Source organism: Geotrypetes seraphini, chromosome 11 (assembly GCF_902459505.1).
Source record: "Geotrypetes seraphini chromosome 11, aGeoSer1.1, whole genome shotgun sequence".
NCBI lineage: Eukaryota > Metazoa > Chordata > Amphibia > Gymnophiona > Dermophiidae > Geotrypetes > Geotrypetes seraphini.
In genome coordinates, this window is record NC_047094.1 from 129,356,649 (window position 1) to 129,645,006 (window position 288,358).

The window sequence follows — 288,358 nt, forward strand, 5'->3', positions numbered from 1 at the left end:
CAGAGCTACTTGTTTCAACCCTTCTGATTATCAACAAGGACTCTGAGGGACCTACATTAGTAAGAAGCGCCCTCTGGTGTAGATAACTAGAATTACCAGGCAATGCAAAGTCTCTCTCCCAATCTGAGACACAAATAGGAATTCAACTATAATCCAGACTGGTTTGTCCTCTCTGGTATTATCATAATCCCTTACGGCTTTACTTTTTTTTTGTTGTTGCTTCTAGCAACTTGGGAGTTTATGGGTGGTTATGAAACTTGGGGGGATCATTTACTAAAATGTGACAAAGGTTTTGCACTTTCTTTGCAATATTGTTGTCGGGCACTGAATCTTCGTCTGTTGTGCATTCGCCGATGACGCCAAACTGAGTAATGTAGTGGGCAAATGCACAACAGACGAAGATTCAGTGCCCGACAACATGATGCACGACCTACTCCTACTGGAGCGATGGTCTAGGACATGGCAACTCAACTTCAATGCCAAAAAATGCAAAGTTATGCACCTGGGCAGCCAGAATCCATGCAAGTCTTATACCCTTAATGGCGAGATCCTAGCAAAAACGGTAGCAGAACGAGACTTGGGGGTAATCGTCAGTGAGGACATGAAGTCTGCCAATCAAGTGGAGCAGGCTTCGTCCAAGGCAAGACAAATCATGGGCTGCATACGAAGTCGTAAGGCGGAAGTCATTATGCCATTGTATAGATCCATGGTGAGGCCCCACCTGGAATACTGTGTGCAATTCTGGAGGCCGCATTATCGCAAGGATGTGCTGAGACTGGAGTCGGTGCAAAGAATGGCCACCCGGATGGTCTCGGGACTCAAGGATCTACCATACGAAAAACGGCTTGACAAATTACAGCTATACTCGCTCAAGGAGCGAAGAGAGAGGGGGGACATGATCGAGACGTTCAAGTATCTTACGGGCCGCATCGAGGCGGAGGAAGATATCTTCTTTTTCAAGGGTCCCACGACAACAAGAGGGCATCCGTTGAAAATCAGGGGCGGGAAACTACGAGGTGACACCAGGAAATTCTTTTTCACTGAAAGAGTGGTTGATCGCTGGAATAGTCTTCCACTACAGGTGATTGAGGCCATCAGCGTGCCTGATTTTAAGGCCAAATGGGATCGGCACATGGGATCTATTCACAGGGCAAAGGTAGGGGAGGGACATTAAGGTGGGCAGACTAGATGGGCCGTGGGCCCTTATCTGCCGTCTATTTCTATGTTTCTATTTATTTATTGTTAGTACTTATAGACAATGTATAGCCTAAGTGGTTTACATTCAGGTTCTCATGCATTTTTCCCTAAATAGGAAAGTTAGTGAATGGCGAGTGCAAATCCTGTACAGTAAACGCAGGGATCTTGTCCAGCATCTGCCCTGCATTTACAGCACAGGGCAGATGCTTATCCCCAAAATCTATAAAGTGCGCCTACAATTAAGTGCCTTAGCCGATGTAGGGGTTTAACGTAATTGAGTAATAGGTTAAATCGGCACCGAGTAGAGTTAATTGAAATTAATTGCTACTAACGGCTCCTTTTACAAAGCCGCGCTAGGGCGTAAACGCGCGGAATAGCGTGCGCTAACCTGCCGTGTACGCTAGCCGCTACCGCCTCCTTTTGAGCAGGCGGTAGATTTTCGGCTCGCATGCACTAAAACGCTAGGTGCACCTTCATAAAAGGAGCCCTAAGTGTAGGGTTACCAGACGTCCGGGAAAACCAGGGACTGCCCTGGTTCCTGGACGGACTTTCCAAAATCCAGCAGTTTGGGTGGTGGAAGGCCCCGACGAGCTCCGGATGCATCTGGAGGGCCTCTGAGCATGCACGTCACACACATCCGCGCGTGCTCGAGGCTCTCCAGACGTGCCGGAGCTCGTCGGGGAAGAAGGCGAGGCTTTGAAGGGCAGGGCTGGGCAGAACGGGGTGGGGGCCACGCATCCGGGTTTGTGAGGCTCTAAATATGGTAACCCTAAGTGGAGTTAATTGAAAGTTAGGTGCCTAACTTGGTAGGCATGATTCTAAAACAGGTACCTAGTGCAAAGTGCATAGGTAAAAGGAGGCGTGGCTAGGGGGCGGATTGTGGGCGTGTTTTTGAGTTAGGAGCCGTTGGTCACCTAACTTAGGCACAGGCATTTAGGCCAAAAATCCCTGGCATAAACAGGGTGAACCTAAATGTTAGAACACTTACAGCTGCCTAGGCATGCTTAGGCAGCGCTCAGCGTGATTCTATAATGGGTGCCTAACTTTACTGGAATCACATTTAGCACCTTACTAGTTGGTGTCGATGTTTTAGGCAATATATATAGAACTGGGCTCTTACTGCATTGCATGTAGTACCAGATACCATGAGAGCACCTGTGCTACCAGCCACTTCATAGATCTAACATGGCAGTGTCCCCCCCATCCTGGATCTGATGTTCCTCCTCTGAATCAAAGCCTTGCTAGTCCAGTGGGTAGGGGCAGGAGAGGTCCCACTCTGCTCTCGCCCTGTCAGGTTCTGGGCTGCAAAATGGCCGCCATGACCTCTAGCAGTAACCTCACGGAATTACCACCGAGTCCGGCATCCTGTCTCTGAACATAGTCAGTCTGGGACACAATTAGATTCCAAAAAGTAGATCAAATTTCTTATAGTTCATTTTAAGGGATAACTGATAGGTAAATAATTTTTTATGGCTGTTTCCTCTGGCAACCAATGCCACAGATGAATTATAGGCACTGCTTAAAAATACTTTCTACAATTTGTTTTCATGCAGTATCCTCTTGTTTAGAACTTTTTGAAAGATTAGATCATAGTTTATCCATTTATTACATACTTGAGCAATCTGTTTTCCAAGCTGAAGAGTCCCAGCTTTTAAACTTCTTCCTTTCATAAGGGGGTGTTCCAACCCCTTTGATATTTGCGTTGTGTTTCTTGCACCTTTTCTAGTTCTGATAAATCCTTTTTGAGATGGGAAGACTAGTATTGTAGAGACATAGTCAAAATCATGGACCAAGCCAGGAGCCCTATGGCATTCTGTTTTTGGATAATCCCTAAATGTTCTCTGCTTTTTTTGGCAGCTGTAACACACGGAGCTCAAAATTTCTACATATTGACCACAATGACTCCAAGAACTTTTTCTTGGCTGGTGACTCTTAATTTGTCATACAAATTAAGCGGATGCTGCGGATGGGCAGACTGGAAGGGCCATTTGGCCTTTATCTGCTGTCATGTTTCTATTCAGCATTTTATACCTGTAGTTGTAATTATTTTCCTGATGTATAAGGAAGAGCTACATCAAAATCAAACTAGCATATAGCTCGGTCCCTATCTGAGATGCTACTGGTGCAGCATAGACCATCCTTGTGAGGTGTTAGTACGAAGTCTGTTCAAAAAGTTCCAGGACAGTTTGAATTGCGCTAACGGCGAGTTCTTTTGAGACGCGCTAGGTGGCGTTGAGTAGCTTGAAACCTCATGCGTAACCTCCTTTTTTTCAGTTTGTTGATATCTGTTTTTGTCTCCAAGCTACAGCAGTTTTTTGTGAAAGTGTGTTTTTCGTGATCAGCTATTTTTCGTCATGTGCGACCTTGATGAGCAACGCTACAGCGTGACATTCTGTTTTAAATTGGGTAAGACCGCTACAGAAACTTATGAAATGTTGAAAGTGGCTTATGGGGAACATGTCATGAGTCGTGGAAGGTGTTTTCAATGATATTCACGCTTTAAAATTGGCGGTGAATCAGTGAAAGGTTATTCACAAACTAAGATGACCATCAACGTCAACTGATGATGATCATGTTGATCAAGTGAGGGCTCTTGTGCATGCTAATTAGCAATTAACTGTTAGAGAATTGGCCCAACATGCCACACCATTCTAACAAAGAAGTTGGGAATGTCTTGTGTTGCGGCAAAGTTTGTTCTGTGGTTGATGACCAACGACCGACGACCAGAACCACCACCACAAAAAAACGCAATGACAATTCTTCCACAGCCACCTTACTCTCCTGACTAGAGAGTTGCGTGGGGACAGAAATCCCACCCATCCCTGCCAGGATCCTCAACGTCCCCACCCGTCCCCGCCAGGATCCTCTCCGTCCCCACCCGTCCCTGCCAGGATCCTCTCCGTCCCCACCAGGATCCTCTCCGTCCCCAACCGTCCCCGCCAGGATCCTCTCTGTCCCCACCCATCCCCGTCAGACTCCTCTCCGTCCCCACTCGTCCCCGTCAGGATCCTCTCCGTTCCCACCCGTCCCCGCCAGGATCCTCTCTGTCCCCACCCGTCCCCGTCAGAATCCTCTCCGTCCCCGCCAGGATCCTCTCGGTCCCCACCCGTCCCCGTCAGAATCCTCTCCGTCCCCACCCATCCCCGCAAGGAATTACCACCATCCCCGCCCGTCCCCATAAAAAGCAGCAATTACTTCTGACAGGATCATCAATTCCACAGTTTCTTTTGTGTTTGCTCTGCTGTTTTCCTTGTGAAATCTCTTTGGTGGAACCCTTTTTTTGTTTTCTGTTCAGGTAATTAACTTATAAACCCCCTCTTTTACTAAGGCTGACGTGTCCATTATATTATATGGACGAACCCTGCTTCCAAAGCCTTCCATCCCTGTGGACCAGAGGGGGGTCCCCATGGGTTAGGAGGGATTCCCACGGGACTCCCGCGGGACCCCTGTGATCCCCATTCCCGTGCAGACCTTTACTCCTGACTTGACCCCTGCTGTCTTCTTCTTGTCTCCTAAACTTAAATCCACGCTGAAAGGAAATCGATTCGACACCGTTGAAGACATAAAGCAAAATTCGACACAACACCTTTTGGCAATTTCTGAAGATGCGTTTTAAGGACCGTTTCCAGAAGTGGAAACGATGTTGGGAAAAGTGTATACGGAGGGAAGGGGGAGTACTTTGAAGGGGACCCAATGGAATACGTTGTAAGATTGTTTAATAAATTTTTATAAAACCAGTCTTGGAACTTTCTTGAACAGACCTCGTATGCTTCCTTGCACTGAAGTTCCCTGTAAGAAAGGGTCCATTGACACCTTGAGGCAACGGTGTTATCCCAGCTAGGCAAACCATCCTTCCTCAGTCCCACCCTTGTCAAGCACCCGCAACCTTCTGGCCTTTCAGCAGGCTGAACTTGGACTCTGGTGGAGCAGCTCATAGCGCTGGAGCTGGGCCATGGGAGAGATTTCTCCAAATTCCCAGGTTCTAACCTGATTTTGTAATGCGTGTTTCTGCAATAAACATTTATAACAACTTAGTGAAACAGATATTAGATCTGGAAGCCGGCAGCTAAGGGTTTCCATCTGGTGGTGGAGTGGGAAAGTACTGGATTGCGATCATTCACACACTGGACAGCTGACAATTTATTACACACATGTAAAATACAATTGTCCTTTATTGGTGAAACAGAATAGAAGCCAAAGAAGCCCCCATGACAAAATACATATCATATGAAGCAGTAATTTTACGTCTGGACTTCTCAGCTGCCCAGTACTCTGGACGAAAACCTTTGTCCATTCTGCTTTTAGGATTTACAACACAGTACACTGTGGTATCTGAACCCCTGCTGAAATCGGCATGATAAAGTCTTGTGAGCATACTATTTTGCAGAAAAGGAGGTAACAGAGATTAAGTTCCACTAGAATATACGTTGCTTTATTGCACATGTATTGAGAATTCAGAAGAAGGAAGATTCCTTTAAAGAGAGTCACCGACCACCAACTTTGACTTTATGCACTCAAACCCCCCCCCCCCTAAAAAGTGCAAGGAAAATCCAAATCAGGGAGATCCTATGGGAAGGATTGCATTGCAACTGGTTTACTAGTCGTCTGACAATTCATTTGGCTCCACCTTGATGCCACAAAACCCCTTAACATTTGTGAATTTGCTGCAAGTGAAGTCAACGAGCAACTGCCGGTTGCCAGGTCTGTTTGGAGTAATCTCGAGCGGGATAATTGCGGTCTCCTGGGGCTGCACACATCCAACGCTAAAGATGAAAGAAACAAAGAAAAGATGGCGGTCATTTCTAAAAGCAATCCAATGATGTTACTAAATCGTATTGAGCATAACAGACCGTGGAAAATGTGACAGCAGTGTAGTGAGGGAAGGAAGCGCTTGAGATGGTGGCATCTAGCATGGTTGCACCATGCGCCCCCCCTCCCCCACCCACACTCTTTCTCCCCCCCCATGTACGTTGTGGCAGGACGCCAGCACTTCTCTTCCTCACTGGTCACCCGTCTCTTCAAATCTTTGCTGGCAGTGAGCAGCGCCTCGTACTTGCTGCTCTCACTAGCCTCTGCTTTCCTTCTAATGTCACTACCTGCCCCTGCGACCAGGAAGTGATGTCAGAAGGAGAGCTGGCTCTTCCCACCCTTGCTATGCCAGTGGTGTGGATGTCATTGACCATCAGTAAGGCCACATGCATGTGTAAATGCAAATTGATGCAAATTAGTGCCAATTATTCATAGTGACACCTCATCAGCTCATTAATTTGCACGCACAATTGTCGTGCGCACCCAGCTTTGGGTGAACTTTATGGAACCCATGGGTGTTTGCAAATAGCGTACACTCTATCCAAAAGAGTATGCATTACCAGTATTGTTACTCCATTCCCATATATCCCTGTAAACTGCATGAAAAACATAATTAAATAAACATTTTTATGCAGCAAATCACTACTGCACTCTCATAAAGAACTCGAAAACCCAGGGCCTGTTACTGAGCATGGCTTATCTGGATAGAAGAGTCTCCTATCCGAGTGAATCTTGCTCACCAGGCCACCATGGGACTTTCAGCGGCAGTAGCTCAAACGGTGCTGCTGAAAATCTGGTTTGACAACCTCAGTACTATCTGGGTAGTGCCCGTGAAGACCAGGAGCAGAGAAACTTCCATCTATGCCTTATTTGAGTATTACCAATATTCAGTGTGGTGTGTTGAAAGCAGTTAGCTTAGCAGGGTTTAAAAAAAAAAAAAAAAAAAAAAAAAAATTAGGGGAGTGGGGGTGTATCCAAGATGGCGGCGGCGTGACTGTTGGGTTGCGGTCGAGTAGCTAGATTTTTGTCTCTGTTTCCCCTGTTCGGCAATGCCGTATTCAAAGCGCAAAGGCGTAGTCCGAACGGGCCCCTTACCGTCGGTATCTTCTACGCCAATGCGTCAAACGCTGCTCGACTTCTCCGCCAGAGCTCATCTCAACAGTGGAGAACGAGGTGCCGTGGCGTTGATGCCCTCGGACTGGACATCACGCCGGAGCCGGAAGCCTCTCTCTCACCTCCCAATCTGACTATCCCTCCATGCCCAGCGGTAGAGACGCCTACGCTGCAGAGAAAACCGGATTCCGAAGTGGTATCCGGAGTTTTCTCGCCTGAGGGGAGCTGGACGGATCAAGGAGCTGCAGGGAAGGCTAAATATCAAGGAGTCGAGAGTTCTCTCTCGACCCCCATGGAGGTCACTCTTAACGATGTCTGGAGTTTGTTACAGAAGATGGAAGGAACGCTTAGAAAATCCACAGAGGAAACTGTTGAAGTAATTAAAAAAGACATTGAATCTAAGTTTCTCACTGTAAATGAAGAAATCGCAGCTTTAAAAACTATTAATGAAACTTTGGTTTAAGATAAGTTATTGATTCATAGAAAAATTGAACTAGAAAACTTTAACAGAAGGTTAAACCTAAGAATATTAAATTTTCCAAGATCCCCTGATCTTTCTCCAGTTGATTTGTTTAGAAAATATATGAAAGAAAATTTGGGCTTCACCTCTGATACTATTCCTCCATTAAATAAAATTTATTATTTACCTTGTCCTGTAAAGAAAAGAGAGATTGAAGCAGAAGAAGTAATAAATCAGGAAATTCAGCAGGCTTCAATGGATCTTGGCAATATTTCTCAGATTCTGGAGACAACGTTATCAACAGTTCAAAGAAGCGTGGGATGAACACAGAAGATTTAGAATCAGAAAATAATATTAAAGATTGAACTAGGCCAGTTACTGGGCAGACTTGTACGGTCTGTGTCTGTGCATGGCCGTTTGGAGGAGGATGGGCTGGGGAGGGCTTCAATGGCTGGGAGGGTGTAGATGGGCTGGAGTAGGTTTTAACAGAGATTTCGGCAGTTGGAACCCAAGCACAGTACCGGGTAAAACTTTGGATTCTTGCCCAGAAATAGCTAAGAAGAAAAATAAAAATAATAATTTAAATTGAATCAGATTGGGCAGACTGGATGGACCATTCTGGTCTTTATCTGCCGTCATCTACTATGTTACTATGTTACTAACAGTTGACGAGAGGATCACTTTACTTATCTCATTAATTTTTACCCAAGGCCTCAATGCCGTGATGAGAATGTATTTTAGAAAGGCACAAACTTCTTTCTTGGGACAACGTGTCTGGATATATCCTGATGTCAACAAGGAAACTCAAGCAAGAGGAAACTTTTTCTTACAATGAGGCAGGAAACAAAAGATTTGGGGGCCAACTTTCAATTGGCATACCCATGCAAATGTATAATTAAGTATGCCGGACTGAAATACACTTTTTTTGTTCCGGACCATTTAAGGACTTTTCTGGACTTGAAAAATATCTCTAAGAGTTAAGATAGTTGGTCGCTATAAAGAGTTGAACTATTACCGTTAATGCCATGTGACTGAATTTAATTTTCTTGCTTATGGTAATTAAGTCCCTTGTTTTTCTAGGACAACCCCCTTTTAAGTTGGGGTCTAAGAAGAATTTAATTGTTGTTGTATTATAAATTTATATTTGGAAATTATCTTGTTTCCTTTTCGCTTTGCTTAAACAAGTGTTCAATTGCTTGTCATATATTGCAAAATTTAATAAATTTAAAAAAAAATTTATTTCCTAAAAGAAAACTCCAAAAGCCATTATTAATATGGACTTGAGGAAATCCACTGCTTATTTCTAGGATAAGCAGCATAAAAATCTGTTTTACTACATGGAATCTTGGTAAGTACTTGTGACCTGGGTTGGCCACTGTTGGAAACAGGTTCCTGGGCTTGAAGGAAAACCCTACTGTTTTTTGTCACCTTCTGATCACCCTTCCATCTCTCTCTCCTTTCTCTTCACTCAACGTGTAGATAAACAAACTCTGGAATTGTTGCCAGAGAATGTGGTGAAAGCAGTTAGCTTAACAGGGTTTAAAAAAGTTTGGATAATTCCCTAAAACAAAAGTCCATAAGCTATTATTGAGATGGCTTGAGGAAAACCACTGCTTATTCCTAGGACAAGCAGCATAAAATCTGTTTTTCTCCTTGGGAAATTGCCAGGTACTTGTGACCTGGGTGGTCGCTGTTGGAAACAACATACTGGACTTGATGGACCTTCGGTCTGTCCCACCCAATATAGCAACTCTTATGTACCCAGATAAATATAGCTATCCTAACTTGCCCAAGTAACTCACTGTGTGCCAGCTCTGAATTATCAGTGGTACTCAGATGGCTTCTAGCTGCCATCAAATACCCAAATATTCAGGCCCTAATATCTCAGCACTGAACATCTGGGTACAGAGACCCATGGCAGCCAGTGTTTTAAAAACTACATCAGAGAAAGGGCCTCTTTTCCCAAGTTTCTTTGAAAGATAACAGTAGAAAGCAAAGAGATAGAAGTCCATTCACATACTTCTTGACAATTTGGTCTTTGATCAGGCCACTGCCTTCAGCCCTCAATACGCCATCCGTCACCTTCTTGCACAGAGGATTCTGAAAGGAGACTTCTACTGTCATGGGTTTGTTCACCATGGCTTTTTCAGGCACCTGCAGCCAAAAAGAGAACTTCCTGTTAAATGCATTTTTTTTTTTTTTTTTCAGGATTCAAAAATAAAGTGGTACCTCAGTTTATGAGTGCACCAGTTTGCGAGTGTTTTGCAAGACGAGCAAAACATTTGCAAAATCGGTGCCTCGGACACCGAGCATGGCTCGATTTATGAGCCCCCCCCCAATCCAGCACCCTCCCCCCCGCGATCTGGCACCCCCCCCGACACGATCCGGCACCCCCCCCGATGCGATTGGGCACCACTCCGCCACGATCCGGCACTCCCCCTCCCGATGCGATTGGGCACCCCCCTGACGCTTCTTACCCTAATCTGGGCACCGGCATGTCCTGTGCTTGGTGCTGGTGCCGAAAGATCGGCCTCCTCTTCTGCTAGGCCATGAGCATCTGAGCATGCTCAAGGCCTAGCAGAAGAGGAGGCTGATCTTCGGGCACCGGCAACAAGCACAGGACATGCCGGTACCGGTGCCAGATGAGGGTAAGAAGCGTGGGGGGGGGGGGGGTGCCGGATCATGGCAGGGGGGTGCCGAATTGCGTCGGGGGGGGTGCCGGATCATGGCAGGGGGGGGTGCCCAATCGCGTGGGGGGGGGGTGCCAGATCATGGCGGGGGGGGGGGGGGGGGGTGCCAGATCGCAGGGGGGCCTTCGGGGGGAGCAATGCCGGTGCTCGTGGGGGGAGAACGCATCAAAGCGAGTTTCCATTATGTCCTATGGGGAAACTCGCTTTGATAAACGAGCATTTGGGATAAATTTGTGAAATCCTGGAACGGATTATGCTCGTAATCCAAGGTACCACTGTATATTAATTCAGGCCTAAGAAAAAGGAACTGTTAACTTTATTCGTGGGTGCAATATTCAGCCGACGGCCATCAGCATCTTGCTGACTGCTGCTGGAGTTAAACCCAAAAATACTGCTTCTGGCGTTAGCCACGCCTACAGTGGTGTTAAGTGTCATAAAGCGCTTCTGTGGGCACGATGCAGGCACCATTTTATAAGGCACCAAGAGGCGCCTAGGTTTTGCCCGTCAAAATGCCTTTTTTTTTTTTTTTTTAAACAGCGTTTTCAACTTTAAGTTAGGCGCTGGGAGGGCGCCATTTATAGGCTATGGGCCTTTAAGACAAAAGTTCAAGACCCGCCCATGTCCTTCCCATACTTAGGCGCTGTTCTATAACTGAGCGTGTAAGCGTGGCTCCGCTTGGATCTGCCGTTTTGGGGACATTTTGGCTCCTTGCTTCCGTTATGATGCTTTTCGGCGCTGGAAAATTGGCATGGAAATAGCTCTTGTCACGCAAGGTGCCCTATATAGAATTCCCTAGATTCCGCACTGTTTGTGTTTGCTGGGTGAACTGTTTTGGGCGTGTGTTGTAGGTCACATACTGTAATAATGAATGTCTTTTGCATGATAATTACTACCGTGTATAAGTAAGGCAGTACCAAATATAATTTACGTCTATCTATGCTTTTGTTAACACAATAGGCATGAATTAACTTGACTAGAGAGTGAAGTGAATGAAGCCTAGCCTTATGTAAAGCAGGATTAGGGTAATATCACAGGTCAAGCAAGTTATAAATGCGATCACACCAATGGGCACTCTCGAATGACTAGGTCGTCGTGTTAGGCTACTTTAAAGGTTAATACATAAAAAGAGAAGAAAAGACTGGGAAATAAGGCGATACCTTTTCATTGCACTCACTCAATTTACTTTTTGACGAGCAATATCTACTTCCTCACGAAGGAATGTATGAGGACAAAGTGACGCAATTAGAATTTCTGTGAAACCTGATTTCTCGACTCTCCACAAACATGGTGCAAAATAAATCACCTTGGTCATTCTTAGACTCATATGTTCATTCTAACCAGTATAAACAGCTGGGGAATTAGGTCAAAAAAATGTTCCTGAAAGTCCAGAATACTGAATACAACAGGTAAAGGAACAAGATAATACTTCAAATACCTTATAAACCTCAAGTGGTGCTCAGAAACCAAGTTGGAATGTAAGAACTCAAAATTGGGGAAGAACCCCTAGAGAGCTTCTTATGATATCTATCATTGCACCAGTAGATGGTATAAAGGTACTGTAAAATGCTTATGAAGAATGTTCGTAACTTATGATATGTCCATAAATTGAATAATCCAAAATTCTTCATAAGCATTTTACAGTACCTTTATACCATCTACTGGTGCAATGACAGATATCATAAGAAGCTCTCTAGGGGTTCTTCCCCAATTTTGAGTTCTTACATTCCAACTTGGTTTCTGAGCACCACTTGAGGTTTATAAGGTATTTGAAGTATTATCTTGTTCCTTTACCTGTTGTATTCAGCATTCTAACCAGTAGACACTTCTGCCTCTCTATCTATCTATCCCTCTCTTTTTCTTTTTCTCCCTCTTTCTTTCCCTCTCTCTTATTTCACTCTCCCTGCTTTTCTGCCTTTCATATATCTTCTAATAGCAGTTACACATACCCTGGATTCTTTTTATTAATCTGGTTGTAAGTAAATGATTATAGATATGGACTTTTTCTATACCGTTGTGTCTTATTCAGATTTTGTGTGTTTGAACTGCTTTCTGTAAATCTCTTATAATATTCAATAAAAACTATTGAACTAAAAAAAAAAAAAAAGAATTTCTGTGAAACCTAAACATTCCAATTATAGTCTTTCCTTTCACCTTATGAAATATAAAATGCAAAAGAACAACGGGAACACCAAAAAAAAAAACACCACCAAAAACTTCCATAGGAAGCAGGGAAAAAAAACAAAACCAGAAAAGCTGTGGAAACAATGCTCTCGATGAAAAGTTTTAAGAACAAAACGTTCTTCACAGATAAAAGCGATGCAGTCAATAGAAAATCAATCCAAAGGATACACAGCAAAAACTGCTGGGGCCCGACCTGACTTTGCTATCGAGCACCAATATAGAGAATGACACGGGGACAAATTTTTCCTCGTCCACGCAGAAACTTGCGTGTTTTGTCACTGTCCCTGTCCCATTCCTGTAAGCTCTGCCTTAACTGCACAAGCTTCAAAGACTTATGATTTTAAAGGGTTTGAGGCTCGTGCAGATGAGGACGGAGCTTAGGCATTGGTGCAATGAGGCATTATGACATCACAGTCTGAGCTCTAGAATGTTGCTACTTATGATGTTAAAGTGTTTGAGGCTTGTGCAGATGAGGACAGAGCTTAGGCATTGGTGGGATGAGGCATTATGACATCACAGTCTGAGCTCTAGAATGTTGCTACTTAGGATTTTAAAGTGTTTGAGGCTTGTGCGGATGAGGACGGAGTTTAGGCATTGGTGGGATGAGGCATTATGACATCACAATCTGAGCTCTAGAATGTTGCTACTTAGGATTTGAAAGTGTTTGAGGCTTGTGCGGATGAGGACGGAGCTTAGGCATTGGTGGAATAAGGCATTATGACATCACAGTCTGAGCTCTAGAATGTTGCTACTTAGGATTTGAAAGTGTTTGAGGCTTGTGCGGATGAGGACGGAGCTTAGGCATTGGTGGAATGAGGCATTATGACATCACAATCTGAGCTCTAGAATGTTGCTACTTAGGATTTGAAAGTGTTTGAGGCTTGTGCGGATGAGGACGGAGCTTAGGCATTGGTGGAATGAGGCATTATGACATCACAATCTGAGCTCTAGAATGTTGCTACTTAGGATGCTAAAGGGTTTGAGGCTTGTGCGGATGAGGACGGAGCTTAGGCATTGGTGGAATGAGGCATTATGACATCACAGTCTGAGCTCTAGAATGTTGCTACTTAGGATTTGAAAGTGTTTGAGGCTTGTGTGGATGAGGACGGAGCTTAGGCATTGGTGGAATGAGGCATTATGACATCACAGTCTGAGCTCTAGAATGTTGCTACTTAGGATTTGAAAGTGTTTGAGGCTTGTGCGGATGAGGACGGAGCTTAGGCATTGGTGGAATGAGGCATTATGACATCACAATCTGAGCTCTAGAATGTTGCTACTTAGGATTTGAAAGTGTTTGAGGCTTGCGCAGATGAGGACAGAACTTGCAGGAATGGGGCAGGGACAGGAAAAGAACTTGCAATACTGGTGTTATACCTTAAAGCCGAGCTTGGGGTTGTCTAGTGCAATATCTCTCTGCAGGATCGCTGCGTCTCCTTTTCTCTCCCCGAGACAGACGACTTTCACTTGGATTGTATTGTCTGATGTCAAGTTATCTTCATATTTGTAGTACTCGACAGTCAGAGGAATCTCTTTTTCTGCAAAATGAAGCACATTCACGACACATTAGCCCTTATCGTTATGCAGACATCACCCACAGGCAGAAGAGCCTGAACTCCCCGGTTCAACCAATCACTAGACAAAACCTACAGCAAAGGTCGAGTATCTTGGAATAGCTCCAGAGCGTTGGTTTAATTTTTTCTTTTGGGAAATCTCTTTTTATAGCAATATGAAAGCAGATTTTTTTTTTTTTTTTTTTGGGGGGGGGGGTGTCTAAAATCCCACAATCTGTTTGCACTTTTTTGTCTCTTTTCTGCAGGTTCACCTAGGACATATTCGTCAGTTGTCTCTGTTTTTCTTCACCCAGAGAGAGAAATCTGGAACGCTCTTCCGGAGGCTGTTATAGGGGAAATCACCCTTCAGGGATTCAAGACAAGGTTGGAGAAGTTCCTACTGGGACAGAACATGTGCAAGTAAGGCTAGACTCAAATAGGGCACTGGTCTTTGACCTAAGGTCCGCCGCGTGAGCGGACTGTTGGGCACGATGGACCACTGGTCTGACCAGCCGCGGCAAATCTTATCTACCCCTCCACCGAAGCCCCTTCTGCTGTTTTGGTTGCACTGGTATTTCCTTGCTCATTCCAATTCCACATTTTGGCTGAGCTACATATTGTTATCTCTTGGGATGTTAGTTTTTCTCCAGTACCATATGGGGATAATGTTAAAACAGGCCAAATAACTCCAAATAGTATGTCAAGAGACCCAGTGTTTCAATAAATATTATCACATATAATTGGAAAGACTGGAGGAGATTAAATTATAATTTTTGGTGGAATTCTTTATGCCATATCTATAAAATGGAAAGATTCACTGCGTTACAAAAGGGATATTTTAAGAAATTTCAGGATGTGTGGGAACCATTGACAAAATATTGTCAGGATTAAGTAAAATTATTTCCCTTATGTTTATCAATTTATGAGGTAGGGAGGGGGGTATTTTATTATTACATTTATCATACAATAATGGAGTATATGGTTGGGAGGGATGGGGGAGGGGTGGGGATAAGAATCTATGTAATATACCATTGATTGTTTATAAGGGATGTACTTATTGTTACTGTGAATGAAAATATTAACACTTAATGTAATTTGTGAAAATGAATAAAAAATTATAAAAAAAAATAAAAAATATCATTAGTATATGTGGTCTCTAAAGGTATATCTTCATGGATACTTTCTAAAGTTGATAAACCTCATTAGCGTCGGCTGCATGAAAACAAACTTTCTTCCATACAGATGAGTGACACGCTGAGATTGATAGTGCAATTTTCTTTATGACATTACGTTACATTCCAGATTTCTATTCCGCCATTACCTTTCGGTTCAAAGCGGATTACAAAAAGAGTTATGGAAGAAGGGTTACAACGTTAGATCAGAGAAGGTTTCCAAGAGAGGGAAAAGTAGGATCTGGGGTTAGGGAGGGGATGGTAAGAGGGGGGGGGTTAAGCTTTATCATGGTATTAAGCTTTATTAAGGGATTTCTTGAAGAGTATCGTTTTTATTTCCTTTCTGAACATCTTGTAGTCTGGGGTTGTTGTCAATAGGTTGGAGACTTGGTTGTCTATCTTCGCTGCCTGAGTGGCCAGTAGTCCGTTGTATAGTTTTTTCCGTTTTACTTCTTTGATTGGGGGGTAAGTGAATGAGGGGGGGGGGGTGTTTTTCTATGCCTGGTAGAGGTGGTTTGGATACAGCTCATGCTCCCCGCGCTAAATTGTTCAGTCATCATTGTTTAGCGGGGGGAGCATGAGCTGTATGGCATAAGGGGGACTTTCCTTGAGAAAGCCCGATTAGGGCGAAACATAGTTTTTATGTCGGAGCGCTGTCCCCACCCGCATAGACTGAGATGAGTATGACTATTTATACTACATGAGTTAATAAAGAAAATTGCACTATCAATCTCACCGTGTCACTCGTCTGTATGGAAGAAAGTTTGTTTTCATGCAGCCGACGCTAATGAGGTTTATAAACTTTAGAAAGTATCCATGAAGATATACCTTTAGAGACCATATATGCTAATGATAATGTTAATACTTATTATTGCAGTTCAGTCATCCCTCCTAGTGTTTTTCCCTTGAATGTTCCTTTCTTGAAATACCTATTATGTAACTTTTCCCCTTTTATCATTATGTGTCCTTGTATTTGTCTGTTTATGGGTTTGTCTTTATTCAGCACTTAATTTTATTAACATGTATATCAAAATGCTCACAATCGTCTTATAATGTTAAAGTGTTTGTCAGTTTAGGAATTTGTTTTTTTTTTTTTAATCAAATATTTGTTATTATTAACATGTTTTAAACTGTTCATGTATTTTATTGTTAATCGCTTAGTAAACTACGGATAAGCGATCCATCAAATGAAAAATAAACATAAACATTAAAAGCCATACTGTATATAAAACACACGTTTATTTGCAAAATGCCTTGCTATGAAACTACCAAACAAAAAAATGAACACAGTATAATCTTTGATAGTGATATCAAATTTATAAAAATGAGGTGAAGGTACAATTCTAATGAGGTTTTTTTGACCTATGATAGTACCTTTTGCCCTATTGAATACTGAGAAACTGAAGTCTTTTTCCTCTTTACTATAAATTTGATGTCACTGTAAAAGATTATACTGTGTTCATTTTTTGGCATTTTGATTGGTGAATTACAGTTTCCACATTAATTTTGTTATGAAACTACCCAGACTATGAGCAGGAGATGCTCGTCCCATATTCCTTTATCCACGGCAAGCAGAGGCATTCTTAGGGGATTTGTAGTTTTCAAAAGTGTGCATATAAATTTTGCAGAACATCTCATGTGCACTAAATACCAATTGCAAATGTACATGTGTCAGCTAATTTCCAAAGGGAGAATCTACATACTTTCAGTTTGAAAACTGGTTCAGAACCAATGGTCCATCAAGCCCAGTAACCTGTTCTCACGGTGGCCAATCCAGGTCACTAGTACCTGTCCAAAACCCAAGGAGTAGCAACAATCCATTCAGAATGTTAAAGAATAGCAAGGTTCTAGAACCCCAAAGAGCAACTAAAGATTCTGGAACCCCAAAGAGTGCAACATTCCATGCGGAATCTCCAAAGAGTAGCCAACATTCCATGCTACCAATCCAGGGCAAGCGGTGGCTTCTCCCATGTCTTTCTCAATAACAGACTATGGACTTTTCCTCCAGGAACTTGTCCAACCCTTTCTTAAAACCAGCTACGCTATCCGCTTACCACATCCTCTGGCAACGTGTTCCAGGGTAGGGTATCAGAATGAAAATGAAAATCTGTGGCTATGACCGATTATTTATTGTCTCTGTTCTTTGCTTCATTCCCTGTACGCTAGTTCAGAGTTGCTCATTTCCCTAATTTTACCACTCTCTGACAGGAGAATCCTCGCTCTCTCTAATATCACTTCCTAGGAGCGGGTCCCAGAAGTGACAACAGAGAGAGCGCCGAAGTTAAAAAGGTACCGGGGAAGGGAAGGGGAGCGCCTGCGGCAGGGGAAGGAGTGGAAAGGGGGGGAGAGGAGGAGGGGTACCGGTGCAGACTGCCCCCCCTCAACCCCCCCCTTACTACGCCGCTGAGCTACAGGTATGCTGAGATGCTCTTGTTTTGTGGTAATATATCCTGTTGAATATAATTAAGCAAAATTACCTTCATTAGGGTCAAAAGTAACGGTCTTCGTTTCGTTATGGATTTCATGCATTGGTTTCTTGGTGTACAAGGTGGTGTAAACTGTGATGTTCAACTGTGCCGTCTTGACGTCATCAGTTTTGTTTTTAAAGATCAGGAGGACACAGATATCTTGGCCAATTGTCAACGATCCTTTAAGCTTGATTGTCCCACCGATAGAGGCATTTAGGCACAGTGGTCTGTAGTGGTCGGTCTGCTGTATTGCCTGCTGGTTCATCATGATCTTGAGCGGCTTTCTAGACCAAAATTCTTTAACGAGTCCTCTTCCGCAGTGCTTCTTGTTTTAAGAGAGTCTGACAGAAAGAGAGAAGAGACTGCTATTTATTGAACGATTTCCTCCAAGAACTTAACCAACGGAGAAGATATCTCAGTCATGCGGCATTCACTCAGGAAGTTAAGACCATACCGTTCACCCCAAAATGTCTACAGGCAATAGTGAAACCTGCCATATTTCCTGTGGTTTAATATTTGTCGGAACCAGAAATTAACAATAAATTGCTGTCAACATCTCACAGTTGTATTAAGCAGTCAAGTCTATATATCACTAATATACACAACCCAAAGGCGTGGATTTCACTACTTCTATGTGGTGTCATACTCTGTGAACAATGGTTGACCTAAGTGACTGTCAATAACCTTCCAACACTGCAAAATCAAATCACGACTGGAGTATTATATAGAATCAAACCACAAAACTTCAATACTCATTGAAATGTTGACCACAACAACTTTTAATGATATTTGTTTTGAAAAATTGTAAGAACCATTCATTGGAAGAAAAAAACCTCAGAGAACTTCTTTAGGGTAAGACCCTTAGTTCTTGTTGTTCTATCATTGGCATAAAAACCTTCTCCGTTGTCTGTTTTCTCTGATTGCTCATATGCCCATAATATTCATCAAATTATTTTAAAAAAATACATCAGTTTAATAAACTCTTAAGTCTCTCTTTGACGGTGGACAATGTTTTGTGACTATTCCTCACATCATATGTAATAAAAGTGAGCCAAGTATAGGACATTCAAGCCATTGTGACATCACTGATGAGGCTGGCTCTTATTGGTGGAATGAAGCATTATGACATCACAATCTCAGCTCTAGTTACCAGAAGCTGAAACGCTTCACATTACCAGGGGGTGCTGAAAAGTTCCCAGCCCAACCCAGAAGCGAATGACGGGGGATATGGTTCAATCAATGATCTGAAACAAGGTCAAAACATAGAATTTCGTTTCTGCGGAATTGGTACTTAACGAAATAAGGTGACGCTCTTTTCAGCTATAGTTGCAAAGTAACGCTCAGAATTTAGGAAGTTGCTTGGTTGGGCAGAGACCTTTTCGGCACCCCCTTGTAAGCATTATTGCTTTTGGAAATGGTTTGAATTTTTTTTTTTTTTGCACATGAACAATCATAGAAATCGGCAGAAAACAGTGAAGGAAGCACAAGCCAATGGAGGAGTGTGTGGTGCAGTGGTTGGATCTACAGCCTCAGCACCCTGGGGTTGTGGGTTCAAATCCCGCGCTGCTCCTTGTGACTCTGGGCAAGTCACTCAGTCCTCTATAGCCCCAGGTACGTTAGAGAGATTGTGAGCCCACCGGGACAGATAGGGAAAATGCTTGAGGACCTGATTGTATAAACCGCTTAGATAACCTTGATAAGCGGTATATCAAATCCTAATAAAAACTTGAAAAAAAAAACCTTGAAACTAATGAGGTTCTCTGAGGTTTTTGCTCAGAATTTTTTTTCAAAATGGATACCTTTAACAGTTCTTGTGACCTATATTTAAAGAAGTATTACATTTTTGTGTTCAGTAACCTTCCAACAGCCGTCGTGCTATGCCCCGACAGTTCCTTGTACTTTGAAAAACATACAGGTATTTGACTTAACAGCAACTTACCTTCAATTTCTGCGAGGAGTAGATCGATTAGTTTCATGTGAAAAACCATCTAACAAGTCAACCGAAAGAACCCATGCACTTCCAACTACATAACTGCAATCAGGCTAAAGAACAATGCGAAACAACGCCTCCTCTATCATTCACTGGCCAAATAATACTGTCAATAGGGAAGACCCAATCCAGCCAAGAAGATTTTCTGTCCACCCACAAAGAAGAAAAGTTATTTATATTACCACACAAACAGGTCTTCCAGGAAACGGCACTGCTGCTTTGCTGACTGCACATTAAGAGAAGTCTCTTTGAATATTATTCTAGGGCAGGGCTGCCCAAGTCCGGTCCTCGAGATCTACTGGCAGGCCGGGTTTTCAGGATATCCACAATGAATATGCATGAGAGAGATTTGCCCGCACTGCCTTCTTGGTATGCAAATTTCTCTCATGCATATTCATTGTGGATATCTTGAAAACCTGGCCTGCCAGTAGATCTCGAGGACCGGACTTGGGCAGCCCTGCTCTAGGGATATGATTATATTCCAAACAAAGTCTATATTCTTAAATCTTTCAAGAAAAGTTAATGGAAATTAAGAACAGAGAAAAGCCATGGAAATCTAACCTTAGGCAACAGAATGGATAACGAGACAAAAAAAAGAAGTTCTACAAAGGCTCAGAAATACAGGGTGATTATAACTTGCATTTGATGCAAAATAAAGACTAACGAATGCCAAGGTGACAAAACATTCCAACACAAAACCCAATTAAAGAGCACAAAAATGCACACCGATATAAAAATTCTTCTAAACCATTGTTATTTAAGTGTGACAAACCAAGGAACACACCATATCGGTGAAAGTCTCTCACAATCTAATTAAATATATATATAAGTGTGTCCTAAATGTAAAAGCATAAGCAAGTAGAACCGAGGGTAGCTTAACTTGCTATCATCGTTTTGAGTTTTTTCACGGTTAAACTTGGAGAATTATAAGGTTCCTGACGAAGGGGTGGTCCCTGAAACCGAGCTCAGTTGAACCGAAGCAGCCAAAAGGAGCGAGACTCGATTCGTCGTATAACCAGCCAAATGCCGACATTTTCTGCAAACGCCGACAGTTCAGCGAGCAGGGCTGTGGAGTCGGAGGAAATTTCGGGTACCTGGAGTCGGAGTTGGAGTCAGAAGTACAAAAAGCTGAGGAGTCGGAGTCGGAACATTTATCTACCGACTCCATTTTTGAACTTGGCATACCAATCACGAGCGATTCTTTCAGCTATAGCACCCACTATATACACAGCACAAATGTTGCGGAGCAGCTTCTGCGGCCTTAGAACCTTGATTAAAAGCAAAAAGAAGGTGGTGTCGAAAATGCTCATTTCTCTCAACTTGACATTCCATTTTAACGATCTGAAAATTAACCAGTGCTGTGGAGTCGGAGTCGGAGGAAATTTCGGGTACCTGGAGTCGGAGTCAGAGTCTGAAGTACAAAAAACTGAGGAGTCGGAGTCGGAACATTTATCTACCGACTCCACAGCCCTGTCAGCGAGACAAGTTTATTGCACCCTTGAGCTTTCTCGATGGGAAAATTGCACATAGCGTGCTTCAAGGGACACACTATTATACAAATTATTATTATTATTCTCACTGTTTATTACTTTATAATCAGTTAAAAACACACACACACAAGGGTGGTCTGATGACGGTGTGTAGCATATAATAATAATAATAATTTTATTCTTATATACCGCCATACTGAAAAAGTTCTAGGCGGTTCACAACAAGGTGAGCTAATACATGGGATACAGATAAAATACAAATTAGAAGAATGGACTTAAAGACAGAAAGCATTTACAATATAATGCAGAAAATATTGGCATGGCAGGGAAAGAAGTAATACATAGAACAGATCAAATACATCAAGTTGAATATAAGGAACTTGATTGAAAAAATGAAGCAGAATACATTAAGATACCAGCCAGATGGCAGATAGTGCACAAGTTAAGCAATTGAATGGAGTCACTCTTGGTTCTACCGCTTTCACACTGAGGACACACTTATATATATGTGCTATAGAAATAATGAATAATAGTAGGAGTAGGTCAAAAAAATGCCATCAAAAAAAAAGATTCATAAACTCGCAGAAGAGAAAATGATAAAACCTATATAAAAATAAAATTAAAAAAAAATTTTAAAAAATAAAAATATATATATATATATATGTCTCAAACTTTTAATTTCTTAGTTAAATATCCAAAACTAAGTCAGAAAATAAAATCTGAGACTGAATTATCATTGTAGTTACCCCTTTACAACTCACCTGTTTTTCTGCTGCTACGGTATTTCTAAGGATGTCTTTCTTTTCCTAAGTTATTATGCTTCAGTACTGTACCTTTTGTTTGAAAAGTCTTCCTCATCCGGTCTCTGGATCGTTCTATATATGCATCACCTTTTCATAATTAGCAACACTGTGATTTACTTAGTTTCACAGGGATGGGCGTGGCTAAATGGGAGGATTCAGACAAATGGATCATTACTTTATCCTATGGAATGTGTAATCTGTGTTCCCTTTCTCCTAATAATTCTTCTGTTTAGGGCACTAACTTCACCAACTTTTTAATAGGTCGGTGGGTTGAAGGGGATTTTTTTTTTTGGGGGGGAGGTTCCATGATCACGCACAGAGGGGCGCACATCCTAGAAAATAAGGATCCGATAGGACATCCATCAACTCTGTAAAATCCCTTATTAATTATGGGGCTCGTTTTCAAAAAAAAGAGTGGCATGGACGGTTTTCTCGCCAAACTCTTCCAATTCCCGATTTTTGAAATCCAGTTTCTAGACGTATTTCTATGCTATTCATCTGCAGTGCGTCTAAATCTCATGGAGGCCTGTAGGAGGTGTGGTTTTAGGCATGTCTAGGGCGGACTTAAGATCTGGACATTTTTCTGCATTAATCAAACTTTTTGATTACGTCTACAATTTGGACATTTGGGACTAGACCTGTTTTAACAAAAATTAAGTCATAAATGCAACAATCTTACTAAGATTAAGGTGCAGGTGTAAGCAAATCTACAGCCACCCAAATTATTAAAGGGAGAACCCCACCCCCTCCCTATTTGAATATGGGTGGGTGGCTATGAGTACAAGGGTGGCTTCATGCAATGCAAAAACAAACTTTAAATGATCTTAATTTAGATGGTTAAGTGCTTATCTGTTGTTGGAGGATCAATCACACCAACGTGGGCCAGCGTTTCGCATTTCCAGCTGCATCGGGGTGTGAAGACAAACAATCCGCCCTGTCTTCCAAAGCATCAAAAACGATGTCTCTTCTCATTATAAAACTTGTGTTCGAACACTATTAACAAAAAATAAGTGTCATAAAGGTGCCCAAATGGACCAGATGACCACTGGAGGGATGAAGGCATGACCTCCCCCACACTCCCCCAGTGATCACTGACATCCCTCCCACCTCCCAAAAATGTGAATGAAACAACACATACCTGTCTCTATGACAGCTTTAGATATTATTATTGTTGTTGTGAGGCGCCGTCAACTCGTGCTTGAATCCTAGCGACTTGATGAATTGCAGATCTAAAAAGACATCCGGAAAAGGTCCTCCAGCGTTATCCCCATGGTTGTTTTCAACGTGTCCAGCCATCTGATTGCAAGTCGCCCTCTTCACCTGGTTCTTTCGATCTTCCCAAACATGACGTCCGGAAAGGTCCTCCAGCGTCATCCCCATGGTTGTTTTCAACGTGTCCAGCCATCTGATTGCAGGTCGCCCTCTTTGCCCGGTTCCTACGATCTTCCCAAACATGATGTCCTTCTCCGGTGATCGCTCTCTTCTGATGGTGTGTCCAAAATAAGACATTCATAACTTCATCAATTGGGCTTTGAGTTACATAGCCGGTTTGATCTCTTCCTGAATCGATTTCTTAGTTCTTCTTTCGCATCCATAACTGACCGCTGAGAAAATGAGTACGTGGACAAGTCTGATCTTCGTTTGGAGTTATCTCCTTGCCTTTGAATACTTTGTCGAGAGTCTTCATTGAAGAGAGACCGAGTCCTATTCTGCGGAGTATTTCTTCCCTGCTAGTTGCTTCTTTGTTTACAAAAGAGCTCAGGAGATTGAAATCCTTTATAACTTCTATTCTATCGCCTTCAAACTCAAAATGTTCAGATATTATAAGCCGTTCTAACAGAGCAACAAGGAGGTTCCTGGAGTAGCCTAGTGGGTGATGTTGTGAACTATAGAGATGGGGACTCAGGCCCATATCCCAGTCTATTACACTTATGGTGGAATATATTAGCCTTCCGAAATCAAACTACAGAACTGACTACAAGTGACACCATGTGCGCGTTTTCACACTAATTTAAACTAATTGGAGTTCTTATATCCCGCTAACATTCATTAATATTTGGTGTGGATAACAAAAAAAGAACAAACCCTTAAACTTGTATAAACTCACTGTCTTAGTTCTCTTTCTCAAATCCTGAGGATGAATTTGAATTATCTTTCAAAATACAGCAGGATACAGTCTACTTTAACTACTTCTAAAATAAAACTTGTGCTTTCTCCAAAGACTTCATCTACTGTTACAGGTGGATCCTTTCTATAGTAAGTTACTAATTGAATGTATAATTTTAAATGTGTGAATTCTGTTGTTAAAATAATTTTGATGCACTTCATAAGACTACATCTCCATTTTTTACATATAATTTTAGATTGTTAACTATATAGACTTGTTAACGGATACAAGTGGATCTATTTTTCACTCCGTCAAAAATGACAAAGACTAGGGGACACTTGATGAAGTTACAGGGAAATACTTTTAAAACCAATAGGAGGAAATTTTTTTTCACTCAAGAGAATAGTTAAGCTCTGGAACGCATTGCCAGAAGTTGTGGTAAGAGCGGATAGCATAGCTGGTTTGAAGAAAGGTTTGGACAAGTTCCTAAAGGAAAAGTCCATAGTCTGTTATCGAGAAAGGCATGGGGGAAGCCACTGCTTGCCCTGGATCGGTAGCATGGAATGTTGCCACTCGTTGGGGATTCCGCATGGAATGTTGCTACTATTTAGGGGTTCCGGAATCTTGCTTACTCCTTGAGTTTCTGGAATGTTGCCACTCTTTGGGGGTTCCGAAATCTTGCTACTCTTTGGGGATTCTGCATGGAATGTTGCTGCTCTTTTGGGGTTCCCCATGGAATGTTGCCAATCGGGGATTCCCCATGGAATGTTGCCACTCGTTGGGGATTCCACATGGAATGTTGCTACTGTTTAGGGGTTCCGGAATCTTGCTTACTCCTTGAGTTTCTGGAATGTTGCCACTCTTTGGGGGTTCCGAAATCTTGCTACTCTTTGGGGATTCTGCATGGAATGTTGCTACTCTTTTGGGGTTCCCCATGGAATGTTGCCAATCGGGGATTCCCCATGGAATGTTGCCACTCGTTGTGGATTCCACATGGAATGTTGCTACTGTTTAGGGGTTCCGGAATCTTGCTTACTCCTTGAGTTTCTGGAATGTTGCCACTCTTTGGGGGTTCCGAAATCTTGCTACTCTTTGGGGATTCTGCATGGAATGTTGCTACTCTTTTGGGGTTCCCCATGGAATGTTGCCAATCGGGGATTCCCCATGGAATGTTGCCACTCGTTGGGGATTCCACATGGAATGTTGCTACTATTTAGGGGTTCCGGAATCTTGCTTACTCCTTGAGTTTCTGGAATGTTGCTACTCTTTGGGTTTTTTGCCAGATACTAGGTACCTGGATTGGCCACCGTGAGAATGGGCTACTGGGCCATTGGTCTGACCCAGTAAGGCTATTCTTATGTTGTTATGTTAACTATATAGATAGGGCAGGATTATCTTGGACCCTGGGTAAACAGACACCTAGGAGTCCCCTTTCACTTTTTATGCCTTACTCCCAGGGATGGGTTTTCCCAACTACTTTTCCCAAGCTGTTCCATTTGCAGACCATCGCTGCTGAAATGGCTCAGGAGAAGCTGCAAGTGCTGTTTTTTGGGGTTTTTTTTTGCAACCAAGTGCGGGGGCTGAACAAGACATGCTCCTGGGCCTTGTCTCCCACATGCCCCCTAGTCCTAGTATTTTGGGAAAGCGTAAATAAGTAGTTCAAATGATTACAAGCTAATAAACACTGATTTTAAAAATATCAATAAAACAAATTGCCAGCTGAGATTAAGTTTCAGGTTTCAAGGTTACGAAAAGTTTGTTATATTGCCAAATCAGGCTTCAAGGCGGTGTACATCTAATAATTAAATTTAAAATAACAAAGGAGCATAACATAAATCACAATATAACAAAAAGACAGTATTTTATACAAATTAACACAGAGACAAACAACAAGGAAGAAAAACACAGAAAACGAGAGGGAAAAGAGAGGGTTAATAGCTGTTAAGCCTTTCATTCATTGACATATTCCTAAATATTGTATCTCTTCAATTTATTCAATTCCTCCCCCCTATTTGAGTTAGTGGTCTAAGGAAGACTGAATATATTACTAGTAAGTGAGATTATATTTTTAATTTGTTTTCTTTCTGCTTTGCTTGTACAAGAAGAATGTTCTTGTGGAATATGTAAAAATTTTCAATAAATAATAAAGTAAAAAAAGAAAACGAGAGGGAACGGGGGAGAACTACAATGTATCAAAAGAATAGAAAGGAGAAGAGAAGATTCAAGAGGGAGGAGAAAACGAAAAGTTACAAGCTGAGAAAATTAAAGGTAAAAAAACGTCCTTAAGAGGACGGTTAGAGCCCGAAGGCATCTTGAACCAGAAAGGTTTTCAGCTTTCATTTGAAATGATTTAGAGTTGTTTCGTCTCTTAGATGATTTGGGACAGAGAAGAAGGTGTGTTCTCCAAAACATGGACCGTGTCGGGTCCCAGGGTTTGTACAAAAAAAAAAAAAAAAGGGTGACAATAGTTACCGCATTTTATATTTGGTTTAATAAACACAGCCTGCATCTTGTACATACTGTCTGCAGTTTTCTCTTTTGTTTTTTTTCCTTAGGACAGAGTATACCCTTCCCACTCTTAAAAGTTTGGGTGCTGTTTCATACCATGTGTGCTTCTAGCCACATCTGGAAGGGGCGTTCCAGGGGAACCAGTTGGGTCAGGGGAGGAAAAGGATGTGCATAGACTGAATTTTCTAGTTTTCAAACAGACTTTTTCTTAAGCTCTAGCTGAATTTTCCAGTTTTCAGACTTTTTCTTAAGCTTTAGCTGAATTTTCCAGTTTTCAAACAGACTTTTTCTTAAACTCTAGTTAAATTTTCCAGTTTTCAGACTTTTTCTTAAGCTTTAGCAGAATTTTTCAGTTTTCAAACAGACTTTTTTTTCTTAAGATCTAGCTGAATTTTCCAGTTTTCAGACTTTTACTTAAGCTCTAGCTGAATTTTTCAGTTTTTAAACAGACTTTTTTTTCTTAAGCTTTAGCAGAATTTTTCAGTTTTCAAACAGACTTTTTTTCTTAAACTCTAGCTGAATTTTCCAGTTTTCAAACAGACTTTTTCTTAAACTCTAGCTAAATTTTCCAGTTTTCAGACTTTTTCTTAAACTCTAGCTGAATTTTCCAGTTTTCAAACAGACTTTTTCTTAAGCTCTAGCTGAATTTTCCAGTTTTCAAACAGACTTTTTCTTAAGCTCTAGCTGAATTTTCCAGTTTTCAGACTTTTTCTTAAGCTTTAGCAGAATTTTTCAGTTTTCAAACAGACTTTTTCTTAAGCTCTAGCTGAATTTTCCAGTTTTCAAACAGACTTTTTCTTAAACTCTAGCTAAATTTTCCAGTTTTCAAACAGACTTTTTTTTCTTAAACTCTAGCTGAATTTTCCAGTTTTCAAACAGACTTTTTCTTAAACTCTAGCTAAATTTTCCAGTTTTCAGACTTTTTCTTAAACTCTAGCTGAATTTTCCAGTTTTCAAAAAGACTTTTTCTTAAGCTCTAGCAGAATTTTTCAGTTTTCAAACAGACTTTTTCTTAAGCTCTAGCTGAATTTTCCAGTTTTCAAAAAGACTTTTTCTTAAGCTCTAGCAGAATTTTTCAGTTTTCAGACTTTTTCTTAAGCTCTAGCTGAATTTTCCAGTTTTCAAAAATACTTTTTCTTAAGCTCTAGCTGAATTTTCCAGTTTTCAAACAGACTTTTTCTTAAGCTCTAGCTGAATTTTCCAGTTTTCAAAAAGACTTTTTCTTAAGCTCTAGCAGAATTTTTCAGTTTTCAAACAGACTTTTTCTTAAGCTCTAGCTGAATTTTCCAGTTTTCAAAAAGACTTTTTCTTAAGCTCTAGCTGAATTTTCCAGTTTTCAAACAGACTTTTTCTTAAACTCTAGCTGAATTTTCCAGTTTTCAGACTTTTTCTTAAGCTCTAGCTGAATTTTTCAGTTTTCAAAAAGACTTTTTCTTAAACTCTAGCTGAATTTTCCAGTTTTCAAACAGACTTTTTCTTAAGCTCTAGCTGAATTTTCCAGTTTTCAAACAGACTTTTTCTTAAGCTCTAGCTGAATTTTCCAGTTTTCAAACAAACTTTTTCTTAAATTCTAGCTGCGTAAAATGCAACTGCGCATTCATAGCCCCAGTGGAAACTATTCACTTTTAGAACTAGTGCAAAGCTCACGGGTTAATAATATGCACAGTTTCTGTCTCAGTGCAGTCATTTTAAAATTTTCCCCCTGTCTGTACACAGGATATGGGAGCTCCAGTAACTTGGAACATAACATTGCTGGACAGACTATAGGGTATATATCCGCAAATGATGAGGTTGGATGGGGTGGAGTTAGTTTTGATGGCAACTCAAAACTGCTTGAGTACCTGAATAAATGCATGTAAAACCATTCTGAGCTCCCCTGGGAGAATGGTATAGAAAATTGAATAAATAAAAAAAAAAAAATAAAAAAAAATAGTAGTTGGAACCCAAGGTCAGTACCAGGTGAACTTTACAGTCTATGGCCCAGAAATACAGTATATATAAGAACATAAAACCATAAGAGTTGTCATACTGGGACAGACCAAAGGTCCATCAAACCCAGTATCCTGTTTCCAACAGTGGCTGGCCCAGGTCCCAAGTACCTAGCAAGATCCAAGTAGCAAAACAGATTCTATGCTGCTTTTCCTAGGAATAAATAGTGGATTTCCCAAGCCACCTCAATAATGGCCTTTGGACTTCTCTTTTAGGAAATTATCCAAACCTTTTTTAAACCCCGCGAAGCTAACCGATTTCACCACATTCTCCAGCACTGAATTCCCGAGTTTAATTGCACATTAAGAAATATTTTCATTTTGGTTTGTTTTAAATCTACTACTTAGTAGCTTCATAGCATGTCCCCCTAGTCCTAGTATTTTTTGGAAAGAGTGAGCAAGCGATTCACATCTACCCTTTCCACTCCACTCAATATTTTATAGACCTCTATCATATCTCCCCTGAATCATCTGTTCTCCAAGCTGAAGAGCTCTAGCCGCTTTATCCTTTCCTCATAGAGAAATCGTCGCATCCCTTTTATCATTTTTGTTGCCCTTCTCTGTACCTTTTCGAATTCCGCTATATCTTTGAGATATGGCGACCAGCACTGCACACAGTATTTGAAGTGTGGCCGTAACATAGAGCGATACAAGGGCATTACAACATTTTCATCTTTGTTTTCCATTCCTTTCCTAATAATTCCTAACATTCTATTTGCTTTCTTAGCAGCCACCACACATTGAGCTGAGGGTTTCAGCATATCCTCAATAATGACACCTAGATCCTTTTCCTGGGCAGTGATTCCCAACACAGAACCCAGCATCACGTAGCTATAGTTCGGGTTCCTCTTTCCCATATGCATCACTTTGCACTCGCTCACATTAAGCGTCATCTGCCATTTTGACTGGATGGACTGTACGGGTCTTTATCTGCTATCATTTACTATGTTACTATGCATGAGAAAATCCCCAAAAATATACAAATGAGAGAAAAAAATCTATATGAAAATAACAACCAAATTCTCAAAAGTATTAAATCACAAAACAAGAGAATCTAGATAAATACTAGAAAATTAAAAATACGAGAAGTCATGTTTGCAACTATATTACAAATTATCCATCAAGGATTGGATTTGGATTAGTCCAAACCGAATGATCTCACACACCACAAACAACACAAATGCCTGGACTACATCTGCTGTGAATCATCGTATCAGTTCTCTATTACACATCAAGCATTAACATCAACCATTCATCCAATTATACATAATGAACTTATAAATTGGAGATAATGTATAAGGAAGCAATGCTTACTCTTATCTTAAAATAGATTACTGCGATTCCTTCCAGTGGAATTTTCTGGGACAAGATGAAAGCCAAAGTCATTTGGGACTCCAAGGGCACAATCAGGAGTTTCATTACAACTGAACAGTGTACATATTATACATACAATTAACTGCACCTGGCAATGGTTTGTCTGTCTGACCTTGGTTTGTTTGTTTTTTTTTTTTTGTTTTTTTTTAACACACCACCCTATTGCTACTGTTCTGCCTCATCTCCTTGTTTTGAAGATTAGAGTGAAGCTCAGAGTCATGTCAACATTTATAATGAAAATGCTAGTGTTAAGTTGTATAACAAATTGTGCACCCTAAGAGTTCGCGATCTCTGAATAATGTGTTACTTCTCTTTCCAAAGCAAACACACAGAAAGAGGCAAGTGAAATGCCTTAAACCAATCCAATATAGTACTTTTATTCATCCATAAACAGTCCAACAAACAAGAACTCTTTTCTATAGTTGGTTCTCGAACAAGCTTTTGGCTTTTCTCCATACTTCTCTTTCCATCCACACACAAGAATTTGTTGCCGGAGAATGTGGTGAAATCAGCTAGCTTAGCGGGGTTTAAAAAAGGCTTGGATAATTTCTTAACAGAGGTCCATAGGCCATTATTGAGATGGCCTGGGGAAATCCACTGCTTATTCCTAGTATTCCTGCCCAGCAACCACGATAAAACAACTACAAACAATACAAAACACAGCCCTAAGACTCATCTGCTCGCTGAAAAAATACGACCACATTACAGAGGCATACCACGACTCCAACTGACACCCAATACAAGCAAGAGTACACTTTAAATTCCATTGCCTACTATTTAAAGCTATAAATGGAAACAGCCCAACCTACTGGAACAACCGACTAACTCAATCCACCTCAACCAGACACAGGAGAACCCACACACTATTCACACACCCGCCGACCAAAAATGTCAAACGAAGAAAAATGTATGACAACCTACTGGCCACCAGAGCAGCAAAACTGGACAGACAATCCACCAATCTGCTGATTTCTACCACAGACTACAAAACCTTCAAAAAAGAAACAAAAACTCTACTCCTCAAAAAAATACATAAAACCTATATAACACAACCAGATCCGTCCCAATCTTCACCTACAATTACTATCTACTCCTTAGCAAATCAAAAATGTTCAAACTACTCCTAATGTATTTCCCAATATCATGACAATTCTTAGATAATCCGCCTTGAACCGCAAGGTAATGGCGGAATAGAAATCACTAATGTAATGTATAAGCAGCATAAAATCTGTTTTACTACTTGGGATCTAGCTAGGTACTTGGGACCTGGGTTGGCCACCGTTGGAAACAGGAGATTGGGTTTGATGGACCTGTGGGTTTAGAAATCCTGATACTCAGGTTCCGTCAGTGATTCCACTGGCTTCAGGCACATTCTTGATGGTGGAAGAGAATTCTAGAGGACTTGGGGTTATCTTGGACTCATCTCTTTCTTTTGAACCACAGATGACCAATTTATGGAGAAAAAATGTTTTTCGTATGAGTCAACTCAGGCAGCTGCGATCATTTTTATCAATCAACATCAATGTGCTTATTTCGTTCAGAGGTTAATTTGGCAACATCTCGATTATTGCAATTCTTTATATGTTGGTTTAAATGGTGCTAAGTTTCGGAAATTACAACATTTCCAGAGCACCGCTGTTCATTTATTTTTTTTTTTAATTATTGCTACATTTTTATTTGACTTACTTTGGCTTCTTGTGAAAGCACATAAGGGCAAATTCTATAAGAGCACCCAAATGTTAGGCGCCTACGTAGGCCCCGTTCAGCGCGATTCAAGTAAAATGAATCACGCTGAGCGGAACCTATTTTGGAGGCGCCCAAGAAATAGGCCAGCTCTAGACACAACTAAAAATTAGGCGCCTAGCTGAGCACTTAAGAACGCTTAAGAGCAGTGATTCTGCAACAAGGCGCCTAACGTTTAGCCACGCCCACACCTAGCGCCTATTTTTTTGAAGGCCGTCAAAATTTTTAGAGCCGCCTTGTTGCAGAATTGCGCTTTCTTGATAGGCGCCTAGGTTTCAATCTGCGCTGATTAAAAAGCTTAATTGAGCTTGTTATTCGATTTCGATAGGCGCCGATCTAGATGGGCGCCTCCGAAATAGGTGCCCAACTTTAGGCGCTGGTTACAGAATCTGGGCCTTATTTCCTTTAAAATAGGCTGCATTGTTTTCCATATTACATTACGTTACTGACTTCTATTCCGCCTGTTCCTTGCAGTTCAAGGCGGATTACATCAAAAGATGACTGGACATTTCCAGGAAAAATTACAATTTAAGGAGCTGGTTACATAATAGAGTCGTGAGGAGGGATTAAAAGATTAGAAGAATAAGGATTACGTTTCAGAGAGGTTACGTGGTGGATGCTGGAAGCTTTGTTGAGTTATAGGGGAATATTACGGGAAGAGAGGAGAGGTTCAGGGGAGAGATACCGGGAGGGGGGGAGGGGGGAGAAGGAAGAGGGAGTTAAGATATCTGGATAAATTTTTTGAATAACAGGGTTTTGATTTCATTTCGGAAAGATTTAAAGTCACTTGTTGCTGTCAGCAGGTTGGAGATTAGGGGGTCCAGTTTTGCTGCTTGAGTTGCTGGTAGGTAGTCATACATCCTTTTGCGTTGAGTTCCTTTGAAAGGGGGGTAGGAAAATGGGGACTGGGTTCTCCTTTGTCTGGATGAGAGGTTCTGATTTAGGCGGTTGGTTAGATGGGTGGGTGCAGTTCCGTTTAATGCTTTGAATGATAGGCAGTAAAATTTGAATTGAATACGAGCTTGTATTCAATTCAATTTCCTAATTGTGTTTAGGAGCCTTCAGGCCCTTAATTACCCTGTATGTAATTGCCGTCAGTACAGTAAAAATTTTTTATAAACATATGTCTTAATCGTTAATTTTGTTTTAATGTTATATTAAACTTTGTACAACGCTTTGTAGTATCGATAAAGCGTTTAATCAAAAATCTGAATAAACAATAAACAATAAACAATATAGGTAGCCAGTGAAAATCTAGATAGGCGTTGGTAATGTGGTCGAATTTTCCAAGTGAATAGATCAGTCTGAGGGCTGTGTTTTGTACAGTCTGTAATTGTTTTATTAAATTTGTGGGGCATGGTAGGTAGAGGATATTGCAGTAGTCTACTAAACTTAGGATTAGGGATTGGACTATGAGTCTATATTGCTCTTTTTCGAAGAATTTTCTTATTTTTTATAGATTGCGCATGGTAAAGAATGCTTTTCGAGTGATCTTGTTGATTTGAACCTGCAAGGTGCATCATATTCTAAACGGTCATCCATTCTTCCAGCTGATCTAGTCTCTGCTGTGAGGCCATGGCCTGAGCAGTTAAAGCTGCATTCTCCATTTTAATTTCTTTAGAAGAGTCTAATTGAGCAGCCAGCATTTCTTCCAGGATTTGCATCTGAGCTAGGCCTGTCCTTGGGTGCCCCCCATTTTCTCTGGTGGCAGAGGATCAGACTTGCGACACTTGGAAGGCGATGACATTTGATTTCTCTTCCATCTGCAGTTGATACATAGGAATATTGCAAAAGTCAGCGGCCTCTTTTGTTCAGAGAAAGGATGACAGCACCGCGCCTCAGACTGATGTTTTTATAGCTACCTAACAAAAACAAAACACCTACCTTAAGAAAACAGAAGCCACTTATATTGTCTCAACAATGAGATGGAGTCTTAAATTCCAAAGAATTACTGTCATGTCATCAGAGCTTCCATCCAAGTCACTTGGCAGGAAAAACATACTGCACTCCCTTCCGTGTCTTGCCTATTAGGTCTCTGCAAGTGACATCCTATTTGCAAGGGCTATCAGCAGGTACCCCTGTGTGGCTTTTGCGGCTGTGCGGGCTGGAAGAAAGCCAGGCGCTAGTCTCCGGCTCGCAAGGGATCAACAATGCACGCCAGTGTGGGCTAGCAGACATAGCAAGAAGCTGCGAAAAAGCGACACAGTTGTAATGATTTAGGAGGGGAAGGATGCAACGCTTGCGTCAAGTGGGGCAGAGGTCTACTACACCAATACTCACAGCCTCATAAATGTTCTGCACTTGTAATAAAACTTAAAAATGCACTTATATACCGCAGTTCATTAGGAGTTCTATGCGGTTTACAAAAGAATATAAAAACATATGACCTAGTAATTACCGTAAAAACAGTAAAAACATATGACCTAGAAATTACAAATATTTCTTAAATAAATAGGTTTTCAATAGTTTCCTGAATTACTGGTAAGAGACGGAACTAACTAACGGATTTACAAACTCTTTATCACAAGAAGCTGCCTGAAATGTTAGGACAGAACAAATGGGACAGATAAGAGTTGGGGAGTTTTTTTGCAGAGAGAATGATAGGTATCATATGGTGAGTGGGAGTTAGGAGTTGAAAGAAGCCTCGAAAAAGTAGGCTTTTAGCTTGGACTTGAATACTGCTAGAGACGGAGCCTGACGTAATGACTCAGGCAGTCTGTTCCGGCTAAACGGTGCAGCAAGACAGAAGGAACGGAGTCTGGAATTGGCAGCGGAGGAGAAGGGTACAGCTAGGGTTTATGGAATGGAGTATAGGGGGAGATAAGTGAGGAGAGATATTGAGGGGGCTATAGAGGTGTTTGAACTGTATTCCAAAACAGATGGGGGCAGCCAATGAAGTGACTTGGGGAGAGGGCTCATGTGAGCATGGCAGCTCACGCGGAATATAAGTCATGTATCAGGATTTTGAATGGATTGAAGGTGAGAGAGGTGGTCGAGTGGAAGACCTGAGAGAAGCCAATTGCAGCAATCTAAGTGAGAGGTGATGACAGCGTGGATAAGACAATCGAGAAACGGATTACAACACATTGGTGACAAATTCTGGCAAGCAGATTGGAATATATATTATGAGAAACAGTGATATAAAGGACTATACTAAAGACTTTTGAGAGCTTTAGCCACTATACAGTATAGTCCTATTAAGGGTAGAGGAACATCGAAAAAGAGTTTATTAAACAGAAATAGGGAACAGGAGTAAGCATGAAATGGGGTGTTCTAGAAGCATAGCAAAAGAAACTCGGATATGTGAAATATCGATAATATAATGTGTATATTTGTGACATCATTATCATTTTTTGTGAAAGTGTGGCACATTATATTATGTGTTCTAGAAGCATGTCATGTTTTAAATTTGCAGATGTTATATAAAAGACAAATGATATTTTCTTTATTTTTATTATTCCTTATTTTTGTGAGCTTTCATTGGGTCTGGGGGGTTAGTTTTTGGGTTATTTTATTTCTTTAATGAAAAGGTTTACACATAATTTAGGGGGGTAGGCAAGGGAGGAGGAGGGGATAGGGGAGAGGTGAATAGGAAAAGGGGAAGGGGTAAGAAATAGGGGGAGGGTATTGAGAGATGTAATTAGAAATTAAGGCCACCAAATACCCAATACAGCCCGAACTTAAACTCCTAGGAGTAACGATAGACAGAAGCTGCACAATGCAGGCCCAAATCAACAAGACAACCCAGAAAGCTTTTCTAACCATGATAAATCTTCGTAAAATAAGAAAATTCTTTGACATAGAACAATATAGGCTCATTGTCCAATCCCTAGTCTTAGGTCTACTGGACTACTGCAACTCCCTCTTATCTGCCATGCCCAGCCAACATGCTAAAACAACTGCAGACTATACAAAACACCGCTCTCAGATTGATCTACTCATTGAGAAAATATGACCACATCACCACTACTTACCTAGACTCACACTGGTTACCAATACAAGCACGAATTCAATTCAAACTTTACTGCCTATTATTCAAAGCATTAAATGGCTCTGCCCCCCCCCCCCACACACACACCTTAACAACCACCTAAATCAGACCCTCACTACTAGACAAAGAAGAACTCCGACCCCATTTACCTATCCTCCACTCAAAGGTACACAGCGCAAGAAGATGTTTGACAACCTACTTGCGACGCAAGCAGCAAAACTCGACCACTCCATTTCCAACCTGCTGACAGCAACGCGCGATCTCAAAACATTTCGAAGAGAGATCAAAACCCTGCTATTCAAGAAATATGTTCAGACTCCTTAGCTCCCACCCCCTCCCTCACCTCCCCGGTAAATTCCCTTCTCTGGTAATTTTTTCCTTTTCTAAATATCAACCAAGAATACAGCTCCCTAAAATGTAAAGCTCCTGGAAATGTCCAGCTTTCTTAGTTCTTAGTTGTTATCCTATTTGTAATATTGACTAGAAATGTCCAATACTTATTTGTTATCTAATTCGCAATATCTCCTAGAAATATCCAGCATTCTTATCTCACTTGTAACCAAAAAAATTGTAACTATCCTGGAAATGTCCAGTTAGCTCTTTTGTAAACCGCCTAGAACTGCAAGGTACAGGCGGAACAGAAGTCACTAATGTAATGTAATGTAATTTGGAAACATATTTTGAAGAAATGAAAGACATTTGATGGAAATTAATGATGAATTTTAATGTATGACTATTTTATTGTATTATATTATTGTATATTTACTGATTTCTTCAATAAAATGTTATAAAGTAAGGTAAAATTAAATTTAAAAAATATTAATAACTTCATTTATGGTATTGAATAATGTATATGCATGAGACATATTTTCATGCCTTTCTCCTCCATTATATGCAAATCTCTCTCATGCATATTCATTAGGGATATCCAGAAAACCAGGACAGGGTTAAGAACCACTGATTTAAAAAATACAATGTTCATATTTGTTTTTACAAGTTCATACTGTTGGGGGGTGAGGGGAACAATATCGGAATATTTGTGATTGTTAAGTTTAATTATCAAAATCTCCAGGCAGAAGGTTAGGGCCTTGGAAATTTCTTGGCGCACAAGGCCGGAGGTTTGCCTAGGGCAGGGGTGTCAAAGTCCCTCCTCGAGGGCCGCAATCCAGTCGGGTTTTCAGGATTTCCCCAATGAATATGCATGAGATCTATTTGCATGCACTGCTTTCATTGTATGCTAATAGATCTCATGCATATTTACTGGGGGAATCCCGAAAACCCGACTGGATTCCAGCCCTCGAGGACCGGAGTTGCCCACCCTTGATCTAGTCACTTGACTCCTTATTCACCTAAGACAGGGGGGTCAAAGTCCCTCCTCGAGGGCCGCAATCCATTCAGGTTTTCAGGATTTCCCCAATGAATATGCATGAGATCTATTTGCATGCACTGCTTTCATTGTATGCTAATAGATCTCATGCATAGTCATTGGGGAAATCCTGAAAACCCAACTGGATTGCGTCCCTTGAGGAGGGACTTTGACATCCTTGGCCTAGGGCCTAATACCATTGCATGGCCTTGACTTGGTCTAAGTCACTTCTGTCAAAGCAAGAAATGCTTGAAGTACAGATACTTGCCTCTACAATCCCTTACAAAACTGTTTTGAAAATACTAGAGCAAGGCTTATACTAATCCCAAGTGTCATGTCACTATGGTGATTACAAATATTTTCTTTTTGCATTTTTGCATGGCTACTGTTGCCACTGAAACAGGCGTGATCTTGTGAGAACTGCACAGCAGTGAATTTGAGCTGTGAATGAACTCCAGAGCTGGTTTTATGAGACTTATAGAGCTTAAACCCTCTGAAAAGCAAGTGGTGTGGAGAAGCAGATCACAAAAAAAATAGGGGGGGGGGGGGGGAGGAGAGGCTAGAGAATTGAGGGTAGCTTGTAGCCTGGAAGGAAACAAAGAAAGGAAGGAGATAGTGGGATCAAGGCTAAGGATGAGGAGGGATCTGAGAAGAGAAACTGGTGGCTAAGAAGGGGAATGAGAGAGACTTGGGACAGGAAAGGAGGACTGAAAGATTGACACTGCAGGGCACAGTGGGAGTCTTGAGTGTGTTGTGGATAGATTGGCGGTGGGGATAGGGTTATCAGACGTCTGGGAAACCCTGGACATGCCCTCTTTTTAGAGGACTGTCCGGGTTCACGGATGGACTTGCCAAAACCCGGCAGTTTGTCCAGGTTTTGGAATGCCCCGAACTCTGGCTCTGCGCACGCTTGAGACCCTCCAGGCTCGACCTGGACATTGGGGGAAAAAAAAGAGAATAGGCTTTGGGCGGAACGGGGCAGGGCTGGAGGCAGAATGGGTTGGGGCTGGAGGCGGGGCCACGCATCTGGGTTTCTCCATCTTCAAATACGGTAACCCTAATAAAGAGGGCAATTAAAAAAATCCCCTCTGCAAGTAAACGGCTGCTTACGTAATTAGGTCATGCCTAAAAGCAGGGGTGTCAAAGTCCCTCCTTGAGGGCCGCAATCCAGTCGGGTTTTCAGGATTTCCCCAATGAATATGCATTGAGAGCAGTGCGTGCACATAGATCTCATGCATATTCATTGGGGAAATCCTGAAAACCCGACTGGATTCCGGCCCTCGAGGACCGACTTTGACACCTGTGCCTAAAAGTATGTGTGGTACAAGGCAGCACATATGTTAATTGCGGGCTTGCTCTGGGGGCAGAGCCGCAAAAGACACAGTTGCCGCGTGTTGATACGAGAGGCGTAAATGACGCTTATACTTCAATCTAGGTACTATTTCTTTGGAATGATATCAGAGTGCCTTTATTAAAAATGGCACCGTTCAGCCCTACAATTTTGGCTAAAGAATTCCCTTTGTATTTCATCTGCGTCTGTAAAGCGCTCTGAATTGTTAAGGTTATTGTTATTACTAATCTAGGTTCTCTGTTATAAACTTGTAATTAAAAAACAAGCTGATTTCTCAATTAAAAGTCAACTTTGCACTTAAGAACAGCTTTTCCACTTATTCATTTCCCTCTAGTACAAAAACAAATGAACGAGACTGGCCTACATTATTTTGCTGAGCATAATGTGCCCACACCCAGTATCAATGAAAACTCCTGCCAACGCTTTTCAGATGAGGGTTAGTCAGCTTCTCCTTCCTAGTGCTGAATTCTCTCCCCACTTTTTTGCCTTGGCGAATCAGAGCTCCTGCTCCTGGTAAGCATATTAATCCTCCCCTCACCCTGATCCCTAGGTCTCTTTACTACAGTAGACCTTTATTCTCCTTCCATCTGGACACTGGCTTTTCAATTGCCAATTTGCACTTGCGTTTCAGTTCTTCCCCACCCCAAGGTCATTGCACCCTGGGTAGCCACCCCTGATTGGAGCTTACAGGCACCAGCTCTGTGGTTACTTCGGCACTTCTAATATTGAAAGGGTGAAGGGACTTGTAGTTAGTTACACCAGTGTCTCTCAAACTTTTTTTTTTTTTTTAGCTATGGCACACTAAAAGGAGCAAATGTTTTTCGTGGCACACTGAAATGATAAAAACTGCAAAACCAACAAAAAAATAAATTTGAGAGTTAATTATTTAAAGTTCTTTAAGCTATGTATGGGTAATTGTAACAATGGTGAAAGTAGGTAGAATTGCTAATCGATGCAATGGATGTGCTTGTTTTTGAGTGCAAATTAACTCAAAACATGGCTTGATAGTTGACAATCAAACACACATTTCATCAATTCCCATCTGCAGTTCTTTTTTTTTTTTAATTTAATTTGTCAGAGCTACAAATCCAAGTTTGCAAAGCTAAGAAGATCCAAATGGTAGTAAAGCCTTGATTGCTTTGATGCTCAAGTTAGAATAACTACTGCACAAAATATAAAAATAAAATTACTTGCCCTTAGTTTTCAAGGACCAATCACATCAAAGAATGATGCCTGTCTGGGCAGTTGTATCCTTATGCAGACAGACGGTCATAACATTGACAGACTCTTGCATATGCAGGTTTACCAGACGTCCAGATAGCTTTTAAAAACCCGGCACTTTGTCTGAGTTTTCAAAGGTTCCAGCTAGGAGCGATGTTGGGACGGCATCTGCGCATGCATGAATGCAACGTGGTCACACCAGCGCAGATGTGCTCCCAAATGAACAGGTTGAGGGGGCGGGGCGGGGCAGGGGTGGGGCTGAACAGGGCATGACTTGGGCAGAACTGGACGAGCCTGGGGGGCGGGGAATGGGTCCAGATTTTAGTTCCAGAAAATCTGATGACCCTACGCGTATGCAATGCACGTGTCGTCTGTTATTGTGTATGCTTTATGAAGGGAATTTTTAAACATAAACTAAAATTCTGGAATCTCTCATGGCACAGTTTGAGAGACACTGAGTTACACATTCAAAGCAGTTTACATACAGCAAGGGTGTCAAAGTCGGTCCTCAAGGGATTTCCCCAATGAATATGCATGAGATCTATTTACATGCACTGCTTTCATTGTATGCTAATAGATCTCATGCATATTCATTGAGGAAATCCTGGAAACCCGGCAGGATTGCGTCCCTCGAAGACCGACTTTGACACTTGTGAAATAAGTCCTGTTTTGCACCTGGGATAATGGAGGATTAAGTGACTTGCCCAGGGTCCTGGGGAGCAGCACTGGGAATCGATCCCACAACCTCAGGGTGCTGAGGCAGCCCTTGTATCACTAGGCCAGGGGTAGGCAATTCCGGTCCTCAAGAGCAGGAGCCAGGTCAGATTTTCAGAATATCCACCATAAATATGCATGAGATAGATTTGCATCTCAAGGAGGCAGTGCATGCAAATCCATCTCATACATATTCATTGGGGAGATCCTGAAAACCTGACCTGGCTCCGGCTCTCGAGGACCGGAATTGCCTACCCCTGCACTAGGCCACAATCTTGAGGGCATTCCCCCTTCCCATAGGCTCCTAAAACTGCTATTAACGCACTGAACTGGACAAAGGAGCCAGCCCCATCCCTTCTTCCTCCAGCCCGCCCGTGCAAGAGTTAAATAAGCGCAGGTCAGTGAAAGGGGCGAGGCTTGGGGCGAGGGCTGCTCCACCCTCTCTCCCCCTCCACCCCGCGAGGTCGGTCTTTAGCCTGAACAATAACATCACTTACCAGCTCGGGATTCCCTCGCGTCCACTTTACTCAGACTCTGTCTGCGCTCTCTTTGCTTCTTTTCTTTTCTTTTTCTTAATTTTAACTCCCCTCGCCCACCTGACGCACCCCTCTTTTCCGCGACTCAGTGGTACTTCCCCTCGCGAGCCGCGCAAAGTGAGGTTTCAGGGCGAGAAAGGAGGCGCGCCTCCTGCTGGTGCGCGCGCAGTAAGTGGCGCGAGGCTAGCACGCTAGACCAGGGCGGTTCCGGCAGCCTCAACCGGTGCGTTGCAAGCCTCATTCTTGTGCACCAATAGCCTCTGTCGATGCATTCCAGACCGAGCTTCGTTCTGTGCACTCAGCCAGCTCTGTCCTGTCCTTTGCTCTGGCTTGAGCTCTTTTTGACTAAATTTTGAAAATGTGAACATCATAATCATCCAAGAATAGAAATGTTGTATCACTATCAAAATTAAGGTCTCTCAAAAACATAGGAACATATTATTGCTTATGTTCTATACCTGTAAAAGAAAAAAAAAGTGAAGAACGGATCCGACGGATCTTATTTTAAATCCTCACGGATCCTAATACTGATACCTTCAGATCCTCTAAATGTGTCCTGCAGTCAAGTTTTCACTGCTGATGCTCTTTGGCATGTGTTAGGAGTCCCCCTGGATCCTCCTTGTCCTTTCTAGCCATCTGAGTACATCAGAAGAGGTGGTATCGAATGGGCTCACCGCATTGCAAAAGCAATAGCGGTCCCAAATCCAGGAGATCCGTTTTCTACCCAGAGTAAAAAGCATATGCATTTGTTTGATTCAGAGTCGCTCTGAGATATTTGTAGCAAATATGACTTCCATTCCCAACCTTTCCAAAATCCCACTCTTATACTTCACTCTTCACAATTAAGTACAAAATAGATGTATTGAACAGTTGATGTTCCTAAATGATATGAGATCATCTTTCATTTGCCCAGGTCACCACACAGAGTGAAAATTTTCTATTTTCTTTTTCATTTGATAAGTGAGTTTTTCCATTAGGTAGGGGATACTTTCCCAGCCTTTAGTTAGATCACATCTTGTTGCCATTAGTCGATGATGAAAACTCATCAAGGTGTGTTCTTGGATTAAACATTAATCTTCCTTATTTAATACATAAATTTCATATTGAATTGAAAGAATGGTATTAGTAATGGATAAAATGCATTTCTGTATTTCCTTCCAAAAGGGTTGAAATTGTGGGCAATTCTACCCTATGTGTCAAAGGGGCTCATTTTCGAAAAAGAAAAACATCCAAAATGTGGCATAAAGGGGTGATATTTCTTGGATAAAGGGACAGGTAGACATTTTTCTCACAAAACCCTTCCAATTTGCTATTTTTGAAACATATTTTGTAGACTGATTTCTATGGTGGTTGTCTACAATTCGTTTAAATCTGAAGGGGGAATGGTGTGGATGGGACCAGTAGTGTAGCAAGGGTGAGAGGCGTCTGGGGCAGTGGTGCCTCTCCCCAGCCCTGGTATTCCCCCTCTACTTCCCCGATCCCTCCTGCTGCACACCCCCTTCCCTTCCCCTGTACCTCTAGTTGAAGTTGTTGCTTGAGGCGTAGACTTAGTCGTTCAGCATATATAACCGAAAGTTCTATAGCCCACGATCGACGGAACTTGGACGTTGTGACTTAGACCATGTAAGTCACCAGAGAAGCACTGCAAACACATAAAACAGACCCCCACACATTACCCCAGTGATCCCCAACCCCCCCCCCATAGAAATATTAATCACACCTTTAAAATTCAGCCTCCAGAACACCTGGCTGCTTGGCATAGGAAAGCCTAGTCATCCAGCACAGAGGCAGCTTAAGTCGTCTTGGGGGTGGGATAGGGACTCATGGAAAAGAGGACCCATGCCCATAAGCCCCTGTAATCACTCCATTGATACTTAAACATGTGCACTCCCTTATACACCCCAAAACCCTTTTTTACTGGCATATAGGTGGCTCCTGCAGCCATAAGTGCTATTGGGGTGGTAGATAAGTGGGTCTAGGGGATTCTGGAGGTGGTTTGGGGGGCTCACCATGACCTATAAGGGAGCTGTAGTGAGGCGAAGACATGGCACCCTTTTTGTGAAGTTTACAGCAGTGCCCTGTAAGGTACCCCCACTATTTAGGTGCCATGTCTGGGTGTTCAATCCATCACTTTGTAGACCCCTCCCATGTCTTGTTCTAGGCATTTTGGACTTGGACAGAAATTAGATGAAAATGTGGTATAAAGATGGACGATTTAGCGACTTGGCCGATCAGATCTGCAGGATATATAATTAGCCGATTTTCGAAAGTAAAAAAATTTTGGATGTATTTTTTGAAAATGTGTCCTTGACTTGCGAGTTGGACGTAAACGGACTTAGACGTTCCTTTCAATTATGCCCCTCCACAATCCCATTTATGAACAAAGATCTTAGATTGTACAGCAACCATATTTAAGGAGGTGGCTATAAATCTTTTTCCAATCATCTTTAGTCACGGTTCCAACAACGGATTCCCATTGTGTTTGAGAGCTAAATAATTGAGTTGGTCCTAGATTTATTAACCGTCAATGGAAGTGAAGAAAGCAGGGAAGGAAATGATGGAGATAACCAGGGAGAAACAAGGAGCTTCCACCTTGGTGCTAGTGGTAAGTGGTGATGCTACAGGGGTGAATGTACAAATAACATGACATTTTCTTGCTCATTTACTTGGTTACATGCACACAATGGTGCAGTAAGGGATGGAGCAGGTGCTGCAGACTACCTTGCCCCGCCACCCCATGCCCTGCTTGCGCCATCCCTCCCCCCACCCCGTACCTTTGTAGATCTTCACCTGCACAAGCAACTTCTGCGTGTTGCTTGCTCCGGTTCCCCTCTGAATCACTTCTGGGTCACGGGGCCAGAAAGAAACCCAAGGCTGGTGCGAGTGGTGTGGTGGAGAAGCCACTTGCGCTGGTGAAGATTTACAGAGGTACATGGGGGGGAGGGAGAATGTGGAGTGGGGGGAAGAAAGGAGCATTGGGGGGGAGGTGGGGTGGAGAGGAGGGTGCCATTGCCCCGTGCGCCTCCTACTCTCGCTACTCCATTGCATTCAGTATTACTGGACTGGGCAGAAGATGCTATGCAAGAGTCATGATCTTCAAAGGAGGTAACTCAGTGTTGGTACCACCTATGGTAGATTGGTGGGGGAGGAGGGGGAGGCGTAAGGAACAGAATGCTGTATTTTCTCTTAGAGCACCTAGGGATTAACTCTATAGGTACTGATCTATACATGTTTAGAACAATGGCATATTTATTTATAAAAATTTATGAAGTGCCTAAATCTAAACGACGTACAAAAACATTTACATCCACAAACAAACATTGTAAAATGCAGTCGGTCTCCCCCACAAAATTTCCTTAATACAGAATTATTGAAATCTTAAACAAATAATAACCCCAGGGTTAGAGAAAGGCGTCCACAGACAGATCTTTGCATAATCTCATTGTACCTGGAATTGAATTCCAGAGAGTCATACCGGCAAGTGAGAAAATAGATATTCTAGCAAATCCATGCATATGTGTGTACAAAGCATACACGTGTAAATACCTAAATTCCTCCTATGTGCTTTTTGTAACTCATATAGCATGTATTTTACAGGTAAGCATATACATAGGCAGAGTCCAGGGTGTTCATTGCTATACAATTACCCTCTGAAAGTCCTTGCAGTGACCCTATGCTGTTGAAAATATTCTCTTCTAGTCTTCTGTGTCTGGTCTTCTGCCTGTATTTCTGTCTGGAATCTTATCTTCAGAATCAGTGGCATTTTAGAAAAAGTTTTAACATGTTGACAAAAGTACATTTGTAAAAAAGATTTAAAGCTGATGAGATATTAATTTACATCCTAAGCCATTTGTAGCTTTCCAGTGTCCTCTGCTGGTGATATACCAAACTACGCTATTAGACTTCTTTGAAGTTCTGAGCAAGGATATGGATAAAGATGATACAATGTACAGTATTTTTATTTTCTGAAATCAATGTAGTAAAGTCCTTCATGGATTGAGAAGGTCTGACCTAAAAGGACAACTCTAACAGTAGTTTTCCGGCAGAACCTAACGCTGGCACTAGACCCGTTAGTGCCAGAATAGCACCAGCGTTAAGCCAAGCTCAAAGTTTACAGGGCACTAGCTCGAGAAACAGATTATTGAAATCATATTTAAATGTAGGCAAATAGATGTAAAAGGGGTCATTAAAATATTCCACCCCGATGCTCAGAGGAACAGTACACAAATCCCCAGCCCCATAACAATGAAAACATGCCGCCAGCTCGCGATGTTGGGGGTGTGATAACCTCTAGCGGCTGTTTCTCTTACCTCCTCCTCTACCCTATGAGAGTGAAAAAACCATCTGTGCTCCTTGGTAAAGAAAAAAAAAGTCTCCTGGGCAGGAGCACATTATTGCAAACTTTAATTTTCTTATTTTCAAATTGACTTTTAGAAATGTACGTTTCCCATAATAAAAGAAATTACAAAGAAATTTTCAAACAAGTAATAAACAAATATATATCTGGGATCTTGTTGCCAATTTGGCAAAATTTATAAATCCCCCAGCTTCAACAGCTGGAAGGGAAACGCCAAAGGTCAAGAAAATGATATTAAGAAATTAAAGATAGAAGTTGACTCTGAAACTTCTGTTTGGTTACAAAAATTGGATAGCTCTAAGTCTAATAAATGTCATCTCGAAGCAGGGACTTTAGATCATTTATTATTCTATTGTCCATTTATTATGAATTTTTGGAAATCAATTTGGGACCAAATTAATTGTTTATTGGACAACCCAGTGGCATTATCATATGATACTGTGCTGTTTGGTATGGCAATGAGAGTAAAAAGTCAGATTTCTACAAATAATAACAAATGATTACTCATAATGACTGGGGTTGCCATTCAACAAATTACGTATAATTGGAAAAACTGGAGTAGATTAAATTATAATTTCTGGTGGAATTCCTTATGTCATGTTTATAAAATAGAGAGATTTATTGCAATACATTGGGGATGTTTCAGGAAATTTCAAGATGTTTGGGAGCCATTAACAAAGTATTATACTGATTAGATGACATTGTTTCCCTTAAATTTATGAGTTCAATAGTGAGGGTGGAGGGGGGTATTTTTATCTAATATAATAAAATGGTAGGATGCGCATGCGCACTAAAAAAATCGTGTTCCCTGAGCTGTCGCGTTTTTTTTAGTGTGCATGCGCGGGTTGTACGTCACCAATGTTCCTCCTCCACCATGCAACGCAAGCCATGTCCGCCGCCGGCCTCGAGCTACTGGGGGCCGGCGGCGCGAGCCGCCCGGCCGGTGCTGAGGCCCCGCCTCCCGCTTTCGCCCTACACGGCGAAGCCAGACCCGGACCTACAAAACACTGAGGCCCGTCTTCCGACTTACACGGCGCCGCCAGATCTGGCACCACAAAACGGCCCTCACATCCGCGAACATGCTTGCCATGGAAACAGAGGGGATCAGGAGCTAAACATCGATTTTAAAAAACAAACAAACAACAGTGCACAACGACAGAGACACACAGACATTCACAGAAGGACAGGGGGCTAAAGAGACAGATTTTAAAAAATAACAAAACACTATGGAGAAAGAGAGACACAGGTAAGGAATGCTGCTGGGCAGGGGGAGCAGGGAAGAGGGTCAGGGAGAGAAAAGAAGGAGTGCTGCTGGACAGACAGAGCAGGGAAGAGGAACAGGGGAGCAGGGAAGAGGAACGGGGGAGCAGGTAAGAAGTGCTTTTGGACAGGGGGAGCAGGGAATAATGACTGCGGAGCAGGGAAGAAGCTGGACAGGGGGAGCAGGGAAGAGGGACAGGGGGAGCAGGTAAAGAGTGCTGCTGGACAGGGGTAGGTAAAAGGAAGGGAGAAGGCCTACTGCTGGACAGGTGGAACAGGCAAGGGGTGATGGTTGACAGCCGAGGAAAGAGAGAGACAGAAAGCGGTCAAGAGGAGAGAGAGAAAAAAGAAATAAAGACACACACATCTATTCTAGCACCCGTTAATGTAACGGGCTTAAATACTAGTTATTACATATTGTACAAGATATTTGATTATATGATAGGAAAGGGTGGGTGATAAGAGCATATTATTTGTACCATTGATGATTATTAAGTGATATATTTATTGTTAATTTGTTTGGACATATTGCCACACTTATTGTAAGTCTGAAAATGAATAAAGAAATAATAATAATTTAAAAAAAGAAACTATTCCTCAAGAGTTAAAAATTTCTAAGCAAATTCATAACACATTAATCAAAGATAATACAAACCCAAGAAGGAAATTGGAGGCACTAGAGAATTTTTCTCGCAACAATAATCTTAGGGTCCTCCAATAATCTTGGAGGAGTGTGTGGCGCGGCTGTTGAAGCTACAGCCTCAGCACCCTGGGGTTGTGGGTTCAAATCCCGTGCTGCTCCTTGTGACCCTGGGCAAGTCACTTAATCCTCCAGAGCCCCAGGTACGTTAGATAGATTGTGAGCCCACCGGGACAGAGAGGGAAAATGCTTAAGTACCTGATTGTAAAACCGCTTAGATAATCTTGATAGGCAATATATAAAATCCTAATAAACTTAAAAAAACTTAAAAACGTCACAATGTTAACTCCTAGGGAAATGTTGAAGCGGTATTTGTTGGACATTTTGGAGGTTCCTGAGGAATCAGTACCTCCATTCACATAAGTATCTAACAAATAAGGCACAATATTGGCAACAGGAAGCAGAACGTGAACCAGTTAATATATGTAATGTAATGTAATTTATTTCTTATATACCGCTAAACTCCGTTAGGATTCTAAGCGGTTTACAGAAAAATAGACAATAGGGTACATTAAAATTATAAGTAAAATAGGTACTTAGATATTCCCTTACTGTCCCGAAGGCTCACAATCTAACTAAAGTACCTAGAAAAATGACAATTAGTAGAGTAATGAAGAAATAAAAATAGAGATAGATGAGAAAAATAAGAAAATAAACATTCTAATAAGACTACAATGATCTAAAGGACTTTGAAAGGTTGAAAAGAGGGGAGATAAGAATAGATGCAGAGGGAGAACCGTTGAAGCAATAGAATTCTGGGGAAATTTAAATGAAATTTAAATAATAAAATAAAAACAAAAACAAGTGGCAAAACAATGAATGAGATTTAAAATATATCATAAACTAAAAAGAAAGTGAAAAATAAAAAACAAAAACAGTCAAGACTGAAGTCCAGCTTGAAATGACTTCACTGCTTTGGCTGCCAAACTTCATATATCTACTTGGTTGGAACTTTCCGATAAAGAATTGGTAACACCAGCAACTTTACTTCTAACAGTAGCTCTCACACCAGATAAAAATGGTTATTGAGGGCCTGTTTTACAAAGCCGTGAGGCAACAGCCCCGAAACCCTTTAAATATCTATGGGCTTCGGGGCCATTACCGCGCGGCAGCAGCTAGTGTGGCTTTGTGAAACAGGCCCTGAGACTTTTCTTCAAGAATGAGCAAAAAGAATTCTTAGGTCTTCAAATACAGATGTTCCCAGACTTGGCTAGAGATACGCAAAGGAGGAGGCGCAAATTTCTATTATTGTTATAGCACCGGGGACGACATTTTACCTTTGTCACCCATGTAAATGCGTGGTTCATTATTGAACGCAAAAATTTGTCTTTTTTTGAGCCTTTTCAACTGTCGGCGTTCCTATCACTGTCACGATGGGAGAAAGATAAGATCTGAGTGCTATGTAAAAGGAAAAGGATGCCTTACTCCCCCTCTTTTGCAAAGGTGCGCTAACCAATTTAGCGTGTGCAAACTGATTTAACGTGCGCTAAATCACGTGCACTAAATCAGAGTGCATCACAGTAAAAGAGGGGGTTAGTCTCAGTTAACTAGCCGTGTATTCTTTGAAATTATTTCTTTATTATTTGCGTTACCATTCTGGATCCCATTTGAGGACTTGAGTTAAAATTCAAGTGTATGCCTGTATTTGATTGCATGTTGCACAAAATTTTCATTTTCGGAATCTCTCATTGTCTTAAATTTCCTTTCTGCACAAGTTTATGCCTGATTCATACTTGAAAACTTATAAATAAATAAATAAAAACCCAAACAAATATATCCCAAAAGTAAATATTTTCCAGCGGGGCACCTGACACTGTCTTCGCTCCTCCCCCATTCCAGCAGGGGAGAGCCGACGGAGGAGGGCTGCAGTCCGGTCATCGGACCAACGGTTGGCTCGGGGGCCCGTTCAAGCTGGACTTCAGTTTTGACTGTTTTGATTTTATTTTCACTTCTTTTTAGTTTATGATATATTTTTTAATCTCACTTATTGTTTTACCACTTATTTTGTTTTATTTTATCATTTAAATTTCCCCAGAATTCTATTGCTTCAACGGTTCTCCCTCTGCATCTATTCTTATCTCCCCTCTTTTTAACCTTTCAAATTCCTTTAGATCATTGTAATCTTATTAGTATGTTTATTTTCTTATTTTTCTCCTCTATCTTTATTTTCTTTCTTTATTACTCTTCTAATTGTCATTTTTCCTGGTACTTTAGTTAGATTGTGAGCCTTCGGGACAGTAAGGGAATTTCTAAGTACCTATCTTACTTATAATTTTAATGCACCAATATATTCATTGTAACCCGTTCTGGGCTCTTTTGGGAGGACGGGCTAAAAAAAAATCAAATAAATAAATAAATAAATATTTTCAGCCCACATCAAGGACGAGATGAACTCTTATGCCATTACGATTAAGGAAATATTCAAAACTCCCCCTTTGCGATAGCGGTTCTGAGCGCAGGGAGCCAGACTGAATGCTCCGCGCTGCTCCCGACGCTTATACCCCCTCCTTCACTAAAGTGTAGCGCCGGCAGCGGCGATAACTGCTCGGATGCTCATAGAATTCCTGGGCAAGTCACTCAGGTCTGGATTCTTTAACCAGCGCAGATTTTTTTTAGGCCCTGGTAGGTTTTAAATGAGTTTCAAGACACCTACCGGCACCTAAAAAAATCACGCTTCTGTAGGCACTTTAGGCTGCCTAACGCCACTGTGGGCGCGGCTTACGCCAGAAGTGGCGTTAGGTGGCCTAAAAAAACCCTCTGGAGGCACGTTTCACATCATGGGGAGGCACCAGAACTATAGGCCACGAAAACCCTGGCCTACATTTCCGGTGCCTACCTTTGCTGGGGGTGTGATTCTGTCACCAGCGGCATCGCGTGACTGACACGTGATCAGCGGCTGCTGTTAAGGCAGCCGCTGACAATGGTTCCGGTTACAGAATCCGGGCCTTAATCCTCCATGGCCCCAAGTGCAAAATAAATAAATATTTATTTATTTATTTATTCAATTTCCTCTACTGTTCTCCCAAGGGAGCTCAGGACAGTTTATATTATGGCTACCCATACAAGCACGAATTCAATTCAAATTCTACTGCCTATTATTCAAAGCATTACGCGGCTCTTCCCCATCCTACCTAACCAACCGCTTAAACCAGATCTCCTCAAAAAGACACAGAAGAACCCCTAACCCTTTCACCTTTCCCCCTTTCAAGGGCACACATCGCAAGAAAATGTTCGATAACCTTCTGGCAACTCAAGCAGCAAAACTCAACCAATCCGTCACCAACCTGCTGACAACATCGGACGACTTCAAAACGTTCCGCAAAGAAATCAAAACCCTGCTCTTCAAAAAAAATTCATCCAAAAATCCTAACTCCCTTACCTACCTCCAGCTCACTTCACCAACCTCTCACCTTCATCCAGAAAATTCCAGTTACCCAAAAAAAAAAAAAAAATTGCATCCTCACTGGAAAATGTCCAGTAATCTCCTCTGAAATGTTTACATCTCTGGAAATGTCCAGTCAATTCTTTTGTAATCCACCTTGAACTGCAAGGTATAGGCGGAATAGAAATCCGTCATGTAATGTATTAATTTATTCAGGTTCTCAAGCATTTTTCCCTGTCCCGGTGGGCTCACAATCTCTCTAATATACCTTTGTATATGTAAACCTCTTTGAATGTGTAACCAAACAGGCAATTTACAAGTCTGATCTCTCTCCCCCCCCCCCCCCCCCCCCCCCTCTCGCCCTGAAGCAGCCCCACTGGGTGAAACACAGCCATGTCAGGCACCTCTTCTTATGTGATGTGCAATAAAGGATTTTAACTGACTCTCAAAGTGTCTGCTTCTTCATCTTCCATAGAACAACTTATAAACAGGCGCTAATTTCATTTAAAGTCCTACCATTCATAAGAACGTAAGAAATGCCTTCACCAAATCAGACCCTCTAGGTCACAGGTGTCAAAGTCGGTCCTCGAGGGCCGGAATCCAGTCGGGTTTTCAGGATTTCCCCAATGAATATGCATGAGATCTATGTGCACGCACTGCTTTCAATGCATATTCATTGGGGAAATCCTGAAAACCCGACTGGATTGCGGCCCTCGAGGAGGGACTTTGAGATCCCTGGCCTAGACCAGACACGGGCAACTCCGGTCCTTGAGGGCCGCAGTCCAGTCGGGTTTTCAGGATTTCCCCAATGAATATGCATGAGATCTATGTGCATGCACTGCTTTCAATGCCTATTCATTGGGGAAATCCTGAAAACCCGACTGGATTGCGGCCCTCGAAGAGGGACTTTGAGATCCCTGGCCTAGACCAGACATGGGCAACTCCGGTCCTTGAGGGCCGCAATCCAGTCGGGTTTTCAGGATTTCCCCAATGAATATGCATGAGATCTATGTGCACGCACTGCTTTCAATGCATATTCATTGGGGAAATCCTGAAAACCCGACTGGATTCCGGCCCTCGAGGAGGGACTTTGACACCCCTGCTCTAGGTCATTCTAGTCCGGCGACCCGCACATGCGGAGGCCAAGTCAGGTGCTCTCTGATGAAGACCCTGTTTTACCTGTATCCCTCAACGTGATTTGCACGAAGGTGTGCATCCAACTTGCCCTTGAATCCCGGAACGGTGGTCTCCGTCACAACCTCCTCCGGGAGAGCGTTCCAAGCGTCCACCACTCGTTGTGTGAAACAGAACCTCCTGACATTTGTCCTGGGCCTGTTGCCCCTCGCTTTCAGCCCATGTCCTCTTGTCCGAGTCACATTTGACAACGTGAATAATGGTGTTTCTTGCTCTATTTTGTCGAATCCTTTTATTATTTTAAAAGTCTCTGTCATATCCCCTCGCAGTCTTCTCCTCCCCAGTTTCCTGAGGCGTTCTTCATAGCTCAAATTCTCCATACCCTTTACTAGCTTTGTGGCTCGCCTCTGCACTCTCTCCAGCAGGGTTATATCCTTCTTTAGGTAGGGAGACCAGTGTTGGATACAGTACTCCAAGTGTGGTCTGACCATTGCTCTGTAAAGCGGCATTATGATGGCCGCCGATCTACTCGTGATCCCCTTCTTTATCATGCTATTTCTTGACAGCAGGGTTGCTGAATCGATGAGTCCATTCGGCAAATCAGGCAGCACTAGTGTCAGGGATGGAGTCATGGACATTCGAGGGAGGGGGGAAATGGGGCTTCGGGGGCTGATCTTAACTGGGGCTTATTTTGGGGGTAGGGCTTTTATTAGGAGCATCTTTAAAAATTATGCTAGGGCTTATTTTCGGGATAGGTCTTATTTTTGAGGAAACAGGGTACCTATATAGGGATGCCGTCAATGAATTTGCCTTTGGAGTCCATTCAACATTACCACTCGAAGCAGGCAAGCATTGATCAAACAAATGCCCTTTTGTTTTATTCCTTCTCTGTTCCCTTTCTTATACCAAGTTGTACTTCCTCCCTCCATTTCCCTCTCGTCGAAAATACGTCTGTGATTCCCCCCAAATTGTTTTACTCCTCCATTTTTATTTTTCATTGTTCATCGCTTTGTAATCTATGAAAAAAGCGATTTTATCAAAGCTCAATTAAGCCTGAAACTTGACTAGCCGACCGCTTGCTAGAGAATGACACGGGGACAAATTTTTTTCCCATTCCTGCAGGAACTCAATTTCCCCCTCCCGTCCCTGCGAGTTTTGTCGCTGTCCCTGTCCCTGCCCCATTCTTGTAAGTTCTGCCGTAACTGCACAAGCTTCAACCATTTATGATTTTAAAGGCATTAATATAGAACCAAATCTTTTCCAGAGAAGAGAAAATGGTAAAACTAGAGGGTATAATTTGAGGTTGCAGGGAGGAAGACTCAGGAGCAATGTTAAGAAATTGTTTTTCACGGAGAGGGTGGTGGATGCCTGGAATGCCCTCCCGAGGCAAGTGGTAAAGTGGAATTTAAAAAAGCGTGGGATAAACAGTGGATCTCTGGAACAAATTATGCTTGCAAACCAAGGTTTTACTGTATTTGTCATGGGCAGACTGGACGGACCGTTCAGGTCTTTATCTGCCGTCATTTATTATGTTCCTATGGGCTCCTTTTACAAAGCTGCATTAGGGCTTTAAGGCGCGGAATAGCGTGCGCTGAATTGCTCTGTGCGCTAGACCTTAATGCCAGCATTGAGCTGATGTTAGTTCTAGCCGCGTAGCGTGCGGTAATAACCTGTGTGTGCTAAAAACGCTAGCACACCTTAGTAAAAGGAGCCCTATGTGTTTGAGGCTCGTGCAGATGAGGACGGAGCTCAAGCATTGGTGGAACGAGGCATTATGACATCACAATCTGAGCTCTAGAATGTTGCTGCTTATGATTTTAAAGGGTTTGAGGCTCGTGCAGATGAGGACGGAGCTTAGGCATTGGTGGAATGAGGCATTATGACATCAGAATTTGAGCTCTAGAATGTTGCTACTTATGATTTTAAAGTGTTTGAGGCTTGTGCAGATGAGTACGGAGCTTAGGCATTGGTGGAAATAGGCATTATGACATCAGAATCTGAGCTCTAGAATGTTGCTACTTAGGATTTTAAAGTGTTTGAGGCTTGTGCAGATGAGGACGGAGCTTAGGCATTGGTGGAATGAGGCATTATGACATCACAGTCTGAGCTCTAGAATGTTGCTACTTATGATTTTAAAGTGTTTGAGGCTTGTGCAGATGAGTACGGAGCTTAGGCATTGGTGGAATGAGGCATTATGACATCACAATCTGAGCTCTAGAATGTTGCTACTTAGGATTTCAAAGTGTTTGAGGCTTGTGCAGATGAGGCCAGAGCTTGCAGGAATGGGGCAGGGAGAGGAAAAGAACTTGCTGGGATGGGATGGGAAAATGAGTTCCCACGGGGACGGAGAAAATTTTGTCCCTGTGTCATTCTCTGCCGCTTGCCTGTTTGTTTTTTTTTTAGGATCCTCCAAGCTATGTAAATGACCAGGAGCTTCTTCCGCTTGTTTAAACTGCTTTGAATATTGGCTCCATAGCAGATTGCCACTCGAACCCATGCAAATCCCTGGGATTCATGTGGTTGTCAGGCCAATAATTTGCACGGTTTTGCTTCTGCGTCAAATAACTTAGCTTATGCATAATGCTGAATCTCCTGAAAGTTCACGCCAACTTGGGCACGCCCCAAGATTTGTACCTTGGCAGGGTCCTGGTTTTAATTTCGTAAAATGACTTCCTCTTTTTCACAAGGTTAACGGCCCTAAGGTTTATGGCAGTCTTTTGACATGGGCTGTTATGTTTCTTCATTACTTTTTATCTCCAGTATCAGCCCTGCGGCTGTGTTTTTTTTAGGCACCAGGTATTCTTTTGAAATTCAAATGTTCTTTTCTTACATTCTGCTATGGCACTCCTTCAGTATTAGCTGGAGGTGAAGTTGGCTTGTATACCTGTCACAAAGACTTTTAATCCTCAATTTTGCCACCCGGATGGATGTTTGCACACTTCTAGGCTAATAATCCCGTCACACTGACATGATTTATTGTTGACACGTGGCTTTTAGTAACGTTAATCTGCTAAGAGAGCCTTCACAGACTTAACGCAATTGTGCAGAAGACTGGGGAACGGACCAAATCACAGACAAATTTGAAATGATTCCATGTTAAAAAGAATTGGACCGAATGATGGCGCCTCATTTTCCTTCAGAAAATGGGAGTCTTTTGTAGGTGGTAAAACCTTTAAAGAACAAAAAAACAAACAAAAAAAGTGGCTGAGGGAAGATATGATTGAAGTCTACAAAATCCTAAGTGATATAGAATGGATAAAAGTGAATTGATTTTTCACTCTTTCAAAAAAATGCAAAAACTAGGGGATTTATTTGTTCAGTTTCCTATACTGTTCTCTCAGGGGAGCTCAGAACGATTTTTCCCTGTCTGTCCTGTCGGCTCTCAATCTATCTAATGTACCTGGGACAATGGGGGGGATTAAGTGACTTGCCCAGGGGTCACAAGGAGCAGCGTGGGTTTGAACCCACAACCTCAGGTGCTGAGGCTGAAGCTTTAACCACTGCGCCACTCTAGAAATCAAAATGTAGTAAAAGGGAGCCGAGTATAGGACAATTGAGCCATTGTGACATCACTGCTGAGGTTGACTCTTAGGCATTGGTGGAAAGAGGCATTATGACATCACAATACCAGCTCTGACTTATGCACATGTATTTTTTATATACATGTGTCTGCAGTTCTGGACTCTAAGTAGTTGTATATAGTCAAAAGGAAGCCTCAGCCCCCACCACTCCACCGCAAAAACCGTTTCAATTTGCGAGAAGTTTTACGTGGTGCCTCATCATTGGCTGTCCTCTTCTTTAGCGTGTTTTTTATGTTATACAAACTTTTTATATCAATCGTGAATTTATGTTGTGTTACCACTTTAAGTAAATAAATATAAATATAAAGTGCTTATGCATTAGTTGGTTGCTTTTGTACTTAGCTGAAATACAGCCAAAACCCAGGAGTCTGACCCGACATGTTTCGCATGAAATGCTGTATCAAGGGTCCCCCTGCAAAACATAAAGTAAGGAACAGCGCTGTGAAAACCCCAATCGTACCCAGCTACCTGTCCTAATCCCTTCACAGAATCTTGTTTCAATGTGACTCACCGAGTGTGCTGTCGTCATCCGACTCCAAAGTGTAAGAGAAAGATGGCGACGGCCTCAATCCCGGCGTCTTTATATTCATCATGGTCTACATTTGAAATGCTCCCGCCCCCCATCCTCATTGGCTAGAAGATTATCCAATCACCGCCATCCACTCTATTTCCCCGTTAAGTCCCCTAGGCTCTACCGTATCCAGTAAAAAAATATACCTCTGTTCACTCCAATTTAATCTCCTTTGATCCTTCCCTCCATCCCTCCCCGTGATCTTTTTGATAACCCGCCATCTAATGTCTTCTACCGTATGACCGTGTGTAAACCAGTGCTGTACTAGGGGTGCCTGGATGACCCTGTTCACAATCCGCGACTTGTGCTCGGTGAGTCTAGTTCTTATCCTCCTATTAGTCCGTCCCACATATATGAGATCGCACGGACAAACGATCACATAAACGACGTCCTGAGAACTACAATCTGTGTCATCCTTTGTCCTTAATGTCAAGTCTCTATCCGGTACTTTCCACCTATTACCTTGAATAGTGGAAGAGCACCATTGGCATTTGCCGCATTGGTCATGTCGCCCCCCCTAGTTCCCTTGGCTTAACCCCGTATTTCTGAAAATTACATCTCTGTCCCAAAGTTTGCCCTCTAGACAAAGGATTTGTCTGGACACCACAGTCATTAATCTTTGGCATAGGCGGTGACAATACCAGCTCTGGTCAGAGGCTATTTATTTATTCCGTCTTCTTTACCGTTAGCTCAGAATGGTTTACATGAATTTATTCAGCTACTCAAGCATTTTTCCCTGTCTGTCCTGGTGGGCTCACAGCCTTTCTAATGTACCTGGGGCCATGAGGGGATTAAGGGTCGGATTCACTAACCTGCCGGAATTCACGAAAGTAAAATATGCAGATGGGAGTGATCGAAGGAACGCCTCCATCTGCCTGCATGGATCGCGCATGTGCAGACAATCTGTAGATGGCCCATCGGAGCCATGATCTTTTTTTTTTTTTTTAGCAGTTTTGAGTCCTGCGAGCCCGTAGTTTTAACCTGCTTTAAATCCGCGGGTTAAAGCACGGGCTCGCAGGGCAGGGAAGGGCAGTGCAGGGTGGCAGGACTTTGGGGAGATTCGGGGCAGTGAAGGGCGGCAGGACTTCAGGGCAGACAGCAGGAGATTTGTGCTTGAGTTGGGGCAGAGAGCAGGATATGCAGTCGAAAACCACTGAACGACTGATCCCCAGCAGTCGCTTTTGGAGTTGATTAGCCAGCCCAATGAATCGCGTCCCTGCCTACTTTTCATGCGTTTCTCCTCATTTGCATGCACGGATTCGAAGCGGATCACAGGAGAGGTTAGTGAATAGTGCAGGAGGGAAATCTGGTCGCTAACCTAAAAACCATGAATAATTGAACCCGCGAATGCTGAAACCGTGAATACGGAGGGAGAAATGTATAGCTTTTCATTGTTTTGTTTTGTTTTTTCTTTTGTGTTTAACTTATTGTTACCTGCCTTATACTCGAACCTCACTAACCTCGCTGAGAACATATCCGCATGTATAATGAACCTCCAATCCTGGGCCCAATCTGTACAAATGGAAACTGAATGAATCCAAAACAAAATTACTTTGGCTTGGCCCAACATTAGATCATTTACCCACCTCCATCCCACTATCTTCTGGCCCCACTCTTCAGCTTGAGTTTTCAAGCAAAGTCCTAGGCATCATCATAGACTCCTCTCTCTCCTTCAATGATCACCTCAACTCCTTGGTAAAAAAAATGCTTCTTTAGCTTTCATATGCTGAGGAAAGTGAGATCCTGCTTTCATCAGTCTCACTTCGCCATCCTTGTTCAATCCACTTGCTACTTAGGATTTGAAAGTGTTTGAGGCTTGTGCAAATGAGGACGGAGCTCAAGCATTGGTGGAAAGAGGCATTATGACATCACAATCTGAGCTCTAGAATGTTGCTGCTTAGGATTTTAAAGGGTTTGAGGCTTGTGCAGATGAGGATGGAGCTCAGGCATTGGTGGAATGAGGCATTATGACATCACAATCTGAGCTCTAGAATGTTGCTGCTTAGGATTTTCAAGGGTTTGAGGCTTGTGCAGATGAGGACGGAGCTTAGGCATTGGTTGAATGAGACATTATGACATCACAGTCTGAGCTCTAGAATGTTGCTACTTAGGATTTGAAAGTGTTTGAGGCTTGTGCGGATGAGGACGGAGCTTAGGCATTGGTGGGATGAGGCATTATGACATCACAATCTGAGCTCTAGAATGTTGCTACTTAGGATTTTCAAGGGTTTGAGGCTTGTGCAGATGAGGACGGAGCTTAGGCATTGGTTGAATGAGACATTATGACATCACAGTCTGAGCTCTAGAATGTTGCTACTTAGGATTTGAAAGTGTTTGGGGGCTTGTGAAGATGAGGACGGAGCTTGCAGGAATAGGGCAGGGACAGGAAAAGAACTCAAGTTCCTGCAGGGAATGGGAAAAATTTGTCCCCGTGTCATTCTTTAAAAGCACATTAAATAAAAAAAGGCCATGAAGTAAGACTGAAAATAAAGGGTTTTATATCAATTTATTTAAATAGGCAATGAGGTAAGTTAAAAGGTATATATTAACTTTTTTTTGTTTGCTCTAATATAATAAATTAATGTTTTCAATATTAGTCATTTGACAGACTAAGGCTCTTGATGCTCCTCTGATTCGTCCGGTGCTACATCTATCAGCAGATATCCCTTTGCGTTTTTGATCTTGTCAGAGGAAAAGTCCACCATCAGCTGCTTGATGCCACTTCTGTAGGGGGTAATTGTAACCTGACATTTTGATCTCTCCTTTGGCTTCAGGGATGGCACCCTAAAAATAATAATAAAAAAAGACATGAAAATACAAAACCTTTGATTGATAGGAAACATTTTGGCATCGCAAATTCTTTTCCAGGTTCTGTAAAAGTCATCCATATTTGGGTGCAGATCTCAGACCTGTGTATAAACAAATTCATGAATCAGCCCTTAGTCAATTAATGATGTTAATTAGCACTAATTAGGACTTGTGAGCGGATCTGCCTAGTGTGCACCTAAATTGTCTTGCCCACAACTCATAAGGGGGTGTGGCCAGGGGAGGGGCCTAGGCAGGTTGGGGGCATTCTGAAAATTTAGATCTACTGTTATAGATTAGGGCAATCGGCTGGGGGTAGGGGGGGGGGAGGGGGAGGAGGGTAGGATAGATTAGGGGTGAGCGGAGGGGAGGTCGCCCCTCTCGATCCAGCATCACACGAGGCGGACATGGCTTCCCTTCCGCTCACCCACTGCAGCAATTTGTTTGTCTCTCACCTTGCTGGAGCGCTCCCGCGGAGCTGGAGGCTGGCAGGGCGTCCTTTGGGCGCCTCCGGCTCCAGTGTCCTGTGAGCGAGTGTGGGCTGGGACGTGGGGCCGCTGCACACGCGGTAAGGAGCAGTCCCCGAGCAGAAGGGAGATCGCGGGAGACCATGGCAACGTGTCTCCTAATTGCCAGGTTTGTCTCCCCACGTGCATCGCAGGCTCACTCTGCTCCCGGCGTGCACTCACTCCTACGGAGTGACGCGCAGCACACACCCCCCCCCCCCCCGACTCTCCATTATTGTGTCGCAGCCTGCCAGGGCCCGCCGAGACGCTCCCTCGGATCCTGCGAGGTAGGAGCGTCTCAGGGGGGCCGCCGCACACGACAGGGGGAATCTCCGTCCATCCGCTGACGGGTGCAGTCCGTGCCGCGGTGTGCGCGGCCGGTTGGTCGAGTCACGGGAGGGGGGGGGTTGTGCGTCTCCGGCGGGGGAGGGGGAGTGTGGCCGCCGCATCCTGGGAGCCGCGGTGCAGGAGACGCCGGAGTTCTGGGCCGTCGGTCTCCGCACCAGGATTGGGCCGCTACTGGAGCAGAGCGGCAGGGCAAATTAGTTTTCGGCGGTGGGTTCTTTATGTCCTGCCCGATTGTCTGCAGTGTTTCCTTGTTTTCCAAGATAAAAACAATGCCATTTACAGAGGTATTAAAAGGAATTTAATTCCTATTATTCGAAGGGAGGGGATTATAAGCAATTTGCGGTCAGCTGATCTAAGAGTCTGGGATGGCTCGTATGGAATGAGATATTTATCAGTGAATTAGTTATTTCTGTCCTCGTCATAAAACCGATACGTTTTCTTTTCTGTAGTATAATCTTTTGTAAACCGCATAGAACTTATGGTTATGCGGGCTAGAAATTTGTTGTCATGTTATGTTATTTTGATTGAATCATTGTAAAAGTTACTAATGAATTTTTATAAGAAATTCTTTGATTGATTGGTAGCCAATGGGCATTCCGAAGTAAAGGGGTTCCATGGTCATATTTCCCAGTTTTTGTTATTAATTTGATGGCAGCATTTTGAATTATCTGAAGACGTCTCAATTCTTTCCGAGTTATTCCTGTAAATAGGCTGTTACAGTAATCCAGTTTTGCAATGATTAATGAGTGAACCAGTAACTGAAATTGGTTTGACATTTCAAATAAACATATTTGTCCGTACTGTCCCCCCATCTTTTTTGTTCCTATAGTTTGCCTGTGGGGTTGTTTTTCCTTTCTATTGTATTATTCATTCTCACTCCAGTTTATCATGGCATATTCGAAGGGCAAATGTTGAAAATTATATTCCTCAAAGGGACACTTATCTGTGTATATTAATTCCGATGGTGCCCATTTCACCATATAGTCGGCTTCATCCGGGGATAGATGCCTTCATAAAAATGTCTGAGCATCTGTATAAATTAAACGTGACTTTTCACTGCCTATTTGCGTCTTCATCTAATATAATAAAACGCTAGGCCGCGCATGCGCACTTCCTAAGTGTGCGCCGGTTTTCCGTGAGCTGTAGCGACACATAGGAAGTGCGCATGCGTGGCTTACGGTCTGTCCTGTTGAAAGACGCAGCGGTGGCTATTCGCACGATCCCCGCCCGCGTTCCCTCCCTTCCTGTAAGTTGGCCGTCCCCGCCGCCGTCGCCGTCACACCAGTGCTCCATTACAGTAACTTTGCCGTCGCCGCCTCTACGCTCTCTCTCTTCCTCCCCCCCCCCCGAGACGGATGTCGACCGCGGCGGCCCGAGTCGGATGTCGGCCGCGGCGGCACAAGAATGCAGGGTGGAAGAGGCGCTTGCGCTGGGTAGAAGAGGTGCACGCGCCGGCGCAAACAGGTGGCTGAGGCCCGCACCCAGTCTGGGACAAGAAGAAGATGTGCATGATGAGCTCGCTGGCCAGAGACGAGGCGCCCACTGTCCCCGAAGGAAAGGTTCCTCGGCCAAGAACACAGCAGCCTGGCCCTCCAACAGACCACCACGTGCCTGCATCAAAATCTTCAGCAAGACTGCTGGAAGGGGGCGGAGCTTCTCTTTTGAGTCTGCCCTGGCAGGGAGAAGAGGTACTACTAGACAGGGGGGATCAGGTAAGGGGTGCTGCTGGACAGGGGGGAGGTAATTCTAGCACCCGTTAATGTAACGGGCTAAAAAACTAGTTTTATAGCACTTGTTTGTTCGGGTGCCATTTTTTTGTGTCATTTATAGAATTTAGTTCTCTGTGTCTTTATAAAATATTAATGTAAATCCAGCAGAAATCACTATCATGATTGAACCATGTATATTTACGCAACTCTAAACCACCTCTATTCATACTTTGCCCACATTCAACCATCAAATATTCCTACACCAGAGTCGTATATAAGTATGGGCAGAGAGATGTTATATGTGCCATATTGCATGGCTACTGGCATATACACAAGAAACAGCTTTTAAGAAATTACACCATCTGAGCCACCCACTTTGTAATGATCTGGTCCTCTACCAGGCCACTGCCTTCGACCACCAATTCACAGTCCGACACATCTTCATTCAGAGGGTTGGCAAATATTATGTCCACGGTAACTGGTTTGTCCACTTTGGCTTGTTCATTAAGCTGTAAAGAAAAAAAATGTTGTCCTTAGACATTCAGAAATGTTTATTCCTTATGTTTTTAGGGATATACGTAGGCATCAGAGATCACATAAAATGCATTTTACATATTGTTGCGGAATAGAGAATGACAGGGGGGACAAATCTGTCCCCATCCCCATGGGATCTCATTTTCCCATCCCATCCCCTCAAGTTCTTTTCCTGTCCCTGCCCCATTCCTGCAAGCTCTGTCCTCATCTGCACAAGCCTCAAACACTTTAAAATCATAAGTAGCAACATTCTAGAGCTCAGACTGTGATGTCATAATGCCTCATTCCACCAATGCCTGTGCTCCGTCCTCATCTGCACAAGCCTCAAACCCTTTAAAATCATAAGTAGCAACATTCTAGAGCTCAGAATGTGATGTCATAATGCCTCATTCCACCAATGCCTAAGCTCCGTCCTCATCTGCACATGCCTCAAACACTTTATCATAAGTAGCAACATTCTAGAGCTCACATTGTGATGTCATAATACCTCATTCCACCAATGCCTAAGCTCCGTCCTCATCTGCACAAGCCTCAAACCCTTTAAAATCCTAAGTAGCAACATTCTAGAGCTCAGACTATGATGTCATAATGCCTCATTCCACCAATGCCTAAGCTCCTTCCTCATCTGCACAAGCCTCAAACACTTTAAAATCATAAGTTTTTGAGGCTTGTGCAGTTAAGGCAGAGCGTGCAGGAATGGGACAGGGACAGTCACAAAACTCACGTGGACGGGACGGGGACAAATTTGCAGAAGTACGTACTGTATCTGAATGTAATGTTCCTTGAACTTCAATTGAAAAAATAGCACAACTAAATAAATAAACAATATCACATATGCATTCAATCTATATAAATAACAAACCCTCTTTTCCAGATATGGGTAATATATTAGAGTGGAGGCGTGGCCTAGTGATTAGAGCAGCTGCCTCGGCACCCTGAGGTTGTGAGTAGAGAATGACACGGTGGCGGTTTACCCGCGGCTACTGCGTTTAGCCGCGGGTAACCCGCCAAAAACGGGGAATGAAAATTAGCAGCCTCTACGGGGACAAGGCCATCACCGCCCCGTGGAGCGGTGAATGGTCTTGTCACCGCAGTGAGGCATAAAGGATTGTGCAGTTCCCGCAGCCCCCACCCACCCACCCACCCGCACGCCGGCTCGATCGTTTAACCATCTTCCTCTCTCCACCTCACCTTAGTTTGCCGGCTTTCTTTTTCGGCGACCGGAACGCTTTCAAAAAAGCCGCGCACGCGCGGCTGCTCAGTATTCAATCTTCTGCTCTGACCCAACCGGAAACAGGAAGTTGCAGCAGAGCAGAAGATTGAACTTTGAGCAGCCGCGCATGCGCGGCTCTTTGAAAGCGTGCCGGTCGCCGAAAAAGAAAACCGGCAAACTAAGGAGAGCTGGAGAGCAGTAGCGTACCAAGGGGGGGGGGGGGGCAGGAGGGGCGAAAAAGGTAATGGCGCCAGGCCTTGGAGTACCGAGGCAGACCGCTTCTTCCCCCTCCCAGCCGAACCCCTGCTGACCCTCCTATCTCTCCCCCCCAAGTGAACCTTTCCGACCCTCCCAGCGAAAGCAGCAAACCTCCCTCCAGTAGCGTTGGCTTTCTCCTCCCTCTGTCGCATCACTGATGACTGCTAAGGAACACACAAGAACCCAACCCTTTCTACAAAGTGGTCTATTGGTTAGCGCAACAGACCGACGTTTGGGGAAGCTAGGGTTCGATTGCCATTGATACTTTCTGACCAGTGGGGTAGCGAGGATGAGAGGCGCCCCTTCCCCGGCGCTCCTTCCCCGATCCCTCCAATCTCACGTACCCCCTTCCCTTTAGTTGTTCACTGCCTCGAGTAACAACTTCAACGTGCTCCTTGCAACCACAGTGGCTCTCCCTCTGACATCACTTCAATGCGTAGCACCTGGAAGGCGAACAACTAGAGATATGGGAAACGGAAGGGGGACGTGCGCGTTGCGAGAGGAGGAGGGGTGCCAGCAATCCCACCAACATGACGCTTGGGGCGGTCTTCCCCCCTGCCCCACCTCCCACTTACTACACCACTGTTTGTGACACTGGGCTTTGTCTCCCATTGCCTCCAGCCCCCCTCCTGCTCTCGGCCCCCCCTTCCCCTGTACCTTTTTAACGGCGGCGCAAACAGCTGCCAGCTTGTTTCCCGCGTCGTCTTCAGTGCTCTCTCCTGACGTCGCTTCCAGGACCCGCGCCTAGGACGTGACGTCATAGAGGGCGCCGAAGTTAAAAAGGGAAGGGGAGTACGCGTGCAGAAGGCGGTGCGGGGAAGAGGGCAGGGAGGGGCACCACCGCCCCCGGAGACGCCGCTCATCCTCACTACGCCACTTTGCGTAGCTTCAATCTCTTGAGCATGTTTGTCCTCGATTTTCCCAAGCTCCCATGAGAAAGGGCCGTTTCGTTACCTCGATGACGATGGGCGGATTGTTCAGGGTGAAGCTTCTCTCTATCAGCATCCTCCCTTCTTGGTTATCCTCACACACAGTGGTGACTTTGATCATGTTTCCGTCAGTCAGCGACTTTTCATACTGAGAATAAGGTATCCTAATGGGTATCGTTTTCTCTGGATCATATCATAAAAAAACCCCAATGTTATGCATTTACATTAGAAAATGGGCAAAACTGTTACATAGTAACATGGGGCTCCTTTTTTTTTTTTTTTTAATAATTTTATTATTTTAATAAAATACAATAGTGTAATACATTAGAATTAGAGAATGACACGGTGAAAAAATTGGTCCCCGTCACCGCCCCGTCCCCGTCTCACCATCCTCTGCACCGCCCCGTCACCGCCATTCCCTTCACCGCCTCGTCGGGGGGGGGGGGGGGGGGTTCTATTGGCACGAAGGGTTGATCTGACAAAAGAGGAGCACGGTGAAACACAGGTAAATAGCGGTTCCTAGAAGGGGGCACATTGGCCTGCGGGGACAAATCTTTTCACCGTTTTTGCGGGCGGTGAAAACTTTTGTCCCCGTGTCTGCGGTGATTTGGCTTTGGAGTCTCCATAACCCGCAGCCAAACCGCAGCCACGCCGCAGCTGCCTGCGGGGATCGCTCCCCGTGTCATTCTCTAATTAGAATAATAACATGAGCTATGACAAAGAAAACACTATCACAAGCAGAAAATATAGAACCCTAACTATAACCCCTCCCATCCATCAATTATTAATATTAACAATATTAAATGTCTTAATATGAAGATTCAATATCTACATTAAACAAAATCTATCCCTACCCAACCCTCCCTCCCTTCCCATCCCAGATGTGTAATGAAAAAACTCCGAAGGCAATAGGTTATTTTTACTTTAAATTTGCAAATAGCGTCAATGGATTCCAAATTTTATTAAATAAAGCATTAAGAACATAACATAAGAACATAAGAGTTGCCTCCGCTGAGGCAGACCGTAGGTCCATCTTGTTCAGCGGTCCGCACCCGCGGCGGCCCATCAGGCCTGTTGCCTGAAACAGTGGTCCCTGACTAATTTTTTAACTTACCTCTACCTCTATTCTTATCTGTACCCTTCTATCCCTTTGTCCTCCAAGTACCTATCCAAAGCTTCTTTGAAGCCCTGTAGCGTGCTCCTGCTTACTACATCCTCCGGCAACGCATTCCATGTATCCACCACTCTCTGTGTGAAGAAGAACTTCCTGGCGTTTGATCTAAACCTCTCCCCTTTCAATTTCTCGGAGTGTCCCCTTGTACGTGTGGTTTCCCTTAATTTGAAAAGTCTGTCCCTGTCTATTTTTTCTACACCCTTCTTGATCATAGAAACATAGAAGCATAGAAATTGACGGCAGATAAGGGCCACGGCCCATCCAGTCTGCCCACCCTAATGACCCTCCCCTGCCTTTACTTTGCGAATAGATCCCACGAGTCGATCCCATTTGGCCTTAAAATCAGGCACGCTGCTGGCCTCAATCACCTGAAGTGGAAGACTACTTCCTGAACACTCTGCATTTACCCTTTCAAACCTATATGTAGTACATACAGTTGTCCACCAAAATGTGTAATTTAACCTATCATGATTTTTCCAGTTTTTTTGTGATCATTTGGACCGCAATACCAGTTAAAAATCAAGAAAAGGCGACTTTTATACTTATCAAAGGGAGGTTTGACGTGTAAAATGGGACCACAAATTATTGCTTCATAAGTTAATGGAATATTCGAATCTAAGACTAGATTTATTTAACATGGGGGCTCCTTTTATTAAGCTGCGATAGCGTTTTTAGCGCTCGCAGAATTTTAGCGTGCGCTCAAAGCTCAATGCTGGCGTTAGCGTCTAGCACGTGCGCTAAAACCACTATCGAAGGAGGAGCCCCAAGTAAATGACGTCAGATAAAGACCTGAATGGTCCATCCAGTCTGCTCAATAGTCCCTTGCATTATACATTCATGGTTAAAATGATCTTTTTTTTCTGTAATATTTTTGGGCAATAGACCATAAAAATCTACCTGGGTATTGTCTTTAGGTTCCCACTACTGGAGTTGACGCTGAAGCTTGCTCCATCCTAATCATCCTGTCACTGGGGCTTTCATGAAAGCCCAGCCCTCCCCAGCCCATCGTCAACCAAATCGGGACACAGACCGTTTAAGGTTGCCCAGTACCGGCCTTAGCTTGTTGTCTATCATTGTTTTTCGAATTAGAGATCCTTTGTGGTCATCCCACGCTTTTTTGAATTCTGTCACTGTTTTCATCTCCACCAGCTCCCTCAGGAGAGCATTCCGGGCATCCATCACCTTCTCCGTGAAAAAGAATTTCCTAATATTACTCCTAAGTCTTCCGCTCTGCCTCAATTCATGCCCTCTAGTTTTACCATTTTTCTTTCTATGGAAACGATTTGTTTTCGTATTAATACCTTTCAAGTATTTAAATGTCTGTATCATATCTCCCCTGTCCCTCCACTCCTCTAAAGTACACATGTTCAGGTCTTCTAGTGTCTTCTTCTCCATCTTTTGACGCAAGTCCCATACTGCGTCATCTTTTTACATCCTTAACCAAATACGGTACTCCAAGTGGGACCTCACCAACAGGGGAATCAACACCTCCTTTTATCTGCTGGTCACACCTCTCTCTATAAAGCCCAGCATCCTTATGGCTAAAGCCACAGTCTTGTCACACTGTTATGTCGCCTTCAGATCCTCAGACACTGTCACCCCAAGGTCCCTCTCCCCGCTCCTAGCACGTACAGCTCCCTCGGATTTCTGCTCCCCGAGTGCATCACTTTGCACTTCCTTGCATTCACGTGTAGTTGATGAATGCTTTCTGTACTTCTGCTTTGGGGATTCCTCTTAATTACTATTGTCAAGGGACTGGCAAATAATGAACTCTGTTTGAATCAAATTGCATGAAATTCATTCCACAGAAAATTTCCTGTATTTGATGTACCATGGTGGGTTTACCAGATTTTCCGGCGTAGACACTCGGCCTCACCCCGTTCTGCCCTACCCCCAAAAAGCCTTGTCTTTCTTCTTCATCCTCCGGGCCGTGTCTGGAGGGCCTCCGTGCATGAGCGGATGCGTGTGATGTCATCTGCGCATGCTCAGAGGCCCTCCAGATGCGGCCGGAGGTCAGGGCTTTCCAAAACTCGGCCAAACTACTGGGTTTTGGAAAGTCCATCTGGGCACCCAGACAGTCCTCTAAAACAAGGACATGTCTGGGTTTCCCCGGACGTCTGGCAACCCTAGACCAGGGGTAGGGAACTCCAGTCTTCGAGAGCCGTATTCCAGTCGGGTTTTCAGGATTTCTCCAATGAATATGCATTGAAAGCAGTGCATGCAAATAGATCACATGCATATTCATTGGGGGAAATCCTGAAAACCCGACTGGAATACGGCTCTCGAGGACCGGAGTTCCCTACTCCTGCCCTAGACCATGGTCATAAAGGTTTGATTTTCAATTTTCATGGAACTGAGGCTTGCTGGTTTGAAAAACTAAACTAAACTAAACTAAACTAAATCTTGGGTTTATATACCGCATCATCTCCGCAGATGGAGCTCGACACGGTTTACAAGATTAGGGAAGGAACGGAACTCCAATGGAATTATATAAGTAAGAGAGAAGAGAGGTTAGGTGCGAGAGTGCCACGAAGGGGACGGGGTTACGTTCTGGAGAAGAGCCAGGTCTTCAGATGCTTACGGAATGGTAGAAGGGGGCTCAAATTGCGGAGAGGGGAAGGGAGACTATTCCAGAGCTGAGCGATTCTGAAAGGGAGGGAAGACCCAAGTTTACCAACAAGGGAGATGCCTTTTAAGGAGGGGTAGGATAGTTTTAATTTTTGCGTGGATCTAGTGGAGATTGGATTTGTGGAATTCCAGGATAGGGGGATAAGAAGAGGAAGGATACCGTGGAGGATCTTGAAGGTTAGGCAGACACACTTAAAGTGGACCCTGGAAATAACGGGAAGCCAGTGGAGCTTGGATAGGAGCGGTGAGACATGGTCAAATTTACTTTTTGAGAAGATAAGTTTGGCCGCGGTGTTCTGGATTAATTGGAGTCTGGATGACTGTGAATTCATTTGCCTTTACTACTCTTTCATGGTTATTAATTGAGAACGCCAGAAAGTTCTTTTTCACCCAGAGGGTGGTGGATACAGGAACGCGCTACCGGAGGATGTGATAAGCAGGAGCACGCCACAGGGCTTCAAAGAAGGTTTGGATAGGTACCTGGAGGACAAAGGGACTGAGGGGTACAGATAGGAGTAGAGGTAGGTTATAAAATTAGTCAGGGACCACTGTTCAGGCAATAAGCCTGATGGACCTCTGGGCAAGATGGACCTCTGGTCTGCCTCAGCGGAGGCAACTTCTTATGTTCTTATGAGAAATCAAACAATGTGCAGAGCAATCATTTTCATGGAACACTGGTTCAACTTGTTTGCACTTGTGCCTAAGGGCGGATTTCCAGGAACTTCACCTAGCAGTTGTTGTGGTCCCAAACTCCTTCGGGTTGCTATGCTTTCTTAATTGTGACTCGGAGTTCAACAGTGGCGGAGTTTCCAAACACAAGTCCCTTTCTACATCCACTGCTCAACTTGCGGGAGCATAAACACCAACATGAGTGGCGCCATCTTTCATTTCAAGGGGGACACCATAAGCTTGACGTCTCAAATGGCAGAAGTCTTTCGCAGACACACGGCCTGATTCCTTATAGTGCGACCAAGGTTGCGCACGCAAATCTGTGCGCACTGGCGATTTGTACGCACAAATTCATTGTTTACCGAGCTTATCCGTGATGATGACTGACAACAGGTAATTGGCGCTAATGAGAAGTGGCACGTTCAACTTTCTAAGCATATTCTGTAAAATGGAGTGCATCAATTCTAGTTGTTTTCGAATCTCAAAAGGGGACGTGGCATGGACAAGTCATGGGCATTCCTAAAAGTTAGGCACACTCTTCAAGAATATGCCCGATCGGTGCACAACTTAGGCACAGGCATATAGGACTGGTTGTCATTGGCCTACTTGGGTGCGCTTAAGTGTTAGACATGCGTACGGGCACTAAGCGTGATTCTATACACTGCAGCTAATTGTGGAGGCCTTATAGCAGGGAAACTCAATCACATAAGGGGCCGAAATCTAAAACATAGACTAAGTCGTGGGCCCAATTTTATATTAAGATACTTAGGGGTCCTTTTATTAAGGTGCGCAAAATGTGCACCTTGATAAAAGGACCCCTTAGTCTTAGTAGAAGTCTAGGGTTACAGCCTCTCCAACCCCATGCCGGCTCTGTGAAGTAAACAAAATAATAAAAAAAGACTTTTCCCCTCTCTTTTAGGTCCTAGTTCACGCTTGCTGTCACAGCTCTGGCAGGATACACATTTCAAATCTGACAAATTGTAATCGTAAAAAAGAAAATAAAATTATTTTTTTCTACCTTTTGCACACCACTAATACTCAGAGACAAAGAAATGTTCCCACAGTTGATATCAATAAAGAAAAAAAGAGAAACAAATCAGGTTCCTGCAAAGAGATATTATCTCTGAATGTGCTCTTATAGCACTTTTTCCCCCCAAGAATAGTACAATTTTCCCAACACGATGGAAGCTCCAAAATTTTTTTTAAAAAAGTTTTTAACCAGGCCCGTACTCACTCCAGCATCAATTCAGCTGGCCCGCCGGCAGACATTAAAGCAGCCTGCAGAGGATTGCCAGTCAGCTGTAGTGATCCAGCCTCAGCAGCACGTTCCCTCTGCTGCGGTCCCACCCCTCCTCTGACATATGGGACCACGACAGAGGGAACGCGCTGCTTAGGCTACGGCAGCCTGCTAGGATCACTACAGCTGGCCGGCGATCCTCTGCAGGCTGCTTTAATGTCTGCTGGCGGGCCAGCTGAAGTGCAAATTAGTAATTGTCCGGCGGGCCAAATTTTACGACACCGCGGGCCAGAGTTTGACATGTGTGCTGTATAGAATCACATTAAGTGCTATCCTTTACAGTGCCAATTTTTTAGGCATTGTATGTAGAATATGGCCCACAGTAAATTATTTTTGTTAATTAACATGAATATTTACCTTCATTAGGTCCAAGGGCAATAGACTGGGACGTGTTCAGGATCTCATTCTCTGACACACCCGTGTACATGATGGAAGAGGCATTGGTGTTGACTTCCAGCACTGTGTTGACGGAGGCCTCGTTTCTGAGGTTCAGGGCCATTGTGACATCCTTCCCAAACTCAAGGTCTCCAGTTGCTGACAGAGTTCCAGAGATTTCAGGCTTGCGTACAAACTCTGTAGAGCATCTACCTCCACTGCTTGAAGACATTGCTCTGAAACCTGGGCTGCCTCCGGATAACCTCTTAAGAGCGTTATAATAGATCTCTCGTTCTTTCGGAGAATCTGATTCGAAGAGAGGCACAATACTCAACTGAAAACACTGCTGGCATCATTCAGAGCAAACCTTGAAGTGCTCCTGTATCTGCTACTGCCTGAAATATATAGTCTAATTTGAAATTAAAGATGAGTAACAGGTGATGTAGGAATGACGGGCCATTTATTATCTTTTTATTTTGTTTTGAAATTCAGTGTGAATAACAGGTGATTGGGTATGACAGCATCTTTTCCTGTTGCATTTTCAAATGGCTTATTAGAGATAGGCAGGGCTTCTGTTGTGGGTGTTTATAATTACACATTTTGGTAATTATTTCCCTGCTAATTAGGGGTTTCTTTGAGGATGGTGCTTATCATTGATTTCATAAGTAAATGTGCCAGTCAATCCTCCAACATTGGCCAGTATAATATAACCAATATCAATCGGTCAATGTCTCATCTAAGTCATAAGATTTTTTCTATGTCATAAGATTTTTTCGTTTTTTGGGGGCTTCAGACATGCCAGTTGTTCGCCCCGATTTTTGGCGATACAACAATCTTAGTGGCTATGGCTGTGGCTTCTTCATTCGCCCACTTACTCAAAACTTTTGACGTTTTTTTAAAATATTTTCTGTGTTTTTTATAAAGTGCTTCATACTTTCACAAATAGTTACAAAGAAATAACTTATCTTAAAAGAGTTGTTTCCTTGATAGGATCGGGTCAGGGACCTGTCACATCGACATGTTTCGCCGTGAGACTTTTTCAAGATTAAGTCCCCCTTTTTCAATTTTAACAGACCATCCCGATATCTGACTTTTCTGATCTAACAAAGATCAGAAAAGTCAGATCAGAAAAGTCAGATATCGGAATGCTCTGTTAAAATTGAAAAAGGGGGACTTAATCTTGAAAAAGCCTCACGGCGAAACATGTCAATGTGACAGGTCCCTGACCCGATCCTATCAAGGAAACAACTCTTTCAAGATAAGTTATTTCTTTGTAACTATTTGTGAAAGTATGAAGCACTTTATAAAAAACACAGAAAATATTTTTAAAAAACGTCAAAAGTTTTGAGTAAGTGGGCGAATGAAGAAGCCACAGCCATAGCCACTAAGATTGTTGTATCGCCAAAAATTGGGGCGAAGAACTGGCATGTCTGAAGCCCCAAAAAAACGAAAAAATCTTATGACATAGAAAAAAATCTTATGACATAGATGAGACATTGACCGATTATCATTGATTTCATGGCACAGGCACTGTTGCTGAGAATTTGTTCCAGTTGTATTCAATTCGTATCTCTGTACAATTGGAGAGTCATCAGCTTGGAAGACACACAAACACAGAGTAAATAGCTCAGGGAAGGCAAAGGGAGGGATGCATGTACTATGGAAGTAATTATCTAAGAAATATATACAGCCTTGTATTTAAACCTTATGGGGCTCACAATCCAAACTTAAACACGTCTGAAAACCTGCCCCAGTTGGCGCTTGGTCATCCTAAAAGACAGATTGTCCAAGTGCCGATAATCAAAACAGCTTTTTGGACATATCTAGGGACATTTCAGGCCTCTGAATCCCTCTGTGTGCCCAGAGCTGGAAGGGGCGTTTCTGGCGGAGTGGTTATGGTGGGATGTGGGCTGATCTAGACTTAAACTAAAACGATTAACCCCTGTGGTATCACTAGTCAAAAATACAAAAAATGTATACCACACTATTCCACCGGAGAAGTGTAACAAACTACAACGGCCTCAGAATTGGAGCCTACGCACAGCTGCCCAATCACAACCGAAAAGTCAGCGTAGTCTTTGCCCCTCGATGCTCCAGTCATCGGCCAGGAAACTAAGTGTAAAACTTTTAACTATAACTAGCTTATTTTGACTTTATTATTCTGTTTTTCATAAATGTAAATCATTTTTCTTTAATTTAATTTAAACTTCATTGAAAATCATAAATATCTGCTTATTTGCATGTTTTTCACCTCAGCATTTGCACTTACCCGCGTCGAAAGCAGCACGGCACTTTTAGAGATAAATATAGAGGCATTTCTCAATCAAGTACAAGATAAGTGACCTCTTTTTTTTGTCACCTTTTCAATATACCGGATAAGTGCAAATGCTGAGATGAAAAATAAGCAAATATTTATGATTTTCAATGAAGTTTAAATTAAATTAAAGAAAAATGATTTACATTTAAGAAAAACAGAATAATAAAGTCAAAATAAGCTAGTTATAGTTAAAAGTTTTACACTTAGTTTCCTGGCCAATGACTGGAGCATCGAGGGGCAAAGACTACGCTGACTTTTCGGTTGTGATTGGGCAGCTGTGCGTAGGCTCCAATTCTGAGGCCGTTGTAGTTTGTTACACTTCTCCGGTGGAATAGTGTGGTATACATTTTTTGTATTTTTGTATTACTGATCTAGACTTAGCCATCCTGCAAGGATAATCGAATGTTTGATGAGACTTGCTAGACGAAACTTATACGTTGCGAGTTAGATGATGTAAAGACAGGTATAAGTGCCCAAAAGGTATCCAAAGTGATCAGATAACCACTGCAGGGACAAAGTAAAGATCCTACACACACTCTCCCCGTGTTCACTGACCCCGTTGCACCCCCACAAAGTTCAGAATAAAAACGTACTTATCTGCCTCTGGTACATCAGCATCTGCTATAGGAAAGCCTAGTAGAGCTGCTCAGAGGTGTCTTAAGTAGCCCTGGCGGGGGGGAGGGTAGTGGACCATAGAGAGGAGGACTCAGACCCATAAGCCACTCTAACCACTACATTAATGGTGGAAAATGTGAGCCCTCCTACCCCCCCCCCCCCGCCCAAAACCTCTACTCTACTGCCATATAGGTGCCACCTGCAGCCATAAAGGCTATTGGGGTTGTAGGCAGGTGGGTTTGGGGGGTCTCCCCATAACCAATAAGGGAGTTCTGGTGAGATGTTCATGTGGCACCCTTTTTGTGAAGTTCACAGCAGTGCCCTATAAGGTGCCCCTTTGTTCTGTTGCCATATCTGGGTGGCCAGCCCATCATAATGCTGGCCCCTCCCACATCCAAAAGGTCTTATTTTGGGCGTTTGGGACTTGGATAAATTTTTGTTTGAGAATGTGGTATAAAGATAGACATAGTTGCGATCTGGACGATCAAACGCCTGGTCGTCCAGATAGACGATTTTCGGGGAAAAAAATATTTTAGACGAACTTTTCGAGAATGGACATTTTTCCACTGCTGACTATGGGCAACTAGTGCCCTAAGTCCAAATCAGACTTAGACGTATCTTTTGATTATGGCCCTCCACGGTCCATATAATGGTCCACAGGGCCAGCCCGACCAATAGGTGATCTAGGTATGCTAGGTAGGCACAATTTGGAGGGAGGAAGGGGTATCATTTAACAAGACTACAAAACAATCACCACTGCCAACTATTTATTTTTCAAGTGAAGGTTCTAAGGTGATAGATAATGAAAAAAGTAATTTGGGAAAAGGTAGAATTTACATAACTGACCGAAGAAAGCAATCAAACAACCAATATAATGATTTTAAATATAATGATTTTACTCACTTTCTGGATGTTTATAGGTATTGGTGATCTCAACGCGGCCCTGGCTGCCCACGGCCTTTGTGCAGGTCCTTTGCCCAATTGATGATTTATCATAGGAAACTTTCTTACGACTGCCATTATTATAACGAATCCACTTTGTGCGATCTCCATTCACCTCAGCAAACACGAATGCGACATCGTACCTGCGATCCAGGTATCCCTCCCTGACAGCTACCACTGAGGTGGGACCCAGGCAATAAATCCCTGTAACCGTGAGAAGCATTGGTTATTTAAGTCGGCGGGTACCACCATAGCCAAGCATATTTTCAGAATTTGGTAGGGGTAGGCCTTTGTAGCCGTCCTCTTGGCCTCTGTTCCTTCATTACCTTCACTTGGCTCTTGGGGTGTTGCATCCAGAACCTGCCATCCGTTAAAGTATCCTCCCAGGTCTCTGCGGATGAACCAACACTCATTCCAGACATGGAAATTCCTATCAGTGTGGAAGAGATTAGGGAATATTTGATGAGGATCATTAGAGAAGTTCTAATTTGCAAATTTAATTTTTTTTTTGTTTGGCATTGTTGTTGGCAGTTTTGTAAAAGGGGGTAATTTTCTTAATTGGCTTAATCAGCTCTGATAATTGAAAGTGCCATTACAAACCAATTAAAAATGACTAAAAAATTAATTTTCCAGTAGGCATCTAACTCAGTAGGCGCCTACCACTTTGAAATAAGCATCTACAATTAGACACCTATCAGCAAGTAGACATGGTAGAGGCAAATTTGGGGCAGAGTTTTGGTGTGGATTTACTTAGCCGCTGGAAGGCGCCTATCTTATGCGCACTCATTTAAGCCAAGAAAACCCTGTCCTAAATGGCAGTGCGCCTACAGATTCAACGCCTTCCAGCAGCTAAGAATGCATAGATGCAACTACTCTATAAACAGCACCTAGCGGATGATTGATAACCATGCTAAACAGCACCTAGGAGTTGGATGCCGTTTAAAGAAACAGGCCCAAAGTGGTAAAGTACGCACCCACTTTGGGATATTTTAATCAGATATGTGCGGATGTGCCAATCCATGTGTGCAAACGACTCCTTACAGAATACTGACCAGTTGTAAAGTAGAAGCCATGATATGATGGCAGGTAGTTTGCCAGCGGGCATGTACAGGCATGGAGTTTGGGTGGAGTGTAGGCAGATATGCATAGGTGCGCACCTAGGCAGTGGCGTAGCGAGGGTGAAGGGGCACCCGGGGCAGTGGAGCCCCTCCCCCCTATGAGCGCCTCTTCCCATCCTCCGTATCTCTTTAACTATCCCGGCACGAACAGCATCACCAATTTGCTGCCCGCGTCAGCTCTCCTTCTGATGTCACTTCCTGGCTGTGGGACCCGGAAGTGATGTCAGATGGAGAGCCGATGCTGGCATGAGCAGCAGGTTGGAGTTGCTGCTCATGCCGGGGAAGAGCTAGAGGGGGGGAGTAAAGGTGAGTGCGCAGCGGGGGGAAAAGTGGGAAGGAGCAGGGGGAAGGAGAGGAGGAGGGATGCCGGCACCTCCACCAAGACGACGCCCGCCCCACCTTACTACGCCACTGCACCTGGATTATAAAATAGTATAATTTCTGTGAATACATACAAATATTGGTACATATGTTTACACCAAACTTGCCACTTATGTTAGCATTTTAAAAAGAAAAGTAGGCCTCGTCTAACCCTCCTATCCGAGGCACCCTGTCAAAAAATTATTCTCTATGGAAAGTACTGTGGTCGGGTAGACATGTTAGTCCATGTTTAAAGGTAATAAATAGAAATAAAACAATAAGGAAATTATACCATTTTATTGGACTAACGTAGTACATTTTGGGCCTGATTCTGTAAACCTGTGTATTGCAAACTTGCGGCAGATTCCAAGTGGGCCGCGAGATGCCGGCGAGGAGAAGAGGCGCCGGCACCGGCTACTGCTTATAGGACATGCCTCTCGCGGCGAGAGGCACAACCTGTAGTCAGCCTGCGCCGGCGTCTCTCTGCATCGCCGGCGCCTCTGCTCCCCCTCCCCCCCCTCATCTCATTTCATGTTGTTTTCTATTATTTTGGTCTTTTGTTTTGATTTTGCTTTATTTCTGCCATTCTAACGTGTGGTGACGCGACAGAGCTGAAAGGACGTCTCGTTGTTGTTTGTACCTTTTCAGACTGGAAACTCCATAAATGGAAGCAAGAAATCACGCAATTACGTTCCGGTCATTTTTAAATGACAGCACGCCCATAGCAAAGAGCTTCCTCCGAATGAACCTAGCATCGTTTCCTTAGGCCTCTTCTCACTTTAGCAGTGTCAGCTCTTTTGCCACCACAAATTTATAGCAGATGAAGATCAATGCTAAGCATGGCTACCTGGAGGTGGCATTTATTTATGCTTGCACATGTGGGAGGGATGAAGGAGACGAAGAGAGATAATTTTGTTCACTGGATGCGGCTCACAATTTAGTCTGACGTGAAACACAACCCAAATATTTCCTCAGCCACAGGTCCAGTTCAAAAGAGTTTCTTCTTACCACACACTGTCACCTCCGTCTATGGTTCTTCCACGAGGGTCAACGTATTCGTCGATACTCAGGTTTCTGTTTGTGTCGTGGGCAGACTCAAAGTTTGTGACTGTACGAGTTGGGATCCCCAGTGCTCGAAGAACTATATTAACAACCCCCCCCCAAAAAAAAACCCCAGAAGAGTTAATAATATTCATCCACAGCAGTAGGTAGGGTGGGCAACCATTGGCCAAGGAGGGCCAGAATCCAGTCGGGGTTTTCAAGAGTTCCACAACGAATATGCATGAGATTGATTTGCATGTACTGCTTCCGTTTTATGCAAATGTGTCTCATGCATATTCATTGTGGAACTCTTGGAAACCCAACCGGGTTGTGGCTCTTGAAGACCGTGGTTGTCCACCACTGATTTAAATACCGGCTGCAGCATTGAAAAAAATACACGCTGAGGGTTGATTCATAAGTCATGACAACTATTTTTTTTTTCTCTCAAAAATGCACCAACACTGGAAATCTAATATATACATTTGAAAGTGAGTGATATGTACTTCTTAATATTGCCACAAACAAAAACACTGTGGAGAAGGTGATGTTCAAGATGCAGGCTTTATTGAAAGTACAGTCAAATAATCCGCAAGATTAGATACCTAGGATTAGATACTATGGACCCAACATGGTCCGTGTTTCGACAAAACTGTCTTCTTCAGGGGTCCCCAAAGGTCCTAATGCAAAAAAACACATGGCTCATATACTAAAACCAGTCCTGGGTGAAAACTGTGTGGTTGAGAAGTCTTCAACAGCGGGAGAAATATTACCACCAGATAAGAGATGAGTGCAGGATTCTCTGGTAGGGGAGAAGCAATCCCCCCCCCCATGACATTTGAAATCATCATTTTATTATGGCCTACGGTGTACAACATGAGCAACAAAGTACAAGAACTGTTTAACTGTTAACATCCTTTAGTCTCCCAGGTTGTCCCAGGTTCACTGCTATTGATGGGGAAGGTGGCGAATACCATCAGCTGCATTGGATTGGCTAATCTGTGTCACTCATAAAATGTCCTGTTTGTTAGCAAAGCGTTTCCCACGCAACGGCTTCTTCACTTTAGGAATCAGATCGAAGTCACATGGACTGAGATTGGGAGACTACTTTGAAGGACGTTAACAAACAGTTTGTACTTGCACTTTGTTGTTCGTGTTGTACACTGTATGCCAAGATGTTTTCAAATGCCATGTTTTTTGTTTCTCCCCTACCGGAGACCGCTGCACTCATCTGGCGGCAACTTTAAGAAGTACATGTCACACATGGAGGCAAAATGGAGATCGCGCTCCCCTCTTCATGCTCCTAGTCTCTACCCTTGACACCACCTCTTAGACTTCCCCTCATTCAGCTGCCTCCCACTTTCTTATTCCTGTTTCAACCTCTTAGACCTACCCATCCCCTTCTTTCCTACCTGCCTCCCTTCCCCCTCCCCCCGCCTCAAAACTCTATCCCCGGCTAAGTGCTAGGCCGCCGTCCGTTTGTGTTTCTGGCTTTCCTACGTGGCAAGGTCAGTTTCTTTTCAAACGTATATATTAGATTTCCAGTGCTGGCACTTTTTCGAGAGAGAGAGAAAAATAGTTGCTATGATGTATGAATCAACCCTCGTATATACAGACACCATTCTCTGGGAACTTAGGCCCAAATTCTGTAACCGGCGCCTAAATTGGGCACCTATTTCGGAGACGCCCATCTAGATCGGCGCCTATCTAAATTGAACGACAAGCATCTGCGCTGATTGAAACCTAGGCGCCTATCGAGAAAGAGCGATTCTGTAACAAGGCGCCTCTAAAAATTTAGGCGGCCTTCAAAAAAATAGGCCCTAGGCGTGGGCGTGGCTACACGTTAGGCGCCTTGTTGCAGAATCGCTGCTCTTAAGCGGGCTTAAGCGCTCAGCTAGGCGCTCAACTTTTAGCTGTGCCTGGAGCTGGCCTCTTTCTTGGGCGCCTCCAAAATAGGTTCCGCTCAGCGTGATTCATTAAACAGCGCCCAATTTTTTTGCCTAACTTTTCGGCGCTTCTTATAGAATTTGCCCTTTGATGACCTCTGAATTCTATCAATGGCACTCAAATTTGTGCATGGAAATTTGTCCAGCTTAGGCGCCACTCAGTAAGCTTCTATAAATGGCGCCTGACATGCGATAAGCGTAGGGTTACCATATGGCGTCCAGAAAAAGGAGGATGGATTGAGACTGAAACCAATGGAACTAAAACCCGGATGTCTCAATCCGTCCTCCTTTTTCTGGACGCCATATGGTAACCCTAGATAAACACTACTCTTCAATCAATGGAAAAAGTCCCCAAAGTGTATCAACCAACAAACCATGGACTTCAAGACACAATTGTTCTGAACTAGAGTTTCACTGACGTGGTTAGAAGCTCTTAGATGCCTGCGCTGATCAATAAAGAAATTATTACAGCCTTTTAGCAGGTTTTACAGTTTTACAGTACATCGAGCTTCATTTAACCACCTACTCTAGTGTTCAAATTGTGTATGATTTAAAGGTAACAAAACCCAAAGGAAAAAAAGGGGGGCCCAATGTTGTCTGCAGTGAACAAACCAACAAGGAGCAAACAAACCAAAACTGCAGATATGTACAACGATGTAGGCAAACTTTATTGTGACAACAAAAATGTAATTAAAAACCTTTTTACCAAACAGGGGACCCAACACAGTCCGAAACACGGACCGTGTTGGGTCCCCTGTTTGGTAAAAAGGTTTTTAATTACATTTTTGTTGTCACAATAAGGTTTGCCTACATCGTTATGATTTAAAGGTATACTGCTTATTTAAAAGCTTAATATATAAATATGGCACTTATCTTATAGCCGATCATTTAATTTTAGCATTGAACAGCTGGCCCGACGAGACCCGTTTCGCCAGTTATTGGCTTCTTCAGGGGTCTGTGCGCCATTTTCTTATAACTATGAGTAGAGTTGTTCACACTTGAACACACAGACCCCTGAAGAAGCCAATAACTGGCGAAACGGGTCTCGTCGGGCCAGCTGTTCATGCTAAAATTAAGGGCTCCTTTTACGAAGCCGCGTTAGCGGTTTAACGCGTGTAATAGCCCGCGTTAATTTGCCGGCCGTGCTAGCCGCTACCGCCTCCTCTTGAGCAGGCGGTAGTTTTCCGGCTAGCGCGCGCTTAAAAGGTACGTGCGATAAAGCCGCTAACGCAACTTTGTAAAAGGAGCCCTAAGTGATCAGCTATAAGATAAGTGCCGTATTTGTATGCTTTTAAATAAGCAGTATACCTTTAAATCATACACAATTTGAACGCTGTGAGTTTTGTTTAATTTTGAATTTTCGAAAAATAACATTTTATTGCTTTAATATTTTGAATTACAAGTGTAAGGGGGCATCAAAATGAGTTAGTGCTTAGGGCATCTAAGGGTCTCTCAATCCGACCCTGAGTGAGACGAGGAGCACAAATGCCTGAAATCACGATCGTGCATGGCAGCTTGAAAAGAGAGTTGTCGCTCGTGAAATTTTTTTATACTTACAGCCATTAACTGGTGGAAAGGGAAACAATGCATAGGTTTTTCTCAAATGTTTCTGAGGTGGTTGGGTGGGGGGGGGGGGGTTGAGAAGAGGCAGGGTACGTAGAAGAGGGGTTGGGCCCCGTGCCCCACTCATAGTAACATAGTAACATAGTAGATTACGGCAGATAAAGACCCGAATGGTCCATCCAGTCTGCCCAACCTGATTCAATTTAAATTTTTTTTTTTTTTTTTCTTCTTAGCTATTTCTGGGCAAGAATCCAAAGCTTTACCCGGTGCTGTGCTTGGGTTCCAACTGCCGAAATCTCTGTTAAGACTTACTCCAGCCCATCTACACCCTCCCAGCCATTGAAGCCCTCCCCAGCCCATCCTCCACCAAACGGCCATACACAGACACAGACCGTGCAAGTCTACCCAGTACTGGCCTTAGTTCAATATTTAATATTATTTTCTGATTCTAAATCCTCTGTGTTCATCCCACGCTTCTTTGAACTCAGTCACAGTTTTACTCTCCACCACCTCCACTCACCCTCCCTACGCCACTGGTTCCTGTGGTGATTTAATTTTAGGATAGCTTTTTCTCTTCTAAGTTAAGTCGAGTAGCCTGGATCCCTAACAATTTGACCTTTACAAGTTGATGCAAAAATACTTTTCCAATAATATCTGTGCAACATAACTTTTCTCTTTAAGCCAGTAAAGATTTTTGATTAAAAAAGAAAAGGGATACATTTTGTAATTCTGGTCAAACGAAAACAACAGCTGTTTCTGGCAAATACCTGTACAGAGGACGCCTGCAAAGACCCAGCACTGCCCGTATTTGACCGGTCCTGAATTGTACCAGCGCTTCAGAATGGCAACGCTCCCGTTCCAATTAGAAGGCGCCACCCCGTCTGAAAAATTTCCTTTCCATTTTCCGAGCAGCACCCCGTTATCATTATTGCTGTTTACCTTTAGGGGGGGACAAACATGGCGGGATATCATGTTAGAGCCTCGCCACTTCCCCTCTATCTTTGCCTGCTTTTCAGATAAACAAACCCTTTTCTTACCATGGCACTGAGCACTCTGCTGACGTATACAGGATCATTCCTGCGGGCGGCATCTGAGCCCGGATCTCGGCGGCAATTTATACTCCGATCCAATAGCGCCAGGCAGATAGAAAGAATGCCAGATTCAAACTGCAAAGCAAAGATGATAAAGTACCTTCAGTGGAATTACAGGGAGATACATTCGTAGTTGCCAACAAAAAATCTGTCCCAGTCCCTGCCCCATTCCTGCAAGCTCTGCCTTAACTGCACAAGCCTTGAATACTTATGATTCTAAAGTGTTTGAGGTTTGTGCAGATGAGGACGGAGCTTAGGCATTGGTGGAATGAGGTATTATGACATCACAAGCTGAGCTCTAGAATGTTGCTATTTAGGATTTTAAAGTGTTTGAGGTTTGAGCAGATGAGGACGGAGCTTAGGCATTGGTGGAATGAGGCATTATGACATCACAGTCTGAGCTCTAGAATGTTGCTACTTAGGATTTGAAAGCGTTTGAGGCTTGTGCAGATGAGGACAGAGTTTGCAGGAACGGGGCAGGGACAGGAAAAGAACTCACTGGGATGGGAAAATGAGTTCCCACGGGGACAGGGAAAAATTTGTCCCCGTGTCATTCTCTAATATCAGACCAGCGATAAATGTGCTAGATTTCTGTGGAAATATTTTATCCAGAACCTCACAAAGCAGGAAGGTCCATCTACTTTCTCGAGGGCTGCAAACAGGTCTGATTTTTAGGATATCCTTAATGAATATAAAATAGGTATATTTGCATTATTGATTCAGTCGTATACAAATATGCATATCCATTGATTGTATCCTGTTTGCAGCTCTAGAGGGTTGGACTCAGACACTCCACTGTACAGAAATAATGTGTTTTTTGGGGGAGGAAATAGTGTGCCTAGAAGAATATAGTAACACTGTGGTCTTTATAAAATAGCTCCAAAATATGTGCCTACATCGACTTGCTACCTTGGGGGACTTATTATTGACTTACTTTCAATCCTAGTTGTATTTTGGTAAAGGAATGGGGCTCCCCTAAAACGCTCCAAGAGTTGGTGATGCATGGACTCCTCTCCCCCATCACTGATATGACCTTCTTGCTCCCACAAAATAATCAGGGAAAATGCACTGTTCATGGCATAAGAGCATAAGAATTGCCATACTGGGACAGATCGAAGGTCCATCAAGCCCAGTATCTTAGAACTTCACGGTACAGCGGTATATAAGAAATAAAATTATTATTATTATTATTATTATCCTGTTTCCAGCAGTGGCCAACCCAGGTCCCAAGTACCTGGCAAGATCCCAAAGAGTAGCAATATTCTAGAGCTGAGATTGTGATGTCATAATGCCTCATTCCATAAATGTTTAAGAGCCAAACTCATCAGTGATGTCACAATGGCTCGATTGTCCTCTACTTGGCTCACATACTGGGGCAGACTGAAGGTCCATCAAGCCCAGTATCCTGTTTCCGGCAGTGACCAACCTAGGTCCCAAGTACCTAGCAAGATCTCTCAGAGTAGCAGCATTCCAGAGCTGAGATTGCGATGTCATAATGCCTCATTCCATCAATGTTTAAGAGCCAAACTCATCAGTGATGTCACAATGGCTCGATTGTCCTCTACTTGGCTCACATACTGGGGCAGACTGAAGGTCCATCAAGTCCAGTATCCTGTTTCCAGCAGTGACCAACCTAGGTCCCAAGTACCTAGCAAGATCTCTCAGAGTAGCAGCATTCCAGAGCTGAGATTGCGATGTCATAATGCCTCATTCCATCAATGTTTAAGAGCCAAACTCATCAGTGATGTCACAATGGCTCGATTGTCCTCTACTTGGCTCACATACTGGAGCAGACTAAAGGTCCATCAAGCCCAATATCCTGTTTCCAACAGTGGCCAACCCAGGTCCCAAATTTCTAGCTAGATCCCAAGTGATAAAACTAATTTTATGCTGCTTATCCAGGAATAAGCAGTGGATTTCCCCAAACCATCTCAATAATGGCTTATGGTCTACGGGAAGACTGAATAGCACTGAATATCGGGCAGCTTGACTTTAGGTTTTTGCTGATGCTCTGGGAGAAGCCATTCCAATTCAAATCTTCTCTTAAATAAAATATCAGCTCATATAATCAGTTTCTAGAAGATTAGAACCAATACCTACAATAGCGAACACTTATTCAAACCTGAGAAACTTTTGTCGTACTTTTCTGCACTGGGGCATAGAGATATCCATTGTCCACTTACCTGACCGTAGTCCCAATGTCTGCTTCCAATCGACCTCGCTGTTCCCTGATAAATGATGCCTGTGTCATTCAAAACATACTCACTCCGCTCAGGACCATTGCCGAGGTAGACATCATCTCCTTAAAGACGCAAGACCAAGAAATCCATGTAACCCCATCTCCATTCCTAGTTATATATCTGTCTAATCAGTAACATTAGATGGACCTACGTTATGACAGAAAACAGCTTTGCAGATTCATATTACAAAAAAAAATAGGATAATGCTGCACGTAGGATCAATTTGGCCAGTCACCTCTTCCAATACTGCTATTAATTATTTAAGATTATAAGAATAGCCTTACTGGGTCAGACCCATGGTCCCTCAAGCCCAGTAGCCCGTTCTCACGGTGGCCAATCCAGGTCACTAGTACCTGTCCAAAACCCAAGGAGTCGCAAGCAAGATTCCGGAACCCCTAAATAGTAGCAACATTCCATGCGGAATCCCCAACGAGTGGCAACATTCCATGCTACCGATCCAGGGCAAGCAGTGGCTTCCCCTATGTCTCTCTCAATAACAGACTTTGGACGTTTCCTCCAGGAACTTGTCCAAACCTTCCTTAAAACCAGCTATGCTATCTGCTCTTACCACATCCTCTGGCAACGTGTTCCAGAGCTTAACTATTCTCTGAGTGTAAAAAAAAAATTCCTCCTATTGGTTTTAAGAGCATTTCCCTGTAACTTCATCGAGTCTTTGTAATTTTTGACAGAGTGAAAAATCGATCCGCTCTACTCCACTCAGGATTTTGTAGACTTCAATTATATTTCCCCTCGGCCGTCTCTTTTCCAAGCTGAAGAGCCCTATCGGATGTATGGAGTGCTGTACAGAATCACAAAGAAGACAGTCCCTGCTCTAGCGAGCTTACAATCGAAACAATCAAAACAGACCAAACAGGATGCCAGGGTAGGGGTTACAGTTAGAGGGGATGATTAAACTGGTATCTAGGGTAGTGAGCAGAGGGCAAAGGGGAATAGGGTTATCAGTTGAAGGCTATCTCATAAAGGTGGGTTTTCATCTACTTATGAACAAGGGAAGGGGTGTGGCGGACAGACTCAGGTAGTTTATTCCAAGCATACAGGGTGATGAGCTGAAAGGAACAAAGTCTGGAACTGGAAGTGGAGGAGAAGGGTACAGATAAAAGCAATTTGTCTGGGACCCAGTTCACGGGGAGGTGTATAGAGACAAGAGAGGGCTGCAGAATGAACACACTTGTAGGTTAGTCATAGGAGTTCAACACCAATTAGTGAATCATTATTGAATTGTGTATGCGACTGACCTTATTCTTATTCCTCTTTTTAGGGATTTCCAAAACCCGGCAGTTTGTCCGGGTTTTGGAAGTCCCTGAGCTCAGGGCCGCGTATGGAGGGCATCTACGCGCGCTTGACATTGACGTGATGACTTCATAATGCTGTCGCATCAATGTTTGCGCAGGCGCAGTTGGCCAACAGATCTGGCCCTGAGCTCGGGGAAGCAGGTGCGAGGTTTGTGTGGGGGAGGGACTGGGAGAAGAACAGGGTGGGGCCAGTTGTCCCCTTTTTTAGACAAGAAATCTGGCAACCCTACCCCTCCGCTCCCCCCTCACTACATCACTGTGTACTCAAATTTGCACACTGGTCACCAATCTGAGTATGGAGTTTTATAGAATAAGCGGGTAAGTGTCTAACATTGTGCCCTGGCCATGATCTCAAAGTAAGCACCATTCTATAAATATGCACATAACTTACCTGGGGGTCTTTTACTAAGTCACACTAGCCAATTTAGCCCACGCTCAATGCGTACGCGCTCATTATATTCTATGAACATAAGAGCATAAGCAATGCCTCTGCTGGGACAGACCTGAGGTCCATCTTGCCCAGCAGTCCGCTCACGCGGCGGACCAACAGGTCCAGGACCTGAGCAGTAATCCTCTATTTATACCCTTCTATTCCCTTTTCCAGCAGGAAATTGTCCAATCCTTTCTTGAACCCCAGTACCGTACTCTGCCCTATTACGCTCTCTGGAAGCGCATTCCAAGTGTCCACCACACGTTGGGTAAAGAAGAACTTCCTAGCATTCGTTTTGAATCTGTCCCCTTTCAACTTTTCCGAATACCCTCTTGTTCTTTTATTATTCGAAAGTTTGAAGAATCTGTCTCTCTCTACTCTCTCTATGCCCTTCATGATCTTGTAAGTCTCTATCATATCCCCTCTAAGTCTCCTCTTCTCCAGGGGAAAGAGTCCCAGTTTCTCCAATCTTTCTCTATCTCTCCCTTTCTCTCTATCTCTCTCTCTTTCTCTCTCTCTATATATATTTCTCTCTCTCTTTCTTTCTAGCTCTCTCTCTATATTTCTCTTTGTCTTCCTTTCTCTCTCTCTTTCTGTCCCTCTCTACTCTCTCTATGTCCTTCATGATCTTGTAAGTCTCTATCATATCCCCTCTAAGTCTCCTCTTCTCCAGGGGAAAGAGTCCCAGTTTCTCCAATCTTTCTCTATCTCTCCCTTTCTCTCTATCTCTCTCTCTTTCTCTCTCTCTCTATATATTTCTCTCTCTCTTTCTTTCTAGCTCTCTCTCTATATTTCTCTTTGTCTTCCTTTCTCTCTCTCTTTCTGTCCCTCTCTACTCTCTCTATGTCCTTCATGATCTTATAAGTCTCTATCATATCCCTTCTAAGTCTCCTCTTCTCCAGGGAAAAGAGACCCAGTTTCTCCAATCTCTCAGCGTACGAAAGGTTTTCCATCCCTTTTATCAGATGTATCGCTCTTCTCTGAACCCTATCGAGTAACGCCATATCCTTCTTAAGGTATGGCGACCAAAACTGGACACAGTATTCCAGGTGTGGGCGCACCATCGCCCGATACAGCGGCAGGATAACTTCTTTCGTCCTGGCTGTAATACCCTTCTTGATTATACCTAGCATTCTATTCGCTCTCTTAGCGGCCGCTGCACACTGTGCAGTCGGCTTCATTGACCTGTCCACCATTACCCCCAAGTCCCTCTCTTGGATACTCTCATTAAATGACATCCCTCCCATCGTATAGTTGTATCTCGGGTTTCTGCTTCCCACATGCAATACTTTACATTTCTCAACGTTGAACTTCATTTGCCATTTTGTCGCCCATTCTCCTAGTTTGTTCAAGTCCCTTTGCAATTCCTCACAGTCCTCTTTAGTCCGAGCTTCCCTAAATAGTTTGGTGTCATCTGCAAATTTCATTATCTCACACTTCGTCCCTGTTTCTAGATCATTTATGAATATATTAAATAACAGCGGCCCGAGCACCGAGCCCTGTGGAACACCACTCGTGACCCTGCTCCAGTCAGAGTAGTGTCCCTTCAACCCTACCCTTTGTTTCCTACACGTACCCATTGAGCTCGCCATGGTAAAAGACCTCCAAGTTAGTTATGTGCATATTTATAGAATTTAATTTAATTTAATTCTTATATACCGCTAATAACCGTGAGATTTCAAAGCGGTTTACAGAAAATATACATTAAGGAATATAATAAAATAAAATAAGTAAGATACGTACTTAGAAATTCCCTTACTGTCCCAAAGGCTCACAATCTAACTAAAGTACCTGAGAAGAACAATTAGTAAATAGTAGAGAATTAAAAATAAAGATAGTGGTAAAATAAGATTAGAAACATCCTAACAAGAATACATTGATCTCTCTTCAGCTACATTTTTAAAGCAAAATGTACAACCCTAACAATACAATGGAAAAACTAAAATTAAATAAAAATAAAAATATAAAAGTCCATTAGACACTAGAATTCTAAAGAAATTTGAAATGAAGAAAATAAACTTTAGAATTTCTAACAAGAAGTGTATACGAATGGTGCTTAAGCAGAAATTCCACATATTGGCATATATATATATATATATATATATGCTGCTATATGTCTTTATAAAATTAACCCTATAGGCACAAATAAGTGATAAAACTGGATGCAATGTGACATAAAGAGCCGAGTGTTTACCTGAGCACCATGGGTTGAAGAGCAGAATAAAATTTCCCACCGTAACGGTGGAATTCCCCCCGTTCGACACAACCTGGGCCGTCAGTTTGTAATAGCCGATGGATGCTCTGGCTGAGCTGCCGACGAGGACGTTCAGGGTGTTGCCGTTCGTCGACTGCAGGGTGGCGCTCCAGGAGCCGTTGCCGGAGCCGTCGAGAGAGAACACGAGTTTGGTGTTGGCCTGCTCCGAAGGCCTCGGCCCTTCAGGAAAGAGAATGGAGCGATCAGATTCACCTGACGTGCGTTCGAAAATGCACTGGCAATAGAGCCAGGTGCGAACTGAGAAATATGGCTGCCCGGCCAGCTCTGTTTCTTCCCATATGTGTCTAGGAATGGTTATCGGGATCTGCAGTGCATAGGTTGTTCTTGGATGAAAGTATTTCATGGTACACATGTAAAGGGCAATTTTATAATAGGGCGTCTACATTAACACTTCCCTTGTACACTAAAATGTAGAGTAAATGATCACTTATATACATAAAACCCTAAACATTATTCTCTAAGGACGTGCATAGGTACTATAGCACATAACTGCAAGGGGATATTCATGTGGGTGCAGTACAAGTGGTACTCTCAGTTACGTATATACCGTGGCATAGCGAGGGAAGGAGGTGCCCAACATTGCTTTGCTGAGCGCCCCGCCTGACTCTTCTTCGTTGCGTGCACGTGCATACACCCTCCATATACCTCTTCAAAATCTTTGGCGGCAGGGAGCAGCATCTCCCAGCTGCTGCTTGCGCTGGCCTCTGCTCTCTCTGACATTACTTCCTGGTCGCGTGACCAGAAAGTGCCATCAGAAGGAGAGCCGAGGCCAGCGCAGGCAGCAGCTAGGAGATGCGGTGAGGAGAAGACGTGCTGGTTATCCCACCAAGACAGCACCCGGGGCCGGCTTCCCCCCTGCGTAGGGAAAACCAAGACATGTCCTCTTTTTAGAGGACTGGCCGGGTGCATGGAGGGATTTCCAAAACCCGGCAGTTTGTCCGGGTTTTGGAAGTCCCTGAGCTCAGGGACGCGTAAGGAGGGCATCTAAGCATGCTTGACATTGATGTGATGACTTCATATGCATACGCGCATGCATTTGATGTTGTCGCATCAATGTTTTCACATGCGCAGTTGCCCTACAGATCTGGCCCTGCGAGGTTTGTGTGGGGGCGGGACTGGGAGAAGAACAGGGTGGGGCCAGTTGTCCCCTTTTTTAGACAAGAAATCTGGCAACTCTACCCCTCCGCTCCCCTCTCACTACATCACTGTAATGTATAGCTTACAGCATGCTATGAGTTATATGTGGTCTTGCTTCATTTAGGTGTCTGAAAATTTGCCAGATTTATGGCTGGTGTAACTGCCGGTGTGTAAATGTAGTTTTATGCTAACCTTCTGTAATGATACCTAGATGCCCATGTGTTAACAGGGTGCTTAACTGGAGCCATCCTGTTATAGAACTGACCCCTTAATGCATATCTGTATCCAATAGTTGTAAGCATTTGTCTGTGAGGTCCATGTGATAGAGATTAGCCCTTGGAGATATGAGTGTGACAGAGACTGCCTCTTTGCAACCTGAGTATGCATTGCAAAGACTTCTCCCTCATCAGTGAGTATATGCTGGAAACTGTCTCTCTTTTAGGTGAGTGTCAGATGGAGACTTTCTCTTTGGTGAGTGTGTGATGGAGACTTTCTCTTTTAGGTGAGCATGTGATGGAGACTTTCTCTCTTTTAGGTGAGCGTGTGATGGAGACTTTCTCTCTTTTAGGTGAGTGTGAGATGGAGACTTTCTCTATCTTAGAGTAGTATGTGTTGGAGACTTTCTCTCTTTTAGGTGAGTGTGAGATGGAGACTTTCTTTTAGGTGAGTGTGTGATGGAGGCTTTCTCTCTTTTAGGTGAGTGTGAGATGGAGACTTTCTCTTTTAGGTGAGCATGTGATTGAGACTTTCTCTCTTTTAGATGAGTGTGAGATGGAGACTTTCTCTTTGGTGAGTGTGTGATGGAGACTTTCTCTCTTTTAGGTGAGTGTGAGATGTAGACTTTCTGTTTGGTGAGTGTGTGATGGAGACTTTCTCTTTTAGGCAAGCATGTGATTGAGACTTTCTCTCTTTTAGGTGAGCGTGTGATGGAGACTTTCTCTCTTTTAGATGAGTGTGAGATGGAGACTTTCTCTTTTAGGCGAGCGTGTGATTGAGACTTTCTCTCTTTTAGGTGAGCGTGTGATGGAGACTTTCTCTCTTTTAGATGAGTGTGAGATGGAGACTTTCTCTTTGGTGAGTGTGTGATGGAGACTTTCTCTCTTTTAGGTGAGTGTGAGATGTAGACTTTCTGTTTGGTGAGTGTGTGATGGAGACTTTCTCTTTTAGGCGAGCATGTGATTGAGACTTTCTCTCTTTTAGGTGAGCGTGTGATGGAGACTTTCTCTCTTTTATATGAGTGTGAGATGGAGACTTTCTCTTTTAGGCGAGCATGTGATTGCGACTTTCTCTCTCTTAGGTGAACATGTGATGGAGACTTTCTTTCTTGTAGGTGAGTGTGAGATGGAGACTTTCTCTTTTAGGCGAGCGTGTGATGGAGACTTTCTCTATCTTAGACTAGTATGTGTTGGAGACTGTCTCTCTTTTAGGTGAGTGTGAGATGGAGACTTTCCCTCTTTTAGGTGAGTGTGAGATAGAGACTTTCTCTCTTTTAGGTGAGTGTGTGATGGAGATTTTCTCTTTGGTGAGTGTGTAATGGAGACTTTCTCTCTTTTAGGTGAGTGTGAGATAGAGACTTTCTCTTTGGTGAGTGTGTGATGGAGACTTTCTCTTTTAGGCGAGCATGTGATTGAGACTTTCTCTCTTTTAGGTGAGCATGTGATGGAGACTTTCTTTCTTGTAGGTGAGTGTGAGATGGAGACTTTCTCTTTTAGGCGAGCGTGTGATGGAGACTTTCTCTATCTTAGAGTAGTATGTGTTGGAGACTGTCTCTCTTTTAGATGAGTGTGAGATGGAGACTTTCTCTTTGGTGAGTGTGTGATGGAGACTTTCTCTCTTTTAGGTGAGTGTGAGATAGAGACTTTCTCTTTGGTGAGTGTGTGATGGAGACTTTCTCTCTTTTAGATGAGTGTGAGATAGAGACTTTCTCTTTTAGGCGAGCGTGTGATGGAGACTCTCTCTATCTTAGACTAGTATGTGTTGGAGACTGTCTCTCTTTTAGGTGAGTGTGAGATGGAGACTTTCCCTCTTTTAGGTGAGTGTGTGATGGAGATTTTCTCTTTGGTGAGTGTGTAATGGAGACTTTCTCTCTTTTAAGTGAGTGTGAGATAGAGACTTTCTCTTTGGTGAGTGTGTGATGGAGACTTTCTCTTTTAGGCGAGCATGTGATTGAGACTTTCTCTCTTTTAGGTGAGCATGTGATGGAGACTTTCTTTCTTGTAGGTGAGTGTGAGATGGAGACTTTCTCTTTTAGGCGAGCGTGTGATGGAGACTTTCTCTATCTTAGAGTAATATGTGTTGGAGACTGTCTCTCTTTTAGATGAGTGTGAGATGGAGACTTTCTCTTTGGTGAGTGTGTGATGGAGACTTTCTCTCTTTTAGGTGAGTGTGAGATGGAGACTTTCTCTCTTTTAGGTGAGTGTGAGATAGAGACTTTCTCTTTGGTGAGTGTGTGATGGAGACTTTCTCTCTTTTAGATGAGTGTGAGATGGAGACTTTCTCTTTGGTGAGTGTGTGATGGAGACTTTCTCTCTTTTAGGCGAGCGTGTGATGGAGACTTTCTCTATCTTAGGCGAGTGTGAGATGGAGGCCATATCTCCTTCAGGTGTGCTTCTGATGGAGACTATCTCCTTGCAACCCAGCTCTGTGTTTTTGTGAGGCGAGTGTGATGGTGATTATTACCTGTGGTTGCAGTAAAGATGATCCTTTCCTTGGATTGCAGAGCTCTGTTACAGGTCAGGTTAATCAGGAAAGACTGCCCTCGCCTCACAATGAGCTCATCACTTCTGTAGTAATTGGTACAATGGGATTTCTTATTGGAGCCGTGGTTCAGGCCAACTCTTGATACTTGTAGGGCTGCAAAATAACAGATCTTTCGTGTCAAGTTAAAACTTCATTTCACAGAAAAGGAAGAGGCAATGCAAAAACATCCATGAAAATTCCTTTGTTGCAAGTAGATTTTGTAAAAATATACATTTTTTTTTTTAAACTGCATGAAACGTTGAGTATGCTTTGTTTTTTCTGAAATAATTTTAGGTTTTCTTTGTGAAAGTAAAACCACATCACGGGGCACCTGTCTTCCCTTGTCTGTCGCTGTCCGTCCATCCATCCCTCTGCCTAAAGAGAATTCTGCGTAAGACTCTAAACAGTTAGCATCGTTAATGAATCCCAAAGGGAGGCCTCAGCCCCACCACTCCACCGCAAAGCCAATTTTCAAATTGCGGGAAGCTTTACGTGGCGCCTCATCATTGGCTGCCCACTTTTTTATGGTGTGGTTTTCTTTATCTAAAATTTTTTTTCCTTTGCAATATAAATATGTAGAAAATTTTTCTTGTGGTATTATTCGCATTTCCTCTAATAAATATATATAAATATAAAGTGCTTATATGTTAGATACTTAGCTTGCATCACAGCCAAAACCAAGGAGTTTGACCTGACATGTTTCGCATATAATGCTGTATCAAGGGTCCCCCGAGGCCGCTGCTGTCATCCGACTCCAAAGTTGTAAGAGAAAGATGCTGAGGCTTCCCTTTGGGATTCATTAACGATGCTAACTGTTTAGAGTCCAGGGCATTAAGACACCATATGATATAGGACTGGACCTTAAGCAATACCTTAAATTTATGCCATAGCGTTCTTGGGCTTTTAAGTAAAGAGAATTCTGCAGCAGGCGAGTGAGAATTTGGAACTTTAACAGACTCCAAAACTGAGCCCTTCTGCTTTTGCGCGTTGAATTCTCTGCCATTTTAGTCTGGCTTCCTCTCTGCCACTGAACGGATTGGCAAACTGTTTCGTTGCATGGAAAATCACCTCGCCGCTGCTAAAAATCCACGCCAGTTTTCACTCGCATTCTACTGTACGTTCTACCTGTTTCTGTTCCATGGAACTCCTTCGTAATGGAATCTGACTCTGCCAAAGACAAGCCACTCAATCCAGTGCTATTTAACTGGTCAGGGACACCCTTCCGACACGGCTCCGAGGTCGAGAACAGGTTGAGGGGGCAGAATGAGGCAGGGGCGTGAGATGACGCTTAACAGTTTGCCCGGTTAGTCGGTTCAGCGGATGGCCACTAGGATGATCTCGGGGCTCAAGGGTCTCTCGTTCGAAGAAAGACTAAACACATTGCAGCTCTACACTCTAGAGGAACGCAGGGAGAGGGGGACATGATTGAGACATTTAAATACATCACGGGACGTGTCGAGGTGGAAGAAGACATCTTCTTTCTCAAGGGACCCTCGGTCACAAGGGGGCATCCGCTCAAACTCAGAGGAGAGAAATTCGATAGTGACGTAAGGAAGTATTTCTTCACAGAAAGGGTTGTAGATCACTGGAACAAGCTTCCAGAGCAGGTGATCAAGGCCACCAGCGTGCTTGACTTTAAGAATAAATGGGATGCCCTAGTAGGATCCTTACGAGGGTCGAGTTAAGGAACTAGGTCATTAGTACTCAGACTTAATGGGGTGGGTCAGTAGAGTGGGCAGACTTGATGGGCTATAGCCCTTTTCTGCCGTCATCTTTCTATGTTTCTATGACATATCTACTTAGCTCCAATATTCATTGGCTGACTGGCTAAGTTTAGCGACCAGATAGACCCACGTAAATAGCAGGGTCTGTCTTTGGCCGCTGTTACTTAGATGGTCAGCCAATGAATATTATGTTAACACCCATGTCAAAAATGACCAACCCCTTCTACCCCAGAAATTCAATGCTGGTTGCCAGCCCGTGGAAGTTAGCTGGCCTCTCTCCCAGTGTCAACATCGACCCCAATATTTTCTTCAAGTCGATGTTTCAAGGGTCCGATTTACTCTGGAATTCCCAGGAAGGAAATTAAACTGAAGCTGAGGCCTTTCTTCTTTTTGTATATGTGAGCTGTTGAGCGAAAAGCGCCCCCCCCTTACCTTCCCCCCTTACCTCTAGTTGCTCATGGCCACAAGGAACAACTTCAACATGCTCCTCGTGACTGCGTCGCCTCTCCTGCTGACATCACTTTCGAGTACCGTGCACAGGAAGTGACATCAGAGGGAGAGCCGACGGGGTCACAAGGAGCACATTGACTGTGTCGCCTCTCCCGCCAACATCACTTCCGAGTACTGTGCACAGGAAGTGACATCAGAGGGAGACCCGACAGGGTCACAAGGAGCATGTTGAAGTTCTTGTTGCTCGTGGCGGTGAAAAACTAGAGGGAAGGGGAAAGGAAAGGGGGAGCGGGGCGAAGATGAGGGTGGGGGAGGGCGCCAATTGCCTTGGTCGCCTCTTGCCCACTGACTGTGGCTCCTTGAGATTTAGTAAGCTACTTACCCCCTCTTTTACGAGTTGCTAGCTCGGGGAGCCGCGCTGAATGGCCCACACTGCTCCCAACTCTCATAGTAACTCATTGAGCGTCGGGTGCAGCGCGGGTCATTCAGCGCGGCTCTTCGTGCTGGAAACTGCTACTGCAGTTTCGTAAAAAGAAGCCTTAATCTTCTATTATCTCAGGTACGAACACTTTGGAAGCCCTCTGAGGGCTGGCACATGCCCAGTGTGCCTGAATGTAACTCAGCTTGAGCTACAACCGAAAGAAGGCACGAGCTATATCCCGAATCTCCTCCTCAGAGGTGGTGGAGAGTAAAACTGTGACTGAGTTCAAAGAAGCGTGGGATGAACACAGAAGATTTAGAATCTGAAAATAATATTAAATATTGAACTAAGGCCAGTACTGGGCAGACTTGCACGGTCTGTGTCTGTATATGGCCGTTTGGTGGAGGATGGGCTGGGGAGGGCTTCAATGGCTGGGAGGGTGTAGATGGGCTGGAGTAAGTCTTAACAGAGATTTTGGCAGTTGGAATCCAAGCACAGTATCGGATAAAGCTTTGGATTCTTGCCCAGAAATAGCTAAGAAGAAAAAATTTTTTAAAAAAATTTAAATTGAATCAGGTTGGACAGACTGGATGGACCATTTGGGTCTTTATCTGCCGTCATCTACTATGTTACTACGGTATGTTACTCACTCTTGAAAAATTCCCCTTGACAATAGGTGGCACTACTGAGTTCTGTCTACATTTATTGAAGGGATAGAAAATGCCTGGATGAAAAATCTTTGGTCACAAGAAAGTACCAGAGGTCTGCACAATTTGGTTTCTTGTATTTCACCCCCCCCCCCTAATGTCAGGGTAGAAGACAATCCCAAGAAGATCCCGTGGTCTCTGGGAGTCTCAGCTGTTCTTCTGATGTATACATATGACTCCCAGGGACTAAAGAATGTTCTTGGGGGGTCACACGATACTAATAGTCCATATGTCAATCTAATTATGGGGAAAGAGAATCCTACGTTAACCTACCAAAATTAAATTAATTGAAAACTAGTAAAGTAGATGGATATGTTGACATCTGTATGAGGCTGAAAAATTATTTAAGATGCTGGGTTTGTGTCCAAAGTTGTTTTCTACCCGACTCTTTTGGTGGTTTTAGAATGAAAAAAAAATATTTTTTTTAAACTTTCAAACACTTTATTCATTTCATATCTTAAATCAAGTACAATCAATACAAATATCAATTTCACTTTCAACTACACTTGACATCTTATAAACAACCCTTATAAAATATAATAATATCTCCCTTCCTTATATAATTATGACAAATATATTCATTCTATTATAATCAAAAAATACCCCCCTCCCACCCCTATTTTCTTTAATTTTTTAATTCAGGGAAGAATATTTTTTAATCTTTACAAAAATCCATCAATGGCCTCCACACATCCTTAAATATGTTATAATTCCCTTTTTGGACAGCTAACGCCCTTTCCATTATATATATATATATATATGACAAACAGAATTCCACCAAAAACAATAATTAAGACCACTCCAATTTTTCCAATTACAAAGTAATCTGTTGAATGGCAAATATCATCCAATAATAACAAATTATTGTTAATTTTAGAATGAAAGGTTTTTGACTAGGAAGCCATCTTTGGAACACTCGCATCTCTCCAATGGGTTTGGGTGGCAGGACGTGACTCTCTCATATTGTACCGGTTCTCAGTCATATCGGAAGGTCAAGAGCCTGCGATTTGGCACTCACATTTTACTGTAGCCGAAAATAGGCCATGGGAAGATCTAGTGGGCTGTTAAACTGTTCTCTTTTAGGCGAGCATGTGATTGAGACTTTCTCTCTTTTAGGTGAGCGTGTGATGGAGACTTTCTCTCTTGTAGGTGAGTGTGAAATGGAGACTTTCTCTTTTAGGTGAGCATGTGATGGAGACTTTCTCTATCTTAGAGTAGTATGTGTTGGAGACTGTCTCTCTTTTAGATGAGTGTGAGATGGAGACTTTCTCTTTGGTGAGTGTGTGATGGAGACTTTCTCTCTTTTAGGTGAGTATGAGATGGAGACTTTCTCTCTTTTAGGTGAGTTTGTGATGGAGACTTTCTCTCTTTTAGGTGAGTGTGAGATGGAGACTTTCTCTTTGGTGAGTGTGTGATGGAGACTTTCTCTCTTTTAGGTGAGTGTGAGATGGAGACTTTCTCTTTTAGACGAGCATGTGATTGAGACTTTCTCTCTTTTAGGTGAGCATGTGATGGAGACTTTCTTTCTTTTAGATGAATGTGAGATGGAGACTTTCTCTTTTAGGCGAGCGTGTGATGGAGACTTTCTCTTTGGTGAGGGTGTGATGGAGACATTCTCTCTTTTAGGTGAGTGTGTGATGGAGATTTTCTCTTTGGTGAGTGTGTGATGGAGACTTTCTCTCTTTTAGGTGAGTGTGAGATGGAGACTTTCTCTTTGGTGAGTGTGTGATGGAGACATTCTCTCTTTTAGGTGAGTGTGTGATGGAGACTCTCTCTTTGGTGAGTGTGTGATGGATACTTTCTCTCTTTTAGGTGAGCATGTGATGGAGACTTTCTTTCTTATAGGTGAGTGTGAGATGGAGACTTTCTCTTTTAGGCTGTGGCAAAGTCATCAATTTGTTTGCTGTTCAGTGCACAAAACTCCACCAGTGCTTTGGGTCTTTGGGAGAATGAAATTGGGTCACAGAGATACTGGAAATCAGTGCATTTAAAAACCTACTGGGTATGACGACAGCTGCTAACATTGCTTTTTCTTTTAAGTAAGGCAAGAAAACGAGTGACAGTACGGCACGGTATGTTCTTAGGTTCATGCCAATATTCTCTCTTAAGCAACAAATGCTGTGATTTAGGATAATTTCCTCGCCTTTGTATAAATAGTTGTGGGATGCCAGTCATATTTTCAACTATTTATTTATTTAGATCCGTAACTGGCGATTCGTATTTTCAAAGAAGGCGGGGTTCGAGGATTTGCATTTTCCAGTCAGGCGCAGTCCGTAATCACAGGGCACCTATAGTGCTGGTCTGCAAGCCACTTGCCCTCACCCCAGGTCTCCGGACAAACCTCGCCAGCTGGGGTTTCAAGACACCCACTAAGAAAACGCTTGAGATAAATCTGCATGCGCTACCTCCATTGCATTCGGGGGCTGATTCTAGAAAAGGCGCCTAACTCGGCCGGCGCCTAAATAAATGGCAGTTAGCATGAGCGTCGGGAGCAGCGCGGGCCATTCAGCGCAGCTCTCTGCGCTGAAAACCGCTAGCGCGGTTTCAAAAAGAGTGGGGGGGGGTTAGGTGCCTGAAATGTAGGTGAGGGTTTTAAAAGGCCTTCATTTCAGGTGCCTGAGTTTTTGGAGAATTGCGCTTAGCAGCGCCTAAGTCACACTTTGCCCATAGAAACGCCTGCGTAGGCATTAGGCACCTTTTATAGAATAGAATCGGATAGGTGCCTAAGACCCAATTAATTTTTTTTTTTAAGCAATTATTGAGCCTATTAAGGGTAGTTGGCCAATTAACCCCTCCCCCCCTTTTACAAAACCGCAATAGCGGTTTTTAGCGCAGGCCAGTGAGCTGAAAGCTCTGCGCTGCCCCCGACACTCATAATAATTCCTATGAGCGTTGGGAACAACGCGGAGCATTCAGCGCGCCGGCCTGCGCTAAAAACCACTAGCGCAGTTGGTAAAAGGGTGTGTGTTTGTGTGTGTGTGTGTGGGGGGGGTAAGTTAGGTGCCCTTTATAGAATCAGCCCCTCAGTCTATCTCACGCAGACACATTATGTATATCCTGAAAATCTGACTGGATGGGTGTGTCCCTAGGATTGGGTTGAGAGCCCTGCTCTAAGCCAAATAAACAAATCTGTTGTCTCGGTTCTGAAATGGCAGTCCTGCGAAACAGGTTCCATCCTTGCATTCCTATTCATCCCAAATGAACACTGATTATTTTGTTAGTTAGTTCTGCTGCTTCAAAGCTAAGTAAGCTGAGAAGGGCGCAGCCGTGTGTTTCCGTTCCGTCTGCGCACGGTCAGACACCACTTTGGCACACCACTGCAAACCATACGGTGCCCCACCACACCAGGCCGAGCCACTGATGCTGGCTCACTGTTGGGCGGGGGTGGGGTGGGGAGTGATAGCGTTTGAGGAAGCAAGAATTATCAGGGTTTCCTTTAGCAAGGCGGATTCTGTCATGGCTAGCGTGATAAAAATATAGACTCTGACCCCCGTCGCGCCAAAAGTCGTGGAGTAAACTTATGGGCCCTTTTACTAAACCTTAGCGTGCACGTGTTAAATAATAAGAAGTATGCCGTCTAATATTCAGCGCTATATAAATGGCCAGGGACGGCCTGCGCAACATGGCCACGTTGAGAGGCTAGATGATAGCTGGCTACGTCATGTAACATAGCTGGCTATCTGCACTAGCCTGCTAAGTCTGACAGCCAAATCGGGCCGCATATATAGCTGGTCTATCTTTGGCCAGCCAGTACTGGAATATTGACTTACCCCCCCCCCCCCATTTTACAAAACCGTAGCGCAGTTCTTAGTGCCAGCCGCAGCGGTAACAGCTCTGACGCTCATAGGAATTCTATGAGCGTCAGAGCTGTTACCGTCATGGCCGGCGCTAAAAACCGCACTTTGGTGTGGTAAAAAGAGCTGGGGTGGGGGTGTGGGGGGGGGGTTAGTCAGTTAAGTTTATAGCGGCCAAAAATAAACCAGCTATTCAATGCCTGTCGCCGGAAATGTCCCGGCATTGAATATCCAGGCTCAGCGCCGACCTTGAGAGTCAGCTCGGCTAACTCCCGCGGTTTGAATATTGGCCCCTATATGTACAAAATGCACTTCTTAGCGTTTAATGCACGCCAATTCCGTTAGCGCATGTAAGGCTTTTGTAAACGGGCCCCGTAGGTAGGATGCTGTGAATTATTAAAAAAAGGGATGGTTAATAAGACGAAGGGCTCCTTTTGCTAAGGTGCGCTAGCGTTGTTAGCGCACGCTAGCCCCGCGCGACGTGCCAAAAACTAACGCCAGCTCAATGCTGGCGTTAGCATCTAGCGCGCGTGCTAAAACCGCTAGCGCAGCTTAGGAAAAGGAGCCCTAAGGATGTTATAATGTCCCTGAATCGCTCCGTGGTGCGACCTCATCTGGAGTATTGCGTTCAATTCTGGTCTCCTTATCTCAAGAAAGATATAGCGGCGCTAGAAAAGGTTCAAAGAAGAGCGACCAAGACGGTAAAAGGGATGGAACTCCTCTCGTATGAGGAAGGACTAAAAAGGTCAGAGACGGCTGAGGGGAGATAGGATTGAAGTCTACAAAAAAACCTGAGTGGAGTAGAACGGGTACAAGTGGATCGATTTTTCAGTCCGTCAAAAATGACAAAGACTAGGGGGACACTCGATGAAGTTACAGAAAAATACTTTTAAAACCAATAGGAGGAAATATTTTTTCACTCAGAGAATAGTTGAGCTCTGGAACGCGTTGCCAGAGGTTGTGGTAAGAGCGGATAGCGTAGCTGGTTTTAAGAGAGGTTGGACAAGTTCCTGGAGGAAAAGTCCATAGTCTGTTATTGAGAAAGACAGGGGGGAAGCCGCTGCTTGCCCTCGATCGGTAGCCTGGAATGTTGCTACTCCTTGGGGGTTCCGGAATCTTTTGTTACTCTTTGGGATTATGGATTCTTGCTATTCTTTAGGATTCTGAATGGAATATTGCTGCTCTTTGGGTTGATGGACCATTGGTCTGACCCAGTAAGGCTATTCTTATGTTCTTATTCTCTGTTTGGATGTGTGTAAATTGATTTTCTTTCATTAATAATGTACTGTATGTTCTCCTATTGTAAGCCGCCTTGAACTAGCGGTGCAGGCGATTTAATAGTATTAATTGGTATGTTATTGATGTTACAGAGTGACATATTTTACTAGGGAGAGGCCTTATTTCAGGCTGGCCCTGCTTCAGAAATGTCTGTAGTATTATTCTTATTATTAGCTATTTATATACAGGTACTGTCTATCAATGGAGGTTGTCTACGTGGTTTTTACATTCAGGTTCAAGCATTTTTTCCCTATCTATCCTGGCAGGCTCACGCTCTATCTAATGTACCCGGGACAATGGAGGATTAAGGACCCGGGGCCTGATTTTAAAAATGGTGCCCTACCACCGCCTAACTTATTGGGGTTTTTTAAAATTTTTAAATTGGTTTTAATTGGTTTAATTGGTGCATTAATTGGCTGTGCCAATTAAAACTCAGTAATAAAAATGGAGGTGCCTCCACAAGGGCCATCTTTATGCTGCCTATGGGGATGCCTAATAGTGGCATAGTAAGGGGTGTGTGGTCCGCCCCAGGTGCTGACATCCCTCCTCTTCTCCACCCCCATCCCCCTCTTCCCCCTGCTGCGCACGCACTCACCCCTTCCCTTCCCCCTGTACCTTTTTATACTCAGCGCGCGTAGCCACCATCAGTGCTTATATTCTGCTCTTTTAATCACAGAAAATATGGCGTGGAGCACAAGCAGGTGAGATTACTTTCATGTATGGTAGATATTTCCCTGTCCCTGGAGAGCTTATGGTCTAAGGCAGTGCCTGTCAAACTGTGTGCCAAGGCACAGTGGTGTACCCCGAAGAGATTCCGGGCGTGCTGTGAGAAATTCCAGAATTTAACTTTATTTTTAAAAATTCCCTTCATAAGTGCACGCTCGAATAGATGACATGTACATCGTGCACGCAAGAGTCTCTTAATGTTACAAGGAAACAGCTGCCCAGACAAGCATCACTCTTTGACGTGATTGGCTCTTGAAAACGAACAGCAAGCCATTTTGGTTTTCGTTTCTGTGCCTACCTTGAGCAACAAAGCGATCAAGGCTTTGCTACTTTTTGGAGCTTCTTATCTTTGCGAACTTGGATTTTCAGCTCTGACAGAAATTAAAGCGGAAGAAAAAAAAAAAAAAAGAGCACGACTGCAGATGGTGGATGACGAAATGCGCGTTTGCTTGCCAGCTGTCGAGCCGCGTTTTGAGTTAATTTGCGCTCAAAAACAAGCCCATCCATCGCACTGATTAGCAATTCTGTTCTATCTACTTTAGTTTCACCGTTGTTACAATTACCCGTACGTAGCTTAAAGAACTTTAATTAAATAACGCTCAAATTTAATTTTTTGTTGCTTTTGCAGTTTTATCATTGCAATTATAATGCACCGTGAAAAACGTTTGCTCCGTTCAGTGTGCCGAAGCTAAAAAGGTTTGGGAGACAGTGGGCTAAGGGGCCCTTTTCCGAAAGCTTAGCATATGGGAACAGAATCTGCGTACGCTAACCCCCTCTTTTACAAAGGCGTGCTAAGGGGGTTCATAATCGAAAGAGAAAAACGTCCAATAACCGGCCTAAGTCGGCACTTGGACGAACATTTCTCAAAAACGTCTAAGCGCCGATAATAAAACCGGGTTTTAGACGTATTTAAAAACGACCTAGGCCGTCATAGTGCTGCTCAACGTCCAAAGCTAAACGGGGCGTTTCAGGAGGCGTGTCGAGGGCGGGAGTGGGGCGGGACGTGGGCCGGCTTAGACTTAGTCGTACAGGATGTATAACCGAAGGTTTAACAACAGAGCCTAGACGGAACTTGGACGTTGTGACTTAGACCATGTAAAGCTCCAGTCTCAGCCCCCTGAAGTTGTGGGTTCAAACCCACACTGCTTCTTGTGACCCGGGCAAGTCACTTAATCCCCCCCATTGCCCCATTAGATAGAGTGTGAGCCCACTGCGAGAGGCAGGGAAAATGCTTGAGTTCCTGAATAAAATTCATGTAAACCAGTTAGATTATAAGTGGTATACAGTATAAGCACTAAATAAATAAATAGAAACCTATGGCACTTTATGTGTCAAAGTGCTTTGAAAATGAGCCTCATAATATATCAGGTTAGACTATTGAGATGATATTAGAACTTAACATATTTCTAAGCAAATCATACAAGAGACATAGAACAGATTATATAGCTCCATCAATAACTTCTGCTTGTCTCTAGCCGCAACCATTTTGCGTTTTAAAAAATATTGTAACATCTTTTTTCCAGAAAAGGAATATAATAAAAATGGAGAGGACTAAATGCCATTAGAACAACTGGTCTTGCAGCTGAATCACTACTTAGGTAACACATCATAGTGAATTAGTTTCTAATCCCTTGCACTCACCTGCCATAATCTCTTCTTCCTCCTTCTGCGTGTCTCTTTCCTCCTATTGCTTTCCTATTGGAAGAGCAGGGCTAGATATAATGATACCAAAGACGTTCTGAGATGGCCAGATTTATAATCCAAGCTCGGTGCTTCTTCCCTTCTTTTTTAAGTCACTGAAAATTCAAATGAGGTGGGCGAGGCTTCTTGTGACGATTTGAAGATGCTTCTTTATGTTACTCAAATTTGGGAGTGAGCATGAAAATCTTGTGCACTCCATGGAACGTGTCATATGTTCTCCACCTTCTGACTCAGTCAGGCCAAATGTTACCTTGTGTCCTGGAACTGCATTTACTTGACTTGGTGTTGCATTTTTATAAGAACATAAGAATTGCCGTTGCTGGGTCAGACCAGTGGTCTGGTGGACCCTTAGGTCAAAGGTCAGCACCCTAACTGAGACTAGCCCTACCTGCATATGTTCTGGTTCAGCAGGAACTTGTGTAACTTTGTCTTGAATCCCGGGAGGGTGTTTTCCCCTATAACAGCCTCCGGAAGAGCGTTTCAGTTTTCCACCACTCTCTGGGTGAAGAAAAACTTCCTTACGTTTGTACGGAATCTATCCCCTTTTAACTTTAGAGAGTGTCCTCTCGTTCTCTCTACCTTGGAGAGGGTGAGCAACCTGTCTTTCTCTACTAAGTCTATTCCCTTCAGTATCTTGAATGTTTCGATCATGTCCCCTCTCAGTCTCCTCTTTTCAAGGGAGAAGAGGCCCAGTTTCTCCAATCTCTCACTGTACGACGACTCCTCCAGCCCCTTAACCATTTTAGTCGCTCTTCTCTGGACCCTTTCGAGTAGTACCGTGTCCTTCTTCATGTACGGCGACCAGTGCTGAACACAGTATTCCAGGTGGGGGCGTACCATGGCCTGGACAGCGGCATAATAACCTTCTCCGATCTGTTTGTGATCCCCTTCTTAATCATTCCTAGCATTCTGTTTGCCCTTTTCGCTGCCGCCACACTTTGCGTGGACGGCTTCATTGACTCGTTGACCAGTACTCCCAAGCCTCTTTCCTGGGGGGGGTGGGGGGGGTCTCTCTGAGTACTGTACTGGACATCCTGTATTCATGTATAAGATTTTTTTGTTACTGACATACACCTCATTTGCCACGTTGCGGCCCATTTCTCAAGCGTGTTTCTGTCACGTTGCAGGTCTTCGCAATCCTTCTGTGTCTTCACTACTCTGAATAGCTTCTTATCGTCTGCAAATTGTCCTGTGGGTAATGTTCCCTGTAAGCTTTATAGGAGGTACAAGAGACCCCCCTCTCCCCCCATTCATCAGAATTGTATTTCAAGTTGAACTTTGGACATGATACGAAAGACATGAACTAAAGCATTCTTATTGACAACTTTGGATGTTTAGGGAAAATTTCTATTGCTTCATTGAGTATATTCACTATATGGTGCTATGATAATATGAAAAATGCATTATTAATGAATGAGTAATTTATAGCTTTTACAAACAAATTTAAATACGTGTAAGGTTTTAGCTTCTTTTGTGCTGGAGTTTGCATATTCATCAGAGATATTAAGAATATTTCAATCACTGTGAGGTTTATAGAAACATACGGGTCCCACTTCTTTGAATCTGCTTTCAATTCCAAACTTCAATCCACCTTCCAAGCACCCAATATCTGTCTTATCATTCTCGCTGTAGTTCCCCCACCTGAGCTCTGTGTATCGATGCACCTTCTTGTCCAGTTTGTCTGTCTTGACTATATTGTAAGCTCTTTTGACCAGGGACTGTCTCTGCTCTGTTTTAATGTACAGTGCTGGGTATGTCTAGTAGCGCCATAGAAATGATTAGTAGTACTGTTGTAGCATGGAATGTTCCTACTCTTCGGAGATTCCACATGGAATGTTGCTACTCTTTAGGAATTCCAAATAATAGCAAGATTCCAGAATCTCAAAGAACGATAACATTCCGGAATCCTGACTCGATACGTTGGGCTCCGTCTCTGGCAGTCTTCAAATGTAGACTCAAAGCTGCTTTCAAATCCAACCGCCAACCCACCTTCCAAGCACCAGTTTCTGTCTTATCATTCCCTCTGTAATTCCCTCATCTGACCACTGTATTGATGCTCCTTCTTGTCCAGTCTTGTGTGTCTTGACTAGATCGTAAGCTCTCTTCTGTTTATTGATGTATAGATCTGCGTATGTCTAGTGGCGCTATAGAAATGATTAGTGGTAGTACTAGAAGCTGTCTGAACGCTCAGTGACATCACAATGCATCTGGGTCATACCCAGAATTCTTGATGACATCATAATGCAGCTGTATATGGTTCCCCCACCTGAGCACTGTGTATTGATGCACCTTATTGTCCAGTTTGTCTGTCTTGACTAGATTGTAAGCTCTTTTGAGCAGGGACCGTCTCTTTTGTATTTTGGTATACAGCACTGAGTATTTCTAGTAGCACTAAAGAAATAACCGGTACTAGTAATAGATGTCTTAATGCTCAGTGACATCACAATGCATCTGGGTCATACCCAGAATTCTTGATGACATCATAATTCAACTGTATATGGTTCCACCACCTGAGCACAGTGTATTGATGCACCTTCTTGTCCAGTTTGTCTGTCTTGACTAGATTGTAAGCTCTTTCGAGCAGGGAGTGTCTCTTCTGTGTTTTGACGTACAACGCTGCGTATGTCTAGTGACGCCATAGAAATGATAACTTGTAGTATTTACCAAAGAGCATTGCATGCATTAAAGAATGTTACATAGTTGAGTTACTGTTAATGCCCCACCCAAAACACTGGACTAATTAGAAAAAATTTGTAATGAGCCGTGTCACATGAAAGTGCATGGAAATTAGTTTATTGCTGTTAAAATGGATTAATGCATTAACATATAATTAGTATTAATGTGTCTTGAATGTAAACATCACCTCAGTGACTGTAGTTAAATTTTATATTAGCCAGTGGGGATCTGATTTCCCATGATGTCACAATGAGCCAAGGGTCCCTCCCCCTCTACGTTCTTAAATAGCCCTCAAATCTGACTTCCTTTAAGTAGTGAAGGAGCAAGCCCTCCCTTCCCCCACTTATCTCCCCAATATCCTGATCAAAAGATTCAGGAGCTTAATGTATCCCCTCAATCTCCTTCCCTCCCCCATCCTCTCTATCCCTTCAGAAATCTTCGGCAGGAGGCAGATTTTCTTCCTCTTCCACTGTGGCTGATTTAAAATTGATATTTGATGGTTTGTGTGCTTTTGACTTCCATGTGCTTCCAGGTGAATTTTAGTTTTAAGACTGGATTCATGAATTAAGTACATCAAATGTTAAAACTATGGCCGAGGCCTGATTTTTTAAATAAAGTTTTGTCCTATTGTCTATTTCGGTGGTCTTCACTTATTTTTTATGTTCGAATGATTTTTATTGAAGGAAAGAAATTGGGCAACATTGAAGAACATACCAAGATAAACCGTAATGCATATGTATACAACACAAGCAGAGCCACCCCTCTGAAATCTCCACTCTTTCAAACAATAGAATCAATATCATTCCTTCAAACATTATATATATAAAAAAACAACACCTTCCCCCCCCCCCAATGGAAGGTGACTCTGGTACCCGGGAAATAGGAACTATTCAAGATACTGCAGAAACTTAACTTAAATCATTGAGAACCACGTTGCGAGCTCTAGGAGAGAGAGACTGGAGGTAACATAGTAGATGATGGCAGATAAAGACCCAAATGGTCCATCTAGTCTTCCCAACTTGATTCAATTTAAAAATTTGTTGGGTTTTTTTTTCCTTCTTCTTCTTAGCTATTTCTGGGCAAGAATCCAAAGCTCTGCCCAGTACTGTTCTTAGGTTCCTCAAGTCACCGTCAAAGCTCACTCCAGTCCATCTACACCCTCCCATGGGTTCCAAATCTGCAAAAACAAACGAGTACGTTTAGGAGATCTACAAACCTCCCATACCTCAAACAAAAGTATCCGGTGGAATTGGTTTCTCCAATACCAAAAACTGGGGGTAGGGGTGGGTGGGGAACCACCTCGCATAAAACATTTATGACCCACTATGTAGGCCTTCTGAAATAAGAGGCGTTTCCCTACACCATAAACCCCTCAAGCGACTGCTCTACCAAATAATGCCCTTCCTTGGGGAACCCACCACCTAAATATCCCATAAAGTGATCAAATATTTCACTTATTTTTTAAGTCTGGCCAACTTTGGATCCAAATCAGCTGGAGAAGAGCCGCCAGTTATCTCCCCTTGCGAAGTCTTGATACTGCTGATCAGTGTATGTCAATGTCATTCACCCTCTAGCCTTCCTTCAGACTTTTATTGGGTGTATCCTCTAGGGAGTAGGCATTTCCAAATACATTCTCTTCACCTATTGAGAAATGTCTTGTCCTTCACGCGTGCAGCTCTTCCTCTGTTTTACTTCCCCCTTTCTGTCATGAGCTTGGGTAAAGAGTCAGGGAATAACAGACAAAATGACAACGAGGACTGTCCCAGAGGTCTCCAGGGGCCACTATTGGCCCCTGGGCCTTTTCATTGAAGAACACTGGTCTATTTAACAAAATCATTGACCTAGAAGCTACCACTAGGAACCAGCGGCCAATGTTAGGCACCTATGTTGGAGGCGCCCAACTAGATAGGTGCCTAGCAAGAAAGAGTGATTCTGTAACTAGGTGCCTCTAAAAAATTTAGGTGGCCTTAAAAAAAATAGGCGCTAAGCATGATAGGCGTGGGCGTGGCTATGTGTTGGGTGCCTTGTTATAGAATCGCTGCTCTTAAGCATGCTTAAGTGCTCGCATGGCCGCCTAACTTTTAGTTATGCCTAGAGATGGCCTATTTATTGGGCGCCTCCAAAATAGGTGCCACTCAACGCGATTCGCCAAACAGCACCTATCTGCCTATAGCGGCGCCTAACCTTTGGACGCTTCTTATAGAATTTGCCCCTAAATCATTGACGTGGTTGCAACCGCTGAACCATGGGTGAGTGATAACCAGGATTGGAAGGTATCTTTTCAGTAAAGATAGTAGGTGAGAACTTTATATAACATGGGCAAAATAAAAACCACTGAGATACACATAGGCCTTCTTTTACCAAGGTGCGCTAACCGATTTAGCGCGTGCTACACGTGTGCATGTTAGCCTATGGATGCATTAGCATTTAGTGCGCGCTAAATTGATTAGCGTACCTCAGTAAAAGAGGGAGATAGTGGCATAGCGAGGGTGAGAGGTGCCCCCCCCCTGCCGCACGCATATCCCCATACCTCTAGTTGTTCACTGCCATGAGTAACAACGTCAAGGTGCTCCTCGAGACCCCGGCGTCTCTCCCTCTGATGTCACTTCCTACGCAAGGCCCCTGGAAGTGATGTCGGTGGGAGAGCTGACGCGGTCGTGAGGAACACGTTGAAGTTGTTGCTCACGGTGGGGAAGGACTAGAGGCACAGGGGAAGGGATGGGGGCAAGCATGCGTGGCAAGGGGAGGAGTGGCAAGAAGTTGAGGAGGGGTGCCAGTGCCCTCGTCAACATGGCACCCGGGGTGGACCACCTCCCTTAGCCCCTCCTTACTACGCCACTGGATACACAGTAAGCAAGGAACATCTAAGAACATAAGGACATAAGAATTGTCGCTGCTGGGTCAGACCAGTGGTCCATCGTGCCCAGCAGTCCGCTCCCGCGGCAGCCTTTAGGTCAATGACCAGTGCTCTAAATGAGTCTAGCTTTATCTATGTACGTTCTGGTTCAGCAGGAACTTGTCTAACTTTGTCTTTAGTCCCTGGAGGGTGTCCCTATAACAGACTCCAGAAGAGAGTTCCAGTTTTCTACCACTCTCTGGGTGAAGATGAACTTCCTTACGTTTGTACGGAATCTATCCCCTTTCAACTTTAGAGAGTGCCCTCTCATTCTCTCTACCTTGGAGAGGGTGAGCAACCTGTCTTTATCTACTAAGTCTATTCCCTTCATTATCTTGAATGTTTCGATCATGTCCTCTCTCAGTCTCCTCTTTTCAAGGGAGAAGAGGCCCAATTTCTTTAATCTCTCGCTGTACGGCAACTCCTCCAGCCCCTTAACCATTTTGGTCGCTCTTCTCTGGATCCTTTCGAGTAGTACAATGTCCTGTTGGGCTTCCGCGTAAGTGGGTTGCTGGGCACGATGGACCTCAGGTCTGACCCAGCAGAGGCATTGCTTATGTTCTTATGTATGGCGACCAGTGCTGGACGCAGTATTCCAGGTGGGGGGGGGGGGGCGTACCATGGCCCGGTACAGCGGCATGATAACCTTGTCCGATCTGAATTATTGTGATTTGTCTAGAAGAAACCTAGAGTTCAACATCTATGCACTAGCTACCATCACATGGGGAAGAGATAAATAAAAGCGTGTTAGAGAGTGGCAGCTCCAGGACTAATTAAAATGAGAGAATTACTGCCCTTTATTATGCAAGATATATTTCACAAGAAAATTAGTCAAGAAGCTCACGCTTGGCACAGTGTTACTGCCTGGTACTTACAAATGGAGGCAAAGTGAGTTCATCGTCCAGGAATGACCGCCTACAGCTTCATTTGCTTATCGGTGACTCTCCGGCCATTTCCTGCTGCAGTTAACCAGTCACTATATCTTTGCTGAAACTGACTGGCTAGTGCCGAAATACAAGCCAGCTATGTTGGGGACATTCCAGCAGTGTTTCAGGGGTGGAGTCCGTTAGGACATAAATAAGATTACTCTATATAAATAGCCCTATCTTTATGCACAGCTATACGATGGGAGGGAGGGAGGGTACTGGGGGAAGGCAACCTAGAAAAAGACTTGGGGGGTATTGGTGGATAAAACAATGAAGCCGGCGGCGCCATGTGCAGCGGCCTCAAAGAAAGCGAACAGAATGTTGGGCAGTGTCCAAAAACTGGCACTACCAGAACGAAGGAAATGATCCTGCCGCTGTATAGAGCAATGATGCGCCTGCATCTGGAGTACTGCGTCCGATACTGGTCGCCGTACCTTAAGAAGGATATGGCGATGCTCGAGAGGGTCCAGAAAAGAGCAACAAGGATGATAAAAGGCATGGAAAACCTTTCCTATGCTGAAAGGCTAGAGAAGCTGAGGCTCTTTACCCTGGAAAAGCGGAGACTTAGAGGGGACATGATAGAGACTTATAAAATCATGAAAGGCACAGAGAAGGTGGAGAGGGACAGATTCTTCAGACTAGCGGGGGCAACAAAAACAAGAGGGCATTCAGAAAAACTGAAAGGAGACAGATTCAAGACGAATGCTAGGAAGTTCTTCTTCACTCAGAGGGTGGTGGACACCTGGAATGCGCTCCCAGAAGAGGTGATAGGACAGGGTACAATTTGGGGTTTCAAAAAGGGATTGGATGACTTCCTGAAGGAGAAGGGGATTGAAGGATACAGATAGAGGGTAACTATACAGGACACTGAATGAATAGGGAATACACGATTTAGGTAAAGGATCACTTACAGGTCATGGACCTGGGGGGCTGCCGCGGGAGCGGACTGCTGTGCACGATGGACCCCTGGTCTGACCCGGCAGAGGCAATGCTTATGTTCTTATGTATAGCTCTGAATATTGAGATAACTATAAAGGTGCGAGCTGGCTTAAAAATACAGGGCCTGATTCCATAAAAGGCGCCTAATTTGTAAGTGTGTTTGCCAATTCACTACTAGGCACCGCTTGTGGTGCCTAGGTGTGCGTGCTTATTTTATTATTAAAATTTTCTATTCCACCTATCAACTAGGCGGATTACAAATGAACGTGCATAAAATGAGACCTACCCAAAAATACAAATTCATACAAAAAAACACACAAACTCGGTAAAAAGAATTCAGCAAATAAAAAGATCCTAGTGGTTTTTAGCATCGGGAGCAGAGCGCGGCATTCAGCGCGGCTCCTGGCGCTAAAAAAAATGCTAGCGTGGTTTAGTAAAAAGGGGGCCAAAGTTGTAAATATAATCTCAATGGTCCATTCAATGCATTCCGCAATTTGGGGCCAGCTAAAGAAATAGTGATGCCTGTTGCTGGATACCTAACTCGAATGCCTAGGGATGCTTAAGTCTACCTTGCCTATTCTCCACCCTCTAATTATGCCTACTTTTCAGTTATGCATCATTAGGTGCTGCATGGATACCTGCGCATAACCTAAATTAGCAATTTAAAAAAATGATTTTATGGATTTTTTGGAATGGCGTGAACCATCACCACGCCATTTAACTCATTTTTTTTTAAAAAATTAAGTTGTATGTGAATTTTAGTTAGGTGACGCAAGGTGCCACTGATGTATGCATCTAGCAGCACCTAACCTAAGCACCATGTATAGAAACATGATGGCAGATAAAAGCCAAATGGCCCATCCGCAGCATCCACTATCCTCTCCCTATTGGCTAAGACTCTTTACACCTGCATTAAGAACATAAGAACATAAGAAGTTGCCTCCGCTGAGGCAGACCAGAGGTCCATCTCGCCCAGCGGTCCGCTCCCGCGGCGGCCCATCAGGCCCATTGCCTGAGCATTGGTCCCTGACTATCCCTATGACCTACCTCTACTCCTATCTGTACCCCTCAATTCCTTTATCCTCTAGGAACCTATCCAAACCTTCTTTGAAGCCTTGTAACGTGCTCCGGCCTATCACAGCCTCCAGAAGCGCATTGTGCATTGTGAGGTCTTAGAACCTTATGATTTTAGGCTAAGGCTCTTAACATTTGCATCTTCTCTCCCTATTGGCTAAGGCTCTTAACATTTGCATTGTGAGGTCATAGAGCTTTAGGGTAATAGAAACATAGAAACATGATGGCAGATAAAGGCCAAATGGCCCATCCACAGCATCTACTATCCTCTCCCTATTGGCTAAGGCTCTTAACATTTGCATTGTGAGGTCATAGAGCTTTATGGTAATAGAAACGTAGAAACAGGATGGCAGATAAAGGCCAAATGGCCCATCCAGTCTCTCCATCCGCAGCATCCACTATCTCCTCCACTCCCTATTGGCTAAGACTCTTTACACCTGCATTGTAAGGTCTTAGAACCTTAAGATTATAGGCTAAGGCTCTTAACACTTGCATTGTGAGGTCATAGAGCTTTATTATTATAAGCTAAGCCTCTTAACACTTGCATTGTGAGGTCGTAGAGCTTTATGATAATAGAAACATAGAAACAGGATGGCAGATAAAGGCCAAATGGCCCATCCAGTCTCTCCATCCGCAGCATCCACTATCTCCTCCACTCCCTATTGGCTAAGACTCTTTACACCTGCATTGTGAGGTCTTAGAACCTTAAGATTATAGGCTAAGGCTCTTAACACTTGCATTGTGAGGTCATAGAGCTTTATTATTATAAGCTAAGCCTCTTAACACTTGCATTGTGAGGTCATAGAGCTTTATGGTAATAGAAACATAGAAACAGGATGGCAGATAAACACCAAATGGCCCATCCAGTCTCTTCATCCGCAGCATCCACTATCTCCTCCTCTTCCTATAGGCTAAGGGGCTCATAATAATAATAATAAAATATGTCTAAAAACCCGCCTAAATCGGTACTTGGATGATCTAAAAGACAAGTCGTCCGGGTTTTAGACGTATCTCAAAATGACTTAGGCCCTTTCAGAGTTGCTGTATGACCCGAGCAAAAAGGGGCGTTTTAGGAGAAGTGGCGAGGGCGGGTCGTGGGCTGATCTAAACTTAGTCGTACTGCAAGTAGAACCGAAAATTTAACGAGGCTGCCTGGACGGAACTAGGACCTTGTGACTTAGGCCATGTAAAACCAGGTCTTAAGTGGCAAAAAGGTATCCAAAGTGACCAGATAAGCACTGCAGACACAAAGAACAGACCCCCACACACTGCCCCAGTGATCACTGACTTCCCAGCACCTGCTATAGGAAAGTCTAGTAGAGCTGCACAGAGCTGTCTTAAGTAGCCTAGCGGGTGGGCTAGTGAACCATAAAGAGGAGGAGCCAGGCCCATAAGCCACTCTGACCACTACATTCATGGTGGAAAATGTGAGCCCTCTAAACCCCCCCAATCCTACTGTACTGCCATATAGGTGGCACCTGCAGCCAAAACAACTATTGGGGTTGTAGACAGGTGTGTCTAGTAGATTTTGGGCAGGGCTCACCGTGACCTATAAAGGAGTTATGGTGAGATGTTTATGTGGCACCCTTTTTGTGAAGTTGGCATCAGTGTCCTGTAAGGTGCCCCCCACTACTCTGTTGCCATGTGTTTGCTGGCCCCTCCCACACCCAAAAGTACTTATTCTAGGTGTTTATGACTTGGACAAATTTTTGGATGCGAATGGGGTATAAAGATAGACAACTTAGCGGTCTGGGCGATCAATACGGCTGAATGTACAAGTAGACGATTCTCGAAAAAAAAAATATATATATATAAAATTATTTTGGATGTATTTTTCGAGAATGGACTTTAGCTACTGCCGACTTGGGGTGACTAGCGACTTAGGCCCAAAACGGATTTAGACGTTTCTTTTGATTATGCCCCTCCAACTGATTAAAGTAGAGGTGGATCCAGTCGCTGTTAGGAAAAGGGTGAAGACTTTTTATTTGGTCATTTTTACCTCAGGTTATCTTTCTGATGTGATATGTTTTGAGATTTTACATGTATTAGTTGATGTTATGTTGATGCGTTTAATTTTTCGAATGTTTTATTGTAAATCAATTAGAACTAGTCATGATTGATGGGTTATAAATATATTCCCAACATAACAAAGACAGCAGAAATACCATGTACAACAAAATCCGTTGAGAAAAAGATCAGCTCGGACTTCCTGTTAGTTGCTTAAAAAAAGGGTGAAAAATCATCAAAGAATAATGCCAAGCCCTAGGATAATTCCAGGGTTGAATTTTTCTTCTTAATAATTCAATAGTCAGGGACGATATTTAGCTGTGGTAGTCAGAGCTTAAGAAAAATGCTAGCCACTATGATTAAAATGAAATCAGAGGTTCAGCACCAGTAGCCAGACAGCAGCCAGTGCTGAATATCTGGCTTCGGTGCGATCCATAACGAGGGGTGGATGCCTACAATGACCTCCCTGTAGAGGAGGTGGAGGACAGGGTCAGAGCCCATGGGCACCAGGTCAAACTTTGTCCCCAAGTCATTCTCTAACAACTTGAGACTAGTATCAATATGTAAAAACTTAAAGCATTTTAGACAACTGGCAACTGAATTCAATGATTTAATTTAAAAAAACCCAAAACCTGCAGAAGCTGCTTTTGGATTTAAATGAACTACTGTTAAATGACATAATTTGTGCCTTGTCTGCCTTTGATGTGGCAACAAGAGTCTTGTCTGCTGATCAGACTTCTACCATCTGTAACGTCCTTCCATCATGTGTCCGGCTACTTAAGCATTATGCATCCCTCCTCTCACCTGCATGAGCAGCTTCGGAACCCGCTCCCAATCGGCTTCAGAACCCCTCTCCTTGATCAAATTCAACATGCTCCTCCCGTCCCCTGATCAGTTTCTGACCAACCCTCTCACGTTGTTCCCAAATCCTAGCAACACCACCTACCCCCAGATATATAACCGACCTTTTCTAGTTTCAAGTTTCAAGTTTATTCGAAATTTGATGAATCGCTTATACATAAAATACTAAGCGATGTACATTAAAATCCAAATTTGAATGTACAATAAAATACAAAATAATGATAACACATAAAATACTAAGCGAATTACTATAAAATCCAAATTTGAAAATACGTTAAGATACAAGGTAATAATAATAATAATAATAAATAAATAAAAAAAGGGGGTTTGACCTACAGACCAACAGACTCAACTGGATGGAAGGGAAGAGGGATTCAGGTTACAATATTAATCATTTTAAAAAAAGAGAAACAGGAAAGGAGAAAACATTAGGAGGGGTAGTTGTTGTTTTTTTTAAATAAAAGACTGCTGTACTGCAATTATTCCATATAGGAGGTAAACGCATCTTTAAACAGAAGGGTTTTTAAATTAGTTTTGAAACGGCTAATATCTTTTTCGTCTCTAATATATTGGGGGAGAGAATTCCAGGTTTGAGGGGCAACTACTGAGAATATATCGTGTCGTCTTGTGCCGATCACTTTCAAAGAAGGGACCACCAAAAGACCTTGGCTTGATGAGCGAAGGGAGCGAGAAGAGTTGTATGGAATGAGTACCCTGTTTATGAATTGCGGTTCGTTTGTGGATAAAGTTTTAAATACCAAAAGTGAAATTTTGAAGATGATACGATGATTGATGGGAAGCCAATGAAAAAGGAGCCCTAAGGTGGTGTGGGCAAAAAGCAGAGATGTTAGTACAATGTTCCCCTGGTCGTTCACGGTCGGCGGTTCGCGGTCCCAGTGATTCGCGATATTTTCTGACCGCTTACCGCCGACAAGGAGAGGGCAGCGGGAGAGGCAGGAGAGAGCAGCCGGAGCACAGGAAATCACTCGTGGTATGCTCCAACCACCTCTTCCTGTACTAAGTCTAAAACTATGCCACTCAAAAAAATTCCTTGACAAAACCTTCACCTTCCAGGCCGCCAAACTAAATCCATGGCTAGCCCAAATGGTCCTCAAGGCCCCCAACTACCTTGACTTCAGAAAATTACTAAAAAAACCACCTATTCCAAGACCAGGACCCTTAATACCCCTTCATTAACCTCCACCTCTCCCCTACTGTACCCCCCCCTTGACTCCCCCCTCTCCCCCTTACTTCTCTTCGCTGTTCGCAACTCTGATCAATCTTGTATTGAACCACTTGTAACTCTGTTTAATTAATGTGAACCGCCTAGAACTCATCTGGGAATGGCGATATACAATAATAAAGTTATTATTATTATTATAAGTCGGGCCTGCTCCTGATTGGATAAGGCCTGACTTAGTACAGGAAGAGGCAGTCGGAGCGTACCGCGAGTGATTTCCTGCACCCATGGGGCTCCGGCTGCTCTCCTGTTGCCCTCTCCCGCTGCCCTCTTCAGGCTCCCCCTGAAAAACCGTATTTGGGGTTTTTCGAGATTCGCGGGGGTTCCTGGAACGAAACCCCCGCGAATATCGGGGAAGTACTGTAAATGTACCTCATTGTCTGCTATACATATGAGAACTAAGTCATTATTTCTTTCTATAGAGGAAATAAACAATGCTTAACTTCTCTCTGAAGCGAGCTGTATTAGAAAGCACCAAACACCAAACCTGAGCAATTATTTGCACGGTTCAGCACTGCTCCATTCTGTTCATTTACTCATCCACGTTGAGTCTGACTGACAAGAGGCCTGAAGCGTTTTCGCATAGCTAAGAAGCTTCCCTGAATTTCAGCTCAGAAAGATAATTAGGTGAATTTTGAGAAGAGCTTCCACAAGGTTTGGAATGTTTTGGGGGGGTGTGGTTGAAAGCTGGTCATATGGCCAAAAATATACATACACACGTGGCGTGTCAGCTGCTAGCACCAATATTTTGCATCAAAACTCAGTGCGTAAATTTACACCCTTATGTTTAGTGGCATGACAATGTCTGTATTGGTCCTTGTTAGCATCGGTGTTTGGCGGAAAAAGCTGAAGGGTTGATATTCAGCTAGCAGTGAAAGTAAATCAGATCCCTTTAAGGGCTCCTTTTACGAAGGTGCGCTAGTGGTTTTAGCACGCGCACGCTAGACGCCTCCATAGAGCTTGCGTTAGTATTTTTCATTTAGCACGGGGTTTGCGCGCGCTAAAAAACGCTAGCGCACCTTAGTGAAAAGAGCCCTAAGTCTTTGACTTTACACAAACAATTAGTGCATACCAGGATGAATTTTCTTTTTTTTTTTTTTTTTTTGTAAATCTTTATTCATTTTTTTTTTAAACTCACAAAATACAATAATTTTATACTTTAACAATACTTATTATATCATCAAATTATAGCTTTCATCAAATATCCTCCCTCCCTTATATCCAACAATTAATCATAAACAAAAGAAATCATAAAATATTTCCACCCCCCCCCCCACTCCACCCTGGCTGTGTATGAACATAAGGGAATTAATATTTATTCTATAAAATAATTTCAATCTTTACAGTACACTTCTCCCTCGTTATTCGCAGGGGATAGGGGCAGAGCCGGACCGCGAATGGTGAAAAACCGCAAATATCCGGCTCTGACCCACCCCCGCCTCCCTTCCGCCTTCCCCTGGCATCCCGACCTTACCTGGTGGTCTAGCTGGTTTTTGGGGCAGGAACGATCTTCCTACGCTCCTGCCCCATGCAGATAGCCATTAAGAAATGGCTGTGGGGAGTTTTTTTTCCCTCCTCCCCCCCCCCCCCCAAAAAAAATTGCGATTATGTGAAATCGCGAGTAGGGAAACCGCGAATGGGGAGGGGGAAGTGTATCTTGTTAATGGCTCCCAAATAACCAGACATTTTTTAAAATTTCCCTGCTGCATAACAATTATCCTTTCCATTTTGAATATGTGGCATTAAGAGTTCCACCAAAAGCTGTAATTCAGCCTCTTCCAATTTTTCCAGTTATTCGCAACCCCTGTCATAATGAGTAGAAGCCTGTTATTATTAGAGGATATTTCGCTTTTAGCCCTCATTGACATGCCAAACAATACGGTGTCATAGGATAATGCCACTGGATTTTCTAACAAATTATTTATTTGACCCTGTATTGATTTCCAAAAAGCAAGAAACCACATCTCCAAGTTCTGGAAAAAACAAGCTCCGATCCGCATAGGAAGGAGCGAAGACAAATCGGCCGAAGCCTTGGGGCCAATCGGCAAGGAGTAAGGGGAGGGGGCGAGCTAGATTGGGGGTGAGCGGAAGGGAGGCCGTCCCTCTCGATCCGGCATCACACGAGGCGGACGCGGGTTCATGATTTGCTATTCTGCTCATTTGATGACAGTTGTGATGTAATAGTGCTGTTATGGCTGCGGCCAAATAAAATTCCACATTAGTTGAAAACGCCCGAGTATCGTCATTGTTTCACGACAGATCGCAGGGGGGGGGGAGGGAGGGGGGTTAGAGCAACAAGTGCTGAGTGCACGATTTGTCATTAATTTTCTCTTCTGTACCCAACTATTTACTGTTCACTGAGCACAATACAAATTATATCCAGCAAATAAGTTTTCAGTCCAGTTTTTCTCAAACTATTTTAGCTCTGGCACACTACACGGAGCAAATGTTTTTCGCAGCACATTATAATTGAAATGATAAAATTGCAAACCCTGCAAAATATTAAATTTAAGCATTTTTAAATTTAAAGTTCTTTAAGCTACGTATGAGTAATTGTAACAACGGTGAAACTAAAGTTGATAGAATAGAATTGCTAATTAATACGATGGATGTGCTTGTTTTTGAGTGCAAATTAACTCAAAACATGACTCGATAGTTGACAAGCAAATACCCATTTCATCATCCACCATCTGCGGTTCTCTTTTTCTCAATTTAATTTCTATCAGAACTGAAAATCCAAGTCCACAAAGATGCTTTTATAAGAAGATCCAAATGGTAACAAAGCCTTTGTTGCTCAAGTTAGGATAACTACTGCATAACAAAATAAAAATTAAATTAAAATGATTTGCCATTAGTTTTCAAGGACCAATCACATCAAAGAATGATGCTTGTCTGAGCGGTTGTATCTGTATGCACATAATATTGATAGACTTTTGCATACGTGACGTGCATGTCACCTATTCTAGTGTATACTTATGAAGGGAATTTTTAAGTAAAATTCTGGAGTCTCTTGTGGCACACCCGGAATCTCTTCAGGGCACACAGTTTGAGAGACACTGGTTTAGTCTTTACTCATCAACCAATAGATATCCAATTCCCAGACTAGTGAGTCATCAAACTTCTTAAAGTAATAGCTATGCAATTAATTAGCACGGATCTGGTCTCATTCTGGCGAGTCCAGACCTTTCTCTTCCTACTCCACCTAATTAGTAGGGACATATTTTGTTCTGGCAGTGAATAATGCGAAGTTGCAATATCACGGTTGTGAGTTACTGGAAAATTCTGTTTCACTGGTTTCCCTCCAGTCTTCCACAGAGCTAAACACCTCTAAATGATTTTCTGAGTTAAACCAATGGGGTTAAATGCTGAAATCGAATGGATAACATTGATTTAATGAAGGGAAATATATCAGCTGATAGGTCTGCCGGAGGGTTAGATTACGTTAAGAGTGATGCCATCACCTTTTGGGTATATAATGAAAGAAAGCCGCCACCATATTTCCTGGTTAAAACTGATGAACGCGGGGAGCATGAGTCTATTGACATACGGTAACTTTTTTTTAACAATAATACTTATTAAGAAATGCTTAAAGTATTGTCAAATTCGGCATTAACATTGCTACTATATTATATGTATTTGCAGGGGGAATTCCTTGATATAGCCCTTGCAGGTGAAACATAGTTCTATGTTGGAGCGCTTACCCCCATCCGCGTAGACTAATCTCTTTCTCTACAAGTACTCTTCTATCAGAAACTATTTAAAGTATTTAAAATGAAAACTAACTTAAAATATTTAAAGTATTTATGAGACCGATGACGATCCTGGTGCTTGTGTGTATAAACTTTGAATCATACAAGCTGCACCGCCAAGGTCTGTGAGGTATAGCTCTTAAGACTTTTTTGCTTTGGTTTGATATTTCTGGTCTTAAGTATAATAACGTCACTGAAAATATAAAGCCTGTTTTGACTTGTACAGTATTCTTAAGAACTGCCAGGCATTAAAGACCAGCGAGTGCAATGCACTGGGTGTGGCACGGCACCAACAAAATTAAATTTCCAGTTTATTTTGATATGGTCTGCAGAGGTGTTGCAAAATAATGTGAGCCAGCTCGAATGGAATTCGCTGCTCCCCACAAGAACTGTTTATTGTAAATGCCATATCATGTAAACACCACAGTCAACTTAAGTGTAGGGCATGCGGACTGTCATTTTCCAAATATCTTCTCTAATAAGCTGGGAGTTATGTGATGGAGGAGGCTGTTTGTGTAAGAGATTAAAAATGAAATAAAACCTGGGATGCCACTGGGTTCAGACGATGCTAGCATTGGCAAATGGTGTCCCCTGCTCTCTAGTAGCATCTCATTCCAGCAGTGGTGTAGCGAGGGCAAGAGGCGCCCCTTCCACGCCCTCGTCTCATTCTTGACCCCCCTGCAGTACGCACACTGCCGCGACCGACAACGTCAACGTGCTCCTCACAATCGTGTCCCCTCCCTTTGACGTCACTTCCTATACGTGGCACCTGGAAGTGACATCAGCAGTGGCGAGGAGCATGTTCAAGTTGTTATGACGGTGGACAATTAGAGGTGTGGGGGAAGGGAAGGGGGTATGTGTGCGGCGGGGGGGGAGAGAAGTGGGACGAGGTGGGGTAGAGTGGAGAAGGGGTATCGGCGCCCCCACCATGATGATAGCCAGGGTGGAATGCCTCCCTCCCGACCCGCCTAACTACACATTCCAGACCTATCACACAGTTACCCTTTCTTTTACTAAGGTGCGCTAACCGATTAGCGCGCGCTAATTGATTTAGGATGCACTAAACACGAACGCATCTATAGACTAACATGCTTTTAGCATGCGTTAAATCGATTAGCGTGTGCTAATTGGTTAGCGCACCTTTGTAAAAGAGGGGGATAGGTCCCATATTACCTGTTTCTTCTCAATTATCGTTTGACATTGTTCTCTTTCGTTCTCTCGCTTTGTCTGGCACTCCAAGTTACTTGATACATTAATTGCTGTCACTATACAAATGATTCTTTTGCATTGGAAATCAGCTCAGTTATTGAACACATCATTCTGGTAGGCAACGATTATGATGATTCATAAATATGAATGTAAAGCCAATTCCCTTACTAATAAAAGCTTTAAATCTAATAAAATATGGTCACCGACAGCAAATACAGTGATGCCTTGGAATCCAAACTTAATCCATTCCAGAACCCCGTTCGAGTTCCAAAACGTTCGAGTTCCAAGACAATTTTTCCCATTGAAAATAATGGAAACTGGATTAATCCGTTCCTGGGTCCCACAAACTCAAATTTTAACAGTAAATACACTGGATTTTAGGGGCAGAAACACATACATACAATGTGCAGGGTGTTCGGATTCCAAAGCAGAGTTTGGATTCTGGGGCAAAATTTACTACAAAAAAAAGTTTGGATTCCAAAACGTTCGAGTTCTCGGGCATTCAGATTCCAAGGTACCAGTGTATTTCTTCTGTAACCTAATTTATAGATACTATCCAACTGATATTATTGAGTATAATATATAAATGTAATTTTAATGGTCTTTCATAATCAAAATTAATCTAGTCCCTGGTCTAAATGAGAGTATTTATAGCTGTCTTTGAATAAATGACTTCATACGTATATTGGTAGATAACACAAATGCTTTTGGTCTTCATTGCAACTATGATTTGTACGTAAGCATCATTTTAATTGTAAAATCGCCTTGATTTTGATTTATTCATGTACATTTCTTATGTTAAAATTTCAATAAAAATATTTTTAAAATGAAAAAAATAAATAAATAAAAGCACCCGCCAATCGCGTGCCAATCATGCATCAGCGCCGATTAGAGAATTGTGCCTCTGGCAAAATGTACGTGCCAGAAATCTAGGCTAGGGTTTTCAAGGCCTACATTTCTGGCGCTTACCTTTGACGTGAATCGTGCCTCTGTAGGCGGTTTATGATGCCTAATGCCACTTCCGGCGTTAGCCAGGCCTAGAGTGGCATTAGGCGTGATTCTAGTGCTGGTTTTTTAGGTGCCTAGAAGCCACCTTGAAAATCAGTTTAAAACGCAGTTAAAGCAGCACCTAAAAACCTGGCACCATTTACAGATTATGGGCCTTAGGTCCTCTTTTACAAAATCGTGCTAAGCATTTTAGCATGGATTTAGCGCACACTAAATCAACGCGTGTGCTAACCACTAATGCATCCATAGGATAACATGCACACGTTAGCATTTAGCACGGGCTAAAAAGCTTAGCGCACCTTTGTAAGCTAATGTCTTTTAGTATGTGGTAAGGGTAAAGAGGACAAGACTTGGGTACTGCTTGCTTTTTCTGTGTGTTTTACACAATCAAATTGGTTTAGATATTTTTTTTTTAGACAGGCACCTGGGGTGATGAAGTGTTAGGTGACATCCAGGGTCACAAGGAGCTGCAGTAGGAATTTCACCTTGAACAATTGCATGCCACTGTTTTAATAAGAACTTTGAATGAGTGGTTTTTAGGTCTATCCTTTTCTTTTTTATGGATAGCGGCGCCAGAAACGGTTCAAAGAAGAGCGACCAAGATGATAAAGGGGATGGAACTTCTCTCGTATGAGGAAAGACTAAAACAGTCAGGGCTCTACAGCTTGAAAAAGAGACAGCTGAGGGGAGCTATGATTGAAGTCTACAAAATCCCGAGTGGAGTAGAACAGGTACAAGTGGATCAATTTTTCACTCTGTCAAAAATTACAAAGACTAGGGGACACTCGATGACGTTACACGGAAATACTTTTAAAATAAATAAGAGGAAATTTTTTTGCACTCAGAGAATAGTTAAGCCCTGGAACGCATTGCCAGCGGTTGTGGTAAGAGCACAAGGTAGGGAGAACGAGAGGGCACTCTCTAAAGTTGAAACGTGATAGATTCCGTACGAACATAAGGAAGTTCTTCTTCACCCAGAGAGTGGTAGAAAACTGGAACGCTCTTCCGGAGTCTGTCATAGAGGAAAACACCCTCCAGGGATTCAAGACAAAGTTAGACAAGTTCCTACTGAACCAGAACGTATGCAGATAGGGCTAGTCTCAGTTAGGGCGCTGGTCTTTGACCAGAGGGCCGCCACGTCAGTGGACTGCTGGGCACGATGGACCACTGGTCTGACCCAGCAGCAGCAATTCTTAGTTCTTATGTTTGTCCCCTGAAGCAGCCTTTGTTGTGAAACAAGATGTCCTCGGTGGACTTCTACGGTCTATTGTCCAGAAATATTAAAGAAAAGACCATTTGACCATGAATATACTGTATAATGTGTGTGATTATTGAGCAGACTGGATGGACCATTCAGGTCTTTATCTGCTATCATTTGCTATGCTACTATGGAGGAAGGGTTGTGCAATTGTTACTAATAAGTGCATTAAGATGCTTCAACTATTCACCATCAGATAAGGGACTTACTGTAGAAGAAGATAAGATTAAAAGTTCTTAGAATTTGATATCTTGGACTACGAAAGAGTTGAGGCTTTCCAGCGTATTTCTGAAGAGCCGAAGATGATTAAAGCTTAGCCGCAAGCTTCTGATAATTACTCTCTGCTGTACAAACTGGAACCTTGTTGCTTTTACAAATTTTAGGCCTAAGGAGATAAAAACACTTTAGCCACGAACAAAATTGTGCAAGAATCCAAATGCCTTGAGAACTTTAGAAGAAAGATTAGTTCATGAGCATTTAATTCTGAGTGACTACATTTTTTCAGCAAACCTTGCAAATGAGAAACTGAGACAGATATACGGGCTGCAGGACCAAGGGTCCAGCCTTACAGCAATTACAGGGCTTTGGGTATGTTTCGGGTGAGACAAGTTGAGACTTCATAGGTATGCGTGGGTATGGAGGGGGTGAACTAAATCATGGTGCTATAAAGCTAGAGGTCTGCATTCATTTGAAACTACATAAGAAATGCTGACAAATATTTTTATAGTCTATCGCAGGGGTAGGCAATTCCGGTCCTCAAGAGCCGGAGCCAGGTCAGGTTTTCAGGATATCCACAATGAATATGTATGAGATGGATTTGCATGCACTGCCTCCTTGAGATGCAAATCTATCTCATGCATATTTATTGCGGATATCCTGAAAACCTGACCTGGCTCCGGCTCTCGAGGACTGGAATTGCCTACCCCTGGTCTATTGCAATAAATTGGAAGATACACAAAATACATCTAACACACTTCACACCATATCAGCAAAAAAAGGAACAGGGGTAGTGTTTTGTCACTTCACTTCTTCAAAACGAGTGAAATCACACCACACTAATATACAAAAAGACGCTTTCTCTTTACACCAAAATGACCAAGAACATCTTCTCAGTATCCCATGCACCAGGGAGTTTTCTTGAACTTCAAAAACTAAGGGGTCCTTTTACTAAGGAGCGCAAAGCGTCTTAGCGTGCGCTAAGATGATTAACGCACCTTTGTAAAAGAGGAGATAACACTAACCAGGAGAGGGATCATGGGGTCTCTTAGAGGGCAAAGCTATTTCAGAACCCACTTCCTCCCCCCCTAACCTCCCTATCTAAATTTTTCTATAATTTATGATCCTTGCTTTTAACTATTCTGTGAAAAGGTCACAGCAGAAATTACCAGCGCCAACAACTTTTAACAATTCCAACGTGTGACACTGCAGTTATTTGTCCCCAAAGAACTCCAGCGCTGTCAAAATTTCACTCCCGAAGGGGGAAGGAACAAAATAATTGAAAGATAGAGATTGGTGAAGCGGTTCTGAAATAGCTTTGCGCTATGAGAGATCCCCATGCTCCCTCTCCCTAAATTAAATTCCTTATGGCCTCCAAAATTCTCTTTTCCCACTAGACAGCTGCTGTGTCTTTGTATAAGGTGGTCTAGATATATAAATTAATTTACCAATCAGCCACATAAAGACAAGAAATTAGGTTTTCATGAGCTCAGAAAAGTCATTCTTTCGTTTTAGATCCTTTTACTTTTTCAAGTAGATTTGAATTCTACAATTCCTCTCCCCCCCTACTGCAGATAAAATTACTGGGGCTGTTTTATAGCACAGGATGGGTTAAGTAGGGGGAGAGAAATAACTGATTTATCAGGATGCTGCTATTTGCCTTTTAAGAGGAGAGGAAGGGGAGGCTGTGTTAAAAAAAAAATTATATATTATTTTTTTTTTTGTATAACAATTTTTATTGAAAGAATCAAATAATCAGTACAATAGGATAATACAAAAATACATTCAATACAATAAGAATCACAATAATATTTCATACAAATAAAAAAATATAGATATATTTTTTTAACCTTCACACTTAACTGCATTTCTGTCTCTAAAACAGGGGTGTCAAAGTCCCTCCTAGAGGGCCGCAATCCAGTCGGGTTTTCAGGATTTCCCCAATGAATATGCATGAGATCTATTTGCATGCACTGCTTTCATTGAATGCTAATAGATCTCATGCATATTCATTGGGGAAATCCTGAAAACCCGACTGGATTGCGGCCCTCCAGGAGGGACTTTGACACCCCTGGCATAGACCACCCACCCTACTCACTAGATCAGGGGTGTCAAAGTCCGTCCTCGAGCGCCACAATCCAGTCGGGTTTTCAGGATTTCCACAATGAATATGCATTGAAAGCAGTGCATGCAAATAGATCTCATGCATATTCATTGGGGAAATCCTGAAAACCCGACTGGATTGCGGCCCTCCAGGAGGGACTTTGACACCCCTGGCATAGACCACCCACCCTACTCACTAGATCAGGGGTGTCAAAGTCCGTCCTCGAGCGCCACAATCCAGTCGGGTTTTCAGGATTTCCACAATGAATATGCATTGAAAGCAGTGCATGCAAATAGATCTCATGCATATTCATTGGAGAAATCCTGAAAACCCGACTGGATTGCGGCCCTCGAGGAGGGACTTTAACACCCCTGGCATAGACCATCCACCCTACTCACTAGATCAGGGGTGTCAAAGTCCGTCTTCGAGGGCCGCAATCCAGTCGGCATTTCAGGATTTCCCCAAAGAATATGCATGAGATCTATGTGCATGCACTGCTTTCACTGTATGCTAATAGATCTCATGCATATTCATAGGGGAAATCCTGAAAACCCGATTGGATTGCGGCCCTCCAGGAGGGACTTTGACACCCCTGCTCTAAAGCATCTTGAAGGGGTTTGAAGTTTTTGAACTCTTAGAAATTAAGGCCCAAATTCCGTAACCAGCGCCTAAAGTTAGGCACCTATTTCAGAGGCCCCCCCCCCACCTAGATAGGCACCTATCTGAATCGATTAACAAGCTCAATTAAGCTTTTTAATTAGCAATAATTGGAACTTAGGCACCTATCAAGAAAAAGCAATTCTGCAACAAGGCGCCTCCAAAAATTTAGGCGGCCTTCAAAAAAATAGGCGCTATGCACGTTAGGCGTGGGCATGGCGCCTTGTTGCAGAATCGCTGCTCTTAAGCGCGCTTAAGCGCTCAGCTAGGCGCCTCACTTTCAGGTGTGCCCGGAGCTGGCGTATTTCTTGGGCGCCTCCAAAATAGGTTCCGCTCAGCGTGATTCATTAAACAGCGCCCAATTTTCCAGGAACCGCACTGAACGGTGCCTACGGAGACACCTAACTTTTGGGCGCTCCTTATAGAATTTGCCCTTAAGTGACTTGCCCACTACCTCAGGGCGCTCTAACCGCTGTACCACGCACGCCCCACATTTAGTAGACGTAACGTTCCAGCGGGGCACCCGACACTGTCTTCGCTCCTCCCCCATGCCAGCAGGGGAGAGCCAACGGAGGAGGGCTGCAGTCCGGCCATCGGACCAACAGTTGGCTCGGGGGCCCGTTCAAGTTGGACTTCAGTTTTGTCTGTTTTGATTTTATTTTCAATTCTTTTTAGTTTATGATATATTTTTTAATCTCACTTATTGTTTTACCACTTATTTTGTTTTATTTTATCATTTAAATTTCCCCAGAATTCTATTGCTTCAACGGTTCTCCCTCTGCATCTATTCTTATCTCCCCTCTTTTTTCAACCTTTCAAAGTCCTTTAGATCATTGTAGTCTTATTAGAATGTTTATTTTCTTATTTTTCTCATCTATTCTCTATTTTATTTCTTCATTACTCTACTAATTGTCATTTTTCCAGGTACTTTTGTTAGATTGTGAGCCTTCGGGACAGTAAGGGAATTTCTAAGTACCTATTTTACTTATAATTTTAATGCACCCTATTGTCTATTTTTCTGTAAACCGCTTAGAATCCTAACGGAGTTTAGCGGTATATAAGAAATAAATTAAATTAAATTAAAATTAAAAATAGCTGCATTTTTTATTAATCAGACCCAAATTCACTGGCCATTGTATCAGGATGGCGTGTGGTACCCGGAGAATGAAGGCCTTTCTCAAGTGGAGAAGCGGGGTTATTGAGTCGGAGGAGATGGTGTCTGTTTTTTTGTTTTTTTTAAAAAAAAAGGTGGGGTTGGGGTGGGAGAAAGGTGGAATCGCTATCATAGTAACATAGTAACATAGTAGATGACGGCAGATAAAGACCCGAATGGTCCATCCAGTCTGCCCAACCTGATTCAATTTAAATTTTTTTTTTAAAAAATTTTTCTTCTTAGCTATTTCTGGGCAAGAATCCAAAGCTTTACCCGGTACTGTGCTTGGGTTCCAACTGCTGAAATCTCTGTTAAGACTTACTCCAGCCCATCTACACCCTCCCAGCCATTGAAGCCCTCCCCTGCCCATCCTCCACCAAACAGCCATACGGCCATATCCCCCAGCAAAGTTGATGCCTGCCTGTCAGTGCTGTCATTTCAGTAACGCTGATGGCTTTTCACATCACTACAGTGTATCAAAAAAGACCCAAATCAACCAGGAAGGGTGGGTTAAACTTAAAAACCAACAACCACCCAGACAGCTCTCCACCCTTCTCATTTACATCCTCACATATGGGTAATAAATATTGGGCATGTCTTTGCTCTTACTGTACATTTTAATCAGCTGCAAAGAGAGAAGATCCGAAGAGTTAGCGAGAAAGAGCAAGAAACGGGTGGTCATGTCAAGTGAGTTATTTCTATGATTCCTGTATAGCTTCCATATATTAATCCTTATGGGTATATGAAAGGGAGCTTATAAGAATGAACTGAAAATTATAATAATAATGCCTGCAAAAATTCGGTGCAATTACTGGTATGATTGCTGTTCTCTGTGGAAAAAAAGAAGATTTCGGAAAAAAGCTGAAACCAATGAGAAAGGAGAAGGGGGAATTAAAAAAAAAAGAAAAAAATACATAGCATCAGTTTTTCCCCATTTTGATCCTAGTCATTTAGGGGGGAGGTTATTTTTTTAAATTAAAGGTAAAGAAAAAAAATTTCTTAGAAATGGTCTGAGGATTTTAATCTCAAATAATTGATAAAGGACCCCTTTTACCAAACATTAGCGCGTACCTACAGCCAGTCAAAATCTGTAACTGCACGCTGCGTTTGTGGGCTCAGCATGTGGAACCCGTTGCCAGAGGATGTGGTGAGAGCGGATAGCGTAGCTGGTTTTAAGAAAGGTTTGGACAAGTTCCTGGAGGAAAAGCCCATAGTCTGTTATTGAGAAAGACATGGGGGAAGCCACTGCTTGCCCTGGATCGGTAGCATGGAATGTTGCTACTCTCTGGGGGTTCTAGAATCTTGTTACTCCTGGGATTCCGGAATCTTGCTATTCTCTGGGATTCTGGAATCTTGCTATTCTTTGAGATTCTGTATGGAATGTTGCTACTCCTTGGATTTTGGCCAGGTACTAGTGACCTGGATTGGCCACCGTGAAAATGGGCTACTGGGCTTGATGGACCATTGGTCTAATGTTCTTATGAACTAAAATTATATATTGTATTTTTTAGTGCCGGGAGCATATTTGGGGATGAGAGTACTAATCGGTTAGCCCATGGGCAGTGGCATAGCGAGGGTGGGAAGCGCCTTGTGCAGAGACGCCCAGCATCGCCATGCCGAGAGCTCCAAATTTTCCCCACTGCTTGAGCACCCCCCCCCCCCTGCATATGTCTTCCATCTCCTGCTCACATCGACCTCGGCTCCGTTCTGACATCATGCCTTGGTTTCTTGACCAGGAAGTGACATCAGAAGGGAGCCAAGGCTGGCACAGGCAAGAGGTGGAAGATGCTGCTTGTCATAAAATTATAAAGAGTTCATATGCTGTATCAAAAGAGATATTGCTGACATACTGAAGACTACTTATTTATTGACAAGCATTTGGTTGCGCTTTGATTATTTATATATATATATACTAGTTGTTTAGCCCGTTACATTAACGGGTGCTAGCAGCCCTTCTCCCTTATTTTTACCTCCTCCCTGTCCAGCAACACCTCTCCCCCTTTCCCTGCTCCCCCCATATAGCAGTAGCCCTTCTCCTTTTATCTCCCCCTGTCCAGCAGCACCCCTCCCATTCCCTCCTCCCCCTGTCCAGCAGTAGCCCCAGGAAAAGAGTGAGGATCACAGGACCAAAGCTTTTACTGACATCCAAGTAGGGGAAATCCACTCTCCCCACCTCCTTGCTCCTGCTGCACTTCCTCCTTGGCTATACACACGCGCGCGCACACACTTACATACAGCTCTCCGGCTCCTCGCGCCCCTCCTCCACATTCCACTTCTTCGGCGGGGGCCAACGTTTTCTTTATTTTGTTTTCTTTTCACGTGTTCCTCCTTCATGGAAAAACAGCACTACCGGCCAACTTAGTCCCTTGCCGTCCCCTTCCCGCGCCGCACAACCACCTTTCTTTCCCTCCCTCCATCAGGTGCAGTGAATCCACCAATGTTAAAAGGAGCCACGTCGAAATCGGAGGCCTGCCACTGCCGTAGCACTTTCCCCTCTGCCTTGGCAGAGAGGAACGTGTTACGGTGGCGGCAGGGCTCCAATTTCAAAGCAGCTCCTTTTAACATAGGCGGAGTTGAACTGACCTGATGGAGGAAGGAAAGGAACGGTGGGGCAAATTTCGGCAACAGCAGGAATTGTTTGGCGGGCCAAGCACCGTTAAACTTTGTTTCTTTAGGCAGCCCCGGGGGGGGGGGGAGGGGGTTGAATCGTCGATGTGCAGGCCGCTGAGACGGGAGTGAGCAGTTCGGCTTCCCCTATCTGGGGAAACCGGGGAAATCGCCGTGCCGAACTCAGCTGCGCGTCGGGAGTGAGTTTTTCGACTTCCCCTATCTGGGGAAACCGCCGTGCCGAACTGAGCTGCGCGAGGGGCCGTAGTAAGCGCGGGGCATGCTGCAGTCTTGGCGGCCACGGACATACGGATCATGGAAGCACGCTGATAAGACTGCGCATGCGCCGCCTACGGTTTTATTATATAGATATAAACAATATCTTTTTTGATACAGCTTGCGCTAATGGACATTTCAAGAGGCACGCGGGAGCAGTGGCGTAGTAAGGGGGTGGTGGTGGTGGTGAGGGAGATGATCCGCCCTGGGGGCCATATTGGTGGGGGTGCTGGCAGCCCTCATCCTCTCTTCCCCCTCCCCGCCTCTTTCCATTCCCTCCCCGCCCGCGCACCTCCTTTCCCTTCCCCCATACCTCTAGTTGAAGTTGTTCATGGCGGTCAACAATGTGCTCTTCGCGACCCCGTCGGCTCTCCCGCAGATGTCACTTCCGGGTGCCCTGCATAGGAATTGACATCAGAGGGAGAGCCAACGGGGTCGCAGGGAGCATGTTGTTGAGCGCTGCGAGCAACAACTTCAACTAGAAGGGAAGGGGGGAGCACGCATGGCGGGCGGGATCAGGGAAGGAGCGGGGGTGGAAAATGGGGGGAGCGGTGCCACTCACCCTTGCTATGCCACTGCACGGAAGGGTGGAGAGAAGGAGAAGCAGCTGTGTTCCCACCAAGATGGCGCCTGGGGTGGTCCACCCCCCCCCACCCCCTTACTACGCTACTGCCCATGGGCATTGGCGCAGATTAACTTGAGAGCTCTTACCACCTACAGAAGAGGTGGCGGTGAAGGCACTCTCTAAAATTGAAAGGGGATAGATTCCATACGAACGTAAGGAAGTTCTTCTTCACCCAGAGAGGGAAGAAGAAAACTGGAACGCTCTCCTGGAGTCCGTCATAGGGGAAAACACCCTCCAGCGACTCAAGACAAAATTAGACAAGTTCCTGCTGAACTAGGACTGGTCTTTGACCTAAGGGCCACACCGTGAGCGGACTGCTGGGTATGATGGACCACTGGTCTGACCCAGCAGCGGCAACTCTTATGTTCTTATGATAACGGCCATAGGCTAATTTCAAAATGAGTGTGAGGACCTTTTAGAGTCGCACTAAAAAAGTGACTTCAGCGCAACATTATTGCGTGGCTTTGTAAAGGGAGCCCCAAAGCTTTTACGCGAAGGATAAAACGAAAGAGAATAGTTTTAGTGTAGCATAAATGATTGTAACCAAGGGCATATAATTCAGAATAACATAGGTTCTCATTTATCAAGCAGAGCATTTTAGCGCTTAGAGGCGTGGTTAGAGGAGGATTGTGGGTGTGTTTTTCATGTAGGCGCCTGTTTTAGACTTAAGAATTGCCGTACTGGCCATACTGGCACCTAACTTAAAGACTGACCTGCGCTACGCATCGCATTCCTTGACACCTATGTTGCAGATACTGTGTTTAGAATTGGGGTCAAAATGTTTGCTACTTTAACGAATTATGTGCAATTCATTAAGGGGGCCCTTTTATTAAGGCGTGCCCATAGACTATAACGGGAACCTCAGCATTTAGCGCCTGCTAATCTTTCGCTCGCGCTAAATCGGTTAGCGTGCCTTGGTAAAAGGACCCCTTAAGTAGCAAACATTTTACTTGGGGATTGTCCGCAGTATGACGCGAATTAAGGAAGAGAGTGTGGTGTGTCGTGGCTAGAGCCACAGCCCCGGCACCTGGCGGTTATGGGTTCAAACCCCAAACTGCTCCTTGTGACCCCCGGACAAGGCAGTATACAAGTCCCTTTCCCTTTAAGTGCCCAGTGCCACTGTATCAGAACTTCTTCAGAACAGTGAAAATGATGCCCAGCTGATAGAACATAAGAATTGCCGCCGTTGGGTCAGACTGGTGGCCCATCGCCCCCAGCAGTCCGCTCACGCGGTGGCTTCCAGGTCAAAGACCTGTGCCCTAACCGAGACCAGCCCTACCTGCGTTTGTTCTGGTTCGGCAGAACTTGTCCAACCTTGTCTTGAATCCCTGGAGGGTGTTTCCCCCTATTTGAATCCCTGAAGGGTGTTTTCCCTTATAACAGTTCTCTACCACTCTCTGGGTGAAGAAGAACTTCCATACGTTTGTACGGAATCTATCCCCTTTTAACTTTAGAGATGTGTACAGAGAAGTACTGGTAGGTATTGTTGTTCTCTGTTTTTGTTCTTTTTGTTATTTTGCATAAAACAATAAAAACCTGATTGAACTTAAAAAAAAAAAAGCATGTGCATGGGTTTATGGGCAGACTGGATGGGCCTTTTGGCCTCTACCTGCCGTCATGCTTTTTTTTTTTTTTTTTTAATGTTCCTCCGTAAAATGTTTTCATTTGTCTGACCCTTATTCCAGATTTTCAAATGTCATTTTGGTTTATTTCAGGCATTCGTTTTAATAAAATATTTCATGCATACCAATTGACCTAACACATGTCAATTTATAGGTTAATGCATGTTAAATTGATTTTCCACGAGCTAAATATTTTTAAAGCTGACTAATGGACCAAATATACATCCCTGGGAAGGACAATTTTCAAAGCCATTCCCAGCGTTCCACTCATGAGAGCCTCTTTGAAAATTGCTCACGCGTTCAAGGTGCGCCTTTTTACCCACATTTGGAGGCTTAGGGCTGGAATCGAAATAACACAGAGACTTTTGCCCAGGGGCATTGTTTGGGTCAGAAAATTTACCCTCGAAAAAGCAGGTGCAAAGATTTTCAGCGAACGCTTTAATTAGACCGTTTTCAACGTGGCGGTACTGGGGCAAAAGCTGTGGGTAAAAAGGACTCACCGACTTTACGGCGTCGTGAGCAGTATGAAAATGTTCCTCCGAAGGTGTTTCTCTGCAGTTTTGATTATCTAAGGTAAAACATTGCTTTTTTTTTTCTCTCTTGTAAATATTTAATTCTTGATGCATAACGTCAAGAGAATTTCTTAGATTAATATTGCTTTTTTTTACAGACTTAAGACCAACTTCTTTAAATTTACAAGTGTCATTGAACAGGAAAGCACACCACACGGAGAAGTATATTGATAATGACTTCATAGTGAGGAGAGGTCAACCCTTCAGCATTATTCTAGGGTTCAATAGACCTCTAAAATCAACAGAGAGAATCATCTTTACTGCACAGACAGGTAATCGCTATCACATTCACCTCATAGACACTCGCCTAGCCAGACCTTACATTTGGAGGAACCTGGGCCCAAAATGTGTGTGAGTGGGGAGGAAGAGCCTAACTTTGTCCCGCCCTCTCTGCTCTGCACACCACCCTCACCCTTGTCCCGCTCTGTGTCCCCCCTTGTTCCCCAAGTAGCTGAGACGGTGGGGATCTCCAAGCCCTGCAAACAGAAAAGGCCCGCCACTGATAGCTCTTCCCATGGGCTCCCCCCCATGCACGAAAACCAGGCATTCACCGGGAATAGGCTTGCGGCTGCTGTGGCGGCCTGTGCAAAGGACCTTCTCTGCTGGTGGAGCATGGAGATCCCCTCTATCTCAGCTATCTTATAGATAAATCGCATCTTCTGTTTGACATTCTTTCTTATTACCTTTCAAAGGACCACACCCTTCGGAATCCACAAGGACAAATGCCATGTTTTTCCTTTCCCGCACTAAGACTGGTAGTTTGTGGAGCGCTGTCTCTTCAGAAAAGGCCTCCATATCTATGAAGATTGACATCAGCAGCCCAGCCAATGCTGTTATTGGCCGTTACAGGCTGAGCTACCAGATCTACTCCATGTGCTCTACAACTTCCCACAGCCTGGCAGATATTATTCTGCTGTTTAACCCTTGGGCTCCAGGTAACAAACTTATGTGTTGATTAAATACTTAAAACCATTCGAAACAAGAGGAAGACAGCTAAAATGTCACTTCCGGGTGCCGTGCATATTTAGTGACATCAGCGGGAGAGATGACAGGGTTGTAAGGAGCGCGTTGAATTTCTTGTTGCTCACGGCAGTGAACAACCAGCGGTACGGGGAAAGGGTAGTGGGGGTACGCAAGTAGCAGGGGGGGATCAGGGAAGGAGCGGGGGGGGGGGGAGGAGGAAGCAGAGATGAGCGTGGGGGAGAGATGCCTCCGCCTCGGGTGCCATTGATATAACAGCACACATTAGCCCAAAAGTTTCCACCTTAATACTAACAGTTATAGACTCAGATTCATTGATGTATGAGTTAAATATAATGGTTCTTCTAATTGGAGGAGGGGGATTCATATTTTGTTTTCAAGGTGATGATGTCTATATGGCTGATGCTGCCCTTAGGAAAGAGTATGTTCTGAATGACTTTGGAATACTCTACGCTGGAAATCAACACTATATTCAAGGCAAGCCCTGGAACTATGGCCAGGTTAGTCGAAAACGAAGATGCACCATACACATTCTCTGAAATACGGAAAAATGAAGGCAGATAAAGACCATATGGCCTTTCTAGTCTGCCTGTCCATGCCGTCTACTATCCCTTCCCCTCCCTTAGTGATCCAATGTATTTATCCCAAGCTTTCTTGAATTCAGATACATTTTTCATCTCCACCACCTCCACTGGGAGGCCATTCCATGCATTCATGACCCTTTCAGAGAAAAATTATTTTCCACTTCTTTGTCTATCCCCTTTCATCTTTGTCCTATGCCCCTTCATTCCAGTGCTTCCTTTCAATTGAAAGAGACTTGCCTCTTGCACATTTATACCATGTAGGCATTTAAACATATCACCCCTCTCCTACCTTCCCTTTATGACCGATACCATGGACCATTATAGTAGCCTTCCTCTGGACCAACTCTATCCTTTTTATAGCTCTTTGAAGAAGTGGTCTCCAGAATTGTACACAACATTCTACATAAGGTCTCACCAGAGTCTTATACAGGGGCATCAATACCTCCTTTTTCCTACTGGCCATTCCTCTCCCTTTGCACCCAAGCATCCTTCTAGCTTTTGCCGTCGCCCTTTCAAACTGTTTGGCCACCTTAAGATCTTCAGATACGATCCATGCCCTAGAGATGAAAGGATGCATTGTAGGATGATCATCCTCACAAGGCCATCAAGAGTTTCCAGTAGAAATTAGATTGGCATTAATTAGGGACAATTGGCAGAATCTTAGATTCTGACCCACTCTTTTACAAGAATCCAGGTATGCTTCTCAAAGACCCTACAACTGAGTCATTGCCTTTTTGTCCAGGGTTCACAGATGCCAATCTCTTCTGCACCACATCCTGTTATTGAACAGTAGGTGTTACAGCTCAGTGATTGTTGGGGTACTCTTCTTCACCTAGATGGTGGCATAGTAAGGGTGGTAGCGTCTGAGGTGGTGGCACCCTTTTCCCTGCCCCCCTTCTACGCGCGAACCCCCATCCCTTTTTGCTGCTCTCCATCGTGAGCAGCATGCCCATGTCAGTGTCGGCTTACCCTTTGACGTCACTTCCTAGGCGCGGGTCCCGGAAGTGACGTCAGAGAAAGCGCCGATGCTGACGCGGGCAGCAACCTCGTGCTGGGGAAGTGAAAAGGGCATGGGGGAAGGCAAGGGGCGTGTGTGTGTGGCAAGAAGAGGCGTGGGGGGTGGAGAAGAGGAGGACCCTTAGGAAGACCGTGCCCGGGGTGGACCGTGCCCTCCAGCTCCACCTCCTTACTACGCCACTGCTCCGAGATGCTGAGCTATTGGTAACCCGATGAACAGGGACTAGGAACTGAACTCACAAACCCAGATTTCCCGTACGGCTATTGAACTAGCACAACATTTAGGGGGTCTTTTACTAAGGTGCGCTATCCGATTTAAAGCATGCTAAATGCTAACGCGTCCATTATATTCTCATTGTCGCGTCAGCATTTAGAATGCGCTAAATCAGCTGACGTGCCTTAGTAAAAGGACCCCTTAATTTTTTAAGCGTAGTCTTGGTGAATGTCAAACATGGTTATTATGAAGCCATTTGCAGTTGTGATGTTGTGTTTTTGTTAAAATACAGTATATGTGAAACGCAGGGCCAGCTCTATCTATGGACTAGGAGAGGCTTTGGCCCAGGGCACTGATAATACAGGGATCCAACATTCCAGTCCAGTCTACATTCAGACTTAAGAACATAAGAATTTGCCTCCACCGGGTCAGACCAGTGGTCCATCGCGCCCGGCAGTCTGCTCCCGGGCAGCCCATCAGGTCCATGACCTGTAAGTGATCCCTTATATCCTTCAATCCCTTTTATCCTTCCTTATCTATATCCTTCTAACTGTACCCTTCTTCATCCTATATCTTCAATAACTTCTTCTTTCAAGAATTTATCCAATTTCTCTTTGAAACCCTGTAAAGTACTCTGTCCTATCACACCCTCCGGAAGCGCATTCCAGGTATCCACCACCCTCTGAGTGAAGAAGTACTTCCTGGCATTGGTTCTAAACCTGTCCCCTTTTAGTTTCTCTGAGTGCCCCCTTGTTCTTGTAGTTCCCCGTAGGCTGAAGAATCTGTCCCTCTCCACATTCTCAATGCCCTTCATGATCTTATATGTCTCCTCCGAGTCTCCGCTTTTCCAGGGAGAAGAGCCCCAGTTTCTCTAGCCTGTCTGCGTATGAAAGGTTTTCCATACCCTTTATCATACGTGTAGCTCTTCTCTGGACTCTCTCAAGTATCCTTCTTCAGGTACGGCGACCAGTACTGAACACAGTACTCCAGATGCGGGCGCACCATCGCTCGATACAGCGGCAGGATAACTTACAGAAGGGTAGTAGCCGAATTGGGATGTCATCAGTACCCTGAGCCAGTGCCTCATCTGATTCAGCAGGAAGGGGAGTCGAGAGAGAAGGGGAGATACCATCTCAGGGGGGGGGGGGAGAGCAATAACACATTGTGATGGTGGGGAGCGTTAATGCAAAAAAATTGGCTCAGGGCAGCGGAGTCCCTGGAGCCGGCCCTGGTTAAATGTCATTTACTTTGTGCGTTACAGTTTGAGCGAAACATTCTGAAAACCTCCCTTGCAATGCTTGATCGGAGTATAAACTACAGTAAAGACAAAGCCAAGGATGTTTCTTCAAGATACGATCCCGTGTATGTGGGGAGGGTTTGCAGCGCAGTGGTGAGTAATCTTTCTATTAATGATGTAAATCAGTGGTTCCCAATCCTGTCTTGGGGGACCCCCCAGCCTGTCGGGGTTTCAAGATATCCCTAATGAATATGCATGAGAGAGATTTGCATACCCATCACTTCCATTATATGCAAATCTCTCTCATGCATATTCATTAGGGATATCTTGAAACCCCGACAGGCTGGTGGGTCCCCCAGGACAGGATTGGGAACCACTGATGTAAACAGCAAAATAATGTTGCTACCCTGCAAGACCCAAAGAAATTCAGAAGGACCCAAAATGAAAGGCAAAGTTCAACATCAGTGTCCTAGTTATGTGTGCCTTTCCAGTTGCTATTTTAGCAACATTCTAGAGCTCAGATTGTGATGTCATAATGCCTCATTCCACCAATGCCTAAGCTCCGTCCTCATCTGCACAAGCCTCAAACACTTTAACATCCTAAGTAGCAACATTCTAGAGCTCAGATTGTGATGTCATAATGCCTCATTCCACCAATGCCTAAGCTCTGTCCTCATCTGCACAAGCCTCAAACACTTTAACATCATAAGTAGCAACATTCTAGAGCTCAGATTGTGATGTCATAATGCCTCATTCCACCAATGCCTAAGCTCCATCCTCGTCTGCACAAGCCTCAAACATTTTAAAATCATAAGTTTTCGAGGACTGAGCAATTAAGGCAGAGCTTACAGGAATGGGACAAGGACAGTGACAAAACTCACGGGGACAGGACGGAGAAATTGGGGACAAATTTGTCCTCTTGTCATTCTCTCTGCCAAGTATACATTTTAATGTAATTATCATTTTTTCCCAAGGTAAAAATACTAAGTGGAATTCAGCACAACTTGAAGCATGGTGATGCTCTTGGTTTAATACAGGTCTGGGGTTGGGGGGATGTTTTCCAGATTAATTCCAATGACGAGAAAGGGGTCCTGCTTGGAAAATGGGGAGAACCGTATTCTGACGGGGTTAAGCCATCTGATTGGAATGGAAGTGTTGCTATCCTGCGTCAGTGGTACAACAACAATTACCAGAGTGTGAAATACGGCCAGTGTTGGGTCTTTTCAGGGGTGATGTGCACTGGTAAGTTCCGCTAAGTAAAGTTCTAGCTAAAATTTGTGTTTGCATTCTCTATCTGGAATATTGGTTTAAAATCCTGAGTGGAGCAGAACGGGTAGAAGTGGATCAATTGTTTGACTGCATCAAGATTTACAAAGACTAGGGGACACTTGATGAAGTTAGATACCTTTTAAACCTCAACGGTTCACATATCGTTGCAGACATAATTCAAGAAAACAAACAAACCAATAGGTAGAAATAGTTTTTCACTCATGAGAATAGTTAAGCTATGGAATGCTGTTGCCAGAGGATGTGGTAAGAGCGGTAATGTAGCTGGTTTTTAAAAAAGGTTTGGACAAGTTCCTGGAGGAAAAGTCCATAAACTGCTGTTGAGACAGTTATGGGAGAAGCCACTGCTTGCCCTGGATCGGCGGCATGGAATGCTGCTACTCTTTGGGGATTCCACATGGAATGTTGCTCTTCTTTGGGGATTCCAGATGGAATGTTGACACTCTTTGGGGATTCCAGATGGAATGTTGCTCTTCTTTGGGGATTCCACATGGAATATTGCTACTCTTTGGGGATTCCACATGGAATGTTGCTCTTCTTTGGGGATTCCACATGGAATATTGCTACTCTTTGGGGATTCCACATGGAATGCTGCTACTCTTTGGGGATTCCACATGGAATGTTGCTCTTCTTTGGGGATTCCAGATGGAATGTTGACACTCTTTGGGGATTCCAGATGGAATGTTGCTCTTCTTTGGGATTCCACATGGAATATTGCTACTCTTTGGGGATTCCACATGGAATGTTGCTCTTCTTTGGGGATTCCACATGGAATATTGCTACTCTTTGGGGATTCCACATGGAATGCTGCTACTCTTTGGGGATTCCACATGGAATGTTGCTCTTCTTTGGGGATTCCAGATGGAATGTTGACACTCTTTGGGGATTCCAGATGGAATGTTGCTCTTCTTTGGGGATTCCACATGGAATATTGCTACTCTTTGGGGATTCCACATGGAATGTTGCTCTTCTTTGGGGATTCCACATGGAATATTGCTACTCTTTGGGGATTCCACATGGAATATTGCTACTCTTTGGGGATTCCACATGGAATGTTGCTCTTCTTTGGGGATTCCACATGGAATGTTGCCACTCTTTGGGGATTCCACATGGAATGTTGCTCTTCTTTGGGGATTCCACATGGAATATTGCTACTCTTTGGGGATTCCACATGGAATATTGCTACTCTTTGGGGATTCCACATGGAATGTTGCCACTCTTTGGGGATTCCACATGGAATGTTGCTCTTCTTTGGGGATTCCACATTGAATATTGCTACTCTTTGGGGATTCCACATGGAATATTGCTACTCTTTGGAGATTCCACATGGAATGTTGCCACTCTTTGGGGATTCCACATGGAATGCTGCTCTTCTTTGGGGATTCAACATGGAATGTTGCTCTTCTTTGGGGATTCCACATGGAATATTGCTACTCTTTGGGGATTCCACATGGAATGTTGCCACTCTTTGGGGATTCCACATGGAATGTTGCTCTTCTTTGGGGATTCCACATGGAATATTGCTACTCTTTGGGGATTCCAGATGGAATGTTGCTCTTCTTTGGGGATTCCACATGGAATGTTGCCACTCTTTGGGGATTCCACATGGAATGTTGCTCTTCTTTGGGGATTCCACATGGAATATTGCTACTCTTTGGGGATTCCACATGGAATGTTGCTCTTCTTTGGGGATTCCACATGGAATGTTGCCACTCTTTGGGGATTCCACATGGAATGTTGCTCTTCTTTGGGGATTCCACATGGAATATTGCTACTCTTTGGGGATTCCACATGGAATGTTGCCACTCTTTGGGGATTCCACATGGAATGTTGCTCTTCTTTGGGGATTCCACATGGAATATTGCTACTCTTTGGGGATTCCACATGGAATATTGCTACTCTTTGGGGATTCCACATGGAATGTTGCTCTTCTTTGGGGATTCCACATGGAATGTTGCTCTTCTTTGGGGATTCCACATGGAATGTTGCCACTCTTTGGGGATTCCACATGGAATGTTGCTCTTCTTTGGGGATTCCACATGGAATATTGCTCTTCTTTGGGGATTCCACATGGAATGTTGCCACTTTTTGGGGATTCCAGATGGAATGTTGCTCTTCTTTGGGGATTCCACATGGAATATTGCTACTCTTTGGGGATTCCACATGGAATGTTGCTCTTCTTTGGGGTTTCCACATGGAATATTGCTACTCTTTGGGGAATCCACATGGAATGTTGCCACTCTTTGGGGATTCCACATGGAATGTTGCTCTTCTTTGGGGATTCCACATGGAATGTTGCCACTCTTTGGGGATTCCACATGGAATGTTGCTCTTCTTTGGGGATTCCACATGGAATATTGCTACTCTTTGGGTTTTTGTCAGGTACTTGTGACTTGGATTGGCCTCTGCAAAGATGGGCTTCTGGGCTGCTCTGACCCAGTAAGGCTATTCTTATGTCCTTATGAGATTTCGGTAACCTTTCCCATGCTGTTTTGTATTGCTTTTTTTGACCAAATGTCTAGAAAGGATGGAAGGGACGTTAAGATCTGTTATTTCTCAGAATAAGATTTTTTTCACAAGAAGTAGTTGAGAAATTTGCTAATGTGGCCTCCAGTGTCTCTTCGTTGGACGAATGTTTTGGTGTGAGCCTCAAATTTCGGCTCTATAAGCGGTATCAGCTCCTGCAATTAAGGTCTCTCGTAATTTACAGTTTTAAAATGGAAATGCTTGAGAATGCTGATAGATTCCTGCGGTGTTAGTTTTTTTTTGATGGATTTCTTGAATAGCAGGGTTTTTTAAATTTCTTTTCTGAAAGTTTTGTAGTCTGTTGTCATGGTCAGTGGATTGGATAGTTGGCGGTCTAGTTTCGCTGCCTGCATGGCCAGTAGGCCATGGTACATTTTTTTTTGCATTTAACGCCTCTGATTGGGGTGTGCATGAATGGTATCTGGGTTCTCCTTTGCCTGGTTGTGGTAGTTCGGATAAGGCGGTTGTTCATATAAGCTGGCCTGTCTCCATTCATGGCTTTAAATAGTAGACAGTCAAATTTGAATAGTATTCTTGCTTGTAATGGTAGCCAGTGTGAGTCGAGGCATGCGGCGGTGATATGGTCGTATTTCTTCAACGAATAGATCAATCTCAGGGCTGTGTTTTGTACTGTTTGTAGTTGTTTAACCATGACTTCGGGGCAGGGGAGAAAGAGGATGTTGCAGTAGTCTAGAAGCCTGAAACTTGAGATTTGTAAAAATTCTCATTATATATTTGCTTTCACCTGAGATCCTTTAGAGGAAGTACCTCAAAGAGATTCTAGATTTCAAGTTTCAAGTTTATTTAAATTTGATAAATCGCTTATTACATACTAAGCGAGTAACAATAAAATGTAAGATAGATCTAGAGTTCGTAGTACATCTTATAAGGGGTTAAAAAAAAATAATCAAAAAAACAGACAGGTTTGGAGAATGCTGCCACGTTGTCTTTTCCAAAATGTTATTATGGGGTCGTTTTATTAACTGATTTAGCGCATGCGAAATGCGAAGGCGCTCATTATATTCTTTGGGCGCCTTAGCATTTTGCGTGCGCTAATCTTTAGCACCTGCTAAATCGGTTAGCGCACCTTAATGAAAGGACCCCCTATATTTCTTTAAAAAAAAAAAAAGCTCCCAGGTGAACAAAGAATTAGATTTAACTGCTTTTCTAGAACATTCTCAAGATGTGATACAAACAAGACCTACTTTTTGGGGAACTTGTCTTAACGAAGGTAACTTGACAATGAAGTTACATTTTAAAAAGAAAGGTGAGATTTTCGGTGCAGCTAAAGTAATGTCACTTCCTGATGTGGCTAACGCAACTAAGACGAGACGGAAGGCTTTATTTTAGCTTTTAAGTCTAGAGTGCTGGCTCTGAAAGTTACTTTTTAATCTTAAATGTTCTTGCAAATATATTAAATTTTCAGAATAAAGATTATTCCCCTCTTTTACTGAGGTGCGCTGACCGATTAGCGTGTGCCAAAGACTAGCATGCGTTAGCGTTTAGTGCGCGAGCTAATCGGTTAGCGCACCTTAGTAAGAGAGGGCCTATGTTTTTTTGGGGCGATTCACTTCAGCTGGAGCAGTTTTTGTAAGATCCTGAGAAGGAACCGTCTCTATAGGAATATTAAAGCCTTTGTGCGACACTCTTACAGTAATAAGACTTGGGCCCTCTTTCACTAAGGTGCGCTAATCGATTTAGTGCACGCTAAACGCTAATGTGTGCATGTTACCCTTTAGCGCGTGCTAATTCGATTAGCGCACCTTAGTAAAAGAGGGGGTTAATATACTGAGGGCTCCTTTTATAAAGGCGTGCTAGCAGTTTTAGCATGCGCTTAACCTGCGCTTAGCTTACGCTAGCCGCTACCGCATCCTCTTGAGCAGGCGGTAGTTTTTCGGGTAGCGTGCGCTAATCCATTGCATGCGCTAACAACGCTAGCGCACCTTTGTAAAAGGAGCCCTTAGTATATTAAACCCCCTCTTTTACTAAGGTGCGCTAATCGATTTAGTGCACGCTAAACGCTAATGTGTGCATGTTATCCTTTAGCGCGTGCTAATTCGATTAGCGCACCTTAGTAAAAGAGGGGGTTAATATACTGAGGGCTCCTTTTATAAAGGCGTGCTAGCAGTTTTAGCACGTGCTTAACCCGCGCTTAGCGTGCGCTAGCCGCTACCGCATCCTCTTGAGCAGGCGGTAGTTTTTCGGGTAGCGTGCGCTAATCCGTTGCGTGCGCTAACAACGCTAGCGCACCTTTGTAAAAGGAGCCCTTAGTATATTAAACCCCCTCTTTTACTAAGGTGCGCTAATTGATTTAGTGCACGCTAAACGCTAATGTGTGCATGTTACCCTTTAGCGCGTGCTAATTCGATTAGCGCACCTTAGTAAAAGAGGGGGTTAATATATTGAGGGATCCTTTTATAAAGGCGTGCTAGCAGTTTTAGCACGCGCTTAGTGTGCGCTAGCCGCTACCGCATCCTCTTGAGCAGGCGGTAGTTTTTCAGGTAGCCCCAATTGTTGCTTTTTGTATTTTCCTCAAATTGACTAAGGCGCGCTTGCCATTTTAGCGCATGCTAAATGCTAACACGTCCATAGACTACAATGAACGTGTTAGTGTTTAGCATGTACTAAGGGGGGGCGGTCCGCCCCAGGTGCCAATTTGGTAGGGGCTTGGCACCTATCCTCCTCTCTGCCCACACACTGCTTCCCTTCCCCCGAACCTCTGTAACGTTCCTGGCGCGAGCAGCAACCCCTAACTTGCTGTGGCACCTGCGTCGGCTCCTCTTCTGACGTCACTTCCTGGACCCGCGCCTAGGAAGTGACATCAGAGGGAGAGCTCACGCCATGAACAGGAGAAGGGAAGTGCTGCATGCGCATGGCAGTGGGGGGGGGGGGGGGGAGAGGGGAAGGGCAGGTAAGGAGCCTTCAGATTAGCGCAGTTGTCAAGAATTGTTGCTGGAAACTCAGAATGGTCAGATCCTTAGCCAACATTCTTGATCCACAGTCTCTTAACCTTTTAATTCAGTCCCTCATGATTTCCAAACTCGACTACTGCAATTCATTATTCAAAGGTGTCTGTCAAAAAGACATCCGACGCTTACAATTAATACAAAACATGGCCATAAAAATGATAACGAACATGAAAAAATTTGACCACGTCACTTCTTTGCTAAAAAGTGCACACTGGTTACCAGTCCATAAGAACATAAGAATAGTTCAGACCAGTGGTCCATCATGCCCAGCAGTCCGCTCATGCGGCAGCCCTCTGGTCAAAGACCAGCGCCCTAACGGAGACTAGCCTTACCAGCGTAGGTCCTTGTTCATCAGGAACTTGTCTGACTTGTCCACCATCGCATTACTTATAAAATTGCCTTAATATCCTTTAAAACTATGGACTCCAAGGAACCTTCTTTTTATTCATAAGTTCCTTATTCCTCGTGATCCTCCGAGAACTCTACGATCTGCCTCTCAGCACCATCTTTATGTCCCATCCTTAAAAATCGTTAGTACACATAGGGCAACTTCATTCACCACAATAGCCCCTACACTATGGAATTTGTTACCATCACATTTAAGGTCTGAGAAAAATCTCGATAAATTTAAGGGCGGTCTTAAAAGCTTCTTATTGAAAGACACCTTTGATTGCTAAATGATCTCTGAGTCCTTCCATGCCAAATTCTGTTTTACTTATATTCAGCACTGATCTGATCCCTCTTGTTTTTAACCTTAATTGTTCTCTTTTCTTTTAAAATTGTATTTCTCCCTACCATCCTGTTGTTTCCATGTAAATACTGCCGTATCACTAATAAGTTTGTTAATTGTTACCCATTTTAATTTTTTAATTGTCAAACGCTTAGAATGTATGATTAGCGTTTTAGCAAATTTTAATAAAACTTGAAACTTGAGCGTGTAGTGGGGGTGGGGGCAGAGAAGAGGGTGGGGGAGGGGCTCCACCGCTCCGGGCGCCTCTCACCCTCGTTACGCCACTGGCGATCACCATTTTCTTTTAATTGGGCTTTTGGATCATGTTTAATCACTGAAAATCTAATTAAAAAAAAAAAAAAAATTAAAATGTCTCGAAAGTCATTTTCGGACATGGCCTTTGGACGTTTTGACTAGTAAGGCGTCCAAGTATCTGTTGGACGTCTGTCCTTTTTGAAACGGAGCCCCAAAGTATCCAAGCAAAAATAGTTTTGCCCTGTTTAACACAGACACATTCTGTTCCTCTTTATGTTAATACATTGGGCGCTAAAGCTAGTGTACTTAGGCCCTCTTTTACAAAGGTGCGTGAACCGCCAATGCATCCATAGGATAACATGCACACATTAGCTAAAAAGCATAGCACACCTTTGTAAAAGAGGGGCTAAGTTTCCAAATATAACCCCATTTATTGCATCAGCATCTATGTATAAGTCTTATAACATTTTAATCTAATGCTTGAAATAAAGTTAGAACTTTATATTTTCTTTTTATCTCAGTACTCAGGTGCCTGGGGATTCCTGCCCGGTCGGTCACTAATTTTGAATCTGCTCACGACACGGATGTAAACCTGACTATAGACAAATATGTTGACCCTTCTGGAGTTCCCTTGCACCAAAAGGATTCTATATGGTAGATACTGCGAGTATTTCATTAAACAGTTCTAGTTGGTGAGAGCTTGCTGAGAATGAACCCAGGGTGGTGCAGGGGGGCGCAGTCTGCCCCGGTCGAGTTCTTGCTCGCCGCTCACTCACCCCTTACCTTTCCCCCGTACCTTTTTAACTTTGGCGCAAGTAGTCGCCGGCTTGCCGCCCGCGTCGGCTTTGGCGCTCTCTCTGATGCCGCGCCTAGGAAGTGACAGCCGAGAGCGTGCCAAAGCCGAGGCAGGGAGCAAGTTGGCGGAAGGGGGGTGCGGGGAAGTGGGCGGGAACGGGGCGCCGCTCACCCTCGCTACGCCTCTGAATGAAACAGACAACTCCCCACCTAGGGTGCATCGCTCATATTTCTGCGACCTCGGAAAAGACGACAAAAACTAGCCCTTCCTATGGAATTCCTCATTTTCCCTGGAATTATCATGGGAGACCAGAGGACAAATCCTGCTGCCTTGAATTTGGAGCATTCAGACTAAACCCTAACCCCTCTGCACTGATAACGGCCCTCTTTTACCAAGGCACGCTAAGCGTTTTAACACCCGTTTAGCGCACTAAATTGACGCCTGCGCTAACCGCTAACACGTCCCTAGGATAACACGCACGCGCTTGCGTTTATTGTGCGCAATGTTTCGTGTGCTAAAAAACATAGGGGGGTAAATGTCTGAAGGAGGAGCAGGTCTGCGTTTTGGGCAACATTCTCCCCTCTGCCAGCAATGGCCTGATTATTGCGTAACCAAAACGTAGCCATTTTCTTAGCGATACTAAAAAAAAAAAAAAAGTACAGTTGGCTTTAAGAACAAGAACGTAGGACACTTTTATTGGAATGACCCAAAAGGGTAAAAGCCTGCATCAGGAGTCTAAAAAATATATACAAAATACACCTAAACAATCAATTAACTGATAAAAAAATAAATACATACACACATTTGAATGATGCAGGCTTTCTCAGCTGAAACACAGGCCGTGTCAGGCCATTCTAGTAAAAGTGCCCTATGTCCTTGTTCTTAAGGCCAATCATGCTTTCTTTTGGTCTATGTTGCGCTTTTGTTATCCCATTATTTTGTTTCTCTTGATGCTAAAACTGGACATACCTTATTCTTAACCTGATCGCTACAGGAATTTTCATGTGTGGAATGAAGGTTGGTTTGTACGGAAAGACTTGGGATCATTCTACAATGGGTGGCAAGTTTTGGATGCAACACCCCAAGAACCAAGTGAAGGTAACATAGAACATCTTACAACTGGTCTCTATAGCACATGTGAAAGTGAAAGTTTGGTTGTGTATTTCAAAGCAACAGTGATTGCTCTGGAATGAAGTAGGCTCTTGGCCTAGAGACTGGGGCAGTAGCAAAGATTGTTTCAAGATAGGATAAGTTTCTGTATGATAATCCCCGGCCTAAAGCATGCCAATGTAGGTACCTAACTTGGTTAATAGACTTAATCAGCCCTGATAATTGGCACTTAACTCCTCCTAATTGCCTTTTATTGGACTTAATTGAATTTAAGACTCCTAATTTGAAAAACATGATTCTATAAAAAGTAGGTGTCTAGTCCAAAGTGCCAACCTAAAAGTGGGCATGGTTAAGGGGTGGATCATGGGCATGTTTTCTGGTTAGACGGCAAATATAGGCAAAGAAAACCCTGGCACCTTTTATAGAATTGCACTTGGTGCCGATTTTTTAGGTGATCTATATAGAATCAGACCCTATCTGGTTAAGTGCATTGGTGTAGTATGGGGGAGGGGCAGTCCGCCCCCCCAGGCGCCATGTTGGTGGGGGCACCACTCTTCCTCTCCGCCCCACGCCTCCCCTCGTCACGCGTGTGTCCCCCTTCTCCGTATCTCTAGTTGTTCACTGCTGTTTGCAAAAAGAACTTCAACGTGTTCCTTGCGACCCCGTTGATGCTCCCTTTGACATCACTTCCTACACGCTGCACACGGAAGGGATGTCAGAGTGTGCCCCCTTCCCTTCCCCCGCACCTCTAGTTGTTCACCGCCACAAGCAACAACTTCATTGTGCTTCTCATGACCGAGTCGTCTCTCCCACTGATGTCACTTCCGGGGGCCACGCGTAGGGAGTGACATCAGAGGGAGAGCCGAGAGGGGTCGTGAGGTGCACGTTGAAATATGGGGAAGGGGAGCACGCGCATGGGGAAGGCGGAGATCAAAACGGGGAGGGGCGCCTCTCACCCTCGCTATGCCACTGGTTAAGAGCTTCTGAATATGAGTGGGGGAGCCAGTCAATGTGGCTTAATCCAGCTGAAACTTAAACCATGAATAAAAATATACCCTAATATTTTGTTCTTAAGATTAAAGAAAAGCATCAGGACGAAATGACTAGTAAATCAATCTGATTCCCAAGATTGTCCTGCAAGCACTGAACAGACTGGGACATTAGATGTCCACACAGAACGGGGGAGTGTGGCACAGTGGTCAAAGCTACAGCCTCAGCACCCTGAGGTTGATGGCTCAAATCCCAGACTGCTCCCGGTGACCCTAGGCAATCCCACCCCCTTGCCCCAGGTACATTAGATAGAGTGTGAGCCCCCTGGGACAGACAGGGAAAAATGCTTGAGTACCTGAATACATTCATGCAAACCTGGGAGAACAGCTTAGAAAATAGAATGAATAAATAAATAGTGTGAAAAGTTTCAGCCTCTGATAAGCAGAGCTGGTATTGTGATGTCATAATGCCTCATTCCACCAATGCCTAAGAGCCAACCTCAGCAGTGATGTCACAATGGCTGGATTGTCCTGTACTTGGCTCACTTTTACTACATTTTGATTTCTAGAGTGATGCAGTGGTTAAAGCTACAGCTTCAGCACCCTGAGGTTGTGGGTTCAAACCCACCCTGCTCCTTGTGACCCTGGGCAAGTCACTTAATCCCCCCATTTCCCCAGGTACATTAGATAGACCAGGACAGACAGGGGAAAATGCTTGAGTACCTGGATAAATTCATGTAAACCATTCTGAGCCCCCCCTGGGAGAACAGTAGAAAAATTGAATAAATAACTAAAAATGCAAAAGCATTGTCCCGTGTTCCTCTAGTATTTTGATAGATTGAGAACAATTTGCTCTTTTCAGTTCTGTGGTTTGTCTTGTTTCTTCTCTCGGCTCCCTGATTTTCGATTTTCCTTTGTCTTGCTGCCCCAGGGCTTTATCAGAGTGGTCCTGCTTCAGTTAAAGCCGTTAAAGAGGGGGACGTAGACCTGAAATATGACACTCCATTCGTGTTTGCTGAGCTAAATGCAGACGTTGTCACCTGGATGGTCTATAAAGATGGAAGAGAGCTGCGGATCAAGAGTGACAGCTCTTCAGTGGGCAAGTTTATCAGCACCAAATCTGTGGGCAATAACAGCCGGCTAGATATTACTGGCAATTATAAATACCCAGAAGGTAATTTCACATTCATATACGGCTGTTTTGATGTTTTATGCCTTTCTTACTTCTCTTAGGAGTCCTTTCGCTAAGCGGTGGTAAGCGCCGGTTAAAAGGGCGTCCCGCAGTGAGTTCCTAATTCCGCTTAGCCCATCTCGCTCCCCTCCAATCCATCCAGAATGCGGCTGCACGGCTCATATTCTGGGAGAGCCACTATTCGCACGTTACCCCTCTCCTAAAGTCACTTCATTGGTCCATCTGGTTCCGAATACAATTCAAACTCATCTTGCTGACCTATAAATGCACTCACTCAGCTGCCCTTCACTATCTCTCTTCGCTTATCTCCCCCCCCACATCCCCCCCCCAAGAGCGAACTCTTCTCATCTGGTAAGCCCCTCCTACCTGTGCCCTTCTCTTCAACTGCCAACTCCAGATTCCGTCCCTTCTGCCTTGCTACACCACATGCTTGGAACAAGCTACCCGAACCCCTATGTCGGGCTCCGTCTCTGGCAGTGTTCAAGGCCCGTTTAAAAGCCCACCTCTTTGAGAGTGCCTTTGACTCCTAACTCCTCTCACCTTGGGACCTGCATCCCCCCCCCCAACCCTAGCATGTCTGTCTGTCCAAGTTAGATTGTAAGCTCATCCGAACAGGGACCGTCTATAAATGTCAGCCCACCTCTTTGAGAATGCTTTCGACTCCTAACTCTTCTCACCTTGGGTTCTGCATCCTTGACCCTATATGTCATGTCTGTCTGTCTAAGTTAGATTGTAAGCTCATCCGAGAAGGGACCCTCTATAAATGTCAGCCCACCTCTTTGAAAGTGCTTTCGACTCCTAACTCTTCTCACCTTGGGTTCTGCATCCTTAACCCTATATGTCATGTCTGTCTGTCTAAGTTAGATTGTAAGCTCATCCGAGAAGGGACCCTCTATAAATGTCAGCCCACCTCTTTGAAAGTGCTTTCGACTCCTAACTCTTCTCACCTTGGGTTCTGCATCCTTGACCCTATATGTCATGTCTGTCTGTCTAAGTTAGATTGTAAGCTCATCCGAGAAGGGACCCTCTATAAATGTCAGCCCACCTCTTTGAAAGTGCTTTCGACTCCTAACTCTTCTCACCTTGGGTTCTGCATCCTTAACCCTATATGTCATGTCTGTCTGTCTAAGTTAGATTGTAAGCTCATCCGAGAAGGGACCCTCTATAAATGTCAGCCCACCTCTTTGAGAGTGCTTTCGATTCCTAACTCCTCTCACCTTGGGTTCTGCATCCTTAACCCTATATGTCATGTCTGTCTGTCTAAGTTAGATTGTAAGCTCATCCGAGAAGGGACCCTCTATAAATGTCAGCCCACCTCTTTGAAAGTGCTTTCGACTCCTAACTCTTCTCACCTTGGGTTCTGCATCCTTGACCCTATATGTCATGTCTGTCTGTCTAAGTTAGATTGTAAGCTCATCCGAGAAGGGACCCTCTATAAATGTCAGCCCACCTCTTTGAGAGTGCTTTCGATTCCTAACGCCTCTCACCTTGGGTTCTGCATCCCCAACCCTCTATGTCATGTCTGTTTATCCAAGTTAGATTATAAGCTCTTCTGAGCAGGGACAGTCTATAAATGTCAAAATGTACAGCACTGCATACGCCTTTCAGCGCTGTATAAGTGATTATTAGTAGTATAAATATTTTTTTTAACTATTTCCACAGAGAGCGAGTGTCTGGGGGCAAAGAGTGGTCGTTTCTGCGTTAATCAGTCAGCTCGTCTACTTTACCACCTGATAACTGATTAGCACAGGATTAGTGTGTGATCCCCTAAGGGCTGATTCTATAAACAGTGCCTAAATTGGCTGACGTCTAAAATAATGGAGCCAGCCACCTGTCAATCACGCATAGGCGTTGTTAACAGAATCACGGCTAGCGGCGCGTATGGAAAAACATAGGCACCTGTAGCTCGGATTGTTATGAGGTTGTTTAATTGTTATGTTGTCATTCCAATAAACAGGGCTGCGGCCTATATATATTTTCCACTAATTCTGTGTCCAGTATTTTGCGAAGATGGGATGAGAGGAATGAGGGATGGGCTAGGGGGTTTTCCCAGCTCCAGATATTAGTCTTCTCAACTGCAGACAACTTAGAAGTTCAGTATAACAATTCCTTACAAAATATAGTATATTTCTATTTATTTTTTTTTCATTCAGCTTTCTATACTGTTCTCCCAAGGGAGCTCAGGAACGGTTTATATTTTTCTCTGTCTGTCCTGGGGGGCTCACAATCTAGCTAATGTACCTGGGGCCAGTGGGGGGATTAAGTGAGTTGCCCAGAGTTATAAAGAGCAGCATGGATTTGAACTCACAACTAGAGAATGACACGGTGACAAAATTCATCACCGTTCCCGTCCCCGTGGATAACCGCGGGAAATAATCCCATGTCATTTTCTAGTGTCTATTTCAACCTCAGTCCTTCTACACTAGCATTCTTCAAAGCAGTGGTTGTGGTCATTCATACTCTGATTCTTATGTGAGCCAAGGATAATGAAGCCATTGTGACATCACTGATGTGATTGGCTCTTAGGCACTGGTGGAATGAGGCATTATGACATCACAATATCTGCTCTGGATACCAGAGACTATCATTCTGTAGTGTCTGTTTCAACCTCAGTCCTTCTACACCAGCATTCTTCAAAGCAAAGCTTGTGGGTCAGTGGTTGTGGCCATTCATGCTCCGATTCTTCCCTCTCTCCTTAAAGAATGACATGAAGATGGTTTCCCGCGGTTGTCCGCGGGGACGGGAACGGTGATGAATTTTGTCACCGTGTCATTCTCTACTCACAACCTCAGGGCCCCCGAGGCTGTAGCTTTAACCACTGCCCACACTCCTAGCCCAACTAGAAGTGTTAATAAGATAGTGATTTGGAAAGAAGATAGGGGGGTTAGAAGGAAGGTGAGAGAGTGTGTGTGAGTGTGATAAAGGAAATGCTTGGGCTGCACTCTGTCAAGATAAGCGTTGACATATCTGACACTGATTGGCATACGTTAATTGTTGCATCTACTCACCGTGTCTCTCTTTTCATTAGGCTCTGCAAAAGAAAGAGAAATTTATAAGAAGGCTTGTAACAAGCTGTTTCGAGGATCCCTGGAAGACTCTTCTGTCGTGTCTGATGAGGACCTGGAGAATGATCTCGCAGACGACTTCAGCGAGGACTCGGAGGAGGAGCCTCAGGGATCTCAAATTTCTGCACAATTTAAACTGGCCAATTCTCCTCTGTTTGGCCAGGATGTAAATGTCATGTTGGTCCTCAAAAACGCAACTTCCGATTCAAAGACCATAAGGATAAATCAAAAAGCATTCTCTGTTGACTACACTGGAACAGCAGTGAAGGAGATCCTTAAGGTCAACACTTCTGTGGATCTCAGTTCAAATGACGGTAACATTTTACAATATATAGTTATGAACATAAGAATACTGGATCAGACCAATGACCCATCAAACCCAGTAGCACATCTTCAAGGAGGCCAATCCATAGTATCTGACAAGACCCCAAAGAGTAGCAAGATTCCAGCATCTCAAAGAATAGCAAGATTCTGGAACCCCAATGAGAGCAACATTCCAGAGCTGAGATTGTGATATCATAATGCCTCATTCCACCAATAAGAGCCAACCTCATCAGTGATGTCACAGTGGCTTGATTGTCCTATACTTGGCTCATGTAAGAACATAAGAACAGCCTTACTGGGTCAGACCAATGGTCCATCAAGCCCAGTAGCTCGTTCTCATGGTGACCAATCCAGGTCACTAGTACCTGGCCAAAACCCAAAGATAAGCAACATCCCAGTATCTCAAATAATAGCAAGATTCTGGAACCCCAATGAGAGCAACATTCCAGAGTTGAGATTGTGATGTCATAATGCCTCATTCCACCAATACTTAAGAGCCAGTCTCATCTGTGATGTCAAAATGACTTGATTGTCCTGTACTTGGCTCACGTATGAACATAAGAATAGCCTTACTGGGTCAGACCAAAGGTCCATCTAGCCCAGTAGCCCGTTCTCATCGTGGCCAATCCAGGTCCCTAATACCTGGCCAAAACCCAAGAAGTAGCAACATTCCATGCTACCAATCCAGGTCAAGCTGTGGCTTCCCCCATGTCTTTCTCAATAACAGATTATGGACTTTTCCTCCAGGAAATTGTCCAAACCTTTCGTAAAACCAGCTACGCTATCCACTCTTACCACAACCTCTGGCAACGCTTGGATTATTTTCTAACTAATTAATCAACATACCCTTAGGAAGAAACCAAAAGTATATTGCTAGTACTCATGAAGGTATTCCAACAGGAAAGGGATTATCGGTACTACTTTTTTTTTTTTAATCATAGAAGTAAAAATACGAGAGGCACAAACTGGCTTCAGCAGAATTACACATTCAAGAGAGGAGCTGTGATGTCACAATAGCTTGATTGTTCTATTCGTGGCTCATTTTTATTTTCTCTTTAAGGGGGACATTGTCAACATGGGCTACTATTAAGACATGTTATTTTAAAGTGAACCAAAACCCCAGTTATTAGTAACAAGTCCTCATTGCATAAAATGAGACCCATGCTGGTAAAATAGCATACCTTAGCAATATCCCATGTTAATAATTTTCCTCCTTAGGGTGAAGAGCTTCAGTCTCTGGTAACCAGAGCTGAGATTGTGATGTCATAATGCCTCATTCCACCAATAAGAGTCAACCTCATCAGTGATGTCACAATGGCTTCATTGCCCCGTACATGGCTCACTTTTATTGCATATAGCCGTGATTTCAATTTCTAGAGACATTTCTTTTCTCTTTAAAGAAGGGAGAAGTTGTCAACGAGGGCTTCCATTAAGATATGATATTCTATTATTAACCCCAATTATTATTAACTAGGTCTCATTGCATAAAATTGAACTTTTGCTATAATAGCGCTAGTTAGTGGCAAAATGACACGTGGTAACATAGCTCATGTTGATAACTTCTCCCCTTAGTGTGAAGAGTTTCAGGCTCTGGTAACCAGAGCTGAGATTGTGATGTCATAATGCCTCATTCCACCAGTGATGTCACAGTGGCTTGATTGTCCTATACTTGGCTCACTTTTATTACATATTAAATACTGACAAAACTAAAATTTTCCTGGCAAGTCCCAACCATAAATTAACAAACACTTCCCTGAAATTGAATGGCCTAGAATACCCCATCCATCCTACCATAAAAATCCTCGGAGTCATCCTGGACCGCACCCTAACCTTCGTTGACCATACCAGCGCCCAGGTGAAAAAATGTTTCTGCACCCTATGGAAACTTCGCACTATCAAACGTTACTTCGAACACCTCTCCTTCCGTTTACTTGTCCAATCTCTGATATTAAGCGTTCTAGACTACTGCAACATCTTTTACCTAGGATCCTACAAAAACACCATCAAACGCTTAAGAATAGTCCAAAATGCGGCCGTTCGCCTCATTTACGATCTCAAAAAATACGACCATGTAAGCCCCTATTACACCAAACTCCACTGGCTTCCAGTAGAGGCAAGAATCATCTTTAAGTTCGCCTGCCTCTGCTTCAAAACTCTAACCGGCTCTTCTCCTATCTACCTGTCTGAGCACCTTGAAATAGCAGGCCCCTCCCACACACGAAACGCCTACCTGTTCACCTTTCCCTCCCTAAAAGGCTGCCTCTACAAGAGATTCCTCGATAGATCCCTAGCATTCCAAGCGGGTAAATGGAACACTTGCCTAACCGCCCTCATCTCCAACTCTCCGCCCTACCAATTGTTCAGGAAGTCATTAAAAACCTATCTCTTTGACAAATTCCTCTAACTCCCCTCCCCCTCCCCTGCCCTTGATATGCCTCCAAACTCTGAACCCTCCTACCCTGCCAAGCCACTATAGGGCCTCTCATAATCGATTCTGTTTATCTAAACGATCTGTCCCTGTTACACCTATATATTATAGACTATATTATATGTCTTACCATTGCCATGTTTGTAACTTCGCTGTAAATGTACAGTCTCTTCCTCTGTTAACCGCATTGAACTTCCATGGTATTGCAGAATACAAGAATGAAGTTATTATTATTATTATATAGCAGTGACTTCAATTTCTACAGAAATTTCTTTTCTCTTTAATTATCAACTTGGGTTACTGTTAAGACTTGTTCCTTTACTGTTAACCACAGGTTAACTGCTAACTAGGTCTCATTTTAGTGGTAGTTCATATTGATAATTATGCTTCTTGAATGCAAAGTGGTCAGGAGAGAGGCGAGAAAAGTTACTAGGGACAACCCAGCAAAACGTCATGTTGGCGATACACCCTAGCGGCAGACCACATAGACATAAGCTAACCCCCTCTTTTACGAAACTGCGATAGCAGTTTCTAGCGTGGGGAGCCGCGCTGAATGGCCCGCGCTGCTCCCGATGCTCATAGGAACTCAGTGAGCGTCGGAAGCAGCGCGGGCCATTCAGCGCGGCTCCCTGCACTAGAAACAACTATCGCAGTTTCGTAAAAGGAGGCCTGAGGATTGCTTTCTCTTTACTCACCGTGATATAATGAGCACTATAATCTATAATATTTGAAAGAATAATCACAAAAAAAAGGTATAATATGATCCAGTGACAAGGTGACATGTGAAGCCAGGGGCAGTGAGACTATTTGAGCCCCAGGCGGTGCATCTGAGGATCTGGTTGAAGCTACGGAGCCGGTGATTCAGGTTAATAAACTGGAGTCACAGAAAAATATAACTATTGCTCAACCGTAGTAAAAATATTTAAGAGCCAGTGTTGAGACTGATCAAAGATTAGACACAGCACAGATAAACTGCTTTAAGCTCATGCAAGCTATTTTTAAATTCTACTCAATTGTTTTGGCATTTCCTTGTAGTATATAACATTTTTCAGGTACTTATACATTTCACGGTGACCTCATAAAATTACAAATATGCTTGATGACAAGAGTGTGCTTTCTTGTATGTTATTTTAGTATCAACGTGTATCAAGGCGGTGTTTGGAATTATTATTATTATTTCAAGTTTCAAGTTTATTAAAAAGATTTTTTAGACCGCTTAATCAAATATGTAAGCAGTTTACAATGTAGAATTACATAAAAACATACAACTTTATAAAAACAAATAAAACAAGGGGAACTGGAAGACAATCCGATTATTAAAAGTACAAGACGTACGGACCAACTGCCAACAATAGGGGAGTGGGAAAGAACTACAATTTATATAGAAAAGATTCAACATAAAGGGAAGATACGATAGGCTGGGGTAAAAGATTAACAATTTACTTTATATTTTAAGCTTTTGAAAATTTTAAAATATTATATTGTAAAACTTTAACAAGATAGAATCACAATTTATAAGCATATTTTATAAATTCCAAACTCAAAGGCCAATAGTAAATAAAAAAAATATCAGTTTAAGAGTGAAGCAAGATCAACTCATCGGTCCAAATTCTTAAGCCACACTCCTGAACTCCTTTCTGTGGGTTAGATATAAAATAAATAAATACATAATTAATCTTCCAATAACATTTCAATGCAACTTCATTTGGCTTGAATGTAATTATAGTCAACAGTCATTTCAATAACTTACTGCGTAATGACCTCAGTGGCTACACTCTAATCGAATCTAATCTAATCTAAACCTTAAATTTATATACCGCATCATCTCCATGAGTATGGAGCTCGACACGGTTTACAAGAACTTAAAATAGTGGGTAGAGAAGAAGAAAAAGGATGACATGAACTTATGTGTAGAAGGGGGGAGAGAAAGGGGGGAAGGATAGAGCTACAATTTGCTGAAAAGCCAGGTTTTCAGTTGTTTGCGGAATAACTGAAGGGAGCTCAGGTTCCGCAGCGGGGTGGTGAGGTCGTTCCAAAGACCTGTGATTTTGAAGAGAAGGGATTTTCCCAGTTTGCCTGTCTCTTTCATGGATAGTTTGAGTAAATGCAGCAAGCCTCCTCATTGGTCATGCCTAAGATAAGTCGGTTAAAGGCATTGATGAGTTATTTATAACAACGAAATAAGCATGACCAAAGAGGAGGCCACTGAGGCCATTACACATTAAGGGGCTCCTTTTACTAAGCTGCGTTAGGGCTTTAACACACGGAACAGCGCGTGCTAAAAACGCTAGTGCACCTTAGTAAAAGGAACCCTAAGTTATTGAAATGACTGTTATTCTTCATCCAGAGAGTGGTAGAAAACTAGAACGCTCTTCCGGAGTCTGTCATAGGGGAAAACACCCTCCAGGGATTCAATGTAAGGAAGTTCTTCTTCACTCAGAGAGTGGTAGAAAACTGGAACGCTCTTTCGGAGTCTGTCATAGGGGAAAACACCCTCCAGGGATTCAAAGTAAGGAAGTTCTTCTTCACTCAGAGAGTGGTAGAGAACTGGAACGCTCTTCCGGAGTCTGTCATAGGGGAAAACACCCTCCAGGGATTCAAAGTAAGGAAGTTCTTCTTCACTCAGAGAGTGGTAGAGAACTGGAATGCTCTTCCGGAGTCTGTCATAGGGGAAAACACCCTCCAGGGATTCAAAGTAAGGAAGTTCTTCTTCACTCAGAGAGTGGTAGAGAACTGGAACGCTCTTCCGGAGTCTGTCATAGGGGAAAATACCCTCCAGGGATTCAAGACGAAGTTAGACAAGATCCTGCTGATCAGGAGAGTACGCAAGTAGGGCTAAACTCAGTTAGGGCGCTGGTCTTTGACCAGAGGTGCGCCGCGTGAGCGGACTGCTGGGCACGATGGACCACAGGTCTGACCCAGCAGCGGCAATTCTTATGTTCTTATGTTACATTCAAGCCACATGAAGTTGTATTGAAATGTTATTGGAAGATTGATTATTTATTTATTTATTTATATCTAACCAAAGAAAGGAGTTCAGGAGTTTGGCTTAAGATTTTGGACTAATGTCTTTTATAAATTCAGCATGGTCATTTTAATCTTGATTCGTGTGCAACACCGCAGCCAGCATTTATATCTACATTCAATTTACAGAGAAACAGATTTCACTGAAGATCCCATTCGACCAGTATGAAAACTCACTGACCGAAGACAACATCATTCAAGTTGTGGCTGTGTGTGAGGATGAGCAGGGAAAGAAGCAACTGGTGCAGAGGAGCATTGTTATTGAGAGTCCTCCCATTATCATCAAGGTAAAGACATAAGACCTTAAGAATGGCCATACTGGGACAGACCGAAGGTCCATCAGGCCCAGTATCCTGTTTCCAACAGTGGCCAACCCAGGTCCCAAGAACCTGGTAGAAACCCAAAGAGTAGCAACATTCCAGAGCAGAGATAGTGATGTCATAATGCCTCATTCCACCAATACCTAAGAGCCAGTCTCATCTGTGATGTCACAATGGCTTGACTGTCCTATACTTGGCTCACATAAGAACTTAAGAATGGCCCTACTGGGACAGACCGAAGGTCCATCAGGCCCAGTCTCCTGTTTCCAACAGTGGCCAACCCAGGTCCCAAGAACCTGGCAGAAACCCAAAGAGTAGCAACATTCCAGAACTGAGATTGTGATGTCATAATGCCTCATTCCACCAATACCTAAGAGCCAGTCTCATCTGTGATGTCACAATGGCTTGACTGTCCTATACTTGGCTCACATAAGAACTTAAGAATGGCCCTACTGGGACAGACCGAAGGTCCATCAGGCCCAGTCTCCTGTTTCCAACAGTGGCCAACCCAGGTCCCAAGAACCTGGCAGAAACCCAAAGAGTAGCAACATTCCAGAACTGAGATTGTGATGTCATAATGCCTCATTCCACCAATACCTAAGAGCCAGTCTCATCTGTGATGTCACAATGGCTTGACTGTCCTATACTTGGCTCACATAAGAACTTAAGAATTGCTATACTGGGACAGACCGAAGGTCCATAAAGCCCAGTATCCTTTTTCCAACAATGGGCGACTCAAGTCCCAAGCACCTAGATAGATCCCAAGAAGCAAAACAGATTTTATGCTGCTTATCCTAGGAATAAGCAGTGGATTTTCCCCAAGTCATCTCAGTAATGGGCTATGAACTTCCACTTTAGGAATTTATCCAAACCTTTTCTAAACCCTGCTAAGCTAACTGATTTCACCACATTCTCCGTCAACGAATTCCAGAGTTGAATTATACGTTGTGTGAAGAAATATTTTCTCCGGTATGTTTTAAACCTACTACTTAGTAGCTTCATCGCATGTCCCCTAGTCCTAGTATTCAGACTATCTGAAAAAGTGTCAATCACTGGGGCCATAAGGATAGTGTACAACCTAAAACTAATCACCCCAGCAGTATACAGTAATATAGTAGAAATCAAACCAAAATACCGCTAATAGCAATACACATCAGTATTATTAGCCCGACAAACTTGAAGGGCTATGGCCTCAGAATCGGAGCCTACGCACAGCAGTGAAAATCACAGACTGAGGATAATCCGCGTAGTAATACAGCTCCTGCTCCAATCATTGGCCGATGTATACATTTTTTTAAAATAGTTTTCTAAAGCATTTCAATAAAGCTAAGACTAAACCCTGAACTTAAGAAACTTTTTCAGGGATACTTTGTGTAAGTGCAAGCCAGGATTTGAAAAACATAGACCAGAAAAAGACTTATCTTGTTGCTGACTTGTCTTTAAAGATTCATACAGTCACTAGTGTTTGTTTGCCGACGCGGCCAGCGTTTCGCGGGAATTTTAAGACATCCGCTGCGTCAGGGCCACCAGGACATTCAAAATCAAGGCTCACTGATTCTCCTGTGGAGCACTGGCTTCTGAATCCTTTGCAGGTCTTCTTCTCTCAGAGGACTTTTCGATTCTGAGGCCATAGCCCTTCAAGTTTGTCGGGCTAATAATACTGATGTGTATTGCTATTAGCGGTATTTTGGTTTGATTTCTGCCATAAGGATAGTGCCAGAACTGTAAATGTGCTCTCCTAACATTGTCTGCAGTGCTGCATAGCTAGTTCCTTAGTGCAGTTTCCCAAGTCAGTCCCAGAGTAACCTCTTGCCAGTTAGGATTTCAGGATATCCACGATGAATATACATGAATTCGATTTGCATACGTACACCGCCTCCATTATATGCAAATATCTTTCATGCATATTCATCGTGGATATCCTGAAAACCTGACTGGCAAGGGGTTTACTAAGAACAACTCGGGAAAAACCGGCTTCGAAGTTTGAACTTCCCCGCTCTGCGGATAAAGCTGGTGCTGACTGCTCTATTTTGTACTGAATATCCAGGTTTTATTTAAACGCCACAGTTGGTGTTCAAAAGAAAATACCAGACCATGGGATGACGCATCAAAACCGCGGAGAACAACGGTGAGCAGACAATCCTGCGCTGACATTTGAGCGCAGGAGAAATGCGTGCCGCCGCTTTGAGGCTTTTACGCTCTAAGGGAGTGTGTGGAACCCCACCCCTACACTTAGAAGTCCTCACGCTCCCCTTGGGTGTGTGTGGGGGGTGAACCCCCCCCTACACTGAAAACTCCCGAAGACCGAAAACGGGAAGGAGAACCGGAGTTTTCACTGTACTGGGGGGGGGAGGGGTTCCCCCCCCCAAACACCTCCCAAACGGGAGCGCAAGCAGTTCTAACTTTAGTCGGGGGGTTTCATCCCAACCCCCCCCCCCACCTCTCACAGCATAAAACGGAAGGCCTCAAAGTGGCGGAAGCGGCAGTGCGCATTTCTCCTGCGCTCAAATGTCAGCACGGGATTGTCGGCGCACTGTTCTCCTCCGCGCTTATGACGGTGTACCGACCATGGAGTTTACATATGAATCAGTTTGATTTTAAGGATGTTTCCAAGAGGCTGTATTTGTCATCACACCTATTAACTGGCAATCAATAAATATCAGTTCCCCTCACCCACCACCTTTGTCTTTGAAGATTATTTGACATTTTTCTGAGAAATGTGATGAGCTGATGCTCTTGTGAGACGGGACAGAAGTTCTGCTAAACCATGCTTGTTTTGCCACTGCAGGCTCCTGATCAGGTTACTGTGAAGCGGACAGTTCAAGTCGAGGCCGTCTTTGAGAATCCCCTGTCCGAGGAACTGAAGAACTGCAGGCTGGTGGTGGAAGGAAGTGGACTGGTGAAAGACCCTCTCAAGATAAAGTGAGTAGAAGACTGTTATTGATTTTTAAAACAAGAAACGCTGGACAGCCAGAATTCATTGATAAACTTTAGATACCGTACGCTACATCGCGCTTTCTTCGTTCCTCGGAGCAAAAATTATTCGCCATCCCAACCCTGAACCATGTTAACACTGGAAGAAACACTATCTTTTCAGTCGTTGCCCCGACCCTCTGGAACGCGGCACCAAACGCACTGAGAGAGAACCAATCTTAAGAAATTTAAGGGCTCCTTTTACGAAGCCGCGTTAGCCGTTTCAGCGCACGGTAAACCCGCGCTACACGGCCAGAACTAGAACCTAAGAACATAAGCAGTGTCTCTGCTGGGTCAGTCCTGAGGTCCATCGTGCCCAGCAGTCCGCTCACGTGGCGGCCCAACAGGTCCAGGACCTGTGCAGTAATCCTCTATCTATACTAGAGAATGACACGGTGGCGGTTAGCCGCGGCCAGCCGCGTTTAGCCGTGGGTAACCCGCCGAAACGGGGAAGAAAAAATAGTGGCCTCTTGCGGGACGGCGACAAGGCCATTCACCGTGGAGCGGTGAATGGACTTGTCTCCGCAGTAAAGCAATCAAGGATCGCGCGGTCATCACCCGCCCGATCGCAGCGTTCCGCCATCTCCCTCCCTCCACCTTACCTTAGATATAGAGCACTGTTCCTCAACTGCCGGTTGAATTTCTGCCGGTCCGCGCGAAAAAAAAAGCGCCTCTTCTTTTCCCCTGCTCTCAGTTGCTAAAGCCGACAGGAAGTTTTTCCGACGTTAATTCTGATGTCGGAGAGGACGTTCTGGGCCAGCCAATCGCTGCCTGGCTGGCCCAGAACGTCCTCTTCGACTTCAGAATTGAGTCGGAAAGAAGACTTTCGGCTTTAGCAGCTGCAGCATGGTGGTAAGAGAAGGGGAAAAGGAGGGAGGCTTTTTTTTTTTTTTTTGAGCGGCAGGGAGGCAGCAGGCTGGCTTTGGCTAGGGAGGGAGAAAGGTAGACAGGCAGGCAGGCTTTGGGGGTGGGGGTGGGACAAAGTGTGGAAGGCAGTGACAGGGACATAGGAAGGAGGCAGTAGGGGCACTAAAGACATGGGAAGGAGGCACTGGGGGCACTAAAGACATGGAAAGGAGGCACTGGGGGCACTAAAGACAGGGGCACTAAGGACATGGGAAGGAAGTAGTGGTGCACTAAAGACATGGGAAGGAGGCACTGGGGGCACTAAAGACATGGGAAGGAGGCACTGGGGGCACTAAAGACATGGAAAGGAGGCACTGGGGGCACTAAAGACATGGAAAAGAGGCACTGGGGGCACTAAAGACATGGGAAGGAGGCACTGGGGGCACTAAAGACATGGAAAGGAGGCACTGGGGGCACTAAAGATAGGAAGGGGCACTAAGGACATGGGAAGGAGACACTGGGGGCACTAAAGACAGGAAGGGGCACTAAGGACATGGGAAGGAGGTACTGGTGCACTAAAGACATGGGAAGGAGGCACTGGGGGCACTAAAGATAGGAAGGGGCACTAAGGACATGGGAAGGAGACACTGGGGGCACTAAAGACAGGAAGGGGCACTAAGGACATGGGAAGGAGGCACTGGGGGCACTAAAGACAGGAAGGGGCACTAAGGACATGGGAAGGAGGCACTGGGGGCACTAAAGACATGGGAAGGAGGCACTAGGGGCACTAAAGACATGGAAAAGAGGCACTGGGGGCACTAAAGACAGAAAGAGGCACTAAGGACATGGGAAAGAGGTACTGGGGCACTAAAGACATGGGAAGGAGGCACTGGGGGCACTAAAGACAGGAAGGGGCACTAAGGACATGGGAAGGAGGCACTGGGGGCACTAAATACATAAGAAGGAAGCACTGGGGCACTAAAGACAGGAAGGGGCACTAAGGACATGGGAATGAGGCACTGGGGGCACTAAAGACATGGGAAGGAGGCACTGGGGGCACTAAAGACATGGAAAAGAGGCACTGGGGGCACTAAAGACAGAAAGGGGCACTAAGGACATGGGAAGGAGGTACTGGGGCACTAAAGACATGGGAAGGAGGCATTCGGGGTACTAAAGACAGGAAGGGGCACTAAGGACATGGGAAGGAGGCACTGGGGGCACTAAAGACAGGAAGGGGCACTAAGGACATGGGAAGGAGGCACTGGGAGCACTAAAGACAGGAAGGGGCACTAAGGACATGGGAAGGAGGCACTGGGGGCACTAAAGACATGGGAAGGAGGCACCGGGGGCACTAAGGACATAGGAAGGAAAGAGGGAGGGAATAGAAAGAGACAATTCTTGGGCCTGAGTGCAGAAAGAAAGAAAGGATACACAGACAGAAGGAAACGAAACCAGAGACTCATGAAATCAATCACCAGACAGCAAAGGTAGGAAAAATGATTTTATTTTCAATTTAGTGATCAAAATGTGTCAGTTTTGAGAAGTTATATCTGCTGTCTATATTTTGCACTATATTTGTCTATTTTTCTATAGTTACTGAGGTGACTGAGCTTGCGGAGATGGGGCGGAAACAGGGTTTTAAAATTTTAGTCCTAGTAGTTTGCCGGTCCACAAAATAATTCTTTTATTTCTGCCGGTCCACGGGTGTAAAAAGATTGAAAAACACTGATGTAGAGTATGCCGGCTTTCTTTTTCGCCCAGCCGCACGCGTTCAAAAAGCCGCGCATGCGCGGCTGCTCGAGTTGATCAATCTTCTCCTCTCTTGCAACTTCCTGTTTCCGGTTGCGTCAGAGGAGAATATTGAACAAATGAGCAGCCGCACGTGTGGCTGGGTGAAAAAGAAAGCCTAAGATGGAGGGAGAGAGATGGCGGAACACAGCAATCGGTCGGGTGTCTTCTGTTTTTGCGCTCACGTTCCAGATCCTCCTGCATTTTTAGTGTGCACAATTGATCTGATTCGAGCTATAGGTGAACATGGGGGACACGTCATTGCAAGGGAGGACAAGTCAATTGATTTATTTTATGTTCTGGAGGGGGTGGGGAAGGAGTGTGTGGAGGTAGGTGGGACGAAAAGAGAGTGGTGGGGGGGCACCTCCCACCCTCACTACGCAACTGGGCCAATATCACCCTCAGTCAAAATCTGCAAAAGGAACCAAATTGTACACCTTTGCTAAATCTTCCTATTAACAACTTACTTATTAATCATTATAGCCAAGGAAACCTGATCCTCCGGAGTGTCGATCGCGGCTTGTTTAAAGACATTAGAATCTGAGCTATTTGAAATGCGGGTAGTTTAATCTGATTGGGTTTTTTTTTTTTTAAATTGAACTTTAATTACTCTTTTGTTTTGATTCAGTTTTGTTATTTTCTTTTTAACCCTTAAGGGGTTTTAATTATGAATTTATTTGGTCTTTTTTTTTTTTTTTTTACGTCCTTAGTATGTAAGCAGATGTTCATACAGGTGCTTTAGTCAGATTCTGAGCCCATTGGACAGTTAGGGATGTTTTCCAAGGACCAAATATTAGATACCGTATTTTCTCGCATATAACGCACGCGTTATACGTGGTTTTTACATACCACGCACACCCTTGCGCGTTATACGCGTGAGCGCGTTGTACAAAAATTTTTTTACATAGTTCCCCCCCCCCGCAGGACCGCTCGCACCCCCACCCCGAAGGACCGCTCGCACGCACCCGCACCCCCACCCCGAAGGACCGCTCGCACGCACTACCACCCGCACCCACACCCCCACCCTGAAGGACCGCTCGCACCCCCACAGCCTCCCGACCCCCCCCCCCCATCATGTAGAAGCTCCTACCGGTGTCCTGCTGCTTCCTCTTGGCGGGTCCGACACGATCGGGGCAAGAGGGAGCCCAAGCCCTCTTTCCCCGCCGACTCCCCAACTCCCCGACAATATCGGGCCAGGAGGGAGCCCAAGTCCTCCTGGCCCTGGCGCCCCCCCCCTCCCCATTCGCAGCGAATACAAAAAAAAAACGCAAATAACTTCTCATATGTTTCCCCTCCCCCTAAAAAAGACACAAAACTGCGAATAACCTGACCTGCAAGAGTAGCGATTTGCTCCGTACAACGCTGGGAGCATTGATTTTCTGTGATGTAAATTTGGGGGCGGAGCCTGGGAATGAAAAACCGTGAATCACCGAAACCGCGGTTAACAAAACCGCAAATACGGAGGGGGAAGTGTATTGTATTTGGGAGTAGCTCAATATTTTCTGTTTCTTTATTGAATTTCAGGGTGGGTGATCTGAAGCCAAAGGAGAAGATGACAGTTCCGTTCAAAATTACGCCCTACACCTGTGGCACCCAGCAGCTCCTGGTTGCTTTGATCTGTGAGAAGATTTCAGAAGTGAAAAACTACCAGAGCATTGCCGTGGTTAAGGCTTAGTAATTTCAGATTGCGCTGCTTAACCCTGCCAGGACCAAAGCTTTCCGTGCTGTGTTTCATGACGCCTTTCAATATTGGAAACCACCGAGCCCATCAATCAATAAAATAAAATAAACCATAATGACAAAATTAGGTTTTCAAAACCCTGGCCTACATTTCGGGTCTATATCCAGGCGCAGTTGATGAATACAACAGGTTTATGTTATACTAGTGTTAAAGCCTGTTACATTAACGGGTGCTAGAAAGCAGCCTCCTTTCCCTCTCTGCCTCCAGTTCATCCCTGACTGTCTCTCCGTAGCCCCCCTTCTGTCTTCCCCCCAAGCAAAGCTGTCTACCTCCCAGCACACCCCTTCCCCAAAGCAGCCCCCTTTCCCTCTCCCCCTCCAGTTCCTCCCTGACTGTCTCTCCGTGGCCCCCATTCTGTCTTCCCGCCCCCCGTGCAAAGCTGTCTGCCTCCCAGCACACTCCTCCCCCAAAGCAGCCCCCTTTCCCTCTCCCCCTCCAGTTCTTCCCTGACTGTGTCTCCGTGGCCCCCATTCTGTCTTCCCCCCAAGCAAAGCTGTCTGCCTCCCAGCACACCCCTCACCCAAAGCAGCCCCCTTTCCCTCTCCCCCTCCAGTTCCTCCCTGACTGTCTCTCCGTGGCCCCCCTTCTGTCTTCTCCCCCAAGCAAAGCTGTCTACCTCCCAGCACACCCCTCCCCCAAAGCAGCCCCCTTTCCCTCTCCCGTTCTAGTTCCTCCCTGACTGTCTGTCCGTGGCCCCCCACCAATCAAAGCTGTCTGCCTCCCAGCACACCCCTCCCCAAAGCAGCCCCCTTTCCCTCCCATCCAACCCTCCCTTCCCGCGGTGTGGCCGGCTCCCTTAGTCCCTTGCCGCCCCCTTCCCGCAGTCCTGACAAACGTCCTGACTCCAGCAGCGGCTGCAGCACTCTAAACATGCTGCTTCGCGGCCTGCTACTGGCCTGATTTGCTCTGCCATGTCGGGCAGAGCAAATCAGGGCAGCAGCAGGCCGCGAAGCAGCGTGTTTAGAGTGCTGCGGCCGCTGCTGGAGTCAGGACATTTGTCTGGACCGTGGGAAGAGAAGAGGAGCGGCAGCAAGGGACTAAGGGAGCTGAAGGGAGGGTCGGATGGGAGACTGAACGGGGGTTCGGGTGTGCCAGGGAGAGGGGCAAAGACGCCACCGCCAACCTTTACAATTGGGGCCTTGACTCCCTTAGTTCTTACCGAAGTTAGTTTTAAGTTCTAAGCCGCGGCAGCAGCTTCTCTCACGATCCCTGCCTGCGTCGGAAGCCTTCTCTGACGCAAGAGCGGCTCGTGAGAGGAGCCGCGGCGGCAGCTTAGAACTTAAAACTAACTTCGGTCAGAACATTACCTTGGGTTCCGCGATCGAGTCCTGTTTGATCTGCCACTGCCTGGAGGAGCTGACAAGAAGGGAGTCCCGCGTACAGATTCTCTGCCGGCCACTGTCACAGCCAGGCACGCATGCGCACTCCTGCGGCCACAGACCTACCGATCATGGAAGCACGCAGTTCAGAGTGCGCAGGCGCGGCTAGGGTTTTATTATTAAGGTGGATAAAGTTATCTGTATAGCTGAAGATAAGTTATTTGTATGGCTGACTGAGTTGGATAGTGTCAGAATTATCTGGCTAAACCAAAGCCACACTCCCACGAGATTCCACTTGCTGCCTCAAGATAACCATTTTACATTTCGCCCCATCATATAAATTGGCTGGTCAAATTTTAACTGGTCCGTGGGGCTGAATTTTTGAAGTCAATGATTTGTCAAGAAAACTCCAGAAGTTATCTGGTCAAATTGTTGTAATATCAGCCTCATGGTACGTTGGGGGGGGGGGGGGGGGGTCTTCTTTAGCAAAATGTTGTAAAGGAACACGTAGCATGCAGAAAGAGGACAGTGCTGGAAAGGGTTCAAGCTAGAGAGTTGCACAGGGACAGAAATCCCACCCATCCCCGCCCGTCCCCACCAGGATCCTCTCCGTCCCCACCCGTCCCCGTCAGGATCCTCTCCGTCCCCGCCCGTCCCCGCCAGGATCCTCTCCGTCCCCACCCGTCCCCGTCAGGATCCTCTCTGTCCCCACCCGTCCCCACCAGGATCCTCTCCGTCCCCACCCGTCCCCGTCAGGATCCTCTCCGTCCCCGCCCGTCCCCGCCAGGATCCTCTCCGTCCCCACCCGTCCCCGTCAGGATCCTCTCTGTCCCCACCCGTCCCCACCAGGATCCTCTCCGTCCCCACCCGTCCCCGTCAGGATCCTCTCCGTCCCCACCCATCCCCGTCAGGATCCTCTCCGTCCCCACCCATCCCCGCAAGGAATTACCTCCATCCCCGCCCGTCCCCATAAAAAGCAGCAATTACTTCTGACAGGATCATCAATTCCACAGTTTCTTTTGCTGTTTTCCTTGTGGAATCTCTTTGGTGGAACCCTTTTTTTGTTTTCTGTTCAGGTAATTAACTTATAAACCCCCTCTTTACTAAGGCTGACGTGCCCATTATATTATATGGATGAACCCTGCTTCCAAAGCCTTCCATCCCCATGGGAGTCCCGTGGGCCAGAGGGGGGGTCCCCGTGGGAGTCCCGTGGGTTAGGGGGGATTCCCACGGGACCCCCGCAATTCCCACGATCCCCGTTCCTGTGCAGACCTCTAGTTCAAGCACACAGCACGAAGAAACAGAAGCAAAGCACCAAGGGCCGTCAAGTCAGGGATTGTTAACTGTTCTTGATTGGTAAACCCGGCACGGGCTGTGTTTCAGCGCCTAGCACCCGCTTCACAGATCAATGCGAATAATTCACCTTTGTACAATCTTACCCAAATAATGCTGCACAATTTTTAATTTTTTTTACATTCAGGTACTTTATCATATTTCCCTATCTGTCCCGGTGGGCTCAAACTGTATCTAGTGTGTCAGGGGCAATGGAGAGAGTAAGTGACTTGCCCAGGGTTACAGTGAGGGATTTGAACCCAGAACCTCAGGGTGCTAAGGCTGTAGCTTTAACCACCGAGTCACACTCTTTACCGAACTAGAAGTGTTAATAAGAAAGTGTTATGGAAAGAATATAAGGGAGGTGAGAGAGCCTGTGTGCTTGAGTGTGATAAAGGAAGTGTTTGTAGCTTTAACCAGTGTTTCACTGTCCCCAATATGCTTGTTTAGCCCTGGACACAAGATTTAAAGCGCCGGAAGTCATTTCTGACTGTTTAAATCGCTTTGCATGACTGCCTCTAAATATGTATTCAGCACAGTTTCAAGTGTAGTTAGGAGTGCAAAATATGCATTTAAAGCCCTGACTACCAATCTATATCAGAAAGCGTAGTCTGCAGAATCGATTCCCATTGGTTCATTGATTGAGGTGAAAAGGTGAAAGAGTGATCCCTTAGAATACTATAAAAAAGAGATATCGCTTTACCGTTCATTAAGGCCAGAGTAGACCAGTGGTGAACAGTGTGGATAGAGGTCATAAAGTCAGGGCGTATATTCCCTGCTTTTCTGCCTTTCATATATCTTTTATTAGCAGTTACAAATACCCTGGATTCTTTTTATTAATCTGGTTGTATGTAAATGATTGTAGACATAGACTTTTTCTACACCATTGTGTCTTATTCAGATTTTGTGTGTTTGAACTGCTTTCTGTAAATTTCTTATAATATTCAATAAAAACTAATGAACATTAAAACCCTGACTACCAGTAGCCATGTACACCTCAGCAATAAATCAGCCGCTATACTCCAATTCTACGCAAAGCGCTAAAAAATAGCACAAGCAATTTTGGCCGTGTACCCAAATTGCATACGCAATTTAATTGAATACCAAGGTAATGTGCCGTAATAATTGGCTTCTTATCCAGCGATTATTGGTGCTAATTAAAAATCGACTCCATGTTACGTCTGGAAAATTAGGTGCGGGATTCAGGCTTAAATTTTATGCGCGAGTTTAAAAAAAAAAAAAAAAAAAGGTGGCACGGTAAATGGGCAGCTCAGTTCCCTCCTTAAGGACTATTAACACTTGACGGTATACGATCTTTTCTGTGGCGGCTCCCCACGTATGGAACGCGTTGCCTGCGCACTTGAGAGAAGAAACTAATCTAGATAGATTTTACTAAGATACTTTTACTAAGATAGATTTACTAAGATAGATTTACTTTTACTAAGATACTTTTACTAAGATAGATTTACTTTTACTAAGATACTTTTACTAAGATAGATTTACTTTTACTAAGATACTTTTGCTAAGATATTTTTACTAAGATAGATTTACTTTTACTAAGATACTTTTACTAAGATACATTTACTAAGATACTTTTACTAAGATAGATTTACTTTTACTAAGAACTAAGATAGATTTACTTTTACTAAGATACTTTTACTAAGATAGATTTACTTTTACTAAGATAGATTTACTTTTACTAAGAACTAAGATAGATTTACTTTTACTAAGATACTTTTACTAAGATACATTTACTAAGATACTTTTACTAAGATAGATTTACTTTTACTAAGATTGATTTACTTTTACTAAGATACTTTTACTAAGATACATTTACTAAGATACTTTTACTAAGATAGATTTACTTTTACTAAGATACTTTTACTAAGATACATTTACTAAGATACTTCTACTAAGATAGATTTACTTTTACTAAGAACTAAGATAGATTTACTTTTACTAAGATTGATTTACTTTTACTAAGATACTTTTACTAAGATACATTTACTAAGATACTTCTACTAAGATAGATTTACTTTTACTAAGATACTTTTACTAAGATATTTTTACTAAGATAGATTTACTTTTACTAAGATACTTTTACTAAGATAGATTTACTTTTACTAAGATACTTTTACTAAGATACATTTACTAAGATACTTCTACTAAGATAGATTTACTTTTACTAAGATAGATTTACTTTTACTGTACTAAGATAGATTTTAATCTAGATACTTTTACTAAGCTGCGGTAGCATTTTTAGCTAATCCCCGCGCTATGCGGAAAAACTAATGCCGGCTCAACGGAGGCATTAGCGTCTAGCGTACGCCGCATTGCAGCACGCGCTAAGCACACGCTAAAACCGCTAGCGCAGCTTAGTAAAAGGAGCCCTATGTTATCAATCCAAAGTTCGTACAAAGTCATTTATTCACCAACAGTTATAAAAACGCCATCTGGACCAGAAATCAGACCAATTTTGATTACAAAAACCTACTAAGTTTACTTGTGACCCTGGGCGAGTCACTTAATCCTCCGTAGCCCCAGGTACGTTAGATAGATTGTGAGCCCACCGGGACAGAGAGGGAAAATGCTTGAGTACCTGATTGTAAAAACCGCTTAGATAACCTTGATAGGCGGTATATAAAATCCTAATAAAAACTTGAAAAAAAACGTAATAAAACTAGTTGGAAAATATTAGATTAAAAAGAAATATTTACTATTGGTGACCAAATTTTATTAGATTTGAAGCGCATGTTAACAAGGGAGTTGGCTTCCAACATACTGATCAGACCGATGAACACGTCACCCCAGTAAGGACACAAAATTAAAAAAAAGTAGCGTCTTGGGTGTTTGAGGTCTGACAACAAAAATTGAATCTCCATGAGTTTCTTCATATGCAATTGTCTGTTTGTATAATGCCGGCACCTTCAATAGAAACATAGAAATAGACGGCAGATAAGGGCCACGGCCCATCCAGTCTGCCCACCCTAATGTCCCTCCCCTACCTTTGCCCTGTGAATAGATCCCATGTGCCGATCCCATTTGGCCTTAAAATCAGGCACGCTGCTGGCCTCAATCACCTGTAGTGGAAGACTATTCCAGCGATCAACCACCCTTTCAGTGAAAAAGAATTTCCTGGTGTCTCCTCGTAGTTTCCCGCCCCTGATTTTCAACGGATGCCCTCTTGTTGTCGTGGGACCCTTGAAAAAGAAGATATCTTCCCGTAAGATACTTGAACGTCTCGATCATGTCCCCCCCCTCTCTCTGCGCTCCTCGAGCGAGTATAGCTGTAATTTGTCAAGCCGTTCTTCGTACGGAAGATCCTTGAGTCCCGAGACCATCCGGGGGGCCATTCTCTGCACCGACTCCAGTCTCAGCACATCCTTGCGATCATGCGGCCTCCAGAATTGCACACAGTATTCCAGGTGGGACCTCACCATGGATCTATATAATGGCATAATGACTTCCGCCTTACGGCTGACGAAACCCCTTCGTATGCAGCCCATGATTTCTAGGTATGTTTTCTGCAGAATTTGTACTGGCTACCCACACAAGCCAGAATCCAATTCAAATTATACTGTCTATTATTCAAAGTAAATAAACAGAACTGCACCCATCTACCTAAACAATCGCCTAAATCGAAACCTTTCACCCAGAATTAGGAGAACCCAGACCCCATTCTCCTACCCACCTCTCAAAGGTACCCAATGCAAAAAAACTATATTACAGCCTCTTAGCTACTAAAGCAGCAAAACTTGACCCCTCAATATCCAACCTATTGACTGCAACAACAGACTTTAAAGCATTCCGAAAAGAAATAAAAACACTACTATTGAAAAAACATATTCGGTTAACCTAACCTAACATGAAACCCATCATGATGGAATCTTTTCCTCTTTGTCACAAAATATAACCTGAAACCTCACTATGTAACTTGAAACCAACTACCTTCCAATGTAATGTAATTTCAAGGAAATGTCCAGTTATCTTCCAATGTAACTTCCTGGAAATGTCCAGTTATCTTCCAATGTAACTTCCTGGAAATGTCCAGTTATCTTCCAATGTAACTTCCTGGAAATGTCCAGTTATCTTCCAATGTAACTTCCTGGAAATGTCTAGTTATCTTCCAATGTAACTTCCTGGAAATGTCTAGTTATCTTCCAATGTAACTTCCTGGAAATGTCCAGTTATCTTCCAATGTAACTTCCTGGAAATGTCCAGTTATCTTCCAATGTAACTTCCTGGAAATGTCCAGTTATCTTCCAATGTAACTTCCTGGAAATGTCCAGTTATCTTCCAATGTAATCCGCTTAGAAACCGCAAGGCACAAGCGGAATAGAAATCTGTAATGTAATGTAATGTACTATTATATAAAGACCATAGGTGCCTACAATCCTCCATTGCCCCAGGTACAAAATAAATATCTGTATATGTGTAAACGGCTTTGAGAGTGGTTGTGTAACTACAAAAAGACAGTGAGCAAGTTCCAATCCCTTTCCCTTTATAAATAGGAAAAAATAGGTGCCTTCCTGACCCTCCGTGTTTCCCTGAAAATAAGACCTGGCATGGATTGACCCCCAAAGGCCCTCCCGAATGTCCCCGACACTCCCCGATTCGCCAGCGGCAGCTCTTCCCCCAATGCAGCATCTTTCCTCCCCTCTCACCCATCCCACGCAGCAGAACCCCGCCGACCCTCCCACCACCAGACTGATATACCTCTGTTTCAAACAGCGGCGGCGGCAGCACTGAGCAGGCTGTTTTGCGGCCTTCCCCGCCGGGGCCTTCCCAACTCTCTGCCGCATAACTGATGATGTCACCATTGACTCGGCACAGGGAAGGCCTGAAGTAGCCTGTTCAATGCTGCTGCCGCTGCTGTTTGGAGCGGGTCATCGGAGCTCTGCTGCACGAGGGGAATGGCATCGTATCTGTTCCACAAAGATCTCAAGACTTTTTTTATTTCAGAAATGTTATGACATCTGAAATTGTTTGTTGAAGGATGATCTGTAATTTGTATATTTGTTAACCATTTAAAGTTCTATTTTATAGGGAAGATGTGGCATACAAGAACAATGCTTAGATTAGATCTAATGCAATAAAATGAAATTGCTTTAGGGGTTCTGCTGCATGGGGGGGGGGATAGGAGGGAGGGATAGAATGATGCTGCACAAGGGGATGGGTGAGAGATTGTTCTGCACAAAAAAATAAGACATCACCCGAAAATAAGCCCTAGTGCGTTTTTTGGACCCAAAATTAATATGACAGTGTCTTATTTTCAGGGAAACACGGTATTAACCTAACCTATTATAAAGTTAGCCCCTACTTGGAGATGATTTTAGGTGCAATACTGACATCTTGTGGAAACAGGGTGAAACATGCGTCCATGGCAGAAGAATGAATTTGCATTTACAAGTTGTGAATCTATATACAGTATTTTTTTTCTATTGCTTAACTTTCTATAACTTCTGGAAGTGGAGGAATGTCCTAGTAGTTAGAACACAAACAAAAAAGGAAGAACCAACAGAGTCTTCAGTAAAGGGTCGGAGACAAAACAAGGAAAACTGCAGTAACGTACAATGATACAGGCAAAGTTTACTAAATTCATTGCGGTTAAAAACAACACCTTAAAGCTAAACCAACAGGTTGGAAAGGGATCAAATAGAACCACAAAACAAACTAAAACCTATGTGAAGACGAACGCCAAAGGGCAACTTTTTTCCGATATCTAGCAGCCCTAGTAGTGAGAACAGGCTGTGTTTGAAATTACATTTTTTTCCACTGATGCTTCATATGACTGTAGGTAAATCATTTTCACCCGCTGATGCCTCAGATAAAAATTAGATTATAAGCTCTCAGGGGCATGGACCTACCACTTGCAATTAAGCTTAGATTTTAAAATGCTAGTAAACAAATTTCAAATCCAAGAAACATTCTCCAAAAGGATATAACCTGCAAAAACATGTACCAAGCATTTATTTCCCCAAAGTATAAATTGAAGCCTTGGCCAAAAGTCTTGAAATGAACATTTTATTCATAAGAGTTTGCTTGAATGAAAATATCTATCTATACCTATCTACGGGTAGATATAGATATAATATTGTAAGAAATTAAATCTTTAGGGAACAAACATGTGATGTTCGAGTCATAACATTGAGTAGTCGTATAATTATACTGGACTTCTGAGGAGGAGGGGGGTGACCTTCACAGAGTAGCTTTTATAACCCTAAACATCAGTAAAAGGATTGCAATGGACTTCCTAGAAGGCTGGGGCAACCTGTTTGCAGCGACATCATTGAAAACTTAGGAGTCCTTTTACAAAGGTGTACTAAGCGTTTTAGTGCGCGCTAATGTCTGCATGTTAGTCTATGGACATGTTAGCAGTTAGTGCGCATGTATATGGAGCGTGCGCTAGAACGGCTAACACACCTTTGAAAAACAGGGGGTAATCGAACGTGAGCAGGAAGAACACTAGATTATTTTCTCCTTTTCTCCCTCTCCCTGCAGAATCATACCGTGTTTCCCTGAAAATAAGACCTACCCCCCAAAGAAGCCCTAGCATGATTTTCGGGGTAGGTCTTAATACCGTGTTTCCCCGAAAATAAGACCTACCCCCTAAAGAAGCCCTAGCATGATTTTCGGGGTAGGTCTTAATACCGTGTTTCCCCGAAAATAAGACCTACCCCCCAAAGAAGCCCTAGCATGATTTTCGGGGTAGGTCTTAATACCGTGTTCCCCCGAAAATAAGACCTACCCCCTAAAGAAGCCCTAGCATGATTTTCGGGGTAGGTCTTAATACCGTGTTTCCCTGAAAATAAGACCTACCCCCCAAAGAAGCCCTAGCATGATCTTCGGGGTAGGTCTTAATACCGTGTTTCCCTGAAAATAAGACCTACCCCCCAAAGAAGCCCTAGCATGATTTTCGGGGTAGGTCTTAATACCGTGTTTCCCCGAAAATAAGACCTACCCCCCAAAGAAGCCCTAGCATGATTTTCGGGGTAGGTCTTAATACCGTGTTTCCCTGAAAATAACACCTTCCCCCCAAAGAAGCCCTAGCATGATTTTTGGGGTAGGTCTTAATACCGTGTTTCCCCGAAAATAAGACCTACCCCCTAAAGAAGCCCTAGCATGATTTTCGGGGTAGGTCTTAATACCGTGTTTCCCCCAAAATAAGACCTACCCCCTAAAGAAGCCCTAGCATGATTTTCGGGGTAGGTCTTAATACCGTGTTTCCCCGAAAATAAGACCTACCCCCTAAAGAAGCCCTAGCATGATTTTCGGGGTAGGTCTTAATACCGTGTTTCCCCCAAAATAAGACCTACCCCCTAAAGAAGCCCTAGCATGATTTTCGGGGTAGGTCTTAATACCGTGTTTCCCCGAAAATAAGACCTACCCCCTAAAGAAGCCCTAGCATGATTTTCGGGGTAGGTCTTAATACCGTGTTTCCCCCAAAATAAGACCTACCCCCTAAAGAAGCCCTAGCATGATTTTGGGGGTAGGTCTTAATACCGTGTTTCCCTGAAAATAAGACCTACCCCCCAAAGAAGCCCTAGCATGATTTTCAGGGTAGGTCTTAATATCGTGTTTCCCCGAAAATAAGACCTACCCCCTAAAGAAGCCCTAGCATGATTTTCGGGGTAGGTCTTAATACCATGTTTCCCCGAAAATAAGACCTACCCCCCAAAGAAGCCCTAGCATGATTTTCGGGGTAGGTCTTAATACCGTGTTTCCCTGAAAATAACACCTTCCCCCCAAAGAAGCCCTAGCATGATTTTTGGGGTAGGTCTTAATACCGTGTTTCCCCGAAAATAAGACCTACCCCCTAAAGAAGCCCTAGCATGATTTTCGGGGTAGGTCTTAATACCGTGTTTCCCCCAAAATAAGACCTACCCCCTAAAGAAGCCCTAGCATGATTTTCGGGGTAGGTCTTAATACCGTGTTTCCCCGAAAATAAGACCTACCCCCTAAAGAAGCCCTAGCATGATTTTCGGGGTAGGTCTTAATACCGTGTTTCCCCCAAAATAAGACCTACCCCCTAAAGAAGCCCTAGCATGATTTTGGGGGTAGGTCTTAATACCGTGTTTCCCTGAAAATAAGACCTACCCCCCAAAGAAGCCCTAGCATGATTTTCAGGGTAGGTCTTAATACCGTGTTTCCCTGAAAATAAGACCTACCCCCTAAAGAAGCCCTAGCATGATTTTCGGGGTAGGTCTTAATACCGTGTTTCCCCGAAAATAAGACCTACCCCCCAAAGAAGCCCTAGCATGATTTTCGGGGTAGGTCTTAATACCGTGTTTCCCCGAAAATAAGACCTACCCCCCAAAGAAGCCCTAGCATGATTTTCGGGGTAGGTCTTAATACCGTGTTTCCCCGAAAATAAGACCTACCCCCTAAAGAAGCCCTAGCATGATTTTCGGGGTAGGTCTTAATACCGTAGTTTCCCCTAAAATAAGACCTACCCCCTAAAGAAGCCCTAGCATGATTTTGGGGTAGGTCTTAATACCGTGTTTCCCTGAAAATAAGACCTACCCCCCAAAGAAGCCCTAGCATGATTTTCAGGGTAGGTCTTAATACCGTGTTTCCCCTGAAAATAAGACCTACCCCCCTAAAGAAGCCCTAGCATGATTTTCGGGGTAGGTCTTAATACCGTGTTTCCCCGAAAATAAGACCTACCCCCCAAAGAAGCCCTAGCATGATTTTCGGGGTAGGTCTTAATACCGTGTTTCCCCGAAAATAAGACCTACCCCCCAAAGAAGCCCTAGCATGATCTTCGGGGTAGGTCTTAATACCGTGTTTCCCTGAAAATAACACCTTCCCCCCAAAGAAGCCCTAGCATGATTTTCGGGGTAGGTCTTAATACCATGTTTCGACCTAAATGTCTTCCTCAGGGGTCCAACTGTGGATTCTTCAAAGGTTTGTAGATATGAAAGCTATGCCAGAGCGCGAGTAAAAGTGTCCTCTGGCCTTGATCTCTCCTTAGCAGCAATGCCAGAGGACACTTTTACCTGCGCTCAGGCGTAGTGTTCATATCTACAAAGCTTTGAAGAATCCACAGTTGGACCCCTGAGGAAGACATTTAGGTCGAAACACGGTCCATGTTGGGTTCCTTACATAAAGTTGTGGATATTTTATTAATAATATAGTTGACATTAGCTACTTTAGTTTCCACAAGCTGTTCGGTTTGAATTTTTGTCTCATCTGTGGATTCCAAGGGTCAATTTCTGGAAAATTTGGACCCCCCCATACCCACCCATCCCCGCCTTGTCACTCCCCAGTTCTGTCCTGTCACTGCCCATGATCCCATACCCAAGCCCACCCCAGCCCCGCCTCCCGCTGCCTGCTCTCGTTGGGCAGGACAGCCTACCCGAAGGAAAACTTTTCAAAACCCGGATAAAGTGCCGGGTTTTGAAAAACCATCCGGACATGTCCGGGGAAATTTAGACATCTTTTAACCCTAGGAAAAGGGTTACAAAATTCAGATACAAGACATGGGATAGAGGGAGTGTGTTGGTTGAGTACGGATGTGTAGATCAGTGTTTTTCAACCTATGGACTGGCAGAAATAAAAGAATTATTCTGTGGACCGGCATCGGTCCATGGATCGGGGGTTGAAGAACACTGGGCTAAGTCGTGGGCCAGACCCCGCCCATCTCTACCCAATCTCCACCCCAGACCCCGCCCCCATAATAGTACTAATTGCACCTCGCACGTCCCGTGCCTCATCTGGAAGCCTTTTCTCTGACGTTGCAACGTTAGAGAGAAGCCTTTTGGTTCAGGTGCAAGATGCCCGTAGGAGCCACTGCCCGTGGCTTTGTGCACTGAATCAGTTAGGAAGAAGGAGCTGGCTCGAAGATAACGCTGCATCGATCGCACCGTGGACCGGCGGTTGAAGAACACTGTTTTGGGCCTGATGCACGTGCTGGCCCTGTGGACCGGCAGGAAATTTCTGTGGACCGGCACTGGTCCATGGACTGGTGGTTGAAGGACACTGGTGTAGATAATCATCTTTTATTGTGGTACTGTACTGGTTAATTCAAGATTGTGTAAGCAAATTGCAACATGGGCCCTTTTTTACTAAGATGCACTAAGCCATTTAGTGCGCTCTAAATCAACGCTAACGCGTCCAAAGGATAACATGCTAATATTTATCACACGCTAAAAAGCATAACGCACCTTAGTAAAAGAGGGGGATAGATATTGAATGTGGGAGAGAGTTGCCTACTATAATCACCCCCGGGAACCCCCGGATCTCTAGACTTGTGCCGGATACAGAATTTACTGAGTCCTGTTTTGCTTTGATATTCTACAAGTAATACCAGAAAAGACAAAATTGTAATCCAGCAAATGTTTTATTTCCAGATAAACTTTACTGCAGGAATTTCTGTTGTTCTCCTTCTTTAGCAGTTTGATCGAATGAAATGATTTGTCATGCATTTCATTCAAAAAAACCTCTTTTCACGTGCTGGTAGCAGACGGTTTCAGCAGGCAGACAGTAAGAAATGATTAGTGTTTCACATCTAGGAACTCGCTTCCCTTAATATTTGAAAATTTGTTGGCAGAAAAGTTGCACAGTATCGCTCTTTTGCCGGGCCTGTAAGGGGTGACGTCAAACCTGGTTCGTTGTCTCTGGTTAGGCTTTAACCCTTGTGTACTAAAACAGGAAACAAAACAGTTAGCGGAAATCATCTCCTGGGGATAATTGTGACTAATTACCTACCATATAATCCATAATGGAGAAAGATTGAAATACATATTCAGTGGAATGGGCAGGGCCGGATTAAAGGGTAGGCCCGGTAGGCACGTGCCTCGGGCTCGAAAATATCAGGGGGGCCCCCCAGGGCCGGCGTTAGGAGAGGGGGAAGCAAACAGGGCAGGGGGCCCCCGACTGCCTGGTGAGGTGAGCTTCCTTCCCTTCTACTCCATCGCTACCTTCTGGCCCGCCACCCGCAAGCGAACTGAACCCAGGCCACAGGACTCTAACACTGCGCGTGCCGGCTTCCTTTTTTTCCCCCCTCCCCTCATTTATTTATTTTAAAATTTTATATACCATTTAGAACTAAACGGTTCACTTAATTTACGTACACAATATTTAAAGCAAGCACATAATAAAAGCAGATACATAATAATAGACATAAAATAAACATACATACAATCTTCAGAAAAAAAACATAATGTGGATAATAAAGATCATGGATAGTCCATCAACGTTAGCAAAAATAGCTAAAAAGAAAAAAAGGCATCTCCAAATAGTTGTGTCTTTAGCAATTTTCTACACCTGCCCATTTCACAGCAATTTCATATCTGAGTCTGACCCATTTCCATAACTTAACTCCCGCACAACAGAAAGTCCTTTTAACTGTCTCGACAAGTCTTGGCTTCACAGACGTCTTCAGTAAAGCTAAATTCTCAGAACGCAAAGATCTTTTTGGTATATAGCTGAGTATATTACTTTTAAGCAATTCTGGGATGTTTCCATACATAAATTGATGTCAAATCATCTGGAAAGCGACTGGAAGCCAATGCAATTTTTTAAAATATAGAGAACTATGATCATGACATAATGAGAAGGGAAGCCGGCACAGGAGCAGGGGGCCCAGTGGGCCTGTGTGCTTAGGAGCCCTCGACGTATTAATCCTGCCCTGGGAATGGTGACATATAACTTGGAATGTAAATTTTCTGTTTAAAGCAGTCCTACTTTTAGACATCAGATCGCTAACACTGCGTGCACCTCTTGCTTTCCCTCATGTGTTTTATACTTCCCTGGCACGAGGCTGATGCCTGTGTCGGCATCGGCGTTCTCCCTTTTTTTAAATTTAAAACTTTATTAATTTTCAATGCTAATACAAGTGCATAAAATTATACATACATTGATAATGAGAATACACATTTGCAATCAATCAATAATAATACAATATGAATCCCCCCCTCCTTCCAATACATCCAATCAAAGAATAAAACAAAAGAGATATCCCCCTCCCACCCCACCTGGATGTGTGTGTAAATCAACAGGAAATTAAAGGTAAGAGACGACTATACCGAAGTAACAAAAGTCATTAAAGGACCCCAAACTAATCTGAATAAATTATTATGCCCCAACATATCTGAGTTCATTTTCTCAAATTTATAATATAAACATAAATTTGTCCACCAAAAGGAAAAGTTAAGCTGATCCCAGCTTTTCCAATTCTTGAGTAACTATTTGCATGGCAATTCCGGTCATAATAATGAACATAACATAACATAAGAACATAAGCAATGCCTCCGCTGGGTCAGACCTGAGGTCCATCGTGCCCAGCAGTCTGCTCACGCGGCGGCCCAACAGGTCCAGGACCTGTGCAGTAATCCTCTATCTATATCCCTCTATCCCCTTTTCCAGCAGGAAATTGTCCAATCCTTTCTCGAACCCCAGTACCATACTCTGCCCTATTACGTCCTCTGGAAGCGCATTCCAGGTGTCCACCACACGTTGGGTAAAGAAGAACTTCCTAGTATTCATTTTGAATCTGTCCCATTTCAACTTTTCCGAATGCCCTCTTGTTCTTTTATTTTTCGAAAGTTTGAAGAATCTGTCCCTCTCTACTCTCTCTATGCCCTTCATGATCTTGTAAGTCTCTATCATATCCCCTCTAAGTCTCCTCTTCTCCAGGGAAAAGAGTCCCAGTTTTTCCAATCTCTCAGCGTATGAAAGGTTTTCCAAACCTTTTATCAGACGTGTCGCTCTCCTCTGAACTCTCTCGAGTATCGCCATCACGGCGACCAATAACGGATGCAGTACTCCAGATGCGGATGCACCATCGCCCGATACAACGGCAGGATAACTTCTTTCATTCTGGTTATAATACCCTTTATGATTATGCCTAGCACTCTATTTGCCTTCTTAGCGGCCGCTGCGCACTGTGCTATCGGCTTCATTGTCATGTCCACCATTACCCCCAAGTCCCTTTCTTGGGTACTCTCATTCAATAATATCCCTCCCATCGTATAGTTGTACCTCGGGTTTCTGTTTCCCACATGTAATACTTTACATTTCTCAACGTTGAACTTCATCTGCCATCTTGTTGCCCATTCCCCTAGTTTGTTCAACTCCCTTTGCAATTCTTCGCAGTCCTCTTTAGTCCGAGCTCCACTAAATAGTTTGGTGGCGTCCGCAAATTTTATTATCTCACACTTCGTCCCTGTTTCTAGATTATTTATGAATATATTAAATAGCAGCGGCTCGAGCACTGAACCCTGCGGGACCCCACTTGTGACCCTCTTCCAATCCGAGTAGTGGCCCTTCACTCCTACCCTCTATTTCCTACCCGTCAACCATTTTCTGATCCATCTATGTACGTTTCCTTCCACCATGGTTCTTCAGTTTCCGGAGTAGGCGTTCATGGGGCACCTTGTCAAAGGCTTTTTGGAAATGTAGATATATGATGTCTATGGGGTCTCCTTTGTCCATCCGTTTGTTAATTCCTTCGAAGAAGTGCAATAAGTTCGTTAGGCACGATCTCCCCTTGCAGAAACCATGCTGGCTGGTTATCAGAAGTTCGTTTCTTTCAAAATGTTCATCGATGTTTTCTTTTATCAGTGCTTCCGCCATTTTCCCCGGAACCGAGGTCAGACTCACCGGTCTGTAGTTTCCCGGGTCACCTCTTGATCCCTTTTTAAAGATGGGCGTAACGTTGGCTATCTTCCAGTCCTCCAGGATCATGCCTGTTTTCAGGGTTAGATTGCAAATTTGCTGCAGTAGTTCCGCTATCTCCTCCTTTAATTCCTTCAGAACCCTTGGATGGATTCCGTCAGTTTTTAGTTTTTCTATCTGCCTGTGTACATCTTCAAGGCTCACTTCCATGGATGTTAATTTTTCTGCTTGATCTCCATTGAAGATTTGCTCAGGTTCCGGTATATTGATTGTGTCTTCATTTGTAAATAGAGATGAAAAGAACATGTTAAGTCTTTCTGCCTCTTCTTTCTCCTTCACCACTCCCTTCCTGTCTCCGTCGTCCAGCCGTCCCACCTCCTCCCTAGCCGGCTGCTTCCCTTTAACATATCTAAAGAACGGTTTGAAATTTCGTGCTTCCCTGGCTAGCCTCTCTTCATACTCTCTTTTGGCTTTTCGGACCACACGGTGACATTCTTTTGATACTTCCTGTGCTCTTTCCAGTTCCCCTCAGTTTTGTCCTTTTTCCATTTCCTGAATGAATTTTTCTTATTGCCTATTGCTTCCTTCACTATTTTAGTTATCCACGCCGGGTCTTTTGTTCGACTCTTTTTGCACCCCTTTCTGAATCTGGGGATATACAGATTTTGTGCCTCGCTCACCGTGTTCTTGAGAAAAGACCAGGCATGTTCTACCATTTGCCATTTTTTGAAAGTGTTCCTAAGTTTCTTCCTTACCATTTCCCTCATTGCTTCGTAGTTTCCTTTCCTGAAGTTGAAAGTTGTCGCTATGGTTCTCTTTCCTTTCGGTATTCCTACCTCAACCTTGAACTTGATCATGTTATGATCGCTGTTTCCCAACGGTTCCACCACCTCTACTTCCTTTGCAGGTCCCCTTAACCCATTTAGGATTAGATCCAGAGTGGCATTTCCCCTCGTTGGTTCTCTAACAAGCTGCTCCATGAAACAATCTTATATAGCCCCCAGGAATTCTGTCTCCCTAGCGCATTTTGAGTTTGCAAGACTCCAGTCTATCCCAGGGTAGTTGAAGTCTCCCATAATAACCGTGTTACCGCTTTTGCATTCTCTCTTCATCTCGGCTTCCATTTCTTCATCGATATCTCCGGTTTGCCCGGGTGGACCATAGTATAGGCCCATCTTTCTGAAAAGCTGGATTTTATATTGGTCCAATGGCGGTTTAGTATGCAACAATGTCCCACAGATTACTACACCATAGGTTGATGGAATCGATGATTCCAGTATGTTATTAATATGTCCCCATAGGTCCCCTGTTCTCTCTGATGTCGCTTCTAGGACCCGCGCCTATGAAGTGACATCAAAGGGTTTACCAACACCGATGTGAAGTTTAAAAGGTACGGGGGATGGGAAGGGTACATGGTGGAGGGGGGGAGGGGCGGCACTACCCCGGCCACCACTCACCATCGTTACGCCACTGTCTGTACCAGCTTTAACTGCTTACAGATTAGCAGAAGGCTGTACAAGGAGACGCTGAAAAGTTTTCAGTCCAACCAAGAAGAGAGTGATGTGGAGCCATAAAACTTACAAGTTACTCCACACTTGTCTTGACACTTTTCATTTCAATGAGGCAAATGCATCTAGTAAATGGGCACAAGTATAGGGAAACCAAGTCATTGTGACATCACTGATGAGGTTGGTTCATAGGCATTGGTAGAATGAGGCATTATGACATCATAATACGAGGTGCCGCTGGAAGGTTCTTAGCCCAACCATGAAGAGAATGATGTGGAGCCACGAAATTTTCAAGTTATTCCACACTTTTCATTTCATACCATTGAAACAAAAGTGTCATGAAAAGTGTGGAATAACTTGCAAGTTTCATGGCTCCACATCATTCTCTTCTTGGTTGGGCTGAGAACTATTCAACAACCCCTCCTAAATGACGTATCCAGATTATGCCATTTTTGCAAAAACTTCACTGGCTACCAAGTATAACATAGGGCTAAAATTTAAAACTTTGTTTGATCTTTAAGGCCCTTAGTTGAAGAACAAGATCTCCCTGTACACATCTCCAATGTCACTGAGTTGCTCCCAAGGAGTATCCATAATCACACCTCCTCGAAAGAACACCACATGATGTGATACCCATCAGCCAGCCTTCTCTGGAATAACCCCCAGGCTTTGGAATGAACTCCCTGAAAGGCTTTGCTTAACACAAGACTATTTCTTCTTCAGGGAATAGATGAAAGCTTGGTTCTTCACCGAGGCCTTTAATGGAAGAAGTTGCTAACTAGGTAGTTTAATACCCTAGCTAGCAAAGATCATTTTCAAACACCTTTCTGACTTCACATGCAACTTTCTTTAAATGCCCACTGGCTGCCAATTCAACATCGCATCATCATCTACTATAATAAACCCTAAGCGTGCATGCACACTCTTACCTGCGTGCTTCTGTTTTCCATGAGCTGTAGGGCCCCACCAGCAAGAGTGCGCATGCTCGCTTCTACTCCCTCCCTCCCTCACTGTAACTTTGCCACCGTCGTTGCCCCCTCCCCCCCGTGCCCCCTTTCCCGGTGCACACGAACCCCCATTGACCCTCCCACCGCAAGACGCACAAACCTCCTGGCTCCAGCAGTGGCCGCATCACACTAAAGACACTGCTACGCGGCCTTCCCATGCTCTGATTTCCTCTGCCGTCATCAGAGACATGGCAGAAGAAATCAGAGCATGGGAAGGCCACGAAGCAGCGTCTTTAAAGTGATGCAGCCGCTGCTGGAGCCGGAGGTTTGACAGTTGTCTCGTGGTGGGAGGGTCAGTGGGGTCGGTTGCAAGGCGGAGATAGTGGCGGGGGGGAGGGGGAGAGGTTCTACTGCAAAGGGGGATGGCTAGCAGGCAGGTTGGCTTTGAAGGGTGCGGGAGGGACAAACTATGGAAGGCAGTGAGGGGCAGCAGGGAAGAGGTGCTGCTGGATAGGGCAAGCAGGGAAGAGGGACCAGAGAGCAGGGAAGAGGTGCTGCTGGCAGGGGGGGGGGGGGAGAGAGAGAGTTCTACTGCACAGGGGTTGGCAGGCAGGCAAGCTGGCTTCGGAGGGTGGGGGTGGGACAAAATCTGGAAGGCAGTGAGGGGGAGCAAGGAAGAAGTGCTGCAGGACCAGGGGAGCGGTGCTGTTGGGCTAGGGGAGCAGGCAAGAGGTGCTGCTGGACTGGGGGAGCAAGGAAGAGGGACAGGGGAGCAGGGAAGAGGCACTGCTGGACAGGGGGAGCAGGGAAGAGGGGCAGGGGGAGCACGGAAGAGGTGCTGCTGCACAGAGAAGTGGGTTGGGGGAGGGAAATGCTGCTGCTGCTGCACAGGAAAATAGAGGGGGAGGGTATGCTTCTGCTGCTACTGCACAGGGAAGTGGAGTGCGGAGGGAAATGCTGCTGGTGAGAAAAGGGGGCTGGGGCTGAAAGGGAAAAGATGGGAGAAGGGGGGATGGGGGGGGGGTAAAAATGGGTTTGGAGATGGAGCTGGGGCTGAAAATAGGGGACATGTGAGGGAAGGAGGTTTTACTAGCACCCGTTAATGTAACGGACTTAAACACTAGTAACATATAAAATTCTACTCCTTTGTTTTAAAATTCAACAGGCAAACCTTCCAGCTTTTCTCAATAAATTATATATGAATTCCGTAACATTCCATTTAGAACCTTATGGTCTGTGGATCAAAACTTCCTTACAATACCCTCTCTAAAAATGATTAGCACAAGGCGAAATGAGATATTCTCAGTATATGGACCACAACTATGGAACTCCATGCCTTCTCCCCTTAGAAGTGTGCCATCTCTGGATAAGTTCAAGAGTTCTCTGAAATCTTTCTTATATAAAGATGCTTTTGAAGTCTAAATTTAATATCTATGCTCTACTGTAAGATTTGAAGTCAAATGAGGCTATGTTTACGTATCCGACCTTAAAAGCCTGTCTATTTAAGAGATTTATTATTATTCTGAAAGCATCTGAAAACCTGGCTTTTCTCCAAAACGTAAAGCTATCTATTTAAAATGTAAAGCTAGCTATCCCCATCATAACCTAATTTCTTAGTATGTCCTTCCCTCATTTATTGAATTATCTGTAAACCATGTCGAGCTCTATCTTTATGGAGATGATGCGGTATACAAACTTAAGGTTTATTTTAGTTTCTCTTCCTCTTTTTTTTTTCTCTCTCTCTCTCTCTTTCTTTTTTTCTCTCTCTCTCTTTTACTCTCTCTCTTCTCTTTTTTTATCTCTTCCTCTCTTTTTTTTTCCTCTCTCTTCCTCTCTCTTTTCTTTTTTTCTCTCTTTCTCATTAAAAGGCATCATGTATGCAGGTAAATTAGGGAAATCCCTTTTCTTCAAATTCACTGAGCTTTGGAACAACCTCCCTGCCCCACTGCTGAACCTCGGCTCTTTCCAATTATTCTGAAAGCATCTGAAAACCTGGCTTTTCTCCAAAACGTAAAGCTATCTATTTAAAATGTAAAGCTAGCTATCCTCTTCATAACCTAATTTCTTATTATGTCCTTCCCTCATTTATTGAATTACCTGTAAACCGTGCAGAGCTCTATCTTTATGGAGATGATGCGGTATACAAACTTAAGATTTAGTTTAGTTTCTCTTCCTCTTTTTTTTTTTTCTCTCTCTCTCTCTTTCTTTTTCTCTCTCTCTCTCTTTTTTCTCTCTCTTCCTCTCTCTCTTTTTTCTCTCTCTTCCTCTCTCTCTTTTTTCTCTCTCTTCCTCTCTCTCTTTTTTCTCTCTCTTCCTCTCTTTTTTTTCTTTCTCTCTTCCTCTCTCTCATCTTTATTTATTTCTTTCTCTTTCTCATTAAAAGGTGTCATGTATGCAGGGAAATTAGGGAAATCCCTTTTTTTCAAATTCACTGAGCTTTGGAACAACCTCCCTGCCCCACTGCTGAACCTCGGCTCTTTCCAATTATTCTGAAAGCATCTGAAAACCTGGCTTTTCTCCAAAACGTAAAGCTATCTATTTAAAATGTAAAGCTAGCTATCCTCTTCATAACCTAATTTCTTATTATGTCCTTCCCTCATTTATTGAATTACCTGTAAACCGTGCAGAGCTCTATCTTTATGGAGATGATGCGGTATACAAACTTAAGATTTAGTTTAGTTTCTCTTCCTCTTTTTTTTTTTTTCTCTCTCTTCCTCTCTTTTTTTCTCTCTCTCTCCTTTTTTTTCTCCTCTCTCTCTCTTCTTTTTTCTCATTCTCAATAAAAGGCATCATGTATGCAGGTAAATTAGGGAAATCCCTTTTCTTCAAATTCACTGAGCTTTGGAACAACCTCCCTGCCCCACTGCTGAACCTTGGCTCTTTCCAATTATTCTGAAAGCATCTGAAAACCTGGCTTTTCTCCAAAACGTAAAGCTATCTATTTAAAATGTAAAGCTAGCTATCCTCTTCATAATCTAATTTCTTAGTATGTCCTTCCCTCATTTATTGAATTATCTGTAAACCGTGTCGAGCTCTATCTTTATGGAGATGATGCGGTATACAAACTTAAGATTTAGTTTAGTTTCTCTTCCTCTTTTTTTTTTTTTCTCTCTCTTCCTCTCTTTTTTTCTCCTCTCTCTCTCTTCTTTTTTCTCATTCTCAATAAAAGGCATCATGTATGCAGGTAAATTAGGGAAATCCCTTTTCTTCAAATTCACTGAGCTTTGGAACAACCTCCCTGCCCCACTGCTGAACCTCGGCTCTTTCCAATTATTCCGAAAGCATCTGAAAACCTGGCTTTTCTCCAAAACGTAAAGCTATCTATTTAAAATGTAAAGCTAGCTATCCCCTTCATAACCTAATTTCTTAGTATGTCCTTCCCTCATTTATTGAATTATCTGTAAACCGTGTCGAGCTCTATCTTTATGGAGATGATGCGGTATACAAACTTAAGATTTAGTTTAGTTTAGTTTAGAGTTGAGCTTTTCTGCATTGAAGTCTCAGTATACCAAACTAAGCATTAGATTAGATTAGATTTTGTAACATTACCTGCAAGGTTAACGCTTAAAAGTGAATGAAGCGAGAAGGCGGGCATACTTTTACATGAATTTTGTTATAGATGTTCCGGATGGAGGGCACGTGAAAAATAAAGCAAGGAAAAAAAACTGCAGAAACACGTACAATGATGCAGGCTAAGGGCTGCTTTTACGAAGCCACGTTAGCGGCTTTATCGCACGCAGATTTTTAGCACAAGCTAACTCCTGCGCTAGCCCAAAAAACTACCGCCTGCTCGAGAGGAGGCGGTAGCGGCTAGCACGGCTGGCAAAATTAGCGTGAGTTAAACCGCTAACGCAGCTTCGTAAAAGGAGCCCTAAGTTAATTTTATCAAATAACTGAGTGCGGTTAATAATACTACCTGAAAATCAAGCCAAAGGACCCGACACGGTCTGTGTTTCGGTAAACACGCCTTCATCGGGGGTCCTAATATAGGGGAAAACACCCTCCAAGGATTCAAGACAAAGTTAGACAAGTTTCTGCTGAACAAGAACAAGAAATTCATAAATACTCGAAGACAATATATCTTCACCGTTACTGCACCACAAACATGGAATTCTCTCCCACTATATTTAAGGGTAGAGAAAAATCTTGAAAAATTCAAAAACCAACTTAAGAGCTTTCTTTTTAAAGACGCTTTCAATACTTAATTGAAATGCTAATTGCTCTTTATTACTTCCACTCATTCCAGTCACTTGAAGATTTCTTTTATAAATTTATTTTGTTTTTCCCCTTCCTTTTGTAATTTACCCTCAATGTTCTCTCCTTTCCTATTATAAATTGTATTTCTTTCCCCTCTATCCTAGTGTTTCCTGTAGTAATTTGTCTAGTATTTTAATGATTTTTATATTTTTATTTATATTATTGTTATGGTTTTATCCTGTGCTTTTCTGTATATGTAAATCGCTTAGTAATTATGATAGGCGATCAATCAAATATTGAATAGACTTGAAACTTGAAACTTGATGCACTGGTAGAGCTAGTCTCAGTTAGGGCGCTGGTCTTAGACCAGAAGGCCGCCGTGTGAGCGGTCTGACTCAGCAGTGGCAATTCTTACGTTCTTAGAATAAAAATAACTCAGAATATACACAATCATATTAAAAATACATATAATGATTATGTATATTCTGAGTCGGGTCCTATGGTTTGTTTTTAACCGCACTCAAATATTTGATACAATAAACTTAGCCTGCATCATTGTACGCGTTTCTCCAGTTTTTTTCCTTGTTTTTTTTTCGTTTTCTCCACTGCAGACTTTGTTGGTTCTTCCCTTCGTTTGTTCGGGCACATGAATCTGCAATTTATGTAGATTATTCAGCATTCTAGATACTATGACCAAAGTTGCATGTATAGAAGCATTTCCGGTGTCGTCTTCCGCGGTTTTGTCTATGAACCGTTGCTTCCTATCCATCTGGTAACATAAGTTTCATTGCAAATTGGGCTGCTGTCCTGGGAAGGGTTTCTTCTAAATGTAATACTTACTTTATTTCAATTTGATTTCTAAGTATGCCACTGCCTTCCACAACCAGTTTACAGTCCTGCACGGCCTCATCGATGGTGTTGGCAAATTGAATGTCCACCTTAATTGGCTCGCCTAGTTTTTGATCTCCAGAAATCTGCAGAGAAAAAGAGGTTTGTTGAGGATTCAGAATTCTTTCAGCCTTCCATGTGTTGTAAAGATAACCATCTGAGGTGAGCCAAACAAACATCGTAAACCAGTGGCCCACAAAACTATCAATCAGATCTGCTTAAGGATTAAATGTGCCACTATAAGCCAGATTTAAAACCAGACCAAAAATAGGATAACCAGATAGCGGGATCAAGTCTACAGAAACTATGCCTGGGTGAAATATCCTAACAGTTAAACTCCAGTCTTGTCTTCAAGACAAATTGAAGACATAGTGGCGCTAGAAAAGGTTCAAAGAAGAGCGACCAAGATGGTAAAGGGGATGGAACTCCTCTCGTATGAGGAAAGACTAAAACGGTTAGGGCTCTTCAGCTTGGAAAAGAGACAGCTGAGGGGAGATAGGATTGAAGTCTACAAAATCCTGAGTAGAGTAGAATGGGTACAAGTTGACCAATTTTTATACTGCATCAGGATTTACAAAGACTAGGGGACACTTGATGCAGTTACAGGGAAATACTTTTAAAACCAATAGGAGGAAAATGTTTTTCACTAACAGAATAGTTAAGCTCTAGAACATATTGCCAGAGGTTGTGGTAAGAGTAGATAGCGTAACTGGTTTTAAGAAAGGTTTGGACAATTTCCTGGAGGAAAAATCCATAGTCTGTTATTGAGAAAGACAGGGGGGAAGCCACTGCTTGCCCTGGATTACTAACATGGAATATTGCTACTCTTTGGGTTTTGGCCAAGTACTAATGACCTGGATTGGCTACTGGGCTTGATGGACCGTTGGTCTAACCCAGTAAGGCTCTTCTTATGTTCCTACGTGAGCCAAGACAATCGAGCCATTGTAACATGACGTGGTTGGCTCGGAGGCACTGTGGAATGAGGCATTATGACATCACAATCTCAGCTCTGAAATGTTGCTCTCATTGGGGTTCCAGAATGTTTCTACTCTTTGGGTTCTGGCCAGGTATTGGTGACCTGGATTGGCCACCGTGAGGACGGGCTACTGGGCTTGATGACCCAGTATGGAGCCAAGTATAATACAATTAAGCCATTGTAACATCACAAATGAGGTTGGCTTGGAGGCACTGTGGAATGAGGCATTAAGACATCACAATCTCAGCTCTGGAATGTTGCTACTCCTTGGGTTTTGGCCAGAAGGGGCTACTGGTTTGATGCCACAGTAAGGCTATTCTTATGTTATGTTCTTATGCCCTTACCTTTATGAGAAGTGGAGGGCTCGTCAAGACCAGGGTTTTAGTTACCAAACTCTTCCCCCCTTTATCATCCTCACACACAGCAGATATTTTTATCATATTGTCTTCAGTCAGAGGTTCGTCATACCGAGCATAAGGTATTGTTATGAGCAATCGTTTCTCTGGAAAATTCAAAATTATGAAATGAAAATACCAGATAACAGTTACTTTTATACTTCCTCATATATTTCAGAACAAAAGAAATAGCATGAATTTGTAAGTGTTACTGTAATGCACGTTACATTGGTCTAACTATAAAGGGTTTGCACCACCTCCAGTTACATAGAAACATAGAAGATGACGGCAGATAAGGGCCAGCCCATCAGGTCTGCCCACTCTACTGACCCACCCCCAAGTCTACTATCCTAGGGATCCCACTCCTGGCGCAAGGTTCCCTTGGCTTAACCCTCTAAGGGATCCCACATGGGCATCCCATTTGCTCTTAAATTCTTGCACGCTGTTTGCCTCGATCACCTGCACCGGGAGCTCGTTCCAAGGATCAACCACTCTCTCGGTGAAGAAATATTTCCTGGTGTCGCCATGAAATTTCCCGCCCCTGAGTTTGAGCAGATGCCCTCATAGAAGGTTGTGAGTGACACAATGCACTGAGACCCAAATTCTGTAAACCAGCGCCTATTTTGGAGGTGCCCAATTAGATAGGCGCCTGTCTAAATTGAACAACAAGCCCAATTAAGCTTTTTAATCAGCAATAATTGAAACTTAGGCGCCTAGCTAGAAAGAGCGATTCTGTAACTAGGCGCCTCTAAAAATTTAGGTGGCCTTCAAAAAACATAGGCGTGGCTACGTTTTAAGTGTCTTGTTACAGAATTGCTGCTCTTAAAATAACATTATTCGCCGATGACGCCAAACTAAGCAATGTAGTGGCCAATAGCACAACAGACAAAAATTCAATGCCCGACAACATGATGCACGACCTAGTACTACTGGAGCGCTGGTCTAGGTCCTGGCAACTAAGCTTCAATGCCAAAAAATGCAAAGTCATGCACCTGGGCAGCCAAAATCCATGCAAGACTTACACCCTAAATGGTGAGATCCTAACAAGAACCGAAGCAGAACGTGACTTAGGGGTGATCGTCAATGAGGACATGAAGACTGCCAATCAAGTGGAGCAAGCTTCCTCCAAAGCACGGCAAATCATAGGTTGCATACGCAGGAGTTTCGTCAGCCGTAAGCCTGAAGTCATTATGCCATGGTGAGACCACACCTGGAGTACTGTGTGCAATTCTGGAGGCCGCATTACCGAAAGGACGTGCTGAGACTAGAGTCGGTCCAGAGAATGGCCACCCGGATGATCGCGGGTCTCAAGGATCTCCCGTACGAGGAAAGGCTGGATAAATTGCAGCTCTACTCACTCGAGGAACGCAGAGAGAGAGGGGAGACATGATCGAGACGTTCAAGTATCTCACGGGCAGCATCGAGATGGAAGAAGATATCTTCCTTCTCAAGGGTCCCACGGCAACTAGGGGGCATCCATGGAAAATCAGGGGAGGGAAACTGCACGATGACACCAGGAAATTCTTTTTCACTGAAAGAGTGGTTGACCGCTGGAATAGTCTTCCACTTCAGGTCACTGAGGCCAGCAGCGCGCCTGATTTTAAGGCCAAATGGGATAGACATGTGGGATCTATTCACAGAGTTAGGTAGGGGATGGTCATTGCGGTGGGCAGACTAGATGGGCCGTGGCCCTTATCTGCCGTCTATTTCTATGTTTCTATGTTTGAGCGTGCTTAAGCGTTCGCACGGCCACCTAACTTTAAGTTATGCCTAGAGAGGGCCCATTTTTTTAAGTGCCCAAATAGGTGCCATTCGGCGCGATTCACCAAACAGCACCCGACTGTACTTGAATCGCACTGAACGGTGCCTAACCTTCGGGCTAAATTTAGAACTCCATGCCTGATCTTCAAGGACCTTAATTTGTACAAAAGCATTTGTATCCTTTCAGGAGGGCCATTGACACGGTGCATAATCTTGTGAAATACAGGTCAGCGCATTTGCTAACACAGGGAGATGGGATCTGATATACCACCTTTCCGAGATTACAATCGGAGCAGTTTGTATATTATATAGAGGTACAGGCATGCATGCATGTGATGTCATCATGTTGCATCCGCGCATGCGTGGATGCCCTCCTGACGCGGTCCCAAGGATGAAAATGGATTGAGGGGGAGGGGCTGGAGCGAGGCTGAGGCAGAATGGGGCGGGACTTTGGTGTAATGGGGCAGGGATAGGTGTAACTGGGCGGGGCTATGGCTCCAGATTTTACAGGAGTAAAATCTGTTAACCCTGTGTGGGCAGAACTTGGGAGACCTGGAGGTTAACTGGTTAGCAACCATATTCAGATCACTACTTTTCCACATGGTCCTTTGGAATGTGTTGGAGGTTAGGTTTTATTGCAGTTCTATTTGTAAACATTTTAGATTGTGAAGCGCTTTGTTCCTGTACTGTGTGAAGCATTTTAAGAAATTTTTTTAAAAAACATAACCTCCCCAGCCCAATTTTTACTAAGCCTCAGTAGAGGTTTCTAACACGGCCTGGAGTGTTAAATGCACCGACGCTCATAGAATTCCTATGTGCATCAGAACAATGTCGGAGCATTTAGCACCCTGGGCTGTGGTAAAAACCTGTACGCAGTGGCTTACCAAGTGGGGGTGGAGCGGGGGGGGGGAGGTGATCCACCCCGGGTGCAAGCCCTGAGGGGGTGCTCCTGGCCTTGAAGCCGTTGGCGTCTGGTTCCCCACCCCCCCTGGCGTCTGGCGTCCGGATTCTCCCCCCGGCCCGCCCGCACCGTTTGCGATGAAGCAGCCTGCAGCGGGATCGCGATGCCAGCAATCCCTGAGCTGCTTCGGCGCTGCTTCCTCCGCCGCGGTCCCGCCCCTCCTCTGACATCAGAGGAGGGGCGGGACCGCGGCGAAGGAAGCAGCGCCGAAGCAGCACAGGGATCGCTGACATCGTGATCTTGCTGCTGGCTGCTTCTCTACCGTAGGTGGTGTGGGAGGGGGCGAGCGGTCCTTCAGGGTGGGGCGGGCAGGCAGGCAGGCCTTCAGGAGGGAGACAGGCCTTCAAGGGGGGATAGGCCTTCAAGGGGGGGACAGGCCTTCAAGGGGGGACAGGCCTTCAAGGGGGGGGACAGGCAGGCAGGCAGGCCTTCAGGGGGGGACAGGCCTTCAAGGGGAACAGGCAGGCCTTCAAGGGAGGGACAGGCCTTCAAGGGGGAGATAGGCCTTCAAGGGGGGGAGACAGGCCTTCAAGGGGGAGAGGCAGGCCTTCAAGGGAGGGACAGGTCTTCAAGGGGGAGATAGGCCTTCAAGGGGGGGGGGACAGGCAGGCAGGCCTTTAGGGGGGACAGGCCTTCAAAGGGGGGGCAGGCCTTCAAGGGGGACAGGCAGGCCTTCAAGGGAGGGTCAGGCCTTCAAGGGGGAGATAGGCCTTCAAGGGGGGGACAGGCAGGCAGGCCTTTAGGGAGGACAGCCCTTCAAGGGGGGGGGACAGGCATTCAAGGGGAACAAGCAGGCCTTCAAGGGAGGGACAGGCCTTCAAGGGGGAGATAGGCCTTCAAGGGGGGGACAGGCAGGCAGGCCTTTAGGGGGGACAGGCCTTCAAGGGGGGGGGGACAGGCCTTCAAGGGGGGGGACAGGCCTTCAAGGGGGACAGGCAGGCCTTCAAGGGAGGGATAGGCCTTCAAGGGGGGAGATAGGCCTTCAAGGGGGGGGGGACAGGCAGGCAGGCCTTTAGGGGGGACAGGCCTTCAAGGGGGGGACAGGCCTTCAAGAGGGGGAACAGGCAGGCAGGTCATCAAGGGGGGGGACAGGCCTTCAAGGGGGACAGACAGGCAGGCCTTCAAGGGGGGGGACAGGCCTTCAAGAGCGACAGGTAGGCAGGCCTTCAAGGGGGGGACAGGCCTTCAAAGGGGGGACAGGCCTTCAAGGGGGGGACAGGCTTTCAGTGATGGGATGCAGACCTTTAAGGGGGGACAGGCCTTCAGGGGAGGAGGGGCCCTGGTGTAGAAGTACACGGAGGGAAGGGGGGGGTTCAAAGAGACGCACATATGCTGGACTTTGGGAAGAAATAATGGGTCTGAAAATAGAGGAGAGGGAGAGAGATGATGGACCATGGGTTTTAGGGAGGGAAGGAACAGAAAGGGAGAGAAGTTGGACACAAGGGATGGTGTGGAGGTGGGGGATAGAGATACTGGATAGGAGGGTAGTTGGGAAAAGAAAGGGAGAGATGGCGGACCCTGGGGTGGTGGGGAAGGAGGGAGAGATGCTGGATGAAAGGGTAGTTAAGAAAAGATGGATCTGTGGAGGGAGACAATAAAAGGAAAGATGCCAGGTACAGCGGCATGATAACCTTCTCTGATCTGTTCATGATCCCCTTCTTTATCATTCCTAGCATTCTGTTAGCCCTTTTCGCCGCCGCCACACATTGTGTGGAAGGCTTCATCGACTTGTCAATCAGAACTCCCAAGTCCTTTTCCTGGGAGGTCTCTCCAAGTACCGCCCCGGACATCCTATATTCGTGCATGAGATTTTTGTTACCTACATGCATCACTTTACACTTATCTACGTTGAACCCCATCTGCCATGTCGATGCCCATTCCTCGAGCCTGATTATGTCACATTGCAGATCTTCGCAATCCCCCTGCATCTTCATTACTCCAGGAACATAACCCCCGCGAATTGCGGTGCAGTATTGTATTCAGCAATGGGTGGTTTCTAGATACTGACTCTGGACACTTCTTCTAGCATTTTATTTAATGTCCCACAGTACCTGCATCGATTGGACACATACCGTGTTTTCCTGAAAATAAGACCTACCCCAAAATAAACCCTAGTACCGGGATTCGCTGGCAACTCTTAAATCTGGCTCCCCCCACCGCGCAGTCAAACCCCTGTTGACCCTTCATCCTTCCCTCCCCACCGACTGCGAGCGAGCCCTACCTTCAACCGAAGCAGCGTCGGGCCGGCAGCACTCTAAACAGGCTGCTTCGGCCTTGTCCGTCGGGGAGTTCACTCTGCCGCATTACTGATGATGTTACTTTTGAAGGGGTGCTCAAGGGTTCTGCTGCGCAAGGTATGGGAGGGAGGGAAGGATAGATGCTGAGCATGGCAGCACAGGGGTGGGAGGGAAGGAGGGAGAGGAGGAAAGATGCTGCACATTTTGGGGAGAGAAAAGAAAGAGGAAGAATTGAGGTGAAGGAGAGGAAAGGAGAGATGGTCATGTGCATACCCTGAAAATAAGACCTAGTGCCTTTTTTGGGCCCCAAATGAATATAAGACACTGTCTTATTTTCAGGGAAAAACAATATTACAACTTTAGGAAAATGCTAAAGACTCATTTTTTCTCTTAAAACCTATAGCTCGAAAGGCAAAGACGTTTTACCTCTTCAATCTAAGTCATTGTTCATGATCACTGATTAGAAATCTATTGTAAACTGCACTGAATCCTTGTTAAACTTGTGGCATAAGAGAAAATATATGGTGCGGAATGGTATAAGCAGGCCCAAATGTTTGTCAGATATTTCACACGCTAAAGGATGAAGAGCCCTTTCTCGAGGATTTTCTTGTTCAAGTGGCCAACAGCAATGAATATATTTCTGCATCTTAAATAAGTAACCTCTACACATTCGGAAATAATTTAAAACGTTACCTTCATTAGGCCCAAGAGAAAGAGAGTTGGAGGAGGTCATGATCGGATTTATTGTTTTGTTGGTGTACACTACAGAAGTTGCGTCAAAGGCTATGGTTAATGACTTGGTATCAGGAGCCTCATTTTTCATAACCAAATTGACATTGACATCCTTGCCAACCTCAAGGGGTCCGACCACCTCATACTTCCCAGAAAATGTAGGCTTTAGTGCAGCTGCTTCTTCTTTCGCAAGTGACATAGCCCTAAAAGCCATATGTGGTTTAGATAAGTTTGCAACAGCTTTTTTATAGATATCTCTTTCTTGTGTAGAGCCTGATAATAAAAAGAAACAAGGTGTTAAAACATATCAGCTTGCATTAATGTCTTTTTTTTTCTATAGCAGGAGTGAGAAAACAACAAGGCAAGCAGTGTGCTAGGTCCAGTATGGATAAAGGGACCATACGTTCCGTTTTGAATGAGACCATAAGAGAGCAACCCACTGTAACAATTTTATAAAAAGGTGCTGTGCTTGGGGGACAACAGGATGCGACTTTACAAGCAGCGGGCCCATAAGCCTCCCCCCCCCCCCGCCATCATTTTGACTTCAGAGAGGACGTTCTGGGCCAGCCAATCACTGCCTGGCTGACCCAAAACTTCCTCTCCAACATCAGAAATGACATCAGGGATGGGGAGGAAGGCTTGTGGGTCCGCTGATTGTAAAGTTGCTGCACACACTTGGCCTGTTGCTGCGTCGGTGTCAGGGAAGCAGGAAGAATTGGCGGCGGTAGCTTGGAGAAATCGGTGGTGGTCAGAGGAGGGCAGGGAGAGAGAAAGAAAGAAAGAGGGGGCAGGGAGAGAGAAAGACAGAAAGAAAGAAAGAAAGAGGGGGCAGGGAGAGAGAAAGACAGAAAGGAAGCAGGGAGAGAAAGTTTTCAAGTTTCAAATTTTTATTTATATTTGATGGATCGCTTATTCAAGTTACTAAGCGAATTACAACTTAATAAAAAACAAGTTTATAAAATTAGACAAACAAATTAACAAATTTATAACATACACGAAACATGATGGATGAAGGGATAAAGTTACATCTTCGCAGTTTAGAAAAGGGGCAGAAACAAAGGAAAGAAACAATAGGAAGGGATAAATAAATCTGTATACAAATAATTTGAACTGGAGAGAGGAATTTTTTTTTTTCAGTTCAAGAAAATTTTATTGGTTTTTGGAAAGCATAAAAACATAAAGACAAAAAGAAGAGCTTCCAAGGAAGCACAGGTTGAAAGCATCTTTAAAAAGGAAACTTTTTAGAAATTTTTTTGAATTGGTTAAGGTATTTTTCTTCTCTAATATACTGGGGTAGAGTGTTCCACAATTGGGGGGCCATTACTGAGAACATGTCATATCTTCTAGTGCCTATAATTTTCAATGATGGGACGATTAAGAGCTTTTGCGCCGTCAAGTCGAAGGGACTGGGAAATACTATATGGAATGAGCATTCTGTTGATAAATTGTGGTTCGTTGAAAGTTAAGGTTTTAAATACAAGGAGTAATATTTTGAAGGTGATACGATGACTTATTGGGAGCCAATGGGAGTTAGTCAGTAATGGGGTGACATGATCGTATTTTTTTCCATTATATATAAGTTTAACAGCCATATTTTGTATTATTTGAAGACGTCTTTTTTTCCTTTTGTGTAATATTAATTAATAGAAAATTACAATAATCTAGTTTGGTGATAACAAGACAGTGAATTGAACGTATCATACGTAATTTGTAGAAACACTGTTTGACTGTATTACTTATGTGATCATGAAACGAAAGTTTATCATCGATGATAATGCCTAGTATTTTTAAGGAAGTTACAGACTCCAAATGAATATTTTTAAGGGACAATGGAATACTCAAGTTTATGTCTTTTTTCCACGGAAAAAGTAATGATTTAGTTTTTTGGATGTTTAAAGCTAGCTTGTTGGAATTGAGCCAGTTTTTATTGTCTCAAGTTTCTTATTGATTTCATTTATTTCATCTGCGTTCTCAGGATTTAGAGGGTGTAGAAGTTGGTTGTCATCGGCGTATGTGTATGTAGTAAAGCCTATCGATTGGCAGATGCTCAGTAACGGTGATAGGAAAATATTAAACAGTAAGGGGGAAAGAATGGATCCTTGGGGAATACCATAAGTTGACGGATAAGCTTTGGAGTTGTATTGTTGTATCTAACAATGGATGAACGGTCGGAAAGAAATGAAGTGAACCAATCTAAGATTTGATCAGAAACACCTATGGATTTTAATTTTTTAAGTAGCAAATCATGGTCGATTGTGTCGAAAGCTGCTGTAAAGTCTAATGAAAAAAAGATTACAGATTTATGGTGGTCTAAATAGTAATGTGTGTTTGTAATCAATCCTAACAATGAGAGAAAGAAAGAAAGAAAGAAAGAAAGGGGAGGGGGCAGGGAGAGAGAAAGAAAGAAGGGGCAGGGAGAGAGAAAGAAACACAGAAAGGGGGCAGAGAGATAGAGAGAGAAAGAAAGGGGAGGTGGCAGGGAGAGAGAAAGAAAGAAAGACAGAAAAGGGGGGACAGGGAGAGAGAAAGAAAGAATGGGCAGGGAATGAGAAAGAAAGACAGAAAGGGGGCAGGGAGAGAGAGAAAAAGAAAGAAAGAAAGGTAAGGGGAGGGGGCAGGGAGAGAGAAAGAAAGACAGATAAGGGGGTACAGGGAGAGAGAAAGAAAGAAAGACAGAAAGGGGACAGGGAGAGAAAGAAAGAAAGAAAGGGGAGGGGAGGGGGCAGGGAGAGAGAAAGAAGGGGCAGGGAGAGAGAAAGAAAGAAAGAAAGACAGATACCTGCAATGTTATTACCTAAAAATTAGTAGATGTCCCGTTTTGAGGAAAAAATAAATGGTCGCATTAAGTGTAAAGGAAGAATAAAAAGGTTCTATTTCTTCCTCCTCCTTTGTTCCATTGCATGCAAGATTTGAACATACAATATTGCCTGAAATGGATAACTAAGGAGTCATTTTACAAATGCAGCAACAAAATGGGCTAATGCAGGCAGTGGTGTAGCGAGGCTGAGAGGTGCTCCAGGTGATGGTGCCCCCCCCTGCCTTTTCTCCACCCCACCCTCCACATGCATCTTCCCCACCCCCTCCCGCCATGTGCGTGCCGCTTCCCTTTCTCTGTGCCTCAGTAGTCTTGCTGGTGCGCGAGCCGACACTGGCGCGGGGATGAAGACGAGTGCCTGTGCCCTCACCAAAACAGTGCCCAAGGCAGATTGCCCCCCCACCTCCCCTTAATGCTCCACTGAAAGTAGGATGCATTATTTTTTGCATGCATTGCCATGAGCTAAACCTTTTTTGAATTTTCAAAGGGTATATCGGAGGCAGAGAGTGGCCATTCTTGTGCCAACCAGTTTAGTGCATCCAGTGGCATAGTGAGGGTGACTGGCACCCAGGGCAGTGGCACCCTTCTATCGCCCTCTCCCCCGCCATGCATGCCCCCTTTCCCCGTACCTTTTTAACTTCGGAGAAAGCGCCAAAATTAAAAAAGGTCGGGGGAAAGGGTGCAGGCGTGTGCATGAGTGTGGCAGGGGGAGGAGTGGGAAGGGGGGCAGAGAGGAGGAGAGATGCCAGCACCCCCAGGAAGACTGCACCCGGACCGCCCCCCCTCCCCGCACCCCCCTTACAACGCCACTGAGTGCATCTACATTGCTGTGTGCTAACTGGATGTACTTTTTATATAACTATTTCATTTATTTATGTTTGCTGTTTGCTATATTTATTTATTTTTCATTTCTTATGATCGATGCTGATCTTGTCATTTACATATCTATGCTTTTGTTCCATTATGTAATTTTACAAGACTCGATTATGGCTCGATGTGCTTTAACAGTAATGTATTGCCCCTGAAGCAGCCCTTGTGATGGTGAAACACGGCTGTGTTGGGCTTCATTTTGCATTTGATTCTCCAGTGCGTATTTTGTATCCTCCATTATCCATGTTTGCCTCTGCGACCACCACCCTAACGTGGGACCCATTGCCATCTATGAAATAGGTGGCAGGACAATCTCCAATGGTAATTTTAACAAATGGGCACATGCTAAGGCAACATTAATGAAATAAATACAAAATGAGGGTTTTTTATGGCCGTGGTAAAAATGGTGTTAGTGCTTGGGAAAGCCCCCCTTTTAATGGTGCACTATATGACCAATTTTTACTGCAGCTTAATAAAAGAACACTTAAGTTTTAAAAATAACCTAGATGATTTTCACTCTCTTATGAATAATGTAACAGTTTTCTTTTAGATTATCTGATTTTTTTTTTTTTTGGGGGGGGGGGTTATATGCTTTTATCTGAGATTTTCATGATTAGGAATGGGGAAAATTGTTATTTCCTTTATGCTTTCTACCATTACTATTGAAAAGACTAATAATTTATAATGTCTTTGAATATGGTTCAACCTTATTATTAATCTTTATTAATTAATATCTGTGTGCCTTTCTGATGAAACCTCCCCCCCCCCCCCCCCCCCGGTACATTTTTTTTATCCGATTTCACTGAGTCACATGTCATTGGCAAAGCCCTCGAGCCTTAAATATAAAATATGGAGAAGTTTAACCAGATCAAAGCCAGACAAAAGGCTGCGGGATCAGCCATAAGGTGAAGGTGTCCATATAATTCTAGCGTTCAAATCCTTCCACGACATGGCACCGGTCTATGTGATGGCTAAGCTTCCTCCGTACGTACCAAATCGGTTTCTCCGCTCCCAGGCTGCAACTGCAAACCGCCAAACAAAGTTCCTACTCCTACTACATACCGAGCTACTGGAATCGACTGCCCCCGCAGATCAGATCCTTTGAAGGACTCCTGAACTTTAGAAAATTAATAAAAACATACCTCTTCACCTAACCCCTGCCCTTGACTGTAAGTACATTGGTATCAGAACCCCTTATGTGTCACGTAAGGAAAGCTTATAAGGTAAAATCTTGTATTAGAACTATAGCAAATCCAACCTATAAACTAGTACTGTAAGAATAACCAGGGTAAATTATAACCTGTGGTGTAATTCGTGTTTCATTGTACAATCAGCAAACACACAGAACAAAGCAAAAGCATAACCAGGTCGAGAAAACCAAAAGTACAAGACAAGTTTTGGAAATAGACCCCCCCCCGCCCCCACTCTGCCCACTCCCGATTGCATACACTCCACCCATTCTGGAAGCCACCCCACCATACCCTCCCTCATCTCCCCAAAGAAAACAAACAGACCAGAAGAACCTGCTGAGCAAGCTGTGTCCTTATGCCACTCAGCAAGCACCGAACAGAGACGTCCCCCAACCCCGTCCGTCCTCCCACGGAAACCACCCCCACCCTCCCCAGCTTACGAACAACACACTCCACTACATCCATACCAAACATCCTGGGGAAGCATCTGAGGACCTGCGGTATCATCGCCTAGTACGAGTTTAAGACCAGACTTCTGGCCCTAGGGGAAAGCGATTGAATAGAGGAGACCCAGATCGGCAAAAAAAACTTTTTTCCGCTTGAAAGACAAGTGGACATGGAGTTCCTCCAAGAGCATCAAATTATGAAAGCGGTTCCTCCAAGCCCACATAACCTGTAAACTGTATATTACATATATTAGTATTAGACCCTAACTAGGTATCTAGCTAGGAAAAAAAACTTGTATCGGAAAATTGTACTGAAATTATGGCAAATGTAGTGTAAATTGAAATCTGTTACCTATATACTATGTATTAGAGAGTTGCACGGGGACAGAAATCCCACCCATCTCCGCCCGTCCCCACCAGGATCCTCTCCGTCCTCACCCGTCCCCGCCAGGATCCTCTCCGTCCCCACCCGTCCCCAACAGGATCCTCTCCGTCCCCACCCGTCCCCGTCAGGATCCTCTCCGTCCCCACCCGTCCCCACCAGGATCCTCTCCGTCCCCACCCGTCCCCGTCAGGATCCTCTCCGTCCCCACCCGTCCCCATCAGGATCCTCTCCGTCCCCACCAGGATCCTCTCCGTCCCCACCCGTCCCCAACAGGATCCTCTCCGTCCCCACCCGTCCCCGTCAGGATCCTCTCCGTCACCACCCATCCCCGTCAGGATCCTCTCCGTCACCACCCATCCCCGTCAGGATCCTCTCCGTCCCCACCCGTCCCCGTCAGGATCCTCTCCGTCACCACCCATCCCCGCAAGGAATTACCTCCATCCCCACCCGTCCCCATAAAAAGCAGCAATTACTTTGACAGGATCATCAATTCCACAGTTTCTTTTGTGTTTGCGTTGCTGTTTTCCTTGTGGAATCTCTTTGGTGGAACCCTTTTTTTATTTTCTGTTCAGGTAATTAACTTATAAACCCCCTCTTTTACTAAGGCTGACGTGTCCATTATATTATATGGACGAACCCTGCTTCCAAAGCCTTTCATCCCCGTGGGAGTCCCGTTGGTTAGAGGGGGGTCCCCGTGGGCCAGAAGGGGGTCCCCGTGGGAGTCCCGTTGGCTAGAGGGGGGTCCCCGTGGGAGTCCCGTGGGCAAGAGGGGGGTCCCCGTGGGCCAGAAGGGGGTCCCCATGGGAGTCCCGTTGGCTAGAGGGGGGTCCCCGTGGGAGTCCCGTGGGCAAGAGGGGGTCCCCGTGGGCCAGAAGGGGGTCCCCGTGGAGTCCCGTTGGCTAGAGGGGGGTCCCCGTGGGAGTCCCGTGGGCCAGAGGGGGGTCCCCGTGGGGAGTCCCGTGGGCAAGAAGGGGGTCCCCGTGGGAGTCCCGTTGGCTAGAGGGGGGTCCCCCGTGGGAGTCCCGTGGGCAAGAGGGGGTCCCCGTGGGAGTCCCGTTGGCTAGAGGGGGGTCCCCGTGGGAGTCCCGTGGGCAAGAGGGGGGTCCCCGTGGGCCAGAAGGGGGTCCCCGTGGGAGTCCCGTTGGCTAGAGGGGGGTCCCCGTGGGAGTCCCGTGGGCAAGAGGGGGGTCCCCGTGGGAGTCCCGTGGGCAAGGAAGGGGGTCCCCGTGGGAGTCCCCGTGGGCAAGAGGGGGGTCCCCCGTGGGAGTCCCGTGGGCAAGAGGGGGGTCCCCGTGGGAGTCCCGTGGACCAGATAGGGGGTCCCTGTGGGAGTCCCGTGGGTTAGGGGTAGGATTCTCCTGCGGGACCCCCACGGGACCCACGGGATTCCCGCAATCCCCGGTTCCCGTGCAGACCCTCTTCTATGTATGTTTAACCTGCAATCTGAGCTCTTATGGGGACAATGGGATGGAATATCGAAATAAATAAATTAGTTTATTATTAGCTATTTATATACCATCTATCAATGGAGATTGTCTAAGCATTTTTTACACTCAAGTACTCAAGCATTTTCCCGTTGGGTTAGTTAAGGACAGTAATAACAGCATTAGCCACTTCAGCATATTCACTTTTCCATTGCTTTTGCTCTCCTCGTTGTTTACTAGGCATGGCTTTTAGTAAGTAAAACTTGGATGATGCATTTGAGGTCTTATAGAGGGCCATAAGAACATAAGAACTGCCGCTGCTGGGGTCAGACCAGCCGCGCGGCCTTTAGGTCAAAGATCAGCGCCCTAACTGAGACTAGCCCTACCTGCATATGTTCTGGTTCAGCAGGAACTTGTGTAACTTTGTGTTGAATCCCTGGAGGGTGTTTTCCCCTATAACAGCCTCCAGAAGAGCGTTCCAGTTTTCCACCACTCTCTGGGTGAAGAAGATCTTCCTTACGTTTGTACGGAATCTACCCCTTTTTAACTTTAGAGAGTGCCCTCTCGTCCTCTTTACCTTGGAGAGGGTGAACAAACCTGTCCTTTATCTACTTTGTCCTTGAATCCCTGAAGGTGTTTCCCTATAACAGACTCCGGAAGAGAGAGTTCCAGTTTTCCACCACTACTCTGGGTGAAGAAGAACTTCCTTACGTTGTATGGAATCTATCCCTTTTAACTTTAGATAATGTCCTCTCGTTCTCCCTACCTTGGAGAGGGTGAACAACCTGTCTTTATCTACTTTGTCTTGAATCCCTGGAGGGTGTTTTCCCCTTTAACATACTCTGGAAGAGAGTTCCAGTTTTCCACCACTCTCTGGGTGAGGAAGAACTTCCTTATGTTTGTACGGAATCTATCCCCTTTCAACTTTAGAAAGTGCCCTCTCGTCCTCTCTACCTTGGGGAGGGTGAACAACCTGTCTTTATCTACTAAGTCTATTCCCTTCATTATCTTGAATGTTTCGATCATGTCCCCTCTCAGGTCTCCTCTTTTCAAGGGAGAAGAGGCTCAGTTTCTCTAATTTCTCATTGTCTATTTAATTATTTTCCCATTGGCAGCATGCCTCAATTTCTGTACGAGAAAGAAACAAGGTTATGTATTGATTCAAAGTAAAAGCATAATAAATGCAGTTTTAGGAGAGGTTATTGCACCTCAGGGCTTGTCACCCAGTGGCATAGTAAGGAGTGGGGGTGGGTGGGTAGGGCGTCCTCCGTCCCCCTGCTTCTTCCCAACCCCCCCTCCCGTGCTCATGCGCCCCTTACGAACTTGCTGCCCGCAATCGGCATCACCTCTCTCTGATGCCACTTCCGACCAAGTGCCCAGGATGTGACGATCAGGGGGATAGCCGACACTACGCGGGCAGCAAGGTTTGTTGTTGTTGCTCGCGCCTGGAAAATTAAATAGGTGCGCGGGGAGCAGGGGAGGGGCCCCCACTCACCCTCCTACGCCACTGCTATCCCCTTTACTCTGTAACACACTGCGCACATCTGTGGTGAACACGTCCGACCTGTACATGCCTCTCCCATGACCACACCCACAGTGACGGGGAAAAAATTTGTCACTAAAAGGACCCCTAACTATTTTTCTGTGCCCCTATAAATCCACAATGTGGATTCTCAGAAGCAATTAAGGAAAAGATTTATAAACTATTTAGTTTATAAATCTTTCTTAATTGCTTGTGATCATTTCAGCTCTTCACGAGCTTGAAAGCAGGCGCCACAACGCAGAAAAGCGAAAAAAGCATCGACAGGCTCATCGCCTCCTCCAGCACACGACACACGTACAAGCCGCGCTGGCCTCCAACCAGCGCCCCCGATGCTGCACGTACATCACCGCTTGCCAAACCTCATGCAAGCGCTTTCCTGCGCGCGATTGGGACTCTCACACCATCACCGTCATGCAGCAGACGCAAGGCAAGCGCGCGCTGTGAGGTTACGGTGACCGCCTGTACACTTGTGGAGTGGACAAGCGATGGCCTCAAAATAGCACCCCTGGTGGGCCGCGAGTTATGAGACCCACTGCACTACGTGTGAAGAACGGGATAGGTGAATGGGAAGGGAAAAGAATGATCACAACCAAGTGCCCAAAGAGAGCAACCACCCAATTAAAAGGTAAGGGGTAAGCAAAGTATCTTACCTTCGTCATACTTAAAGAGCTTCGTGACAATCATCTCGACTAATTTGGCCCACTTTTTTAGTGCTGATTGAGTTAGACCAACTGATCTAGGTGTCGGTGTAAATTTTGTTCTTAGTCCCGTCGTCAGAGACAATATACTGGACACGGTCGGCGTTTATTTCTGCGTACAACGAAGCCGTATCGTAAGAGTTCTGCACGTCTCCCCTCCTTAACAGCGGTCCGTGAGGGCGGGACCCAGGGCGAAAGACCCCTAGAGCATCGGGAGAGAAGATCAATGAAACGGGCCTGTACAGTGGCTGGACCTTTCCACCAGCTGTTTTCCCGCGCGCTTTAACCCTGCATTACCTTCACTCGGCTCCTGAGGAGTGGCATCTGTTATTTGCCAACCGTCGTAGTTGGATCCCAAGTCAGGTCGGGTGAACCAACATTCGTTCCAGACGTGGAAGTTCCTGCCAGTGAGAATGAAGATTATAAGAAAGGCATTAATTCCATGAGTTCTGCTTATTCTCTTTCAGGGGACTTGGATGACGTCAGAGTATCGTCTACACAGCAACTGTTCCGCAGTTCTTCCAGCTTTTGATCCATAAAGTGCGGCTGACACATTTGCATTAAAGACTAGCGTGGCAAATCCATTTTCTCACAACATAAAATAATATGCGCTCAGTACTCAACCAACAAATAGAAAGACGTATGCATTTAACATTATGCAAATTTTCAGTGGAGCTGTCCGTTCAGACGGAAGAAATTACTTACCCGTTTAACCCTTTCAGGACCATAAGGATCGTAGGCCAATTTTTGTGGTTTTGACGACATTTTTATGGTAAAAAGGGCTTGCAGATGCCAAAAAATTGATTTTTTTTGTGAAATATCATTATTTTTTTTTTTTTAAAATCACACTTCTGGCTTATGGACAGTGTGGCAAGTGAATCTTCTCGTCAATCTGGCAACGACGCTAATGAATGAATGTCGGAACCAGTTTGTTTACATAAAGGCAGTATCCTATGGAATCCGTACATATCCAATTTAGAACTGTAGACGATCCCGATCAAAATTGATAGGATTTTAAAGTTATGGGACAAATATGTCCCTTGGTCCTGAAAGGGTTAAAAGAATTCCAGATATTTTAAGAGGGCTGGGAATGGGTACGTGGGCTAGGTGGGGATTAAGGTTTGGGAAAAGGACCTCGGGGGAAGGAATGTAAATGGGGGAAAATTCTGTACTCTTTGCTATTGTAACAGCAAGAGAAAATGTGCAGCCATGGCCACACCCCCAAGCCCGCCCAGTTCTACTCCGTTCTGCCTTTGTCATGCCCCGTTCCGACCCCAGACGGCATCCGCACACGGGTGGGTGCGACGCACGGATGTCACCCGCGCGGTAACCGACGCGATTTTGAAGGAAGCTTTTCAAAACCCGGACGAAAAGCCGTCTAGACCCCCCCCCCCTGGACATATCGTCGAAAAGGAGGACGTGTTCTTGGAAATCCGGATGTCTGCTAACCCTACTCTTGTCTGTTCCCAGTTTGCAAAATGTGCATTATTAGTGCTGTGTTTTTTCCCTTCATCTTTCTAGGAATTAAGTTAGAGCTGCACTGATCCCCCTCTGCCCCTTTTCACTACATTGCGGTAGAGTTTCTGTCATGGCCCGGAGTGCTAAATACTCTGACACTGCTCTGATGCTCACTGCTATGAGCGTTGGAACATTTAAGCATTCCGGGCTGCAATAGAAACCTCTTCCACGGCTTAATAAAAGAGCGCCTTGGTGCGACCTCTTGTTTTTCCTGTGTGAGCTTCCTGCACCTACTTTGGGTTCATAGACAAAATCGCGCCGACAACTGAGCGCAAGGTTGACGGCGCGCCGAAGAGAAGCACTATTTTAAAGGGTTCCGACGGGGGGTGTTGGTGGGGAACCCCCCTATTTTACTTAACAGACCTCGCGCTGGCGTTGTGGGGGGGTTGTAACCCCCCTCATTATACTTGAAACCAAACTTTTTGCCTGTTTTTTTAGGGAAAAAGTTCAGTTTTAAGTATAATGTGGGGGGTTACAACCCCCAAAACCCCCCACAACGCCAGCGCAATGTCTGTTAAGTAAAGTGGGGGGTTCTCCCCCCCCACACCCCCCTTCGGAGCCCTTTAAAATAGTGCTTTTCTTCGGCGCGCCGTCAACCTTGCGCTCAGTTGTCGGAGCGCCGTTGTCTCGCGCGATTTAGTCCCGTCACCCCTACTTTGTGAAGAAGGGTTCGGGGGGATTAGAAGCCAGAGTGGTTCTTGGATTTTCTCAAGGGGTGTGTTAATGGCAGTAGCTATACCCCTAAAGAGGATTTAAGTTCTGCATTTTTGGCACCAAAGTTTTCTTTGGAAACTCTCCCACCACTGACCACACATGCTGAGGGAGAGCCCCTTCATTGCCTCTGCCTGAAGCTGACACCTATGGGATATATAGATTCAGCCTGCCTATACCTCCCAGTTTAGATATTATAGGCACTTGCTATAGAAGCAAGGAATCAGAGGCAAGGGCAAGTCCCAGGTCCAAAAAAACCAGGGCTGGCTTGCTTTAGTGAGAAGGCATACGGACTCTTCTCATTCTGTGGAGTCTCATTGGAAGGAGTTAACGGGAACCTCAGGTTGTGCAACAATACTATCCAGGTAACCAATATTACGAATCTTATGGGAACTACATCTCTTGCAGAGAGGAAGAATTTATAAGAACTGGATACTGGTTCTAGGCTACTAAAGCATAGGTGTGGTGAAATCAGTTAGCTTAGCGGGGTTTAAAAAAGGTTTGGTTAACTTCCTAAAAGTGAAGTCCATAGGCCATTATTGAGATGGCTTGAGGAAATCTACTACTTATTCCTAGGATAAGCAGCATAAAATCTGTTTTACTACTTGGGATCTAGCTAGGTACTTGGGATCTGGATTTTCCACTGTTGGAAATGGGATAATGGGCTTGATGGACCTTCGGTCTGTCCTAGTATGGCAATTCTTATATGAGCTGTGTATAGGTCAATCAAGCCATTGTGACATCACTGCTGAGGTTGGCTCTTAGGCATTGGAGGAATGAGGCATTATGACATCACAGTCTCAGTTCTGCAATGTTGCTACTCTTTGGGTTTCTGCCAGGTACTTGGGACCTGGGTTGGCCACTGTTGGAAACAGGAGACTGGGCTTGATGGACCTTCGGTCTGTCCAAGTATACCAATTTGTATGTTCTTATGTAAGCCAAGTATAGGATAATGAAGCCATTGTGACATCACTGATGTTGGCTCTTAGGCATTGGTGGAATGAGGCATTATGACATCACAATCTCAGCTCTGGAATGTTGCTGCTCTTTGGGTTTCTATGGCAATTCAGGAGTGCAATCTGGCATCTGATATAAACTGTGCTATCTAATATCTGAAAACCATCGTCCTAGCCTGTCCTTTTTTGGAGGAGAGGAGAAAAGTAAGGGATATCCTGTGTAAATAAGTTGGAACTGATTTTCTACTGAACTGCATCTTTCATCAACCGAGAGAGCAAAGTTCAAGTTTGGAAGGTTAACATCTTTTTTCAAATGACGGAAAACTCCGGAATGAGAGGGCATACGATGTGTGAATTGTGTGAATGGAGTGGACAGACTGATGCTAGCCTCCTTGGCCCCCCCCCCCCCCAGCTCTAAAGGTGGTCCCAGCCCTGACATATAAAATAGTTTATGAGCCCCTCTTGCCCTCATACAGGAAGGGTCTAAGCAACCGCCTAGCACCCCAATCAAAAGATTTGTACATTTCGGTTCATAGACAACGGCGCGAAAGACAAAAGCGCGCGCGCCGCCGCGCCGCTCTAAAATACAGTTTTTAGGGGCTCCGACGGGGGTTTTTGTTGGGGAACCCCCCAGTTTACTTAATAGACATCGCGCCGGCGTTATGGGGGGTTTGGGGGGTTGTAACCAGTGTTCCCTCTAAGCTGCGCTGGCGTGCACTGGCGCACAAAATATTGCCTCGCAGCGCACAATGTCACGTCACAGCGCACGGCGTACGGAGATGGCAGGCCACGGCGAGAGGAGAATCGGGCGAGTTGGCGCTGGCGCCCGATATTTTTAGCGCACGGGGAAAAAATTTTGCTCACACCACCTGCCCGCTTAGAGGGAGCACTGGTTGTAACCCTCCACATTTTACTGTAAACTGAACTTTTTCCCTAAAAACAGGGAAAAAGTGAAGATTTCAGTAAAATGTGGGGGGTTACAACCCCCCACACCCCCCACAATGCCCCCACAACGCGGCTCTATCTCTATTAAGTAAAGTGGGGGGGTTCCCCCCACGCCCCCCCATCGGAGCACTAAAAACAGTAATTTAGAGCGGCATGGCGGCGCGCGCTGTGCTCAATTGTCTGGGCGCGCCTTTGTCCCGGCGCGCTTTTGACCTGACACCGTACATTTCAGCTTAGATAGATACTTTTTCTGGTGAGAAACCGAATATTGCCACTTATGGATAACTTTTAATTCTGCCCCGGGACTAATGCTCCCTCTAAGGATTGGTCGGGCGCGGGCACATTTTTTTCTCATGTGAGCTACAAGTTCTAAAAATAAAAAAAAATAAAAAAAAAATTTTTTCTGTAGGAGCAACAAGTTCTAAAAACCGACAATTTTCCAGATTTGCAAGTATTTTTGTGAGCAACCGCGTAAAATTTGAGAGCAACGCTCCTAGTACGTATGAGCAACGGCTCATGTGCACAGCTAAGAGGGAACATAAACCTGGACTATCTCAAGTCACACTCCCATTTCAAATGGATAACCAGCTATTCATAATCCACTTGGCTGGTGGGACTACCGTATTTTCACGCATATAACGCGTGCGTTATATGCGTGAGCGCGTTGTACAAAATTTTTTTTACATAGTTTCCCCCCCCCCCAACGCCCGATTCATCACCCGGAAGGAGCGCTCGCACTCCCACCCCCGAAGGACCGCTCGCACCCCCACCCGAAGGACCGCTCGCACCCCCACAACCTCCCCCCTCCCCCATGGAGAAGCTGTCTACCTTGTTTCCGGATGCCAGCCCAGCTGCTTCCTCTGCCGGCGGTCCTGCCCCTTCTCAGAGCCCTGTGCTGCGCTGCTTCCTCTTCAGGCGGTCCCGCCCTTTCTCTGACGTCAGAGAAAGGGCGGGACCGCCGGAAGAGGAAGCAGCGCAGCAGGGCTCAGAGGAGGGGCGGGACCGCCGGCAGAGGAAACAGCTGGGCTCGCTGGTATCCGGAAACAAGGTTGACAGCTTCTCCATGGGGGAGGGGGAGGAGGCTGGAAACGAGCAGGCGGGACCAGAGGAGACTCGGGGCGGGCGAAAGGAGAGTCTGGCGGCGACGGGAGAGTCAGGGGCGGCATGCGCGGTATACGGGTGTGCGCGGTATATAAAAATTTCTGTACACAAATTTGTGTTTTCCGCGCGCTATACCCGTGTGCGCGTTTTACACGGGTGCGCGTTATCTACGTGAAAATACGGTATATACACTGCCAAAGCTCACAAACTGCAAATCAAAGACATTTCATTTGAGATCTTTCTCCCATCTCTCCAATAGTGAAGTCAAAAAGATCAGAGTTTCCTCTCTGACTGGAAAAAAAACCCCCTTTTGGTCTCCGTCTCTCTGCAAGGGGTAAGTGGAATGTAATAGGAACCTTGGGAAGCCAAACTTCTGTCAGAATACTGAAGCCAAGAGAAGGACGAGAGATGGGAAAAGTTTGGTCCTTGGGATCAGGCGGATTTGAATAGCATTTGCATTGCAAAACCCTGATCTTCCCCTCAGAGGACCTGCAGCCAATCAGATTAGAGCACTGAGCTGACAACCAGGGGAGGCCTGGTTCAACTCCCACTCTTGTTCCTTGCGACCTTGGGCAAGTAAATGAACCTTATGTGTAGAAACTTAGGCCCTCTTTTACAAAGGCTTGCTACGCATTTTAGTGTGGATTTATCGTGCGCTAACCGCCAACGTGTCCATAGGATAACATGCACACCTTTGTAAAAGAGGGGGTTAGACGATAATGTTCAGCCAGTGTTTTTGTTGTAATTGCCCAAATATTCATTAAGTATTGGTGGATGGTCAGCAATTAACTGGATAAGTATCAATATTCAGTCCTTATGGTCTATATTCTATTAATAGTGCCCTACCGGCGCCTAACTTAAGTGCAAAATGCCATAAAAAAAAAAAGTGATTAAGAAAAAATGTAGGCACCTATTGACACCTAAAAAAATGGCTCCTGCATCACAACTACGGAAGTGCTTTACAGCGCCTAATGCCACTGTCGACATGGCTAATGCTGGAGATGGTGTTAGATGTCGCAAAACACCTCCATAGTTACGATTCACGTAAAGGTAGACGCCGGAAATGTAGGCCTACATTTCCAGTGCCTTCCTTTCACAAAACCACGATTCTACAAAGGGCGCTATTGCATGACTGACACATGATCGGCGGCCATCTTTTTTAGGTGGCTGCCAACGCTGGCGCCATGTGTAGAATCTGGCCCTCACTTGGTTATGTTAAATCAGGTAAAGACAGGACTGCTATTTGTGCGGACCTATTTGTCTGTTACCTTATCCAGTTAAGGGCCGAATATCATGCTATTCCTTTGTTGAAAGCCTTGCATTGGCTTCCGGCGTATTGAAGAGTCCAATTCAAATGTGCCAGTATTATATTTAAAATCCTACATGGGATTTTTTTCTCCATTGATTGCTTTCTTATTTTACCTCCAACAGCCTTTATCCTCTAGGGGAATTCACAAGTTTAAATTAGCCTTCCCTTCTATTAGGGGAATCAAAGCTTTAGGTAAGATTAATCAATCTCTGGTCTTTTCCGTTGTAAAAATTTAGAATGACCTTCCTACAGAAATTAGACTCTTTCCTCCTCGGATAATCTTTTGGAAAACTTTAAAGACTTATCTATTTCAGAAATTTTTAACTGAAAAATAAGGGATTGCAATGGATGACTTCCTCGCCCCAATAATTCGCTTTTCTTGTCCTATTAGTTAACTTTATGTGAACCGAATCGAGCCCCATAGTTGGGATGACTCGATATACAAGACTAAGGATTGGATTGGATTAGATTAAATATCTACTTATCCAGTTGTGATGACTCCACCCCCAGATCACGCACACAATAGCCAGTTTTGGTTATAGTGGTCAGAGGTTTGTGCCACTGAATATTCCCTTGGGGCTTGCTCAGTGCCAGTTATGTAGGCAAGAGTCTCTCTTACTAGGTTAAGTGGTTTCAAATGTCAACCCCTTAGATTGTAAGTCCTTCAGGGACAGGGAAATATCGACTGTACCTGAATGTAACTCACCTTTAGCTACTATTCAAAGTGTGAGCTACATTTTAATAATAGAGATCGACTTTTATTTCTTCTGGCTCTTAGATAAAATACAGGGCGACTGATACTTACCAGACGCTGTCATCGCCTCCCAAGCTTTTTCCATTCTGGTCATAATACTGATCAATAGTGAGATTTCTATCTGTGTCATGGGCGGACTCAAAGTTTGTGATTATCCGTGATGGCATTCCTAAAGCACGCAGCACTAAGGAAAAAGATACATGTCTAAAAACTCAGTGAAAGCACTTTGGGAAATTATCCGCGTAGCATAAAATGTTCCTTTCTGCAACATTTTCTAGCATTCGATATGTTGATCCTGTTAAAAAGAAATCTTTTAATATTATACCTGTGCACATCACCCCAGCAAAGACCCAGCATTGGCCGTATCTGACTGGCCCCGATGAATTCCACTGTCTGAGGATGGAAATGCTTCCATTCCAGGCTGTTGGACTTACTCCATCACTGTATTTATTATCCCATCTTCCCAACAAGACTCCCTTGTCATCATTTGAATTAACCTTTAAAATAAAAGCATATTATAACTTCTTGTAATTCTCATTGTAATTTTACTTAATCAACCTACATTTTCATATCTTCCACCTAAGTCAAAATATCCCTTAAGATTCCTTACAGAACACATGAATATCCTTGAGAAAATACTCAGTGGCACAGCGAGGGTAAAAATCTCCTGGGGTAGTGGCACCCCCCCCGCCCCCACCCCACCATACTTGTGTCCTCCATTCTCCCGCACCTCTTTAAATTTTTGCCAGCGCGTGTAGCTTCTCCAGCTTGCTGCTCGCCCCGGTGTCGGCTTTTCCTGTGACGTCACTTATGGCCCCCTGACCAGGAAGTGATTTCAGAGGGGTCCATGACTTTTAATGGAGTGGAGTTTTGTTTTTGTTTTTTTTTTTAAAGCCCGTGAAGCTTAACGGAGGTTTTTTTTCTCCACTTCATTTTCAGTTTTGAAAGAAATGAGATATTATTAAAAAAATAAGAAGAAAAGAAAAATTAAAAGAAAAAAAGGAGGCTGACAGGAGTGGCTTCTATAGTCGGTGAATATTGGGAGCAGGCTTTTTGTTGTTATTATCTGATTCACTCAATCCCCTGAAAGCTCTCACCACCTGGACTCGATCAGGACCTACATACATAACTGATCTATGCTGCTGTGCTATAAACAGTGTACCTAAGTTCTAGAATGCAAATCTCTAAAGTAGGTGTGGCCAATGTGGGAACACAGGAAGTTCAGGGGCGTGTCCAGCATTTGGGCATGATTTTATAACATTAGGTAGGTGCTAAGTTTTTGTACCAGCCTTTGGCTGGTAAGTGCTTGGGCTCAAATGATACCAAATTCTATATTAGGGTAGACACCCCAGAGGGTGTGGATAACATGAGGCGGGATCTAGCGAAACTTGAAGAATGGTCCGGTAACTGGCAACTAAGATTTGATGCTCAAAAAATGCAGGGGTCATTAGTTTGGGCTGCAAAAATCCAGGAGAATGGTATAGTATAGGAGGAGAAGTACGGTACTTCAGAAGTTAATCCATAAAAGATCTGATAGACTACATGTGCAGCTTTGAATAAAATATGTTTAGAAACTGGAAGGCAATATAGTCTAACTCAGGGGTGCCCAATAGGTCGATTGCAATCGACCGGTAGATCACCAAGGCAAAGTGAGTCGATCGCGGAGCCCATCCTGAGCTCCGTGATAGACTCACTTTGCTTTGGCGATCTACCGGGCCGATCAGCCTTCCTCTCCCCGACGTCAATTCTGCTATCAGAGAGAAAGTTCGGGCCAGCCAATTGCTGTCTGGCTGGGCTGGAACTTCCTCTCCGATGGAAGAATTGACATCGGGGAGAGGACTGCTGGTCGGCCCGATGCAAGGAAGCAGGGAGAGCTTGGGGCAGTGACTGCTTTGGGGCCTGTTACCCAATGGTGGAGGTCAGAGAAAAAGAAAGAAAGGGGCAGGCAGGGAGACAGAAGGAAAGAAGGAAACAGAAAAAAAGAAAGGGGGCATGAAGAGAGAGAAAAAAAAGGGAGGCAGGGAGATAAAAAGGGCAGGGAGAGAGGAAGAAAAATTTGGGGGGAGGGAATGAGGTCTGGAGGAGAGGAAGCATACAGGCTGAAAGAAGGGAAGAAAGATTGGATGCACAGTCAGAAGAAGAAAGTGCAACCAGAGACTCATGAAATCACCAGACAACAAAAGGTAGGAAAAATGATTTTATTTTAAATTTAGTGATCAAAATGTGTCTGAATTTATATCTGCTGTCTATATTGTACATTATGGTCCCCTTTTACTAAACCGCAATAGTGGTTTTTAGCGCAGGGAGCCTATGAGCGTCAAGAGCAGCGCTGGGCATTCAGCGCAGCTCCCTGCGCTAAAAACTGCTATCGTGGTTTAGTAAAAAGGGAAGGGGTATATTTGTCTATTTTTGTATGGTTGTTACTGAGGTGACAGTGCATAGAGTCATCTGCCTTGACCTCTTTGAAAAAAAACCCTGAATATAAATGATAATTAACATTTTCTCTGCGCACAGTGTGCTTTGTGGTTTTTAAAAATTTTATTGTTGGTAAATCATTTTGACTTGGTCATTTTAAAAGTAGCTCGCAAGCCCAAAAAGTGCGGGCACCCCTGGTCTAACCAATACAGAGGAAGCACCCTCGCATTTTTTCATTTTAAAAATTAGGCGAGCAGTTGTATTTTGAATGAATTGTAACTTATCTAACAGTTTGGAAGATAGCTTTATATAAAGGGGCCCTTTTACTAAGGCGTGCTAACCGATTTAGTGCATGCTAAATACTAAGGGCTCCTTTTACGAAGGCGCGTTAGCGGTTTAACGCATGTAATAACGTGCGCTACACTGCCGGCCGCGCTAGCCGCTACTGCCTCCTCTTGAGCAGGCGGTAGTTTTCTGGCTAGTGCGGGGGGGTAGCGCATGATAAAAAAAACCCCGCGCGCTAAAGCCGCTAGAATATAATGGGCACCTTATTATTTAGTGCACGCTAGATTAGTTAGTAAGCTTTAGTAAAATGACCCCAAAGTGAGTTACAATAATCCAAATGTGATAGTATCAATGTCTTTACTAATATAGCAAAGTAAGCCCTAATCAAACACGATTGTCTTGATTTAAAAAAAAAAAAAAATCATTTCAAAGAGAATTCACTTGAATCTCAAGAATCGTTGAAGAATCAAAAATAACACCCAGCACTTTAGACTCCTCTTCAATTGGAAAAGACTTTTCAGAAGAGATAACGATGTTGGTCATTTTTTTCTCAATGGAGGAGAGTAAACAGTGGAGTGCCACAGGGATCTGTACTGGGAATGGTGCTATTTAATTTATTTATAAATGATCTGGAAATTGGAACGACGAGTGAGGTGGTTAAATTTGCAGATGACACTAAACTGTTCAAAGTTGTTACAACTCATGTGGATTGTGAAAAATTGCAGGTGGACCTTAGGAAATTGGAAGACTGGGCGTCCAAGTGGCAGATGAAATTTAATGTGGACAAATTCAAAGTGACACACATTGGGAAGAATAACCTGAATCACAGTTACTGGATGCTAGGGTCCACCTTGGGGGTTTGTGCCCAAGAAAAGGATCTGGGTGTCATCGTAGACAATACGATGACACCTTCCATTCAATGTGCGGTGGCAGCCCAAAAAACAAACAGGATACTAGGAATTATTTAAAAAGGGATGGTTAACAAGAATAAGAATATTATAATGCCCCTGTATCACTCCATAGTGTGATATTGCATTCAATTCTGGTCTTCTTATCTGAAGAAAGATATAGCGGTGCTAGAAAAGGTTCAAAGAAGAGCAACCAAGATGGTAAAGGGGATGGAACGCCTCTCGTATGAGGAAAGACTAAAAAGGTTAGGGCTCTTCAGCTTGGAAAAGAGACGGCTGAGGGGAGACATGATTGAAGTCTACAAAATCCTGAGTGGAGTAGAACGGGCACAAGTGGATCGATTTTTCACTCCGTCAAAAATTACAAAGACCAGGGGACACTCGATGAAGTTACAGGGAAATACTTTTAAAACCAATAGGGGGGAAATATTTTTTCACTCAGAGAATAGTTAAGCTCTGGAACTCGTTGCCTGAGGTTGTGGTAAAAGTGGACAGCATAGCTGGTTTTCAGAAAGGTTTGGACATGTTCCTGGAGGAAAAGTCCATAGTCTGCTTGCCCTGGATCGATAGCATGAAATGTTGCTACTGCTTGGGTTTTGGCCAGGTACTAGGGACCTGGATTGGCCACCATGAGAACAGGCCACTGGGCTTGATGGACCATTGGTCTGACCCAGTAAGGCTATTATTAAGTTCTTAATTCTTTCAATACAATCTAATACTCTATTTATAGTTAATCCTAAATCATCGTGTACTGGAAGCAGCATCAGAAAGCAATATGAAAGCAATAATTCTCCAGCACCTAAGCCAATACTACCCAAATTGTAAGTAAAAAAAAAATTAAAGAGCAAGTTTCCAGCTGTGCTTTCCTTACCATGGCGCTGATCACTCTGCTCACATATATAGGATCGTTCCTGCGAGCAAGATCTTTTATTGGATCACGTCGATATTCCAAGCTGCTATCCAGCAGTTTTAGACAGATAGGCAGAATGCCATATTCAAACTGGGGAACCAAAGAAAAATACAGTAGAGCATGTCATCTGATATGAAGAAATCAGCAGTCACATGTGTGGCTTTTCAAAAACCGGGGGAAAGAATCTAATTCAAACTTTCCCAGCTTGATCGACCATGCTGCTGCTTCTTAGCACATTACTTGTCTCCTGATATCACTGGAGAATGCACTGCTGGATGCGATCGTACGAGAAGAGTTCCATTACATGCTTAAAGGCCTTTGTGAGGTCACAGAAGATTAACATATTGCAAACTTCAATAGAGACTCTGCTGAACTTGCAAACCCTTAGAGGTGATTCATCTCTGAAGATTAACTCCATAAGAGCTACCCTAGGACTGTGTTTCTGAAGAACTACTCAGTGTTTTTAGGTTCACCACAGGATTCATTGAACTTTCAATGCACTTTGCCCTCATCCGTGAAAGACACAGATTCGAATCTGCAGGAAGCAGTGAGTGTAGGGTTATCAGATTTCCTCTTTTTTTTAAAAAAAGAGGGCACTTGGCCCTGCCCTGTTCCACCACAGTTCCGCCCTGTCCTGTTCTACCTCCAGCCCCGCCCCCACATAAACCTCATGTCTCCTTCCCGACGTGAATCCATGTTTCACCCTTTTTCATCAGAGTCAAGGTGGAGCACAAAATGGTAGTGGCGTATCAAGGGGAGGGGGGGGGGGCGGTCCACCCCGGGTGCATGCCTTGGAGGGGTGCACAGCGGCCAGGTCCGGGTCTTCCTGCCCTACTGTGCAACTGGACGTGACCATTAATTTTTTTCATCAAAAGGGGACATCTATTAATTGACTGTGTATCCTTTCTTTCATTTCTTTCTTTCTGCACTTAGGTCCAACAATTGTCCCTTTCTATTCCCTCCCTCCTTCCTTCCTTCCCATGTCCTTAGTGCCCCCAGTGCCTCCGTCCTGTGTCCATAGTGCCCCCAGTGCCTCCTTCCCGTGTCCTTAGTGCCCCCAGTGCCTCTGTCCTGTGTCCATAGTGCCCCCAGTGCCTCCTTCCCATGTCCTTAATGCCCCCAGTGCCTCCTTCCCGTATCCTTAGTACCCCCAGTGCCTCCTTCTTATGTCACCCCACTACCTTCCAGATTTTGTCCACCCCCAAAGCCAACCTGCCTGCCTGCCTGCCTACATCCTTCCCTCCCTGCCGTGGAAAAAAAAAGCGCCTCTCTCCTTCCTTTTCCCTGGTCCGTGCCGCTGCAGCCTTACCTCCCCGCTGCTGCTGCCAATCGCCGACAAGAAGTCTTCTTGCCGACGTCAATTCTGACTTCGGAGAGGACTTTCTGGGCCAGCCAATCACTGCCTGGCTGGCCCGGAACGTCCTCTCCAAAGTCAGAATTGACTCAGAAAGAAGACTTCTTGTCGGCGATTAGCAGCAGCAGCGGGGAGGTAAGACTTCAGCGGCGCGGACCGGGAGAAAGGAAGGAGAGAGGCGCTTTTTTTTTCCACGGCAGGGAGGGAAGGATGTAGGCAGGCAGGCAGGCAGGTTGGCTTTGGGGGTGGACAAAATCTGGAAGGCAGTGGGGGGACATAAGAAGGAGGCACTGGGGGTACTAAGGATACGGGAAGGAGGCACTGGGGGCATTAAGGACATGGGAAGGAGGCACTGGGGGCACTATGGACACAGGACAGAGGCACTGGGGGCACTAAGGACACAGGATGGGGGCACTGGGGGCACTAAGGACACAGGACGGGGGCACTGGGGGCACTATGGACACGGGACAGAAGCACTGGGGGCACTAAGGACACGGGACGGAGGCACTGGGGGCACTAAGGACATGGGAAGGAAGGAGGGAGGGAATAGAAAGGGACAATTGTTGGGCCTGAGTGCAGAAAGAAAGAAATGAAAGAAAGGATACACAGTCAATTAATAGATGTCCCCTTTTGATGAAAAAAATAAATGGTCATGTTCCCTCTGACGTACTTTCTCTGCAGCAGAGTCGGCAGCAGCGCTGAGGTGCAGGAAGGTCCCGCTATGACTTGTCTGCCGGCTCTGCTCCAGAAGAAGTAAGTTACGTCGGAGGGGGTGGACCCGGCAGACGCAGTCATTGCAGGACCTTGCTGCATGAAGGAAGAGAAAGGAGCAGGACTGCTGGAATGGAAGAGTGGTGGAGGGAAAGAAAGGGGGCAGGGTGATGCTGATGGAATTGATGTACAGAGAAAGGGGAGAAACATAAGAGGGAAGGATACTGGAGGGAAAGAAAGGGGGCAGATGCTGATGAGGAGGGGTGGATGGATAGAGAAAGGGCAGACATTGGATGGTAGTGGGGAGCCTATGCTGGATGGAAGTGCAGATGGGAGAGATAAGGGAGCAAATGCAGGAAGGAAATGAGAGGAGAGAAAGATGGGAGCAGACGCTGGATAGAAGTGGACAGAGAGAGGAGAAGGTGCTAGATAGAAAGGTTGGAGAAAGAGATTTCATGATGGAAGGAGGAGATAAATAAAAGGAGGGCACATGATGTGGAGAAAAGGATTGAGTTAGGGAAACACTGGAGGGGTGAGGGAAAGAGGTGGCAAGCTTTAGGTAGACAGTAAAAAAGGACATTGATGAGAGGGTAGTAAGAACATAATCTAGACAGATGCAGAAAATAAATTGAAAAGGAAAATGAGGGAAAAAAGGGAAAGGGATTGCAGAGGAGAGGTGTGGGAGAGGGAAGGAGAAGAGAGAGATGCCAGACCAATGGGGGTAAAAGGAGAGATGGAAGGGGGAGGCTTACAGTTTCTGGAAGGGCATAGGAGAGAAAATGCCATATAGGGAAAGAGAGACGGCAGACAGTGGATGGAAGGAAGAGAGTTACAAGAAGATGAGGAAAGCAGAAACCAGAGAAGAAAAAGGTAGAACAAAAATTTTCTATTTATTTATTGCTTTAGGAGACGTGTCACTGTTTCTGAGGTGTTGCATTGTATGCAGAGTCCATCTTCTTGCTGGTTCAATTTAACCTTTATCTATGTATTTCTATTCTATCCCCCCTTTTACAAAACTGTGGAACGGTTTTTAGCGCCAGCCGTGGTGGTAGCAGCTCTGATGCTCAGAATTCCATGAGCGTCAGAGCTGTTACCACCGTGGCTAAAATCCACACTACAGCTTTGCAAGAGGGGGAGGGGTTAGTTTGTGATGACATTCCATACTAGGCGAAGGTGTTTTCTGCGTTCTGTGTGTTCGAAAGACATGGTTTTCTGTTAGGATTGACGGTGCAGGATTGATCTGTGCTGGTCTGGCTTGTTTAGTTTTACAATGGGTGTATTGATGTTGTACTGCTCACTGCAGTATGTAAGATGCTGCCTTTTCCTAGGTACTCATGTGTGATGTGTGAATTGTTACTAAAAATTATGTTTTCATACAGATGGGGGGGGTGTCAAAAAATGATGGGCCCCGGGTGTCACATATGCTAGGTACGCCAGTACAAAACGGCATTGCTTCTGACTGCTTCACAGTTGTAAATAGTTGTACACATGTATCACAGCCAGAAGCAATGCCATTTTGTGCTCCACCTCGACCCTGATGAAAGAGGGTGATCCATGTTGGGAAGGGTTTTACTGAACTATAAGAAGTTAAAAATATGTTTTTTTGCTGTCAAAATCTTTAAGGCTCAAATTCTGTAACCAGCACCTAAAGTAGGGCACCTATTTCATTGGCGCCCAACTAGATTGGCGCCTATCTAAATTGAATTTAAAAAAAAAAAAAGCCAAAATAAGCTTTTTAATCAGCGCCGATTGGAACCTAGGCACCTATCAAGAAAGCGCGATTCTGGAACAAGGCGCCTCTAAAAATTTAGGCAGCCTTCAAAAAAATAGGCCCTAGGCGTGAGCGTGGCTAAAAGGTAGGCGCCTTGTTGCAGAATCGCTGCTCTAAAGCGTGCTTAAGCGCTCAGCTAGGCGCCTGGCTTTTAGAATGACTTTATTTATTTTTCTACACTGCCATAGTCAAATGACTTCTAGGCGGTTCCCATTGAAAGAAGGCTGGACCATCAGCGAACCACAGAATGCGTGAAGAAAAGATGTTACATTAGTTGTGCCTGGAGCTGGCCTCTTTCTTGGCCGCCTCCACAATAGGTTCCGCTCAGCGTGATTCATTAAACAACGCCCAATTTTCCATGAATCGCGCTGAACAGTGCCTAAGTAGGCGCCCTAACTTATGGGTGCTGCTTATGGAATTTGCCCTTAAGTATTTAAGAAGAATAAACACGCAGAAAATCGCCAGGGTCCACTACAAATGCGCCTGTTTAACTTTCAAAATCCTATATGGTATCCTCCCTCCCTTTATCCCTCTTTCTTGGAATTCCTCAAACCCTAATACCACCAGATCCTCCCACAAATTAAAACTATCCTTCCCCTCGCTAAAAGGCATTTCCCACACAGGAAAGCTAGGGACATCCATCCATTCAAATCACTGAGTTCTGGAACAACCTTACCTCCCCTCTTCGGAACTTGAGCTCTCTCCAAGTTTTCCGCAAACATCTGAAAACCTGGCTTTTCTCAAAAAATGTAAGTCTCCCTCCAACTTAGGAAACTCTTATATCTTGGCATCCCAAGTCCTCTAAATTTTCTTCACACTTCTACCTCTAACCCTCTGTTGTAGTTCCTTCCTATTTCTCCTACTGTAAACCGTGTCGAGCTCTACGAACGTGGAGATGATGCGGTATACAAACCTAAGGATTAGATTAGATTAGAAAAATTTTTTTGAAAAAAAAAAAAAAGGATGGATCAATGAAGAACTGAACTGTATGGGAATACAGCGATCTGAAGATCCTGATTAATATAGAATATATTAACAGTAGATTTATGCATATAGAATCAACACATATATTCTTAAAGGCTTCACTGGTGGAAGTTTTGATGTTAATGACTTTTTGACGTACTCTGTTTCTAAAGCTAGGCATGGGTCCAAGGCTTAAGTGCTAGTCTATAAACCATAACTAGATTTTAAGCGTCATTTATACAATAGAACTGGCATTTTTATTCTCTGCTGATTTTTTATGTACCATATATAGAATTTAGTCTTAGAAAAGCAATCATTGCATTCCATGGCAGGATTTTTCCAATACCGGAGTGCATCAAAGTTCAGATGAGACGCAGTGGGTTAGCTCAGGTCATCGTCAGCTATCCAGTTGGGGGCAAGAAGGAAATGTCCGCATTTAATTCACCGTACCTGACCAAGATCCCATGCTCTGCTGGAATAATTGTTGGCGCTTCCTACAAAAATGAGTCCGATTTCACTCATAACGAACTCGGCCCTTTCGGCGGCATTGGCCATGTAGACAGCATCTTCTGCAAAACCAAAGCCATGAAAACTGGTTGTTATATCTGCTCCCGATATGAGGCGCAGTGAAGATTTCAGAGAAGATATTTATCTCGGAATTTTCCCATCTTTAGGGAAGCGATTTTCAAACACTGTTGTAAACTACTTGGATGCTTTTGCACACCTTTTCAAAGAAGATCTACCCATGTTGCTTTCTTTCCTGAAAATAATCAAATGCAAAGGTGCTTTTGTTTTCAGGTAATATTTTGCATAATTGCTTTAGACATTTTTGAGATATTTGTTGGTTAATGGTACAAATACAAAACCACCAGGTAGATCAGTCCAGATCAGTGGTCTCCAACTCAGGGCCACATTTTGGGATTTGTAGGTACTTGGAGGGCCTCAGAAAAAAATAGTTAATGTCTTATTAAAGAGTTTGAGACCACTGAGTTAAGGGGAACAGTTAATCTGCTGGCTGGGTTGGAGGGCAGAGGGGAGAACAGGATAATCAAGCCATGTGACATCACTGAGGAGGTTGGCTCTTATTGGTGGAATGAGGCATTATGACATCACAATCTCAGCTCTGCTTCCCAAAGACAAACAGGATGTCATGCTTACAGTAAAGCCAGTGGTCTCCAACTCAAACCCTTTGCAGGGCCACATTTTAGGATTTGTAGGTACTTGGAGGGCCTCAGAAAAAAATAGTTCATGTCTTATTGAAGAAATTACAATTTTGCATGAGGTAAAACTCTTTATAGTTTATAAATCTTTCCATTTGGCTAAGTCTTAATAATAATATTGTCATTTATAGCTAAAGAGACTTATGATCAAGAAACTTTTATTTTACTTTTGTGATTATCATAAACATACCGAGGGCCTCAAAATAGTGCCTGGCAGGCCGCGAGTTTGAGACCACTGGTCCAGATAATAGAAGTTAGGCAGTCCAAATAACAAAACGTCTGATTTATTAATATCAATGAACCGACATGGCCACAATTTGCCCACAGGCTACATAAGGGGTAATGGCTATAACATAAAAAAAAATCAAACATACAAATAAAAACACAGTCATAATTATAATCATAAATGATGAATCAATCAATCAGTCAATAATAAAACTTATAAAATCATGATTGATTTAGGCCCCCTTTTATTAAACTGCGATAGTGTTTTTTAGCGCGGCTCCCGACTCTCGTAGAGTTCCTGTGAGCGTCAGGAGCAACGTGGGTCATTCAGCACGGCTCTCGGCGCTAAAAACTGTTAGCGTGGTTTAGTAAAAGGCAATGTTATTTATGGGGAATATGTGGTGCAGTAGTTAAAGCTACAGTCTCAGCACCCTGAGGTTGTGGGTTCAAATCCCTCACTGCTCCTTGTGACCCTGATCAAGTCACTTAATCCCCCCAGTGCCCCAGCTATACTAAATAGAGTTTGAGCCCGCTGGGACAGACAGAAAAATATGATAAAGTACCTGAATATAAAACCACATAGGCTATAAATAGTATATAAATAATTATGACTGTGTTTTTATTTGTATGTTTGATTTTATTTTATTTTTTTAAATGTTATAACCATTAATCCTGACACAGCCTGTGGGTGAATCGTAGCCATGTCAGTTCATTGATTTTAATAAATCAGACTTCTTGTTATTTAGACTGACTAACTTTTTTTATTTGGACTGATCTGTTTGCTGGTTTTGTATTTAATTTGTGGCAGATCCTTGCCTCAGATATTTATCTATTTCTCCAGTTATATCCCACTTTAAACCAAAGTGGGTTAACATAAAACATACACAATTTAAAACAAACTTGAACACATAAAAATTCAAAGAAACACTATCATCCCATTCGTTATATTAAAAACAAACCAACCCCAAACTAAAATAACTAAGCAGTTCCACAGAATCTTAAGTGTTTAAAGAAGTGGAGGGCCATTTTTGAAAAGGATGTCTAAGTCCGACTTGGAAGTTTCCCGCTACATAACATAACATCGTACTTATAAACTGCATAACCGTAAGTTCAATGCGGTGAACAAAAGATTAAAAATAACATAACCTAAGGATGATTTAAATTAGTTCGCTAAATATTTTGAAAAAAGACGAGTTTTCAATTGAGTTCTAAAGCGCTTTGTAAGAGCACGAACTACGCAACAGCGGCCTAAATTCCCGCTCATCGAAAGCAGACTGAAATGCTAGTGTATGTTCCAAGGATTTCTTGCTCTTACAACCTTGAGCAGACGGAAAATTAATCTAATCTAATCTAATCTAAACCTTAAGTTTATATACCGCATCATCTCCATGAGAATGGAGCTCGACACGGTTTACAAGAACTTAAAATAGTGGGTAGAGAAGAAGAAAAAGGATGACATGAACTTATGTAACCAATGCATGTGATTCTCTCCTATGTTTATGGAATGCTATGAGAAACCTCTTGGTCATATAGTTTGGAGCAATATCATACGCAACCTTGTAACAAAGACAACCCAGCTTAAACAAAACACGCGCCTCCACCGGAAGCCAATGCAACTCACAGTAGAAAGGAGTCACGTGATCATATTTCTTTAGACCACAAATTAATTTTGGATCAGTCTAAGCCTAGCCATCCAAAGTCGGAAGCACAGCAACATCCATTTTGAAAAGCTGAAACTATTATTTTTTTTTTAAATTGCCTAGTTGGATGTGTAGGTCAACATGACAAAAATGTCCAAGTTGAAAATGTTCAAATCCAGACCATTTGGACGTGGAAATGGTCATCATATATGGTGAGCCCTCCAAAACCCAGTATACCCATAGGTCTACCCCTTATGACTGCAGGTGGTACCTATATAGTGGTATAGTAAGGTTTTGGTGGGATTTGGTGGCCTCTCAATTTCTACCACAAATGTAGTGGTTAGAGTGGCTAATGGGCTTGGGCCATCCTCTCTATGGTTCACTAGCCCATCCGGGCAAAAGAAGAGAATTTTGCCATTTGATATGAAGAGTCTAACAAAAGGCAAGGGAGACGTCTTTTCAACCAATGACAGAGGCTTTATTCAAAAATATGGTCCCATATATTGGGATAAAAATTTTTTTGTGAAGTGCTCAGACCCGCAACCGTAATGGGTAGTGTAAAACCAAACCGGAACTGCCGCTGGGACCATCGTAGCATTTCACCGTCCCGACCGCCATAATATGAATTTATACCATGGTGTAAAGCACGGCACTAGTGGCTTTAGGCTCACAACCGCAACTGCCGCCTACTTGTGAGACCAACCGATCGCCAAAGAACACACAGATAAGTTTTATTTAAGTTTGATATCAGTTTAGTTTATTTTGGCTGTTTTGCACTACGGTGTTAATTCATATTATGGCGGTCGGGACGGTGAAATGCTATGATGGTCCCAGCGGCAATTCCGGTTTGGTTTTACATTACGGTTACGGGTCTGAGCACTTCACAAAATTTTTTTATTGATAACTAGTCTTTAAGCCCGTTACATTAACGGGTGCTAGAATATATGTCTGTCTGTCTTTCTTTCTTTCTGTCTCTCTCTCTCTCCCACTGTCTCTCTCTCTCTCTCCTTGGCTCCCTTTTTCTGTCTGTCTTTCTGTCCCTCTCCCTGCCCCTGTGTCTTTCTTCCTTTCTGTCTGTCTCCCTCCCTCCTGCTGTCTGTCTGTCATTCTTTCCCTCCATTTCCCTGTGGAGTAGTATTTCCACCCCACTTCCCTGCAACAGCATTTCCCTCCCCCCCCCCCCCCGACTTCCCTGTGCAGCAGCAGCGGTATTTGTCTTCCCCTTCAGGTCCCTGTGCAGCAGTTGCAGCATTTCCCCTTTCCCTTCTCTTACTGCAATCTTGTCTGCTCCGTTCGGCCCCTCCTCCGCGTTCTGGCCTGCTGCGATCTGGCTGCTCCGTTCGGCTCCTCGCGGCTGGAGTCCTCTTCTTTGTCGGCCCCCCCCTTCCCTTCCCTTCCCGCGGTCTTGAGCTTCGGTCTGGTCTGGCCTGCTCGCCTTGCCGTATTTTTTTTTTTAGTTGAAAGATGTGGCGGTGGCTCCTCTCATGATCCCCACCTGCGTCGGAAGTCCGACGCAGGCGGGGATCGTGAGAGGAGCCACCGCTGCGTCTTTCAGCTAAAAAATGCAATACGGCAGGGAGCAGGCCAGACCGAAAAACAGAACTGTAAGCCGCGCATGCACACTTCCTATGGGTCGCTACAGCTCACGGAAAACCAGCGCACGCATAGGAAGTGCGCATGCGCGGCTTACCGTTTTATTATATTAGATTAATTTTTAAGTGATACATAGTTTATAATAGTTATATCTCAGTGGTACGAATTGGAACTCCCTGGAGTTGGTTTAATATTTCCCATATATGGGGACCATATTTTTGAATAAGGACTCTTTAGCCCATCTACTAGGTTACTTATGGCACCTGTGAGATGCTCTACTAGGCTTTCCCATACCAAGTGCTGCTGTTCAAGAGACAGCTATGCAATCTTTCATTCAGAATGAGGCAGTTCATGCAAATAGATCTCATGCATATTCATTGGGGAAATTCTAAAAACCTGAATAGGTTGTGGCCCTCAGGGAATAACATTAAACATCTTTAACCTAAGAGTTAGACATGTTGATACTTGGTTATGCTAATCCTATATAATAAAAGCTTACCGGCGCATGCGCTGTTAAAACAGCGTGATCCCTGCCGCTGTGGTGTGTGATCCGTGGCCGTGTTCCATTTTAGAACCCGGCGGCAGGGAACATTCTGGCCACTCCCCTCCTCCCGCCCTCACTCACCAACTGCTGCTGCGAGGAAGCGCAGGCAAGCTCTCTCCCTGCCCGCATCCTCGGCAGGGAACACACCTCCCGCCCTCGCTCACTGCTACTGCTGCCGCCGCTGATCCTCCTCTTCAGAGCAGCCTGCGATCGTGGCCGGCTTTAAAGAACTTTGCAGGCCGCTCTCCAACCTCAGTAGCACGTTCCCTCTGATGCACAGGATCGCGTCAGAGGAAACGTGCTACCGAGTTGGAGAGCGGCCTGCGAGGTTCGCTAAAGCCGGCCACCACGATCGCATGCTGCTTTGAAGAGGAGAAGGCCAGAAGGGTAAGAAGGGGATCAATACAGGGGGCCAGGGGAGAGGGAAAGGGGGCTGCTTTTGGGGGAGGGGTGTGCTGGGGGGAGACAGAAGGGGCCAAGGAGAGATAGGGAGATGGAAAGGGGGCTGTTTTTGGGGGGGGGAGGTGTGCTGAGGACAGACAGCTTTGCTCTGGGGGGAAGACAGAAGGGGCCATGGAGAGACAGGGAGAGGGAAAGGGGGCTGCTTTGGGGGGAGGGGTGTGCTTGGGGCAAACAGCTTTGCTCTGGGGGGGAAGACAGAAGGGGCCATAGAGAGACAGGGAGAGGGAAAGGGGGCTGCTTTGGGGGAGGGGTATGCTTAGGGCAAACAGCTTTGCTCTGGGGGGAAGACAAAAGGGGCCATGGAGAGACAGGGAGAGGGAAAGGGGGCTGCTTTGGGGGGAGGGGTGTGCTTGGGGCAAACAACTTTGCTCTGGGGGGAAGACAGAAGGGTGGCCATGGAGAGACAGTTAGGGAGAGGGAAAGGGGGATGCTTTGGGGGGAGGTGTGTGCTTGGGGCAGACAGCTTTGCTCGGGGTGGGGAGACAGAAGGACACAGACAGCGGCCAAGGAGAGAGAGATAAAGAAACACAGACAGACACATCTATTCTAGCACCCGTTAATGTAACGGGCTTAAAGACTAGTATTCTATAAAGAATGGAAGGAAAAAAAAAATAACCTGGCAACTTAAGAGGCACCTCGTTATAAGAAATAACACTCTCCTTCCCCTCCCCCCCCACTGCTCCCTCTTAGCTAAGCAGGAGTCCTCCACCTAAAATCCTGCCAGTGTTTCACTATAATGTTTTCAATAGTGAGGGTCAGACAAGCTCTACAGGACTCCAGAGAACCTGCCTATCCCTAGCAATTAGAACACAGTTTTGAAGCACCGCCCCCTATTGGTAGCAAAGCAGTTGGGGAACAGTGCTCCCCCCCTCCATAGAACTCCGTTAATTGCTGTATTGCATGCTAACAAATTTCATCGGAGCGACATGAGCTTAAACGTAACAGTATTTTCCAGGCTTATGAGCCAAATCAGAGCCTGGGATTAATCAGATGAAGTTTTAGTTTAAGAAGAACATATATGTTACCTGGAATCCAACAGTTATAGAGCAATATAAAATCCCCTATTGGTACAGATGAACTCGTTCCATTGGAAACTATCTGAGCTGATAGTTTGTACCAGCCAATAATCGCATTGGGATCGGTCAATATACTAATCTTCACGGTGCTGGAGCCACTGGATTGCTGGGTAGCGCTCCAGGATCCGCTGCCGCTCGCCGAGCTGGAAAGTTTGAACACTTTTTTGGTGTTGTTAGACTCTGAAGGGCGGGGTCCTGTGGGGAAAAAGACAAGCAAGGGGGTTTATCAAGCAGCCTGAAAAGGAGAAACATAAAAGAGGCGTCGTCATGACTAGTCTGTCTTCAAACGATTGCGAATGTCTACTTGTAACCCAGGGGTCTCAAAGTCCTTCCTCGAGGGCCGCCACCCAGTCGGGTTTTCAGGATTTCCCCAATGAATATGCATGAGATCTATTAGCCTGCACCGCTTTCATGGTATGCTAATAGATCTCATGCATATTCATTGGGGAAATCCTGAAAACCCGACTGGATTGCGGCCCTCGAGGAGGGACTTTGACACCCCTGTTGTAACCCGTTCTGAGCTTCTGGGAAAAAATAAATAAATACTGAGGTTCCGTTTGTTTCTCGGACAGTCAAAGTTTGCCATTAGGCATTTTTTGTATGTGTGGAACATGCTGATAATGTTTAAACAGAGAAGATTAAAAAAAAAATGAATGAGGGAACGATTTCCTCTGGCGTTGGAGAGAGGAGGCAACTTCTTCCCCACTCCATCCTCGGCCTCATGGTTAGGGTTGCCAGATTTTCCAATTAGAAAATCCGGACCCTCCTAGGCCCGCCCCCCCAGGCCCGCCCAGTTCCGCCCATCCCATCCTAATCCCGCCCCTAGTCCCGCACTAGCCCCTACTTCAAACTGCCTGCTCTTGTCCGCAAATCGCGTTGGGCAAGGAGGAAGTCCGCGAATGCGCGGATGTCCTCGCTGCCCGACGCGATTTGAGGAGGCTTTTCGAAACCCGGACAAAGTGACAGGTTTTGGAAAAACGTCTGGGGAAATCCAGACGTCTGGTAACCCTACGCGTGGTAGTTGTTTTGGGGTTCATTGTGGAAACCATCTCCATCTCCCATAACCCTCTAGCCTTTACCTCTTCCTGCCCCCCCCCTTATATCTCCATCTGTACTTCAATTAAGTAAATTCCCTTCCAAAAATCCCTCAATCTGAGCCTCTCTGTAAATTATCATTTCTCCACCTCCCTTCTCCCCGTTTATTCCCCCCAAACCTGCTTCTCCATATAAAACTGTAATATCGCTCCTCCTAAACTTACTTGCTCCACTTCATCACTGACGCTGAAACCGTGGATTGAAGACAAAGTTTTATTTTATTTTTCTTTCAAGCTTATGATTTATCTTTAATCTTATCTATTGTTTTGCCTTTTATCTTTGTTTTGTTCTATTTCTATCATTTAAATTTCTCCAGAATTCTACTGTTCAACGGCTCCCCCTTCTGCTTCTATTCCTTTCTCTCCTCTCTTCTACCTTCCAAAGTATTTAGATCAATGCTGTCTTATTAAAATGTTTATTTTATTTTTATTTTTCCTCTAACTCTACTTTTCACTTCTCTATTACCCTCCAGGTACTTTAGTTAGATTGTGAGCCTTCGGGACAGTAAGGGAATTTTTCAAGTACCTTTCTTATTTCTAATCTTAATGTATATTTTCTGTAAACCGCTTAGAACCTAACGGATGTAGCGGTATATAAGAAATAAATTACATTACATTACATTACATATTATAAGTAGATATAAACCTGTCTCTCTGTCCAGGACTAATACATCTGGGCAAAACTTGTTTGGCATTCTTAATCCAGGAGCAATATAACAGTGAAAAGGAGGTGTGCTTGATATTGAAGTGAAAACAGCAGAGACAGAGATCACCTGTCTGAAAGATGAGTGTTTGATGGAAACTGACAGCCTGTGAGGTGAGTTTATGATGAGATGTGGTATGAGTGTACGTATGACAGAGGTCACGTGCCTGGCGGGCTAGCGTGTAGTAGAGATTACCTATTTGTGCTATAAATGTGATGCTATCCCTGGACTGCGGAGCTCTGTTGCATGTAAGGGTTGCTGCGATGGGCTGTCCTCTTCTTACGATTAAGGATTCATTGTCATAGTCGCTGGTATTGTGAGTATTCTTATTGGCGTTAAGTTCCAAGTTCACATTCGTTACTCTCAGGGCTGTAACAGAAAAAGTCAAGTTTAGCTGCAGTGGGAACAACACATTCAATCTCTGTTTGAAGAGGGCTTTTGGACAACGGAGAGAGGCCCATCATTGTACATATAAATACTCTATATTATTAAACCATAAGTGAAACTATTAGAAAAGGCGTTGCAATTATCTCAATATTTTGTTCAGTATTGGGAGGTATTTAAAAAGTACCGCAGGCAATCCAGGCAGGTTGAAGGCAGCCAAGAGAAAGGCTAAGAAAATAATACAGAAACCCCCCCCCCACCACCACCACCACCTAAGCGCTATTCTATAAACAACATCTAAAGTTAGGCTTGGCTTAAACAACATCTAAAGTTAGGCTTGGCTTAAACAACATCTAAAGTTAGGCTTGGCTTATAGAACAGAGGGCCTCTTCTATCAAACTGCACTAGCAGTTTGTAGCGTGGTGAGCTGCACTGAGTTCCTATGAGCGTCGGGAGCAGCGCGGGCCATTCAGCACGGTTCTCTGCGCTAAAAACTGCTAGCGCAGTTGGACCGAAGGGGCACAGAGTTTACGCCTGGTAACAGTGCTTAATTTTAGGCGTGGCCATTTGCAACAACAGAAATTTAGCGTGAAACCTTGCGCCTACAAGTCAGGCACGGATGCCCTTTATTCTGTAATTATGCGCATAACTATTGAGGAATTCCCTCAATTCACCCACGAACCTCCTATTTCTGTGACCGCTTTTCTGGTGAACAAGCAAACTCACTTCCAGAGATAAACGCTGAAGTAAATCATAAAGTAAATTTATGCCATGCCTCAGAGACCGAATATTCAAGCAAAAACGACTGAATATAGCTTTCGGTCGGAGTCTCAATCACTGGCCAATGGCATGTACCTATAGTACTCATTTTTTTCTTTTTTTGTTTATTTTATATTTGTTTTTTAAATAGTCATTTAGTGAATAAAGAACATAAGAACATAAGAAATGCCTGCACCGGATCAGACCTGGGGTCCATCCAGTCCGGTGATCCGCACACGCGGAGGCTCAGCCAGGCATACCCTGACGCATACATTAGTCACTCGTATCCCTCAATGTGTCCTGCGAGAAGATGTGCGTCCAATTTTCCCTTAAATCCTAGAATGGTAGTTTCCTCCACCATCTCTTTCGGGAGAGAGTTCCAGGCGTTCACCACTCGCTGTGTGAAGCAGAACTTTCTGACGTTTGTCCTGGCCGTGTCCCCTCTCAGCTTCAGGCCATGACCTCTGGTCCGAGTCTGGGTCACATTCGCCAATGTGAATAAGGCTATTTCTTGCTCTCCATCCTTTCCCCCTGCTGGTGAGTGAGCTTGCTCCGTTTTGTCGATTCCTTTTAGTAATTTAAAAGTCTCTATCAGATCCCCTCTCAGTCTTCTCTTCTCAAGGGTGAATAATCCCAGTTTTCTGAGGCGATCCTTGTAGCTCAAGTTCTCCATACCTTCTACTAGCTTCGTCGCTCGCCTCTGCACCTTCTCCAGCAGTGTTATATCCTTCTTCAGGTATGGAGACCAGTGTTGAATAAATATTTTACTAAAAAAGATGTGAAGACATCTAACTTCAAACATCAAACATGCAAAAATTGTTAAGATAGTGCACATATGCAAAAAAGCACTTATCTTTAGTGAGATGTCAGCACTGCATTCAAAACACTTCTTTAGAATTTGATTTTTGGTTACCCCTTTTCTGGTGCCACACTTAAATTTTGTCAATAATTTTCTTTCTCCCAAGTTCACAAAAACTTTATACCAGCATCGCTGTAGTTTCTTCAGAGCCTCAGCGCCCACCACTCTGCCGTTCAATAAACTTTCATAGCTATGTGCGTTGCAGGCATAGTACCATAGTAAATGACGGCAGATAAAGACCTGAACGGTCCATCCAGGCCTTAGTTCTTTAATTTACATCCTTCGTTTTCTAATTAGAGATCCTCTATTTTTATCCCGCGCCTTTTCGAATTCCATCACCGTTTTCCTCTCCACCACGTCCCTCGAAAGGTCATTCCAGGCATCTACCACCCTGTCCGTGAAAAATGTAGCAGCATGATTAGAACAGTGAGGCTAGGATCCTGAAGGCTCAAGTTCAAATCCCACAGCAGCGCTTTGTGGTCTTAGGTTAAGTCTTTTAACCTCCATTTTGTTTATTTATTTTTTAAATTTCTTCAAGTTTTCAAGTTTCAAGTTTATTAAAAAGTTTGTTATACCGCTTATACAAATTTCTAAGCGGTGTACAATAATAGTAAAAATAAGGGGAAATCGTTAAAAATTACACCAAACGAAAGACCACTGAAGACAAAAAGGTAAACTCCACACAAAAGGGGAAAAGGGAAGAACTACAATATTTAAAATAAAGTACATATAAAAGGGAAAAAACAGTAGGTAGGGAAAGACTGACAATTGTTTAGTCCTGAAAAGGACAGTTTTATCCGAAAGCATCCTCAAATAAAAAAGTTTTGAGTTTAGCTTTAAATTGTTTAAGAGAGGGTTCCGTCCGCAAATAGGGAGGCAATGAGTTCCAAAGGGTAGGAGCGGTAACAGCAAAATTATTGGATCTCAAAGTGTTGATCGATTTGAGAGATGGGACAATTAAAAGATTATGCGATGTGGAACGAAGAGATCTACCTTGGTGATAAGGAGTAAGAAGTTGGTCAATAAATGCTGGTTGATTGAATGATTTGGTAGTAAAAGTTAATAACAAGATTTTATAGTTAATTCGATGTTCGACCGGTAACCAGTGAGCATCAATTAGAAGAGGTGAAACATGGTCATATTTTCTAGCACCATAAATAATTTTAATAGCAGTGTTTTGTATTATCTGTAGACGTCTTATTTCCTTTCTGGTGATACCCTTATAGAGGGAGTTACAGTAATCTATACAAGCGATGACTAAAGAATGGATTAATGTATTTAAGGAGGAAAGGTCTAAGAGTTTGGAAAGAGAGCGAATCATTCTGAAGCGGTGGAAGCATTTCTGAACCACCGTACTGATGTGATCATGGAAAGAGAATTTAGAGTCAAAGGTTACTCCTAAAAGTTTCAGGGTGGGAACCATGTTAATTGGAAGGGATTCTAATTTCAAGGGGGCCTGGAGAGTTAGCCCCTCTTTAAGAGGGAAAATCATAAGTTTGGATTTATCAATGTTGAGTGATAACATATTTGCATCAAGCTGCCTAAGCGGGTTACAATAAAAACCTACATAATCAAAATATGCTCCTGTTCTTCCAAAATCTCAAAAAAAACCTAGCATAACGCTAAGGCACTCATCAAAACGAATAAAAAGCTTTAATGAATAAATAAGTGTTCGGCTGCTTTCTAAAAGACACTTCCTCTCTGCGCAATCTCAACGACTCTGGTAATGCGCTCCAGAAATGTGGACCCACAACGGAAATCGCTGTCGTTTATGGGGGGGGGGGGTTTATAACGAGTCTCACTTAGCACTTCAATTGATAACCTCATAGTGGATTGCGACCTCAAAGTTTCTGGGAGGTACATCTGTTTTAGGTACCAAGGTGTCACCCCGTAAACCACCTGATGAATCGGTAACCAATGCAGACTTTTCAGTGGTTGGTGTAATATGATCATTCCAAACTACACCTGTGATTATTCGCGCTGCGGCCTTCTGCACGACCTGCAGTGCTAGTTCCAAAGCTGGGTAGAGCCTGGCAGCGATGCCAGGGTGAGTCATGCCCCCACCACATGTTGGGCAGAGGCCAACTGGTGCAGGAGAAGGCAATGACAAATTACTCCTGTAACCACAAGGTGGGTCCCGCATTCTGTGATCGCCAAGAGTCAACCCTGACTCAAGGGCAAATCTGGATCGAGATCAGAATTAAGATTCTACAATTATTAACCCTTAATTATAGGATACAGCGAACATCAAAATAGGCTTTAGGGGGAAAGCAAGTTATTTCTTTCCACAGCTTGTAATTTCTGAGTCGGCCTCGGCCTGTACATTGCCAGAATATGATTGTAGGATTGCTGTCAGTGGGAAGACATTATTCCCAGGTTCCAATGCAAGCTGTGCTTTGTATACTTTCTGGAAACAACAAAACTGTCACCAACTTTTATGATAGCATTGCTATATTAAAACGCAATCCAACTCAGGCAATCCAACCTTGAAAGAGACCTGGGAGTGATGGTAGACACAACATTGAAGGCTTCGGCGCAGTGCGCCACAGCCTCAAGGAAAGCGAACAGAATGTTGGGTATCATTAAGAAAGGTATCACAACCAGGACGAAGGAAGTCATCCTGCCAATGTATCGTGCAATGGTGCGCCCGCACCTGGAGTACTGTGTCCAGTACTGGTCGCCGTACCTCAAGAAGGACATGGCGGTACTTGAGAGAATCCAGAGAAGAGCAACTAAGCTAATAAAGGGTATGGAGGACCTCTCGTATACTGACAGACTGAAAAAGCTGGGGCTTTTCTCGCTGGAAAAGCGACGACTTAGAGGAGACATGATAGAAACCTTCAAGATCATGAAGGGCATAGAAAGAGTAGACAGGGACAGATTTTTCAAATTATGGGGAACCACAAGTACAAGGGAGCACTCAGAGAAATTGAAAGGGGGAAGGTTTAGAACAAACGGCAGGAAGTTCTTTTTCACCCAGAGGGTGGTGGATACATGAAATGCGCTACCAGAGGATGTGATAAGCAGGAGCACGCTACAGGGCTTCAAAGAAGGTTTGGATAGGTACCTGGAGGACAAAGGGATTGAGGGGTACAGATAGGGGTACAGATAGGGGTACAGATAGGGGTACAGATAGGGGTACAGATAAGAGTAGAGGTAGGTTATAGGGATAGGATTAGAGGTAAGTTATAAAATTAGTCAGAGACCACTGTTCAGGCAATGGGCCTGATGGGCCGCCGCGGGAGCGGACCGCTGGGCGAGATGGACCTCTGGTCTGCCTCAGCGGAGGCAACTTCTTATGTTCTTATGTTCTTCTTATGTTCTAAATCATTGCTAACTCTGATATTTGTTCTAGGGGGTTCAGATAAGCTACCAGATTTTACTCGCGTATTATCTGGACCCATAGCCCCGCCCTAGGCCTGCCCAGTCTACCCAGCTCCACCCCATTATGCCCAAGTCAAGCCCCGTTTCGCTCCAGCCTCACCCCCCAGCCCCATGCGCGCATGCACGTGACATCACTGCTTTACATCCGTGCACGCGCAGATGCCCTCTCCATGCGGTCCCGCTGTGGACGCTTTTCAAAACCCGGGTTTTGAAAAGCCGTCCGGATGCCCAGACATGTCCTCTAAAAACAGGACATGTCTGGGTAAATCTGGAAGTCTGGTAACCCTAGGTTCTGAAGTTGGCAAGAAATTATATACGTGTGCATGGATCTTGGAGGTGCAAAGCACACACACTGGCCGGTATTCAGCGCTATTTGGCTGGCCAGAAACTGCTCCCGGCAGGCTAAATAGTGCATAGTTAGGGTTACCATACTTGTGAAGACACGTGACCCTACCCCCTCCCGGCCACATGCTAGATAGACTTACCTAAAAAGCAGGCCCATCTTTGGCCTCTAGGCCTTAACAGACTAGCCGCTGAATAACGGCTTGGCAGGCTAAGTCCGAGGCCGCAAACTGTGACCCAGACTTTCAATGCCGGTGGCCAGATACGGAACCCGGCTTTGAATATCTGGGATCACCGCTGATCGTAGGAGGTAGCTGAGCTTTCTCCAGTGGTCTCAATATCATGCCCAGAGTCTCCAAGTTCACACAAGTCATCCGGCAGCAACTTTGTGTTTTGCATGGTTCAGAAAGAAATGCATTCTGTTTGTTTTTTCCCCCCCAATATTGCACTGCAGGCAGAGTCCAGCTTTTTGGCATTTCCAGTTTTTGTCGTCACATTTCTATTTTTAATATGTGGTCATTTAATCTATGTTTGATAAGGCTGTATCTATATTTTGCATATATGAGGGTAAATCAAAAAGTAAAGGCAAAATACATTTAACGACTTTAATAGAAGTAACTGTGAGCAATTAAACACATCAATTTTCGACATAGTCCCCATGCGAGATGACGCATTTGTTGTATTGTTCAACTAACTTCTGCTTCCTTTTCTTCATCATGCTTTGTCTCTTGCTCTCCGGGTCGCAGTGATGCACCCATGTCTCGTAATCCGGTGACAATTCTCTCCAGAATATTCGGACCATCTCAGAAACTGGACCGCAACTTCCACATGTTGTTCCTTGTGCAGGTCAGTCAGCTGTTTGGGAGCCCATCGTGCGCAGCCACACCATCATGCATTATTGCAAAAGCAGATCCGTAGCTGATATCCATATTTGCAGCCAATTGAGACACCATTATCCGTTGGTCTTTTCTAACGAAGGCGTCCGCCCTGACAATGTGCGTGATGTTGATGGGCGACCAGAATGACTTTCGTCGGTTACACCTGTTCTTCGCGCTTTAAACCTTTTTACCCACTCATTGATTCAAAGTGCTATGTCCATACCCAGTCAATATCCGATGATGAATTTCCATCGGTTTCATTTCCTCTGCCTACAAGAAAAGCAAACTATTGCACGTTGTTGTTCATCTGGAGTACTGCGTACAATTCTGGAGGCCACATTATCGTTAAGATGTGCTGAGAGTTGAGTCGGTTCAGCGAATGGCCACCAGGTTGGTCTCGGGGCTCAAGGATCTCTCGTACGAAGAAATTGCGGCTATACTCTCTCGAAGAACGTAGAGAGAGGGGAGACATGATTGAGATGTTTAAGTATATCACTGGTCACATCGAGGTAGAAGATGATATTTTCTTTCTTAGAGGACCCTCAGCCACAAGGGGGCATCCGCTGAAAATAAAGGGCGGGAAGTTTCATGGCGACACCAGGAAGTACTTCTTCACCGAAAGAGTGGTTGACCATTGGAATGAGCTTCCGGTACAGATGATCGAGGCCAACAGCGTGCCAGATTTTAAGAACAGATGGGATGCTCATGTCGGATCTCTAAGAGGGGATGGGTCATCAGAGTGCGATCTCTCAAAGGGTAGCTAGGGGGGTGGGTCAATAGAATGGGCAGGCTTGATGGGCCTTGGCCCTTTTCTGCCGTCACTTTCTATGTTTCATGTTTCTGACCTCATGGTGGGCTGGTGTAATGTGTGCCGTGTTGAGTTTCCATAGCTATATCTCTTCCACCAACCGCACTATTATGCGGAAGGGCCCATCGATGGTCACCTCCCCTGTATGGATGGACCCACAAGTGAATTCCAGCACTAGAAAAAAAAGTACTGGCTACGCTGAACAACTTGAAATATTAAAGATAATTTTCTACACAATCTTTAGGATATGAAAGTACCTTCTTCACATACCAGTATTGGAGCAATTTTCAAATTGCCTTTGCAGGATAAAGCTAATGGGGGAGGGGGAGGGGGGTGTATTTTTGTCAATAGGTTTTGCACTAGTTTTCAAAGTGACCACGTGAGAATGGGCTTGGACCATTGGTCTGACCCAGTAAGGCTAATATACATAGAAATTGGCTGAGCTGCTGTTTTGACCACCGCCCCGCTGCAAAACTCAGGCAGCCTGTGGCGCTGATTTTCAAAACAGAAAACTGGCTCAGAAGCCGCACAAAGCGCCAGAGGGACTTTTTCCACAGGAAAACATCCAAGTTGCAAATTTCAAAACTCAGACGTGAGATGGCTTTCCCCCCGCAGTTTGTCTAAATCGCAAGTGGGTAGGATTTGGGTGGATCCAGAATTTGGCCATTTTTTTTTTTAGGATAATAGTTACAAAATAAAAATATGTAGGACAAAAATGGGGGTGTTTTTATCTGAAGCTGTTTCATTCACAACTAAGTCACAAAAAGGTGTCCTTACTGACCAGCTGACCACTGGACCTCCCCTCAATGCCCCGGTGGTCGCTGATCCTCTCTCACCTCCCAAAGATGTGACAGTGACACTATGGGCTCCTTTTACGAAGGCGCGTTAGCGGTTTAATGCGTGCTAAGCCGCCGGCCGCGCTAGCCGCTACCTCTTGAGCAGGGGGTAGTTTTTTAGGCGGGGGTTAGCGCGTGATTAAAAGTCGCCCGCGTTAGAAAAAGGAGCCCTATGTACCAGGCTCTGTGACAACTTCACATGTTGTTGCCATTCGTATCCGAGCAGCAAGCTGGCCTTGGAGTAGGCTAACGGTCAGTGCAGTGGGCTCTAGATAAAGGGATCCAGGTCCATATCGCACCCTATCTAGTACACTTGTGGTGGAAATTGTGAGCTTGCCAAAATCCACAAAATGCCAACTGCACTTGTAGATAGGGGACACCTGCAGACCTAAGGGCTTTTGTGGTGCTGTACACTTAGGTACAATAGATTTTTGGGAATTCCTGGAGGGCTCACAATACATAATAACGGGTGTTAAGGGAGATTTGTACCTGGGTCTGTTTATGTGACATCTACTGTAGAGAATGACACGGTGACAAAATTCATCACCGTCCCCGCGGATAACCGCGGGAAATAATCCCTTGTCATTTTCTAGTGTCTGTTTCAACCTCGGTCCTTCTACACCAGCATTCTTCAAAGCAAAGCTTGCGGGTCAGTGGTTGTGGCCATTCATACTCTGATTCTTATGGGAGCCAAGGATAATGAAGCCATTGTGACATCACTGATGTGATTGGCTCTTAGGCACTGGTGGAATGAGGCATTATGACATCACAATATCTGCTCTGGATACCAAAGACTGTCATTCTGTAGTGTCTATCTCAACCTCAGTCCTTCTACACCAGCATTCTTCAAAGCAAAGCTTGCGGGTCAGTGGTTGTGGTCATTCATACTCTGATTCTTCCCTCTCTCCTTAAAGAATGACATGAAGATGGTTTACCGCGGTTATCCACGGGGACGAGGACAGTGATGAATTTTGTTACCGTGTCATTCTCTAATCTACTGCCCCTCTGTTTTGCTGGGATGTCTGTGTGGGTCAGTTTACTAGGAATGGCGTCATGGATGGCTTGTTTTTGTGCATTTTTCTCTAGGATGCTTTTTTTGGAGGATGGGGGAGGGGGATGGTACCTAAAGAAATATGTAATGAGCACAAAAACATCTAGAAATTAACGATTTCCAAAACAAACAGAATAGATGATTTTCCATTTCAAAATTTGCTATGTTCAGGATGAGAATTTTACATTGCTTTCACCAAAACATCTAAAATTGGATTTGGACAGTGCCCCTGTGGTACAACCACCTCACTGCATGCCACAAGGAGTTTCCCTTTGAAAATATGCTTGGAGACCCTACAGAGGGTTTGAAAAATAGCCCTCTGAGGGTATATTTGGTATCAGGAATATGGTAGGAAAACACATATTCAAGCTTCTTTAAGATTTCTTATACCGCCCATTTGGGCTTCTAAGCGTTGTACAATAATCGTAAAAACATACATTGACTTAAAATTACAAACAGGAACGGAAGGAAAAAAGGTGAGAACTACAATATTCTGAGAAAAAGGTGACAGATAAGGGAAATGCATTAAGATGCTTTGGGGAAAACCAGCGTAGGCTCGCCCTTATAGGGGCAGTTAGGTTTCCAAGGCGTCAAAGAATAAGAGTGTTTTGAGCTTTGTTTTGAATTGATTTAGCGATGATTCTTTGCGTAAATAGGTAGGGATGGCATTCCATAAAGTGGGAGTGGTCACTGTACAGATGTTTGATCTCGTTGTGCTGATGCGCTTCAAAGACGGGATTGACAGAAGGTTCTGAATTAAGGATCGAAGAGTCTTAATGGAGTTATATAGAGTAAGTAATCTGTCAATGAGTTCGGGTTGGTTATTCTGTCGGGTTTTGAATGTTAGTAAAATAATTATATAGGTGATTATGTGTTCTACCGGCAACCGGTGTGCTTTGTACAAGAGGGGAGTGACGTGGTTGTATTTTTTTTTGTGTCCTTTTTTTAGTAACATAGTAACATAGTAGATGACGGCAGATAAAGACCCGAATGGTCCATCTAGTCTGCCCAACCTGATTCAATTTAATTTTTTTTTTTTCTTCTTAGCTATTTCTGGGCAAGAATCCAAAGCTTTACCCGGTACTGTGCTTGGGTTCCACCTGCCGAAATCTCTGTTAAGACTTACTCCAGCCCATCTACACCCTCCCAGCCATTGAAGCCCTCCCCTGCCCATCCTCCTCCAAATGGCCATGCACAGACACAGACCGTGCAAGTCTGCCCAGTAACTGGCCTTAGTTCAATCTTTAATATTATTTTCTGATTCTAAATCTTCTGTGTTCATCCCACGCTTCTTTGAACTCAGTCACAGTTTTACTCTCCACCACCTCTCCCGGGAGCGCATTCCAGGCATCCACCACCCTCTCCGTAAAGTAGAATTTCCTAACATTGCCCCTGAATCTACCACCCCTCAACCTCAAATTATGTCCTCTGGTTTTACCATTTTCCTTTCTCTGGAAAAGATTTTGTTCTACGTTAATACCCTTCAAGTATTTGAACGTCTGAATCATATCTCCCCTGTCTCTCCTTTCCTCTAGGGTATACATATTCAGGGCTTCCAGTCTCTCCTCATACGTCTTCTGGCGCAAGCCTCCTATCATTTTCGTCGCCCTCCTCTGGACCGCCTCATGCCCCCAAAAGATCCTCCTAATTTTGTCATACAGAGTAAATGCTCAGACATGTTCAATGTCCTTTCCTCCTCCCCTTTGCGTTTCTCTTCTTTCCCTTTTCTGTTTATCATTCTTACGTTTAGATTTTCTGTTGCTTTTCGTACAGGCTGCCCTGCCAACAAACATTGCACCTGATAAAACCAGGGATGATAAAAATCGATTTGGTCAGTCATTAAGACTTTTATGACGCCTACCAGTAAGGGACTGCCAAAAATAATAGGCAAAAAGAAATTTATGAGCTCCCTACCTCTGAGAATATCCTTTTCTCAGTTGTGTGTAGAAGACAGTGCTATTAATCACCTTTAAGGTATGTAAGCAGAGCTCGCTCTTGGAAAATCAGCACACGGTTTCCAACTTCAAGTGCCCCCGTATTTAAGAAAATGAACACATAAGTGAAAACCCCAAACGTTGCCCCCAGAAGCAGTTCCCATTAGGTCAGGCAATCTTATATGATTTTTTGACTTGTAGAAAGGCCTTAAAAGATTACCCCCAGAGCTTCTAACATAGAAACATAGGAAATTACAGGTCCAGGATTTGAAGAAAAAGCGTGAGATTCTAAATTTGGGCTCTTCAGATAACCTCCAAAGCCATATTTAGGAGGCTAAGTTTTCAGTTGAAAATTCATCTTATTTAAGAGCTTATAAGTTACGCTTAAGAGGGGGGGGAGGGGTGTGCTGAAGAGTTCAGCCCGACCAAGAAGAGAATGATGTGGATCTGGTTCAATCAATGATCTCGAACAATGTCAAAAAAACAGAGAATTGTGTGTCTGCAAGTTGGCCCTTAACGAAATACGATAGCGCTCTTTTCAGCCGCAGTGGCGACGTAACGCTCAGAATTCAGGAAGTTGGTTAAGAACATAAGAATTTGCCTCCGCTGGGTCAGACCAGAGGTCCATCGCGCCCAGTGGTCCGCTCCCACCACGGCCCATCAGGTCCATGACCTGTAAAGTGATCTTTTGTCTAGAACCTGTTCTTCCCTAATCCTTTATATCCTTCAAACCCCTTTTCTTTTTCAGCACCCCCTCCCTCGTATAAATTTAGGACTGTCAGTTTCAATATTCAACTTCCCCGTTGCTGACTGCTGTCAGTGTTATTCCCTGATATTCAATGCTGAGCCCTGTCCGGAAGGTGGGGAATTCCCATAAATACAGAAATCAGGTACAATCCATGAACAATATTATAGACTGCAGAGCGCAGGCCCCATTGAAACTTCATATGCACTGACATATTAGTCCAATACATATGACTTATTTATACCACTTATACAGAAGAAATGTTCAAATAACGACAGAAGAAATGTTCAAATAAGGACTTAAGGCTATGGATTTCTCTGCAAGAAACATTTCAGTGAAAAGGAAGAAGGCCTCAGGCTTTAACCTGCAATAGATTTCAATTCATGCGGCCTACCTGTCATGATGGTGAATGTTTCTCTCTGCGTCTGTTCCTTCTCCTCTCTCGTTTTTTCTTGAACTTTGGCTGCTGCAGTGCACAGGGAAACTGTAACGATTTTGCCTAATGCCTTCAATATTTATAGCCCAAATATGAGGCCATGGTTGCAATTTAGATGAGTTGGGTGTGGTTGTCTCTGATGATTCCGTGCAACATTCCATATGAAACTCGCTTTCTCTGACAGGTCATATGAAGTTGCTCAAGCCTGGGAGTGGCAAAGGGATGCTTCCTGCTACACCTTTCGCCGAGTCTGTCAGGGACCTGCCAAACATGTTCTCCTTCGCTTGACCAGATGGATTTTTAGTCTTGGAAATTTACCTTTTTGATGCAGCATTTCTAGGCAGGGAGTATACACATCTTTGAGAGTAGCGAAAGGAGCAGACGTGTTAGAATTGGTACAGTATCAGGATATGAAAATGAGATTATGCCTACCGATACTTCCCACTGAAACACCCAGAAGAAGCCAATTTTTAAATTGGCTTGCTCCATTTCCCCCTTCGTTCTTTGTAATGTAGCATAAGTTATGTGTCCAAATTCAACGAGCCCCCAAAAATATTTTAGAGGAGGTTGAAAAGGTATATCCTTCTAGAAAAGCCTGCTCAAAGTCTCTCCTAATCAACACAAAAAAAGTGCTTATATAAAACTGTTTCAAAAAACAATATAAATATTACATTACATTGCATTAGCAATTTCTATTCCACCATTACCTTACGGTTCAAGGCGGATTACAAAAGTGTTATAAACGGTGGGCTACAATGGAAGATCATTGGTCATTTCTGGAGAAGGTAAAGAGTGGATCAGGTAGTATCTATGAGGAAGGAAGTTATTTGTGATGGTAAGACTGTTTCAGGGATTTCTTGAAGAGTATAGTTTTTATTTACTTTCTGAACATCTTGTAGTCAGGGGTAGTTATTAGGAGATTGGAGATTTGGTTATCTAGTTTTGCTGCTTGAGTGGCTAGGAGGCCATCGTATAGTTTTCTCCGTTTAACTTCTTTGATTGGAGGGTGTGTGTTTTTCTATGCCTGGTTGAGGTAGTTTGGATGAGGCGGTTGTTCAGGTAGGTTGGGCTGTGTCTGTTTAAAGTTTTAAATAGCATACAGTAGAATTTAAATAGTGTTCTTTCTTGAATTGGTAGCCAGTGTGAGTTGATGTATGCTTCTGTAATATGGTCGTGTTTCCTCAATGAGTAGACGAGTCTCAGAGCTGTGTTTTGGATGTTTGTGGTTGTTTAATCATTGTTGCAGGGCAGGGGAGGTAGAGGATGTTGCAATAGTCTAGTAGACCTAGGATTAGGGATTGTACTATGAGCTGAAATTGTGTTCTTTCGAAGAATTTTCGGACTTGTCTTAGGTTTCTCATAACTGCGAAAGATTTCTGTATTGTTATATTTATTTGTGGTTGCATGGTGCAGCATCTGTCTATAGTCATTCCTAATAGTTTTAGGGTGGTTTGAATGGGGGTATGGTGGTTTGAATGCTTATTTACATAGGGTGGTCAAATTCGTTATGGGGAGATTCATTAAAAAAATTATCGTAAGAATCCACCAGTGTTTTTTCCCCACAGAATTGTGCACTCTAGAGCGCACCAAAGGTTTTCCCCCTCACATCATTCATATCCACCCTGCAAATGCATTTTAACGATATCAAAAATGCTTTTCTATAGGGGAACTTCAAATACGTCACACTTAAACACCCATGCTGTGCTCTTAAAATCCTTATGAGTTCTTAAATCAAATGAGAGAGAAAATAAGGCTTATCTTTGAAAGCTTGACAGGAACCGTTGGTCCTTCCTGTGAATGGGGTGCCAAAACTGATTGCCCTACAGCAGTGGTCTCAAACTCAAACCCTTTGCAGGGCCACATTTTGGATTTGTTGGTACTTGGAGGGCCGCATAAAAAAATAGTTAATGTCTTATTAAAGAAATGACAATTTTGCATGAGGTAAAACTCTTTATAGTTTATAAATCTTTCCTTTTGGCTAAGTCTTAATAATAATATTGTCATTTATAGCTAAAGAGATAAGATCAAGAAACTGTTTTATTTTACTTTTGTGATTATGATAAACATACCGAGGGCCTCAAAATAGTACCTGGCGGGCCGCATGTGGCCCCCAGGCTGCGAGTTTGAGACCACTGCCCTACAGAGTCCCAAGTTTCGTGTCCTTCATCAGGGGCAAACTCAGGTGCACAAGCCGCTTCCACTGCTTATCCAAAACTCTCACTGCTTGTGGGGCGTATGGATGATTAGCAATTCAATAAGCATTTCAATATATTTATATTGTTTTCTTGAAACAGTTTTATATATGCGCTTTTTTGTGACGATTAGGAGACTTGGAGGAGGTTTTTCTAGAGTGGCATAAGTTATGTGCACAGGGCGCCCTTTATAGAATACTGCTAAGCATTGATTTTTTCCAGTACTTATTTCTCAGCGCCAGGCACTGAATCTGGCCCTATAATACATGCATATGTGCATAAGCTTAACTGGGAAATTTGTGTATAAACATGGGGGAAGCCACTGCTTGCCCTGGATCGGTAGCATGGAATGTTGCTACTCTTTGGGGATTTTGCATGGAATCTTGTTATTGTTTGAGATTCTGTCTGGAATCTTGATTCTCTTTCAGATTCCGTAATGTTGCTACGCTTTGGGATTCCACGTGGAATGTTGCTACTCTTTGGGATTCTACATGGAATCTTGTTATTGTTTGAGATTCCGTCTGGAATCTTGATTCCCTTTCAGATTCTGGAATGTTGCTACGCTTTGGGATTCCATGTGGAATGTTGCTACTCTTTGGGATTCTACATGGAATCTTGTTATTGTTTGAGATTCTGTCTGGAATCTTGATTCTCTTTCAGATTCCGTAATGTTGCTACGCTTTGGGGTTCCACATGGAATGTTGCTACTCTTTGGGATTCTACATGGAATATTGTTATTGTTCGAGATTCTGTCTGGAATCTTGCTTCCCTTTTACATTCTGGAATTTTGCTACTCTTTGGGATTCTGCATGGAATGTTGCTAATATTTGTATTTCTGCCAGGTACTTGTGACCTGGATTGGCCACTGTGAAGATGGGATACTGGGCTAGATGACCCAGTACATAAAAGAAAGCATACACTCGACCGGAGTAGATACAGCAGCGACGACCAACAATTTGGAATCGCTATGGGTTACAATACCGGGAAGGAAAGGGCCCAAGATAAAGATGGGACTATACTATCGTCCACCTGGGCAAACTGAAGCTATCGATGAAAAAATGCGAGATGAAGCGAGAATGCAAAAGTGGCAACACGATTATTATGGGAGACTTCAACTATCCCGGAATAGACTGGAGTCTTGGAAGCTCAAAATGCACCAGAGAGACCGGATTCCTGGAGGCCATACAGGATTGCTTCATGGATCAACTTGTTAGAGAACTGATGAGAGGGAATGCCACTCTGGATCTAATCCTAAATGGGCTAAGAGGAGCTGCGAAGGAAGTGGAAGTAGTTGAACCGTTGGGAAACAGCGATTATAATATGATCAAGTTCAAAGTTGAAGTAGTAATACCGAAGGAAAAGACATCTTTTAACTTCAAGAAAGGAAACTACAAAGCGATGAGAGTAATGGTAAGGAAGAAACTTAGGAAAACCTCCAAGAAATGGCAGACTATAGAGCAAGCCTGGTCTTTATTCAAGGACACGGTGATCGAGGCGCAAAATCTACATATACCAAGATTCAGAAAAGGGTGCAAAAAGAATCAAACAAAAGACCCGGCGTGGATAAGCAAGAAATGAAGAAAGCGATAGGTGATAAGAAGAACTCATTCGAAAAATGGAAAAAGGGCAAAATTGAGGAGAACTGTAAAGAGCACAGGAAGTATCACAAAGAATGTCACCGTGTGGTTAGAAAAGCCAAAAGAGAATATAAAGAAAGGCTAGCCAAGGAAGCACGAAATTTCAAACCGTTCTTCAGATAGGGAAGCAGCCGGCTAGGGAGGAGGTGGGACCACTGGATGATGGAGACAGGAAGGGAGTGGTGAAGGATGAGAAAGAAGTGGCGGAAAGACTAAACATTTTCTTTTCGTCTGTATTTACAAAAGAGGAAACATCCAACATACTGAGCAAATCTTCAAAAGAGCCCAAACAGATAAACTAACATCCATGGAAGTAAGCCTTGAAGACGTATGCAGGCAGTTAGAAAAATTAAAAACTGACAAATCGCCGGGCCCGGACGGAATCCATCCAAGGGTTCTGAAAGAACTAAAGGAGGAAATATCAGAACTACTACAGCAAGTTTGCAATCTATCCCTGAAAACAGGCGTGATCCCGGAGGATTGGAAGATAGCCAATGTTACGACCATCCTTAAAAAGGGATCGAGAGGTGACCCGGGGAACTACAGTCTGACCTTGATTCCAGGGAAAATGGCGGAAGCGCTGATAAAAGACAGCATCGATGAGCATGTTGAAAGAAATAAACTTCTAATCACAAGCCAACATGGCTTCTGCAAGGGGAGATCATGCCTAACGAACTTACTGCACTTTGAAGGAATTAACAAACGGATGGACAAAGGGGACCCCATAGACATCGTATATTTAGATTTCCCAAAAAGCCTTTGACAAAGTACCCCATGAACGCCTACTTCGGAAACTGAAGAACCATGGGGTGGAAGGAGACGTACACAGATGGATCAGAAATTGGTTGGCGGGGAGGAAGAAGAGGGTAGGATTAAAAGGCCACTACTCGGACTGGAGGAGGGTAACGAGTGGTGTTCCGCAGGGGTTGGTGCTCGGATCACTGCTATTCAATATATTTATAAATGATATAGAAACAGGGACAAAGTGCGAAATAATAAAATTTGCAGACGACACCAAACTATTTAGTGGTGCTCGGACTAAAGAGGACTGCGAAGAATTACAAAGGGACCTGAACAAGCTAGGGGAGTGGGCAACGAGATGGCAGATGAAGTTCAATGTAGAAAAATGTAAAGTTTTGCATGTAGGAAGCAAAAACCTGAGGTACAGCTATATGATGGGAGGGATACTATTGAGTGAGAGTACCCAAGAAAGGGATTTGTGGGTAATAGTGGACAAGACAATGAAGCTGTCGGCACAGTGTGCAGCGGCCGCTAAGAGAGCGAATAGAATGCTGGGTATAATCAAGAAGGGTATTACAACCAGAACAAAAGAAGTTATCCTACCGTTGTATTGGGAGATGGTGCGTCTGCATCTGGAGTACTGCGTCCAGTACTGGTCGCCGTACCTTAAGAAGGATATGGCGATACTCGAGAGGGATCAGAGGAAAGTGACGCGTTTGATAAAAGGTATGGAAAACCTTTCATACACGGAGAGACTGGAGAAACTGGGGCACTTTTCCCTGGAGAACAGGAGAATTAGAGGGGATATGATAGAGACTTACAAGATCATGAAGGGCATAGAAAGAGTAGAGAGGGACAGATTCTTCAAACTTTCGAAAACTACAAGAACGAGAGGGCATTCAGAAAAGCTGAAAGGGGACAGATTCAAAACCAATGCTAGGAAGTTTTTCTTTACCCAGCGGGTGGTGGACACCTTGGAATAAGCTTCCAGAGGGCGTGATAGGACAGAGTACGGTATTAGGGTTTAAGAAGGAATTGGATAATTTTCTGAAGGAAAAGGGGATAGAGGGGTATAGATAGAGGACTACTACACAGGTCCTGGACCTGTTGGGCCGCCGCGCGAGCGGACTGCTGGGCACGATGGACTTCAGGTCTGACCCAGCAGAGGCACTTCTTATGTTCTTATGTTTTTATAACTTCTGTGCCTCAATAGCCACATTGGGGGTAAAACAGCAAGCATGCATGTTAGTTCACATATGGCGTCCTTTTACTAAGCCGTAGTAAGTTCTAACACGTGTTTACCACAGGTTAAAAAGAACTAAGTATGCTTAGGTGTCCAGCGATAGTTTTGGGATCAGTGCGTGCCACCCATGTGCTAATAAATAATTTTATTTATTTAGTTAAAAAAAAGTATATTCTGCTCTATCAACATTTCTAGGCGGATTCCAACAAAGATACATAATTTATAACAAATACATTAAAAGCAACAATTACTAACCCCCCTCCCCTTTTACAAAACTGCAATAGCGTTTTTTAGCGCTGGCTGGCGTGCTGAATGCTCCACACTGCTCCCAACGCTCATAGGAACTGTATGGGAGCGGTGGCAGGTGATCAAGGGTTCTGCTGCACGAGGGATGGGAGGGAGGGAAGGATGGAAGCTGGGCAAAGGGGGATGGGAGGGATGGAGGGATGGAAAAGTGCTGCAGAGGGAAGGCATGTGGGGGAAAGCAAAGAGGAAGAATTGGGGTGAAGGAGAGGCAGGGAGAGATGATCATGTACATGAAAAAAATAAGCCCTACCTGAAAATAAGACCTAGTGCCTTTTTTGGGCCCCAAATGAATATTAGACACTGTCTTTTTTTTTTTTCGGGGACACACGGTAGCTGTCTGACTGACAGATATGATGATGCAACAATTAGTTGACTGATACTGACCCGTCGTAGCTAATAACACACCTACATTATGGCAGTCAGCCAGTGTTTAATTAACGTATGAAACTAGTCCTAAGTCATAAGAGCTCATATTTTTTCATGCCTTACTGGGAAAGGAACTGGATATGAAACCATAATACAAGTTGATTTATTTCTGTCTGACATACATTGGCAATTGCGACAGCTTCAACCCTTTCCTTGGCGTTCAGCGTTGGCCCTATTTGATTACCTGTAGGAATGTTTGTATTCGTAGGGGGCAGCTTAATAACTGTCCATCTGAAAGGTTCATTGCTGCTTTTTTATGCCGAGACCAATGTTCCCTCTAAGGATTGATGAGGTGTGTGCAAAAAAAAAATATGCATGAGCGACAAGTTACGCTCGCCGCACTCCTATCTGCGTGTTCTGTGAGGTGTAGGTCCGTGGCTGCAGGAGTGTGCACGCACGAGTCCCCAGCCTTACTGGTATGTTCATGCTGCTCTCCGGTCTGCCCTGCTCCTTGCCTTGCCGTAGTGTATTTTTAAGCTGAAAGACGTGGCAGCGGCTCCTCTCACGATCCCCACCTGCGTCGGAAGTCCGATGCAGTCGGGGATCTTGAGAGGAGCCGCCGCTGCATCTTTCAACTTAAAATACACTAAGGCGAGCAGGGCCTTAGAAGCTTCAAAAAACATTTCAGGCGGCGGTGCAGAGCGGCGGATGGAAAAAACGAGGCTCCGAGGAGGACGCGCAGGCACGGCATCGCCCGAGGAGATCATCGTAATCCCGCAAATCAGAACTGTCTACTTTTGAAATCTACCGACCTTATGCATTCCGCTGACCTCATTTCCCCGTACTCAGATCAATCAAGATGCGGTGCCGTGCCGGCGCGTGGCCTGAGCCGCCGCCGGCACTTCCTCTCACCTCCGCCCGCGCTCGATTCCAGTCGCGCCCACTGCGCATTTTAGTGAGCGACAGGAGAGAAATTATGAGCGACGCCAATGAAAATAGTGAGCGATCGCTCTTGCCCTCAGCTTAGAGGGAACATTGGCCGAGACCTTACAAAGGGAAATCGCCAAAGAAAACAATAGATCCGGCACCCTTTTGCCTCTTTCTTTTTTTCTGAAGGTGTCTGTTTTTACTTAAACGCTTGCTTACGTCTGAAAGTAGAAAAGCTTAAGGGGAATTCTGTAGATTGAGGCAGGAGCTTGAAAATGCCCGTGCAACATGCCCCTAGAATGCTTCTGCCCCACCAGCTGGCAACATGCCAGTAAAGGAAGCCAAGTGGGTGGGGTGCAAGTTTGGTACCCCATCTTCTCTTGTGGAAGAGTGGCCTATTTCATCCACGAAAATCACTAGAAATCCCCCCCCCCACACACACACACAGAGGTGCTGCATATATGTAGGATGCATAAAAGTCGCATTTAACATAGTAACATAGTAGATGACGGCAGATAAAGACCCGAATGGTCCATCCAGTCTGCCCAACCTGATTCAATTTAAATTTTTTTTTTTTTTTCTTCTTAGCTATTTCTGGGCGAGAATCCAAAGCTTTACCCGGTACTGTGCTTGGGTTCCAACTGCCGAAATCTCTGTTAAGACTTACTCCAGCCCATCTACACCCTCCCAGCCATTGAAGCCCTCCCCTGCCCATCCTCCACCAAACAGCCATACACAGACACAGACCGTGCAAGTCTGCCCAGTAACTGGCCTTAGTTCAATATTTACTATTATTTTCTGATTCTAGATCCTCTGTGTTCATCCCACGCTTCTTTGAACTCAGTCACCGTTTTACTCTCCACCCCCTCTCTCGGGAGCGCATTCCAGGCATCCACTACCCTCTCCGTAAAGTAGAATTTTCTAACATTGCCCCTGAATCTACCACCCCTCAACCTCAAATTATGTCCTCTGGTTTTACCATTTTCCTTTCTCTGGAAAAGATTTTGTTCTACGTTAATACCCTTTAAGTATTTGAACGTCTGAATCATATCTCCCCTGTCTCTCCTTTCCTCTAGGGTATACATATTCAGGGCTTCCAGTCTCTCCTCATACGTCTTCTGGCGCAAGCCTCCTATCATTTTCGTCGCCCTCCTCTGGACCGCCTCAAGTCTTCTTACGTCTTTCGCCAGATACGGTCTCCAAAACTGAACACAATACTCCAAGTGGGGCCTCACCAATGACCTGTACAGGGGCATCAACACCTTCTTTCTTCTACTGACTACGCCTCTCTTTATACAGCCCAGAATCCTTCTGGCAGCAGCCACTGCCTTGTCACACTGTTTTTTCGCCTTTAGATCTTCGGACACTTCGGATCTTCGGCATGGTGCCCCTCGCGTAACACGCAGCAGATAGCAGAAATTCTTTTACAGCTGTGAATTGTGTGTATGCCACAGAAAATAACATTATCCTCCCTTGTTTTACTAAGGTGCGCTAATTGTTTTAGCGTGTGTTTTACCACACGCTATATATTAGCACGTGCTAACCGCTAAGGCGTCCATAGACTAACATGCAAGCATTAGCATTTAGTGCGCGCTAAAACGCTAGCGCACCTTAGTTTAAAGTGCATTATTAATTTACATATAACTTTTTTTTAGTTTTCTTAGTTTTGTGTTCTATTAAACAGTTTTTCTCATTTGTTTATAAACAACTTATAAGTGTACTTGGAGGAGCCTAATCAAAAGGGACGTCTAAGTCCGTTTACGTCCATTTCGCAAGTCGTCCAAAGTCAAAAAGCGCCTAAGTGACATTTTCGAAAGAGACGTCCGACTTCTTTTGACTTTTGAAAATCGTCCAAATTATACGTCCTGCAGATCTGATCTAAAACGTCTATCTTTATAGTCCATTTTCGTACAAATGTCCGTCCAAGTCAAAAACGTCTAGAACAAGCCCTGTTGGATGTGGGAGGGGCCTGCAAAGTGATTGACAGAACACCCAGACAGGGCACCTAAATAGTGGGGTACCTTGAACTTCACAAACAGGGTGCCATGGCTTCTCCTCACTACAGCTCCCTAATAGGTGACGGTGAGCCCCCCCCAAACCACCTCCAGAATCCCCTAGACCCACTTATCTACCACCCCTATAGCCCTTATGGATGCAGGAGCCACTTATATGCCAGTACAAAAGGGTTTTGGGGGTGTATAGGGGAATGCATATGTTTCAGTAACAATGCAGTGATTACAGGAGCTTATGGGCATGGGTCCATCTCTCTATGGGTCCCAAACCCACCCCGAAGATGACTTAAGCTGCCTCTGGGCTGGACGACTAGGCTTTCCTATGCTAGGCAGCCAGGTGATGATGGTCTGGAGGCTGAAATTTCAAGTTATGATTAAAATTTTTATTGGGGTGGGGGGGTGTTAGTGATCACTGTGGTAGTGTGTGTGGGGGGGTCTGTGTTATGTGTTTTCAGTGATTATCCGCTGGGTTTAGGTGGGTTTTAGTGACTTAGTCCATGTTTTAGATGGTCTAAGTCAAAACGTCCAAGTTTCCTCTAGGCTCTGTTGTTTAACTTTCGGTTCTACATGCTGTACGACTAAGTCTAAGCCGGCCCACATCCCGCCCAACTCCCGCCCTCGACACGCCTCCCGAAACGCCCCGTTTAGCTTTGGACATTGAGCGGCTCTATGAAGGCCCTAAGTCATTTAGAAATATGTCCAAAACCCAGTTTGATTATCGGCACTTGGACGTTTTTGAGAAAGGTTCGTCCAAGTGCCGATTTAGGCCGGTTTTTGGACGTTTTCTCTTTCGATTATGAGCCCCATAGCTCTTATTTGTGGTCAATCAAATCGTGATTATCTTGCCGACATGTTTCGACGGAGCTATTTCAAGGCATAATCCCTATAAATAAAATATAGTATTAGAATTCTAGCCAATACTCTCTTTTCTTTTAGATAAATCATTAATAATTACTATCCCCATAATATACCACATTTACACGCACCTTTTATTTCTCCCGCCAGCTTTCTGGACCACTGTAATTCAGTTAAGATGGCGGCGGCGTTTCATAAAGATGTTTAAATACCCAACGCTCTGATCAGCTGACTACTACGTCAGACTTACAGCAGCCCCAGATCTGATGGAGAGTAAACCGGGGTGTGGAATATAACCTGTATAATTGTGTAAAGTGACATAATAGTCTAAGAGCTGGAGCTGGGTGACACGCTTTTTAGGATGTCGTCCTCTGCTCTTTAAAGTGGGAAGGGAGTTCTTATGTGAATGCTTATTGGAATAAGATCTGGTCGACAATTTCAGCTTTGCTCTCTCTGTTGTTTATCTGTTTGTTAAATTTTTAGAAAAAACAGCTAACATAAAGTGCAGACAAAATACTTAATAATAATAATATCACATAAGCTCTTTTATACTATATAAGTAAAAACTAAGCAAGATGAAAGAAATTCCTCCTTCCCTCCCTTTAACTCCCTTTCGTATAATCAAGAAGGATATTACTACCAGAACAAAAGAAGTTATCCTGCCGCTGTATCGGGCGATGGTGCGCCCGCATCTGGAGTACTGCGTCCAACATTGGTTTCCGTACCTTAAGAAAGACATGGCGTTACTCGAGAGGGTTCAGAGGAGAGCGACACGTCTGATAAAAGGGATGGAAAACCTTTCATACGCTGAGAGATTGGAGAAACTGGGCCTCTTTTCCCTGGAGAAGAGGAGACTTAGAGGGGATATGATAGAGACTTACAAGATCATGAAGGGCATAGAGAAAATAGAGAGGGACAGATTCTTCAAACTCTCGAAAAATAAAAGAACAAGAGGGCATTCGGAAAAGTTGAAAGGGGACAGATTCAAAACCAATGCTAAGAAGTTCTTCTTTACCCAACGTGTGGTGGACACCTGGAATGCGCTTCCAGAGGACGTAATAGGGCAGAGTACGGCACTGGGGTTCAAGAAAGGATTGGACAATTTCCTGCTGGAAAAGGGGATAGAAGGGTATAGATAGAAGGGTATAGATAGAAGATTACTGTGCAGGTCCTGGACTGTTGGGCCGCTGTGTGAGCGGGCTGCTGGGCGCGATGGATCTCAGGTCTGACCCAGCGGAGGCATTGCTTATGTTCTTATGCTTTTATGTATAAGAAATGAAGTGTGGTAAGAATTAATAAACATCATACCTTCAATTTTAAAAATGTTTTACAAAAGCATCTAATGGACCCCCAAATTTCCTTGAATTTTCAGGTTTCACCCTTTTGTTCTGCCAATATTTTCTCAAATTTGCTTTCTGTATCAGAGCCGTTAACTTATTCAATAATTACAAAAATATTGAATAACTTAATAATGATTACCATTAAAACTATTTTAATTAACTGGAAGGATTTTTCTAGATTGGAATATAATACATGCTGGAATACTTTAAACTAAACTAAACTAAACCTTAGGTTTGTATACCGCACCATCTCTGCAAGCGCAGAGCTCGGCACGGTTTACAGAGGTTGAGAGGAAAGGAACTACAAAGAAGGGATATAGGAGAGGGACTGAGAAGATAGAGAGGGACAGAGTACTAGAGAACGGGAGGTGATTAGATTTTTGAAAAGAGCCAAGTTTTCAAGGGTTTGCGGAAGGAGTGGAAGGAGCTAGAATTTCTGTGCGGGGATGAGAGGTTGTTCCAGAGTTCCGTGGTTCTAAAGGGGAGGGATGTTCCGAGTTTTCCTGCGCGGGATATACCTTTTATAGATGGGAAAGATAGTTTCAGTTTTTGGGAGGATCTAGTAGAGAGCTTTATGTCTGTATAGTAAATATGAAAAAAAAGTACGCTATTAAGTGTGGTAGTTTGAGACGATTTAATAAGGTATGGAATTGTTTGCTTAAATTCACAGATTGAATGCTGTTATACTTAGGGCTCCTTTTACGAAGGTGCGTTAGCGGTTTAACCTGCGTAAACAGCGCACGCTAAACCGCCGGACGCGCTAGCCGCTACTGCCTCCTCTTGATCTGGCGGTAGTTTTCCGGCTAGCGTGGGGGGTTAGCGCATGACGAAAAGTCGTGCGCGTTAAAGCCGCTACCGCGGCTTCGTAAAAGGAGCCCTTCATTTGTTATCGCATGTTAGATGACACCCTTTGACTATTTATTCATTTAGATTACTACTGCATTATATCATATTGTGCGTTTGTGTTGTTTTGGTTTTCTTCAAAATGTTCAATAAAATATTGGGAAAAAAAATAATAAAAAAGTGGGAAGAGGAAGCAGAGCCATTGTATTTACTGCAGTTTGACTCTGAGCGCCAAAACACGAGGGTTCTTCAAAAGGTTTCCACACTTTCATATTTTCGTGGGAAATGGTTGGGGCGGGAGACGTGGGAAGAGGGCGCATCGTAGAATGCCATGCGGACAAAGTGCCGGGTTTTGAAAAGCTGTCTGGGGAAATCCTGACGTCTGGTAATCCTAGGTAAACCCTACAACAAAATACCCCAGCAGTATATATATACATATATAATAGAAAAACAATCCAAATACTGCTATTACCCAGCAATACACTTCTAAATATAAGCCCAGACAACTGGAAGGGCTCGGGTCTCAGAAACGGAGCCTACGCACAGCAGTGGCAATCACATACTGAGGAAAATCGGCGTAGTACAATCGCTCCAACTCCAATCATTGACCCACATATATATTTTTTAAGGCATTTTCAAAAAGCAATTAGAACAGCTAACCCACAGCCGGGTTGCATAAAAAAAGTGCAAGCCAGAAACTGAAAAAAACAGCAACCAAACTGCTTAGCTTTTATGGCTGACTTTGCTGATTTATCTTTATAGAAGAGTGCAGTCACTGGTGTAGATTTGCCGACGCGGCCAGCGTTTCGCGGAAATAAGCTTTGAAAATTCTGTGACCGAGTGCTGTAATTGAAGCCTTGACTTTTTGAACGTCCTGGTGGCCCTGACGCAGCGGATGTTTTTGATTAATTATTTCCGCGAAACGCTGGCCGCGTCGGCAAATCTACACCAGTGACTGCACTCTTCTATAAAGATAAATCAGCAAAGTCAGCCATAAAAGCTAAGCAGTTTGGTTGCTGTTTTTTTCAGTTTCTGGCTTGCACTTTTTTTATGCAACCCGGCTGTGGGTTAGCTGTTCTAATTGCTTTTTGAAAATGCCTTAAAAAATATATATGTGGGTCAATGATTGGAGTTGGAGCGATTGTACTACGCCGATTTTCCTCAGTATGTGATTGCCACTGCTGTGCGTAGGCTCCGTTTCTGAGACCCGAGCCCTTCCAGTTGTCTGGGCTTATATTTAGAAGTGTATTGCTGGGTAATAGCAGTATTTGGATTGTTTTTCTAATCCTAGGTAAACCCCATGGAAATTATCTGTCCCTGGACACAGTCAAGGGCTTTGTTCAATATTAGGGGTGCTCAAACACCCACAGTACTGGCTCCTATGCTTTTTTTTTGGGGGGGGGGGGCGCAGGACCTGGAAGTGATGTCAGAGGGAGCAACACCGACGCGGGCAGCAAGTTCATGATACTGCTCATGCCAGGAAAATTAAAGAGGTACGAAGGAAGGGAGGGGGGGGGGGGTATGTGCATGGTGGGGGGAGGCGGGAGTCATGAAGGATCAGGGGGCAGAGAGGAAGACAGGTGCTGGCACCCCCCCCTCCCCAGGATACTTCAGCTTGATCTTAGTGCATATTGTTAACTTCTCCCCTAAATGAGCTACTTGATAAAGGCAAGTTTTAGTCCATGCCGATGATTCTTTGGACTCTTGATTTGACAGCAACTGTTCTTTGCTACCCCCTTTCCTCCAAGAGGCTGCTACCCTAGGCAACTGCCTAATCTGCTTAAAGGACCAGCCACCCTGCTCGCAGCTCTTGGAAGAAAAACAATTCCATGAAATAAAAGGCCTCTGGAGCTACCTGATTCCTAAATTTAGAACTTCTATTTAGACAAGAACCCGATAGTGCATTTTTTTTTTTGGGGGGGGGGAGTAGAAGCTTTTACCTTTCCTTTCTGTAAAAGGTTGTAAAAGTGAGAAATTTCTAAATCACTCTGTAGCATCTCAGGCAGCTTCTCGTGAAAAAGAATTTCGATCATTGTTGCTCACAGCTGTTTCTTACAGACATTTTAGAAAACAGCTAAAAACCTATCTTTTCTCCAAATACCTGACTATCTGACTCTTTCAAATATACGACTGTGTTTAATGTTTATAATCTTTTGTAAACCGCGTAGAACTTTTTGGTAACGCGGTCTACAAGTATAATGTTATGTTATGTTACTTTTCAAGTTTATTTATTTATTTTGATTTTTATCCCGTCCTCCCAGTAGCTCAGAACGGTCTAACAAGTGAACATACACAATGGAGTGAAATTAGACATATAAGATATACAATAGGTTTAAATATTTGGGCATACAAGACTGTGTAGTAGTTCAAATACAGGGAGTATACTGCCATTAAGAGTAGAGTTTAAGTATAAGTAGTTTAGTTTAGTACAAGTTATTTGAGTTTGGATACAATTTATCAGAGTACAGACTGAGAGAGGGCTGTACTGAGATTTAGGGAGAAGATAGACAGGAGAGAGAAGAGAGAGGTGGGGCTTGAGGGGGGTGAAGACTGAGGGTGATCTTTAGTTGAAGAGGATGGTTTTTACCATTTTACGGAATGTCAGTAATGAGTTCTGTTGTCTGAGTTGAGGGGGAAGTTGGTTCCAGAGATGTGGAATGAAGTGGCTGTAGGATCGTTTGCGGGCAGTTTCTGAGAGGAGGGACCTTCCGGGGGGAATACATAGGCGTATCTCCGATTTTGAGCGGAGGGTGCGGGTGGGGGTGTAGATGGGAAGCTTGGATTTTATGTAGGAGGGGGAGGTGGTATAAAATCTCTTGTGGGCTATTGCCAGGGCCTTGAAAGCACAGCGCTGGCTAATTGGGAGCCAGTGTTCGGCGCGGAGTGCTGGGGAGATGGGATCATGGTAGTTGAGGTTGTGTAGGAGGCGGATAGCTGCATTTTGGACCCGTTGGAGGCGTTTGAGATTATTTTTGGTTAGTCCATTAAATAGGGAGTTACAGTAATCCATTCTGGAGAGGACATATGCGTAGAGGAGTTGGGCGAGGTCAGGTGTGGAGATGTAGGGCTTAATCCTTCTCAGTTGGCGAAGGTAGTAGGAGGTGGAGACTACTTGGGATATGTGTGCAGATAGGGATAGGTGCCCGTCTAAGGTTACTCCTAGGCTGCGCACCTGATCTGTTGCCGTTAGTAGAGCGGAGTCCCATGCTAGTGTAGGACGTGTGTATTTGGTGCTTTTTTTCCTGATCCATAAGAGTTCGGTTTTAGAGGCGTTTTTCTTTCTGCATGCCAATTTTCTTTCCCATTTAAATGCTATAATAAATCAAATTGTTTTAATTATATGAATCTATTTCAACATCATTGAAACAAGCTTCCCTGCCCTTTACTTTCTTAACATAAGTACATAAGAATAGCCTTACTGGGTCAGACCAATGGCCCATCAAGCCCAGTAGCCTGTTCTCATGGTGGCCAATCTAGGTCCCTAGGAGTAGCAACATTCAAGCATCCCACAGAATAGCAAGATTCTGGAACCCCAATGAGAGCAACATTCCAGAGCTGAGATTGTGATGTCTTAATGCCTCATTCCACAGTGCCTCCGAGCCAACCTCATCAGTGATGTTACAATGGCTTAATTGTCCTATCTTGGCTCACATAAGAACATAAGAATAGCCTTACTGGGTCAAACCAATGGTCCATCAAGCCCAGTAGCCCGTTCTCATGGTGGCCAATCCAGGTCACTAGTACCTGGCCAAAACACAGAGAATAGCAACATTCCAGAATCCCAAAGAGTAACAAAAGATTCTAGAACCCCAAAGATTAGCAATATTCTGGAACCCCCAATAGTAGCAACATTCCGTGCTACCAATCCAGGGCAAGCAGAGGCTTCCCCCATGTCTTAATAACAGACTATGGACCAGATCAAGCAGGCTGGAGTGTAGTGGCCAATGCTCTTCAATGCAAGGCCTGGGGGCCAATGGCAGCCTCCTGAAGACCTCTGGGGTGCCTCCATTAGACATTCTGATTTTTTCCCCCTGTTCTGCTTCTCTATCCAAGCTTAGGTCAGAAAGGGCATAGTGGATGGAAGGAAGAGCCACATCCTTGCAAGACTTTTCTCAACAGAAGAAGAGAATACATTTGGAAACATCCACCCCCCCCCCAATAAAAAGTTTGGGGAAGGGGGATAATGGAAACTGGAAGCTTGCTGACTGCTGGAGGAAAGGAGGATGGAGAAAATATTCTGAGGCAGGAGTGGAAGGAAAGCTGGGCAGGAGAGGAAAGAAAGCTGGAGGAGCGGAGAAAATATTCAGGGGCAGGGCCTGAATAGAGAGAAGGTGGCAAGCCAAAAAGAGCGTTGCTAGGAAGGGAGAAAGATATTCTTCTAAAGGGGGAACAGTAAAGTATAGGAAGACGCTGAATCACATGAGGGGGCAGGGAGGGATTTTTACAGGTCAGAGGGATGGATGCTGCTAGGCCTAGTGGAGGTGGTGGGGGCTGATGTTTCAATTCCAATATTTCCTCACCTAGTTCTTGGGACACTGACTAATCCAGTGTACCGGAGTGCACACGAGAGGATTGCATGCATTGCCCGTGGTATATGCAGATCTTCCATTTGCCTTCGTGACGGATGTCCAGAAAACCAGAATGCCAAGGTATGTCCTGGGACTGGGTTGAGGAACACATGGCCTATGTTCTAAAATGTTTGTGCTTTTCTATTTGGTTTCTGATTTGTTTCCTCACCTACTCCCGGGGACACTGACCAATCCAGATTTCTGAATGCATGGAGAGTATGAATACCACACTGGCTTTTTCATCTCCCCCCACACCTTCCAGTCTTCCATGTCACCTTGACACCCCTCTGCTATGAAGTGAAACATTCCCAATTTCTTTCTGATTGATTTATAAATAGTTTATTTGAGCAGCTCAAGGTTGGGGGTGGGGCAGGGCGGTAGACAGGACATAGGAAGCAGGGCACTGTTGGGGAGGTGGTGGTGGTGGTGCGGTTGCCACATTCTCTTGATCCGATCCTCGTTCACGTATCATATTTGTATTTTTGTCACTTTCAGTGTTAAAGTGGTAAAGGGTCATGGATTTGATGCATTGCTTTCCTGTGATGCAACCAAAGCAGTTCATATTTATTATTATATAACCGTACACTACCTTCCACCACAGATGTAAATCCCCCTTCCTATTCATTTTAACCTTCTACATCTTCCTAGCCTATCTAAATTTCTTACCTCTTATCTCTTGTGATCACTGTTAGTCCATAATGTTCATGTAAACATCTATGTTGCCATGTTAGTCATGAATACTTGTATATCCCTCATTTTTATAATTTTATCACTGTAAAATTGCTTAGAAATTTGATAAGCGGGATAACAAATTTTTAATAAAACTTGGAAAAACTACTTTCTCTATCCTTAGTAGGTTCACAATCCAAACATTATCTATGTAATTTAGACAATGTGCGGCAGCAGCAAAAAGGGCCAACAGAATGCTAGGAATGATAAAGAAGGGGATCACGAACAGATCGGAGAAGGTTATCATGCCACTGAACCGGGCCATGGTGCGCCCTCACCTGGAGTACTGCGTCCAGCACTGGTCGCCGTACATGAAGAAGGACACGGTACTACTCGAAAGGGTCCAGAGAAGAGCGACTAAGATGGTTAAGGGGTTGGAGGAGCTGCCATACAGCGAAAGATTAGAGAAACCAGGCCTCTTCTCCCTTGAACAGAGGAGATTGAGAGGGGACATGATCGAAACATTCAAGGTACTGAAGGGGATAGACTTAGTAGATAAGGACAGGTTGCTCACCCTCTCCAAGGTAGGGAAAACGAGAGGGCACTCTCTAAAGTTGAAGGGGGATAGATTCCATACAAACGTAAGGAAGTTCTTCTTCACCCAGAGAGTGGTGGAAAGCTGGAACGCTCTTCCAGAGGCTGTTATAGGGGAAAACACCCTCCAAGGATTCAAGACAAAGTTAGACAAGTTTCTGCTGAACAGGAACGTGCGCTGGTGGGGCTAGTCTCAGTTAGGGTGCTGGTCTTGGACCAGAGGGCCGCCACGTGAGCGGACTGCTGGGCATGATGGACCACCGGTCTGACTCAGCAGTGGCAATTCTTATGTTCTTATGGGATAACAAACGAATACACGTTAGCAACTGAATCATGAAATACTTGTGTGGTTTTCACGATGAGTGGAAGGTTTTTTGAAGTCTGCCTCAATATGTATTTGTCACAGTTCATTGAAGGGGTGTACAACAGATTTCACAATCATAATCGTCTGACAGAAGATGAGCCTTCATCACTTGGGAGACTCAGAAGGTTGATCGCCTAAAGTACAGCGGTTTTGGGGGTGATGCCAAAAAGCTTCTCTACACATGAGTATTCAAGACTCGGCTCTGGTGGTTGTATTGGCCAGTGGACAGGCAAACAGAAGAACAAGATTCCAAGTTTATTTACAGTTTGATAGACTGGCCATCAACAGGTATCTGGTCGGTTTATAATAGTTAAAATAAAATAGTGGAATAAATGGGCAGGACAAAAACAACGAGGAGGACAGGGATTGATACAGAAGGTGCTCGGGAGAGGGAAAATTAAAAAAAATACATCAAAGTTAAAATAAAAATTAAGGGGTGGAAGAAGGGTTGGGGGAAGAACAAGCGGGGAGGGACAGTCGCTTCTTAAAAGCGGTTCTTATTGGTAGGCATCTTGGAATAAAAAGGTTTTGAATTTGAGTTTGAATTTATCAAGAGAGTTTTCAAGACGGAGGAGTGACAGCATGGCGTCACAGAGGGAAGGGGCCGTGGCGGAGGAGATGGTGTTTCGAATGTAGAAAAGTTCTTTGATTGAGGGGACAGTCAAAAGATTCTGAACACACAGACAAAACAGAAAGGCAAGGGAGGTGACTTTTCAACCAATAATCAAGTCTTTAATTGAATCAAATAGTCCCAACAAGGATACCAGTTTTGGTGTGTAGAAAACGCCTTCCTCATGGGACACTTGGCTGGTGGACGCTAGGTCCAGAGCACTCTTCTAGTAGAAAAGCAGAAGCGTTCATAGCAGTCAAGAATGCTTTGGACCTAGCAGCCGCCAGTCAAATAAAGACACCTCCCTCGCCATTCTGTTTTGTCTGTGTATTGGCCAGTGCCCAGAATCAGGCAGCCAGAAACAGCCCTTGACCTTTCTTCTCCAGCCCCTCCTCTTCCAGGAAGCAGATAGGGAATGAGAAAGGACGGGAGGAAATACAACACAGGAAACGGATAATCCAAGACAGAACATCACAAATGGATGTCCATCTCACATGCATTGTAAGGTAATATAAAGAAATAAAGCAAAGGAAATGAGGTGATCCTTTTTTATTGGACTAACTCAATGCATTTTATGATGAGCTTTCGAATTAACCCTTCTTTAGATCATTAATAAACAAATATTGAAGAGGCGTAGCGAAGGTGGGAGACTCCCAGGGAGGCGGCGTCCCCTGAACTCTCCTTCCACTCCCCCGCTCCTTCCATGCCATCCTCCCCTCCCCCACTCCTTCCATGCCATTCTCTCCTTCCCCGCTCCATTTGCCATCTCTTCCCACCCCCCTTACCTCTAAGTCTTCTCCAGCATGAGCAGCTTCTCTGCCTGCTGCGCGCGCTGGCTTTCCCTCTGATGTCACTTCCTGGCCCCGCGACCTGGAAGTGATTTCAAAGGGAGTCAGGCCTGCGCGAGCAACAGCTGGAGTGGTTGCTCGCACTGGTGAAGATTTTTAAAGAGGTACAGGGGGGTGGGGAAGGGAGGGCACGAGTGGCGCAGAGAGGGGTGGACAGGTGCTAGCGCTCCCCCTTCCTATGCTACTGAATGTTGACAAATATCAGTATTGATAAGGAAAGCATGAAAGCATTTCAGGGTTAGGAAGAGGGAGGGGTGGGCGGGCAGGAGACAGGATACAGCCTGTTGTAAAATACATGTGAAATTGATGCCATTTTATAAACTGAAATGTTCAAATTATGAATGAAGGAAAACAAGGGACATAGACGTCTTTTTGGCAGGTTAGGAACATTCAGTTTGTGGAATGGCGACACAGAAGTCCACGCATAGAGGGGGGAGGGGTATCCTAAGGTTAGAGCAGTAGGCTTAGCATTAGGGGTAGGGTTACCAAATTTGCTGGAACAAAAATCCGGACCCATGGCCCTGCCCCTGGGCCCGTCCCCGTTCCGCCCGCGTCACGCCGTTCTGCCCGCAGCCCGGCCCCAGTCCCACCCTCCTGTATGATTGTCAGGAAGGCATATGTGCATGTGCTGGCGTGATACGATGATGTTGCATGCCTGCGCGCATCCACGCACATGCAAATTCCGTCCCGACATCGTTGCTAGCTGAAAGCTTTTCAAAACCCGGACAAAGTGCCAGATTTTGGAAACGCCGTCTGGACCCCCCAGACATGTCCTCGAAAAGGAGGATATGTCCAGGAGAAATCTGAACATCTGGTAATTCTAGTCAGGGGAGTGAGCCTGATAGTGGTTCAGCTGTCGGTCATTTTTTAAAATTGTGAGCCCTCCAAGAACAGAAAACACCTGCTGTGCCTGAATAAACATTCCATTCCATTCCATTAGTGACTTCTATTCCGCCTGTACCTTGCAGTTCTAAGCGGATTACAGTAGAAGACAGCTGGACATTTCCAGGAAGTTACAATTTAAGGGACGGATATATAGAAGTGGCAAAGGGAGATTCAGTTTAGTGGATTCAGATTAGGTAGAGGGAAGAGATAGAGAGGGGAGGAGGAGGATTAATAGAAGGGAAGATGAGGTTCCGGGTAGGTTACTTGACAGGTCATTGGGGAGATATTAGTAGAGGTAGGAGGACTGGAAATTTGCATGGATGGGGAAGGGCGCGAGGGAGGGGAATAAGAAGGCTGTATCATGTTAGTAGCCTTCAGGCTTGCAGGTGTCTTGTTTATTCAGGTACAGTGTGTATTCTTCCGACTCTGCAGGGCTCATTAACCATCTCATTGCTAGATGCTCTGTTAAGAATGCCTGTAATGCCTGAAGCTCTTTCCAGTTTCACTTTCAGGGGAGAGGGAGGGTGACAGCACCTAGTGGGGGATTAAGGAAATGTCATGCCTTAATCCCTCCAGTGGATGACTATTCAATCAAAGCACTTTCCTCTAACCTGGACATGCCTGTACCGAAGAACCCCCTTTGGGTCTTGATTGCTTATCTTGGACATTAACAAATTATTTTAAAGTATTTCATTGGTTCCTTGGTCCTTTGGCTTTGCTTGGATTGGTAGAAGGTCCATTGTCCCGTCCCACTTCCACCCTTTTACTGAAGATATAGGCCAGGTATTAGTGACCTGGATTGGCCACCGTGAGAACGGGCTACTGGGCTTGATGAACCATTGGTCTGACCCAGTAAGACTAGTCTTATGTTCTTATGTATAAACAATGTCCGCATTTGGTGCATCATGACAGCCAAACTATCTGTCACGTCCTCAATATCAATGCTAAGCTAATTCAATTCCTATGGAACATATGTATTAGATTGTACTATTATTAGATTGAATTCTCATGCTGCACACCTTGATCACAAAGTCATAACCCATGCACTGCCAAACGGTAACCCTAATGGTTATTGTAACCCTATGGATGCCAATTGCAACCCTTAGTAATGCTTATTGAAACACTGTGAATGTTAACCCTTTATTTGTCATTGTTGCTCAGAAGCAACCTGTCTTCTATGGCTCCTATAGGAGATTTGAATCTCCAAATGGCACCGTTGATCTCGTTCAACATCAAGTTATCTAAAGGAGCCAGTTCACCATCTGCCAATTAAAGGGTTAAACTGTAACCCATCCGGAACTCTAAGGGGAGAGCAGAATATAAATTCAAATAAATAAGAATAACAATGTCCTTCTTTTCCGACATAGACCTTCCTTCCTCTTTCCTAATCCCTGTTGGACATCCATACGTTGGGTCCTCCCCAAACACACCCTGATCATACTCTCTTGCTCTATGGACATACTGCAGTGTTTGATATCTGTATCCCACCTTTGTCAAATTGGGATTTGGAGGTCCATGCAATAGGGATGTCTACATGCCAGTTTTTAGATGTCCAAATGAAGACTAGACTTTCTAAAATAACCACCAAATTCTATTCACTTTCCTTGAAATTTCAAAATGTAGGAATGTATGTCAACAGCTATCTATGGTACTTGAGAAGATGAACTGGCATATTTACAAAACTTAGGGCTCCTTTTATCAAGCCGCGCTAGCGGGGTTAACGCGCGCGCCTTTTCATCATGCGGTAAACCCCCGCACTGGCTAAAAACTGCCGCCTGCTCAAGAGGAGGCGGTAGCGGCTAGCGCGGCCGGCAGTTTATCGCACGGCTTGATAAAAGGAGCCCTTAAAATTATTGGGAGTATGAATTCTACAATACCTGCTAATTATTGTAATATACCAGCTTTTTTTTTTTTTCTATTTATTCAACAAAATGTTATTTTATATATTGTCCAATCTAGTTACTATGAAAATCGAGATTTGATATTTCCTTTTATTATTAATAAATCCTCAAGTTTATCCAAGTTTCCAAGTTTATTGATTTTTTAATATACCGACCATCAACGAGTATCTAGCCGGTTTACAATAAAATACTAAAATAGAGTTAAAAAAAGAACTTAAAAGTTATGACTATTAAAAGGAAGGGAGGTGAACATTGAAGACTTCGACATGACAGACTTGAGAGTGATGACTGAAGAGAAGGGGTGGGGTAAAGTTAGATTATAAGAGATAATAATGCATCTCCTGCAAGGAAGCCACAACGAGATTATTCCAGGACCATCATCGCCCTTATGGGTCCTCTTTATTGTTTAGAATTGATCTTAAAGTCATCCAATCTTTGCTCATATATTTTCTCTCTTTATGCTTATATCAATGATGGATGAAATAAATGCAATAAAAATTGGCACTTATCTTAATCAGTATGGATGACCGAAACCATTGCTCCGCAGTCTTCTTTTTGTCTTTTTTCTTTTCCAATGTGAAATCAAGAAGTGTGTGCAATCCATGCGATTATGCAAATGTGCTTATTAGTGATTTTCTCTACTATCTCGCTCTGGCTCCAATGCAGGAGATACAAGACTGAGCACTTATTAATAATAAAAGGGAGTATCAAATCTTGATTTTCATAGTAACTAGATTGGACAATATATAAAATTACATTTTGTTGAATAAATAGAATTAAAAAGGCTGGTAAATTACAATAACTGGCATATTTTCACTCATACCCTCCCCCTTTTTATTATACAGACCTTTGTCTTTAAAACTTACAAAACTATAGTTACATAATGCAGCTTAGTAAAAGGAGCCACTTATAAATTAGATAAATCAATATTTATTTATTATTTTATTTAAGTATTTATAAGTGGTTTACATTCCGATACTCAAACATGATGGGCTCACACTCTATCTAATGTACCTTGGGCAATGGGGGATTAAGCGACTTGCCCAGGGTCACAGGAAACAGTGTGGGATTTGAATCCACAACCTCAGGGTGCTGAGGCTGTGGCTCTAACCACAAATAAATTGTGCAATATATATATATATATATATTTTTTGCATTCTCTGTACACAGTTCTGATCCTCACAAGATAGCTGGCTAATAAGTTTTAATAATAAATAAATACCTCCCCACACTTTACAGAACTGTTTTAGCACAGTTTTTAGCGCCGGCCACGGCGGTAACAGCTCTGACGCTCATATATGAGGAACGGTGAGGACTGCCTTGCCTGTTACTTTACCCTTAATGGAGTCTTCTCTGCAGCATTTTGGAGAGGTAGCAGCTGTCTGTAAACAGTTTGCTAAGAATGTTGGCTGCTTGGGGACATCAGAAAAACGTTCTTTTGCGCATTTTTTTTCTGTGGATGTCTTTATATTCGAGAATGGCCAAAACGTCTAGATAAGTCATTTTTCAAAGACAGACGCCTTGCAGTTTTGGAAAATGAAAATTTCTCTTCTGGATTTCTGGATGTCTTTCTCAAAATGTCCAACCTCAGACTTAGACGTCCTGTTGAAAATGCCCTTTGATATTTCCTGATAGGCTAAATATATCCCAGTTGGGATATATTGGGATGGAGACATCTCAAGAAGTAATGGAAACCTGAGCAACAGTCCTTGGTACCTTTCCTATTTGAATCTGACAAAAAAAAAAAAAAAATTGGATTCTTTCAATGTTCTTCTAGACTGGTTGGTTCAAAGGTTTCCTGTTGTGGGTAAAGAAACACAGCCTAGGCAAAATACTTTTTGGGAACTTCGCCCTCAAGTGATACAAAATGATGGAGAATTTGTCTCCATTTTGCTGTAAAATGTTTGGTAATCCAACAATGAGGCAAAAAATGGTCAAAAGGTTCCGTGAGTGATTGCAGATAAGCAAAACCACCAACATACAAAGGAATATGTGTACTAAAATAATAATAAGAGTACTAAAATAATTTTAGTATACATTATTTTAGTAACATATGTTGGGTATCATTAAAAAGGGTATCACGACCAGGACGAAGGAAGTCATCCTGCCACTGTATCGTGCAATGGTGCGCCCGCATCTGGAATACTGTGTCCAGTACTGGTCACCGTACCTCAAGAAGGACATGGCAGTACTTGAGGGAGTCCAGAGAAGAGCAACTAAGCTGATAAAGGGTATGGGAAATCTCTCATATACTGACAGACTGAAAAAGCTGGGGCTGTTCTCCCTGGAAAAGCGGAGACTTAGAGGAGACATGATAGAAACCTTCAAGATCCTGAAGGGCATAGAAAAAGTAGACAGGGACAGAATTTTCAAATTATGGGGAACCACAGGTACAAGGGGGCACTCGGAGAAATTGAAAGGGGACAGGTTTAGAACAAACGCTAGGAATTTCTTTTTCACCCAGAGGCTGTGATAGGCAGGAGTACGTTACAAGGCTTCAAAGAAGGTTTTGATAGGTTCCTAGAGGACAAAGGGATTGAGGGGTACAGATAGGAGTAGAGGTAGGTTATAAGGATAGGAGTAGAGGTAGGTTATAGAAATAGTCAGGGACCACTGCTCAGGCAATAGGCCTGATGGGCCGCTGCGGGAGCGGACCAGTGGGCGAGATGGACCTCTGGTCTGCCTCAGCGGAGGCAGCTTCTTATGTTCTTAGGTATGTTGGTGGATTTGCTGTTCTGCAATCACTCACGGAACCTTTTGACCATTTTTTTGCCTCATTGTTGGATTCTTTTAAGTTTCGTTGGCAATTCTTTTTTTGGAGTCAGTTGTCGTAAAATGTTTGGTGACATTTCAGAATATTAGATATATGTTCTGTGATCCTGAACATCGTAAATTAATTGTAGATAATACGTTTCCTGTGTAGCTGGAAAATGTCAGTAGGTTATTTATTCGGTTTTTTTGGACATAAATGTTAAGTCAATTTAAATAGGCCTTTTTTGATTGCTTAATTTCCTTTAAAGTTGGTCTCTCTGTAATTTCTGTTGGCTCCCAGTGATTGGGGCCAAAGTAAGCCGTGTTATCGATTCTCCCCCCTCCCCCCTCTCCAGCAACTGAACCGAAGCCCATTCATTTACATTTCCTATGGGCTTCAGTGCATTTGCCATAAAAAGGGCCCTAAGAGAGCATCTTGTTTCTCTAATTGCCTTTTATTTATTTGTTTTCTTTCCTGTATTGATTCTATTTTCTGGTTAAGTGATATATTTAATTGTAAAATTTGTTGAAACAATAAAAAGAAAGCTTTAAAAAATGAGCAATTGAATTAATGTCTTGCCCTCTACTCCTTACAAGTCTGAACTAGATTTATATCACTGGCAAAGAGATGAAAGCTGTGCACAGGAATGCTCACCCAATCATCTTTAAAATTGCAATTATATGCTTGTATTTAATTAGCATTTATACGTCTCGGCATGTCGACTCCCTCTTTTCTTTCCTCCTCCGCCCTTTCTTCCAAAACCCATGCCTGAAGTATGTCCCACTGCCAAATATGCCATCCCTATAAGTTCCTGAGAAGTCAGACTAGAAAGTCCAGTTCAGTCAGTTTTACCCAGCAGTTACGAGAAGATCAAGTATGTACGTTAGTGGAGTGATGATGGGTTGCCTTTTAAGCTTGGACATCATAACATTTGACATTCGCACAACTGCACTCTACAACAATCAACCAAATATAATGATAATAAATAAATAGTCCAACTCCATTATTGGCAAATAATTTGGCCGCAGCTTTATTTAAATTCAACAAGTTTTAATAACCATGTTTACAACTTATCACTTTCTTCCTAGGCGACCACTCCCCCCCCCAACTTTCCTTTCCCTCCCTTCAGCTAGCTGCTCTACCCCCAATTCCCGTCATCATATTCACTTTACAAATCCCATTTGCGAGACCTGCGGTGTCGCCAGGTCTCACCATTCTCTGTGGCGGTGCCGCACACAGAATGATAAACTTAGATACTTTTACACCCCTCACCCAACTAGTGGCCGCCTGGCATAACCCCATTTACCGCCAAAGCGGTGATAGCTAAAGCTTGTCACCGCTCCCCCCCAGAAATAAAATGAGCTGCGGCCAGAAGAATTCCCATAAAGAGACTCCAACAAATCTTGAACAGTAGAAAGAAAAATATCCAAACCAATATCCGACAAGGGGACACCATCCGGCCTGTACAGACCTGGACAGTCTGCAGTCAACAGATCATGACTCAGCACCATGCCTCGCATCACCCCCAACCAGCGGGATACCTCAACATTCACAAACTTACGTAAACGCTCAATGGCAGGCACACTTCTGGCATCCTTCCACACCAACCGGGGGATAATCTGGGACCAAACAATGCGAGTTAATTGAAAGTGACAGGCAAGAATCATCAAATCCCACTTCATTTGCCTAATTAAATCAATACCTTTTACATGACATAAATCATTCCCACCTAAATGAACTAATATCAAATCAGGATAAGAAGAACATTCTGCTGCAAACAGAGTGGGTAATAATTGAGTCCCCAGCTGTCCAAGCCACTGAATGTTGATACCCAAAGCAGCAAGACCAAGATTCATGCCCCAACGAGATTCCACTGCATGCTTCTGCCCCCAAAAGATGAACGAATGCCCACATATCCAGACACATATATCAATGGGCAGGGTCCGGATAGAAACTAGCACAAAAACAAGAAGCAAAAAAGAACAATGAATCAGCACTAAAGGTGTCTAACATATCCTAAATATCTATTTGAAGCCCAACGCCCAATATGATGAATAAAGTCAGGGGACCCACCCCTACTGGCAGCATAAGTAGCAGCCCCAATCCTAAAAGAATGGGTCCCAAAGCAAGAAGGGTCCAAACCCACCATACCCAAAACTTTTTTAAATACAGCTGCAAATTGAAAACGTGTTAATGGATCCCCAGTAGCATGCACAAGCCAGAATAAACCACCCGCAGGCCGCTGCTGCGAATAAGCATGGGCCAAAACCACAGGGCACATCAACAACTGGGCAGACTTGTGCAATTGAATCCATTGACCTTTACCCAAGGGATCCATTTTGGAACGTCGTACATGCAGATATAAATCATGCGAGGACAAAAGCACATCAAAGACTGTAAAATACCAGTCCAACCTGTCGCTCGCTTAGAAGGAGCTACCAATTCGCTAACGCGCATTGCTCCAAAAAATGCCGCAGAAAATGCCGAGCGAAAAAGAGCAATCTCAAAAGGAGAAGTACATATTCGTTGTAATGCAACCCCAATAGTCTCCAAAGTTGACGGCAAAACAGGTAAGCGTACCAAGGATGCACTATGGGGGGGTCGCCGTCGCCCAAATCCTACACGTAACTTCCGAACCAAAAAGGAAGAAGTAGGATCAGGCCACCCATACAACTTACAAACAAAACCTACCCCTGCCATAGACTGATTCACTAAACCCATAGACCAACCCATCACTCGAGCAAATAAAAGAAAATAAATAATGCAGCGTTCATCTAAAACTGGAACTACAGGTCCCCAAAAAAGCTGCAAAAACTGCTGAAATCGCCAGCCAACCAGCACTATATCCTTTCCAAGTATTAGAGGCCAAGGCATCAGTCAGCAACTCTGTGAAGACTCCCGGAAATGCTGCCACAATTCTGGAGGCATCGCTGTTGGTCCATCGTCTGCTCCCGGAGCCAAGGCTCGAAATCGCACTCACTGGAAGCGAGAAAGAGCATCCGCAAGTTCATTAGTATGACCAGGCACATGCTTAGCCTTCAAAGTCAAGTTCAACTTTAAACAAGCCGGCACCACTAACAGTGGGCAATGTGCTGATTGACGATTCACTGCTTCAACCACTGCCACATTATCACGCCTATTTTGTAAATGATTACCAAACAACTCCAATGCTACCCACACAGGAAATAACTCAAGCAAGGCTACATTCCTGCACCAATCCTGATCTCGCCACCAGTCAGGCCAGGCCTGTGCACTCCAAGCTCCTTGAAAATAAATACCAAAGCCAGAACTACCAGCCGCATCCGTAAACAATTGCAAGTCAGCAGCAGACACTTGAGCTTGAGGCCAAATGCACACCCCGTTAAAATTATCCAGAAAAGACTTCCATAATAACAAATCATCTCGCACACCTCGAGAAATGCGAATATGATAATGCTTCTTTAAAATCCCTCTGGTTAATAAGGCCAGACGACGGGCGAAAACACGGCCCATAGGAATCACTCGCGTTGCAAAATTCAAACGGCCCACTAAAGACTGAACTTCAGCTAAAGTCAACTTGCGCTGCCAAAGAGCCTTATCTATCTCGCTACGCAAGGTCTGCACCTTAGCCGCCGGCAAGCGAGATTCCATTCGAGTAGAATCCAATTCAGTACCCAAAAAGACCAGACATGAGCAAGGCCCTTCCGTCTTCTCTTCTGCCAAAGGAACACCCATATCCAGTGCCACCTGCCGAAAAGCAGAAAGCAAAGCACCACACTGAACCGACCCAGCAAACCCACCAAACAAAAAATCATCCAAGTAATGTACAATATTGGTACATCCAGAAGTTTGTTCAGTCACCCAATGCAGAAAAGTGGCAAAGGCTTCAAAATATGCACATGAAATTGAACAGCCCATGGGCATACATTTGTCAAAATAATAAGAATGATCAAACTTAAATCCCAATAAATAAAAGGCAGATGGGTGTACTGGAAGTAAGCGAAAAGCAGATTCTATATCTGTCTTTGCCATCAACGCACCTCCACCCAAAGAACGCAACGTGTCAATAGCCCGGTCAAAGGAAGCATACTTTACTGCACACAACGTGGGATCAATAAAAGAATTAACACTCTGACCCAAGGGAAAAGATAAATTATGAATTAAACAATATTTTCCTGGTTCCTTCTTGGGTATCACCCCTAAAGGAGAAATCACCAAATCGGCAAAAGGAGGAGTCAGAAACGGGCCAGCAATCCTACCTAACTGCTGTTCTTTGCCCAATTTAGCACGCGCAACCTCCGAATGTGTAGAAACCGAAGATGCATTGGCACAACGATGGAACAAGGGAGGACCCTGAAAAGGAATACAGAAACCAGTGACAAAACCCTCCCAAAGCAATCTGGCATCTCCCCTATTGGGGTAACTAGGCAACCAGAAAGCAAGGGACTGCAAACTAATGGGGGAGGGTGCCTTGACCAGGCACTCCTGGGGCAACGGATCCCATGGAACAAAATGCTCTTCCTCTGGCCCAGCCTCCAACACAACGGAAGGCAGGATGGGGCCCATCACACTGATTGCACCGATGATGGAACCTGCACCCTGAACGGTCGCATCGCCCTGCATTGAACTGAAAACAGGCATTCCCGAACAACCCACCCCGGTGCCCACCCGTCCACCCAGACAACCCAACTCCTCCCACTGAAAAGCCCAAAATTCCCTCCAAATACCCTGCTACCTAATTCTCCCTCTATCTCCTACCCTCACGATATCCCACAACTTTCTCACACAATCTTTCCCAGTAATTGCGCCTAAATCAACCAATCAGCTCCATTCCTCTTCATCCAATCCCTGACTTCTATATCCTCACAACCTTGCAACACCATTCCCCAATCACCCTACTTCTGTCCTTCTTTAGCCAATCACCACTAGTTAATAACCCCTTCCCACTCCCCCCTTCCCCTAACAACAATGTTGCCGTACAGTGGCTCAGTCAATGTTATCAGCCCACTGCTACAATCAATGGGCTTCCTAAATACGCTTTCAGAGGTCAGTTGTGAAAGCCTTACTTATCTTTTCCAGAGTAACAATAGGGTTAACTGGTCTAACTCAGTTATTTTTGGCTACGTGAAGTTTTAGGGTTTAATGTTCTAAGCCTGGGGATCTGAGCTTTTAGAACTGGGCTTATAAACACATAAGAGCACGTATAATATTACTCTGTGGTATACCCACATACAACAATACATCAATTAATGGTGAGAGCGCAAAACAAATCTGAAAACTCACAAAATAGAAACTAAGCACTCAAAATAATAACGCCACAATGAAGTACAAAATCAAGAGCAACAAACAGAAGAAAGGAGACTTTAGTGACCTCAAAAAAGACCAGGAACTCGTCTTTTCCAAAATGGGGGTCAAATGTCAATCAGGAGTCTCGCTTAAAAAAACACTCTATCCAAAACTTATGATAAACTTTAATGTTCAGAGCAAAAACTTTCCATTGACGATACATCCAAATGTCTCAATTCAGAGCATAAAAAGTTAAATAATAGGGCGCTAAGATTGCTTTGATTATACCACTGAGGAAGCCAACATTAGTTGTGTGAAACGGAGGCCTTCTGGCATTCAAAGCTACGTGCCCTATTATTTAACTTTTTGTGCTCTGTATTGAGACATTTGGACGTATTCAACAGTTGTATCGTCAATGGAAGGTCTTCATTTTGGACATTAAAGTATATAAGTTTTGGATAGAGAGTTTTTTTAAGCGAGACTCTTGGTTGACATTTGACTAGTTCCTGGTCTTTTTGGAGGTTGCCGAAGCCTCCTTTTTCTCTATATTTTTTTTTGTTCGTGAATTTGTACTTCATTGTGGAGTCATTATTTCGAGTGCTTCATTTATATCTTGTGTTCGCCCACCTACAACCCCGAATTCTATATAAAGCGTTAAAAATTGTGCATGCAATTTTGGTCACTTACCCAAACTGTGTGACAATTTAACCGAATAAGCAATAATAATAATAATGTATTTTCTTGTATACCGCCCAACCAATAGTTCTGGGCGGTTCACTACAGGAAAATACTGAGACATTTCAGCACATGGTAGTTTCATAGAGCACACTATCTACGTACAATCTAAAATTATATTAAAAATGATTTAAAAATGAAACCATACTATGACAACAAGACTAGAAAAATAGACCTCATTTAAGTATGCTATTAGTGGCAGTAATTGAGTTCTTAACAAGCAACTATGGATGCTAATTAAAATCAGTTATATTTAACGCGTGATTCAAAACAAGAGGCATGGAAATGAGCGGATTGCGGGCAGATCAGGGCCGTTACTTTTAGTTACAGGCATTATTATAGAATATGGTTATAATAATTTTATAAAGATCTGGGGGCCATTGGAACGATGTTGTAAGGAGTAAACATCATTTTCCTTGGATGAATATATGTGCACATGTGGGGGTGGGAGGGAGTTTTTCTGGAAATTTCACTGTATTATGTGTTTATATTATATTTATGATATAATTAATTATAATATTTGAAAGAAGGTGGGTGGGACGGGATATAATTTTTATGTTTGTAGAATTATATGAGAATTACAAGTGTTCTTGTTGTTACTAATGATATATTCCTGTACGCTTGCTGTAAGTTTTCAAAAAGCTAAGAAGTTCGATCACGTTACTCCCCTTCTTAAGGAAGCCCACTGGCTTCCAGTTGCACATCGGATAATATATAAAATATGTTTACTTACATTTAAATCCCTTCTTTCTAAAACCCCGGCTTTTATCTACAAGTTGCTAATCCCTTACACCTCCAAAAGAACATTAAGATCCGCTGAACAGCATTTGCTAACGGTCCCCTCCCTTAAAATTATAAATACTCGACGACAGTTGATCTTTTCAGTTACAGCTCCCCAAACCTGGAATTCTCTCCCTAGCCATTTAAGGGAAGAAACTAATATAGAAAAATTTAAAAGTAAACTGAAGACTTTTCTCTTTAAAGATGCCTTCTTAAACTAATCATAAGAGGCTTTTCCAACCTTTTAGTCTCTGAACTAATTTTAGTTTTCTTTTTACAATTTTATTGAAATAATCCCTTTTTTTTTTTTAACTCCCCTTTCCTTATGTGTTTCCCTTACTTGTTTCTCCAACTTTTACACAAATTGTAATTCTCACCCATCTCTTCCCTATGTTTCTAGTCATGATCAATTTGTCTATAGTCTTGTTAGTCTTATTTACTGTATTTCCCCCCATATATTGTAATTTTATCAACATGTATATCGCTTAGAATTTAGATTAAGCGATTAATCAAATTATTATTAAACTTGAAACTTAAACTTGAAAATGAATAAAGTATATTTTAAAAAAAATAAAAAAATATGGTTATCTGTGCCTAAATTCACTCGCCCCAAATTTTCTTAGTGCAAACGGCCACACCTAAATATAGTCGCGGCTCCCAGGCGTAAGTGCTATTCCATAAACCGCTTAAACGCTTAGCGCGCCTTAGTAAAACAGAAGGTAAGTGCAGCTTTTACGAGAGCATTTTTCAGCACCGATTTTTTGGACGCCAGATAAAGCATTTATCCCACAAAGTAGACATTCCCGGGGGCATAATTTTATCAATCAAATTCAATATGTCAGAAGCAAGAAAGATTCTTGCTCACTAATATATTAATAGTCCAGCCAACCGAGCACAATCTATGCCACAAATCATTTAGATATCATTTAACGAAGTGAGTGGTGAACCTCAAACACCCAGAGAGTTTTTGTCCGAGGTTAGAGTTTAAACAAAGTCGCTTTCTTGTATCAATGCAATTTCTATGTATCATATCGATCCACAAGTCCTAACATCACAGAGCCTTAGGCCCCTCCTCAGTGCATTCCAGAATGCACCGGGAAGGGGAAGGCCTACCATTTTGGAAGAGGCAGGCCTGCCAGCAGGAGGCAGTAGGCATTCCTTTTGTAGGTCATCTCCTAAAGGTAAGGGGGGGGGGGGGACAGGGTTTGGGAGGTATCATGGGGGATGAGGGGCACTAAATTTTTTTCCCATCATGCCCCATGCCTCCCACCCATATGCAAAATATAAATTGGTGGGCTTCCCAAAGCCCTGCCAGCTGAAGATCTCTTCCTCTAGGAAGGAAGGGGGGATTTGTTCAGAGATGTTTGGAGGTTGCATAGAAGAAAAACTGTCCACTGGCACTGGTATGGTAATCTTTGTTTGTTTTTAATTTTTAAAATAAAAGAAATAAAGTGGAAATAAAGAAGTAAATACATGGGGGTAGGGCAGGGGGCGGGGCATGGTAGGGTGGGGTGGGGAAGGGGGCCCAGGGTACTTGGGTGCCTAGCGGCCCACAACAAATTAATCCTGCCCTGCTTCGGTCATCTAATCAAAATCTGCTAACAATTCCAGCACTAAAAATTATCCATACAATGCGTAATAATATTTTCTCTGTTACCGCCCCCTCGCTCTGGAATTCAACAGCGGCTCCCCTGCGAGAGATCCACTCGTTAGATCATTTCAAGACCAGCCTGAAAACAATGCTTTTTAAAGATGCTTTTGCAGAATGATTTTCCTTTTAAGGACAACTTAACGGATCACTAACCCATTCGTGACAATTATAGCAGCTCGGGGGGGGGGGGGGGGGAATTTTTTTTAGTAGCCCATACCTCTTATTTTTTTCCTTAATTGTTCTTTTCTCTCAAATTATTATAGTTCTACCCTTTTCCTTTCATGTCAGTTTGGTTTGTGAGATTTTGGACTTGTCTTTCTCGGATATTAATTAGCGTTTAATTCTAGTGTGTCTGGATTACCCTGTTTTTGCTTTTTCTTGTAAAGCCGCTTTGTAATTTTGAAAAGGCGGAATAACAAATTTTTAATAAACTTGAAACTTGAATACCAGGTGCTGTAGGCTGAGGGACTCTTTGTTCGGCAGCGGCAACATACCCCCCTCTTTTACTAAGGTGCGTTAACCAATTAGCCGGTGCTAATTGGTTAGCGCCTCTTAGTAAAAGACGGCCATATTGGAGCCACATACTGTGCGGGAGAAGCTAATGGCAAACCACTGCTGTACTCTGCCATGAATGGAAAACCCTCATTTTTTTTCACATTTTTCATGAACCCATTTGGATTTTAAACTTCCCGGTCCTATCACATGCCCATGACATTGTTACATCATGGGCTCTGCAGTTAAATACATAGAGGCGTTCCCCTCTGGTTCAGCACCATTTTTATTTCGGACTTTCTACTCTTCGTCTGGCATTGAGAGCACAATCGGACCACTCAGCTAGTTCCTGAGGAAGAGGGGTGGTTCCCTTCGAAACGGAACTCCGTTGGACTGTTTCTTTCTCAGCTGGTTGTTCTGCCTTCTAGACTTTATTGGAAGAAGCTAAGCATTTTTGCTTTTTTGATTTTGTTAGCATTTGAGCTGGCCCGGGTGATTTTGGATCTCCTTGCCCTTGGAAGAGGGGCAGAGATACCCGAACCATTTTACTGTCTAGTGATTTTTTCCAGTTATTATTTCACTTTATTTTTCACCAGTAGCACGTTTTGTGCACTAGTAAATTCAGTTGGAAACCCAGGGATGTTTCACAAGTACTCTGCCATGAGACATCACAGGGTAGGTTCCTCACGGTATGTGTTGCCATGAGGCATAATCCATCCATATACGGTAAAACCTTGGATTGCAAGTGTTTTGCAAGACAAGCAAAACATTTTATTCAATTTTAACTTGATATAAAAACAAGGTCTTGCAATACAAGTACATACAGTATACACACGTCACATCATCACAACTGAGCCGATGGTTCTTCTCTCTCCGACGCTACGGAAGTGTAGTGACTGTTGTAAACGAGCGAGGTCTTGCAATACGAGTACATACAGTATACACACGTCACATCATCACAACTGAGCCGATGGTTCTTCTCTCTCCGACGCTACGGAAGTGTAGTGACTGTTGTAAACGAGCGAGGTCTTGCAATACGAGTACATACAGTATACACGCGTCACATCATCACAACTGAGCCGATGGTTCTTCTCTCTCCGACGCTACGGAAGTGTAGTGACTGTTGTAAACGAGCGAGGTCTTGCAATACGAGTACATACAGTATACACGCGTCACATCATCACAACTGAGCCGATGGTTCTTCTCTCTCCGACGCTACGGAAGTGTAGTGACTGTTGTAAACGAGCGAGGTCTTGCAATACGAGTACATACAGTATACACACGTCACATCATCACAACTGAGCCGATGGTTCTTCTCTCTCCGACGCTACGGAAGTGTAGTGACTGTTGTAAACGAGCGAGGTCTTGCAATACGAGTACATACAGTATACACGCGTCACATCATCACAACTGAGCCGATGGTTCTTCTCTCTCCGACGCTACGGAAGTGTAGTGACTGTTGTAAACGAGCGAGGTCTTGCAATACGAGTACATACAGTATACACGCGTCACATCATCACAACTGAGCCGATGGTTCTTCTCTCTCCGACGCTACGGAAGTGTAGTGACTGTTCTAAATGAGCGAGGTCTTGCAATACGAGTACATACAGTATACACACGTCACATCATCACAACTGAGCCGATGGTTCTTCTCTCTCCGACGCTACGGAAGTGTAGTGACTGTTGTAAACGAGCGAGGTCTTGCAATACGAGTACATACAGTATACACATGTCACATCATCACAACTGAGCCGATGGTTCTTCTCTCTCCGACGCTACGGAAGTGTAGTGACTGTTGTAAACGAGCGAGGTCTTGCAATACGAGTACATACAGTATACACGCGTCACATCATCACAACTGAGCCGATGGTTCTTCTCTCTCCGACGCTACGGAAGTGTAGTGACTGTTGTAAACGAGCGAGGTCTTGCAATACGAGTACATACAGTATACACGCGTCACATCATCACAACTGAGCCGATGGTTCTTCTCTCTCCGACGCTACGGAAGTGTAGTGACTGTTGTAAACGAGCGAGGTCTTGCAATACGAGTACATACAGTATACACACGTCACATCATCACAACTGAGCCGATGGTTCTTCTCTCTCCGACGCTACGGAAGTGTAGTGACTGTTGTAAACGAGCGAGGTCTTGCAATACGAGTACATACAGTATACACATGTCACATCATCACAACTGAGCCGATGGTTCTTCTCTCTCCGACGCTACGGAAGTGTAGTGACTGTTGTAAATGAGCGAGGTCTTGCAATATGAGTACATACAGTATACACGCGTCACATCATCACAACTGAGCCGATGGTTCTTCTCTCTCCGACGCTACGGAAGTGTAGTGACTGTTGTAAACGAGCGAGGTCTTGCAATACGAGTACATACAGTATACACGCGTCACATCATCACAACTGAGCCGATGGTTCTTCTCTCTCCGACGCTACGGAAGTGTAGTGACTGTTGTAAACGAGCGAGGTCTTGCAATACGAGTACATACAGTATACACACGTCACATCATCACAACTGAGCCGATGGTTCTTCTCTCTCCGACGCTACGGAAGTGTAGTGACTGTTCTAAATGAGCGAGGTCTTGCAATACGAGTACGTACAGTATCGCATTTTGTATTAAAGTTTTTGGGTTGTGGAACGAATCGTCTGAATTTCCGTTATTTCCTATGGGGAAATGTGCTTTGCTAGACGAGTGCTTTGGATTACGAGCATGTTTCTGGAACGATTTATGCTCGCAAACCAAGGTTTTACTGTATATACATTTTTTTTTGTAGAACCCCTGAGGCAGGCCTTTTGGCTGAAACACGGCCCATGTCGGGTTTTGGAATAAACTTTACCAATCCACGTCATTTGGTCTCCACTGTTTGCTTTGCATTGTTTTTCCTGTGGAGAGGGTGCTCTTCCTGTAATTACGTCTGGCTAACATTTTTGTGCCTATACTGTACCCATGACACACCCCCTCCAAAAATATTTTTGGAAAAAGTAGCTACACCTGCTAACAGGCAAAACACTGAAGCCCTAGTCATCGCGCAAAACATTTTCTGATCTAACATTTCTTTCAGGTCTGTTTGGCCTTGGTATATCATAACAGCATTGCCCTTGTGACTAATAGTCTGAGTTAATGTGGATAAGTGAAACTCAGTCCTTTATGAGACAGCGGCTCTTTCCCGAATCACTGTGTGATGTCACAGCTGAGTGAAAATAAGTCAGTCTGCTTATTACCTGGGGAGAGATGCTGAGTCATGATATCACTGAAAAGAATCAGGAAAAATGATGAGGAGTTTCTGTTCCAGAGAACTGGAATTGCAAAAGTTTTGTAAAGGAGATGCTCTCGGATAGAAAATCTCATTAACTTCACATTAAGTAATGTTTTTTACTAATTATTATTATATGTATATATCACTTATAGCCTAAGCCCTAAGTGGTTTGCATTCAGGTACGCCGGCATTTTTTTCCTGTCTGTCGTGGTGGGCTCACAATCTATTTAATGTCCCTGGGGCAATGAGGGGATGAAGTGACTTGCCCAAGGTCACAAGGAGCAGCGTGAGTTTGAACCCACAACCTCAGGGTGCTGAGGCTGTAGCTTTAATCACTGCATCACTCTAGAAATCAAAGTGTAGCAAAAGTGAGCCAAGTATAGGACAGTCAAGTCATTGTGACATCACTGGCTCTTAGGCATTGGTGGACTGAGGCATTATGACATCACAATCTCAGATCTGGAATGTTGCTCCTCTGGATTTCTGTCAGGTGCTTGGGACCTGGATTGGCCACTGTTGGAACAGGATATTGGGCTTGATGCACCTTCAGTCTGTCCCAGTATGGCAATTCTTATGCTAATGAGATCTTTTTGTTGATCCCTGTGAGCTTGGAAACGGCAAACATTAATGCAAGGATTTTGGATTGTGTTGGGAATTGGGCATTGCCTTTTAAATTGAAACCGAATACAAATAAAATAATGGTCTCGTGGTTTCATGATCAGCTCTCCTGAGTTCTTTAATCTATTTCTTTTTACAAAGTGGTGTTTCTCTTTCAGTTAAAAAAAACCAAACAAATTCTTAAGAGTTTTACTGGATTCCTTTATTACATATGAAGATCAAATTGCTAATCTTTGGAGATTGGTGGTTCTACTTCTTTGAACATCATTTTGCATTGTTAGTTCAAATGCTACTGTTACCTCAATTTGATTAATGGAACTCTTTGTATTTGAGCTTAAATTCAAAGTTGGTTAAAAAGTTGCAGTTGAGGTCAATAGACTTTCCCCTCCGTAATTTGCGGTTTCCCCAGTCACGGTTTTAGTTATTCACGGGTTTTCATTTGCAGGCTCCGCCCCCCAAATTACATCAGAGAAAATCGCTGCATTTTTTTTTTTTTTTAAATTTAAATCTTTATTCATTTTTAAAACTCACAATAAGCGTAACATAAAATACAATCATTTTATACTTTAACATCGCTTAATATATCATGAAATTCTAACTCGCAACAAATATCCCCCCTCCCTTATACCCAAGAATTATTCATAAGCAAAAGAAATCATAAAATATTCCCACCCCCTGACCCCACCCTGGAAATATATGAAGAAAAGGAGAAAAAAAATAATATTTATTCTATGCAGTAATTTCAATTACATTAGTGACTTCTATTCCGCTTGTACCTTGCGGTTCTAAGCGGATTACATTGGCAGATAGCTGGACATTTCCAGGAAGTTACATTACATTGGCAGATAGCTGGACAGTTCCAGGAAGTTACATTACATTGGAAGATAGCTGGACAGTTCCAGGAAGTTACATTACATTGGCAGATAGCTGGACAGTTCCAGGAAGTTACATTACATTGGAAGATAGCTGGACATTTCCAGGAAGTTAAATTATATTGGAAGATAGCTGGACAGTTCCAGGAAGTTACATTACATTGGAAGATAGCTGGACAGTTCCAGGAAGTTACATTACATTGGAAGATAGCTGGACATTTCCAGGAAGTTACATTACATTGGCAGATAGCTGAACAGTTCCAGGAAGTTACATTACATTGGAAGATAGCTGGACAGTTCCAGGAAGTTACATTACATTGGCAGATAGCTGGACAGTTCCAGGAAGTTACATTACATTGGAAGATAGCTGGACATTTCCAGGAAGTTAAATTATATTGGAAGATAGCTGGACAGTTCCAGGAAGTTACATTACATTGGAAGATAGCTGGACATTTCCAGGAAGTTACATTACATTGGAAGATAGCTGGACATTTCCAGGAAGTTACATTACATTGGCAGATAGCTGGACAGTTCCAGGAAGTTACATTACATTGGAAGATAGCTGGACAGTTCCAGGAAGTTACATTACATTGGCAGATAGCAGGACAGTTCCAGGAAGTTACATTACATTGGAAGATAGCTGGACATTTCCAGGAAGTTAAATTATATTGGAAGATAGCTGGACAGTTCCAGGAAGTTACATTACATTGGAAGATAGCTGGACATTTCCAGGAAGTTACATTACATTGGAAGATAGCTGGACATTTCCAGGAAGTTACATTACATTGTAAGGTAGTTGGTTTCAAGTTACATAATGAGATTTCAGGTTATATTTTGTGACATAGAGAAGAAATTACCAACTGGATGAGTTTCAAGTTATATTTAGTGACATAGAGAGGAAGTTACTAGAGAGGTGTGTAGTTTGGGAAATTTGCAGAGGGTATAGGAGGAGGGGGAGGTTAGGTTAACTGAATATTTTTTTTGAATAGTAGTGTTTTTATTTCTTTTCGGAATGCTTTAATCTTTACAGTATCTTGTTAATGGCTCCCAAATAACCTGAAACTTCTTAAAATTTCCCTGCTGCATGGCAATTATCCTTTCCATTTTAAATATTGACACAAAGAGTTCCACCAAAAGCTATAATTCAGCCTATCCCAATTTTTCCAATTATTCGTAATCTGTTGTATGGCAACCCCTGTCGTAATGAGTAGAAGCTTATTATTAGAGGATATTTGGCTTTTAGCCCTCATTGACATGCCAAACAAAACGATGTCATAGGATAATGCTGCATTTTCTTTACAGGAACAGGTCAGGTTATTCACGGTTTTAGCATTTTTTTTCTAGGGTTGTTTTTTTTTTTTTTTTTTTTTACAGAAAACTGCGAATAACATGTGAAAATTTATTCGCGGTTTTTCTATATTCGCTGAGTTGTTTTCCCCCTATCACTGCGAACACAGAGGGGGAAGTGTATAGGATTCAAGAGATGTGATAGTGTCTCTGTAGCATACATAAGACGTCAATGATGTAAGTGGGGGTGGGGGTGAGATGCCATCTTGGTGAGGGCACAGACACCCATCCTCCTCTCTGCCCCTTGCTTCTTTCCCCCCCCCCCAATTGCTGCGCATGTGTGCCAATTCCCTTCTCCTATACCTCTGTTACATTCCTGGCACTGGAGGCGCCAGCTCCGGCTCTTCCTGTGATGTCACTTCCTGAACCCATGCCTAGGCAGTGATGTCAGGGGAAGAGCCGATGCTGAAGCAACAGCAACTTGGGGGTTGCTGCTTGCGCCAGGAACATGACAGAGGTATGTGTGCAGTAGGAGGGGGCCGGGAAGGAATGTGTGGCAATGGGGGAGGAGGGGGGCGGAGGAGGGCACAGGGAGGGACATCACCATCCTGGATGCCTCTAGCCCTTAGTATGCCACTGTTACCTACTGGAACATCTGATTATGCTCTCTGATTCCTATGTGGAAACCTGTTTTACTAAGGTGCGCTATGCTTTTTAGTGTGCTAATCGCTAATGTGTGCATGTTATCCTATGGATGCATTAGCGGATAGCGCACGTGTTGAGTTAGTGCGTGATAAACACACCTTTGCAAAAGAGGGCCTTAGGCAGTTAAATGGCAAGGACTTTGTAATGAACCATCTAGAATTGGTTATCGGACAGAAAACAGAGGGTAGGGTTAAATGCTCATTTTTCTCAATGGAGGAGAGTAAACAGTGGAGTGCCACAGGGGTCTGTACTGGGACCGGTGCTTTTTCACTTATTTATCAATGATCTGGAAATTGGAACGACCAGTGAGGTGATTCAATGTGCAGATGACACTAAACTGTTCAAAGTTGTTAAAACGCATGCGGATTGTGAAAAATTGCAGGTGGACCTTAGGAAATTGGAAGACTGGGCGTCCAAGTGGCAGATGAAATTTAATGTGGACAAATGCAAAGTGATGCACATTGGGGAGAATAAGATCTGGGAGTCATTGTAGACAATTCACCCAATATGTGGCAGTGGCCAAAAAGGGGATGGAACTCCTCTTGTGTGAGGAAAGACTAAAAAAGTTAGGGCTCTTCAGTTTGGAAAAGAGACGGCTGAGGGGAGATATGATTGAAGTCTACAAAATCCTGAGTGGAGTAGAACGGGTACACGTGGATTGATTTTTCACTCCGTCAAAAATGACAAAGACTAGGGGACTCTCGATGAAGTTACAGGGAAATACTTTTAAAACCAACAGGAGGAAAAGTTTTTTCACTCAGAGAACAGTTAAGCTCTGGAACACGTTGCCAGCGGTTGTGGTAAGAGCGGATAGCGTAGCTGGGTTTAAGAAAGATTTGGATAAGTTCCTGGAGGAAACGCCCATAGCGTGCTATTGAGACAGACATGTGGGGAAGCCACAGCTTGCCCTGGATCAGTAGCAAGGAATGTTGCTATGAGTTATTTGGGGTTTTGTCAGGTAGCTGGGACCTGGATTGGCCACCATGAAGATAGAATTCTGGGCTAGATGGACCATTGGTCTGACCTAAGAAAGATATTGTTATGTTCTTAAGAACTGAAGCTCGTTATTTGAGGTTCCATAAGATGCTGAAAAATTTCTTGTATAGTATTGTGTTTTTTTTGTTTTGATGTAAATCACCTCAAACTATTTGTTATTAGAATTAGATTAGATTTATGGACACAACTTTGAAACGTTCCTTTCCTCCTCTGATACTGCCAAAATTACCACAGTTTGGCATACTTCAATTTTGCATAATAATAAGCTCTGGCTGTATAGATTTCTCTCCCTTCTAAAAATGGCATTCCCATGACAAAAGCCAGACAAGTCAGACTTCTACAGCTCCCCCTCAAATAAACTACATCACATTTGAGATTTCTATTCCGCCATTACCTTGCGGTTCAAGGCGGATACATGCCAGCAGAATCTCTTACCTCAGTCACATGGAGAACACAGGCCAACCTTTACCAGTTGCAGAATGAAGGACCAGAAACTGGAAATCACGGGATGCCAAGTTATCTAGTTCCAGGATGGTGGTTTTGGGACAGTCCTGGTTTAGAACTTGTAACCCAAAGCTGTGTGAGATTTCTAGTGCCTGATTTTTCATAAAAAAAAAAAAAAAAAGAGGACACCAAACCCTGCCCTGGCCCCATCCATGGCTCAGCTCTGCCCCACCCCCATTCCATCCTGTCCCCCGCTGGTCTCACCCCTAAACCGCACCACTACCCTAGCACTGTCTTTTTCTCTCCATTGGAGCAATGGCTGGAGGTGGTGCAGCTTATGCGTGTGCCCGGCGCTGGATGAGGTGAAAGCTGAAGGCGGTTGCGGACGCCTGTTATAACTGTTACAATCTGTTAATTTAAAGGAAAAGGAAAGAGGTTATACTTTAACTGTGAGGACTTCAGAAAAAAAGAGTTCAAGTCTTATTAAAGAGTTTGAGACCACTGAGTTAAGGGGAACGGTTAATCTGCTGGCTGGGTTGGAGGGCAGAGGGGAGAACAGGACAATCAAGCCATTGTGACATCACTGAGGAGGTTGGCTCTTATTGGTGGAATGAGGCATTATGACATCACAATCTCAGCTCTGCTTCCCAAAGGCAAACAGGAAGTCATGGTTACAGTTTAGCCAGTGGTGTCAAACTCAAAGTCTTTGCAGGGCCACATTGTAGGTACTTGGAAGGCCTCAGAAAAAAAAATAATGTCTTATTAAAGAAATGACAATTTTGCATGAGGTAAAACTCTTCATAGTTTATAAATCTTTCCTTTAACAGTTAAAGGAAAGATTTATAAACGGCTCAATTTACGAAGGCACGGTAGCGATTTAACGCGCATAATACCGCACGCTAAACTGCCAGCCGCGCTAGCCGCTACCGCCCCCTCTTGAGCAGGTGGTAGTTTTCCGGCTAGCACGGGGGTTAGCGCGTAATGAAAAGTCACGCGGGTTAAAGCCACCGCCGCGGCTTCGTAAAAGGAGCCCAAAGTGTTTTACCTCATGCAAAACTGTCATTTCTTTAAGGAGTCATTAATTTTTATTTTTTTTCCGCGGCCCTCCCAAGTACCTACAAATCCAAAAATGTGGTCCTGCAAAGGGGTTGAGTTGGAGACCCACTGCTCTAGTCTTCTTTGTTTGGTCACAGCAAGAGAAAGAATTTCGCACGTTTCATCGCGGCGGATGAGGAAGACGCGTCTGTGAGAGGATGCCAGAGGTGTGTGCGATTGAATTTCGAGTTAAGCTTGGAAAGAGTGAAAATGAAACTCGAGAAAGGTTATTGCAAGCCTATGTTGGTGAAACAATTAGCCTTGCTACAGTGTTTCAGCGTTGGAAGCAGTTCAAAGAAGGTAAACACGCGAGTGACTGACGAAGCACGTGCTGGCAGGCCTTTGAATCGTCTTTGAAATGCTGCAAAAGAAAGTGTTTTGAATGTGAAGGAGGCTACTTTGAAAAAAAAAAAAAAGAAAAAAAATGTTCAGATCCTGTGTAGTCATATGTTTCCGAATTTAGCCCTCGTAAATTAGTATTGCAATTGGGGACATCTTGAACTGGATCTCCGTGTTTTATGTACAACTGGGATCCCTGTCAAATAATACTTATTAAAATGTTCTAACAGATTAAAGAAATGCTCTTACAACGAACGGGTAAAGGAAACCAAATAAATGCCTGAAAATGGGGGGAGAGGGGTGATGGTGGTGGTGGTGGTAGGGGGGGGGGGATTGAAATTGAGCCAAAGACAACCAAAATCTTTTTCTGTGGAAATCTCTATAAGATGCCCCATCACAAGGAGAAGATCTTTTAATATCACCAATCATATTAGAATAAGTGCAGTGACATGAAAGATAAAAATATGTCTTTTCCTGGGAGGAAGCAATTTTGAAATTTGCAGTGGGGCTATTTTTAGTGATATCATTAATTGGGTGTGATGCAAATGGGGTTTCCCCATTTTATGCCTGAGGAAAACATCCCAAATGTCTCTGTCTCCATTGCTGTATCTTTAAGGAAGCTAGAACAAATTTCACCACAGTTGCTACACAGATCATATTTTGTATGAGGTAACCCTTTCTTTTACTTAAGGTATTGTATGTTTAACCGTAGTTCTAGTACAAAAGGCATATGTATTGGAGGAATAAATTCTACGAACTTATGGGCTGGGAGGCCAACATGGCTATTCCTCTTTCTGCAGAAGCAGAGACTTTGTCCGTATTTGGTCTCCTTATTTGGACATTTTGCCTCTTCGGAGTCATAGTTGCATTTTGAACAGACTGCAGTTATATCGTACCCCACCTGTCTGACCTTGGTTCTTTCCTTGTTCTTGGATTTGGGGGGAGTGGGTGGGGAGTCTGCTTGGGAGGGGGGGATGGGGATAGGGGTGCCTTTGTAACCTAGGAGGACATCGGAGTTCAGTCCTCTTTGGGGGGGGGGGTTTCCCTGTCTTGTATACTTTCAATTCTTGTCTGCCATTTTGCATTTGTTGGTGTATGTTTTTTTTTGTTAATAAAAACAGATTTAAACATAAAGGCATATGAATCTTGAACAAGTGGATTATTCGTCTCTACTCATGAGTTTGAGTAGAAAGCATCATCCACATTTTTCAGTTCCGCCTCCCCTATCATTACACTTTGCTTTGCTCTTCAGTTTCTCCTTCTACACGTGAGTTGAAGGTATCTTTTTGATCTGTTCTATTTTTGGTTTGTTATTTTGGGGGCTTTTGATCTCATTTTAGAGGCTTCTCGGTGCTACAGATTCCAAAGGGCAGCTCTGCCTGGGTGAAGACACAGACTCTCATTGTCAGAGGTCTTTAGCTGGGAGGACAATCTTATTTTCAGGGCACCTACCTAGCCAGCCTGCACTAACACTTTTGTAGTCTATGGGAGACATCTGGGGGGAATATTTAATTACATTTTGGGGGGGTTCTGGGGCATGGATTTTGTTTTCATACCTCCAAAAACCCCTTTCCAACATTTTTTGAACTGTTATTTAGCTCTCCCCAGCTGTTGTATGGTGCCAAAATGCTACCGCAGCAGCCATCTTGGATTTTCCAATTTGATTTTAAAAGCTTCTATCTGTCTCAAAAACACCTTGATTTTGATTAAAATCCTTAGAGGTGAACTCCTCAGGCTGTTTTACCCTTGATTCTTGTCAGATTTATGCCGGTTGAGGTGTGTCCTTGTTCCACGTGCAGCGGGGCCCCTGGGGGGAGGGGGATGGGCAGGAGCTTTGAGCTTAGCTCCCTGTGGTTCCTTTAGGGCAACAGAGATCATAGGTGGCTTATTGTTGGGAACAAAGTCCCCCCTGGAGCCCTCGGACAGCAACTCAGTGTCTTCACTGAAGTGCAAACGCGTAGATACCTTTGAGCCCTTGAGGAAACAAGAAAAGTCACTGCAGGTCTTCCCAGGGCATCCTGTTCAGGGATTTACCCCTGATTTTGTCAGGCTTATGTTCAAAGCCTCTATAGGCTA

The 288,358-nt window shown here is 44.0% G+C and overlaps 3 protein-coding genes and 1 pseudogene across 7 annotated transcripts; 1 reads left to right on the plus strand and 3 right to left on the minus strand.

Annotated features, from left to right (window-relative positions):
• Positions 1-5,351: 5,351 nt before the first annotated feature.
• Positions 5,352-41,016, minus strand: LOC117369432 (protein-glutamine gamma-glutamyltransferase E-like). 3 transcript variants are annotated; one of them, XM_033964007.1, is made up of 5 exons: positions 40,784-41,016; positions 17,650-17,981; positions 13,825-13,985; positions 9,600-9,733; positions 5,352-5,960 (listed from the first exon to the last, which is right to left on the minus strand). In XM_033964007.1, exons 2-5 carry the CDS (start codon positions 17,906-17,908, stop codon positions 5,795-5,797), a joined length of 720 nt encoding a protein of 239 aa, XP_033819898.1. In that variant the 5' UTR covers positions 17,909-17,981; positions 40,784-41,016; the 3' UTR covers positions 5,352-5,794. The 3 variants fall into 3 exon arrangements, with proteins under 3 accessions (XP_033819898.1, XP_033819900.1, XP_033819899.1); XM_033964009.1 differs by lacking the exon at positions 40,784-41,016 and adding an exon at positions 21,882-21,903; XM_033964008.1 differs by lacking the exon at positions 40,784-41,016 and adding an exon at positions 19,580-19,762.
• A 17,278-nt stretch (positions 41,017-58,294) lies between these two features.
• Positions 58,295-102,209, minus strand: LOC117369429 (protein-glutamine gamma-glutamyltransferase E-like). 2 transcript variants are annotated; one of them, XM_033964002.1, is made up of 13 exons: positions 102,118-102,209; positions 91,317-91,490; positions 87,420-87,659; positions 83,426-83,544; positions 81,189-81,317; positions 80,919-81,090; positions 76,613-76,745; positions 74,453-74,556; positions 74,088-74,330; positions 70,235-70,558; positions 64,135-64,292; positions 61,551-61,684; positions 58,295-58,591 (listed from the first exon to the last, which is right to left on the minus strand). In XM_033964002.1, the coding sequence occupies exons 1-13, from the start codon at positions 102,122-102,124 to the stop codon at positions 58,417-58,419; spliced, it is 2,112 nt and encodes a 703-aa protein (XP_033819893.1). In that variant the 5' UTR covers positions 102,125-102,209; the 3' UTR covers positions 58,295-58,416. The 2 variants fall into 2 exon arrangements, with proteins under 2 accessions (XP_033819893.1, XP_033819894.1); XM_033964003.1 differs by lacking the exons at positions 91,317-91,490; positions 102,118-102,209 and adding an exon at positions 88,048-88,207.
• Positions 102,210-121,429: 19,220 nt separating this feature from the next.
• LOC117369430 (protein-glutamine gamma-glutamyltransferase E-like) lies at positions 121,430-164,516 on the plus strand. Of its 2 annotated transcripts, XM_033964005.1 has the most exons (13): positions 121,430-121,493; positions 131,951-132,124; positions 132,545-132,787; positions 133,215-133,333; positions 135,910-136,038; positions 136,950-137,127; positions 144,174-144,306; positions 145,443-145,546; positions 147,479-147,721; positions 150,768-151,118; positions 156,710-156,867; positions 159,689-159,822; positions 164,032-164,516. In XM_033964005.1, the coding sequence occupies exons 3-13, from the start codon at positions 132,580-132,582 to the stop codon at positions 164,180-164,182; spliced, it is 1,908 nt and encodes a 635-aa protein (XP_033819896.1). In that variant the 5' UTR covers positions 121,430-121,493; positions 131,951-132,124; positions 132,545-132,579; the 3' UTR covers positions 164,183-164,516. The 2 variants fall into 2 exon arrangements, with proteins under 2 accessions (XP_033819896.1, XP_033819897.1); XM_033964006.1 differs by lacking the exon at positions 147,479-147,721.
• Positions 164,517-177,222: 12,706 nt separating this feature from the next.
• Positions 177,223-242,219, minus strand: LOC117368885 (annotated as a pseudogene).
• Between the last annotated feature and the right edge of the window lie 46,139 nt (positions 242,220-288,358).

What these genes read in the sequence shown, in the direction of transcription:
- LOC117369429 (XM_033964002.1), bottom strand. An exon ending in TACCTATAAACATCCAGAAA is followed by an intron (nt 70,559 to 74,087) that starts GTGAGTAAAATC and finishes TCTTCGAATCAG; the next exon opens with ATTCTCCGAAAGAACGAGAG. An exon ending in GAGGACCAGATCATTACAAA is followed by an intron (nt 58,592 to 61,550) that starts GTGGGTGGCTCA and finishes TATTATTTTTAG; the next exon opens with GGTGCCATCCCTGAAGCCAA.
- LOC117369432 (XM_033964007.1), bottom strand. Translation starts at nt 17,908, where the DNA reads ATGATGAACCAGCAGGCAATACAGCAGACCGACCACTACAGACCACTG. An exon ending in TACTTTTGACCCTAATGAAG is followed by an intron (nt 13,986 to 17,649) that starts GTAATTTTGCTT and finishes TTCATTTTGCAG; the next exon opens with AAAAAGAGATTCCTCTGACT. An exon ending in ACCCCAAGCTCGGCTTTAAG is followed by an intron (nt 9,734 to 13,824) that starts GTATAACACCAG and finishes TTTTGGCTGCAG; the next exon opens with GTGCCTGAAAAAGCCATGGT.
- LOC117369430 (XM_033964005.1), top strand. Translation starts at nt 132,580, where the DNA reads ATGTTTTTCCTTTCCCGCACTAAGACTGGTAGTTTGTGGAGCGCTGTC. An exon ending in AGCCCTGGAACTATGGCCAG is followed by an intron (nt 133,334 to 135,909) that starts GTTAGTCGAAAA and finishes TGTGCGTTACAG; the next exon opens with TTTGAGCGAAACATTCTGAA. An exon ending in GTCCTCCCATTATCATCAAG is followed by an intron (nt 156,868 to 159,688) that starts GTAAAGACATAA and finishes TTGCCACTGCAG; the next exon opens with GCTCCTGATCAGGTTACTGT.